This window comes from Onychomys torridus, chromosome 23, assembly GCF_903995425.1.
Source record: "Onychomys torridus chromosome 23, mOncTor1.1, whole genome shotgun sequence".
NCBI classification, from domain to species: domain Eukaryota; kingdom Metazoa; phylum Chordata; class Mammalia; order Rodentia; family Cricetidae; genus Onychomys; species Onychomys torridus.
This window is the reverse complement of record NC_050465.1, coordinates 62283254-62571611: the sequence shown is the minus strand read 5'-3', so window position 1 is coordinate 62571611 and position 288358 is coordinate 62283254. Positions and strand designations below refer to the sequence as shown.

Sequence of the window (288358 nt, the reverse complement as noted above, 5' to 3'; positions counted from 1 at the left end):
ATAGCAGGTAGTTCCTCCCCTGCTCAGAGCAAAGGCCATGGCTATGTGAGGACACAGGAGAAGGTGGCCATATATGAGCCAGCAATGAAGAGCCTCACCAGAAACTTCCGGCACCCAGATCTTAGACCTTTCCAAAGTCCAGGCCTGGGAGGAAAGAAATCTGCTGTTTAAATGATCTTGTCTAGTACTGTCAAGATGGCTCAGCTCAAAAAGACAGGTAAAGGTCACCACTCATGACAGGAGTTCGAGCTTAAGGACCTGAATTTGACCCCTGGGACCTATGTGGTGAAAGGAAAGAGCAATTCCTGCAGGTTGTCCTCTGACTTCCATATTTGTTCATGGCATGCCTGGCACTCAGACACACACAAACACAGGCAGAAAATTAACAAATAAATGTCATTTTAAAAATCACATCACGCAGTCTGCGGCATTTCCTTAGCTCTCTCTGAGGTGACGGAAGCTGTCGTGATTTACATTTGTAGAATAAAGAAGGGTTCCCAAAAGCAATCAGCTTGGGCTCACTGTTTAGAACTGTGCCTACCATAAGCAAGAGTGAGATGTCTCCTGACCTATGGCTATGAGCCCAAGGAGGTCCTTTGTAGGGAAGGTTAGATGAATCATAGCCTGGGAGCTTCACAAAGGCATACAAGACACACCATGACCTTCTCATGGGGAACGGTAGGAACCACTTTCTCTGAAATACAAATTTTGTCATTTTTTTGAGACTCAAGCTAACTTGTCAGGAAATACTCCTATATAAACCATCTAGAAATACACACAAGAAGCTGTCTTCAGGATAGGATAGCATTGGTTTTCATTATTTCAATTACTTTATGGTTTAGAAAAAAAATTAGCCAGGCGGTGGTGGTGTACGCCTTTAATCCCAGCACTCAGGAGGCAGAGGCAGGCGGGTCTCTGTGAGTTCGAGGCCAGCCTGGTCTCCAAAGCGAGTTCCAGGAAAGGCGCAAAGCTACACAGAGAAACCCTGTCTCGAAAAACAAAACAAAACAAAACAACAAAATTATACACTTTCCCCAAAAGAAGTTCTACTTTATGGCTATTTCTTATTGATAAGATGTTGACTTTCAGCCGTGTCCAAAAATAACATCATATTGAAGGAGGCGGAGGAGGAAAAGGAGGTGTTAATTTTGGAAATAAAGATTAAAAATATTTCCAAATGGTTCAAATCTGGGGATATTTTTTTCTTTTTCCTTTATTTCCCCCCTGGGGATATTTTTGAAAGAGGGGATAAGTTTAAAAAGAAGACGGAAGCAGCTGCATGGATGAGCCTCGGGTGTCCCGCCTTCCTGCCACTCCACACAGCACCTCGGCAGGGTAAGCCTGCAAGCATCTGGCCGCCATCTTTATTGACTTGACACGGTCTGCACAAACTCCGTTCCCTGCTGGTGTTTGCCTGTCTCCAGGGAGCCTTGAGCTGCACCAGGTAGCCTCACTCTACAGCTCAAGGCTGAGAAGAGTGACCAACCAGAAAAATCCTCAAGGTCAGGGTCCTGCTTCCTGCATTTAGGCCCATCTGGAGTGAGGGGAACCTTGCTCTATGTGGGAGGAGCAAGGCTTCAAGACTCCTCCTCCTCCTCCTCCTCCTCCTCCTCCTCCTCCTCCTCCTCCTCCTCCTCCTCCTCCTCCTCCATCTTTTGGTTTATCAAGACAGGGTTTCTCTGAGTAGTTTTGGTGCCTGTCCTAGATCTCACCACCGCTGCCCTGTAAGACTCCCCTTTTAAGAACATTTTTATTAGCACATATTAATTACACATCACAATGGCTTTCATTCTGACGTTTTCATACGTGTGCATAATGTATTTGAGTCATAGCCTCCTATTCCTCTCTTGTGCCACTCACTCCTGCCGACTCCTGTCCTCCTAACTAGCCCCCTTTCCCACCTGCAGTGTGTGTGTGTGTGTGTGTGTGTGTGTGTGTGTGTGTGTGTGTTCCATGAGTTTCTTTACGGCTGTTTAGAGAAGCCTGAGTGAGAGTTGGCTTACCAATGAAAGAGATATCTTGATAGAGGGAGATGTTATGGGGGAAGGGAGAAACTGGTGCTAAGGAAATTCCCAGGAATCCACAGGGACGACCCCAGATTAGACTACTAGCACTAGTGGAGAGGGTGCCTGAACTGGCCTACCCTGGTAAGCAGATTGGTGAATACCCTGTCATCATAGAGCCTTCCTCCACTACCTGATGGAAGCAGATGCAGAGATCCACAGTCAAGCACTAGGCCGAGCTCCGGGAGTCTAGTTGAAGAGAGGGAAAAGAGATATGAGCAAGTGTGTGTGTGTGTGTGTGTGTGTGTGTGTGTGTGTGTGTGTGAAGATCATGAAGGGGAAATCTACAGCGACAACTGAACCAAGCTCGGGGGAACTCACGAACTTTAGACCAACAGCTGTGGAACCTTCATGGGACTGGACTAGGCCCTCTGCATGTGGGAGACAGTTGTGTAGCTGGATCTGTTTGAGGGGCCCTGGCAGTGGGATCAGGGTCTATCTCTGGTGCATGAGCTAGCTTTCTGGAGCCCATTACATTGAATGGGATGCTTTGCTCAGCCTTGATGCAGAGGGGAGGGCTTGGTCTTTCCTCAACTGAATGTACCAGGCTTTGCTGACTCCCCATTTTGGAGTGATCCCTTTTGGAGAAGGGGATGGGGGGTGGGTTGGGGGTAGACTGGGGGAGAGCAGGAGGAGGGATAAGAGGGGGATCTGTGGTTGATATGTAAAATGAATTTTAAAAAATTTTAAAAAAGATTGGCTTATAAGAACAGTGGTATCTCTCCAGCAGCTACAACACTGAAGAAAATGTCTCCTGCCACATCAACCTTTGACTGTGTGTAGATCTCCACGATCTTCAGAAACTCTTTAGACATCAGAATACAATTTGGCCTTGATCCTAATGCTTGTCAGAAACCGTCTGTGCTGAGTTAAGTGGGTCAGAAAGGAAGCCGTGAATATGCAGGAGATTGTGGCTAATCAGCAGCAAATATTGAAGACTTGGTGAAGCTTTTCCTCGGGTGCCAAACAGAAACAGCACAGTCAGGGGCACACAGAGGTCAGGCTGCATGTTCCTGGGCAGAGGCAGGGGCTGGTTCTGTGCAGTTCAGCTTGAGTGACCAACTGGTGAAGGCACTGACAGTCCTATTTACAATGAGGAGAAAGGCCCCAGCCTGAACAAAGACAGAGGGTGGTCCTAATCAAGGACCCAATGTGTTTGGCCATTTCTGCCCAAAGAATGCTCCTGTTGAGAAAAAAATGCATGAGAAAGCCCTGCATCTCTGTTTTTAATCTAATGAGTAAAATAGACTCGTGGACCAGAAACAGGAGCAAATGCATTCAAGTATTAATTGTAGGAGCAAGCATCTAAGGTAATTTCAGATGCCTTTGTTTTTATTTCATTTGCTTGGTTAGTTGGAGCTTTATTTATTTATTTGTTTGTTGTTGTTATTGAGGGGTTGTTGTGCTTTTTTCTTTTTTAACAGTCTTACATAGCCCAGGGGGTCTGGGACTTTCATACCCTCCTGTCTCTACCTCTTGAGTCCTGGGACCACATGGGTGTATCTCCACGCCCAACCTCTAAAATAATTATTATTTTTTAAATTCTACAATCTGTTTTGTAAATGAGTTGAATGAGTCCAAGTAAAGACAGCTTTTTTGGTTGGTGTGTTTGTTTTCTTTCTAGGTGGTGTGGTTCTAGCATCAAAGCTAGTCATGAAGAAGTAGGTCAGAGGCAGCTCAGTCTACGCAGCTATTGTGACAAAGACCCACAGAATGATTCTCAAACAATGGCTGTTTATTTCTCACAGTGTTGGAAGCAGATGTCTCAGATCAGGTGTGGGCAGGTTTGGTTTCTGCCGAGGCCTGCAACAACTGTAACTTGCCGGTGGCTGCCTTCCCACTGTTTCCTTACGTGGTCTTTCCTTTGTGAACACATCCCAGATGTCTTTGAGGATCTAAATTTCTTTTCTTAAAGGCATTGTCAGGATGGGTAGAAGCCCATCCCACAGATTGCATTTTAACTCTGCCTGCTCTTTCAGACATTCTCTCTACCTTAGCTCTATTTGTAGAATGCTTGCCTGACATGCATGAATCCCGGGGTTCAGTCTCCAGCATCACGTAAACTAGATATGGAAGTGCAGGCCTGTTACCAAGGAACTGTGAAGGTAAAGGGAAGAGGATCAGAAATTCACAGTCATCCTTGGCTGCTGATTGTGTGTGTGTGTGTGTGTGTGTGTGTGTGTGTGTGTGTGTGTGTTTATAATGAGTACTAGTGCTCATGTATGCATGTATATTTAGTGGTCAAAAGTCAATCTTAACTGTCCATCTTGTTTTTTGAGATGGGATCTCTCACTTGGATGGAGGACTTACTGATTAGATTAGGCTGGCTCAACAGTGAGCCCCAATGTTCCCCCCTCACCACCTCCCCAGTGCTGGGATCAAGGCGTGCACCACTCTCCCTGCTTTTTACATGCATGCTAGGGATCAGACTCAGGTGTAGCTGGAGAGCTTCTCTCCAGCTCCCACCAAGCCCCAGCAGTCCTGTAGCCCACTTATAAAATAAACACACAGACTCTTAGATTATTTAAACTGTTTGGCCTAATGGCTCAGGCTTCTAGCTATCTTAAATCAACCCATTTCTATTAATCTATAAGTTGCCACGTGGCTCATGGATTACCAGTATCTTAACATCTTTTTATGGTGGCACTGGCAGCGTCTCCCTGTTTCAGCCTTCCTGTTCCCAGAATTTTCTTTTTTGTTTGTCCAGCCTATACTTTTTGTCTGGCTACTGGCCAATCAATATTTTATTTATACAGAGTGATATCCAGCAACACTCAGGTTCTGATGCTTGGGTGGTAAACATTTCACCAACTGAGCTGTCTCCCTAAGCCCTACATAATCATATTTGAGGCCAACCTGAATCACATAAAACCCTGCCTCAAAGCAAAAAAATAGATCTTTAAAATGAGTCAGACTCTGGGTTACAGAGTCAGCATCTGGGGTTTGGGTATTCAGAGCTTGGATGGCAATGGGAGAGAACCAACCTTGTGTTAGTCCTTTGTTCTAATGCATTCACTCCCCTTCACACCATCACTGAAGGATTTCTACTTCTTCTTCTGTCAGCTCTCCAAATGTCAACTGAGTTATGGGGTGTGTGTAGGTTACCTGATGCTGGGGTGGATGATGGACCTCACTGTGCCTACTGGACCACACTGACCACCTACAAGGTGATCCCATTGTGGCTTTGGGATACAATGCTTCTCCTGTTTGTGGTGCTGGTGTCTCTGGTCGCCTATGCCAACTCCAGGTCTGACTGCTGGTCCAGTGCACAGTGGCAGTACTTCTCTTCTTTTCCAATTACCCAGGGAGGTACTATACTCTTACATGTCCCTCAAAGGTTTTGAGAAGCCAAGAGCTCTACTTCAGTCTTCTGGAACTCCGTAATGCATCTGTTCTCCATGGTCTCAAGCCTACGAACTTCCTACAAGCTTCCTGTTCTCCTAGGTTCCTGGGATGCTGTGCGTGTTCTATTCATAGATACAGGAGGCAGGTCTCAGATCCTGCTGTTCTCTGGCTCCCTCAGATCTAGCCAGGTAGGCCTCTCCCTTCCCTCCCCATCTTTTTCTCTGACTCTCACTCAGTTACCCTCAGGGAGCAGCAGATGAGAACTCTTACTGTAGGCAGGCTACCCTTTCCTTTCTTCTTCCACTTGCAAGGAGAGGTGGGCTTGGGCATTTCCTTCAGTAGTACCTCTTTTTTTTTTTTTTAAGATTTATTTATTTTATTTTATGTGTTTGAATATTTTGCCTGCATGTATCTATGTGTATCACATGCCCATGGAAGTCAGAAGAAGGTGTTGGCTTGCCTGGAACTGGAGTTACAGATGGTTGTGAGCCACCATGTGGATGCTGGGAATTGAACTCAGGTCCTCTGCAAGGGCAACCAGTGCTCTTAACCATGGAGCCATCTCTCCAGTCCTCTGTAGTTCCTCTTAGCCATCAAAAAAAAAAATTTCCCCCCTTTTACACCTCAGGATGATGACGCACTGTTGTCAGGGCCTCAAAATTAGTCTACAACTTGAATCCTCATGGGAGCCTGATGACCCTTGACTGTGACCTCGTACATCTGAGTATGGGGCTGGTCATTGTTTCTGGAGGCAGTCCTCTGATTAACAACCGAACATGATGCACAACTCTGCAGCTCTATTATGTATTTGTTTCCTTTCTAAAGCCCTACAATGTGCTGTTTCAGTGTCTTGGGACCCTATAATTTACAGGGTAGAGAATTATGTCCAAACACCTCCCTAAACAGTAACCCTCTTTTTGTTGTTATTTTCTTATTTGTTTTATGAGACAATCTCAACTTGGTAGTCCAGGTCTTGAACCTCTGATGACCCTCCTGTCTGCACTTTCTAGGTACTGGGATTACAGGTGTGAGCCAACATCTCTGCATGAAGTAGCTTCTTCATATGTATTATTTTTAAATTTTACTTTAGCTGGGTGGTGGCGGTGGCGGCGGCCTGTAATCCCAGCACTTGGGAGGCAGAGCCAGGTGGATCTCTGTGAGTTCAAGGCCAGACTGGTCTACAGAGCAAAATCCAAAACAGGCACAAAAACTACACAGAGAAGAAACCCTGTCTCAAAAAAAAAAAATTATTTTTAAAATTTTACATGCATTGATGTTTTGCCTGCATGTATATGTGTATGAGGGGTGTTGGGGATTTAGCTCAGTGGTAGAGCACTTGCCTAGCAAGTGCAAGGCCCTGGGTTTGGTCCTCAGCTCAGGTAAAATAAATTTAAATAAATAAATAAATAAATAAATAAATAAATAAAATCTGTATGAGGGTGTTGGATCCCCTGGAACAAGAGTTACATCCAGTTGTGAGCTGCCTTGTAGCTGCTGGGAATTGAACCCAAGTCCTCTGGAAGAACAACCACTGCTCCTAACCACTGAGCCTTCTCTCCATCTGCCCCCCCATATATATTTTTTTTCAAAGATCATTTTTCGGTCTTGGTTGGAACAGAATGCCAGAGTTGAAGGTGGCAAGAGTTGGGAATCACATCCAGTCCTCCCTTGGGCTAAGCATGTCATCTGTCGCTGAGTTCTAACCATAGCCCGTTGAACGAGGTCTACGATCTGACCACTGCCTTTACTACACACCAGTGATGCAGTCTTGAGACAGAGCACTTAAACATTCCAAACTCCCATCTTCATCTCTCAGATAAGGCAAATAACGTCATGCCAATGAGATTATGTGAAAATATGTAAGTAGGTTGCTTGGAAAGCAAAGAAACCTAGTCCATCTTCCATAAATGTGGACCTGGCACCACTGGAAGGAGGGAAATCAGAAGGTAAGAGAACAGTAGAAGGTTGGGTGAGCACCGTGAGGGCCACAGTAGCAGATTTAAGTGTCATCAGGGTTGAGTGTATTATATACCTGAGTGTATTATATACCACCGGGCAGGCTGGTGAATCTTGATGCTCTGGTGGAAGCTGTGAGCTTATTCCTGACTTGGTTTTCGTTTTGTTGTGTCTCATCAGAAATAACTTCTGCAGTTATTGGGCTTTCCTGGGACATAATGATAATCTTCAAACCTATAAATTCTGTAGGCACCAGCAGTGTTACCCAGCCTGGAATACCAGTGAGCCTTCTATACCCAAAACAGGTCTTCTAGGAGGGTCCTAGACTGCTCTTGGTGTTGTGGAGGGCTCCAGCTTTTATAATGCATGTGACAGTTCCTTAGAAGCATGTGTTGTCAGGCAGTGATCTTCACTTTCGTGTCTTTAGAATCCACCCCACCCCCCTCCCCCAGGGCTGACATCTGTCCGGAGGTTCTAAAAGCAATGTTCTTATTTCAGAGCTTCTGCAAGCATCTGGGAAGAGGAAGGCAAGTCAGTCAAGGTCTTTGACCCACCTAAGTGAGAAAACAAAGAGCCAGGGAGACTGGTGTGACCCTTGGACACATGCAGGGGGAAAAAAAAACAGTTTAACAAACACCAGAGAATTCATATCAGATGGAAATGGAAAATGCTGGAAGCAATGAGAGCAGAGAACGTTGCAGAAATACATCACTACCAATGCGAAAGAAGAAAGTAAAGCACCAGAATAGTCAACAGTTTTCTCCCCTCATGAAGTATGAACTTTTGCATGAGAAAAAAGGGCATGGAAAACCAGAACATTCACCACAAGATCAAGAGTCATTTGTTTAGCTAATATGGCCAATGCCTTGCATCGATTTGCTTCCTGTGAGTGCAACCACAAAAATGAGAAAGGATACAAAATATCCAAAAAAAATGTGTTATGAAAATGAAGTGTTTATCTAGGCGGAGAGAGTCACAAACAGTGGCTTTCAAACATTTTGACCCTAACTCATTTTAATTAACTTATTTTATTACATTTATTTGTGTGTACATATGTTAAAGGGGTCATGCATGTGGAAGTTGGAGGACAAATTGTGGTCTCCTTCCACCATATGGGTCCCCAGGATTGAACTCAGGTTGTCAGGTTTGGTGACACATGCTTGTACCCACTGAACAATCTTGCCAGCCCAGAAGAAATATATTTTACATCAAAATCTGGTACACACACACACACACACACACACACACACACACACACAGAGAAGTTACACAACTCAGTGGAGGGTACTTGCCCAGCATGCACCAGGGCCTACATTCAATTCTCAATAATGGAAAGCAACAAAACCACAAGACAAAAAAATCAAACAAAACAAAAAAACCCTCATTCACAATTCAAATTGTAATGACATCACTGTGGGTAATTTATTTAATTTCATTCTAATTCTCACTTATTAAATATTATTGGAGACACATTAAGTTGACTTCATGACTCATTAGTGGGTTACAGTTCACAGTTTGAAAAATATATTTGTTTCTTGACATAGGGGCTCACCATAAGCTTAGGCTGTCTTTAAACTCTTTACCCTCTTGCCTAAGCTTCCTGAATACTGGCATCAGAAGCATGAGCCACCTGTCCAGGCTTGAAAACTATCTATCAGCTGGCCTAGTGTGCAATATCCTAGTGATGAGGGTGCACCTGCTCTGGCTGTGCTGGGGAACCTCGTCCCTGGGTTACAAAGGATGCTTTATTCAGACTAAACCCATAACAGAGTTCCTGGAATGTGACATAGCCTTCCCAGATATGCTTCCAGAAGTTTTATCTGCTCTTATGGGGAAGTGGTTCCTGTCTCTGCTCCACATTTCATGGGAAAGCCATGTTCCTGGCAAAACAGGGCAGGGAGTTCAGGGCAGTGGCTTCCTCTCCTCCGTCGTTTTCTTGGTGGTTGTACTAGTTACTTGTGTCAATGTACAATACAGAAAAATAACACGAAAAACCTCACCCACAATTGCAGCCAACTTGCCTCACACTGACATCACTGTGGTCTTCTAGAATCCTCCTGAACTCTGCCAAAAGTAAGAGACTTTCGTAATGCGCCTATGCAAGGGAGAGATTCATATTGTTAGTGCACTACCATCTACAAAGTAGGTGCTTAGAGGAATACTTGTTGGCTCAGCACAGGGAATTCTAAACACATTAACTTAGATTATGCGTTAAAATATCTCAGGATCTGAGCCTCGATAGGTAATCTAGGTGGTGGCCATTTGGCCCTTCGTATTCTCCTTTCCTGGATTAGTGATTGATGCATTTGCTTTGAAACAACAGAGTACCCAAGTGCAGTAACTCAGACAAACAGGGCAGTTGTTTTCTTACACAGGAAGGAGTCTGAAGGGCAGAGACTGCTGGGTGGGTGAAGCCACTCAGTGATGTCAGCATAGGCCCTCTTGGCTTTTCCCTCCTGCTGTGAAGATGCCTTCTGCCCTCCATCCCATCACATCTTCATTTTTGGCAAAATAAAGGGGAATGGTAACTACTTACTTACTGCACCAGTTCCTGCTGTAGAAAATCAATATTCGCCCAACTGGCCCAGCAGAGACTATCCCCCAAGAGCTGAGGTTCTCATTAGGTCATCTTTTCACCGCTGAGTAAAACCGAGGTGTGGAAAGACAGAAAAGAGAGGGTGAATATTAAGTAGGTCATTGGAGGGACAGCCAGATTTCTTCAGTCAGGGGCATTCATGCTAGCTCAAAATGCTTCAGGGCAGAGGACAGCTTGTTCCATGCCTGGCAGCTCTAGAAAGATGTTTTTGTTTGGAGCCAGAACCAGCCTCCCTCTGACTGGTCCCTGTGGGTTACTGGTTGTGCCCCGTGGCAACTTTGCACATGAATTTGTTTACTTCTTGCTAAGAGATGTACAAATATTTGAAGACATCAACCATGGCTCCCTTGACTCTTCTCTTGAACACAGGAAGCTCTCCAGTTGGGCCCTTGGGTGATGTGATGCCCAGTACTCTTCTTGATCTGCTCCTCTCTGGATGTTTACTGAATGATGTCCCTATTAGACTCCAGTGCCCCAGATAACACCTCCACAGATATGGAGCAAAGCCAGAGAAGCAGACGTCAGAGGAGTTTGGTGTTGCCCTCTATGCATTTCCTACAGGTAATCTAGCTTCTAAAGACCGTAAATCTTTTCTACATCTTTACCATCCTCTGCTTATGTAGTTGATCTAGGTATTTTTGCTGCAGAAATTAATTGGGAGAGAGACTTTATTTATTTTGAGACAGGTCTCTCTACATAGCCTTGGCTGTCCTCGAACTCGATCTGTATACCAGGCTGGCCTTGAACGCAGAGATCCACCTGACTCTGCCTCCCAAATACTGGGATTAAAGGCGTGTGCCACCATTCCTTGCTTAATTTTTTTTAAGGGTCTCACTACACAGCCTTGGCTGACCTGGAACCCAATGTGTAGACTAGGCTGATCTGAGACTCAAAGGTCTGCCTGCCTCTGCCTCCTGGGTACTGGGATTAAAGGCTTGTGCCATCATGACCAGGACTATGTATATTTAATTCTTGAGACAGAGTTTTGTGTAGTCCAGGATAGCCTTAAAGTCTATATGTAGGCTCAGATGGCTTTGAACTCCCAATTCTCTTGCCTCTACCTACAACAGATGGAATTATGGGTGTCACCATACCTAGCTTTAGTAGTCTATTCTGTATTGTTAGGATTGAATTATGTGTCTAGTTTACTGAGTTATTTTCAGATTATTTTATCTTTAATTTTTTAATATTTCTTCATTGAGGGGAAACACATGCCACGGCATTTGAGTGGAAATAGGTTTTGGGGGTTGAACTTGAATTCTATTTTCCAAGTTGATATTATCTACAAATTTGACTAATGTATACTCTTTATAATTACATGTAAATTGTCAGATTTTGCCACTGATATGTTGTTTGATTGGTTTGATTTTATGAGAGAGAGTCTCCTATATGTTTGGGTTTGCCAGGAACTTTCTATGTAGCCCTGGCTAACCTTGACCTTATGATTCTCTTGCTTCTGCTTACTTAGTGCTAGCATCACAGGTGTGCACCGCCACACCCAGAGTCAGTGAACACTTTCAATAAGAAAGGCACAGAGTCTTTCAACCTGTTCCCTGATGACCTCTTTATAAAGTGAAGCTGGTTTGTCGTTAAGTACATCAGCACTCGATAAATCTGCCTCGTGACCATTGAGCTCACACTCCACCCTTGTCCTAGGACACTGTGAGAGCTTCTTTTAATCCCTTTGTAAGGAGTCAGATGAAAAGCAGGCTGTGTGTACATGGCGTTCATGTCTACAATCTCAGGACTTAGGAAACTGAGCGCCACATAGGGGAGAAGGAGGGGAGAGGGGAGAGTATCGGTTCCATCCCTGTCCCCTGCTTGTAATCCCAGATGCAGAGGCAGGAGGATTATAAATTTGAGGCCAGTCTGGACTACATAGTGAGTTCCAGGCCAGCCTGGGCTATCTAGCAAGATCCTGTTTATTACACGTTGCTTAAGATGACAGAGAGAGAGAGAGAGAGAGAGAGAGAGAGAGAGAGAGAGAGAGAGATGGACAGACAGACAATAGACAGACAGAAAGTTCACCTCTGTGTTCTTCAAATTAACCCTTTTTGTGACCCTGCTGCCTTTCTAACAGTAAACCCAGGATAAAATTTGGAGCTGAATCACACAGTTATGAAATTGCATATTAAATTGGGGTTAGTACAAAAGCAGACGTTATGTGTAATTTAAGTAATCTTTGAACATTTCCCTAGTGACTCACAAAATGCATTAGGTATGGTGTGCCATGGGCAATCATTTTGTCTTGTCTGTTCTGATTTGTTTTGTTTATTGAGACAAGGTCTCTCTTTATATCCCTGCCTGTCCTGGAACCTGCTATGTAGACTAGACTGGCCTCCAACTTGTGAACTTGTATTGATCTTCTTGTCTCCCTGCCTCCTAGTGATGATTATGGTGCTTGTCAACGATCTCATATAGTAAACCTCTACTCAGCGGGTCAAAGAGAATCGACAAGCTAAAGGCTCAAACAGCTGTCTGTCACTAAAGTATTTCATTGAAGCATATCTGGAAGTGAATGACAGGAAGATGAAGAATTCCAGAGTATTCCTGCTTGTTGGTGGGTATGGATTGTATTGACTTAATTTGAATCCTTCTCTCTCTTTAATTTCTTCACTTTATTTATTATTATTATTGCTATTATTATTTTTTAGTGTGTGTGTATATGTGCGTGAGTGATTGCATGGGGGAGAGCTCATGCCACAACACACGTTGAGGTCAGAGGTCAACTTGAAGTTAGTTCTTGCCTCCCATCTCTTACATGGGCTTGCTGTTCCTTTAAAATGCATTGCTCTGGTTGCATAGCTGGCTTCTCTGTATGTGTCTACACAGCAACGCTCTCTGTGTGCAAATCTGTCCCTCTGTCTAAATCTCTTCCTTTTATAAATATGCTTGTCATTTTGGATTGGGACTCAACTCCAGCAACTTGATTTTTATTTATATTTTTCTTTTTATTTATTTATTTTTGTTGGTTTTTTGAGATGGGGTTTTTCTGTGCAACAACCATAGGTGCCTTGAACTCACTCTATAGACCAGGCTGGCCTCAAACTCATGGATATCCATCTGCCTCTGCCTCCCGAGTGCTGGGATTAAAGGTGAGTGACACCACCACCCGGTGCAACTTGATTTTTAAAAGACCACCTCAGTAAAAACCCTGTTTCCAAATAGTCTCATCCTGAGATACTAAGATTTCTTTTATTTATTTATTTATTTGTTTGTTTGTTTATTCGTTTGTTCATTCATTCATTCATTCATTCATTCATTCAATTGTTCGAGACAGGGTTTCTCCGTGTAGTTTTGGTTCCTGTCCTGGATCTCAGCTGGCCTCGAACTCACAGAGATCCACCTGCCTCTGCCTCCCGAGTGCTGGGATTAAAGGCATGCACCACCACTGCCTGGCTGGTACTAAGACTTCTTGAGAGACACAGTTCCACTCATATCAGTGTGTTTGATCAAAGACTGTGGGGCCACCCTGAGATGGCGGATAAAAAGAAAATGGCCATATAATCCACCCAGGACGGGGGAGGTTTGTGCAGAAGGGAGAAGAGGCAAGGAAGGTATTTTCCCCACCCCCACCCCTACCGACATTATGGTTTGTGGAGACCGGGAACACAGCAGTGGCAGCATGTATAAGGCCTTATGACCTCACTATCTTGCTGTGCTTAGTCCTTTTCGTTTTTTTGTCTTTTTGAGACAGGGTTTCTCTGTGTAACCCTGGCTGTCCTAGAACTCACTCTGTAGACCAGGCATCTGCTTCCTAAGTGCTGGGATTAAAGGTGTGTGCCACCATTGCCCAGCTGCTAGATTTAGATCTCAAACACTTAAGCAAGCAAGCCTGGAAACTCACATCTGTAATCCCAGCACTTGGCTAATGAGACAGGCATTCACCAAGAATTAAATACCAGCCTTACATAGTAAGTTCCAAGTTAGCCTAAGCGACAGAGTAAGTTCCCGTCTCAGAAAAACAAAAATAAAACAAACAAGAAAAACTTAAGCAAGCTTTCTATGACCTTCTATTTTATGTGTCACTGTGGCTCTTAGAAACCAGAATAAGCAGACCAAGTGTGCTCTCCCAGTTCTAAATCTCAGCACAGCTTACCACTGGCTACCAGCCAGTGTTTCCTGTGAAATGAATCACAGCCCAGCACAGTTGACACGTAATGAGCAGCTACACAACGCTCAATAAATATTAGCTGTTTTCCTTCTTGCTATCGACTGCTGACTTCCCCCAAAGCTAATGGTGTTAGATTTGCTGTAGCAAAGCACAACAAAACCTTGGACTGGGGCTATAACTCGGTGGGAAAGCTCTTGCTTGCCTAGCATGCATACCGCCCCAGGTTCAAATTCCTGCAGAGAGGGAAGAGAAGGAAGGGAGGAAGGAATGAAGGAACCAGGAAGGACAGACGATCAAATAACCGATTATGAATTAGAAGGAAGAGTTCAAGGAAGATCATTGGCATGGGGTTAGACAAGTGGTTCTCAACCTGTAGGTCACGACCCACAGCCAACTGCTCCTTTTACAGGGGTTGCCTAAGACCATTGAAAAACACAGATATTTACCTTACATTTGTTTTTGTTTTTGCTTTTGGAGACAGGGTTTCTCTGTGTAGCTTTGGAGCCTGTCCTGGAACTCACTCTGTAACCCAGGCTGGCCTTGAACTCACAGAGATCCGCCTGGCTCTTGCCCCCCCCCCCCCCCCCCAGTGCTGGGATTAAAGGCATGCGACACCACTGCCAGGCTTACCTTACATTCGTAACAGTAGCAAAATTACAGTTATGAAGTAGCAATGAAAATAACTTTATGGTTGGGGGTCACCACCACATGAGGAACTGTATTAAAGGGGCGCAGCATTAGGAAGGTTGAGAACCACTGGATTAGACTCAAGTGGCCACAGGTTGATTTTCTTTCTTTAAAAAAAAAATTGAAGTCTTAAATTATTTTACCTATGTGTATGTATGGAGTATAGATGTGAGTGCAACGCCATGGGGTCCAGAAGGGGTCACTGGGTCCCCTGGAGCTTGAGTTACAGGCAGTTTTGAGTCGTCACTGTGGATGCCCAGAACTGAACTGTGTAGTTAGAGTTTTCCTGCCTGGCCCAGTCAGGACAAATCTCTCTTACCCGCCAGTCCCACAGTCACTCAGACCCAACCAAGAAAGCACACAGAAACTTACATTGTTTAGAAACTGTATGGCTGTGGCAGGCTTCTTGTTATCTACTTTTTCTATCTTAAATTAACCCATTTCTGCTTATTTATACTTTGCCACATGGCTTGTGGCTTACCAGTGTCTTTACATGTTGCTTCTCATGGCGGCGGCTGGCGGTGTCTCCCTCCAGTCTTCTACTTCCCAGAATTCTCTACTCTCTTGTCCTGCCTATACTTCCTGCCTGGCCACTGGCCAATCAGAACTTTATTTACACAGAGCGATATCCACAGCAGAACTGTGATCGTCCTCAAGAGCAGCCAGTGCTCTTCACTGCTGAGCCATCCACCCAGCCTCCGGGCCTGATGAATGACATAATGGAGCAGAATTGCTGGGCACAGCAGGACAAAGGTTTCCCTGAATAAGCTGTTTTCTGTCCGTCGTCCGGCCAGTTCTCTCCTCTGGTGAGCAATCCATTTCCCGATAAGGAACAACTTTTCCAGGATGAGTTAGTTTGGAGGAAGCTCCTGAAGCAAATTTTAAACTATTGCCATATAGTTGTCTTCTTAGGCAATGATTTCATGAATATTAATAAAGTGTCATCATTTCTCATGGCCCATCTGTTCTTGAACACCACCTGCATTTCTCTGGGTACCACAACCTGCACAGCTTAGAGAATGAACCCACTGGGGTGACAGGGAATGAAACAACAGACGTATGTGGTGATACATTGTGCACCCTAATAAATTTGCCTGAAGATCAGAGAACAGAACAAGCCACTAGATAAGACATAGAGGCCAGGCAGTGGGGGTACACACCTTTAATCCTAGCACTCGGGAGGCAGAGATCTGTCTGGATCTCTGTGAGTTCAAAGTCATCCTGGACTACATGAAATTGGCTCAGTCTAGGAGAGAAAAAGAGCCAGGCAGTGGCGACACACACCTTTAACCCCAGTACTTGGGAGTCACACATCTTTAATCCCAGCACTAGGGAAGCTGAGACAGGAAATGATATGGGTGGGTGGAGAAAGGTATATGAGGCATGAGGAGACAGGAGCTGAAGTCTTTCAGACTGAGGAGTCCCTAGAGGTAAGAGGTGGCTTATTCCTTTGTCTCTCTGATCTTTCAGCATTCACCCCAATATCAGGCTTCGGTTTTTATTAAAATACCATTTAACAATTCATGTTACAGATGTAAGTAGAGAAAAGCTAGAAACAGATAGATTGTGTGCTTTGATGGAGGTGTACCAACAGCAGCCTGGAAACTCAATGTATTTATTATATACAGCACCACCAAGGGTTAGCTATTCTCTGCAGGGAGCCGTCTCAGGCTGCTGGCATCTCCGAGGAGGAAAGGGCCTCAGCTGATACATTCTGAGCACACTGCTTTCAGCTAAAGGTTGAAAGTTCCTCAGCATCAGTACTTGGACCAGAGGAAGGTTTTGCCATTTTCTGGGTGTGACCTAGGCAAGGCTCTGCTATCCCACGGGTCTGAGGCCTTGAGATCCTTGATGTGGTTGTGCCCATGTCAATATACACATTCACTGAAGACTTCATCCGTTCCCTGTTTCAGGATATTTGATCGCACTGTGACTGTGTTAGTAAAGTTAACCTTGAATTAGGAGGTGCAGCTAGCAGCTAGCTGACCGGAGTCAGCCATAGAGAAGCCAGGCATATGGATAGAGAAGACACACAGGAAGGAGAAGAGAGGGACTTAGAGATCTCGAGGTCGCTTCAATCTGGGGAGAAAGGAGAGGAGGTCAGATGGTCGCTCCTCAGCTGCTTCTTTGATCCATCAGATTCTCACCCCAATATCTGACTCCCAAGTCTTTAGTGGTGATAGAACAACTCCCTCCATTTAGAAAAATAAATTCAGTTACCTTTTTAAAAGAAGTTTTTTAGATTTATTTATTTTCTTTATGTGTATTTGTGTCTTGCCCACATGTATGTCTGTGTACCATGTGCATGCCTGTGCCTGCAGAGGTCAGACAAGGGTGTCAGGTCCTCTGGAAGAAGAGTTACAAACAGTTGTGAGCTGCCACCTGAGACGATAGCTTAGCACCTGGAAGGCTGAAGCAGGAGGATTGCCTTGGGTAAGCTTGAGATTAGTTGGGTTTAATAAAAAATAACCTCAAAAAAAAAAAAAAAAAGCAAAATATAACATTTATCAAAACCAAGAAGGTCAAAGCATCAGTTATTGCAGAATGGAGCCATGACTAGTTCTTCTTAGTGTAACATGAACCCTTTACCAGGACCTCCTGCCAATAATTACTCTGTAACCCTAATTTATACCAACCACCAAACACCCTTGTTCCAACTGAGTCTCTGTAAGGCCCCCAGTCTCCTGGAGGATCCCCCAAAGTCAATTTGGCTTCTGTCAAGATCCCATCATGTACTATTTCTGTCCCATTACACATTCCCAGAAGTCTGGGGATGTTACTGGTTGTGAAGTTCTTGCCTAGCATGCAGGAAGCCCTGGGTTTAATCCCCAGCGTGGCATAAACTGGAGCACAGCAGTACTTGCTAGTTCTCCCAGTACTCCAGAGGCGGAGGCAGGAGGATCAGAAGTTCAAATTTGGGGTACTCATTCTTAGCTATGCCAGATTTGAAGTTAACCTGGGTTGCACAAGATTGAGTCACAAAACGTGGGGGCGCAGGGAGATGGCTCAGTGGGTACAAGATCTCGCTGTGCGGGCCCAGCCACCTGAATTCAACCCATAGAACCCAGATAAAAAGCCAAATTCAGTGGACTGTGGCAATCTTAGCATCTCTATGACAAGAAGGAGGCAGAGAAAGAAGAACCTGCCTGATGCTGGTGGGCCAGCTAGTCTGAGGTTCCCTGTGGAACACTGGCAAAAACAGAGGTCCTGGCTCGGTAAATAACTCCCAAACTCTGTCCTGTCCTCCACATGTGCGCCATGGCGCGTTTCCGCCTGCGTGCATGCATGTGCTACCCACCCCCATCCCAATAAATAAATAAATAAATAAATAAATAAATAAATAAATAATATCGCTTCTCCAGCTTCAGCATCCCTTTTGACACTTTACTGACCAAAGGAAGCTCGACACACAATGACATGCCTGTTGTTCTACCCTGCTGTCTATTGCTATGAAAAACGAAAACAAAAAACACTGACCAACTTGGGGAGGAAATGGTTTATTTGGCTTACCTATTCCATTCACAGTCCATCACTGAAGGAAGTCAGGGCAGGAGCCTGGAGGCAGGAACCAACCAACCAATCAGAGACCATGGGAGAGTACGGCTGCCTGGCTTGTTCCCTGTGGCTTGCTCAGCTTGCTTTCTCACAGAACCCAGGACCACCTGCCTAGAGGTGGCACCACCCACAATGCTCTGGGTCCTTCTATGTCAATTATTAATTTTAAAAAATGCCCTACAGACTTGCCTCCTGGCAATCTGAGAGAGACATTTTCTCAATCACAAGACCCTGGCTTGTGTCTGTCAGGTCCAAAGGAAACTCCAATTCCTCAGATTCAAAAGGCAGTCCTGGACTTATATAGGAGGATTTCTGGTTAGATAAAAGTCAATATTCCCCAGGAACTTGGGAAGCCCATTTTCTTCTACCAGAAGAAGTCATTTCCCTTACCACTGTCAGAAGGGACAAATGCCTACCTGTCGTACCGATTAGCATGCCAAAGCACAGCAGGCCTCCAGGCTCCCTCAGTACCATAAGTACCTGTTACACATTTCAAAGTCCATGCTAGCTAGCATTCTGGCTCTTCTCCCCTTCTCCCCTATCCTAAACTTCCTCCAGCTCATGGGCATCCGGCTTCCCCAGTACTCATTCTCCTTATAACCCTGCTATTATCAGTATTTTCTCTTTCTCTCTTCTCTTCCCTCTCTAATTCTCTGCTCTGTTCCTGCTTCTCATGCCTAGGCTCACTTCACTTCTCTCTGCTCTGGACTCTTCCAGATGCCTCTGACTGTTCTCACTCATATCTATAAAAACCCTTCCCCTTAACCATACTATGGATCAGTCATGTCCTTAGTTTATCCGGTGTCAAGGTGACAAAGAACTAGCCAGCATACCTGCTGTTATTATTATTATTTTTCTTTTCAGAGCCTCATCTTAATTTCACCATCCTGCTGCCCCCACGTGTTGGGATGGTGTTTTTTTTTTTTTTTTTAAGGTTTATTTATTAATTATGTACACAGAAGAGGGCACCAGATCTCATTACAGATGGTTGTAAGCCACCATGTGGTTGCTGGGAATTGAACTCAGGACCTCTGGAAGAGCAGTCGGTGTTCTTAACCTCTGAGCCATCTCTCCAGCCTGATGGTTTGTTTTTTATTGTTGTTGTTTGTTTGAGGGGACCTGTGGGGATTAAACCATGGGTGTTGTATGTTAATAAGGTACTCTGCCATTGAATACTGTACTGAGCTACATCCTTCCTCCTCTTCTTTCCTTTCTCTTTCTCCTCTTTCTTTATTTTGGGGCTAGGGGGTGAGCTCAGGGCTTTGTGCGTGCTAGGCACCCCAACCACTGAACTACATCCAGAAGTCTAACTTTCCCCCTCATTATACATTTTTCAGTTATGCAGGACTTGGGAGCTAACCTCAGGGCCTTGTGCATGTCGGGCAAGCTCTCTACCACTGAGCTACACCCCAGCTCCTATCCTGAGCAATTTGATTTAAAGGAAATGAAAAGCTTTAAAAATTGCCCCAAATGAGCTGGGTGATGGTGGCACACGCCTTTAATCCCAGCACTCGGGAGGCAGAGACAGGCGGATCTCTGTGAGTTCGAGGCCAGCCTGTTATGCATAGTGAGATCCAGGACAGGCACCAAAAAACAAAACAAAACAAAACAAAACAAAACAAAACAAAACAAAACAACTACCCACTGGGGCTGGAGAGATGGCTCAGAGGTTAAGAACACTGATTGCTCTCCCAGAGGTCCTGAGGTCAATTCCCAGCAACCACATGGTGGCTCACAGCCATCTGTAATGAGATCTGGTGCCCTCTTCTGGCCTGCAGTCATAATGCTGTATAATAAATAAATAAATATTAAAAACAAAAAAACCTACATGGAGAAACCCTGTCTCGAAAAACAAACAAAAAAACAAAAACCAAAAAACAAAAGAGAGAGAGAGAGAGAGAGAGAGAGAGAGAGAGAGAGAGAGAGAGACTGCCCCAAATGGAAGTCCCTGGTCTCTGATCTTCTTCTCCTCCTTCCCTCCTTCCCTGGAAGGCATACTCTGTAATGTTCCCTCATCTGCCCAAAGTCCACACTCAACAGAGAAGCCATCACCTCTGGTCCTTTATCAGAGCTTCCATCAACTAAATCCACACCACAGGAAGACAGAAGTCAGACAGTCCATGTGAACAGATCTGTCACAGTCTTTGTTCTTCACTTTGTTACAAGAACCATTTCCACACCTCCATCTGCAAGCCAAACACATCTTGCCTCAGGCCATTGGATATTCTCCAAGCCTACTGTGTTAGCCCCAAAAGTAACTACACCTCCGTGTTTCAGGTATGTTTACTCATGTGCATGGATGCAGAGGCCAGAGCAGGACCTTAGTGGCTTCCTCTATTGATTTTCACTTAATTTCCTTGAGACAGTCTCTAATTTTTCTTGCCTAGGCTAACAGGCCAGTGAACTGTCCCCATTCACCCATCTCTATCATGTTACAGTTTCAGGCATGCACACAGTCATGCATTCCTGGCTTTTCCCATGGGTGCTGGGATTTAAACTCAGGCCCTCATGTTTGCAGAGCAAGTTTTCATACCCACTTAGCCATATCCCCAGCCCAGAACCATGATTTAAATTCCTTTTTGTGCATTAATAAATCTGGGCATCTCTGTCTTCATTTTCATTGATGTATTTACTTTTTATTTATTGGTTTTAGATTCATTGCATTTTGTTTTGTTTGAAGCAGGGTCTCAGCTAGCCGGAGCTGGCCTTGACTTGCCAACTAGCTAAGGATGACCTTGATTGCCTGATCTTCCTGCCCTCACCTTTTGGGTGCTAAGATTGCAGCTGTGCTTTGTGCATTGGTGTTTTTGCCTACGTGTCCCTGGTACTGGTGTTACAGACAGTTTTGAATTGACACGTGGGTGCTGGGAATTGTGCTCAGATTCTGGAGGAGTAGCGGATGCTCTTTACTCTTCTGAGCCATGTCCCCAGCCCCAGTATAAGGGTCCTCTTATAAGACGTGCCCATCAACCTGTGGTCAATATCTGATGTTCACTATATCACGGTCAAAGGTCTGGCTTCTAGGGAGGCTGGAGAAATATTTATTTCTGCATGATTCTGATCACACCTGGAACTTCCATCTTCCATTATTGAGTGAACGTTAATCATGAGAGAAATTGAATGGATGAAAAATTGGAGGAAAATCTGTCCCCAAAGCTGAACTCCAAGTGCATGACCTTCAAGGAGGTATTTCTTACCAGCTCAGCAGATTCACCAGAAGACCAATGTACTCCTCTGTCAGGTTACCAACCCTGTGCATGCTGTAAGAATTAGGAATTGCAACTATAACAGAATTAAAATAAATCTCCATGATCAGTGGTGGACATCAAACGGAATGATGTGGGCAGCAGGGTTGACAGACAGGTGCAAGCCTGCTAGGCTAGGAGATTTTTCTCTAAATAAGTGGAGTATGTTAAAATAGCATCTCCTCCACCCCCACCCCCGATAACACATCAGCATTTCTTCACATGAGACTGTCATATTTTCTGCAACAGCAGTCACTGGATTGATGACATAAGCATCCTTTCTGGTTCTCATTTGGAGACAAGTTCTGTTCCCCTGGACAGTTTCAAGCATGGAAGTATATTTTGGTCTAACATTTTCTTGTCAGCAATACCAAGAATAAAATCTGAAGGAAACCAAAGTCTCTGTTGAGAGATTCTGAGGAACACTTGCTTGTTGGCTTTGAGAAAAATCTCTTAACCCAAATCTTGACAAGGTGAATATTCATGACTGTGACCTGGAAGGTTGCTAGCCAGAGGAGAATAAAGAAGCTTGTACCAGGAGACTTTGCAGAAAACTAGGTCAGTGTAAGAGCTGCTGGAGGAATCAAGGACCTCACCAATAAATATGCAAACAGCCCCAAGGTCACAAACTGGAGGAGCATCCAAGTTTCTGTGACTGGTTTGATAACACTGTGATGTTCATTTCTCAGTTCACCTGGTCCATCAATTCCACATCCCTTTGGTGCAGTGGTTCTCAACCTTCCTAAGGCTGCGACCTTTTAATACAGTTCTTCAAGTTGTAGTGACCCCAACCATAAAATTATTTTTATTGCTACTTCATAATGTAATTTTGCTACCATTATGAATCATAACGTAAACATCTGATATGTGACCCCCACTGTGGGGTTGCGACACAGGTCAGTTATACTTTCCCCTTTTCCTTTTCCTTTCCTTTCTTTTTCTCTGTCTCTGTCTCTCTCTCTTTTGACAGTCTTAGAGGAAAGAGTGGAATCTGCCTCTGGGGAGACCTTCCATGTTCCGCCCCTTAAGAGTTAATCCAGTTGAACAGGTCAAACCCCTGGCCAAGAGACCAACCCTCAGAAAAGCAGAGCACCCCTACCCCCCCCCCCTTCCCCCCAACCCCCTGCTTAAGCTATGCTAAAGTGATAGGAGGAATCACTCCTTGGTTGTGACCAAATTCGGCCCCAGAGCAGTCCTATGCTCTACCTTGAGGTCTGACTGGGTTTTCCAGTCTTTCTGATTTTTGACTCTGAAAGGCGAGACTATTCCCTTTGTTCTTCTCTTCTGTCTGTCTCTTTTTGGATGTGGGCCAGAGCCCAAGTGTCTTTCTCTGGTACTTTGAGCTTGTACACTCTTTATCTAAAGTCGCCTCCCTGCCATGTGGCTGTTTAACCACTGTGCATCTAACTTCCATACTGGCTGAACTCAATGCCGTGGCTTCCTCCTTCTTCTCTTCTCTATGCTCCTCCCCAGGGCAGGTCCTGGGGTGTATAGCTTGCCTGCCTTGGGGGTTTTCTTTCTTTCTTTCTTTCTTTTTTCCGGTTTTTTGAGACAGGGTTTCTCTGTGTAGCTTTGCACTTTTTCTGGGACTCACTTGGTAGCCCAGGCTGGCCTCAAAATCACAGATATCCACCTGGCTCTGCCTCCCGAGTGCAGGGATTAAAGGCGTGGGGGGAGGTTCCTTTAGTACTTAATACGGTTCTGGAATGACAGGCATGGCAATACTTACCTTTGATCACAGCACTTTGGAGGCAAAAGCAGATGGATCTCTGAGTTTGAGGCCAGCCTGATCTACACAGCAAGTTCAGGATAGACAGGGCTACATAGAAAGACCCGGTCTCAAAACAAACAAACAAACCCCCTGGAGCTTCTGTTTGAGTCTGTCCTTAAATTCTTTTATTAATGAGACTAAGAACTAAGAGTGGACCCTGATTCCCCCAGCATCAACAAGGTCTCCTAGAGTACAGGCTAGCCTCAAACCTACGGTGTGGCAAAGGCTGGCCTTGAACTCCCGGTCCTCCTGCTTCCACCTCTGGGTTACAGATGAGGAGTACCACACGGAGCTTCTGTAATTGTTTTGACTGATAGATTTTTTGCTATTATTCTGGACCTCAAAGGTATCATGGGAGTTGACAGGAACTGTGGAATGTAGATGAACTCCCCCCCTTAACTCTGTGTTCTGAGGCTGCTTTTGAACTTTGACCCACCTGTAAAGTCATTCATTCACTCATTCATTCCTTTACTCAATGACGTTTCAATTCCTTTCTTATACCCTTATCAAAACAGAAGGAACAATTAAATGGGTAATTTGAAGATAGTTTAGGAAACCACTGTTTTAAAAGTTCAGGCAGTACTGGATGTGTGGCCAGCACCTGTGGTCACAGCACCCAGGAGATTGCAGCTGAGTTGTGAGGTGGAGGCCATCCTGAGCTATATTTTGACCAAAAAACTGAACTGTGCCTAGGTATGGTGGCTTGCAATTCTAGTCCTCTGGAGACAGAGACAAGAGAGTTGCCGAGAATTTGAGACCGCCTGATACAGTGCCTCAGTGGTACAAACAGGGATCTTATGAGATTACAGATGACCTTGTCAACCTTATCTGTCAGCACAGAAGGGAACATCTGTTGAGATACCCTGTCTTCAAGATAGTCTTGCCTTGGACAACCAATTTCAGGAAGGAAGGGGAGACACAGTTGTAGCACTTTCCTCATTCCCAAGCCCCTCACCCTGGCCTGCTCAGGCAGGTTCTTCCCTTGGCATACCCCTCAATTTCTAATCGGAGAGAGGCAGGGATAGGGGAGTGGGAAAATGAGGCAAGGGGATGGGAGGGTTGTTCTGTCGTGTTCATATGGTCATGTAGTTTTGTAAAATTCCAAATGGAAGACAGTATGGCTATAATTGATTAAGTCTACCCCATTTCTTCACATCCCAGATCACCAAAGCAGGAGGGGCTGAAAATGACCATGGGCAAGAAGGAAGGAAAGGTTCCACTGAGAGTCAGCTGAGCCTAAGACGAATGCAGCTCATAGGCATGGGTATGTCCTTGCTCTCCCATCCTGGGGATCTCCAGGAAGGCTTTCCCAACTCACCAGTGTCATGCCCTGCAAGTGCAGCACCAGCTTTGCTGAAGGCCTGGGAAAGAACTGCCTTGGCAAACCCAAACTCATTTTCAGTTGGAGAAGCACCAGTTGCTGCTTCCTTTCTTGTTGCTATAACCAGGTGTCATATATTGGGTCGTTTATGAAGAGTAGAAATGTATTTAGTTCCAGAGACTGAGAAGTCCAATACCGAGGCTGTCATCTGGAGAGGTCCTTCATCCTGTGGCAGAGGACAACACAAGGAAGACAGGGCATGTGTACACCAGCTCTTCTCTCTTCCTCCTTTTATAAAGCCACACATGTCATCATTGGACCTCCAACGCCAAGATCACATCAGTCTTAATTACCTCCCAAAGGCCCCAGTTTGAAATATCATCAATGTATACATTTGGGAATTAGTTTCTAACACCTGAATGCTCGGGGCACATAACCAAGTCATAGTAAGGTACACTCAAATATGATTTATTTTTCTCCATCCCGTCATGTAACGTAATTCATAATCTTGCCTGGTGGAGGGAAAGTGTCTTGTGTGAAATGTCAAAAACAGCCCAGCAGCTGTAGGCCATCAGAGTTTGATGGTTGCCCTCCAAACCATAGAGGACATTCAGCTTCTGCTCAGTCACAGGTGGACTGTGGATCTCTTTACGGGTCCCTTGTGTCACTCACATAAAGTCAGTCACTAAATCCAGACCCTCTGACCTGCCTTCTCTTTCTCTTGTCTTCTCTGTTGTCTCTACCAGCATCCTGGTTCTCGCTTACCTGACCGTGGCTCTTGTCTACAATAGGGTTCCTTCTGACATAGGCCAATGCAGCTTTATTTATCAAACAATCAGAGAAACACATATTCACAGCATACAGAAAGACATCCCACAGCAGACAAGTGTCTGTCAAGTCTGTATAGATATACCACTTAACTAGGTGTGGTGATGCACACCCGGAATCCCGGAACTCAGGGACTGGACACAGGAGGATGAGAAGTTCAAGGTCATTTTGTGTTACATAGTAAGTTTGAGGCCAGCTTGGGCTACACAAGAGTCTCTGCCTCAACAAAACAAACAAAAGAAAACAAAACAAAAATATTTCTAAGCCGGATGTCATGATTCATACCTGTAATTCCAGCACTTGGGAGGGAACCTGAGGCAAGAAGATAGCCTGAGCTGAGGAATGAGACCCCCCCTGTCTCTAAAGAGAAGAAAAAGGGAAATCTGAGAAGATGTTTTGCCAAAGGGTCTAGCACAATACTGGTTCAGTGAACCAGTATTGTCCCTTGTTTGCACAGGGATGAATGGGTATGATTGCTTTGGAGACTTTTCCCTGAAGAGGAAAAATGGAAGAGGAGTGTCAAGGGCATTGAGGAAGAGACCACACCTGATTCAGCACCCTGGCTGGAGCAATGAGCCAAAGAACTGACTTGAGGAGGGAACTTGAGATTAGGGTACAGGCTCCGCTGCTGTGCACCACGAGGGAAGCAAGCAGCCCTGCAAGAAGTGGGGGGCAGCTCTTCCTGCATCCCCACGGACCTCAGCAAAATCAGCATCTTACAGTGTAGGGCCAGATCAGAGCAGGAGCCAGACTCTTTCTGGAACTTTCTTGGGCAGTGTTCCTTGAGAAGCAAAGGAGAGGAATAAGGCAGGTGACTGCCACTGAGATGTGTGGCTTTGGGACAGATGTCCATTTGGGGCTTATGGGAAGAATTTAGATTGCAATGGGCTTCAGTTCAGGTCACAATTCAATGTGAGGTACTGAAGACGAGTGGACACTGCTACTGTGGCTCAAAGGGAGAACACTGAGAGATGTTCTGTCCATTTCCCAGGTAGGGAAAGACCGGGATAGAGGCTGCCACTTCTGGTCTACCAGAGTTCTGTTGTGCTGTTTTGGTTTGGAGAAGAGAAAAAGCTCTGAGGATGAAGAATGTATGGACTGGTTGTGGGGATGTGCTCAGGCATAAAATGGGGGGCGTGTCGGAAGAAAGGGAAGGGGATGTGAAAGCATAGAAACTTCCCGATTGTACCATCCCCAAGCTTCAGCAGCATGATAGGTACTGGTGAGGGTCTTCCCCTGAGCTGCAAACTGATGAGTTATTCTGTCCTGTGGCAGGAAGAAATGGAGCTAGCCCCATGTTTCCCTGCCCCTGCTCTCGTGTGTGTGTGTGTGTGTGTGTGTGTGTGTGTGTGTGTGTGTGTGTGTGTGAGAGAGAGAGAGAGAGAGAGAGAGAGAGAGAGAGAGAGAGAGAGAGAGAGAGAGAGAGAGAGAGGATTTCTCATGGAACCTGAAGCTTGCTGATTAGGCTGGACCAGCTGGCCAGCAAGTCTCAGGGGTCCTCCCTGCTGCTGCCTCCCCAATGTTGGGGTTACTTAGAAAGGTGCTATAATCCCATTGGTAAGAGTCCTACTCTCCTGATGTCATAACTTCTCAAAGAACCTACCTCCAAATACAACCAGCCAGGAAAGGAGATGTCGGTACGTGAATTCGGGGAAGGGAGACTTGTCTGCAGGGAGACCTTGTCTTTGATTCTTACTTTCCCTCACCAGTTTCCTGCCTGGAGGAGAAGAGAAAACCTGCAAACTGAAGAGAAAACCTGCAAAACATAGAAAGGGGTGGGAGAGGGCTGGCTGAAAAAGAAGGCTTCTGGCCTGAGCTTTTAACAGTTTGAGAGTGGAAGTGTGGGGGAAGGAGCTTTCGAGATGTGTAGACATGAGCCATGTGCTGGCTTTTCTTCACTGCCCTCTACAGAATGGTGGTCGTTGGCCCTGTATATGCTTTATATAAATTATGATATGTGGTACGACCAATAAAAATAGGAAGAACAGGTTGTTTACTAGTAATTGAGAAACTTAAAATGTAATACCATAGTTACCCTGAAAAATGGACCCAGCAAGAGTACAGAGAAATGACTTCCAGACATGCCGGTGATGGCATAATTTTTCCAAGGGCAATTTGGACTACATAGGAATTTCTCACAGGGAACATATCCCAATAGGGACAAAGACTCAGCTCCTAGAGCCTCTATCACGGGGTGTTTATAACAAACAGCAACCTCCTTCCCTCAGCTAAAAATAACTTCATCCCTCCAAACAAGGTTAACTAACAAAATTGCAGTATGTGGTCCTGAACCCATGATCCTCCTGCGTCAGCCTTCAGAGGGTTAGGATTACAGGTGTGAGTCACAATGCCCAGCACAAGGACCCTGGTAAGGTTAGGGGCTGTTCTTCATCTTGTTTTGGTAATGGTTACAAGATTATACCCCGATTACCTAAAGCCTAGCAACCGGTGTTCAACCCTGGGAAACCATGGCAAAAGCCAGATGCAGTGGCATTCCTCTGTACTCTCAGCATTTCCCAGAAGATGCAAAGAAGAGACAGGAGAATTTTCCAGAAGCTTCAAGGCCAGCTAATCTAGAGTACTCAGATTAGCAGCGAAAACAAGAGAGACTCTGCCTAGACAAGACGGAAAATGAGAACTGACTCCTGAAAAGTTGTTCTCTGATCTCCACTGTGTGATGTGGCTCACCCTCCTCTCCTCTCCTCTCCTCTCCTCTCCTCTCCTCTCCTCTCCTCTCCTCTCCTCTCCTCTCCTCTCCTCTCCACTCCTCCTCCTCCTCCTCCTCCTCCTCCTCCTCCTTCTTCTTCTCTCTCTCTCTCTCTCTCTCTCTCTCTCTCTCTCTCTCACACACACACACACACACACACACACACACACACACACACACACACGGTAGGTCAATTTTATCGTATGTCAATTATGTCTTTAAAACAAAATAAAAAGGACTTGCTTTGTGAAATAAAAAGACATTAAATGAAGTTAATCCTAAGGAATCATGCACAGGGTGATTTTCTATTAAAATCATTACAGAGATAGATAATGTTAAAAAAATTTAAAGCAACACCACAAAATCTTGAGTTATGTTTTCTGGATGGATGACATTATTGAGAAGATTTTTATCTCAAAGTTTTTTCTGTATCTTTCTTTTCTTTTTCTTCTTTTTTTTTCTTTTCCAAGACAGGGTTTCTCTGTGTAGTCCTGGCTGTTGTGGAACTCACTTTGTAAACCAGGTTGGCCTCAAACTCACAGAGATCCACCTGTCTCTGCCTCCCAAGACCTGTGCCACCACCCACCGCTGGCCTGTATCTTACTTTTTATTGATATTATTTTTTCTATTGTATTTGTGTGTTTTTACCTGTATGTGTGTGTGTGTGTGTGTGTGTGTGTGTGTGTATCACATGTGTGTCTAGTGCCAGTGAAGGCAGGAGGGTGTCAGGTTCACTGGAGCTGGAGTTACATGTTGTTGTGAGCTACCTGATGTGGGTGCTGGGAACTGAACTGGAGTCCTCGGCTAGAACAGTATGGTTTTTAGCTGCTGAAATTCCTTCCATCCCCATCTTGCTTTTATAATCCTCTTTTTTTTGGTTTGAGACAAAGTCTCACAATGGTAGCCCCCAGCTGCCCTGGAATTTACTATGTAGCCCAGGTTAGTCTCTCCTCCTACCTCACTCGGTACAATGCAGAGCTTCTGCATTTCTTTCTTTCCTTCTTTCCTTCTTTCCTTCCTTCTTTCTTTCTTTCTTTCTTTCTTTCTTTCTTTCTTTCTTTCTTTCTTTCTTTCCTTCCTTCCATCTTTCTTTCTTTCTTTCTTTCTTTCTTTCTTTCTTTCTTTCTTTCTTTCTTTCTTTCTTTCTTTTTGGTTTTTCGAGACAGGGTTTCTCTGTGTAGCTTTGCGCCTTTCCTGGAACTCACTTTGTAGACCAGGCTGGCCTCAAACTCACAGAGATCCGCCTGCCTCTGCCTCCCCAGTTCTGGGATTAAAGGTGTGCGCCACCACCGCCATGCCTGCTTCTGCATTTCTTTATAATCCAGTCCCACACATGAGAAAGCAATCAAGCAGGTCCACCCGTGTGTGAGGTTCAAACTCAACTCCATACTTTTACAAATATATTGTGATGTGGAAGTGTCACGGTTACTAATGTTTATTGAGATCTTGCTACATGCAGGCATTGTGCTAAACATTCATATGAACAGCTCATGTGATCAAGACACAGTGAATGAATGGGTTTATGTCACAAGCCTTATGTGATAGAACAAGAGATGAAAAATAAGAAAGGTCGGTTGGGGATTTAGCTCAGTGGTAGAGCGCTTGCCTATCAAGCACAAGGCTCTGGGTTCGATCCTCAAGGGAAAAAAAAATCAGAAAGGTGCTGCCTCACTGAGGACACAGAAAGGGATCCGGTTGACTCCGAAGCTTGGTTTTTTAAAAAATTAGAAAGCCATACTTGATATAGGAACATCCTTTTCCCGGAACAGACCCAAACGCTAGGCTTCATTCAGCTTATACCCAACAGTCCCTTGTGAAGTCACCTCAAGTCCGGCTTGGAGGGAGAAGCAAACAGCGCTATCCCATTTGCGTTGAAATCCAATAGAAATGGCTCATTGTTTTTTTAGAACCCAGTTAATTCCCAGTGAGCCAACAAATTGTCTGCAGACAGTTGAAAACAGCTCTTACACAATGGCTGCCGAGTCTGGGTGATAATAAGATGTAATGGAAGCAGGAGGAGGCTTAGTTACCAGCCTTCCTACCCTAATTGCCAGCAAGGATAATGAGTTCAGGTAAGGACACTGCCTGCTCAGAATTCAGACTTTGTTTTCTCTTCTGGAGTTGTGAGTCACCTCTTTTGCTCCCAGAGTGTTTTAAAAATCTGCTTTTTAGGTGGATTGAATAGTTGATTTTAAATACTAATTTCACTATTGCCAGTCAGGGTTTTATTATGCTATTCAGGTAATAGATGAGAAAATGCATGAAACTGTTGCTGATTTGTGTATGTGTAAATATACATGCACATATGTTTGTGTATGTGTACATATGTGTGTATGTGTGTCTGCTAGCGTGTGCATGTATATATGTGTGGTGTGTATGCCCATGGGTGTGCATGTGTGGTATGCACGTGCATTCACCTGTGCACCTGCATCCCGAGGCCAGAGAAGGATGCTGGGAGTCACTCTTACATCACTCTTCACCTTGCTTTATGAGACAAAGTCTCTCTCTGAATCTGAAGCTTGCTGTTGGGAAAGGCTGGCTGACCAGAGAGCTGTGAGGATCTCCACCGCACAATGCTGCGGTCACAGGCACGGTGATGAGAACTCAGGTCCTTTAAACTCAAGTCCTCTTGCTTGCAGAGCAAGTGTTCTTAGCCAGTGAACTATCTCCCCAACCCCGTTATTGATGCTTTGTTTGAAGTAGTTGTTAGCTCATCTGGAGCTCACGCAGCTCCATTCTCCATGTCTCCATTCTGCCGTGTAGCTCAGGAACAGCATCACTCCCAGGTAAAGCTGAGCATATGTACTTAAAAAGCACATGCCAAACGCCATCTCTAAGTCTCGGGGCACATGGCAGGGTGGGTAGGGAGCTGCAGCTGTGTGTTTTCCTAGTGAAAAAGCCAAGTTGCTACTTTTGTGCCACGTTAGCTCCATCTGCCCCTTCCCACAGAGCCAATTCCACGCAATCTGAATGTAAAAGAAAATGTACTGTTCTCTGTCATTTTGATTTCAATCAAAATATAACTCTTGAGTCACCCGGGCACAAAGAACAGTCAACAACGCTGAGGACGGCAAGGGATAAAGTAATCTAGAAAAAGCAAAAACAAAAACAAACAAACAAACAAACAAAAAAACCAAAAACAATCCAACAAGCTACCAGCAATCACTGCAATGGCAGTCTCTACTCTTGGCTTCACCAAGGACCACATTTTGTTGTCTGTTTCCCTTGTAGAAGCAAATTCATCAAGTCAGTAAATGGTTCTGGCATTTGTCTCCCACCTGAGCACTGAGTCATGTGTCAGAAATCAAGCAAGAAGCATGAATAAGAAAAGGCCATAGGCCCGTGGTTCCTCATGCCTGTAACCCCAGCACTTGACCCTGTAAACTCAAGGCTAGCCTGGGCTACAGAGTGAGAGACTCTGTCCTCAAAAGACAAAACAAACAAACATGGAAATCAAGCCTCCCTGCCCTCAGACTGTCCCATCTCTGGGGGAAATGACAGGATGGAGGTATGTATAGAGCTACACTGGTTCATGCTGAGGGTGAGCTAAGGATCTGAAAACAGGTTGAGCTTAGGACAGCCTCAGGAGCAGGGGTTTGCAACCCTGCCTGGGGAGCTTGGAATCACCAAGGTCAATGCATCAACACCCCTGGGGATGGTGTGAGTTCAGGAAATGACACCCCCAAATGTACTGCTAGGGTGTACTGCTCCTGTGCACTGAGAGCATCAAGAAGCAGAGGGAGGCCTTCTCCAAGCTCCGCCCGCTCACCTGCCTCAAGAAGCCTCTCTAAAAGGAACTCAAGGGTCACGAGTCTCCAGAATCCTTCCATCAGGGAAAACCAACCCGGTCACAAGAGAGGTGAGATGGAGGTTGGAATCATATATGGTCACAACCCCAAGAAGCTCCTCCCCTTCCTCTCTGGAGCTCAGCCAGCTGTCTCAGCTTCAGTAGGTTGTGTGACCCTCCTGCTGCTCTCCTGGTTCCAGGAACTCCTGTGCATACAGATGTAAGTAAATATGCCCTTTCTCCTGTTAACCTGTCTTGTGTCTGTTTAATGCATATTCCAACCAAATGGTGCTGGGAAGTTACTTCTCAATCCCTTGCCTTTGGGGCAAACTCCTCCTCAATTGTGAACCCTTAGTCTAGAGTTCCAGGATCTCAGGCCAGACCGATCGTTGTGACTTCAACGAGCCCTTCCAAATTTATGTCAGAACCTTGTGGGTTTGCTGTTGTTGTTGTTTGTTTGTTGAGATAGGGTCTCAAGTATCCAGGCTGGCCTTGAGCTTGCTGAGGATAACTTTGAATTTCTGATCCTCCTATTGCCACTACCCAAAAGTAGAGATTAAGGACTCGCATGAACCAGCACACCTTGTTTTATGTGTAATAGGGCTCAAACCCAAAGCTTTGTATGTGGGTAGGTACTCTACCAAGTGAGCTACATCCCCAACACTTACGTTGAAATTAATTGACATGAAACACTATTGAGTAGACCTTAAAGATGTGGTTAGGGCATGAGGGTTCTGTTTTCATGGATGAATTTGTACCACTATCAAAATGAACTAATTATCATGGGAGCAGGCTTCTGTTAATAGGGTAAGTCAAGCCCTGAGCCCCATTGTCTCTCTTGCTCTGGAGTTCCCTGGGCTTCCATTCGCTTCCCAGCAGGTAACAAGGATGCCCTTAGCAGACACAAGTCCCATGCTCTTGAACTTCCCTGTCTCCAGAAACTCTTGAGAAATGTCTTTTCTTTTCAATTACTTGGTTTGTGGTACTCTATTTTAGCTATAGAAAACAGAAGATGATGCCAATTCTTCAAATGATGTGCATTTGAATTCCCCAAGGACCTTGTTAAAATGCAGGTTCAAGCCTAGCAGGACGTGGCTATGGAGCCTGAGAATTTGCCCTTTTCACAAGCTTCAAGGTCACGCCAACACTGCTAATCAGAAAACATCCTCAAATAACCAGATTCTAATCCTTGCATACAGCCAGTGTAAGTACTGACCTGAATCTAATAAGGAGTATGTGTATTACAATTTTCTATGCTTGCACTTCATAATGGCTATAACCTCTAATTATTTATAGGATCATGTCATATAGGAGCTCATAGATACACTGATATCATAATCCTAGCCAGGAGCTCTTGCTGCCTTCATCCGTATGTATGATCTCATTCCCTAGGAAAGCCTTTTCTTTAATTGACACATCATTAATCTTTTCAGCTATAAGAAGAACAATTACAATCTGATCTTTATTGACAGCAAATGCTTCTATTTTGTCATAGGATGTTTCCTTAATGTAACCACACTGTACCATCTATCTGAAGGACATTTTGGATGATAACAAAAATTGTCCCTTTAAATAGTCTAGGTATGAAACTTATAGCCAGAGTTGGGGATTTAGCTCAGTGGTAGAGTGCTTGCCCAGCAAGCGCAAGGCCCTGGGTTCGGTCCTCAACTCTGGCAAAAAAAAAAAAAAAAAAAAAGAAACTTATAGCCAATAAGCCCCGTGTATTAGAACAGATATGATTTGGAAAAGTGAATTGGTAGCCATATTTCTCAAAATTAATAAATGCTTTCTTCAGCATATATAACTGGACCACAATTATCTACTGTGGAACAATCTTTGTATATTGTACATATGTATTGCTCTCATTGTTAATAAAAAGCTGACTGGCTGGTGGCTAGATTAGATTTTTCACATCAGAGAGAATGCTGGGAGGAAGGAGGACCAAGTCAGAGGAGTCGCCAGCCAGATGAAAAGAAAACAGGAAATGTACAAAACGAGGCAACAAGACATGAGCAATGTGGCAAGCACATAGATTAATAGAAATGAGTTAATTTAAATTGTAAGAGCTAGTTAGTAACAAGCCTAAACTATTGACTGAGCATTTATAATTAATATTAAGCCTCTGTGTGGTTGGTAACCGATAGGTGGGGGGTGGGGTAGGGAGAGTCTGCCTACAATTATCCCTTGGTATCTGGGAGTAATTGAGTTTAGGACTGCAAATTCTTAACCTTGTGTGTGCTCAAGTTCCCTACATAAAAATGGGTACTATTTTCATATAATTTATGCTCATCTTCCCTTTAAGTCACATATAGAGTACTTAAAATACCCAGTACAATGTAAATGTAAATGCCACATGAGAGTTTAAACCATGCTGCTTAGAGGATAATGACAAGAAAAGGTTTGTTACATACAATGGAAATCTTCTAAACCACAAAGAAGAAATTACATCATTTGCAGGAAATGAATGGGACTAGACAGGATCATATTAAATTAGCCTTATTTGTGGTTCCTTGATTTTGTATAGATACATATAATCATGCATGTATATATGACATAAAAGTAGACAAACAATCTAGGGCAACAGAGGGGCTAATGGGCAGGGTGGGGAGAAGAAAGGGAAAGAACCAGATAAATATGGGGGACGATATAGTCCACGTATACTGTATACTCGCATACAATTTTTTTAAAAGAGGAAAACATTTGTAAATGTTATATGCCGATAGATTTTGTTTTGTTTTAATTTTCTGGGCGAGGGGCAGGTTCTTTTGAGATTCAGTATGTAGCTCAGTGAATGTAGACCAGACTTGCTTTAGATTTGCTATGTAGACCAGGCTAGCCTCAACTTCCTATCTGTAATCCTCCTGACTTAGTCTTCCAAGTGCTGGTATTACAGATGTGTGTCATCATGTCCCGTTTTTTTTTTTTTTTTTTTTTTTTTTTTTTTTCTGTGTATCTTCAAGGTAAGTTGGCTGTGTCCATGTCAAGCCTGTGGGTAACAGAGAGCTGGCTATACTGCCCTCTGAAGATGCTACTCAATGTCACTGCTAAGAATCAACCCCCACAGTCTATGAATATTTATGGGTCCTTCCAGGAGAGCAGAGACCCTTGCAGATAAGATGCTGGAAAGCAGCCAACACACATACCCTTGCTTTTAGAGCATGAGAAGTGCCCCAATGACAGATGATAATGTGCTTTTGACATGGCGTACAGCTGGCACTGACCCCAGAAGTGTTGCGTGGAGGCTGAGATGGCTCTGCAAAGATCTGGGGGAAGGACATTTGGAAGGGAAGCAGGACAATGTCAGTGTCATGGGAGGGTGGTGAGCTGAGACTTCGGGAAAAGGAGAGGATAAAGGCAAAGCCAAGAAAAGAAGGGACATGTCCCTGCTCTGCCACTTGCCGGCTGGAGGAACATAAGCAGTGTCCCCTGATCTTTTGAATCTCAATGCCACAAAAAACAAGGGGGCGACCTAGATCTGAAGTTCTCAAACTTGGCTCAGTATCGGAATGACCTGGGAAGCTTTCCAAACACCGATGACTTCATTGGTCTGGAGTTCAGCTTTAGATGTGGGGATCGTTAACAGTCCCCAGGTGATTCTAATAGCCACAGCACAGTGGGGGCCCTGAACTAGATTATCTGTGAAGTTCTGTTCCACTCCACTGACTGTTGAAAAAGGGCAGTGACCTCCCTTAGCCCGGTCCCCCTCTGCCTCTGCATCTCTAGCAAGGAGCTGACCTGGATCTATCTAGCCCCTTTCATACAATTATCATTGTATGTTGAGGATAGACTGTTTGCTTATGTAACTACAAGAGCTGAAATCCCATCCTGGGCCAGCAGACTTTTTCCCAGCTGGAGGAGGTAACAGGATACTCCCTGCAGGGTTTCGATCTGTCTCTCAGCTTCTCCAAAGCAAATGTACTTTTCCAGCCCTTTCAACTGTAGCAGTAAAAAAAGAAGACCATAGTCACAGACGTTTTCTTTATAGAAATAGCTCTCAGCCTGCTATCCAGGTAAACTCAAGACAAATTTAGAAACCTTGTAACTTGGACCATATCCTACTTGGAAACTTATCCCAGGACATGCAGTGAGGATCTGGGTTGTTTTGTTTTTTCCATTCACTCTTTCATTCTCCATCCTTTTCTAATTCCCTAAAATGTAATCCAAAAACACAGGCAGGGTTTGCAAAGGACAAGGCGCTGCTAATGACCAAAGCTGCTAAATTCCAGCTCAAGCAGATTAGCCTAGTTAAGTCCTTGGCATTAGGGTCTGGTATAACACCCCAGGCTTGCTGAGACACCTCCTCCATCCTGCTGGGAAATCCTTCCTAAACCCCAAATAGCCACGTAATCTGCGGAGGAAACAACAAAGGGGAGATGCTAAGTATAGCCAGCACCTCCGGGAGAGAACAGCATCCTTTAGAATAGAGTGTGAGCCACGGGGGTAGTTTAAAATTTCCCCTGGTCCTTCCTCTCAAGCAAGAAAGAAGAAGTCCGTGAAATTAATCTGAATGAATATTTTGTTTTGACTAATGAAATATTTCACAGCTTCTACTTTTTTTTTTTTAAGCAAGTCTCCCAAATCCCATGAGTATTTCACAGCATCTTTCAACTAGATCTAGGTGAAACTAGACACACTTCATGTGTTCGATAGGCCACTAGGCTGATGTTTTGAGTGACAAGGATCAGGGGACCCTCGTCACTTACGCAGTGCTGACAGCGGGCCAGAAGGGATGCAGAGAGTGGAGCCCAATAAACATCTCTCTCTCTCTCTCTCTCTCTCTCTCTCTCTCTCTCTCTCTCTCCCTTTCTTCTTCTTCCTTATGTATGTGAGCAATAGAACTTACACAACTTGGAAGGGAAAGAACGCACAACAAATAACCTGAGGGAAAAGGAGGTAAAGTGCCACACGTGGTGGTGCAGATCCACGATCCTGGCTCTCCAGGACTGTCTTCGTGTCTTGTCTATGGCTGTGGTAAAACACCATGTCCAAGGCAACCTATGAAAGAGTTGATTTGGGCTTACAGTTCCAGAGAGGTAAGAGTCCATCATGGCAAAGAGGCATGGCTGCCAGAGCAGGAAGCTGAGAGCTCACGCCTCCACTGCAAGCGCAAAGCAGAAAGCAAATTGAAGGTAAGGCGAGGCTTTGAGCTGTCTAAGCTCATCCCTAGGGACATACTTTTTCTAGCAAGGCCACTCCCTCTAAACCTTTCTGAACGCCACCTGCAGGGGGATAATTCACATTTAAAACCACCATAAGGAGGCTTAAGGCAGGGTGCTCACGAGTGCAGGACTGGCTTGGGCCAAAAAGATCTTGTCTCATAACAAACAAAACCAAACTAGAACAAAAATGGGACAAAGAGCCAGAATATACAATTTTTTTCCAAGAAGATACACAGATGGCCAACGCATGTGTACCACAATGAGACCTCTTCCGGCACCCACATGAGAAGAGAACGTGTATTGATGGGTGTGGTTGCTTGAATGCTGTCTCAGTCACTATTTTATTTCTTTGAAGAGACACCATGACCAGGGCAACACTTATAAAAACAAAACAAACAAACAAAAACCATTTGATTGGGGGCTTGCTTATAGCTGAGACCTACATCCTGATCTGTAGGCAGAGAGAGAGAGAGAGAGACTGGCCTGGGCTTTTGGAACTTCAAAGCCCATTCCCAGTGACACACTTCTTCCAACAAAGCCACACTTCCTAATCCTTCTAACACTATCAGAGTTCTACTCTTGTTGAGTAAGCATTCAAATGTATGAGCCTATGGGGGGCATTCTTATCAAATTACCATAAATGCAAATGGACCCATAGGACCCTGATCATCAAATGCCATCAGATCTGAGAAAGATAACTGTCAGCTGACTAAGCAGAAGTGAGGCAGCTTTCCAGCTACCTAGGCAACTATCCCAGGTTTCTCCCTGGTCGTGGGGGACAGAAGTTCTAAAGGCAGTACCAGTTTTCATCTACCAGCCCAGAATATATCTGACAGGCTTTCCTGTGGGGTAGGAATTTGGGGAGAGAGCCCTACCTTGTCTTGGCAAAGCAGGGCAATGGATTCTCCAGTGTCCTGCTTGTTCAGTCTGGATAGGGGCTTGGCAAAGCAGTTATGTGCTCCCAGGAGCTGGCATGACTCTACCATGAGAAACTATTTATTTATTTGTTTGTTTGTTTTATTCCCCCCCCCCCCCCAACAGGGTTTCTCTGTGTAGCTTTGCACCTTTCCTGGAACTCATTTGGTAGCCCAGGCTGGCCTCGAACTCACAGAGATCCGCCTGCCTCTGCCTCCCGAGTGCTGGGATTAAAGGCGTGTGCCACCACCGCCCGGCTGCTTTTTTTTTTTTTTTTAATTAAAATGCCATAGTCTCAGATTTCTGAAGCATTTGATGAGCAGGCTGTAATTATCTGTTAAGGATATCTGAACTAGACAAATGTTGTTTAAGCTTAACTTTGATCATGTCAGATGACCAATTTAAAAATCCTAAATTAAGAGTTTAAGAAAGCATAGGAATAAAAGATGCTTCCTGGCCATCCTGTTGGGTTGGGGCAGCCACCACAGGTGGCCAGGTGTTGCAACTCGTGAGCTCAGAGAAGGCGCTGTAGAGGGAAACTGAAAAACAGAATAACAACAGCAGGCTGTCGGGAATCGAAAGAAAGAGGAGGTGGGTGTGTCTGGGGGCGGGGAGGGGAGCACGGGGCGGGGGAGGAGGGCACGGGGCTGTGGCGTGGGCGTACTAGGAGCAGGAGAGGCAAGAGCCATGTGGAGAATTTAGGGTGGGAGAGCAGTCAGGAACAGAAAGAAGGAATCTATTGTGGGAAGATCCCAGCGTGGCCCCACCAAACGCCAGCAAAGCAAAGCCAAGTCGGAGCGGGCATTCTTCCGAGGGCCCTGCCAAAGTGTGCCACGGAGAGAAAGCAGGGAGACTGGGAGAGCGAAGGCTTGAGGTGGAGGCAGGCAGAGCAGTGGCGGGCAGAGACACAGAAACGCCAAAGGGGGTGAGAATGCAAGGCTTGTAAACCTGGATCGGGGAGCTCAAAGCAAGGTGTGATGTGAGCTAGACCGGCTTTGGATACATTTTCAGCGATTGGGGGTTGGACTTGACTTGGAAGCACTCATAAGCCTTTTCCCCCCGGCCGGAGAGTATAAAAACCACGTCCAGAATGACGTGTGGCGCGTTCTCTGTGCAGAATGTCTACAGGAGAATTCCAAGGAGCAAGGACCGTCCCTGCTCCGGAATGGGCTGGAGCTACCTCGCATGGGAGGTACTCCAGAAGCCTTCTGCCCAGAAGGTTAGAGACTCGGAAGGGACCCTGGATCCCTTATAGGCATTTCGGTTTGGAAATGGGGGACTTAGCAAGCAAAAGTCTGTCTGGTGTACCAGATGATGTGGCGGAGGTGGGGAAGGGATAGTCAGAGTGACTTCCCACGGCCACGCTGCGTAGTCTCAGAAAAGCCTCCACTCACCCAGGCTGGGCACCAGATAAGTATTTTGAAAATATCCCTGGCAATGAGTAACTCCGCCAATGCAATAAGCCAAATCAAACCGAATTAATAGTCCAGATTTAATAAGCCGAACATCCCTGGGTGATCTCAGGGGAAGAGAAGAAACCACATGGCAAGTCTACGGGCTGGAATTTAAATACCCAGTAGAGGCGGTTTTGAGGAGCGCCAGGGGAGGAGCCACTGCTTGGCCCGCTTTCTTTGGGTGCAGTTTGGAATGCCCCCTCCACCTGCCAAGCAACAATGTGATGATTTATTTATACCCATAATCCCAGCATTTGGGAGGCTGACGATGGATGGAGGATTTCTACATGAGGCGCTTTTTCACACACACACACACACACACACACACACACACCAACTATAAACAAATATTAATAGATATAGAAATAATGATGTAATTGTCTTGCCTGAGGATAGAAACCCACACAATGTCTTGTGCATAGGTAAAACAATACTTGACTATTGTACTTATGTTAAGTGACAAAGGAAATCTAACTCTTTGCTCCAGGAGGTAAATATTTGCTCCTGGGAGGTAAGTTAAAGAGCCTAGTAAAAGCCTAAACTGACTCCTTGCCCATGGAGTGGCTCTGGGACTCTGGCTTCACTGCACCCACCAAATCCGGAGATAATAGGTCATAAACCCTATCCTGTACCAACTAATCCCTCAGCTTCCTAGACCTGCCCACAAGTTACTAGGGCCACACCCCCAAATTCCACAAAAACCTCTTGGCAGAGACTTTGCCAAGACACACTTCCTCCCTCCTTCCCCCTCTCCCTCTTCCCTCCTAGCCCCTCTTTCCCTCCCCCCCCCCTCCATCTCTCTCTGCAGCAGGCCTAATAATCTGATCAGTATGTTTTTCCCAGGACTCTTTGAGGTGCCTCTATCGTGGATCTGTGTTTCTTTTGAAAAACTGGGAAAAATAATCAAATAAATACAACTAACTCTCTTCCAGGGTAGAAATAACTGGTTCTTTCTACATGCCTACAGGTAGGAATGTAAATTGGCACAACCACTGTGGAAATAGTTTGTGACTCCTTAAAAGGCTAAATGTAAAAGATGGTTTAATTAGTAAAGGGCTTGCCGTGCAAATGTGAGCATCTGAATTGGATCCCCAGAACCTGCATGAAAAAAAAAAAAAAGCCAAATGTGGTGGCAGGTGTTATAATCCTAGCACTAGGGAGACAAAGACAAGTGATATAGCACCGTTCATCACCATAACCAAAAGATGGAAGCCACCTCAGTGTCCACTGATGGATGGACAAATGCGGATAGCCCATACATACTCAGTCATAAAAGGAAGCTCTAATATCTGCTGCAACATGGATGACTCCTCTCAATATTGTATCAAGTGGAATAACCCAAGACCGAAAAGACAAACATTGTGGGACTCTGCCTCTATGACATGCCTGTAATAGTCAAATTCATAAAGCAGACTAGTGGTTAGCAGAGGGTGGGGATGAGAGGATGGCACGTGGAATTACTGTGTAATGGTTACAGTCTCCATTTAGAGAGGTGAAATGGTCTGGTTAGAGTAGAGACAGATGTGCAGCCATATAAATGTGTGGTGGTATTGTGTTCACCACAATATTGTGCACCCTAATAAATTTATCTGGGGTCAGAGAACAGACAGCCACTAGAACAAAGCCAGAAATGGTGGCTAGAAAATGGGTCAGAGCAAGCTATAGCAGAAGTTGGGCGGTAGTGGTGCATGCCTTTAATCCCAGCATTTGAGAGGCAGACCTAGTGCGATCTCTTTCTGTTCAAGGCCACATTAGAAAGAGCCAGGCATGGTGACACTTGCCTTTAATCCCAGAAATCCAGCCTTTAATCCCAGGGAGTGATAGCAGAAAGCAGAAAGGTAATAAGGCGTGAGGACCAGGAACTAAGCTAGTTAAGCTTTTGGCTGGTTAAGCTTTTAGGCTTTGGAGCTACACAGTTCAGCTGAGAGCCATTGGGATGAGGACACAGAAGCTTTCAGTCTGAGGAAACAAGACCAGCTGAGGAACTGTCGAGGTGAGGTAGCTGTGGCTTGTTCTGTGTCTCTGATCTTCCAGAGTTCACCCCAATAACTGGCTACAGGTTTGTTCTTATTAATAAGACCTTTTAAGATTCCTACTACATAAATGTAATAACAAAGTCAGGTGGTATGGCACACTTGTAACCCCAGTACTTAGGATGTGGACCAGGAGGATCAGGAGTTCAAGGTCAACCTCAGCTATGTAGTGAGTTCAAGACTGTCCAGAGCTACATAAGACTTCTCCCCAAATGAATATAGTAAATATCACCAAATGATATTCTTAAAAATGGTTAAGGCTGGGGGATGTAGATCAGTTGGTAGAGCATTTGCCTACCATGTACACAGCCCTGGGTTCCATACTAAAAATTAGCATTAAGGTGAGAACATTTCTCTTTTCTTTTCTTTACCTTTCTTTCTTTCTTTCTTTCTTTCTTTCTTTCTTTCTTTCTTTCTTTCTTTCTTTCTTTCTTTCTTTCTTTTGAAACATGGTTTCTCTGTGTAGCTTTGGAGCACATTTCTATTTTCCATCCTTGCATCATTTAAAACCTGTCCATGGGGCAGTGTGGGTAGAGGTCATCTGTTAATTCTTCTGGTCTTCTGCCTGCTGAGCTGACTTCCAGCTTCCTCAAACCTACATCCTTGCAGTAGTTGACTATCAGATCCAGGACAATGTGTATTCCTGGAGTCGGTACATAGTCAGCATAAAAGTTAACCAAGCAAGGTGCTGGGGAGATAGCAGAGTCTGGGAAGTGTTTGCCTTGCAAGCACAAAGACCAGAGTTGCAACCCCAGAACCCACAGAAAAAGCCAAGCGTGGCAGCCTGTGCCCGTTATCTCTGCACTAGGGAGTCAGACCTGGTGTGCACTGGCAGTCAGCCTAACTGAATTGGTGAGTCCTCAGGGATGATATCTGAGGTTGACGGGTGACTTGTTTGGTTTCCCACCTTTTCTGACCAGGGGCCTGCACCTGCTGGCTCACAAACCAAAGAAAGGCAAACATGAGAAGGAGCCTGGGGAAGAGGCTAGTGGCCAGTGGCACGGAAAACCAGAAGAGAATTCAGAGAGTTCAGAAAGGAATAGAGAAAAGACAGGAAGGAAATGGGAGGGGGGTGGGGTGTTGTAGAAAAAGAAAGTAGAGGAATCCAGAGCAGTTTAGCCTGATGAAACCTCAGCATGTGGTTGGAAACTGCAGGCTAAGTCTCTTCCTTTTGTTGTCTCCAGACTTGAGACTGAGCTCTGGGGGTGCAGACAAAGGCCGTGAGCCTGAGAGCAAGCTTCGGCTTTATGGTCCTGTATTCAGGAGACAAGCATCAAAGACAGCGCACAGGCTAGCCAGACTCCCAGATCCGTGCACTTCCATGCTCCACTGTACATAGAAGAGCAAGAGAAAAGGGGAGTCTGGGGAAAGTGGGGAGAAGGAAATGGCCTCTTTGGTGAGAAGCTGGGGGACCAGCCAGGCTGCAGTGGTACAAGCCTTTAACCCCAGCACTCAGGAGGTAGAGCCAGGCAGATCTCTGTGAGTTCAAGGCCAGCCTGGTCTATAGAGAGATCCAGGACAGACCCGAAACTACACAGAGAAACCCTGTCTCAAAAAAACCCAACAAACAAAAGCTGGGGGACCAGCTTCTGCTTTCATTATCTACACAACAAAGCTCTTGAGGGTCTCCCTGTGTTTCCAAATTCCACACCATCAGCTCAGCCTTTCCCTCTGCGAGTGACAAGCAGGAAACCTGGATTCAAAGATGCTTTAGGCTCAGATCCTGCAGTGTGAACTGGGAAGGTCTGAGGTAGTGGGTTTCACAGGGCTCTGCAGGATTCCTCAGCAGGATGGCAGGGTGCTGTGGCTGCTCACTCAGCACTCACCGCAGCACCTCACAATCATACTGGATTTTCCTCTCTTCCACCTAGAGGCTTCCAGGAAATTCCTTGTGATACGGCCATGTGACTGCATTAGGCGCACACATACAATGAACTGTAATCACTTAATGTTAGACTCAGAGTGGAGATGAGGGGAGAAAATGGAAGGGGGTAATTACATCCATCACTCCAATGTCTGCTGAATGCCTGGCATTGTTATAGGCTGCAAATACCTGTCTTCCAGACTAAGCTATTCTTGACTAATTACAGCAACAGGAAAAAAAAATGCTTTCTTTTTACATTTTACTTTATAGTTTCTTATTATATAGGGTTACATAAGGGCATTTTTATTCAATTATATAAAGCACTTGGAACACATCCTCCACATCCCCCTCCCCACCTCAGCCCTTCTCTTTCCCATCAGTCCCCTTTGCTCCTCCAGATAGTTTCATCTCTGTGCCCATCGCATTGGCATGTATATGATTTTGATGTGTTTATGAAGTCCAGGGCCTACAAATGAAAGAAAACATGTGATGTTTGTCTTTCTAAGACCGATTTAATTTCTTCCCTATGATCACCTCCTGGTACATACACTTAAATGCTTTGGTTTTAATCCTCTTCACCAGAGGGTGACAAGGAGTCCATTTTCAGAGAGGACCTTGGACACCGAAAGCTTCATGTCATCTTCATATTTCCTGTTGTTGCAGAACCCTGAGACACAGCCTAAGTAGCCCCCCTGCCCCCCTCCAGCTCTATATCTGCAAGACCCATGCTAAAGCACACTCAGGGGTTTAGTGCCGGAACAAACCCTGCAAGTGTGAGGACATTGGAAGCCGTCCAATGGAAGACCTTGGGCCTTCCCTTTATCAGCAGGGCAGCTCGGAAACCCATTCTACAAGCTAACTCCTTGCATTAACTTCTTCCTATTTTTTTTCTTTTCTCTCTAAGTCACACTTCTATTCACTGAGGTCACATCCCCAAATACACATCTGTGTGCAGGACCTTTTCTCTAGCACTGTTGGGAGAGGAGAGGCTGGAGAAGGGGAGTCAGTCATCTCCCTAATTATTCACAGCTGATATTCAAAGTGGACAATGATCCTCTGGGAATTCCTTAGTGATTCCACTAACTGGCAGTTTTGAAATCATGGTCAGGTAAATTACATTTATATTACAACCATAAAAAGAGATGTGAGGGAGGTGGGGGATTACGAAAAGAAAACAATTCTCAAACATGCATCAAGGTCACTTGGAGGGCTTGTTCTTACTTACGGCTGGCTCTAAAGCTTCTGAATCTGCTGGTCTGGGTGGCCCTGAAGATATGTTCTGTGACAAGCTTCCAGGCAATGCTGATGGCCTTGGTCTGGGGATCCCTTATGAAAACTACTGGCCTAGAACAGCACCATCCAACAGGACTTCCTGTGATGGTGGAAATGGTGTACCTCTGACCATGTGAAATGGTAGCTACCAGTCATGGGTGTCTACAACGCACTTGAAATATGGCTAGTGCAACAAACAGTTTAATTTGCTTACTTTTCTTGATTTAATTTTAAATTTAAATAGCCACCCATGCTCCTGATTTCAGTCTTGGACAGCTCAGGACTAGTTCTTTGCTGGTTTTTCCCAACTCCATACCAACTGGATCATAAGTGAATTTTAACGGAATGTCCAGGACATTGGGATGTGTGCTTAGTTTGAGAAACAGAAGCTTGGCAACCGTTGTCTTCCCAGTGCTGGACCAGATTTCTATACAACTGCTTATCCTGCTCTGCCAAAGAACGTGTTGCCTTAACCCAGGTATCTGTGAAAATTATCTTAATGAAGTTCAAACACTATGGCCCTATGTCTTAGGGTTACTGTTGCTGTGATGAAACAGCATAACCAAAGTGTTATGTCCAAAATAAACCCCCAAAATGCCAGTGCTGGTGACAATGTCCCAAATAGCAGGATTCTGACTAGGTAAACTGTCATTTTGTTTTGTTTTGGTTTTTGGTTTTTCGAGACAAAGGTTTTTCTGTCCTAGCTGTCTTAGTAGATCAGGGCTGGCCTCAAACTCACAGAGATCCGCCTGGCTCTGCCTCCCAAGTACTGGGATTAAAGGTGTGCACCACCACTTCCTGGCCTGACTAGGTAAACTGAAGGATTATTATTGGGTAAGCAGAAGCATAAATTCAGTATTCATCTGGGAGATAAGGCAGGTTTCTATTTACCAGGAAAGCCAATCTCATGAGGTGGGTTTTTGTTTACCAGGATGTCTCTTAACCCATCCTTAGAGATCAACCATCTAAGGGCATCCAGTTCCTGGTTAACTGGAACAGCCTGTATCAGCTCAAAAACCTCACCCATGCCATCCTAGAAAATCCTTTTGCTTTTCCACCATTTTTCTTCTCTCTGCCCCACAAAGATAGCATTTGCAATTTGATCCCCAATAAACTTATCTACCCATGGAGTGGTCTCGCTCAGTGATTTCACTGTCCTCCCACTTACACAAAGAAACGCAGGAGGAAAGGGTTTATTTGGCTTATGCATCCACATCACTGTTCATGGAAGGAAGTCAGGACAGGAATCAAGCAGGGCAGGAACCTGGAGGCAGGAGTGGTGCAGAGGCCATGGAGGATGCTGCTTACTGACTTGCTCCTCATGGTTGTTCAGCCTGCTTTCTTATAGAACCCAAGAACACCAGACCAGGGTGGTACCACCTACCATGGACTGGGCCCTCCACCATCAATCACAGAGGAGCTGGATCATACCTACTTGAAAGAAAGTAGGAAAAGTTATTCTGACTTCTCAAGGAGAAATAAAGTCAGGAATTTATGAAAACTACTCAAGTCTTTTGGTGACCAAAAGCATATGAACTACCAGGGAAATCAGCAATTTCCCTTAAAACCACCAAACAGTCTCTATTTGACTACAGGGAACCTTTTGTCTTTTAATTAGTGGAAAGGCTTTGAGGCTCTTACAGCCAACAGTGAGTAGATATCTATAAAAGACCCAACATGCCTTTGGTCCTGTCTACACTTAGAATCAGGTCAATGCACTTTTGAAAACTCATTTTCTCCAGACTGACTCCTTTAACCTCCATGTTTTAAGTCAGAAGCTGGAATCCTGTCAAGATCTATTGAAATGGTAATGTTATTTGTTTTGGTGAGGCCTAATGGTTTTCAGTAAATAGATACTTCAAAAGAAAACAAAATTAAGATGTATTTATAAATAGCAGCTGTAAAATGCTTTATTTCTTTACTTGAGACAGGGTCTCTGCTGCAAAACTCTGGCTGACCTGAAAATCACTAGGTAGCACTGGCTGGTCGTGACATGAGCTCAGGGCAATCCTCCTGCTTTAGTCTCTTGAATGCTGGGAATACAGGCACACAACACCACGCCCAACAACTGCAGCCTTTTGACATACAGGGTTCTGTGAGTTTTAAAAAAGCCGGAAGCTTTTTTACTGAAATTACCACAGTTAACCATTAGCATGCTGAATGGGGTACGGGCTGAGCAGAGAATTGTGGGACACTAACAGTACCACAGGGCAAATATCTCAAGCAGAATTCACTCTTGGCATGATTCTTCTCAACTACATCTCCCATTTCCTTTTCTTTTCTTTTCTTCCTTTCTTTCTTTCTTCCTTCCTTCCTTCCTTCCTTCCTTCCTTTCTTTCTTTCTTTCTTTCTTTCTTTCTTTCTGTTTTTGTTTTTGTTTTTTGTTTTTCGAGACAGGGTTTCTCTCTGTAGCTTTGGAGCCTTTCCTGGATCTCACTCTGTAGACCAGGCTGGCCTTGAACTCACAGAGATCTGCCTGGCTCTGCCTCTTGAGTGCTGGGATTAAAGGCATGCACCGCCACCGCCCGGCTCATCTCTCATTTCTATAGAGAAAAAAATTATTTAGATGATAACCCCTATGTTATAGATGAGGAAACTCCTGCTTGGAGAGACAAGGGACTCTCTTGGGCCGGGGTGCCATATCAGGACTCCTCTGCCAGACAGGAGGTTCAACTATAATTTTGTGATTTGGGAAATTCATTCAGCCAGGTGGAGCTTTGTCACAGTCATTGGGTTGTGGTTTTTGTTTTTGTTTTTTTTTGTGTTTTTTTTTTAATATTTTATTTTTTGCCTGTTGCTGACACCCTAGCAAAAGTCACTTAAGGGAGAGAGTTTATTTTGGCTCACTGTTCAAAGTTATCATCCTTCATGGAGGAGAAGTTGAGGCAGAGAATCTTGAAGTGGCTGCTCACATCACACCCATGATCAGGAAGTAGAAACATGAACACAAACTGCTGAAGGTCTCCTTGTCCGTTTATACAGTCCAGGACCCACTGCCCGGAGAATGGTCAGATCCATAATTAAGATGGGTTTCCCCATCGATGAATGCCATCAAGATAACCCTCCATGGGCATGCTCAGAGGGCTCCCTCCCAGGCTATTCCAGGTTTTGTTAAGTTGTCCATCAATACTGTCATAGACCTCGTCTTTCTCATCTCTTTTGAGAAAGCTGAGGCAGCTGCCTGGTCCCCCTGAGGCCTCTGATTTCCACAGTCCCTCATCGGAGTTCACAGAGCAGTAAATAAAGTATCCTGACCAGTAAGTAGCCCTAGTGCTGAGCCTCAAACAAAATGCCCAGAATTTCACAAAACCATCAGAAGTTCAACTAGAAACCCCACACAGGCTTGCAAGCTGCTCAGCTTACTCCCAGCAAACCTTCCTCCCTACTTTCCCTACTGGGAGCAGCTGGCACTGGGGGTGGGGGCGGGGACCAGCACAATGCCATACAGTTGAGTTCAGGAGGCTAAAGAAACAAGTGGAGAGGAAGTCCAGCAGGACAATGTGGCCACTGTCTTCTGTCTGGAGACTCCGGTCTTGTCACATCTTAGAGACCACGGGAAAGAGATTGGCTGCTCTCGGCTCTGTGCTGGTCAGAGCATCCTACATCACATCGCCTCATTCACTGCCTCCTCCCACTCGCCTCTCTTGGCAGTGAAAGTCCACTATTGTGAGCCCGACTAGGAGGGACGGAGGGACGTACAACACAAGACTGACTCTTCTCCCTGCAGCAGGAAACTGACTTCCAAATTCTGTCTCTACCACCTAAGGGTCATGTAGATCAGGGCCCTCCATTACCTAAGGCTCCCCGTCTATGTAATAATGTGAGGTTAACAACTTTAGAGTGTTCCTGTAAAGCCTGAGAATGACAGTCCACATAAACACTGTAAATCCCAAAACCTGGCTTCTTGGTGTATACAGACATACATACTTATATACATATAATTTACATGTACGCATCTGTGTGGGTATCTGCAGTGGCCAGAAGATCCATCCTCTGGAGCTGGAGGTAGAGGCAATTGTGAGCCACTGACAGAGGTGCTGAAAACATAATGGGTCCTCTGGAGGGTCAGCAAGCTCTTAAACACTGAATCATGTCTGCAGTGTGTTCTAGGTGTATTTTTATATGCTGGCAAAAAGGGGGGGAGGGGTCGTACTGGTGCCATGGAGAGAGACAAGGAAGGAGACCCAGGTGGAGTTCTCCTGTTGCCCACGTCCCCTCTTGGCAACCCCCAGAGATGAGGGGTCAAAATTAATTACACATCTGTGTGTCAAAGCACATCTCTTGAAAAGTGTTCTCTCTCTCTCTCTCTCTCTCTCTCTCTCTCTCTCTCTCTCTCTCACACACACACACACACACACACACACACACACACACACACACAAAAATTAATGGTTTTTGTATGCCAACTCCTTGTTATGAATAATCTCTAGGATGTGAAATAGTAATACATTTATTATTTAAAATATATAAGTACTTTTAGTCAAAACCAGTAAGACTTTAATACTGTCCTGGCACGGATTAATAAATTAAACGGTACAGGCATCCACGAACAGCACCTGTCTTCTTTCTCACCATTAATTCTCCCTTCCAGAGCCAATCATTTTCAATTCATCTTTTTAATCTAATTTTTAAGTTAAAATTTTTAGGTCAGGTTATAAAGTAACGGATTTTGTTGTGTCGTTTTCTTTTTTCTTTTCTTTGGAGACAGGGTTTCTCTGTGTAGCCCTGGGCTGTCCTGGAACTCTCTTGCTCCGAAGACCAGCCTGGCCTCAAATACAGAGGCCTGTCTCTGCCTCCCAAGGGCTGGGACCAAAGGTGTGTGCCACCACGGCCTGGTTCATTGTGTCGTTTTCATAATGTGTCATTGTTCTTTGCTCTTCTTCATTTCTCTCCCCTACTACCTTCATCTCTACACACTTACATTGATTGGTTTTAATTTGCATGATTAACCTGCTGCTTGTGTGTGAGAATGTGCACCTATGTGTGGAGGCCAGAGGTCAACGTTGGGTATTTTCTTTATCAACCTTGACATTACTTTTAGAGTCAGAGTTGGATGAAGTGTGTCACTGGAGGTGGCCTTTGAGGTTCCAGAAGCCCAATCCAGGCCCAGTGGCTGTCTGTTGCTGCTGCCTGAAGATCTGGATGTAGAACTGTCTGGCTCCTTTTCTAGCACCATGTCTGCCTGTGTGCCGCCACGCTTCCTGCCATGATGTTAAAGGACTGAACCTCTGAACTATAAAGCAAGCCCAGTTAAATGCTTTCTTTTATAAGAGTCCCTGTGGTCATGGTGTCTCTTTACAGCAACAGAAACCCTGACTAAGACAAGGACCCTCTCAAACTGTGAGCCACCCGGAGCCACCTTCCCTTGTTTAAGATGCTTGCATCAGGTACTTGAGAAGAGTAACTAACACCGCTCTGCTCACCTGACACCCCAGATCTCTATAGGAGCCCCAGAGGCAGCTTACCTGGTCCGCACCTGCATCCTTTTTAATGGAGTCAGTGCTGGAGCACCGTGGTCCCCCCAGCTACATGTCTTCATCACCCCACACTCGGCTTTCCTCACTCACACAGTCTTAGACATCTAAGGGCATCTGTCTCTGAATGCCCTGGAGCTGCAGGAAGTTCCCATTGCAAAGAAAGCTGAAAGGAAATTTTCAGCTGGTTCCTGCCAAATAATCCTGGCAGAGGACCATCCCTGGCAGCACTTGGAGTCAGCAGAAAACATGTTACACGCTTCAGATGGGTGGGTCAGACCAAAGTCACCACACCCTTGTGTGTGTCACAAAAACAGTAAAAGATTGTAGGTGGAAGAGAAATGACTCCTTTGAAATATGGTTCCAGCCGGGCATGGTGTCCCACACCCTTAACCCCAGCACTCGGGAGGCAGAGGCAGGCAGATCTCTGTGAGTTCGAGGCCAGCCTGGTCTACAGAGTATGTTCCAGGACAAGCCATAGCTGTTGCACAGAGAAACTCTGTCTCGAAAAACCACACACACACACACACACACACACACACACACACACACACACTCACAAAATGGTTTCAGAGGCAATTTCTAAATCTCTCAAGGTATAGCAAGGGAAATTACCCCTTGCTGAGGATAGGTAAAGAGAATGTGGTGGAAACTTCAGAGATGTCTGAAAGCCCAGCATCAACCACTGCTTATGAAGCACTTTCTCTGGCCACAGAAGGCCCCTGGGACATGTTGCTTAAGTAAGCCTGGTGTTTTCAGGCCACAGAAGGCCCCTGGGACATGTTGCTTAAGTAAGCCTGGTGTTTTCAGTTTACACCAGCCATCCTCTTGGACTGGAGCAGTAAGAATCGCATTGCTTGTGCACATCTGGACAGTTTTTCCTCTGTTTGCATTTGACTGTTTGGTTTGCGCCAGGTGCCCCGATATCACTGGTCAGTTAGACACAGTATTGGAGAAGAGGATCTTAAGGGTTTCCCATCACTTGCAAGCGTTTCATTATGGTAATACAAAGCAAAATGACACATCAGATGAGTAGCAAAGACCCTTTGCTGTAGTGACCTCGTAGACGAAGAGAGTTTCCACTTCTAACAAAGGAACTGCTCCTAGAGACAGCTGGGAAAGGGCCAGCAAGAGGCCATGTCTTCCCTTGCTGGGGGACCATTTCTGTAGGAACATTTTGGTAAGAGACACCTCAGTGGTAGGTTGATTGTCTAGTATATATAAGGCTCTGGGTTCAATGCCTAAGCATGACCAATAATGATGATAAAAAATTAATTATATATTTTTAAATTTTCTCCATACACCATATCCCGACCACAGCTTTCCCTCCCTCCACTTCTTCCCCCCCCCCTCACATCCCCTCTTCCCCAGATCTGCTCTCCTTCCACTTCCCCTCAAAAAAAAAAAAAAGAGCGGGCCTCCCAGGGATATCCACTGAACACAGCACAAGTTACAATGATACTGAACACAAACCCTCACGTCAGGGCTGGACGAGCAACCCAGCAGGAGGAAGACGAGTCAGAGACACGCCCACTCCCACTGTTAGGAATCCAACAAGAACACCAATCTACACAACCACAATGTATATGCAGAGGACCTCCATGCAGGCTCCATGATTGCCTCTTCAGTCTCTGGGAGCCCCAATGAGCCAGCCACTTAGTTGATTCTGTGGGCCACATTCTCATGATGTCCTTGACCCCTATGCTTCCTACAATCCTTCCCCCTCTCCTGGGGGGCTCCTCTGACTCTGCCCACTGTGTAGCTGTGGGTCTCTGCATCTGCTCCTATCAGTTCTTGGATGACCTGCTCTGATGACAACTGGGCCAGGCACTGCTCTATGAACATATCAGAATATCATTAGGAATCGTTTCATTGATCTTTAAAAAAATGTATCTATCTATCTATCTATCTATCTATCTATCTATCTATTTATCTATCTATTTATTTAGGCCAGTCATGTTTGGGTCTATCCTGGGTCTCTGGGCTGTCTAGCCTCTGGTTCCTGGCTATCCAGGTAGTGTCAAGGGTGGGCTCCCTCTTGTGGTGTGGGCCTCAAGTTGTTGGACCAGTTACTGGTGGGCAAAAAATTTAATTTCAAAAGAGAAAAAAAATTAAGAACTGAAATAACATTCCACACAACAACACAATATGAAATAACGTAACACACAAGTGTGTTCCTATCACATGTGTCTGAGAGGAAGGTCTTTGCAGACCAGGACACTGTGGAAAGGGAATGCTAGGTTCTTTCATGTCACATGTGTAACAGTCGATGTAAAATGCATAAAGCCCAGACACCTTCCACTCCTCACCATCTGTCCCCCCCTCATCCCCACCTTCATCATCCTTGACTTTATATCCAACAGTAAGCAGCGTTTGCGATTCTGCTGTCCGCTCTCTTCCCTCCCCCCTTCTTTTCATTTCTCTCTGTCCTAGACCATGGACAGAGCAGACAGCAGCGTGAAAACAACAAGAGTAAGTGTAAGAGAAGGCTGAGAAGGAAATGCAGGGTGGGTGGACACCTTTCGTTAAAGTTCTCCCTAGAGAGCAAGTTCACCCACTGTCTCCAGCTGAGGCGATGTCCAGGCACAACTGTGTCCTGAGGCAAAACATCCAGACGTGTTGCTTCTGGCCTAAACTAGAAGTCAACCCCTCACTCTTTCCCCCCTTCCTTCCCTCCCTCTCCCTCCCCCTTTTAATTTTTTTCTCCTTTGAAATTTAACTTTTCTATCATCATTATTGGTCGTGCTTGGGAATTGAACCCAGAGCCTCATAAATGCCTAGCTTTCCAAGATCCTGTTTAAAAGTGTGGTTAGATCCCACTAGATCCAATTAGATTTAGTTAGATCCAGCTCAGCATGGTAGCTCACACCTGTCAGCCCAGGTTTGAGAAGCTAAGGAAGGAGTATTTCTGTGCATTTGTGGCCAGCCAGGGCTGCATAAAATGAGTTCCATGATAAAGTGAAACTCTAGCTAAAAAGAGAAAAAGAAGGGAGACCAAGCAACAAAGACTTGCAGTGAGATCCTAAATGAAGCACATTTTACTTTTATTTCCCAGGATTCCTTTGTTTGTGATTCTTTCAATAATAGTAGCGTTGTGCATGCACAGATATATAAATATATATGTATACTTATCTCCACCTCTATCAGTATTATATATCATCACAATGTATAGAATATCTAACTGCGGGCTTGGAGATTTAGCTCAGTGGTGGAGCACTTGCCTAGCAAGCACAAGGCCCTGGGTTCGATCCTCAGCTCTAAAAAACAAACAAACAAACAAACCAAAACCAAGAATATCTAACTGCATAATAGCATACATACTGTATGAACGCATAAAGCATTCACCCTTGTGTACAGAATTACAAATATGTATTTTCAAGATTTGTTTTGTTTTTAATTATGTGTGTATATGTTTAAGTGTAGGCTTGTGCACAAGCAGATGTACAGAGAAGCCAGAAGAGGACACTGGACCCCCTGGAGCCGCAGTAATAGACAGTTGTGAGCCTCCTAACATGGGTGCTGAAAACTGAACTCTAGTCCCCTGTAAAAACAATATGTGATCTAACTGCTGAACCATCTTTCCAGGCATCCTAGATGTATATTTAATGCAAAAACCTTTAGGAGAATCCTGCTAAGAGTTCTATGTGTGGATGTAGTGTTATCTAAAACTTAGGGCAATTTGAAGTGACAAATTCTATGACCCTGTCATAGCATCAAACCAACTTTAAAAACATAGAGCATTCCCTTAGTTTGGTATCACAAAAATGTGTCAGTGCCGGTCAGATTGAAGGATGAGTCTGCCCCAGAGAGCCTTTGAAGCTGTCTCTGGAAAGCAGGGAAGGACAAATGAAACAGGAGAATTCCTTCTGAAGAACTGGAATATAGAACGATTGTCTTGTGGAAAGAGAGTATCCGAAGGTAATTGGAAGTGTACATATACATGAGGGAGATAAAATGAACTTTAAAATGTAGTTTGGAAAATATGGACCTTTGCTTAATTAATGGTGCAATATTGGCTGAGGGAAAATCAAGGCTTTTAACCAAACACGTGTTTTCTTTCCACACACGTAGCTTCATCAACAAATTGGTACACTTATGAAAAATATTCACCCTGCCCATTTTTTGGGGTGCCCAAGACATTTTGCTACCCAAATGAATGCCCAGGTGCTGTTCCCAGACCTGAGAGGGTGTGGCTGGCACGTCCATGGGGTTCCTAGTGTCGGAGGGACTCAGAAACATGCTAGGAATAGCCAGGCACAGGACAAACACCATGTAATCTCACACACGTGTAAAACATTAAAAAGCTGGTTTCAGCCAGGTGTGGTAGTGCACACCTCTAATCCCAGCCCTTTAGAGGGAGAGGCTGGAGGCTGGTGCATTTCAAGCCAGCTGGTTTTAAGACCGTGCTTCTTTTTTCTCCCTTTGTATTAAATCCAGGCCCACAGCCCATGGGATGGTGTTACCCATACCCTTTGGAGGGGCCAAAAATATGGTTCAGCGGCTAACACCATCAGGCTGCTGCCAAGACCGATGACCTGAGTTGGATCCCAAGAGTCCACGCAATAGGAGAGAACTGACTCTTACAAGTTGTTCTCGGCCCCCTATTGGTGTGTGCCATGACCTTCATACTTATTCCAGGTGCACGTCCCTTTCTCCCATCCTGCCCTGCCCCCAACAAACAAACAAACAAACAAATGTACTTTTTAATCTACAAAACAATAAAACCGCCAGTTGTGGTGGCGCACACCGGTAGGATTTGCTGAAGGAGGTGGAGGCAGGAGGATCACAAGTTTGAGGCCAGCCTGGGCAAGTTAAAAAACAAAACAAAACAAAAAAACCCCACATATTCTCTTGCAAATAACGTGTTTGACTTTTTAAAGAATGGTTAAAATCAACAAGCTAGCTGATCTCCCAATATGAACAACTACTGAAAAGTTTAAGTGACATTTTATTCATTTTGTTTGTTTGCTTGGAGACAGGACCTCCCATATCCTAAGCTGGCTTCAAACTCCTCACTGTAGTTGTGGATGACCTTAAATTTTTGATCTTTCTGCCTCTGCCTCCTGAGTACCAGGACTACAGGCATGCACCACCATTAATGGTTTATGCAGGGCTGGGGAGGGAAATCCAGAACTTTGGACATGCTAGGAGAACAGTCTGCTGGCTGAGCTCCATCCTTAGCCCCACGGTGATGTTTTCCATGTAACTGCTAATTTACATATCTTTCCTAAGCTATTCACCATGCAGAAATTTTAGGAAAGGAATTAGGTAAGTGTTCTACCAACCAGGCACTGGCCCCAGACCTGGATGCAGAATCTAACCTAGCTGGTACTCAGTTGGCTGAGTGCTTGTCTAACTCAGGAGGCAGCATAGGACGATCCTGCATGGTCCATCTCAGCTACACAAGAATATAGCTAAGTTTAAAGCCAGCCTGGGATACGCAAGACGCTATCTCAAAAAACAAAATAAGGGCCAGGGAGACACCTTGGTTGCTAAAGTGCCTGCCACGAAAGCATGAGTGAGCTAGATAGTTTATGTCAACGTGACACAAGCTAAAGTAAGAGAAGGGAACCTCAGTAAAGAAAATGCCTCCAGCCGGGTGGCAGCAGTGTCGTCATCCTTGTCGCTGTCGCCGTCTCCGCCTCCGCCCGCCTTTAATCCCAGCACTTGGGAGGCAGAGGCAGGTAGATCTCTGTGAGTTTGAGGCCAGCCTGGGCTACAGAATGAGATCCAGGACAGGCACCAAAACTACACAGAGAAACCCTGTCTCGGGGGGAAAAAAAAACAACAAAAGGAAAAAAAAAAGAAAAGAAAAGAAAATGCCTCCATAAGACTGGACTTTTTGTAAGCCTGTAGGGCATTTTCTTAATTAGTGATTAATAGGGAGGACACAGCCTATTGTGGGTGGTGCCATGCCTGGGCTGGTAATCCTGGGTTCTATAAGAAAGCCAGCTGAGCAAGCCATGGAGAGCAAGGCAGTAAGCATCCCTCATCCGTGGCCTCTGCATCAGCTCCTGCCTCCAGGTTCCTGCTCTGCTGGAGTTCCTGCCCTTGCTGCTTTAGACAAGGAACGGTGCTGTGGGAGTGCAAGCAGACTAGACCCTTTCCTCCCCGATTTGCTTTTTTGGTTATGGTATTTCATCCCACCAACAGAAATCCTAAGTGAAATGTAGGTCTCCTTCCTCCTGGGGGATCATTGGCTACTACTGGTCCCCAAGGGAGGAGGGAGCCCAGGCCCCCAGCAGAGTTCAGACTTCTGTGACAAAGACAGAAATAGCCTCCGGGAGTCAGCTTCAAGGAGACAGCTCAACTCTCTTTCAGGGTGAGGGGAAGATATAGGATGGGGACAGTAGCTGGGGCAGCGTGGTCCTATCCTAGAGCTGGAGCAGAACACCTAATTATCTTGTAGTCCACAGGGAGGGTAGCATTTGCAGGGAACTGTGTCAAAGGTCACGCTGAAGATAAGCCAGGCATCCAAGCTCAGGGACGGCTTCTAAATAAGGTCAGGCGGAGAGCAGGAGGCCCTGCTGCTGGGGGAAGGGAGTCCTCCATTTTGTGCTGAGCTCAGAGAGCTGCCCAGACCTGGTGGGCTGCAGCCTTGAGCATCAGGGATCTGAGTTCAGACTCCCAGGACCCATCTAAAAAGCCAGGACTGGCAGCCTATGCATGTAACATGGCAGGTCAAGGCAGTCTCGCTAAATAGATGTGCTTGAGATTCAGTGAGAGACCCTGTCTCAAAAAAATAAAGGTGGCGAGTGAAGACAGAAAGATGCCTGAACACGTGTAAGCATCTATATACATGCATGCCGGCATGCACCCATACAAACTAGCACAGCACACACATTCAAACAAGCACAAAGGTGCTAGAAGGATAGCTCATGTGCTGGCTGGTCTTATGTGAACTCAAAACAAGCTAGAGTCATCAGGAAGGAGGGAGCTTCAACTGAGAAAATGCCTTCGTAAGATCTGACTGTAGGGAAGTTTCTTAGCGATCGATGGGGGAGGGCCCAGCCCCAGCCCACGGTGGGTGGTGCCATCCCTGGGCTGATGGTTCTAGGTTCTATAAAAAAGCAGGCTGAAGCCAGGCAGTGGTGACACACACCTTTAATCCTCCCAGCACTTGGGAGGCAGAGGCAGGGGGATCTCTGTGAGTTCGAGGCCAGCCTGGTCTACAGAGTGAGTTCCAGGACAGCCAGAGCTGTAACAGAGAGAAACTTTGTCTTGAAAAAACTAAAACCAAAATAAATAAATAAATAAATAAATAAATAAATAAATAAAGAAAGAAAGAAAGAAAGAAAGAAAGAAAGAAAGAAAGAAAGCAAAGCCAAGCCAAGCCATGGGAAATAAACTGGTAAGCAGCACCTCTCCATGGCCTCTGCATCAGCTCCTGCCTCCAGGTTCCTGCCCTGCTTGAGTTCCTGTCCTGATTTTCTTCTGTGATGAACAGTGCTGTGAGAGTGTAAACTGAATAAACCCTTTCCTCCCCAGGTTGCTCTTGGTCATGGTGTTTCATCACAACAATAGTAACCCTAACTAAGACAGCTAATCATTTTTTTATCTTTAGTATTTGAATAGTCTATTACTTGATTTAGAGATGATATTATAATTACAACATTTCACCTCCCTTTCCTCCTTCCAATCCTCCCAGATACCCTTCTTTGCTCTCTTTCAAATTCATAGTCTTTTTCCTCATTACTTGTTGCTATATACATATATGTACACACACACATAGATTCCTAAGTACATGTGTATAACTCCTTTAGTCTGTATACTATGACTTACATGTCTGTTTTCAGGGCTGACCTTTGCTATTGGATAGCCAGTTGATGTGCTCTTCCCTGGGAAAGGCTGTGTCCCCACCTCTCTTAGCATTCCTTAGTTACCTGCTGCTTTCTGCAGACTTGAGGCCTCACTGTCTTCCTCTTGTCTGCTTTGCATGTCCGACATTGTCCTCACTCATTCCTGTTTGGGAGGCTTGGTCTCACGGGAAACTCCCTGGTCCTCTCTCTGCCTCTGATCATCTTTCTGAACCCTCTTCTGAACTGTTCCCTGGATAGCTCATCATTTAAGAGCCTTGCTGCTCTTCAGGAGGGCATGAGTTTGGTAGGTGGTTCTCACTCCACCTAACTTCAGGGGGTCCAGCCTGGTCTTCTGGACTCCACAGGCACTTGTACTCATATACACACACACAAAGACAGTGTGTGTGTGTGTATGTGTGTGTGTGTGTGTGTGAGAGAGAGAGAGAGAGAGAGAGAGAGAGAGACAGAGAGAGAGAGACAGAGACAGAGAGAGAGACAGAGAGAGAGAGGTCTACACATAATTAAAACTAAAAATATGTTTTAAAAACAATTATAAAACCAACCCCAAAACTAGTACAAACACAATTATCACTCAGGCATAAAAACACACTTATTAAATTTAGTTTAAACTTTGTGAAACTTTAATTAAACCCTGACCATCAGAGAGATATTTAGAAAAACTCAGAAGCACATGTAATGTAGAAAAAATAAAAGTTCATCACTCCTAAAAAGGATTTGAACAAGCAATGGGTGCTGTCATAGCAGTCCTCGTATGCTGGGGTTACAGGAATGAGCCACTGCTCCTGGCTTCACCCCCTCCCTTTTGACACATACTTACAAACCTGTGTGGAACTTACAGCTGTGTGCTTCGTATCTGAAAGACTACTGGCACGGCTTGATAAGTCTTCAGGAGACCCTAAGAAGTTGAGTCGGAAGCCTACCCTCTTCCATATATACTGAAAATGACCTTTTCCACATGCCAAGTTTCAAGTTATTTATGTCTACATTTTTAAGATCAAAATTTGTATGAATGCACAAAGGAGTGTTTTCCTCAATTTGCAAACTCTGCTTTACCAAGGCTAGGCTTCAACTGCCTACCAGGTAACCCAGCTAATGATGGATGATCAGCCTGTCCTCTTCACTAAATGTGGTATTAAAATTTGGGCCTTGGGGTTGGGGATTTAGCTCAGTGGTAGAGCGCTTGCCTAGCAAGCGCAAGGCCCTGGGTTCGGTCCTCAGCTCTGGGAAAAAAAATTCGGGCCTCCTTGAAATCGAGAAATCATGATCCTGGGTCTGTAATAACTTAAAGGCTCTGCTTTAGCAAAAATAATGGATTCCAAAGCTTTGGGGCAATGGATTCTCAGATTTCCCATTCAGAACGACTGGAAAGATCATGTTCTCCTATGTGAAATATTTCCTACTCTTGCTGTTATGTGACATGATTTTTTTTTACATGCAATATGCATGCGTGTACAGATGCATGTATGGGGACGCATGTTGTGTGTATGTAGCATGCCCATGGAGACCAGAGGACAATCTCCACTGCCCTTTGATGGGTACTATCCACTATGTTTTGTGAGTTGAGATCTTTCACTTGGCTGCCTGGCAGCTCCAGGGGTCTCCTTGTCTTTATCTCCTCAGGGATGGGATTCCAAGCACACACCATCGTGCCTGGCTTTTTATGTGCATTCTCTGGGTGCTGAGAGCTCAAGTTCTCATGCTTGACATCTACACCCAGATGTACCAGTGAACTTGTAGTTTCGTAGAAATGGCTCTAGTTGCTGGTGAGAGTATCTCAGCGAGGGAGGTCAGAGTGAATGTGCAGGATGCCGTGGGGACTGATGGAGAGCCGTTGCTGTCAAAGTCTGTTGAGCCAGTGACCGAGAGACTCTAGCCCTGTGGGCTGAAGACAGATGCCCCAACTTTACAAAGGAACATTAGGTGACTGTCCAGGCTGCCAGCTGTCTCTGTCTGCCCTACAAGACTCCCGAAAGTTGCTTGCATCCTTCTCCCGGTTCTCAGGTAATATTATATCCTTCTGAGGTCTTTGATGTGGTTGAAGACTAGATAGTTATAATTTTCTCAGTTATGATAAAAGATAAGTTAGATATAAAACCTTAGACTCACAAATATAAGATAGATAGGATATCTTCTTTAATATTGTAACTGTAATTCTTGCTTGATAATTGTTTTTGTTATATGTAATTTTACTATGTAAATTTAAAACCTTCCTTTAAAAAAAGAAAAGAAAAGGGGAAGTGCTGTGGATATCGCTCTGTGTAAATAAAATGCTGATTGGCCAGTGGCCAGGCAGGAAGTATAGGCGGGACAAGAGAGAAGAGAATGCTGGGAACAAGAAGGCGGAGAGAGAGAGACACTGCCAGCCACCGCCATGACAGGAGAAATGTAAGGTACTGGTAAGCCTCGAGCCATGTGGTAAAGTATAGATTAATAGAAATGGGCTGAATATGAGAATAAGAGCTAGACAAGGGTAGGCCTGAGCTAATGGCCAAAGAGTTTAAATAATATAAGCACCTGTGTGTTTACTTTATAAGTGGCCTGTCAGACTAACAGAGCTTGGTGGGGGCTGGAGAGAAGGTCTCCAGCTACAGACGTTCGGAAAGGACATTGTTTTTGGTGCCATTCTTCTTACATAACACCAAGGGATGGAACAGCAGAAACCCGACTTGCTTAGGACAGTGTGTTGGATTGTTGATTATGGCTGGTGGGCCAATTAGATAACAGGAAATGATCCTATTTCATGTGAGTCTCGGCTTATAACAGGGTTCATTACTATGGACTAGCTTCAGAAAAAAAATCATTATAGCAACGTTATTTGTTATACTCACTGGGTGAGTACTTATTTTACACCCTCTGATTGCCCCAAGCTGTGCCAGGCACTGGGGAGATACCAGCAAAAGACAATTCAATGCTGGTCAACTGAACTAGACAGTACACAGCGGAGAGGGCACTTTCAGAGCTTGTCTTAAGTGAAAAGGCCACCTGAAGAAGAGAGTGACAAGTACTTCTATTGTGTCACATATCTCCAGCATCCCTCCAACGGTCCTAAAACAGAAAGTCCGCCGGGTGGTGGTGGCGCATGTCTTTAGTCCCAGCACTGGGAGGCAGAGGCAGGCAGATCTCTGTGAGTTCAAGGCCAACCTGGTCTACAGAGCGAGTTCCAGGACAGCCTCCAAAGCTACACAGAGAAACCCTGTCTCGAAAAACCAAAAATACAAAAACAAAAAACCCAAACAAACAAAACAGAGAGAATGTTGTCTTCCAAATATAGGCCCACTTTTCCATTGCAAATACACAAAGAGAAATGATACAGACTCTCATCCATATGGGATTCCAAGTGTTAGACTCATCTTGCTTCAGAAATGCATAATTCTGCACTGATAAAAAAACAAAACAAAACCAAAAAACACCCACCCAAACCAAAAAGCATTGATATGACCTGAAGGACCTACATCATCTAGTATTAAAATTGGCATTAGTCAGGGCCGGGCGGTGGTGGCGCACGCCTTTAGTCCCAGCACTCGGGAGGCAGAGGCAGGTGGATCTCTGTGAGTTCGAGGCCAGCCAGGAAAGGCGCAAAGTTACACAGAGAAACCCTGTCTTGAAAAACCAGAAAAAAACAAAAACAAATTGACATTAGTCAGTAACAAATGTTGTGTTTAAGTGGAGGCCTGCCTCTTTGGCTTTTTATGTGACAAGTTACACGGTCTCTAAATGTTCAACTGTGCTGAGCATCAGCTGCCAGGCTCTGTGAAGACCCCCACCCCAAGCCACAGCAGTGCACAGAGGCTGGAGTCTCTTTGGAGTTGGTATTTTGCTTTTGCTCTGAGCGCATGAGTAATTCTAACCCTCTTAGAAACCTGAAGAACAACCCAGTTTCCCTAAATTCAGAAGGTTCTTAGTCATCTTCAATCCTATCCTGTAATTATCTACTGTATTTTTGTTTTCCAGTGTTAAGGAGCAAACTCGGGGCCTTGCCCATGCTAGGTGAGCATGCTACCACTGGGCTACAACCCCAGCCCTCCATTTACTGTGTTTTTATTTACCACAGTATAAAATAACAGCAGCTGTCTCCCACAACTAATACACAATTCGATTCTATAGTCAAACAGAAAAACAAACAAAAGTGAACTTATTTAAAATATTTATTTTCTCAGTGCTCTCTTGTCTTCCTTTATGCCTTGGAGGAGGAGAGTCATTTAAAAACCAGAGTTTTGTGTTCTGGAATACCGTACTTCGCTTTGTGCTCGTTGTATAGTTTCCTTAACTCCTCCAAGTACGTCTGAAGCAGCTCGTCAGTCTGCTCTGGGGTCGGGTGCAGAGTCTGCCGGACAGGGATGGGGCGGCCAACTGTGAAAAGAGAGCACACATCACCCTCGAGGAACAACCACCATTGCTCGGCCCCAGCCTGTGTCTCCAGTGGGCCGCTGAGGGCTGGGCTGCCAGTCAACATCTCCCCAGCTCACTGGCTGCCTGCCTCAGTCACACCATCCCACTTGACAGCAAAAAAAAAAAAAAAAAAAAAAAAAAAAAGTTTCCCTTCTCAGACACTGGGCTGTCCTTCTCCTCCTGGTGGTTTGACTTCTGAGTCAAAGGCGCTGCTGTGCAGGCTGCAGCTGTGAGCAGAGTAGGCGTTGCTGTGTGCCACGTCACCCCCATCCTCCTCTGGGCACAGCTGACAGCCAGACCAGTGTTCTTATTATGACTGACTGAAATGCTCAGGTCACGCGGCATCCCCTCTAGGCTGACTCATTTTTTTTTAAATCTTTCGGAACAATTGAAAGGGTCACATATCTCTAAGGGAAGCAGCTGTATGAGAGAAAAGTCATATAATCGTAAAACCGAAAGCAACCACAGCTCACTAGGAATACAGTTACATAAGTTGAGCGACATTACTCACTGGAATCCTAGGCAAGCTATCTTTTTAAAAGAAAACAACACATAATGTGGGATGCACAATGTCTAAAATGTCAAAGAAAAGTTGCAAAATAAAGTGTGATCTTGTCCATGAAAAAAATATTATATTTCTAGCTGCACCAGTATTTTCGGTGCACAGAAAAAAATCTGGGAAGATCAACATTTCCCTGTGAGGAAGGAAACAGGGATCGGGAAAGATTCATCTTATCTGTATCATATGAATATTCCACAAAGAAAAAAGCATTACAAAATTACAAAAATTCTGACGAGCTGTAAATAAATCTGGCAGCTTCTGAACATATTTTAAAAGCGGTTTCTGTACACATATTTTAGATGTTTTCGTAAAAAGCAACCTCAGAATTTTAAAGAGTTCGGAACTACAAGTCTTTGGCGCCTGTATACGCTGCGCCATCTGCTGGCCCGATGCTGCTACTGCTCCAAGGCCAGGATAAGCGGGGTGGTCAACTTCAATCCTCATTGCAAACTGCTTCTTCTAAAGTCGTTAGCTTGGGCACGAGGCCCGTGCACGTGACTGTAAAGTGAAAATTCGAGTACACAAGGGGGGGGGGCAGGGGAGGGGAGCCCCCCCCCCCCATCTCCAAGCTACATACAAGGGTGAACCCGTGTCAGTAACAGAAGGTGGTTATTTAAGAAAAAGCTGAGCAAATGTGAAGGAATAGAGCGGGCAGCTAGTGATAAAGAGCCTGAGTATGGGAGTTGAGGGGCACCGAGAAAGGAGGGACACACCCACGCCCGGAATTGCCGAGTGTTTCAGCAGATGGAGCCTTCAAACGCTCATGGAAGGGTTTTCTTTGACCTTTTGGAAGTCAAATTTCTGCACGGTGGACATCAGCCCTCTGATACACAGCAGAGAACTGGAGGAAATAAATCAGGCAGGTGTGGGGGCACATGCCTGTAGTTCCAGCACGCAGGAGGCAGAAGCAGGAGGCTCAGGAGTTCCAGAGCAGCCTTGGAGTAGACTGGGTCCATCTTAGCTTTCCCTCTGGTCTAAATTTTCCTGGGCATGGGATGAGAGAATATAACTGAAGGTTCTTAAAGCTTCCTCGAAGTTCTGAACTTTGAGGGAGGAAACTGAGAAATCTACACCGAGATTGACTGGTAGTTCATCAGAGTGAATGTGCAGAATGCAGTGGGGACTGATGGGGAGCCAGTGAGCTGCTCCCAGCACACTGTCCCAGGATTTGTGATCTCTGAATCAGGGCATCTTCTTCCCTAAGAACGACAGCATGGCTGGGTTCAGTCCTATCCCCTTCTTGTGAAATTTCTTTAGATTTCAGTGAGTTCTTCCAGGCAATCAAATATGCCCTTTTCTAGTGAATTACCCACCTGTCTTTCTCCAAGATGTTAAACCCTGCCCCCCCAACCTCCAGGAAGTCAATATTTAATCTGAGCATTAGAAGGTTTTTTTTAAAAAAAGTCTCCACTGCCATTTAGGAATAAGCTAGAGATAAAGCAAAAATTTGATCACTGAGACCACACTTAGACTAAAAACTCAAGGAAGTTCATCCAGCAGCTACGAGGTGAAAACCACCCAAGCAGTAGCGGTGGAACCAAGCTCTTGCCTGGGTTCGGTTGGACTCTTGCTTCTTGAAAATGAACTGAACCCTTATTGGAAACCTTAATGCTTATGGGTGTCTATCAGATGTCATTAAATCGAATGCTAGAACAACCTAAGGAGGTCTCCTGGCTGGTTCAACGTGACACAAGCTGGAGTCAACAGAGGGGAAGGAGCCTCAGCTGAGGAAATGCCTCATCGAGATCCAGCTGTAAAGCATTTTCTCATTGAGTGATCAATGGGGGAGGGCCCAGCCCATGATGGGTGGTGCCATCCCAGGGCTGGTGGTCCTGTATTTTATACGAAAGCAGGCTGAGCAAGCCATGGGAAGAAAGCCAGTAAGCAGCACCCCTCCGTGACCTCTGCATCAGCTCCTGCCTCCAGGTTCCAACCCTGCTTGAGTTCCTGTCCTGACTTCCTCTGATGAAGGACTATGATGTGAAAGTGTAAGCCAAATAAATCCCTTTCCTCCCTACCTTGCTTTTTGGTCATAGTATTTTGTCCCAGCAAATAGAAAGAAAAAGAAACTAAGTCAAGAGGTTACCACAGCTGCCTCTGCTTCACAGATAAGAAGGGATCCAGATCCAAACCAGCCTGGGCCACAGAGGAAGACCTGGGCTCAGAAAAATGGAGGAAAAACCCCACCTGGAGTGTTTTAAGTTTTCAATACATTGTGGCTGCCATGTTCCAATGTTGCAGCTTTTGATTTTGTGCAACAGTTGGAGTTTGGCTGCTCGTCTGTGGTCTTCCACAGCAGCCCGTTTCTATATGCTGTGCTAAGTTTATCCGGGAAATAGAAGGGGAAAAGCCCAGCCCAGGGGACAATGACTCCAGGGATCCCTATCTTACTTCAAATCCATGCTACCACTATGCAACATGCACCTAGGACAGAGGCTGGGGAGTTTCATGAGCCAGTGCAGAAAGCAGCAGAAGGGTTGAAATGAATGCTAATTTTTTTTCTCATGGGAGTGAAGAATAAATCTTTCAAAATAAAAACACCATCGATATTCTGTTTGTCTGTAGGTAGAAAGATTCCATTGAGTTTAGAACCCTCATGGGTTATTTTGCTTTTAGACATAGTCTCTCTATGTGGTCAAGCTAGCCTTGAACTCACTAATAGCGCACACTGGCCTCAAACTGCCCCAGTCTCTCAAGCATCAGGATTACAAACTTGTATCATCAGGTTAGGCAAAACTCTCCTAGTCTCATGTAGAAAGTTTCCCAAGAAGAACAGGTGAGCATATGTGACCAAGAGTTGTGGAGAAACTTGGGAGCTGGAAGAACCGAGTTCAGATCCAGTCTCTGACGGAAGTTCAAAGGATGGCCTGTGTATGTACAGGCATGCATATGTGCACTCGGTATGCATGGAGGCACATACATGCTCAGTTATGAGCTTTTATTGAGCAGTTGGCATGTTGAACTAGGCACTGAAGTGCTCTAAGTATGCGGTGGGATATGCCACTTTGGCACGGGGATTATTTGAGCTAAAGTCATGAAAACATTGTGATGATACTTCTGGATGTGAGGAGGGTATTGTGGGCTTTCCTTTTCTTCCTGAGAGAAGAAACTAAAGCTTCCTTGTAAACGATGCTCTCCTTAGACCAGGAAAAAAGAAAGTCTTTTCAGCAGACAGGGAAAGTTAGCCAAGAGAGACTCCTGCAGACCCTGTAACGAGAACTCTTCCCTGTCTATAGTCTCTGTGTACATTTTAGCTATTTGTCTATAACTGCCTGGCTTTGGCAAACCCAGCATATAAATGTGTCCCCTATCCACTCTGTGAGTCTTCATCTTCCTTGGGGCCCCTTCATACATGGGAGGTCTGAGTGCTTTTCTCTGTTGATCTGGCTCATGCCAGTGAAAGCTTGGGCCCGGCTGGGAACACTAAAACCTCAGAAGGCATTTTAGCTCCTCTGCCTTGTCCTCATGACATCATTCTCTTTCAATCTCTCCTGTTTTATAAATAAAACAAATTACATTCCCTTCCTTTCCTTCAATTTCAGAAATCCCTTAGCTTAGCCCATGCTTCCCCCACAGGTATATAAGTTGGAATCAGTTTTATTAAAATAAAACCCATTTCCTTATCTTTTTTATTTAAAAAACTCAAGGCTACCATAAGCACTTGCATCCCCTCAGCTACATTCAATCATTCATGTGTACTTTGCATGCATAAGCACATGTATGTACATCAACATACACATACATAGGGATTATTATCTTTTTAATGTTTTTTTGTTTTGTTTTTTTGAGACAAGGTCTCATTTAGTCCAGGCTGGCCTTGAACTCATTATGTAGCTGAGAATGGCCACAAACTTTGGATCCTCTTGCTTCTAATTTCCAAGTGATAGGATTACAAGTACTCACCCACCCTATCTGTTTTATGCTAGCAATCAAATCTAAGCTTTGTGCTTGCTAGGCAAGCATTCCACCAATCAAGTTACCCACCTTGTCCCTTATTAGAGCTTTGGCTTGTCTGTTCATTTGTCGGTCTGGTTTTGAGGCTTGTATGTAGCCCTGGCTAGCCTTAAGCTTGAAACAATCTTCCTACCTCTGCCTCCCAAATACTGGGGCTGTAGACATGGACCACAGTGCAGGCCTGCTTTTTAATCTCTAACAGCATCTGTAGGGCATGGATGGCACTAACTCAGTCATAGGAATCTTCCCTGACTATTTTATTTCCTAAGAACAAGAACAGTATCCTACACATTGCCACGATCCCACCCACAGAGACATACTGTCATGCGACATTTTACACATAATCCACATTCAAACTCTACCAATGGCTTCATTAGCTATGTCTGCTACCTCAAACCACGACAGCTATGTGTCTCTGGGTGTTTCCTCCTCTCTGTCCTAACAGAAGCTGGATTTTTTGTTTTTGAATGAACCGTTTGTCTATTTCCTCACACTTGGATTTGGGTTAACGTTTTGGCAGGAATCCCTGCTCAGGGAAAACTCAATACACTGGAGACCATCTGCAAGCTGGTTGGGAAGGCTCTGCCCCGTACGTCTGCCTCCCCCTCCCAACACTGGGGTGGCACAGTGGTGCACACATTGTGACTTGTGATCCCTGGAGAAGCCCAAAAGAAGATAAGCCAGTTACAGGTACTTTCTCTCTTAGAATTAGAAAATCTAAGACAGAGAGAAGGAAACACTCTGAGTAACTCAGAGTCAGACCTCACCACTTTCTTCAGCCCACCCACATGATGTGTGGATTCTTTTTTTTTCTTTTTTTGAGCTGAGGATTGAACCCAGGGCCTTGTGCTTGCTAGGCAAGCGCTCTACCACTGAGCTAAATCCCCAACCCAACTATATAGAATTTAACCATGTAGCTTATGTCCAGGCTGACCTTGAACTCACTCTGCAGCCCAAGTCTGCTTTGAACTTGTGATCTTCCTGCTTCAGCTGCCTACACATTGGGATTACAGGCCTATGCTTGGTCTGGTTTCCACAAGTCGGGCTGTTTGGAATCTTTGGTTCCTTCTCTGTTGTCCTAAGATTATGACAGCTGGGTCTTTATAAAATGTTCATATTATTAGCTTCATTTAGAGGTTTCAAAAAAGAACAGGCTGCTGGAGATACCTCAGACTCCATTGGGAGTAAGCAGAGGCATGGGCCAATGGCATGTCCCCTTATTCTGAGCCTTCCAAAGGAGCACAATACACAGCATGAATGAAAATGTCTTGACAGCTCGCTCACATCCAGCAACTCCATTGGACTCTGGCTTTGTCAGGAAAGGCACAATTTAACAACATCAGATACCAAAGTCACTCTACTTTAAAAAAGCAGTTAATGCAATGAGATAACAACCACAGTCGTTTAACTCAACAGAATGCCCTTTATTTTCAGTACTTACAATTTTATGTGTGCATATACGCTATGTCTAATTAAACTTATTCCCCAAATTGTAGCTTGTAATTTCCATTATATCTCTCCCCCAAATCAACAGTACAACATAAGGGAACAAAAATGATGAACTGATATGATACCAAAGAAATAAGCCAGTCAATCATAAAAGTACAGTTGTACTCTGAAATGCATCTCAGTGTTCCCCGGAGTAACTAACAAACAGGCTGCTGCTGCATTCCATCTGAGTTAAATATGGCAGCTAAAAATAGCATCATGTGACGCCATCTGAATTGCAAAGCTCATATAAACTGACAGCAGGAAACGCTGTGTGTGTGCTCCTAGCACAAGGGGTTCCTGTGGAGGCAGGAGGATTAGAAGTTCAAGATCACGTGGGTACATAGTGAGTCAGGCTAGCCTGGGCTACATGAAACTCTATTATGAAAAGAAGAAGGAAGGGGAAGAGAGGGGAAGAGGAGAAGAAGGAATGACAGAAATCTTCTAGTGACAGTAACCTAAAAAAAGCCATTATGTTCAGATTGGAGTTACTGCTTATTGAGGTAAAAATATTATTTCCATTTCATATTAAATGCAAAACTATGGTTAATTCTTCATGGTTCAGCATGTCCTCATTTTCAACTTCCTCATCTCTTCCAAGCCTCAGAAGGAAATTACTTCACTCTTGCCATTTATTTATTTGTTTACTATTTTGTTTTGTTTTTTCAAGACAGGGTTTCTCTGTATAGTTTGGTACCTGTCCTGGATCTCACTCTGTAGATCAGGCTGGCCTCAAACTCACAGAGATCTGCCTGGCTCTGCCTCCCGAGTGCTGGGATTAAAGGCGTGCGCCGCCGCCGCCCAGCTATTTACTTTTTGAGACAGCCTTGAGTGTTGCTCAGGCTAGCCTTGACCCTGGGTCTCTTGTGCCTCAGTATCCCAAGCAGGTGACACTACATGCATATCACCAGGCTGGGATCTACCCTTTTCCTTTCCACTTCTTCTTCCCATCTCTAGTCAATCAAACACGCACCTTTTATAAATAAAATCATTCATACTAGAACACATATAAGCAAAATTAGTGGCACAAAGCATGCTTTTAGTAAGAAACGGGTGCCGGGCTGGGTGTGGCTATTAGCCTCTGAGAGGGTTTGTCTATCAGTCAACCACTGAGATACGGACATGTGCCATAGGCCCGTACAGAGAAACAGGTCCACCAAGGAGCACTAGAAACTTCGCATCTAAACTTGGATTCTAGTTCAACAGTGGAGGTATACAAGGTGGCCAACTCCCACACAAATATAAACTAGAGATAGTTTATTAGATGTCCATGCCATGGTTAAAGTTCAGTTAAGGTTTAAGAACGATTCTTAATCCATGGCTTGTGACCCTTTTCACAGGGGCCGCCTAAGACCATTGGAAAGCACAGATATTTGCATTGTGATTCATAACAGTAGCAAAATTACAGTTAGGAAGTAGCAAGGAAAATAAGCTTGTAGTTGACAGCATGAGGAACTGTATAAAGGGCCACAGCATTAGGAAGGTTGAGAACCACTGATCGAAGACACTAGGAAGTCCAAACTCAAGGCTACTTCTTTTGAACGATTAGCACCTAGACAATAACAGTAAACACTGTACAAGGTAAGGTCATTTTATTTGTTTCATGTACATACCAACAGTGTGGATTGGTTTCCGGTAGGGCATTAGGCCAAAGCTGTACTGGAAAAGTCCTCTGGCATAGAACAGTGGCATGGTGAATCCTGTTAACTTCAGCAGTCTCTCTTGTATAGTCCGAAGCCACGAGCCTTCCGGGTTGTTAATTTGTTTATAAAGTTCATTTTCACCAAAAGAAAACACCGGGACCAAATGGGCACTGGAGAAACAGGAAAAGGAAGGATACAGGTTTTACAAACAGATTCGAAATGTTGGTTCGGTTGCTTGTCCAAGAGCATGCACAAATGTGTCTACAGGTGCACACACGTGGGTATGCTGAGAAGCTGAAAGAGAGCATCCCTCCCTCAGAGCTGGGGCCCTGTGTGTTGGCAGGATGCCTGGCTTGCTATGTGGGTGCTGGAGTCAAAACTCCAGTCTTTATAATTGCACTGTTTAATCCTGGAGCCATTAATCTCTCCAGCCTCAAGGATATGGATTTAAATAAATTATTTACTTTCACCCAGATATTTAAAGAAAACCTCCCAAATTCTAAACATGCTAGTGACCCTGAATCTTCATTGTCAACTGGACTGGATTGGGAACCCCCTAGAAGACACACCTCTGGGTGTGTCTGCAAAGTCTTAAATGAAGAGGGGAAGATGAACCCTGAGTATAAGTGGGAACATCCCATGGGGCCAGAGTCCTAGATTGAATAAAGAAGAAGGAAGGAGAAAGTGATTTGAGACCAATTATTCATTGCTCTCTGCCTGTAGTCTGTGGGTCCAACATGAGCAGTGAGTCCAACTTGACCAGTAGCTTCCTGCTCCCCAAATGCCTTCCCCACAAAGTTGGACTGTAACCCCTGAGACAGGAAGCCTAAGTAAATCCTTTCAAACTGCTTTAAATTTATTTTTATTATTTTATGTTCATTTCATTGGTATTTTGCCTGCATGTATGCCTGTGTGAGGGGTGTCAGAAGCCCTGGAATGGGTGTGAGCTGCCATATGGGTGCTGGGAATTGAACCTGGGTCCTCTGGAAGAGCAGCCAGTGCTCTTCACCATGAGCCGTCTTGCCAGCCCCCTTCAAACTGCTTTAGTCAGGCATTTTTCAGCAATGGGAAGAGTAACCACTACAGCGTCCAAGCCTTCCCATGCTGTATCCCATCCACACTTGAAACACTGAACCTGCATGAACTTCTAAACACTTCAAGCTGTACTTGAAATCCTTAGGAAGTGCTCCAGCAAGCTAGCCATGGCCAGAATTTTATTCCATAGAAAGCCAAGTTTGGCTTTCTTTTCTTTCTTTCTTTCTTTTTTTTTTTTTTGAAACTGAGGACCGAACCCAGGGCCTTGCACTTGCTAGGCAAGCGCTCTACCACTGAGCTAAATCCCCAACCACCACTATTCTTTTCATTGGCTGTGGTGATTTATTGTGTATCAGATAAAGCTTGCCTGAGGATCAGAGGACAGAGCCAACCAGCCATTAGATTAAACATAGAGGCCAGGCAATGGTGGCACACACCTTTAATCCTAGCACTCGGGAGACAGAGAGCCATCTGGATCTCTGTGAGTTCAAAGCCACCCTGGACTGCAAGAAATTGATTTAGTCTAGGAGAGAAACAGAGCCAGGCAGTGGTGGCATACACCTTTAATCCCAGTACCTGGGAGTCATACAATTTTAATCCTAGTACTTGGGAGTCATACGCCTTTAATCCCAGCATTTGAGATCTCCTGCCTCTGCTACCAGTATTTGGAAGCACACACGCCTTTAACCCCAGCACTAGGAAGGAAGTGATGGCTGGGTGGAGGAAGGTATACAAGGTGTGAGGAGACAGAACTAGAGCCTTTTTTTGGCTGAGGACTCAGAGGCTTTCAGCTAGAGGATTCATGGAGATAGCATCTCGCCTTCCATTGGGCCTGAGGATTCGCTAGTGGTGAGAAATTTCTCCATTGGCCTGTTCTGTTCCTTTGTCTCTCTGATCTTTCAGCATCTACCCCAATATCTGGCTCCAGGTTTTTATTAAAAAGACCATTTAGAATTCTTGCAACAGTTGGCTTCTGTTCATTTTGTTGTAAATTTGCATTGAGTATGTAAAATTTTGTGTCTACTGCTGTTTTTTTGTTTTTTGTTTTGTTTTTAATTGCTGCATGCTGTGACAGCCCACCTGCCTTGGTAGGAAGCTCATCCTCCATTCCCAAGAACCTGTCCACTTGTCTTTATTGGAACCTTGATGTGGAGAATGTTCTCTAAGGACTAGAAAATTTATTATCATTCTTTGCCCTCATTTCATGTCTTATCCATTTAAAACATGCTTACCCTAAACAAATAGCCACTTGGCTAGGCCAGATCTGTAATCCCAGGATTTGACAGGCTTAGCAGTGGAATCACCACAAGTTTGAGGCCAGCCTGAGCTACATGGTGAGTTCCAGTCTAGCCTAAGCTGCAAATCAAGACCCTGTCTCCAACAAGACTGAAAAAAAAAAAAAAAAAAAGCCACTTACCCATGGGTCAAGGCAATCTTAACAAATCCTTTGCGCTGGCGGATATAGAGGGTACATTGTTCTGGCTGGGCCTCCAGTGACTCCTTTACACCCCCAAGGACAATGACTGAAATGTTCCCACCTCCATTCTTGCTCAACACATGGGACACACTCTTCTTAGAAACGGAAACCATCCCTTAGTGAAACAAATAGAAAGTATCACTAGCCATTCCTTCTGAAGAATTATTTTTTAAAATAATATTCTACAGCAATGGTGATGATTTGATTATGATCCCCTACTCTTAGAGAAACATAAGGTCCTGAATGACTCATTCTCTCTCTCTTTTTCTCTACAGGGTCACACTAGGCTTGCTGGCCCTCAACTCATTACCCTCAGCTCCAAACAACCTCCTGGCAATCATCACTCTACCTCAGCCTCCAGTGTGTCACGTCTGGCTTTGAATGGCCCTTGAGAGAAAAGGCAGGCGCTAATGAGTGACAGGATGAGAGAATCTGACCCTGCTTGGATGGCTTGGAACTTTACCTGAGTTCAAGATGTGTCATTTTGCTTGGAGTAACCTGAGTGACAAATAAGGCATCTCTTCTCTTGCAAAGACAGCGCCTCCCCCACCCACCCCCAGCTTCTAGCTCTCTCCCAGCCATTTCTTGTGTCCTGCTAGGTTCCGTTTCCGGCCCATTCTGTAAGCTGCGATTTCTGAGCGTCCCTTCATTATTTCTATTGTTTTCTAATCTCATCTAGACCCACGAACACAACTACCACTTCTGTGTGCTGAGTGCTGTGAAACCCATCTCCTGGAATATATTCCCCAGCTTCCAGGGCCACCGCGACAATGGTCAAATGGAAATCTCCACTTTGAGAGCTCAAAGACATCCCAACTTCATGTCTCCAAATCCAGTGCATCAAACTATTCCCCAGAGCAGGTCCTGCTCTAACATTAACAGTCAGGACAAAGAATTCCGCTGGATGGTGGTGGCACACTAGGGAGGCAGAGGCAAGCGGATCTCTGTGAGTTTGAGACCAGCCTGGTCTCCAAAGTGAGTTCCAGGAAAGGTGCAAAGCTACACAGAGAAATCCTGTCTTAAAAAAAAAAAAGAAAGAAAGAAAGAAAGAAAAAGAAAAAAGAATCCCATCACCCATCCAGTCATCCAGGTTGAGATATCAGTCTGTCGTACAAATCTTCTGCCGGCCATCAGCTGACTAGTGACTCACTCATTCCAAAGCATTTATTGGACACCTGCTCGTAATATCAGATGCTGATAATAATGATAATACATACACAGCTGCTGTCTACCCAAAGACCACTCAAGCATGAAGTCTTGGTTCTCTACCAAACATTCTTCCCGTCTGGATTTCTACCGTCAGAACACTGTGCCAATATAGCCCTCCCTGGGTCTCCCTGATCTCTACCATAGGCCTATTGCGTTGTTCCAGTGTGCAGATTCTGCCCATCTATCTAATCAGCCTCCATGCTGCTGTGTGAAAGATCTATCACAAAACAGACAGCTTTCTTACTCAAAGCCCCTCAACAGATTGCCTGTGGCTTTCCCCAGAGGGTAAAATCTAAAGTCCTCTGCTTGAGGCAAGAGGCCATTGTGACTCGGTCCCTGCTGCCTGCTCCAGCTTAATAGGCACACAGATAGAATATAAGTCTGGAAACACATACTATTGTGGCTGTCATCTGGTGGTTGCCTCCCTGCCAAAGTGGGCCAAGAGGAATGGGTTGTTACTTAGAGTTTAAGAGAATCTGTAGCCATAGAAATTTCATGTGAGGGAGGTAGGTCACAGGAGGAAGTCTTGGACCACACACCTGTCCTCAGGAGCTGGTACTGGAAAATGCTGCTGAGAATTTATAGACAGTAACAGCCTAATTCATCATTGGCTACAAGTTGGGGTATCCTTATTTAGCTTTTAAGACATGAAGGCCGCAGCAAAAGAAACCATTGTATGATATTATACACCAATATTGATCGGTGTGGTCACACACACACACACACATACACACATACACACACACACACACACACACACGAGAGAGAGAGAGAGAGAGAGAGAGAGAGAGAGAGAGAGAGAGAGAGAGAGAGCGAGAGCAGGTGGATCTCTGTGAGTTTGAGGCCAGCCTGGTTTACACAGCAAGTGCCAGGACAGTCATGGCTACAGAGAGACCCAGTCTCAAAAGATCCATTAAGTAAATACTCTGTGATGGCCATAGCGCACAGATTTAATCACAGCCTCAACTCTAGTCAACAGGAATGGCTGGGATCACTGTATTAAGAGAGACTCTGAGAACTGTGTCTGACGTGGCCATGGAGAGGGAAATGCCCAGCTGTCTCTGCCACACCTGTTCTCAACTACTCAAATTTACTGGTGATTCTACTTTCAATCAGCAAAAACTAAATTTAAAATCTATTTCTGTGACGTTTTGGGAATTAAAAACTTATCTTTAATTTTGTTCCTTTTATAAAACTCTAACCCCAATGTCTACCACGCAAGAGGTAATTTGGGGTGTTAGTGCGCCCTCTGGAGGCCATATGGTAGAACATTCGGTGGTTCGGGAGATAGGGCGCCCTCTAGTGTGCCCTGCAGCACTCACTGGACTAAGTTCTGCTTTTGAGGCCACTAACCCGCACAGTCCCTGCAAAGCCAGAGCGAATCCTAGTGCTCTGTGTTGTAATGATCTCCAAACAGATACATAACGACGGAAATGACTATGGAGGAAGCCATGACAATCTGGAAGGCAAAAGAAACTGTAAGCTACTGAAGTGCATAAGTCAAAAAGCCGGTTAAATTGGGAAAGCAATTTAGAGTCTCTTGAGTTGAAAATGAAGGCTACTGAACTGCATTCAGGCTTCTTTATGTGTTTATAAAGCATCGCTAAAGCATTCTAGACTGATTCTGTTCTCAGAACTAGTGATTCAAGAGGATTCCATCGACTCATAGGTGCAGTGACGCGCACCTACAGTCTCAGAATGTGGAGGTGGAAGCAGAACTGTTGGGAATTCAGGGCCAGAAGGCCAGCCTGGGTTATAGAGTGAAGTTCTGTCTTAACAAGCGCAAACTGCAACCAAACCAAACCAAACCAAATAGCAGAATAGTAGAAGGGTTCCCCTCCTCCTCCTCCTCCTCCTCCTCCTCCTCCTCCTCCTCCTCCTCCTCCTTCTTTTTAGACAGTTTCTCTGTGTAGCCCCAGCTGTCCTGGAACTCCCTCTGTAGACCAGGCTGTCAAGGGGTTACTTTATTTCTCCCCTCCCTCCCTTTCCCTTCTCCTCCCTCCCCCCCCTTTCTTTCCTTCCTTACAGATCTGGGGGTAGAACCAGGCCTCGTTCATGCTACATAAACACTGTACCACCACCACCACCCACAGCTCCAGGAGGCACAGATAACCTAGGACAACCAAGCCAGCACAGAGTAGTTTATGTCATTATCGATCCTGCAAGACCCAATGGAGGACATTTTCCAGTTCTAACATCCATAAGAGTATGCAAAGTGCCTCTCCAAAGTATGATCTACCCTTTATTTGATACATGATTGTTTTTCACATTTGAATATACTGAATGCATTACCAATTTATTCTTCCTATGTTCCTATCACAAAACTAAATACCTGGGATGGACAGAATAAAAGGCAGAAGTGGTTGTGTGAGGAAAATCCACAGAGTGCAAGAAGTGTAACATCAAGGGGGTGCTGTTTGTGCTGCCGCCACTCCAGAGCACTGCTGCACGTGGGAACTGCGTGGCTGTGTCGCTGGATGCTGTGGACAGAGTGGCTGTGTCCGTGGATGCTGTGGACACAGTGGCTGTGTCAGTGGATGCTGTGGGAGCAGTGACTGTGTCACTGGATGCTGTGGGAACAGTGGCTGTGTCAGTGGATGCTGTGGACAGAGTGGATGCGTCAGTGGATGCTGTGGACACAGTGGCTGTGTCAGTGGATGCTGTGGACACAGTGGCTGTGTCAGTGGATGCTGTGGACACAGTGGCTGTGTCTCTGGATGCTGTGGACACAGTGGCGGTGTCAGTGGATGCTGTGGGAGCAGTGGCTGTGTCACTGGATGCTGTGGGAACAGTGACTGTGTCAGTGGATGCTGTGGGCACAGTGGCTGTGTCAGTGGATGCTGTGGGTGCAGAGGCTGTGACCCTGGATGCTGTGGGAGCAGTGACTGTCGCTGGATGCTGTGGACACAGTGGCTGTGTCAGTGGATGCAGTGGACACAGTGGCTGTGTCAGTGAATGCTGTGGACACAGTGGCTGTGTCAGTGAATGCTGTGGACACAGTGGCTGTGTCAGTGAATGCTGTGGACACAGTGGCTGTGTCAGTGAATGCTGTGGACACAGTGGCTGTGTCAGTGAATGCTGTGGACACAGAGGCTGTGTCAGTGGATGCTGTGGACACAGAGGCTGTGTCAGTGGATGCTGTGGACACAGAGGCTGTGTCAGTGGATGCTGTGGACAGAGTAGATGCGTCAATGGATGCAGTGGACATAGTGGCTGTGTCAGTGAATGCTGTGGGAGCAGTGACTGTGTCAGTGGATGCTGTGGGAGCAGTGACTGTGTCAGTGGATGCTGTGGGAGCAGTGACTGTGTCAGTGGATGCAGTGGACACAGTGGCTGTGTCAGTGGATGCTGTGGACACAGAGGCTGTGTCAGTGGATGCTGTGGACAGAGTAGATGCGTCAATGGATGCAGTGGACATAGTGGCTGTGTCAGTGAATGCTGTGGGAGCAGTGGCTGTGTCGCTGGATGCTGTGGGAGCAGTGACTGTCGCTGGATGCTGTGGACACAGTGGCTGTGTCAGTGGATGCTGTGGGAGCAGTGGATGCATCAGTGGATGCTGTGGACACAGTGGCTGTGTCTCTGGATGCTGTGGGAGCAGTGACTGTGTCAGTGGATGCTGTGGACACAGTGGCTGTGTCAGTGAATGCTGTGGACAGAGTGGATGCATCAGTGGATGCAGTGGACACAGTGGCTGTGTCAGTGGATGCTGTGGACACAGTGGCTGTGTCAGTGGATGCTGTGGACAGAGTAGATGCGTCAGTGGATGCAGTGGACATAGTGGCTGTGTCGCTGGATGCTGTGGGAGCAGTGGCTGTGTCGCTGGATGCTGTGGGAACAGTGACTCAATCACTTACCAAAGCTCATCAGATAATCTCGGAAGAAGGGGGCGGGGAGCCAGCAGGAGGTCACATGGAGATATGACGTAAAACCAGGAAACAGCTTCTTGAAGTCTGAGTAATTTATGCAAAAATTTCCAAAGGCTCCAGGCACGAGTATTCCATGAGGGTGAAATCCAAATATATAATTGTGCCCTGCATCCAAATCCTGGGTTTTGATGAGCTACAGCACGTTCACATTGAGATAAGGAAATGAAATGACCCCCATCATTGAGAAGTGGAAGGATTCCTCTATACTCCTTACGTCAGTGGGAAATAAAGAACCTGATTTATCTTACTTTCCTGGGTTACAGATATTTTGACATTTCTAAACCATCCACTGAGCCCAGGGTCCAGACACAGTCTTCCAGACTTGGTCAACTTGGCTTAAGACTCCTTTATTAATTTGAACCAAAGTGCAAGCTTTCTCTGGGATGATTTGAATCTGTCTGTCAATCACCCACAAAACAAGGATAATTCACTCTCCAATGCAACAGTATAGGCATGTGAGGCTCCATTAGGCGGGGTGGCTAGATCATGAGAGCAGATAGAGTAGAGACCAACCCCTTACTGCTGGTGTGGATGGGTTCTTCCTAAAAGGACAAGTTGGACTCCTCTTACTCTGCCGTTTGTATCTGCCATGAGATCATGGGGCAAGATGATACTCATGGAATATTGAAACCTTAATATTGGACGGACACCCCCCCACACCAGATTTCAGAACTGTGAGAAATAAATTTTCTTTATGTGGATCTAAAGCTCTGATATTCACTATAAGAGCACAAAATGGATAGAGGAGCACTCTGTCTGGAAAGGAATAAGGTGGAGCTACACAAGATGAAATTACACTCCCACTGTCCTCCCGTCTCAAAAGAACACTTCAGAAGACAGTTCTACTCACATGGATTGGAAAATAGTCCTTAAAGTGCCTCCACACAGTCCAGCTTTGGACCCAATTGAATCTCCTGCCTCCTTGCTCTGGGGTTTTCCAGTCGAAGTAGAGCCAAGTCAGATATGGGATGTAAAGGAACCAGTAGTTGTATATGATGAGCACCACCATGATCCCAAAGCACACCTGTGCTGTAAGAGAGGGAAAAGCCAGGTGGAACCGGTCCATCAGTCACTGCTCCCTGTACTTCACAACCACTGGTCATGGAAAGTAGAAGATTCGCTACTGTAGGAAATCTTTTCTTCCTACTTTGGCTGTACAGCATAGCTCATGTACCCATGAAGAAGGCCTATATTGCCGGGCGGTGGTGGTGCACACCTTTAATCCTAGCACTCAGGAGGCAGAGGCAGGAGGATCTTTGTGAGTTTGAGGCCAGCCTGGGCTACAGTGTGAGTTCCAGGTAAAGGCGCAAAGCTACACAAAGAAACCCTGTCTCACCCCCGCCCCCCGAAAAAAAGAAGAAGAAAAAAAAAGAGGGCCTATGTGGACCACAGCCTCATTTTCAAGGACTCTATTGTCAAAAACGGAAATAGCAATGTATTAGTTACTTTTCTATTGCTGTGAAAAAAATGTCATGACCAAGTGAACTTGTAGAAGAAAGTGTTTCATTTGGATCTTATGGTTTCAGACCATGATTTAGGGAGCAAAGGCTTGGAGGCAGGAACAGTTGAGCTCACCTCTGCAAGCAGGAGGCAGAGAGGGTACACTGGGACTAGCACTTGGCTTTGAGAGCCTCAAAAACCTGCTGGCAGTGACACATGCCCTCCAACAAGGCCACACCTCCCAGTCCTTCCCAAACAGTTCCACTAGGGACCAAGTAGTTAAACAAATGAGCCTATGGGGACCATTCTCATTTAAAGCACCACAGGCATAAAGGAGGCACTTGAGGTTCAAGTGTCTATGAGTTCTTGCTCTGTTTTATGAGAGTCATTCCAATCTCTTATGTATTAATAATATTGCTTAAAAATATGGGGAGGGGTGGAGAAAACTTGACTTGAATATTGACAACATAAAAGATAACTCTGCAATAATATTTAAGGTATACTTTCAGGTTTTGAGACAGGGTCTTCCTATGTATTGGCATGAAACTTACTGTGTAGAGCAGGCTGGCCTCAGACTTACAGAGCTCTGCCTGTCTCTGCTTCCCAAGTGTTAGGATTAAAACAGTTCTAAACGTTTAACTTATATTATATTAGATGAACACATTTATAAGCCAGGTGTGGTGCTGCGTACCTGAGAGAATGAGGTAAGAGGACTGAATTCCAGGCCAACTTAGACCACATAGGGAACCCCTGTTTTGAAATGAAGAAGAAGAAGAAGAAGAAGAAGAAGAAGAAGAAGAAGAAGAAGAAGAAGAAAGAAGAAGAAGGAAGAAGAAGGAAGAAGGAAGAAGAAGAAGAAGAAGAAGAAGAAGAAGAAGAAGAAGAAGAAGAAGAAGAAGAAATCTATCAATAAGAGAGAAGAGGGCGGAATAGAGCTTAAAGCCTAGTAGATGATGAGTGTTCATGAGTGCAGGTCCCTTTGGGGAGCCATGCTCCAGCCTGCTCTTCTGCAGTGAGGCCTCCTATCTAAAGTTCTCTCTAGACCCCAAACTCCTGTCTACTCCTTTTCAACCTTGTTAAAAAGATACATCAAGGTGTCTTTGTGACAGCCACTGGCTCTCACCCTGAGACATCACAGCTCCTTCTTCTCTATGACCCAGTGTGTAGGGATACCCCTAGTGGTTGCCTGAAGCTACTGGCTGCTGGCCAAGGATACTATGCTTTTACCAACATATACATATCTGTGCTAAAAAGTCAACTAATAAATCAGGCACGTAAGAGACTAGCAAAAAATCAGTAGCAATAAAACAGAACAATTAAAAGCAATATACCAAAATATTAAATATTATTCAAGAATTAATGTAGGTGGAGTTTTTCATTGGGACCATCAGCTCACCAATAACCACACAGAAACTTATTATTAATTATAAATGATTGGCCAATAGCTTAGGCTTGGTAGAAGCTAGCTCTTATGCCTTAAATTAACCCATATTTCTTATCTATGCTCTACCACATGGTGGTACCTTTTTTCAGCATGGCATGTTGATCTTGCTTCTCTCCATGTTTCCTGGAGACTCCCATGACTCTGCCTTTCTTCCTCCCCACACTCTCCTTTTTTCCCCGGCAAATCCTGCCTAACCTTTTGCTGCCCAGTTATTGGCCAGTCAGCTCTTTATTAACCAATGAGAGGGATACATACCCACAATGTACAAAAAAGATTGTTGCACAGCAAATTAATAATCTTTAATTCATTTATTCCTTTTAATCTTTTGTTCTGGAATTTCCTATTTAATATTTTCAGACCTTGGTTGATACTAGATAATTAAAACCAGGGTAAGTAAAAAACTGTATATAAATACATAGATTAGGAGCAGCTACTATATACTAAATATACAGATATATATGGATATACATATAAGGAAATATATGACCCAAACTAGAATTTATTTCTATTTCCTGATATATATGTATACACACACATACACACACACACACACACACACACACACACACACACACACACACATATATAAATAATTGCTTTTCCCAGTATGGGTCTGACCAAAATATACATGTGAATGTGGTCAAGGACTGGCTTGTTACTGGTCTCCAATGTGAACAATGTTAAATGTCAACAGACTAAAGTCTGAGGAGGCCTGTGTTGCTCTTGTGGGCTGTCTTACTGCTTTCTAGAACTACCAAGAGTGTGTTCGGAAGCAGGGTGGAGAGGCTGCCCTTTGCTCTCATTCCTAACAGGACCATTCCATTTTACCTTACCTACTTCTCTTCACCTGGGTCGGAGTACTGAAAATTCACTGCCTTTGGTGAATTTTCTGTTCACTTCAGTAGGGTGTGAAAGATGTACAGGACACATAAACACAGCTCATTCTGTGTGTGGGTGAGCTAAGGTGAAGCGGGAAAGGAAAGAGCCAGTATTGGGTGTGAGTCAATCCCTGCTAGCTCATAAGGGAACTCATCTCTTCCTCCTTGCAACCTTTAAGGTTCACACCGTTGCTCATAATCCACATTTGTGAAAACAGATGCCGTTGGAATGTGAACGTCCAAAGGATTTGGACTGGGATCTGTCTAGTGCCTAAATCTGAGCACTGAAGACAACACCACCACAACCAAACCAAACCAAGCAAACCCACAAAACACCCAAACCACTCTCTCCCCACAAGTAGTTGAGCTTAGACATATTTGTTATAAGTTCATATGTGGGTTCATAGCATAAAGGATCAGGCACATAGAAATGCGTGTTTGTTTCACAAAGATGGAGAAACTGCCTTCAATAGCAACCTGACCTCCTTTCAGTTGCAGAGGGATCCAGAAAGAGGCCAAGAAACAGAACCCACCACCCCCACCCCCCCCCCTTCAAATGCAGAGCACCCCAACCCAGCTGCACAGGCTCCACTTGAATATACCCAGCATACCTCTTTTATATCTATCATACATTTCATATGCACAGCACCGAAATGGTGAGTCTGAAGTTGGACTTCCTATGGTAAAACTCACCACTGACCAAACTGCCTAGCCTAGGCAGGGTTCTTTACCTCTTGAGTCTCAGCGTCTCCACCTGTGAAGTGGGTGTCCAAGCTAGAATGTGGGGTGTCTTCCATTGGCTCATGTGTCTGCACAGTTGGTCCCCATGTAGCGGTGCTGCTTTGGTAAGTTGTAGACTCTTTAAGAGGTGATATCTACCCTGAGGAAGTGGATTATAGCCCACCCTAGAAGTGGCTCAAGCCTTCTCTGCTGTCTGGTCCACCAAGATGTAGTAAAAAGCCCTAGCCACATGCTCCTGCCATCATGACTCAGACATGGTGACTGCACCTATTGGTGAAATTATTTAGGCCACTCCACGTAGTCAAAAGGCAGGTTTATTTTGTGGGGTAACTTACAAATGAAGGGATAGGTTGCAGGGTCTGGCAAAGGTATAGCACACTCTGGCGGTGTTCTCTTGAGAACTCTGCTCAGTCTACCTCCAGCATCCAGGGTCCTGGAACCAAGAGAAGCCTCTCCTCTCGATCTTGGGTCTTCAGCTTCCTCCCTCAGCCCCACCTTATGGGCATGACCATTACCAAAGCCTCAATGGGGGTTGGAACTTCCAGGCCAAGGCTGGGATGGCTACCCACTACATGCACCTTCTCAGGCTGTGAGCCAAGGTAAATCTGCCCTCTATGAAGTCACTTCTGGTGGGTGCTTTGTCTCAGTGCAGAGTAATTAATACATGGTCTAATGATGTGCTGGGCAGTGGTGGCACACACCTCTAATTCCAGCACTCAGGTGGCAGAGGCAGACAGATCTCTCTGAGTTTGAGGCTAGCCTGGTCTATGGAGTGAGTTCTAGGACAGCCAAGACTACACAGAGAGACCCCGTCTCAAAAAAACAAACAAACAAAAAACAAAACTCAGCAATAAATAAGTAGATAATCATAAGCTAATGACAACATCTGCTTTCAGAGGCTGCTAAGGGCAAGTGCCTGGCACAGAATAAGTGACAGACAGATCTGAACCATTATCACAAAATCTTCCTTACCATCGTACTTGGAAGAATGAGGAAGAAATAACAAGCAGAGAGAGTATCAGCCTTATTCCTGGTAGTGTATGCATCATGCATGCATGTATAGGTCTGTGTGCCTGTGCACAGAGGCGGGAGGAGGGTGTCAGGTGTCTGCCTCTGACACTCTTCACCTTATTCCTTTGAGGCAGGGTCTCTCTCCAGACCCAAAGTTCTAGCTCTTTCTAACATGGTATACAAGAAGCCCCAGGGGTCCCTGGACCTGCCCATCACTGCACTGGAGTTACAGGTGTGCACAGACCTGCTGCCAGGCTTGTTACACAGGTAATAAGCACTCTTTATCTGTCAAGCCAACATGTCTCAAGCCCCATGTTATGTTTTTAACATGGAAGGTCACATGCCATTATTAATTCTAAATTTCAAGAATTAGGATTTTTTTAAAAAGATTTATTAATTTATTATGTATACAGTATTCTGCCTGCATGTGTCCCTGCAGGCCAGAAGAGGGCACCAGATCTCATTACAGATGGTTGTGAGCCACCATCTGGTTGCTGGGAATTGAACTCAGGACCTCTGGAAGAGCAGTCAGTGCTCTTAACTACTGAGCCATCTCTCCAGCCCCAAATTAGGATATTCTTATATCAGCCATTTGATGAGTCTGGCATTATAACTTCTTCACAAATGTTATACTTAATGAAAATACTGCAATGGCTGTTAGCACTAATGCAGCCATTGTCTTAGTTTTGACCATTTGGGTTTCTAATACATTTTTTCTGTAAAGGTGTATCAGTGCATTTCCCCACATTTTTTACTTATTTCATGGGACAAAAAGTAACAACTAGACCACCGTGCAGAAACACCTTAGTCACATGACCTGCTCTGCTGCTTCGCTGTCCAGCGACTGTCTCAGTTGAAGCCAATTCTCTCTCCACACTGCTTACGCCCCCTACAGTTTATATCAGAAATAGAACACAGTAGTTTTACATTTTTCTAAGTATAATTGGCTTGAAATAAGAAAACACTATACAAACTACATGACTATGTAGCCCTCTTCTCTATTTTTATCTCATTAAGCAATCCAGAGTAAATGGATTCTCCTTTTTTGTTGTTGTTTTCTGTTCTGTTTTGTTTTGTTTTGAGACAGGGTTTCTCTGTGTAGTTTTGGTGCCTGTCCTGGATCTCGCTCTGTAGACCAGGCTGGCCTTGAACTCACAGAGATCCGCGTGCTTCTGCGAGTGCCAAGATTAAAGGCATGCGCAGCTCACCCCCCCCCTTGATTCTCTTAAAATTGGAAGTCCCTGAGTCTCTTCCTCATCTATGGCAGTAATGGTGGGCCCCTTAACGTACCTTCATGCTCCCTTGTAACAGTCCCTCACCCATGTAACCCTAAACTCTACATTCTGTAACCCCAAAACCATTTCCTTCCCCTCACCACCTCTGGTGCCTCTTTGCTCTCTGGAGATACCAGGTGACTGTCTCTTTAAGACTTGCTCTCAGTCCTCCTCCTCAGTACCAATTTCAGGAACTTTATTAGCCCCCAGGAAGCTCTCCTTTGGTGCCGATTCAAGCTTCACCAGTGTATAGACAAATCCACTCATGGTCCTTGCTTCTCCACGGTTACTCCCCAACTCACCCCATACACAGAAGGAGAATTCTATGCTTCCCTCCAAGTTTCACACAGGGATTGACAGGCCATAGCCCATTCTCTTCTGAAGTGATTGGAATTAGTTTGGCTGCTACAGGTTTGGCCGCAGGCGGCTTGGGTCACAGTCTGTACCTACCTCAACAGATATCCACCCAGCTAACACACACCACCCATGAATCAATATTGGCTCTGTAAAGACTCTCAAACCAGCTCATTTCTCTGGCCTCAGTGGTTTCAAAATCAAGGGCCCTCAACTTACTAACTCCTGAAGGTGGTGAGGAAGAGACAAGTGTCCCTTGTCTCTTCCTCAGAGAAGAATGCTGCTACTATATAAACCAGCCTGGCCAGGTGCAAGAACTGATTAAAGGCATATGCAACTGGAAAGGTCTCGAAGGCCTCCAGGGCCCAGCTCCTTTGTAGAACTCTCATTTTGATCTCCCTTGGGCCCCCGGCTCTTAAATCTCTTTGGCTCACTGATTTCCATACCCCTTGTAATTATGATCACTCCCAGGTTCTTTCGGTAAGGAATTAGCAAAATCACCTGATGGTTGGTAAACCAGATGCTTCTGACAGAATCTCCTCAGGCCTCCCTACCGTCACTCACCACCCTGAACCTTTGCATCCTGGATGGCTAGTCCCGAGGTCCAACCTACAGACGCCTTTAGCTTGGCCTGCACTTTACTAGGCCCCAGATGGTCCAGCAGAGCCAGGGCAGTGAGTAAAACAACTTGCTCTTCCAAGGCCTTGGCCAGCGTTCCAGCTTTCCTGGGTCCCCAACAATACCCCCCATGTCAGCAGGAAGTAGCCATAGAAAAGATTCCCTGGGCCCTTATTATTTATTATCAACAAAAGGCTGGAATGTCTGGCCCCAAGAAATCCCAGTTCCCAAAGTCTGGCATTTAGACAAAAGCCAGCATTCCTTCAGGGACTTGAGAAAATAGTCCCTACCTGCTAAAGGAACCATTCTCCTTATCTCTGGCCACATGCCTGTTATTCCTATTAACATACAAAGGTCTATGCTAGCTTCTAGGCTCCTTCAATCCCTACAGTCAAGTAGGTGTAATACACTTCAAAGCCCTCCACCCCAGCTCACAGGTTTCCCCCCCTCCCAGGTACCTGTTCCCTTAAAGCCCGGAAAATCCACCCCCCACTTCTACCCACCTTTGCTTTGCTGAGAGACATTTGGAGTGAACTTTTCCCTTTTTACCCATAAAGCAACTGTTTTGGTTTCCTTACAGTGCCCATTTCATTCAGATCCAATCTCTAAAAGATTGATAATTTAGGGCGGAGGGGATAGCTGGCTAGGTAAAAGCTCCCAGTTTAGACCGACAACATCCACACCCCAAACTCGTCAGATGCAATGTCACAACACCTGTCATTCTAGCACTCCACAGCAAGAAGCAAGCTCTCAGGCCAGCTAGCCTGACTCCAGAGCAGCAAAGAGACACTCTCAAACACAGTGGAGAGGTAAAGACTGTCCTCTGGCCTCCACCTCATGCTGTGGCATGTGTGCCCCCCCACAAACAAACCTAAATAAGACAAAAAAAAAAAAAAAAAAGCAAAACCAGGCAAATAAAGACACCAAGGCAGTTGGTTTGTGAGGATCCACTTCCTTCTCTCTACCCTCTGTGTCTGAAAACACAATCTACTTGCATGTAGCACCTGTGTCCTCCCTGAAACAACAGAGCCACGTGACCCTGGGCAATAGTTGGGACATGAGGAAAGGGGACAATCCCACCCTTACTGGATTGCTAAGGAGATAACATGAGTCCACACCTTCAGACATGTGGAAGGTGGCTTCTCTTTTGGGTGACCGGGTGGAAAGAGTCCCGAAGCAAGTCCTCTTGGGTATCCTTGGTCAGGCAGCTGCTGGGTGCTCCTTCTCCGAGCTTGCACACTGGGATGGCTACATACACATCTCTCAAACAACAGCAGACATTTACAAATGCGACCAATGACAACATCCATGAAAGGAAAGGACAGTGGGCTCTCTGAGCAGGCATACGGTGGCTGGACAGGGACTTTGGGCAGAAAGATACAGATGTCTTCCGGCTCTTGGTCCAGAGCAGAATGGAATGCACTGTCACCAGCCCAGCCTCTGGGGGTTTGGGCTCTGAGGACCTAATGAGTTAGTTAATGCTTTGAATTGCCTGTTCATAAGCACTGGCTGCATACTTGGAGAGTTTTGTTTCTGTTTTTGTTTTTATAAGTCTCAGTGAAGGCTGAATTCCAAGACAAATGAGCTAGAAATACTAGGGATGGCACCTGGGCATCCCAGTGTTTAAGAAGCTTTTTTTTTTTTTTTTTTTTTGAAAGAGATCCTCACATGCAGTCACAGTTGATATCTGTGAGTGTGTTTGAACAAGTGGAACAACTTCCAATGTGCAAAACCAGAATGCAACGATTGTTGTTTTTATCACTTGGCCCAACCGGTGTGCAGTTCACTGTCTTAGCTCATGTGGACGATTTACGCTTTCAGCGACGTTTAGCCATGGAAGCTCTCAGTCAGTCCTCGTTTTCTCCAAGAGCACACGACTGAGGAAGGACAGGCTTCCTCCAGGAGCTGTCCACAGAGATCTGGTTGCTGTACTGCCTTAGCCTGAGAACGCACCCCTGGGTGGCTTGTTTCCAAACAGGGGACTCGCAAACCCAACCCAACCCATGTAGTTGGGTTTGGCAGATTCTGTACCCAGGAGCTGATGTAACTGGAAAAGTTAAGGCTAAACACGGAAAAGTAACTGTAGCTCTTTGTCTTGAGATTGCGGAGGCAAAGACTTGAGGTTTTAAATACCTTAGTGGCATTACTTACCCATTTATGAGTCAAGAGACTGAGAAACAAATTGACAGCTTTGAGGGGCTAAAATGCAACTTTCTATAACACCCATTTTCTAGATAGGGTCATGGCTACATTTGGGGGGTTATAGTTATGCAGATTCACCCAGCTGTATATTTAAAACATGTGTCTCCCATTGTAAGTTAGACACACCTCACTTTATAAATAAAATAGCATAAACTAGGCATAGTGGCACACACCTTTAATCCTAGTACTTGGGAGGCAAAGGCAGATGGAGGATCTGTGAGTTTGAGGCCAGTCTGGTCTACAAAGAGTTCTAGGACAGCCAGGGCTACACAGAGAAACCTTGTCTAGAAAAAACAAAAAAAGGGAAGGAAGAGAGGAAGGAAGGGAGGGAGGGAGGCAGGCAGGAAGAGAGGGAAGAGAAAAAGAAAACAGTAGAAGGCAAATCAAGTTGGCAAAGTTATTTGTCATAAGTGAGAAAGAATCCAAGCCATTGTAGGTGAATGCCCTTTCTGATATGGCTGACCGGGAACCAGCGGGGTGAGAACTGTGCATGGGAAGAGAAGGTGACACAGCGGGGCTCTTACTCAGCAGGAGGAAGCTCAGGACCCATTGAAAAACCGCAGTGGTCTGCAGGCGCCGCGCCAGCGGGATGTTGAGTGGAGCGAACTCGATCTTCATGGTCTCACCCGGAGCACAGCACCTTCCACAAGGTCTTCAGTACTGATACCGGAGGCGGTGGTTCCAGCGGGCGAGGGACGCAACTTCGCCCTGGGGCGGGGTTGAGGGGTGTGTGTGTGTCAAACCTGCCTCCTACCGACTAGCTAGGGCCTGGGTTTCCACCCGTCTTTGACCATTTGTTCATCCGATCTACCGCACTGCGCTGGGCTCCAGAATGCGCCCTTAAACCCAACCCGTCCTTTGAACCCAACAACCAGGGAATGGGAATGGTTGGTTTGTTTCGTTTGGGGCGTAGAGCACCAGCTGAAGGTAGGCGTGGGACTTAAGTTTATTGGTCTGGATCTTCACACTACCCTCATGGTGTGTGTGTGTGTGTGTGTGTGTGTGTGTGTGTGTGTGTGTGTGTGTGCTTTCTTATGTGTCCTAAAATTCTTACACAAATCTTGGGTAATTTTCTTTCGTTCATTCTCTCAACCCATTTTTACTAAAAGCCTACCAAATTATCATTATCATGTTCACAGAGAAAATGACTCTTGGGGAAAGGACTAATCTAAGCAAAATAACCACACAACTGAGTAGTATATAATTTCAAGGCCCTATTATGGACACAAGACTGAAAGATCCGGAATCTGGAGGGACTTGACTTCTTGTGTCTGATTGTCCTTTGTAGCGATTACCTGCATAACAGTAACATGTGTGGTGGCCAGAGGTCAGCCTCAAATACATTTCCACTTTGTTGAGATAGCACCACTGGGACCTGGGGGCTCATCCAATTTGGCTGTGCTGGCTATCCAACAAGCCCCAGGAATCCTCTGATCACCTCCCCAGTCTGACTTTTTACCTGATTCTGGGCACAAACTCAGATCCTCACGCTTGCAAGCATCTTAACAATTGAGCTATCTCTCCAGCCCTTGACCCGAGTTTTAAACGATTAATTTAACTGGCAGAGGGGAGAGAAATGTGTGCACAAAGGTCTTCCTAAGAAAAGAGGAAGGGAGGAGCCATTTATGGCTTCTTTCTGGCAAAACAGTTTTGTTCTTGTTGTTTTTGTTTGTTTTTCTGGTTGAAGAGTTATTTTCTCCTCTGATTTCTTTCTAAACCATCTTCCATGCTAGGTGGGGATACTGTGATTATAAACTATGTCACACAGTGTGAAGACCTCTTGCTAGATCAGACCTGGCTCCATAGTAACACTTCAAAGTATCCATTCCACTTCGCAGCTAAGGAAATCAGGGCTCAAAGTAGAGGCCAGCCTGGGCTACACCAGACACTGTCTTAAAAATTAAAACAACCTGGTGGGGAGGCAGAGGGGCTGTTGTAGGGTAAGTGCTAAGGACCATGGTTTACCCTGTCCTGGAAGCTGGGCAGAACAGAGATGGATGGAAACATGGATGAAAGATACAAACAGTAGGAGAAGCTGACACCTAAAACTCCTGATCCTAATCACTTAAAATGTTACTGATGGTGTGTTTGTCATTATCCCACAGAAATCAGCTGGTAAATAACAATCAAATCTTTTGTTGAGTATGGAGGACAGATTTAAGAGAGGGACTCTTGTAGCTTAAATGAGCCTTGAACTCCATGTGTTGATGGACTTGAACTCCTGACCCACCTGCTCTGTCTCCCCAGTGCTAAGGGACTACCAGCATGCAATGTAGTGATCAGCAAGAACCATTATATTTTTAAAAAGACTCATCTAAAAGTGTGAATAGATTTTTTACATTTTGATTTTATGTATATAGGTGTTCTGTCTGCATGCCTGTCTTTCTGTGCTCTATATGTATGTAGGTGCCTACAGAAGACAGGAAAGGACACTAGATCCTCTGGAACTGGCGTTACAGACAGCTGTGAACTGTCATATGGGTACTGGAAATTGGACCCCAAGTCTTCAGGTAGAACAGAAACTTTTTTTTTTTTTTTTTTTTTGGAGCTGAGGATCGAACCCAGGGCCTTGCGCTTGCTAGGCAAGTGCTCTACCACTGAGCTAAATCCCCAACCCCAGCTATTTTTTCTGAATTCACTTTACATCCCACCTCTCATCCCTCCTCCTGATCTCCTCCCACCCCATTCTTCCTCCAACAAGGTAAGTTCTCCTATGGTGTGACAGCTAAGCCTGGTACATTAAGTTGAGGCAGGACCAAGCCCCTCCCCGATTTATCAGGGGTGAGCAAGATGTCTGACCACAGGTAATGGGATCTAGAAAGCCAGCTCATGCACCAGGGTTAGATCCTGATCCCACTGCCAGAGGACCCTCAAACAGACCCAGCTACACAACTGTCTCTGGTATGCAGAGGGCCTAGTCCAGTCCCATGCTGGTTCCACAGCTGTCTGTCTAAAGTTCGTGAGCGCCTATGAGCTTGGTTCAATTGTCGCTGTAGATTTCTCCCATCATGATCTTGAGCCCCCTTGCTCATATAACTCCTCTTCTCTCTCTTCCACTGGACTCCCGGAGCTTGGTCTGGTGCATGGTTGTGGATCTCTGCATCTGCTTCCATCCATTACTAGATGAAGGTTCTATAATGATAATTAGGGTATTCACCAATCTGATTACCAGGGTAGGTCAGTTCAGGCACCCTCACCACTGTTGCTAGTAGTCTAATCTAGGGTTGTCCTTGTGGATTCCTGGGAATTTCCCTAGCACCAGGTTTATATTTTAGACCATAATTTCTCCTTCTATCAAGATAGCTCTTTCATTGCTCTCCCACTCTGCCCCTCCCCCAGCTCGGCCATCCCATCCCCTCATGTTCTCATCTCCCACCCCTACCCTCTATTGCCCCCCTCATCCCCAGTTTACTCATGGAGATCTCCTCTGTTTCCCCTTCCCAGTACAATCCATGCATTCCTCTTAGGGTCCTCCTTGTTTCCTAGCTTCTCTGGAGCTGTGGGTTGTAGTCTGGCTATCCAGACTATGAGTGAGTACATACCATGTTTGTCCTTCTGAGTCCGGGTTACCTCACTCAGGATGATATTTTCTAGTTCTATCCATTTGCCTGCAAATTTCATGATCTCATTGTTTTTTACAGCTGGGTAGTACTCCATTGTGTATATGTACCACATTTTCTTAATTCATTCTTTGGTTGAGGGGCATCTAGGTTGTTTCCAGGTTCTGGCTATTATGAGTAACGTAAGCAGCAATATTTTTAAACTCTCCAGCTCAATCACATATTATCACAGTCCACCGGAGCCATCCTCAGATCCAACAGGGCCAATCAGTTCATCGGCCTATCATCATGTTGTTGTTGGTTTGGTTTTTTGAGACAGGGTCTCACTATATAGCCTTGGCTGGCCTGAAACTCACTTATGTGGACCAGACTGACTTTCAACTCACAGAGATCCACCTGTCTCTGCCTTCTAAGTGCTGGGATTAAAGGTGTGTGCTGCCACCCCTGACTCCATCTTCATTTAATCAACGAATAAATCATTACTCAGTCTTTGGCCATTCAATGTGTGTCCATCTGTGTTTGTGCTGTGTGAGTACTGGACTTGGGTGTTTACTGGGTTGAAATGGTGGGAAAGTTTTAACTCTTCAAACAGTTGTTGCTTATAAATTTCCTTGATCTGTAGAATTAAAACTAACAGGAAACCATGCATGGTGATACATGCCTGTAATCCCAGCACTTGGGGGATGAGGAAGGAAGATCAGGAGTTCAAGGTCATGTTTGCCTATGTAATAGTTTTGAAGCCAGCTTGCACAATATGAGACCCTGTCTCAAGAAAACCAAATCAAACCAAACAACCCCCGCCTGCCCCCCCCCCCCCATCAACCTTTGATATTATCCTTCAACAGGAACCTTTGACATCATCCTTCCAAGCTACACACTTCACGGAAGAGGAAACTGAGAGTATAGAAACTGAATAGTTTGGCCAGAACAACCAGCTACTTACTGCTTGGTCATTGGTAAGCCTTAGATCTCTTTATAGCCCTTCAAGCCATCCCTGTTTTTAAGGGTTAGAATTGATGAAGAAGAAGAAAAGGTAAGACACTGGTTTCAGACTCCCCTCACCCCACCATCCAGGATTATTTTTTAACACTTGAAACCTTCCAGTTTTTAAAACATAGTGAAGCAAAGCAGCTGTAGCAGAACCAGCAGAGACACTGACTCCCACCAAATCCACATCTTCCTCCTCCTTTGGGAGACCATATTTTTAGTGAAGTGAAACCTACGTATAATAACCACCAACAGTTCCAGCTTTTCTGAGTCCGGCAAGGCAAGAACCACCACTTTGTTTTTTCTTGGGTGTTGATCTTATTTTGTGAGTGGCTCAATACTTGGAGAAATGCAGCTCAAAGAGGGAGTTGCAGTTCAAAATCCAACATAGGAACATCACTGAGTGTTTACACTTCCATGTACAGTGCCACATGCTTTACGATGCATGTCTGACTTCAACCCTATAGGGACCTTCTGGAAACCACGATGCATGTCTGACTTCAACCCTATAGGGACCTTCTGGAAAAAGTTCATTTCTTTTATTAATGAAGAAAGTGAGTTGAAAAGCCGAGCGAATTTCCACACAGGATGGGTTAAGATAGGAAAGAACAGAATCATGTTTCTACTTTTGAGAAACAACTTTGTTTCTAGCACCCAGGCAAGTAGTAAGGCTTCTCTCAAACCGCAGGGAGAGAGTGTAGTAGAACAAGGAACACATTGTTGAACTGTGGGTAAGAGTATACCCTGCACGTCACCACCAAGACCAACACGCGCGCGCGCACACACACACACACACACACACACACACACACACACGAGAGAGAGAGAGAGAGAGAGAGAGAGAGAGAGAGAGACAGAGAGACAGAGAGAGAGACAGAGAGACAGAGAGAGAGAGAGAGAGAGAGAGAGAGAGAGAGAGAGAGAGAGACAGAGAGGGGATTTTTTTAATGAATTAATGAAGTTGGAGAGGTAGCTCAGTGGTTAAGAGCACTTGCTCTTGCAGAAGACCTGGGTACAGTTCTCTGCACATACATGGTGGATATAATGGACACTAGGCATGTATGTGGTACATACCACTCATACACATAAAATAAATAACTAAAATGAAATCAAAGTTTTAATGAAATATTCTTTCTAGGTTGAGATTCCTTAAAAGAGAGAGTTTAGGACAAAACTCACTGTTTTGATTTCCATAAGATTAATTGCTCATGAAACAATCTTCTTGTTCCCATCCCTCCACACACAAACAGAAGCCAACTGCTGTGGTTACTGTAATCCACCGAGAAGAACCAGTTTTGCTTAAAGTCAAACAGCATATCTTCACTGTGGTAGTGTCAACAGAAAGTCCTTCTGGAAACTATTTTCAAGACTCTTTTGAGAAAACTTCAAGCCGTTTGCTCTGGGTGGTTTTCGTCTTTTTGGCTTGATTAGCTAGCTATTTTGTCAGTGGGAGGAGGCTTGGGGATGTGGGTCCAGGGCATGCATGCAGGGGTGCTGACTAGCATACCAAAGCTGTCATACCATCATCACGCAGCAATCGGTCTTTCGGTCCGTGTTTTCCTATTGCTAGAGTTCTCACGAGGACTTGGATCCTCAATCCCAATCCTTTTCACGGCTCCTCTGAAAGCTCTACGGGACTAGCCTCAGTTGTTTCCTCTACTAACGTGTTGCTAATATACGAGGACCACTTTACAAAGTATGCCCTTCCCTGGCTGCCTTCTTCCTTTTTGAGACAGAGTCTCTCTATGTAGTCCTGGCTGTTCTGGAACTTACTAAGTAGACCAGGCTGCCCTCAAACTCACAGATATCCTCCTGCCTCTGACTCCCAATTGCTAGGATTAAAGGCATGCACCACCACACCTGGCCCCTGGTTGCTCTTTTAAATTATATGTCGCGACACTATAAGCTATGGCTCCTAGGAATTATTATGGTCATTGCGGTCTTCCCATGACAACACCACTTTCAGGTATACCAGACCTGTGAATTCGGAGCACCATCAAGCCAATCAAGTCAGGGGCAAGGAGAGACTGGGGAGGCATAATGAAACTGTGTGCAGGCACATTCTTGAGATGGGCAGCCAGTAACTAAACAGCTGTGGGACAAAGCAGCCGCCATCTTTTAGTTCCAGCTTCCAAGGAGGTTTGCTTCATGGTCTGAATATTTACATCTCCCTCAAAATTCACACAGAAATCCTACCCACTAAGTTGATAGCATTATGAGGTGAAGGTAACTGAGAGGTAATTATGTCTTTCAATTCTTACTACATTTTATTTTGTGTATGCATGTATATGTGTGCACACATGCCATTGCATATGTTTGGAGATCAAAGAACAACTTGAAGGACTTGGTTCTTTTCTTCCACCGTGTGGTTTCTGGGGGTTGAACTCAGGTTGTCAGGCTTGGTGGCAGGCATCTTGACCTGTTGAGCAATCTTACTGATTAGCAATTAGGGGAAGAGTCGTTATGAATGGGATATTGTCCCAAAGAAAGAAGCCTAAGGGAGCTCATTTATGCTTCCCATGTAAGCACTCATCAGGAAGTCAGCTGTATGCAATACACCCATAGGCTCTTATCAGAACACAACAATGGCACCTTGATCTTGGGGTTTCCAGCCTCCAGAGCTGTGGTGGGTAAACTTTGTTATGTGTCCACTGCTATGCCTATGGTTCATTGATATAGCAGCCAGAACCATCTGACACAGTCCAACCCAGAAGATGGGGTTTGTGGGGGGCCATTCCATCCCCACTTTGCCCCAGGGTATTCTTGAGCAGCAGCAGCAGCAGCAGCAGCAAATATTAGATAGAAATATAGCTAGAGAGAGAGACTGACAGAAGACACAGGATAGCCTCGGGAGGGCCTGGATCCTTATCCTTCGGGCCCTGACTGTCTCTGCCAAAGGGCTTTTTAAAAGAATGCCCGGGGAGGAGCAAAAGACCTCCCCCCAGACCCAGCCAAGTTCAGACCCTTCCAACCACGTGATGACCTTGCCTGTGGTCAAATCACCCCCATATGCAGCTCTACTGTGTCAGGCCAACTCAGACCTCACAAGGAAACCTCTGTGAGCTCCCATAGGGGTTGAACTCCAACTTGTGTCTTTCTGGTTGTTTATGGCTTCTTGTATATGAACTGTCGCCTTCCCTGATGCCCCTCCATCATCAAAATCACCACCACCATCACCACCATCATCATTATCTTATGGTTGTGTTTCTTTTACACATATTTCCCCCCTGTCCTGGCCACTATTGTCTCTCCCTTATATTATTACAAGCTCCTCACGTGTCTCCCCACCATGAATTTTTCTCTCTCAACTGTCCCCTGATTTATTTTCCATAGTATACCTGCTATGGTTTGGATGAATGTCCCACAGATATCCATGTTAAAGAATTGGTTCCTGGTGGGGGTGGGATACTTAGAGGGAGGTGCTTAGACCTTGAAGAAGTAAAGTCTGGAACGTCTCTAAGTATTGTGGCATAAACTCCAAGGGAACTGTAAGACCTTCTGTATTTGTTACTTTTGTACATACTCCGACAAAATCCTTAATGTAAACAACTTAAGAGAGGGAAGATTTATTTTGGCACAGTTAAGAAATGTTTGTCAATCATGGCTGGGAAGGCATTGGAACAAGAACTTCTGTGGATGATTGTTCACATGGCCCCAGAACAGGAGGCAGAAAACACAGGATCTAACCAGGAATGCATACCTTCAAAGGTCCTTTCCCAGGGGCCTATTTCAAACCAGCCAGGTCCCATCTCATGAAGGCTCCACAGCTTTCAAACTAGTGCTGTAAACAAAGGATCCAGTGTTCAAAATATGAGCCTTTAGGGGACATTTCAAATTTAAATAGTAGCACCCTGGCTGTTCCCTCACCTTCCTCACTCAAGATGTGAACTGTCACTTCAGTGTAGACTCCTGCCATCTTTCCCATGAATTGCCACTTTCACCAGAAAACAAAAGGGCCTGCTGGATCTCGAGCTTGATGTTCTGTGGTTGTGAGCCAATGTAAACCTATGCCAGGAATCATCTTAATTACTATTCTATTTCTGTGAAGAGATGCCATGACCAAGGCAACTTATAGAAGAGTTTATCTGGAGCTTACAGTTTCAGAGGGTAAGTCTTTGGCCATGATGGCAGGAAGCACGGCAGCAGGCAGCAGGCAGCAGGCAGCAGGCAGCAGGCAGCAGGCAGCAGGCAGCAGGCAGCAGGCAGCAGGCAGGCATGGCTTTGGAGCAGTAGCTGAGAGCTTATATCTTTTTTTTTTTTTTTTTTCCAAGATAGGGAGCTTATATCTTGAAATACAACCATGAGGCAGAGAGAGAAAACAGGAATTGGCCTGGGCTTTTGAAACCTCAAAGCCCAGCCCAGTAACACACCTCCTCCTGCAACAAGTCCATACCTCCAAATACTTCCCAAACAGTTCCACTGAACATCATTCCCATTCAAACACCACAGGTACTTTGCTTAGAATGATAAGAAACTAAAACAATGATTACTGTGAGTTTTTCAAAATACCAAATTTTAACCTTGTCACGTATAAAAATTCCAGAATTTCTTTCCAATTCTCTCACAATGAAGTATCAACTTAAAAAAATTATTTATTATGTGTACAATGTTCTGCCTGTATGCCAGAAGAGGGCACCAGATCTCATTACAGATGGTTGTGAGCCACCATGTGGTTGCTGGGAATTGAACTCAGGATCTCTGCAAGAACATCCAGTGCTCTTAACCCAGCCCGAAGTATCAACTTTTAAAACAAGACTTAATTTTGTTTATGTGTTTATGTGTGTCATGCAAACCTTTGGAAGAAGACCATGTCATATCCTCTGGAGCTGTTACAGTTGCTTGTGAGCACTCCAACAGGAGTATGGGGAACCGAACTTGGGTCCTCTAGAAGGACAGCAAGCCTTTGAGACCTTGCTCCAACTCTTCAACATTTTTTTAAAGATTTATTTATTTATTATGTATACAGCATGTGTGCCTGCAGGCCAGAAGAGGGCACCAGATCTCATCATAGATGGTTGTGAGCCACCATGTGGTTGCTGGGAATTGAACTCAGGACCTCTGGAAGAGCAGTCGGTGCTCTTAACCTCTGAGCCATCTCTCCAGCCCCTGCTCTTCAACTTTTTGATATAATTTTGGACCCCTACATTCTAGGGTATCTATGTATTTCTTGACTCTCAACTGTAGCTTGCAACGCTGTAAGTTTTATCACTTGGAACATCTTCCTGTTGAAAAAAGCAGGTTTCAGGAAGCATAAAGGGATACACACGTCTTAAAAACTGCCAGGGATTTCAGCCCTCTCAAGAGGTTCCACTCATTTGCCTTCTATCTTGTCAGTCATTTTCTCCCACTGAGAACTAGTTTGGGGTTTATTCTAGGATCAGGGCCTCACTGTGTTGCCCAGGCTAACATTGAAATCACAGTCTTCTTGTAGCTTCCTGAATGAGTAGTTGGGGTTAAGGGAATGTGCATAGGTTGTTTTTGTCTGTGGTACTCAGGATGGAATGTTGGCCTCCTATTTGCTGGGGAAGTAAGTGCTCTACCACTGAGTTACATCCCTAGAGAATAGAAAGAGCATGTGAGATTTTGATTATAGGTAGTAAGGATACACAATGAGTATAGACTAGACAATTAGAGTAAATAATCTGCCTGTACCATCTTACTTCTGGAAGACAGTAGATCAAGTTGACTTAACATTAGAGAGAGGTTATAGCTTTGGATTACTTGGACTGTTGGCTTCAGTGTAAATATCTAATATTCAAATAGTACTTTGCAGGTTTAAAATGGTTTCTACATACTTTATTCTGACTGTCATCAGAGGAAGCGCTGTGTCTTTTTTATGAATGAGGGAATGAAGGCTGGCAGTGGACAACACACACGTGAAAAAATACGCAGTATCTGCGTCGTGTTAATCTCTTTTTGCTCTAGTTTAAAATGTACTGTGTTCTAGGTCCTACACAGAAAGAAGTTCATACCTGACTGTATCACTTTCTCAATTACTTCCTGAGCTACAAGCATCACAGTTACACACTCCTGTCAGCAATGTTTTCTATGAATATTAAATCACTGACAGGCAAAACTACTCAGTCCCTGAGCCTATGTGGCGGTGAGACTGAGACTGTCTACCAGGCTTGGAAAAGAAATAACCATGATTGTGTTGTGTTTCATGATGATACTTTTCCTCATAATAAAAGTAATAACTATTAACTACAGTTCTGTAAACTATAAAATATATAATGAAGAAAATAATTGCACCACCTAGAGATGGCTATTAATAACACATAGGTGTATATCATGCACTAGTCTATTTTTAGTCATATTAATACATTTAGACAAAATTAATCATTTAAGCATAATACTTAATAACTTTCTTTATACTATTTGTTGAAGTTTTTTTTTTTTTTTTTTTTTTTACATTAAAAATTTCTCAGCATACATTGGGCTGTGTTGGTATATGCCTTTGATTCTAGCATTTGGAAGGCAGAGGCAGGTGGATCTTTATGAGCTCCAGGTCACCTGCTCTATCATATCAAGTTCCAGGACAGCCAGGGCTACACAGAGTGACCCTCTCTTTAAAAAAAAAAAAATCTCCCAGCACTATATACATACATAATATATGCATGTGTGTACCACAAGCAGATGGTTATCTTCGTTTTTCCCCATTGCTGTGATAAAATATTCTGACAAAGCGATTTAAGGGAAAAGTGTCCAGTTTAGCTCACTGTTCAAGGGACAGTCCATCAAAGAAAGGAAGTCAAGATAGTAAGAGCTTGAAGCTGCTGGTATCATGGAATCCCTAATTAAGAACTAGGAAGGCGGGGCCAGGACTGGAGAGATGGCTCAGCAGTTAAGAGCACTGGCTGCTCTTCCAGAGGTCCTGAGTTCAATTCCCAGCAACCACATGGTAGCTCACAATCATCTGTGATGAGATCTGATGCCCTCTTCTGGTGTGCAGGCAGAACACTGTATATACAATAAATAAATAAAACTTTAAATAAGAACTAGGAAGGGATGAATTGCTCACTTTGTTTTCTCCACTTTATACAGTCCAGAATCCCTTGCCCAAGAAATTGTCCCATCCACAATTAAGATGGGTCTTTCCACGTTGCAGTCAATAACCCCTCACAGGCATGCTCAGGGGCCCATCTAGATTCTGTCCAGTTGACAACACTGACCACCCCAATAGTCAATATTATTTTTACTTATATTTTACTTTGGGGTGTTGAGCTTCAAACCAGGGAGGTGATGCATGCTGCATAAGCACTCTATCACTGAGCTGAATCCATGGCTTTCTACATTATTTTTAATGTTTTCATATTAGGTTGTACCGAAACACTTTAATCAAGCCACGCTGTCAGATGTTTCCGCTGTTTCAGGTTTTTTTTTCTATATTACAAAGAAATGATACCATTTTATTTCTTTAGAATAATTCCAAGACTGCAATTTCATGATGAAAGAGAAACATGCTTAAGAAAGTTATTATCATTGCCAACTTGACTGTAACACCTAGGAGACGGCGAGGCACACCTCTGGCTATGCTTGTGAAGGCTGACTCAGAGAAGGAAAGATCTGTTTTGCATGTGGGTGGCACCATTCTATGGGCTAGAGACCTGGCCAGAGTGAAGGGCTGAAGGGAGAAAGCTGAAGGGAGAGCACCCACATTTCCCTCCCTGCTTCCTGGCCCTCTGTGAAGCGAACTGAACTGCCTCTCCATGCCTTGCCCACACGACGGGCTGAACCCTCTGAAAGCATGCCAAAACTAAATTCTTCTCCCTTGAATTATTTCTGTGGAGTAGTTTTGGTCACAGCAATGTGAAAAGTAACTAGAGAAGTAGGGTCACTGGTGTAACTAAATGACAATGTGGTTCTTTGGCCTTTGGAATTGGTTCCCAGGAGGGATTTGGAAAATGACACCATAATCATTAAAATAGCTTGGTACTGGCATTGAAACAGACACTTTGGCAGTAGAGTCAAATATATGTGGAAATTTAATATGCAATATTACAAACTGGAGGGGGAAAAGAAGCTTTTTAATAAGTGGTATTGGCATTTCTGTTTGAAAAGAAAATAAAACTGGCTTGTTCATTAACTCCAAAAACCAAAACAAATTTCAAAAAAGATCTGAGATTTCAATGGAAAAGAATTCTACTGATGTACTCAAAGAGGAAAACACGATTTTAAACAAATTGTGTGGAGGAAGACTTTTAGTAATACAACTTAAAACCCAGAATCAATAGAAAAAATAATTTAAACTGAGCTGAAACTTTATAAATAACTCTCTGTGGGGAAACAAACCTTAAAAGAAAAGTATCAAGAATTATTTCTCTTTGACTCCTCAAATAGCATCAATTACAAGCTTGTTGCCCACATCCACCTACAATTTCTTAAAATACACCTATGGTAACATATCAGTAACAACAAAGCAGTTTTTTTTTTTTTTTTTTTTGAGACAGGGTTTCTCTGTAGCTTTGGAGCCTGTCTTGGACTAGCTCTGTAGACCAGGCTGGCCTTGAACTCACAGAGATCCACCTGCCTCTGCCTCCCGAGTGCTGGGATTACAGGCGTGCGCCACCACCACCTGGCACAAAGCAGTATTTTTAAACTTCTAATGAATTATGAGGGTTTATTCTGGTTGTGAGCCTATCCTTTACTGGCTGAGCCATCCTCTTTAGCCCAAGGGTAAATTGTATGGTCACATGCCTGAGTGAAAAGATCCCTAGATACCTGGTCAAATATTTAGTCGTGTGCTTCTGAGAGATGAGCTTTTGTGTTGGTGAACTAAGTAAAGCAGATACTGTCTAATGTGAGTGGGCACCATTCAACCCATCAAAGGCCTGGCTCGCACATGAAGCAGAGGGAGTGGAAAATCATTCTCTTTGAGACTGAGCTAGGAAAGACACTGATCTCTTCCAGCCCTTGTATTCCTGGGCCTCAGATGTTCAGATGGGGGTCCTCAGACCTTCAAGCCAGCTTATGCACAAAAAGTGTCTAGTCTGTAGACAACAGATTGCAGAACTTCTTAACCTCCTTATTTGTGTGGGCCACTACATCTGTCTGTCCATCCTGTCTGTCTATCTGCTCACTCTCTTTCTCCGTGTGAACACTAATGCTCATCTTCCCAGGCTTCACTCCTATCCCCTCTCACTCAGAACTTAATGGTTTGCATTTGTTGCTACAGGCTTTTATTTTCTCTTATAATCCCACCATTTATATATGCAGGAAAATGTATCTTCAGGTTAGTGCTTTCACTGCCTGTTACTGTAACAACATCTCACCTTTTCTGTCAGTCAGGTAATGTCCTTTGTGATGAGCACTCATCTGCTACTTTTGTTTATTCCCCTAGAGCCTTCTAACAGCTTTTTTAGTCACACAGAAGGCACACAGTAATTGTATGTGATGAGAAAAAGCGTGATTTTGTATTATTGGAGAGAGATGGAAACAGATTTTGTCACAGGCATTCTGAGAGCAGGAAATTGATGAGGAAAGATAAAAATTATGATGCCTGACCTATTTTCAGGATCAATGACTTAAGATCTGTGCTAGTTAATAAGAGAATCATTTCTAACCCTTACATTAATTTTCTAAGGTACATATAACCATCTCTATTTTACAGATAAGACAACTGAGGTTATGGCCATAGAAAATTCTGCACTGAGTGTCCCAAAGAACATATTAACAGCCAGTAATGGCACACGCCTTTAATCCCAGCACTCGGGAAGCAGAGGCAGCAGATCTCTGTGAGTTCGAGGCCAGTCTGGTTAACAGAGTGAGTTCCAGGAAAGGCGCAAAGCTACATAGAGAAACCCTGTCTCAGGAAAAAAAAAAAAAGAAAGAAAAGAACATATTAATATGCAGTAATTTGGGGGCAGAAAGCTACACGTGGTACTTGCTGTAAGTGGAAATTACTACAGTGAAAAACTCTTAGTAAGAGTCAAGGTGGTCTAAATCTGGTACAGATTCCGCTTCCTCAAGTAACGGGCAGCAGAGACCCTTGCTGCATGGTACAAAGGGCAGAGTTTCCTTGAGGAAGCAAGGTCTCTGATCTGCCTTATAGGTTGGGTGAGTCCCACAGTCCATGTCTGTTTATCTCTTAAAAAGAGGTACTATTAGTACTTTGGTGTATTTGTTTTTTTATGGATGTTGAAAGAAAGTACCAGAAACTTGATTTCAAACAGAAACTTGAGCCTGGTGAGGTGACTCATGAACTGCCGTCTCAAGACAGGCTCGAAGCAGGAGACGGAAAATTTCAGGCCAGCCAGGGCTACAGGATGAGTTCCAGGCTGGCTTGAGCTACAGAGTTGAGATTGTGTCTCAAAATGAAAACAGTAATAAATAAAACGAGACAGAAATCTGTTGTATTTCAGTTCTGGAGCAGGCCAGAAACCCAAAAGCAGTTTCAAAGTTGTTCCATATGCTAGGAGATAGTCCTCTTCATGTCTCTTCCAGTTTCTGATGGCCACTGACTTTTTTTTTTTTTTTTTAAATTTTTTTATAGTGACCTTACTCCAACCACTGCCTTCCACTTATCAAGGCTACACGTATTTGCATTTACAGCCTATCTTAATAACCCTGGCTAAGCTCCATCTCAAAACCCTTAACTTACTCTCCACACAGACGTTGTACCACATAAAGTAGCATGTACAGGCTCCAGGGATTAAGTCCTGACATCTCTGCGTGCCGCTGTTTGATCTACTCCGACTCAGGCTCGATCTAAGGAGGAAATCTGCTCATGCTGGCATTAGACTGAGTACAGAATTTGACAGTGGGCAGTTCTGAGGTCTCTAACGTCTACCTTTAAGGTTTCGGTTGCGTTCAAACGAAACTCGGGTATAAAATCTGTAGAGTTCCAAGGTTAAAGAATGAAGCAAAAGCTGGCCTGTTAACAACAGATCTTGCCATTAGTATTTGCACATTCTTCTTTCCAGAAAGCCTTGCACCAGGTTAACTCGCTTTTCAACACCTCGGGGAAGGATTCCCTACCTGGGCGTCCTTGCCACCTCTGTACCCGCCCCTCTAGCACTCCGCCCACCTAACTTGGTTTAGGGCTTTGGGAGCATCTGGGCCTATCCGTATTGTTGCCTTTCGGAATAGAGATAATTCCACCCAATTTATGTTTATTTTCCAAGCTTTTCAGCTAGCAACATAATACATCTATATTAAATGATCCAGAGAGTGGGATTTTTCTTGTATTTAGTTGAAAAACGGGAGTGCAAATTGTTGGATTTGCACAGGCATTATCTGAGGCAGCCCAAAAGAGGAGCGGCGGGTCCTTGGCCCTACGGCCGCTGAGGCCCCGCACGTGGCGCAGGCGCAGTGTCCGCGTTTCGCCATGCCGACTGTCAGCGTGAAGCGAGACCTGCTCTTCCAAGCCCTGGGCCGTACCTACAGTGAGTGCTCGCTCCGTGGCCTGGGCTCGGTGCCTGGGGGAGCCTGGCTCGCCCGGCAGAAGGGCATTCTGGCGGCGTTCATGCCGCCACGCGGGGTTTGGTCCTGCCGGGCGGGAGTCTGCAGGGGTGCGCTGACGGGTGAGGAAGCTGGGCTGGGCTGAAGTAGCTTCTCGGAACCAGCTGCCGTTGCATCATCCGCCCGTGTCGGCACCTCTGTAGCATCCTTTCAAAGACAGCTCCTACTGCGTGCCCAGCACCGACTTTGGTGTCGGGACACAGAGTAGGAAGGATGCCCTGGGTTGCATCACCAATGTAGGCAAGCTCGGTGGAACCAGATTGACAGCGAAGGGGAGACGTCTGAGAAAGTCGTGGGCCAGGCTGCCTTCGAACCCGCCTCTTCGAACTCAGCTTCTCGAGTGCTGGGATAACAAGCGTGTGCCACCAAGCCCGGCATTCGCTTTGTTTAGGATTGACTGGGCTCCCGTTGCTTTGTGCCAGGCACTGTTGAGAGAATAGGGCTGTGCACATGACACGCGAGATTTCATTTTAGTGAGACAGTGACAAACCAGTACACCAGTAAGACGGTTTATTGGAAATGCTAAGTGTTTTCTAGGAAAGGAAACCAGGTGGTGTGCGGGAGCAGCATTTGACAGGTAACGTTCATTGGAGGACCGAACAGAGTCTCTTCTTTGGGCTTAGTATTCACAATACACTTCATTTCTTTCTCAGTTCTAAACTAAACCATTGGAGGAAAAGGGAGGTAAATATTTTAAGCAAATTATCATTTTCTGCACAGATGTAGTAGTTGAAATGATATCTGCCCCATCCTGTAATTATCAGCTTTAAAGGTCATAACAAGTGATTTATCAGAGCCCCTTTTGGGGCGGGGTACTAAATGTACTTAATGATGTATTTAGCAAGGGATTCAGCTGCTCATAAGAAGATAGTACTGACACTGTGAACTAAACTTTTGAAAAAGTTTTCTAAAGATGTACTCTTAGATATAACCCATTCCCTGTTAATCTTCATCTACTTGTTTGTAGTTTTTTGTTGTTCTTTTGAGACAGAACCTTATTCTGTAGTCCAGGCTGGCCTTAAACTTGTGGGCATCCTCTTGACTCAGTCTCCCGAGTGATACACTTATAGTTGTGAGCAGGAACTGTCCCACATTCTTAGGAACAGAGGAAGTAGCTTTGCCTCTGGAATGTGGCCCTAGTGTCTTAACCACTCTCCATGCTTTTTTATATTCCTCACTTGCCCTACACCATATTCTCTCTAGTGGTTTTTGCCATATCTGAACTGCACAAGATGGTGTGTGGTGAGTTTAACACATTTATAATCTGTTCCCAGCCAGGTCCTTATCTCTGGAAAAGTAAGCAATTATCTGAATTTTTAAAAGGTAATGGGACTTATAACCCGTTTGCCACTGTCAGGTAATATTTAAATAAATTCTCTGTCTGCTTTTTTCCCACTTTCAAATGGTGGATGATCAAATCAGCTTGGTTTTTCCACCCAGATTGTTAACTATAGGATCTTTGGAAATTCTTTACCCTTCCTGTTACTAAGATATACATCAAATGGGTTAGTGATACTCTTTATTGTGTTCTTTTCTCTTTATGTGTCGGTTGAATGGCGGCTGAAGTTGGAAAAGCCCATTCACCAAACCATCTAGTTTGCAAATGAAGTGTGGGTCCCGCCTGTGTCTTCCTCCTTTTTCTCTTTCTTCTTGTTTTCAGATGTCTCATTGGTGCTCTTCCATTTCCCTTCCTCATTTAGACCCCGCCAAGGTCGCTGTCCATCTGAAATCCCGTTTTTATTTCCAGTTGCCGCTGTCACCTTCCATGTCTTTTTTGGTAGAGCATAGTTCTCTCTCGTTTCTTGTTACTCGGCATTTGTCTCCTCTGCCTTCCTGGGAGCAGCGCTGTCTTTTTTGTTGGTCTTGGTCTTTTGATTGCCTTTCTGTTCAGCTGTTTTCTTTTGCTACCCATTTTCTTGTCAACTGGTTTCTTGTCATTGCTTTTCAGTTTGAGCCCTGTTCTAGTTTGGTATAGTAAGGACTTCCAGAGCCATCTGTGTGCCACACAAGCAGATAGTTTTTTAGGTCTACCATTTTTATTGGAGGAAATTATTCATGGTTTTATTTTTGGTTCTTTTGTCTAAATTAAAAAATATATAGCTTAAAGGAATAAGGCATAATTAAGATAATATATTTTAATAGATCCATATGGTTTGATTCATTGCTGTTTAGCTGACACAAGTTTTGCATGTTATAACAATAATTGTTTGTTATTGAGTTCCCGATGGTCAAGGATCAAGGTTTGGTGACCTGGTCAGAATTCTACTCCAGGTTGCAGGTCTGTAGTCAAGAGTTCATTGGGGCCAGAGAAGCTGCTTTTAGGTTGTTGTCATTTGTTTGTTTTCTTTCTTTTTTGGTTTCTCATGACAGGGTTTCTCTGTGTAGATCTGGCTGCCCTGGAAGTCCCTCTGGAGACCAGGCTGGCCCTCTAACTCTAAGAGATCTGCCTGTCCCTGCCTCCTGAGTGGGATTAAAGTCATGTGCCACTACCACCCAGCTAAGTTGTTTTAAAATTATTGTTATTGTTTAGACTTACACATTTTGTTTTATATGTATAAGTGTTTTGCTGTGCACCACGTACATGTCTGGTGCCTGTGGATGCGAGAAGGTAGATTCCCTTGGAACTTGAGTTACTGTTGGTTGTAAGCCACCATGTGAGTTCTGAAAATCGAACCTGGGTCCTCTGTAAGACCAACAAATGCTTTAAACTGCTGAGCTATCTCTCTGCCCCCTAAGTTTTCTTAAGCAGGCCCTGTTTACCTGCTGACTTTTGGCCAGCGGCTTCAGTTCCTTCTACCTTGGCTTTTGTTAATTTGTCCCAGAATCACTCTGAGAGAGCAGGTGAATGGGAGAGCTCAACAAGTATCCTCAGTCAGTGATAATTGCTCAGAAGGGCTATTTTTTCCATATGTTCTTGCTCACACAGACCAATCCTGACCTGGTGTGAAAGGGGACTAGATAAGCAGTTAGGGATCACTGGTATCATTGTCTCTCCCCCAACCACCAAATGCTTCTCATGTTCATCTGCATGCAAAGTATACCTGGCCCAGAAGTGTCATCTTACAGCAGCAGCTCCAAGTCCACAGTCAACATCATTTCAGATGGATGAGGGACTGGGGATGTAGTTCTCTGAGTTTAGCATCTTGTGATGAGTTAACTAGTGATCTAAGAAGCTCAAGCACTGTGGTGGGTGTCCTTCATACACCTGAGATGCCATAGAGGGACAGGCCTGGGGTAACTACTAAAGGTAAGGAAATGGAGCTCAAAAAGGAGCCACTGGTCCATGGCCATTCTGAAGTCAGATGGCAAATGCTGGATGGTCTTGATTAGGTCTCAGGCCTGGGGTAATTCTCCGTGGCGCTGTGCCTTGCCCTCTAGGCTCTGCTTCCACTCTCGAGTAGCCCCAGAAAGCATGTGCTTCACAGCTGATTAGTTTTCTCAGTCTGCTTCCTGTCAATAGAATTTCAGGGGCTCAAAGACTTCCTTTGTCTTGTTTCCGCCCCTCAGTTCAAGCTGGCTGTGTCTGCCTAAGTGTTGTTTTCTGAAAACCTTCTGGGTCTTTGGTAAATTTTTGTTGGATTCTTTTCCATTAGTTAAAAACCACAGACTCCAAAAACCTCTGAAATTAGCTGTTTCAGAACTTTGGGCCTTTTCATATCATGCTCTTAATTAAGCTTTATTGTTTTATTAATTGGATTTGTGAGGTGCATCCTTAATTTCTTTATTGCACCTTTTGTTTGAATGAATTGTGCCTTTGATCTGACTGAAGGTTTTCAGTCATACCCTTGATTCTATCTTAAGCTTAGGATTTGGTTTCTGCCCAGAACTTATTTAATTTTAGGATTGCTTTACATTTGGAAGGCCAAACTTTTTTCTAATCAAAATCCTGGCTCTTTGTGTTTAATAGCTCTTCCTATGTTAATCTCTTCTTCCATAAGTGGTAAAAATCAAACTAGTCAACAAACAAGCTGCTCTTGGAGCACTGATCCCAAGTCTCAGTTACATCAGGTAAGTGCGTTTTCTCAGTCCATGTACCTGCAGGAATGGTACTGATCACGTTTCTCCCTTATGTAACAAGGGTGCCCTTCTATTTTCCTACAGTACTACCTCACTGTCCTCCCTGCCTTCCCCTGCATCCTGACTCACGCCCACGAGTCTTCAGCTAATAGTGTTTTTAAGGCCCTTGGCTTTTCTCATGCAGCCCTCAAAGCCTGCCGTCTGATTGCAGAGCCATTCTCACGATTTTATTATAGGACCACTCCCTTTGCAGAGACTGGGATTTGTATCAGTTTTCTGGTGCTACGTAAGAAATTATCCCAGTTCTTAGGACTAGGAAAAAATATGCCTTTGTTGCTTCCCACAGTACCTGAGTGACAGGAATCAGGGGGTTAGCTGGGTGGTTCTGGCTCTAGGGCTCTTGCTAGGTTGCAAATAAGCTGTCATCTAGAACTACAGTCACATCAAGGGTTGGCTGAGTCTGAACATCTGCTTCCTAGCTAACTCATGTGATTGCGTCATATGTATGTTCACACAGAGGCAGGATCGTTATAGGCCATGTTGGAGGCTAGCTACCTCAGTTACTACATACACAAGTTAATGGTGGCATTACCCTTTTCACCTAAGTCAGAGAGTTGGGAGCCATCCGAGTCTTGCTCACTCACTTACTCACTGTTCCTCCAGTAATCAGCCAACCATTGAGCCTTACACATTCAGCTCCCAACATTTCTCATGTTCCTTCTTCTCTATATGCTGTTGGCCTAAGTGAATACCTCTGCACTTCACTTGTAGGAGGTTCCCTCAGTCATCCTCTACCCTGCCACAAGTCTTAGAAGTGCAGATGTAGGGAACCAAGCTTGGTGCCTCACAACTGATAGAAATACATGCGAGTCTGAGGCAGGAGGATCTGGAGTCAGAGGCCAGCCTTGGTATGTATAAGTGGCAGGCTGACCTGGTCTGCCTGTGAGGCCTTGTTTCAGAAAAATACCAAAACAAAGTAAAATGAAGATCTAGAGCCAAGGATGAAAAAGAGAAAAAAACAAAACAAAACAATAACCAAAAACCAAATCTAATCCTGTTTTGCCTAGCTGAAAAGCTCCTGAGTGCAACTCCTATTGTCTGCAGGTAGGACAGAGGGCAAGTCCCTTGGCATGTCATGAGCTACCCCTTTTTCTACTTGATCTCGTTTCTTTCCAACACGAACTTGATTCTTTATCTATATTGAAAGCACTTGATTCACTCCCTCCAATTTTTGACTGGTGAAGACATCCTTTATGTAGCTTTACGTGAACCAAAGAAGAGCTCTGTGCTACCCCTGTGCCTTGTACTGGGTATATTTATTTATATTTATATACACTTAGGATTCCTTTGCAAGAGAAGGAAGTAGTTCAGGCAGGGATTGTAATTTATCTTTGTAGCCCTGGCATCTAGTACTGTTGCTTGGCACATAATGGCAGTAAATATTTGTTAAATTGAATTGAAGTTTGATATCTAGATCAGACAAGTCTTTTGTTGTTTTAATTTGATGTTGGGAATTGAACCTAGGGCCTGTGACATACTAAGTATTCATTTTGTCACTGAGGCCAACTCCTCGTCCTGGATCAGGAAACCAAAGACATCTAGTTCTTTACTAGTATATAGTGGTCTTTGATGTGTGTTCAATGTTGGATAAATGAAGACCTTGAAAATGCTGTATTGTATTAGAGCAAAGTGAAGTAAGGCATAGAAGTATTAGATTTTACAGACTCATTGTGTTTCAGGGTACTATGCTAGCTCCATTTACATCTTTTTAAGGTTCCATGCTAAAAATGGTGGCAAAAGGTTGCTTTACAGATCAGGGTGTTGGTGAAGTTTACGTGAGGTGCTGAGTCCTCCTCATGAGTGAGGTAGAAGTCAAAACCCTGGTTAGTGTGGTTCCAAAAACAAGTATCAGGCCACCTGAGAGATTCTTGAATGACTACTAAGATTTGGTGGCATTCCTTTGTAATTTTAGGTCCTATGGTTTTGAGCCTGCTTTCTCATTTGATCTCTACTTAATACCCTGAGTCTGAAAAGACATCTCAGCACTGGTAACCAAATTCTATAGTTGGTATTACTGTAGAGTAATCAGCCCTTTAATTGTTTTGTTTGATGTTTGCATCAGGCAAATCTTTTCTTATTGTTTTGATGCTAAGGAGTGGGCTCAGAGCCTCTGACTTTTCTAAGTCCCACCCTTTGCCTTGGAACTTAAGACATCTCTCTAGCTTTTCACTAGCATGTGGTGGCTTTGATGCTGTGTGTTCAGTGTTTGATAACCTGAAAACCCAGAGATGCTATACTAGGTGAAAAAGCAAAGCACATAAGAGAATTTTGTCAGTTTATAGACCCATTTTATTTCAGGGTATTAAGTATGTTTCTTAGCTTTATAAAAACAAAACAAAACAAAACAAAACAAAAACACTGGCAGCTGGGCGGTGGTGATGCATGCCTTTAATCCCAGCACTCAGTGGGCAAAGGCAAGTAGATCTCTATGAGTTCAAGGCCAGCCTGGTTTACAGAGTGAGTTCCAGGCCAGCCAAGGTTACACAGAAAAACCCTCCAAAACAAAAAACAAATAAACAAACAAAAAGCCCAAAACAAAATAAAAAAAAAAAAAACAAAACCAAACCAAAACAAAACCCACTGGCAACCCTTTCTGTTTTTATAGTGATCGCTGATGCCTGATAGAATGTTCAGGGTTAGGAAATTAAGCAGTAGGTGAGAATCATAGATTCATATGCAGTTTTCATTTATGCAGAACACTTTAAAATTAACCTTCTTTTTTTTTCCTTCTAGCTGATGAAGAATTTGACGAACTATGTTTTGAATTTGGCCTGGAACTTGATGAAATTGTATGTATCAGATTTTTTAAAAGATATTCTGTCTATGAGCTCATTTTAAAAAGTATTTTCTTATTTCTGTCGAATAAGCCCTGAGGGGTTTTTTGTTTATTTGTTTGATAAATTTGTGTTGTAAATTTTATCCCTTAAAAAAAGCTTTATTTAAAATAATATTTTGTTTTTGAGATTATAGTACAATTATATCATTTCTTCCTTCCCTTTCCTCCCTCTAAACCGTTCCATGAATCCATCCTTCCTCTGTTTTGTTGTTTTTGTTTTTTTGTTTTTTTGAGACAGGGTTTCTCTGTGTAGCTTTGCACCTTTCATGGAACTCACTCAGTAGCCCAGGCTGGCCTGGAACTCACAGAGATCCACTTGCCTCTCCTTCCTCTCTTTTAAATAAATACATGGCTTATTATTTTTTTTTTTTTTGTTACATACATATATGTATGTACACACATACACTTATTTCCGAACACATAAATGTAACCTCCCTCTGCATAGTGTTGCTTGCACGTATTTGCTTTCAGGATATTGGAAAACCAATTGGTTTGTATGAGCTCTTTTTTTTTTTTTTTTTTTAAATTTAGACTCTGGCAGTGTGGGGATTTCGGGAGGATTACTTGCCTTTTTGAACTCACAGTTTATCTTGCCAGGCCTCATTTTTGAGAAACAGATGATTTGCTTTATATGATCATATGCCTTCCAGCTCTGAAATGTATTTATGGCTCTTTGATTTCTGTCAGGTGGTAGGCCAAGCTTAGCCTTCACATATGAGCTTCGTGAGCCGAGTCTGAAAATGACGTTGATGCCCCTTGCAAAATCAGGCTACTTTTTGTTCAAATAGCTTCAATTCTCTGGTTACCATGTTATTTCTTCATTTAGAGCTCTTCTGATATCTGCCATCCAGCAGGGAATCTTAGCTTTCTTCACTGAAAAACACTAATCTTATTACTGCTTCAATCAAACATGATTCAGTTTTAATTCTTTTTCTTTGGCCTCTCTCCATTCTCTTCTTTTCTTTCCTCTCTTCTTTCTTTCCTCATTTTTAATCATTTTCTCTGGATTTTCAATTTTGCTTCTTAAGTTTGAGTACCAGGTTAGATGTGTTTTAGAGCCTGGAACAACCTTAAACAGCCCCAGCACTGCGTGGACCCATGAAGTTCTCAAGGATGACAGGGCCCACATAGTGGCCAAAACGAGGTCCCCCCACCCATGTAAATACAGATTGTAATTATCACCCCCGCCCCAGTTTTTGAGTGTCATATGAAGAAATGAGTTTCAGTGTGACATTTTCAAACACATGTCATTGTGCATCACCCTCCTCTGTCCCCCTCAGCCCGTCTTGCTGACGATCTTCCTTTCTCCAGTTAACAGGTTCTAATTACTGTGGATGGGCTTGATTAGTCAGTGTGTGGCAGGAAGGTGTCATATCACGCATAAAGCATGGTGTGTTGCCAAGCTCCCTCTGTTACTTTGGCAGGTTGTTGATGGGATTCCCATTAAGTAGCATTTCCACATAAAGGCTAACAGTAACACTTGAAATTTAACTTTTACCACTGTTCAGTCTTTTGGCTAAGGTCACAGGTTGACTCTAACTTTGAGTCGTTATAATTGAAAATTTCTTAAATGTATTTATAGTGCCCTGCTGTTGTAAATATAAATATAAAAATAGGAGTGAAATTTAACTTTTGGGCTATGACTATCATCAAACGTCTGTTGTTTTCTGCTGTAACATGCCTAAGGTCTTCAAAGCTCTGCTGCTGCATCCAGATGGGGCCGTGGTGGACTCCTTCCGTTTGCTCTCTCTGTGGCTTCCCGTGGCTTCTCTTGTCCTTCCAGTCTTCAGCACAGCTCTGCTCTCTGGATGGACTGTCAACTTGTCCTCATGTTCCTTCTAGGCGTGTGCGCCCATGGGGCTACTTGCCAGGGTGTTGCGGGAGTGCAGTTTCTGTCATGTGACTCATCTGGACCTTTTGGACGCTTACGTTGTCCTCTGTGTTCTGGACGATGGCTTTCATTTCCTTTGGATGGCAAAACTGTGTGTGTGATGTGGCAGATACTGTATGGCTTTAGAGCTTATTGTCTCTGCCATAACTGAGTGCAGGATAGTAGGTGATAACATATGTAATTGTATTTATTTGTGTTCCAGTAAAGCATGATTTGCAGAAACAGGTGGGGTACATAATTTGGCTGATGAGCCACTGTTTGCTGATGTTGCTTTAGATGGACTATAGTGTTCTGGGGTGAAAAACAGTATTTTTCTGTCTGCTGTGATTATGATGTGTGTAGCATTTTTTGTTGTTTTGTTGCAGAAAAGATATTTTGTAGTTTATTAAACTTCTTTGGCTTGTTTTAGACTTCTGAGAAGCAAATCATAAGTAAGGAACAAGGAAATGTAAAGGCACAGGGGGCCTCAGATGTTGTGCTTTACAAGGTTGACGTCCCTGCCAACAGATATGATCTCCTGTGTCTGGAAGGATTGGCTCGGGGACTTCAAGTCTTCAAAGAAAGGTAAGGAACTGTGCACATTTCTAAGTTGACTCTCTTCTTTTCTCCCGTTGTTATCAGCAATCAGGCTTAAATTTCTAGGAAAAACCTCATGGGTAACAAAGCTTTAGGTCAGCATAAATGGTGATTGGAAGATAAGAGTCATGTGGACTGTAGCCATTTCAAAATTGGGAAACATAGTTTAAAGCTGGGAATACATGATCCTGGGTTGCCTTGAAAGTCCTTCAGCAGGGTTCTGTGGTTCCCCTTAGTAATTCTGATGCAGTGGATAGTTCATTAGATTTATTAAAGCATGAGGGGAAAGTAGAGGTGACAGTGGACTTTATTTCCCTTCACCTTAATAATCATAAGGAGCCCCGGGTAGAAACCATTGTGGAAATTTTGAGTATCTTATGGTGGTCTATGGTCTTGGACATGCTAATTGTAGCTTCTCTAGTTTTAGTCTCCTGATGTGGAATGAAGATTTTTAAGGCTCTTCAAACCCAGCATGCAGTATAGAAGGCAGTAAAAATATAAGATGAAGAAGGTGAAAATAGAGCCACCAGAATTAATTTTTTTTGTTTTTATTTACTTACACATCTGTTGCTAAAGAGAATGTGCCTTTGGTTGCTGGGCTACATTTAGAACTTACGAAATGTTTGGGTGAATGTAGATATTTGAAATGATGATTGGTTAAGTGTTTTGAGTTTGGGGGTTTGTTCAGTTGCTTTCATACTTGACAATAAACTGACTGGATTTTAGGACTATGAGTCAGGATCTTTTATTTTTATTTTTTTAATTCATGGATATAGGTGTTTATGTGTATGTGTGGAAAAAGGCATCCTTTTTACATATCCCTGGCTGGCCTGGAACTTAGTATGCGCACCAGGCAGGCCTTGATTCCATGGTAGTCCTCCTGTCCCTGCCTTCTGGGTGCTGGGATTCTACACATGTACAGCCATTCCTGTCTAGGATCTGCATTTTCAATAAACACCATAGTAATGTTTATGTCTAGCAAAGGTTAGGACACAATTTCAGCCTTGCAGTTACTGGTATGGCCCATAAGCCAGCAGCGTCTCCATCACAAGAAAGCTTGTTGCAAGTGTTGGCTCAGCCATCAGGACCCACGGAGCCAGGATCCGAGCTTCAACAGACTCCTCAGTGGGCTGCAGAAGTACTGACTTACAGCAGGCTTCGGGTGATGTCAGGCTGCCCAGAAATGCCTCCAGACTTCACTGGCACCGAGCTTTCACACTGCCTTCTCTGGTTCAGTAACTTTGGGTAGAACCAGGGCGCATTAGTCTCAAGTCAGTGAGCTTGCTGTAGTCTTGAAACTTAGAATGTTGGGGTGGCAATGAAACTGAAACAGTCTAGTCCAGGCCCTTGAGCAGTTTCTCTGTTAATAGGTTTGTGGTCTTGGCTGGGACTCCAGTAGAGACTCATTACCATGAGTATTCTGTGCATTTTTGGACAATTGTAAATGTTAGGAAGCTTGCAGTTTTTTGTTTTATTGTTTTTAATATTCAGCAAAGCTGACTTACTATAACCTATTTCCCTAATTCTGTTGATTTTTATATATGTGCTTCTTCATATTTATAAGCATAAGATGTAATTATCAAATAGTCTTACTATTTTGAGTAACTTTGTTTTAATACTATTTTAGGATAAAAGCTCCAGTATATAAACGAGTAATTCCTAAGGGAGAAATCCAAAAATTGATTATCACAGAAGAGGTAATAAGAAAAGTTCTTATTTTTCCCTTAATCCCCCATTTTATGCATGTATTAATAAGGTAGGAAGGAAAAACCAACAATGCCAACCTTTCGGCCAAATGTCATTTCCTGTGGTCATGTGTTAAGATTGCTGTGTTTTCAGTTTCTCAACCTTAAAAATTGTCAGTTTATGGGGCTGGAGAGATGGCTCAACAATTAAGAGCACTGGCTACTCTTCCACAGGACCTGGGTTTCATTCCCAGCACCCACATGGCAGCTCAGAACCATCTGTAATTCCATTTGCAGGGGTCTGATGGTCTCTCTAGCCTCGTGGGCACCAACTATACATGTGATGTACATGCGTATATGCAGGCAAAACACCTGTACATATCAAATAAAATAATAGTTTTGAAAAGACTTTCAATTTACTATTAAGAAGTGAAAGAAAACAAAGTAAATTGCTATTATAAAGCACATTCGAGTCAGGTATGGTGGTGCATATGTAGTTCCAGAACTTGGGAAATGGAGGCAGGAAGAAGAGTTCAAGGCTAGCCTCGAGTACACGAGAAACCGTTGAGAAGTCCAGACCAAAACAAAGAAAAAGCTTGAGGGTTGGGGTGTAGCTCAGTGGTAGAGCACGGGCTTAGTCTGAGAGATGCCCTGTTCAGTGTCTGCTACAAAAAGGTTTTTGATTAAACAAATAAGACATATTTCAGATATAGTTGTTTAAATTGTGGTAAATTAATTTTTACCACATTTATAAATATAAGTAGAATTAATACAATTTATGGTAAAAGTAAGGCCTATGAACAAATTATTTTAATTTCTCCTTAATTATTTATTATTCAGAAATTGTACTGAAATGTAAATTCAGCTTGTGTAGTACCTTTATTCCTGCTTACCACTTTAACTCCTTGTTGATTGACTACATGTATATTTGTCTGTTTGAGTCAAAATTTGTGACCCTGTCAGGAGTGCAACCACTTTTCTGTGGTGAAATGTCGACAAAGGAAAGCCGTAGTACTAACTTCTTGATGGTGTTCTGATTTCCAGACAGCTAAAGTACGCCCTTTTGCCGTAGCAGCGGTTCTCCGGAATATCAAGTTCACTAAAGATCGATATGACAGCTTCATTGAACTTCAAGAGAAACTACACCAGAACATTTGCAGGTTCGTAGGGCTTCGTCCTGTTTCCTCCTGGTCTCCCCTTTTCCTCCTGCTTCCTTTCCATCCCTTCTGTTTCCCATCTCCTGGTCTCATGGATCTACCTGTCTTAGTTACTATTCTGGTACTGAAGAGACACCATGTCCAAGACAACTTATAATAAAAGGAAGCATTTAATTGGGCTTGCTTACAATTTTAAAGGGTTAGTCTGTGGTCATCATGTCGAGAGCATGATGGCAGGCAGACGGGCAGGCATGGTGCTGAGAGCTTTACATCCTGGTCTATAGGCAGCAAGTAGAGAGAGACACTGAGCATGGCATGAGCTTTTAAAAGTTCAAAGTTCACCCCCAGAGACACATGTCCTCCAGCACGACCACACCTCCTAATCTTTCCCAAATAATTCCACTACCTGGGGACCAAGCATTCGAACACTCGAGCGTAGGGGGCCATTCTCATTCCAACCTCCACACTGGCGCCTTCTGCAGATCATTTTCAAACATTTCTAAAGGAGGTCATGGGAGATTCACTTTGTGTACCGGATAGATGCTTGTTACTGTTGAACACTGGCGTGGGGGGTTGGAGAGGTGGTGCAGTGGTAGGGGGACTTGCTGCTCTTGCTTTTGGTTGTCAGCACTCACATGCTGCAGCTTAGAACCATGGGGCTGTAACTCCAGCACCAGATCATCTGACAGCTCAGGGTTGCTTGGAACCTACACCTGTTTGTGTATGTACAGATACATGCATAAAACATAAATAAAAAGAAATATTAAGAATGGTATGTGTGGTATGTAGAGGATTTTTATTCCTGGAGGTTTTCTTGTTTATTTTCTTTCAAATCATTTTAAAAAAATTACGTTTGTAAGTATGGTTTGTTTGTTATGCATGCTGGAAGTCAAACCAAGGTCCATGTGCATGTAATATTCTACCATTGAGCTATATTCCCCCAACCTTGTTCAGATCCTTGTTAATAGATTACGTTACCAAATGTAAACCATGGTAATTGGAAGGTTAGGGTGGCATTTAGAACATGAAAAAGTTTCTTTGGTCCACTTTTTAAATAAGTATAGTTAAATTTTGACACATAAAACTTGAGCAGGGGTAGACATAGACCTAGCATGTAGTGTGGGCCTAGGCTTGATCACAACACTAGAAAAAAAATTAAATAAATAGAAGCAACCTGAACTTCAGTGACTGAAGTTTGCTTTATTTTATCTTTTTTTGTTGTGCTGCGTGCCAGTGCCAGGGCCTCACTCGTGTTAGGTGGATATCCTAGCCTGAGCCTTGCTGAGCTGCTCTGGCACAGAAGGCATTACTTTATTGTATTCCACTTCAACCTCTGTCTTACTTATTGTTTCTGGAAATCGTGAACTTTAACTACCAGGGAGGAGAGAGCAGCACCTCCTATAATCCTCAGGCATTCCAGAGTCAGTTCCTGCCAGTAACTCCTAAGTAATATCTTCAGAGAGTTTTGGAACTTGACATCCTGGTTGTCACAGATTGCCGTGAAGTTGTTCCTAACGCCCCCTTAGCCTTTGATGGCTGTACTGTCTGTGCAGTGCTTCCTCTGTAATTCCCATTGTCTCTTTTTCCACTTCGGCCCGTGTAGAAGCTTATTAGTTTTATTAGTGTTTCACAGAACATACTTTTAGTTTCCTTGCCGCCCCCCCCCCCCCCCCCGATTTTCATAGACCAAACTTTGACCTCTTCCTTTTTTTTTTTTTTTTAAAGATCTGATTGGTTTCTACTTTGTTATCCATGGATTTGACAATTGTTCATTTATCTAAACTCATGGACAGTGTATTTCATCATATGGTAGTTCTATGTTCATTACTAACTATGTTCATTACCAACTCATCAAATAACAAATGCTTTCTACTTGCTAGCAGTTCTGTCCAGTGCAGCCATAGTTATTCCAGTTTTTATTTACCAATATCTTTTTTGTTGTTATTGTTGTTGTTGTTTGTTTTGATTCAGTACTGGAACTTCAGCCCAGGGCTTTATGCATGCAAGGCAAGAACTCTGCCAATGAGCTACACCCCCAGCTTTATCTAGTATTATACATTTTATCTGATTTATAAATGTGTCGTTATATTTAAATGCTCTAAATATGTGTGTGCTTCCATGTTGAAATAATTTTAAGGAATCATAAGAACATAATACTTAGAGGAAAGCATTTGCTTCCTATTGAACATTTTGTTCACACTATTTAATGACTGTGAGAATTTGTTATATTGCAATAAAGATGTTGTATAGCAGCGATGGGCTGTTTTAAGGAAGTGTTTAAAATACAATTTCAAACACTTGGTCTGTTATCTTCAGAATATTAAGATCTCTCGCTCTCATTTCTCTCTCCTCCTTTGCGCTTGAATGTTTAGGAAAAGAGCCTTGGTAGCTATTGGCACTCATGACTTGGACACTTTGTCAGGCCCATTTACCTTCACTGCAAAACGTCCTTCAGATATCAAATTCAAGCCTCTGAGTAAGACCAAGGAGTATACAGCTTGTGAACTAATGAATATATACAAGGTAAAAAAGTTGTGTGTGTGTGTGTGTCCACTGCCCGGTGACACAGTATAATCTAAGAATAAATAATTTTATATGGGCTAAGGAATAACAAGAAAATATTAAGTCTTTGTTAGCTGGCAAGGGGTGCTTGTGTGGAATCCCAGCATTTTGGAGGCAGAGGCAGGAAACCTTCAAGTTCAGAAAGTCTTTGTTCTCCGTAATTGAACTATTGTGTTTCTACAAGATCAGAAGATTTCCTGTGTTCAGTGTAATCACTGCAGTTCATAGCATGCAGTAGTGTTGAGTCTGGGTTGAGGTGTATATGGGATGCCATGCCTGTACTTTCTGTGTGTTCTGAAGCCAGACTGCATTGAAGGCATGACAGCATGGGTAAGCACTGACAGAAAGACATCACATTCATCACGTGTTTGATTTTTAATTAATTTTTGGTTGATGTGTCTTTAAAAACCTTTCACTGTTGACAAATTATTGTTAACATCTATATTCAGTCATGTGGTCATATAAAGTTGTGACCCACAGTTTAAGTAGCTGTGGCCTAGATCACAATTTCGTTTTGTTTATTGTTTTTTGTTTTGTTTTGTTTTTTGAGACAGGGTCTGTGTAGTTTTGGGGCCTGTCCTGGAACTTGTTTTGTAGACCAGGCTGGCCTCGAACTCACAGAGATCTGCCTGCCTCTGTCCCCCAAGTGCTAGGATCAAAGGTGTGCACCATCACTACCTGGCCAGTTTTGTTTCTTGTTAGCTTTTGGGATTTTGTTTGTTCGTTTGTTTGTTTTGAGACAGCGTCTATATATGTAACCCTGGCTGTCCTGGAACTCACTAATAGACCAGGCTGGTCTTGAACTCATGAGGATCCTTCTGCCTCTGCCCCCTGAGTGCTGAGACTAAAGGCATAAGCCACTATGTCTGAGTTATTCAAGAATTGAGAGCCAGTAAGTAAGCTATTCAATTTTTAATTTTCACATTTGTGTTGAATTAACACTCTTGCATATATAATTAGAAATTTAGCTATTTTGTGTATGTGAGGAATACCATTGCAAAATATCTATCCCTGTTATTATCATCTTAGAGCCTCAACAGTGAGGATGGATTCAGCCCTCATTTAACATTGAAAATAACAAGTAGAAACAGTATTTCTCCTAACTTACCAGTGACTTAATTTGTCTTTCTGAATTTTGTGATGACTTGGCAGTGCCAATGCCAATCTATTGTCACTCTGGGAAAGTGACCAGCTCCTCATCTCACAGTAGGAGAGACTGTATGCAAACACTAAGATGCCCATATGAATAAAGTTTATAAGTTTATAGCTTTCTGCCATTTGGAACATTTTTGGTGTGTTTCTGAGGTTTTTTTTTTTTTGTTTTGTTTTTTTGTTTTTTTTTAAATAACAGTTTAATGTCAGCTGGCTAAAGTAGAAATAAATAATTTTGTTTGACTTAATTCTTTTCAGACTGACAACCACCTTAAGCATTATTTACATATCATTGAAAATAAGCCCCTGTATCCAGTTATCTATGACAGCAATGGTGTGGTCCTCTCGATGCCTCCGATTATAAATGGTAAGTAAGTTCAGGAAGAGAGAGCACGGATCTTTGCAGCTTCTTCTTCCTCTTCTTCGTGCTCTTGCAGAATTCTCAGTAGGCTGACTGAGTCAGTCATTAACTTTAGATCCGAATCTCAGGTCTTTGAAGATGTTATTATTTAAAAATGAAAAAAATATTTTTTATGTGTTTGAATGTTTTGCCTTCATGTATGTCTCTGAACCACATGTGTACCTGGTACCTTTGGAGGCCAGCAGAGAGATCCTCTGGAACGGGAGTTACAGATGGTTATGAATCACCACGTGGGTGCTGGGAACTGAACCCAGGTCCTTTGCAAGAACATCAAGGGCTCTAAGCCACTGAGCCATCTCTCCAGCCCTATAGATTTTATTTTAAAAGTTCCTTGTATATATTTTTCCAAACCTTTAGTTTAACTGCTGATTTTTATGTAAAAAAACTATATTATTTAGAATGACATAGGGTGTACATTTAATTTGTAACTAAAAATATTTATGCATGTGAAGGATATTCGGATAGTAATCTGTGGGTTCTGTCCCATTCTTCAGGGTTTTAGATATTTTTGGAGTCTGGCTAGCGTTTGTAGCGGGGCTTGTGCGTGTGAGCATGCATACCATGAGTCAGTTCTCCTCCCGCCATGTGGGTTCCAGGATTGAACTCAGGCTGCCAGGCTTAAGTGGCAAGCGCACTGGCCCTTTGGTAAAAGAAGAGAAAGAGAGAAATTTTGTTTCCTTTTATTTAGGTGTTTCGGTATTAACAGCAAGTCTCATTGTTGAACTCAAGCTCTGATTTGTAATTTTATAAACTGTTATTTAAATGTTGTACTCTTAATTCCTTTGTGAAGGGAGCTTATGAAGCAGTTTAAATGTGTTCACTTGATTTAGTGGTGCCTAAGCTGCAGAGGAGTTTCTTAGGGGAGACCAGAAGGAGGTTTAGCTGACTCGGATGACAAGGAATTGTTGAGATTACAGATGCCCAGTTTCCCTGGTCAAGGATGTGGACCAAGTTAACTAGACCCAAACTCTTTTTTTTGTTTTTTTGTTTGTTTGTTTGTTTTTTTGAGACAGGGTTTCTCTTTGTAGTTTTGGTGCCTTTCCTGGATCTCACTCTGTAGACCAGGCTGACCTCGACAAAGATCCGCCTGGCTCTGGCTCACTAGTGCTGGGATTAAAGGTGTGCGCCACTACTGCCCGGCCGATCCAAACTCATCTTAACCTTACTGCTTCATAGTTTGTGGTCATGATCGGGTAGTTTAATCTTTCTAAACTTTAGTGATTTGTTTGTAGTTGTTTGTTTTCTATTTTGACACAGGGTTTCTCCATGTAGCCCTGGATGTCCTGAAACTGATATCTAGACCAGGCTTGCCTTGAACTCCTAGAAGTCCACCTGCCTTTCCTTCCTGAGTGCTGGGATTGTTTGCAATTGTGTCATAAGATGGTAAAGATTATCTGTATTTTCCACTTTGCAATGGGAGCTTAGAAGTCTCATATCCTAAGTCTGGTGGCATGGCTCAGTGGAGGGTAAAGGCACTTGGTTTCCCACCTGCTGAGCTCTGTTTGATTCCTGGAAGCTCCCTGGTTGAAAGAGAACAACTCTTGAAGCTGTCCTCTGACCTCCACACATGTGCCATGGCATGCACACTAAATAAATAATTGTATAAAGAAAATGTACATATCCTAGAGTCAGGCATAGTGGCTCTTATCTATAATCTCAGTACTTGGGAAGTTGAGGCAGGAGGATCACTGTAGCCTGGGCTATATAGTGAATTCTAGGTTAACCTGGGCTAATGATACCATGTCTACAAAAGTCAAAGGAAAAAGGTTGCATATCCCCTTACTTCTAGGGTATTTAGATTGTTTTCTAAGTTTAAAAGTAATTTTTTTTAAAATTAAGGTTTGTATTATATCATGTCTCTGAAATTTTTGTTATTGTTTACAGGGAATCATTCAAAAATAACAGTAAATACTAGGAATATATTTATTGAATGCACAGGAACTGACCTCACTAAGGTAAATAAAATCTTTAGTTAACTTTTATACTGTTAGACAAGATACATTTTTCTTCTAGGCCAAGACTGATTTTAAACTTTAAAATGATATAAGAGGTGGGAACAAATTGTTAAAACTTAGAAAATTAAAATGATGTGGATAATCTACAGCTTGTTTATGGTACTTTCATTAATTTATAAATGCTTACTGAGCACCTAATGTCTTTCCAGTGCTAGGACTTAATAAGTATGTGCTTCTTGGCTTAGCAATATAGACATGTGACTGGAGAGACCGCAATTGTATTACTTCACCAGCTTAATTTAAGTGAATAGTCTGTGCTCTTGTGTACATGGAAAGTTTTTCTTCAAAAAAAGATCTGGTTGTGCTGGGTATGGGAAAGCCCAGAATCCCAACCCTTGAGAGTCAGGAAGATAGGGAACTGAGGGTCCTCTTTGGCTATATAAGTTCAAAGCTAGCCTGGGCTACTTGAGACATTGTGTTGAAAAACCAACCAACTAACCACCCAACCAGAAGAATTGGACAAAAGGACTTTTATCCGTAGTGGCTTCATAGCTGACATTTCTGACGTATCTAGACTGTATAGCTTACTAGTTGTCTGCTCACTTTCAATTACTACAAATGTTGGAGTTGATTGCTAGGAGAGCTTTTTTCTTTACACATGGTAAGAAAAGCTGAGAGAGTATGCAGGTAAGCAAGTGAAGAGAGATCTTATAGCAATAGGAGATTGGCATGTGGAAACAGGACCCTAAAGAGAGTCTTCCCCTAGATCTGCAGCGTTGGAGACTATTTGAGGCACTTGATTTGTATCTCTTAATTGTGCTATTTGCCTTTAGAAATATCATCAATGTGATACAAATTTTACTATTTAATTTTTTTTAACGTTTAAATCTATGCACTGACAGATCTTAAATGTATTCACTAAAGCTTATATCCAAGCTAAACCTATAAGAGTAAAGCATATGTCCCAATCAAGGTCTTTTTGTTGTTGTTTTTTAAAGATTTATTTATTTTATGTGTATAAGTGTTTTGCCTGCATGTATATATATGCTCTGCATACATGCCTGGTGGCTGCAGATGCCAGAAAATGGTGCCAGATTCCCTAGAACTGGAGTTGCCTTAAACAGTTTAAGTTGCCGTGTGGGTACTGGGGACTGAGCTTGAGTGCTCTGTAAGAGCAGCAAGTACTCTTAACTACTAAACCATCTCTCCAGCCCCCCAGTAAGGTTTGTTTTAGCCTAAGAACTTATAGGGCCCTTACTACATATTAGGGATGTTCCATGTACTTCGTGTTTGTGTGTTCATTCTTATAGTTAACAAAGGTAGGAATTTTTGTTATCTCTACTTAACCAATGAGAGAATTGAGATGCAGAGAGAATAAAGTGCACCATCTAAAGTCACATTATTAGTAAGTGGTTGAGCCAGGATTCCAGCAGTCTGGCTTCAGAGACTTATGGAATTGATAACATTTACTTCAGTAACTAGCCATTTGTCTCTCTTGAAACCTCATGATCCAGGGTTGGGTGGGGGAACTAAACGATTGGTCTCAGTCATGGATTGTAACTCTCAGAGAGCTGCATAAATAGAGAACACCTGAAGATAAGAACAAGCCTGTTCCTAAGTTTTTATTCTACTTCCTTTCTTAGAATGTGTATGTAAGAGTTCATTTTTAAGTGTTTGAAGACTAAATTATAGTAAATATTCATTACATCTGAATTGAGTGAGAATATACTTATAAATTACCATAATATTTATACTTTTTTCTTTTGCAGGCAAAAATCGTGCTTGATGTTATTGTCACCATGTTCAGTGAATACTGTGAAAATCAGTTTACGTAAGTTGACTCAGCACCATCATTGACCAGTCCTCTGAAACCAAGCCTCTAATGCCTCCTGTACTATTTATAACAATTAGTATACATATATACATGCAGGCAAAACATTCATACATAAAACCCTGGTTGTGATATAGGCTTTACTCTTATATGTCTAGCTTGGATATAAGCTTCAAGGAATATAGCTAAGGTCTGTCAGTGCATAGATTTAGATGTGGTTCCTGTAGCTAGAACACATCTGGGGAGATGACATAGCTCTAAACAATATGTGTTTTGGTGTTTATAAGGCCATGAAGCAATGAAATTTAAGTGGTATTTAATGACCAGTAGGCTTGAGGATGGAAAGATGGAGGAATAGCTAAATAGAGGTGTAGTAGTATATGACAGAGCTACATGTCCTTACTATGTATTAGCATCAGCTTATTCTAGACTCTCAGTTAAATGGCTGAAGTTATGAAGTTTTCTTTTTTTTATAATTTGTATTTTAGGGACTTATGTGTTAACTTCTGTCTTGCAACATAATATCCTGGTAAAGTTTGGGGTATACATCAGTATTGTTAAAGAGTCCATGCAGGATGCATGTCTTACATGGGAAATAAGCTTTCCAGGTGGCCACTGCCTAAAGGGATGGGGGAAGGGAGCTTTGAGGCCTGGAGTGGTGGAATAATTAATATAGTGTGTAGGAAGATTGGTCAAAATGACAATGTTAGCATGTGAGTGATCAGACATGTTGAGGCTGGAGTTATAAAACAGGGTTATTAATCATATGCATTTGAAGCATTTATACCTCATTTAGGAAGCATTTTATTTCTGACCTTTTTTTTTTTTAAATTTTTAGAGTTGAAGCAGTTGAAGTAGTTTCTCCTAATGGAAAATCAAGTACCTTTCCAGTAAGTTCTTAAAAGATGATGATAATCGTAGTCTTGGCCATATTTCCCATAGGTGGTGGTTGTTGAGTGTTTGTTTCTCTGTGTTCTACATTTACTCAGCCTTGCAACACACACTGCACCATGTCTCAGGGGTTCAGTTCTCAGTGTGGGGAGTGATGTGCTGCCTTTCTGTAGAGAGATGGCGAGGCCTGGGGTGTTCAGTAGGTTGTCTGTTAGTAAATGTGGCAAGGATTTAAGTGCAGGTGCCTGACTGTGCCTGTCCTCGCAGTGTATTACACAGTAACATAATGCAGTGATCTCTTAACTAGGTAGCTGGGATTTCTAGTCTCATCCCTTTTATGATTACTCAGTTAGTATGCTCACATTGCTGAAGACCGTCACCATAGTGACTCTGAATGCATTCAGACTGGATTAGAAGTAAGCAGTTATTGTTAAACATTGGCTCTCGCTAGAAAACATCTACGCTACCGTTATTCTTTATTTTTGGTTGCTTTTTAGACAGGTTCTTGCTTGGTAGCTGAGGCTGGCCTTGAATTCATTATGTAGCTGAAACTATTCTTGAATTCATGATCCTCCTGTCTCCCTCCCCAAGAACTGGAGTATGACACTGTATCCATTGTAAGGTGGTCATTTTGAATAGAACATTATCACAATCACAATCATTTAGCTGTAATTTTGGTTCCGTGAGACAATTCTCTGGTCAGCTTGTGTTCCTTTGAGAGTTTTCTTCTTTCTTTTCTTTTATTTCTTTTTTTTTTTTTTTTATGAAACTATTCTGTCATTTATGAAGTGAATCAGAACATAAAATTGCTTTTTTTTTTTTTTAATTAAAAATTTTAAGTTTTATGTATGCAAGTGTTTTGCCCGTCTGTATGTCTGTGAACTAGAGTATTAGGGGCCAGAGGAAGGTGTTCAGGTCCCTGGAACTGAGCTACAGATGGTTGTGAGCTGCCATGTGGGTGCTGGGAAGAGAACGTGGATCCTGTTGAAGATACCAGTGCTCTTAACCCTGAGCCATCTCCAGCCCCTGAATTACATTTATGTGTATGTGAGTGTGCGTGCCCCACAATTCATAGAAGTTGATTCTCTTTCCATCATGTGAGTACCAGGAATGGAACTTAAGTCATTAGACTTGGTGGGAAATGCCTTTCTCTACTTCTCCCAGCCAGTAACATAGTTTTACAAGTATGATAATGTCTGCTAAGAGAAAAGCATTACCCTTCCTAAAAACATTAGTGTTTATTATGGTATTCTTTTAGACATTTTTGGTATTAATAGTGTGTGTGTGTGTGCACTTGTGCGTGCATGTGCATGATGTCTGTGGAGGCCGGAGGACAATGTCGTGGAGTTATTCTCTTTATCCACCTTTACATGGATTCTGGGGTTTGCTAGGCTGATGTAGCAAGCACCTTTGTCCCCTGAGCCATCTCACTGCCCCAACATCCTATTTTATTCTAGATTATCATGGAGAAAGTGGATAACTACTATAGAGCTGAAATCACAGTAACAGCTTTTGTTGATTTAGAGATTCTATAGTTTTGTTTTGTTTTTAATTCGGTTTTTCAAGACAGGGTTTCTCTGTGTAGTTTTGGTGCCTGTCCTGGATTTCACTTTGTCTTGAACTCACAGAGATCCGCCTGGCTCTGCCTCCCGAGTGCTGGGATTAAAGAAAGGTGTGTGCCACCACTGCCTGGCGAGATTCTGTAGTTTATGTTTGGGCTTTTTTTAAAATTTTTATTTTATTTTTTTTAATAATGTTGGGCCTGGAACCCAGGGTACCACAAATGTGAGGCAAGGACTATACCACTAAACTATATGATTTGCATTTTAATGGTGATTGTTGGTTAACTTTTGTTAACAAAACAAGAAAGAAAAAGGAAAAAAAAGGACACCCAGGCTTTCACTGAGACATGGCCTCATGGGTGCCAGGGCAGAGCTCAGGGAACAGCAGCAACACATTAGTGTTGCTAAGATGAGGGACAGAAAAGGGCTTAGGCTTTTTTTAAAGGTGACATTTCAGGGATACCCATTATAAGAGAGCAAGTCCAGTGCCTTCCCAGCAGGATATCCAGCCCTAGGGCTGGATTTGAGGGGTTTGTGAAATGAAGAAATAGGTGCCGTTTGTGTGGTGGGAAAATCGTCAGTGCTTCATTTCAAGTCCATGCATGTGGACAAAGGAAGAATTTCTGGTTGCTTTTTTTTTTTTCCTTAGACCAGAACCTTAGCATCAAATTCATGATCCTCCTACTCCACCCCTTCGGTGCTGTGACCCAGATGTGCACAACTTCATAATGATTTTTTAAATGTCTAATTTGAAGAGCATAGTTCAAAAAGTAAAAAGTATTTTCATGTGCTCTGCCTGCATGTGTCTCTGCACCATGTGCATTCAGTGCTTATAGAGGCCAGAAGAGGACATCAAATCTCTTCTCTTGGAACTGGAGTTACAGTAGGTTGTGAACCATCTTGTAGATGCCGGGGATTGAACTTGGGTCCTGTGAAGATCACCAACTACTGAGCATCTCTCCATTAAAGTTTCCTTTTTTTTTTTAATATGAGGGATTAATAAAACAATATATATTTTTGTAAAGAAGAGGAAAAATAAAAAGTTTTGTTTGCTTTTTCCTCATGAAAGCACATATGTGTTGTAGAGCACTTTTGTAAATTTAAAATTGTGAGTTTCTGAAACGGAGTGCTGGGCATTTGTGGTGAAGGTTTTCTCTTAAACTTATCCTAGAGTGGTGCTGGGGTTGCTCACAGAGTAAAATGTCTCAAGGGGCAGTACTCCTTCCATCCATGATACTGTGAAGGTGGTTGTCTTTCGCTAGCCTTGCTGCTACCTAGAAAGAAGTAAGGTTTTGGAGGTCAGTAATTAATAGTGTGAGCTTTGAAGGTAGGTTGCCTCTTCTCTTCATTATTTCATGCATGCATTGTGTGTGCACTTGTTAACAGTGTGCACATCGAGAATTATTTGGGGTAAGTGTTCATAAGCTGTTTGCAAAAGTGGTGGAGAGCTGTGGGTTTATGCATGTATGTTTTCACTTAAGATAGTAAGGTTGTGTGCCATTTGAAGGAGAGTGAATGGCAGTTTATGACACCTTCCCACCACTTTACTGTCTCCTGGAGCAGATTGATAGGCAGGTCCGGGGACATCATAGTGTTTTTCTACTTGGGAAATGATAACAGAAATTTATTCTTTGAAAAAAATTAATTATGGGAATTGGGGTTTAGCTCAGTTGTAGAGCAGATCCTCAGTTCCAGGAGATAGGTAGGTAGGTAGGCAGGTAGGCAGGCAGATAGATAGATAGATGATAGATAGATAGATAGATAGATAGATAGATAGATAGATAGATAAACTGTGTTTATTTAGGGTGTATGAACTACAGCACCCAAGTGGAAGTCACAGGGCAGCTTGCAGGAGACATCTCTCCTATCATGTGGGATTCAGGTCATCTGATATGACAGCAAGCTCCTTTACTCACAGAGCCATTTGGCTGACCTGAGATATGTGCTCCCTAAGTCTCACTAGTACAGTGAATGGTACACTGTGACAGTTGGATTGTTGTCCGTTCATCATATACTTTAATTGCATAAGACCAAACATTTGTAAACATCTTAGAGATGATACAGTATGATAGTGTTGTCCTGTAGGGGTGGGATGACCTTGTAAAAGAAAAATGTTCGAGATTTATATTATTTCCAAATAGTAAAAAAAAAAATTTAGGACAGAAAATGTTCGTACATGAATCAGGTTTAACAATCGGTTCTATAATAATATTTAAAAACTTTAGGTTTAGTATGGGCAGTGGTGGCACATGCATGTAATCCCAGCACAGAGGCAGAGGCAGGTGAAGTTCAAGGCCAGCCAGGACTGTTCCACAGAGAAACCCTGTCTTGAAAAACCGAAACAAAACCCTCTCAGGTTTATTTATTTCAGTGTGTGGCTCTAAGAGCAGTCTCTTGGCTGGGTACCAAAGCTGCAACAACTGACTAAGAAAGACTAGGAAACTGCATCTGATGAGGAGTGATTAAGTTTTCAAACTCTCTCTCTCAGGAGCTGCCTTACAGAAAGGAGATGGTGAGAGCTGATTTCATTAATAAGAAAGTTGGAATCAGGTATGCTTTGAAACTTATTTCTGGTGGGAGAGACGAGAATTCAAGCATAAAGTATACAGTGAGTTATTTTTCTTGAAAGAATACTTGATAGTAAGCTAGGATATTTGATAACTAACAGAACTCAGAAAGAGAGGTTACTATTTCAGGTCGAAACTATCTTGGAACAGAATGTAAGCGTGTTTCACCTACCCCAGTGAAGCTTATGGTCTGTGCTTATGGTTTTTTTTTTTTTTTTTTAGGGAATCTCCTGCAAACCTTGCCAAGCTCCTGACCAGGATGTGTCTGAAGTCAGAAGTCATAGGTGATGGCAATCAGATTGAGGTTGAAATTCCTCCCACCAGAGCCGACGTTATCCATGCATGTGATATTGTGGAGGACGCAGCTATTGCTTATGGATATAACAACATTCAGATGACTCTGCCAAAAGCATACACCATAGCTAATCAAGTAAGATTGCACCTTTAAATAAACACTCCTCTTGTTAGCAACTGACTGTTGAATGCCAGGAAGGCTTCGCGACAAACAGAACCCGGGAATTAAGCAGCATTTGGATGTGCTTTGCTAGGAGAGGCGTTTGCTGTGGGGAAGGACACAAAACAGATGCCCAGATGGTTAGAGAACCTGTGATGACTAGCTCTTTGAAGAAGGACAGCTTTCAAGTGTGGCATTCTTGCTGAATCCTTTAAGTGGAAGTTTCATTTTCTCCGCTTGGGCCCGAAGGCAGATGATGATGCTGTGTGAGAGAGGTGGGGTGGGAGACTGTTGACTAGCTGTGAGGGGACGTCAGCAGTATGCTGGTGATGGGAGGGTGGGTTTCCTTTGAGTGGTATGTTCTGCATGAATCTGTTTAAGAAAACAAAGCAGGTTGGAGATGTCGTGGTGTGTTGCTTTTTTCTCAGGTTCCTATCAACAAGCTCACAGAACTCCTCAGACTTGACATGGCTGCTGCTGGCTTCACTGAGGCACTTACTTTTGCTCTGGTACGTTTTCAACTCACTTCAGTCTGGCTGCATGTGTCCTTGGAATCCCTGAATTGTCTATTCTGTGATTCCTTATGTAAATCTATAGAGCCTAGACTGCTGAAACTTCCAGATTCTAGAAGAGGAACTTGGTTCCTTGAGATTGTACAATTTTTAGTAAAGAAAAATGGGGAGTTTTTTTTTGTTTTTTGTTTTTGACTAGCCACAGAAGACTGAAGGTCTAGGAAAAAGAAATTCGAATGACAGATGACCATGTGCTTTATATTTGATGTAAGTGTGGAAGGTGCACAATGAATTTCATAAAAAGATTTGTTAGGTTAGAATATTCGGTCTTAATTTGGTTGTGACTGTACCCACTAGATGCCGCCCTGGTTAAGGTCTTGGGAACTGTTCCACATTAGACTTATTTCTTTGTCTTTGAACATGTTCACAAACATTTGCTTTGAGTTGAAAAGCTGACATAAAAGGCCTAAATCAGGAAATGAATGTTATTACAGAATCAGAAGGGACTTGGCCTCCTCCTCAGGCTGACCATTGAAAGAAGTAAATGTGCCTGTAGTTTGTATGGTTTCCCTGGCTGAGAATGTCTGCGGTGCCCAGACTACTCTTGGCTAGCCCAATGAGCCCGATTTAACAACCTGTGGATGAGGCAGCTGCCTCGCTTCCTGATGCCTCAGCCCCAGCCCCGAGTCAGCATCTGTTGTTAGCAGGCGCTGCACCTGTGAGGAAGCTGAACTGGAAAGGGGAGTCGCTGACACATTGCACACAGCAGTCCTCAGAGTCAGGGCTAGGATGCCTAGTGCTTGACCCTGCCTCGGCTCGTGTACACGAGGCTTAGAGTGCCATGTCTCTCATGTATAGACATTCATTCCCATTTGTGAGCAGTCACCATTTTACACAATGTGAAATATAAAACTTAGCATTGAGAAATGGGTGTGCTTTTTTAAAATACATATTGACATAGGAGACAATACATTATCATTTTGAAGGACTTCAACTTTATAAAATACAAAGTTGCTGTCTCCACATGTGATTCTGTCTTCCCCAAACTAACTGCAGGTAAAACTTTGGCTTGTAGTTTTCACTGCCTTCTATTAGTGCTTTTTGATTTTGTAATTGAGTTCATGTATCTTGTAGGAGCACATAAGCTGCCTCTTGCCTAGGGCCTGCACTGCAGGGAGGGTTTACCCACCACTGATAACTGTATGTACATGGTACCAGTTCTTCTTGGGAAGTGTTCCTATCTTCCATAGCAGTTAGAATAACTTCTCTGTCCCTCCATCCCCCATGCAACCACAGGTATGCGCCCAAGATTCCAGCCCAGGCCTGTTATGAGCCAAAGCTTGTGACTGAATTATAGCACCAGAGTGTCATGCTGAGCAGTCTGCTCAGCTGTCCAGTCACACATTTATGTTCATTGTCTGGGAGGAAAGGAGTGAGGGGCTGGAGAGGATAGATTTCACATAAAGTTTCCTGTTAAAAGTCTTTATAGGGGGTTGGGGATTTAGCTCAGTGGTAGAGCACTTGCCTAGCAAGCGAAAGGCCCTGGGTTTGATCCTCAGCTCAAAACGAAAACAAAAACAAAAACGCTTTATAGGGCCTGGAGAGATGCCTCAGAGGTTTAGAGCACTGGCTACTCTTCTTGCAGGGGACCCAGGTTCAATCTCTAGCACCCCATGGTAGCTCACAACTGTCTGTAACTCCAGTCCTAGGGCATCCAATACCTTCTTCTGGCTTCTGTGGGCACCATGTACTCATTTAGTATGCAGACATACATGTAAAACAAAACACCTATGTGCATAAAATGAACAAATAAATAATCAAATTTAAAAGTCTATAAAGTTCTGCATTTTCTAAACAGCTCAACATTGCTGGTCTGTATTTTGTAAATCCAGTTTGCACAAGAGTGATGGCAGTCTTCAAAAGCTGACCCCTGACTTCTTAACAAGCAGTTCACTTTTCAGCATTAGGATTTTTTTTTTTAAGATTTTATTTATTTATTTATTATGTATACAGTGTTCTGCCTGCATGTATATCTACATGCCAGAAGATGGCACCAGATCTCATTACAGATGGTTGTGAGCCACCATGTGGTTGCTGGGACTTGAACTCAGGACCTCTGGAAGAGCAGCCAGTGCTCTTAACCTCTGAGCCATCTCTCCAGCCCCAGCATTAGGATTTTTTACTAGTACTACATACTAGTTGTAATATTTTCTTTTATAAATTGACCCAATTTTAGAATTAAATGTCTACTTTAACCTTAAGAGTAACAGTTATAATGATTGTGGGGTTTGTTAGTTTGTTTTTGTTTTGTTTTTCGAGACAGGGTTTCTCTGTGTAGCCCTGGCTGTCTTGGAACTCACTCTGTAGACCAGGCTGGCCACCAACTCAGAGATCTGCTTGCTTTCTGCCTCTCGAGTGCTGGGATTAAAGGCGTGTGCCACCACTGCCCTGCTATGATTATGGCTTTTGTACTTGTTATATTTCTTAACCTTATAGTAGACAAATAAATGCTAATATTGAAGAATATCTCTCCCTTCCTGGGCCTTAGCTACTGTCACTTCAGGGAAGCTTACTGAAAATGCTTCAGATTGTCTCAATTGTTTCCTATTATATTATGAAGCACAAGGTCACTCAGAGGCACTGGGATGTTGACCTGTGTCTGGGGAGCCTTTTTTTCTTTCACACAGCCAGAGCTAGTTCTGTTTGAGAGCCGGTAGCATCATGTAAATGCAGTTTTAAAATGACTGATCACAATGTATTTAAGTCTTGTTACAAAAACTCCCCTCTGCACTGGACAAAGTGGCATTTTCTTTTTTTGTTTGTTTGGTTTTTTTTGTTTGTTTGTATTTTTCAGTATGGTACAGGCTTTCCCTCTGTAGCACAGGAGTGTGGACTGTTCTGTTACAGTTTTAAGACTTTTTCAACAAAGTATGGCAAAGCTGGGTTTGGCGGTACACACTTGCACAGATGTACTACCAGTGCTTGCGAAGCTGCGGTAGGAGGGTAAATTCAGTGCCAGCCCGGGCCTTGAGTGAGCTCAGGCAGGAGTTGCTAGGACGGGCAGTAGGATGCAGTGAAGACAAAGTCTTCTCGGGTGAGCTGGCTACCTTCTCTCAGCTCCAGGCTTCCTACTGGGACCGTGCCTGGCAAACAACAGCTCTTTAGTGCTTTGAAGGCCTCTTCTTGGAGATGCCTTGTGGAACAGTCCCACGAGCAGTAGTGCCCTAAAGTTTGGAGAAGAAGACTTGAGTAACTTGACGGCACTAGCTTTTCATGTTAAATTTTTAATTATTTTTAAAAATGGGGTGACTTTTTTTTGTGTGTGTGGTGATTGTTGTCATCACTTGATCATTTTATATATATTTCTAGTACTTTCTGTCAGGCCTTGGAGATACATTATCTCTAAATCTTGATCCTCACTAGACTTGTTGGATCTAATAGTGAGTTTTGTTCTAACATCTGCCTACTGCTCTAGTTTCTGCCGGTGGATAAGGATGAAGCAGTTTATCTGTCTGAGGAGCTGCATGGGTCATGTGTAGGGAAGGTCAATGGCAAGCTTCTCAAAGAACAGTGCGCAGAGTCCAGGCATGTGAATTCTCCCAGTTGCACAGCCTGCCCCAGATCAGTGCAGACTTCTCTGGGATCGCACTGGGAGTCAGAGAAAGCCTGAGGAAACCAAGGAAGGGAACTGTCCTAGTTAGGGTTCTCTTGCTGTGAAGACACACCATGACCACAGCAACTCTTAGAAAGGAAAGCATTGAATTGAGGGGCTCATTTATAGTTTTAGAGGTGTAGTCCATTATCGTCATGGTGAGGAGCATGGCGACATGCAGGCAGACATCGTGCTGGAGCTGAGAGTCCTACATCTTGACTTAGAGGTAACAGGAAGTCAACTGGCTGTCACACTGAGGGAAGCTTGAGCCAAAGAGACCTCAAAGCCCACCCCACAGTGACATACTTCCTCCAACAAGGCCATACCTCCTAATAGTGCCACTCCCTTTTGGGGGCCATTTTCTTTCCAACCACCACAGGGACTCTTAATGGTACTGGTAGAGATATTTTTACATGAGAGGTACAAGAGAAGTCACTTAAGTAGATAGAGCCTTGGGTTTGCCTGAATGTGGTACTAGGACAGCAGTCTACATAAAGGCAGGCAAAAATGTAATGTTCAGAAAACAGCTAGGAATCAGGAACTTGGACTGGAAAGGTCAATGCGGGCCTAGTACAAAAAGGACTGGGTGTGGGTTAAACCCTCATCTCTATAGGAAATGTTAACCAGCTCCATGTTGTGGCTATTGCTCATCATAGAGAGCTATTTGTGGTTAATTGTATCTTCTGTGGACCTAAACTAGGTGAATTACAAGTGATAAATTATTGTCAAACTTAATGGATAAGACTCTAAGCTTATTATTAACTTACTGATATATATAGAGAATTGCATTGCTAAGAAACCACTGTAAATTGAATGATAGCATTAAATACTTTTAAATTTTGAGTTAGCCATTGCCCTGTACTAATCTATTTTACATGTTCTTAAGTGTTCCCAAGAAGATATTGCTGATAAACTTGGCTTGGATATCTCTGAAACAAAGGCAGTTCACATAAGTAATCCCAAAACTGCTGAGTTCCAGGTAAGAATTTGAATTTATTATTATCATTATCATTATTATTATTATTATCATTATTATTATTATATTATCTTTGAGATGATGTCTTACACTGTACCTTAGGCTGCCCTGGAACTCACTGCATAGCCCAGGCTGAACTACCAACTGCTCACATTCAGCCTATTCTTAGTTCTTAAATGCTTTGAACTCGTTGGCTCAGCCACTCTTACCCACATTTTCCACGTCATAATTGACCTGTACTTACTATTCTGAGCTTTCTCTCTTTCCCATCCATTTGTAGTAAATGGAGTAAAATGTATTCCTTCAACTCCATAAGCCATTACGCCAGCTTTTGACTGTAGGTGGATTTTTTTTTTTTTTTTTTTTTTTGGGTGTTGTTAGCTCACAAATAACAATTTGGAGACTTATTATTAATTATTAAAGCTCGGCCTTAGCTTAGGCTTGTTCCTAACTAGTTCTTATAACTTAAATTAGCCCATATCTTTTGATCTACATTCTTTTTTGTGGCTCAGTTACCTTTACTCTGTATTGCCCATCCTGCTTCCTCTGCGTCTGGCTGGTGACTCTGCTTTTCTTCTTCCCAGTGTTCCTGTCTGCCTAGAAGTCCCACCTAGCTCTCCTGCCTAGCTGTGGGCCGTTCAGCTTTTTATTACACCAATTAAGCATTACATCTTCACAGTGTACAAATATCCCACAACATTTGACTGTGCTTTGTGTCTTTCATTGTCATCTAAGCTTATCAGCAGTTCTGACAGGGTTTAGGAAGAAGTAAATGGGAATGATACTGTAATAGTAGTCAGTGTTAATGACTCCTAGTATGGGTTAGAATATTTGCTATAGAAGAGCATTCCAAGTTATAACAGCTTTACTACTGAATGACTGCACAACATCTGTGCATGTGTGTGAGCTCTTGCTTGCTTGCATATGCAGTCCTGTGTATGTGCAAAATCTTAAAAGCAAAGGAACTGCGTTTAGGAAACTTAGCACTGGTGTAGAGCATGCCTCAGCTGTGATCTGTGGTAGTTTCCTTGGCTTTGGGTCTCGCTTTCATAAAAGTTAGATCCTGGATTAGTGTTTTGGGAAGTCCTACAGTCTCTGGAAATGTTTATACTTAAAAATTCTGAATTCCATCTATAGAACTACCTGCTGTGGCAAATGAACTATACAAATATTTACTCAGCACATTTTCATTGAATCTGGATGCATTTTTATTTGTTTATGCTAAATGTATTTCCCTCCCTCAGTTTCATTTATTAAGTGTGACACAAATTTTGTATTTCTCAAGATTTCTGTAACTGTTAGATTCTTCAGAGTTTGTGTCCTGTCTGCTTTGCTTTCTATAAATGGAGGAACAGCAGATCAGAGATGCATTAGCTGCTGCCATAAATAGCTGCGACTTAGTGCACTCAGGAGTCAGTGTTTCTGGGTAGGTACATTGGAGATGACAGAGTGTCCTTAAACTTGGCAGCTTTTGCGTCATCCTGCCTCACCTAGCCATTCTGCCATCACTAATGCAGTGAGCAGTTTGTGCTTGCTTGTGGTGAGATTAAGTGTAAAGTGGCTTGGAGTTTGGGTATAGGCCTGTTCTTTTCCTGTGTGATTCTTAACTGTGGGTTCTTCTCCGACAGTGAATGTGCTATGGAATGGGCAGAAGAGAAACATTTTTTAGGCAAATTGGATTTTTATCTCAATTATTGTAAACAAGATTATCGAGTATCCTCACTTGTCCCGGGTTAGCAGTAATACTAAGTAAGCTGTCACTGCAAGTCTTCCTGGCTGTAGTTGGTGTTTTTCTTTTTAGTTGGGATTCACTTGAGGTTATACATTAAAGTTGATTGATTAATTTATAGGTTATTAGTTCATTATTTACTCCATATCCCTTAGTCTTTCACACATACATCCTTTTCTTTCAACTTTGTTAAAAAATATGGATTCTTTATTCTGTAGGCTTTCTACATTTAGGATTTTATTGGATATATTCTGATAATCGTCTATATTTCTCATAAACTAGTAGTTAGATCTAGAAGTTTGACCAGATTCAGTTTGTTTTGTTTTGTTTTGTTTTGTTTTTGCGGGCGGAGGGTGGGGGTTCGAGACAGGGTTACAGGGTTTCTCTGTGTAGTTTTGGTGCCTATCCTGGATCTCGTTCTGTAGACCAGGCTGGCCTCAAAATCACAGATATTGCCTGACTCTGCCTCCCGAGTGCTGGGATTAAAGGCGTGCACCACCACTACCACCACTACCACCACTACCACCACCCAGCCAGGTTTTAAATTTTTATGTCACTGATGGTTTTAGACAGAAAAAATTATTAATAAATGTGTATATTTTCCACCATACCAAGGAGGATGACAAACTTGAAGGGTTTTTTGTTTGCTTTTGGACAGTCTCATTGTGCTGGCTAGTTTTATGTCAACCTGACAAAATTTTGGGTCATTTTAAAAGGTGGATCTTCAATGGAGAAAATGCTCCCGCCAGATTGGCCTGTGGAAAAGCATGTGATGCTTTTTCTTAATTGATGGTTGATGGGGGAGAGCCCAGTTAGTTCACTGTGGATGGTGCTACCCTGGGCTGGTGGTTTTAGGTGCTATAAGAAGGCAGGTTGAGCAAGCCACGAGGAACAAGCCCGTAAGCAGCACCCCTCCAGGGCCTCTGCTTCAGTTCCCACCTCCAGCTTCCTGCCCTGCTTGAGTTCTTGCCCTGACTTACCTCAGCAATGGGCTGTTAACTGGAAGTGTAAAGAGAAAGAAGCCCTTTCCTCTCTAGGTTGCTTTTGTTCATGGTGTTTATCATCATAGTGATAGAAAACTCAGGCAGGCTGAGCTATAAGAGCTGAAGATGACATCGAAACCTCCTAATCCTCATGCCTCTACCTCCAGGTGCTGAGATTACAGACACACACCAGCACATCTGGTTAGAGAAAAATTATCTTTAAGTGTAGTACGTGAGCTGACAAGATGGCACAGTGGAAGTGTACCAGCAAGCCTGACAACCTGAGTTTGATCCCTGGTACCCACATGGCCAATAGGTTACAATTTCTAATTACCAAGTAAAAAACTCAAGACCCAAGAAACAGTATATGAGTTTGCTAAGATCTATAATAATGTAAGATATCTTGAAACAAGAGATTGTGTTAACTAACCTTTACTACGCTGCCATTAATCTTCCTAAGTCATCTCTTACCATGCCCAGCAGAGACACTAAGTGTCATCATTGGTACCAAGGTATGGGCTTGGTCTCTGATATCACTCGAGCATCTAGAACCCATCCTCTATAGAAAGGAGAGAGCTCCTGTGTGAGAGGTAAAAAGCAGGTCCAACAGCTAGAAGTCAGGAAACCCAGCACTCTCCGTGTATCCCAGACTGCTCATGAAGCCATCACAGTCTTCTTCCTTGGCTCAGCTTTCCAGTGCAGGGATTCTGTGTTCTTCACTGTGGTAGGCTGGAGACACAAGGTCTTTCTAAGCAGCTGACACTGACTTTAAATTATGTTGCCCAAGCAAGCCTTGAACTCACAATTCCCACTATCTAGTCTCCAAAGCACTGGGATTATAGGCTTATAACTATGCCAGGATCAGAAAACTACATTTATTTGTTTATTTTACATTTACTACAAATGGATGGGAGAGAGGGGAAAGCTGAGAATAGTAAGTACCGGTCAATTATGAAGGGAAGACTCAGTCAGAATGATTGAGCGAGCACGCAAAAGTCCAGCCTGGGCCACTTCAGTTACTTTGTAGAAGGAGATAGGATATAAAATTTCTCATATGTACAACCTTGAAAGCTCAGTTTAAAAATTATAATGAAAAACCAATCTTTAGGTAGGAATAGTCATTGAATTAATTGTGTTTGCTTCTCACAATTTTAATCAGATTTATTGGTGCTTATTTTGTTAATTTGGAATGGAGAATATTTTCAGTTCTTTCAGTGAGTTGGATTTGAAAATTTGAAGTGACTGAGACATTTAGGCTTTGCCCTGTCCAAAAGTGTTTTCCTGTGAAGCCAGGGAGTTGGCCTGCTTTGTCTCCTTCAGCAGTGAGTTTGTTGGTTGTTCTCAAGTCAGTGCAAATTCCCATCTTTCTGTAGGTGGCGCGGACTACCCTTCTTCCTGGCCTTCTAAAGACCATTGCAGCAAACCGGAAGATGCCACTTCCTCTCAAACTGTTTGAAATCTCTGACATTGTAGTGAAAGATTCTAGCAAAGGTAAGAGTGAGCTCCCTCTGATTTGCATACGTAAGCATTTTTTATTGTGTGAATTTCAGCTCTGTGTGGAGAAGTTAGCATGCTTACATGTGTACATGCAACCATGTGTCTTTCCCTCACGTTGCCATGCCCTCCTCCTAGTACTTTAGTGTTGATCAGGTTAGTCATCATTTTACCAGCACAGCCTCGAGATGGCAATTCTAAACCTAAGCTCTACCACAGCTGTGGTGTTTGTTGTTAAATAAAAACATCACGCTCTTATTAAATAGCCCATTGAAGTGTCCCAGGGCCCCTCCCGTCATTTGATCAATTGATTTTAGTGATTGACTTATTTGAATCTGAATGCTTGCAGTGTCTAGTAGGCTTTGGTGGTTATGTCTCTCGTTTCCCGGAATGGAAAGCACATGTTCATAAAGAATTTATTAATTTTCGGGAGGCAGTGGTGGTGCACGCCTTTAATCCCAGCACTTGGGAGGCAGAGGCAGGAGGATCTCTGTGAGCTCAAAGCCAGCCTGGTTAACAGAGTGAGATCCAGGACAGGCACCAAAACTACACAGAGAAACCCTGTCTCGAAAAACAACAACAACAATAACAACAACAAAAAAAACCCAACAACAACAAAAAAAGAATTTAATAATTATGAGGAGCCCTAATGAAACTTCACTTTAAAAAGCACCATAGAGAGACCGGGAAATGTAGTTCAGTGGCAACACGTGATGTGAACATGCATGTAAGTATGCATGGGTCCCTGAACTCACCTCAGCACACACACACCCCACCCCCACCGAGGGCCAGGGGAGGGGGAAGGAAGAAAGGACAGAAGGAAGGCATGCCCCACTGCCTCCTGCAGATTAATAAATTCTTTATGAGCACTCCGAAAACTTTCTTTCCTTCACTCTGGCACACATAGCATGGCATTGTTGTCGGGTTTTGACGGCCCCCGCACTATTGTTGTAACAGTGATTGTGAATGTGCTTTATAGTTTTTTTTCCCTTTGAAATATCTAAGTTCAGAGTTCTCAACTTAGTCCAGCGAGTATTTTGGGCCAACACTTAGAATGCATGGTTATTTAGTAAATATAAATTTAGGAGTTTTGCAAGCCTGATTTTCCTGAAGTCTGTCTTTCTCATGGAAACTCAAGTTCAATTGATTGTCTAGACCTATAAGTGCTGTGGTCTCTGGGTGAGCAGTGCCTCAAGTGACTGCTTTGCTGGTAGCCTTCCTTGGTCCTTTGATTTCATACATCAGTCCTTATGATTATGAGTGCTTCTTAAGTCCAGGCTGTAGTCTGTAGAATTTTCTTGTGGTGGCAAATCTATACTAAAAAGTAGGAATTATTATTATTGTTGTTATTATTATTATTATTATTATTATTATTATTATTATTAGTGTTAGGTGCAAAGAGTTTTGAGAATTCACTGTTTTCCACGAGTATAAGCTGTGAAAGTGCAGGGTTGCATTAATCAGTTCATTCTGACTGTTTCCTTCCACATTTATTCTTTGAGCCTCATAGTGTCTTGATCGTCTCTGGTGTTCTTGTAATTATAACTACAGGATTAAGGTAGCCACACTCTTTCAGCAGTGGCCCTTTGCAGTAGCTCACGGGGCTCACTAATGGCTCTTCAGGGCTGGGTGTGCTCACAGTCCGGAGGGTGAGAGTGAGGGGCAGCTGTGGGCCCCACACTTGCTGCACAGTTTGTACATACTTTGCACAGCCATGGAGTAGTACATTGTTGTGTTTTAGGTCTGGTTGCATGTGCCTGACATGGGTTTTGTTATTTGTTTTCGCTCAGATATTTGCGTTCTGTTGTGCTTTTTCTCATCAGGAAGAACGTCTCTGTAGCCAACCTCGGTTGTGCCTGTCTCAGTTGATACCATTCTACTGTTTTTTTCATGGTTTGTTTCCATTCGCTGCAACTTTACCCTTTGTCTTGCATTGGCTTATTCTTTTTCTTTAATATTTTCTGTCGTATCAATAGCATTTGAAAAATGAAGGGAAGTCAATTGCTCACTGAGTCTGCGATCGTGAAAACACATTTCCTTTTGTTGAGATGAAGTATGTTTTCTGTTTAGGTGGGCCTGGATCTTATTTCATAACAAAACCTTTTCTGATGCAGTATTCTAAATATGTGCATGTGGATTCCCTCCTAGTCATTGGCCTACAGGAAAGGGTCTACAGCATCTGGAGCAGAGGCAGCAGTGAGTCTGGGTTCTGCAGACTGCAGCTGTAAGGCTTCCTGTGGTGTACAGTTTATTTGAACTCTGTGGCTGTCTTCTCATCTGTACAATGGGGTAATGACAGCCCTTATTTTATTAGTTGCTGTAAGGATCCAGTGAAACTGCATTTGGAAAGTTTCAGCCAAATAGTAAGTGGTGGCTGCTGTTCTTGTTAGGGTGGTAGCAGTCCCAGGGCCAGATGCTGCTGGGTCATGCCCATTTTTTGCCATATGCTTGAAAGTCCGGGATGGCCAGCAGTTTACTGTGCTTTGCTTAGACAATGGAGTTTAATTTTTATCCTAACCTTTAAGGGACTTTGTGTCATAGGATTTTCTTCTTTTGTGTCTTTTTTCCCTTTATGAGAAACCCAAATCATACTAATATAAGACTTCACTTTTAAAAATAAATCACAGAAATATTGTTCTTGGAGTGATTTTATGATGTTTCTCTCTATTTTTTTGGGTGACAAGCTAGAAGTCATTTCTCTCTTAGATGTATGCTAAGCCATGTGTTCCTAAATGAAACTTTTTGAGTAAAAAAGTTGAAACCACCAATGGTTAAATGATCAAGGGATTTTCTAATTAATATGAAATTTCCTAAATTCTTCTTAGTGAGCAATCCCCAAATTATTAGTGAAGACGTATAGCAAGCATGAGCCAGGCTGTCGCATTCACCATGGAGAGAGAAAAGTAGAAACTATTTTAGACTATTAGAGTGCTTGCCGAGCAAGCATGAAGATCTGAGTTTGGATCCTCAGAACCCCTACGCCTATAATCTCAGGGCTAAGGAGGCAGAGCCTGGCAGGACCCTGGAGCTCACTGGGCACCCCGCTTGGCCAAGCTCAGTTTGGAGGGAATGTGCAGACTGTCCTGGCATGGAGCTCCAACTCCCAGGAACTCATTGTTGAGAAAACCCTAGCACTCCTAAACCTCACGTCAATGTTGCCTAGCAAGCGGCTTCTGGAATAAAAATGGCAGTAGAGTCTTGTGTGGATTCCCATGTCTTCCTGTCTATCTCAAGTTCCTCTGAGAGCAGGCAAAAGACATCTCCCATTTTCCTGCTTGACCTAGTCGAACATTCACTCTACTGTAGAATCCTCTCACTAGCCATCATGATGAACAAGGCTGTCGGGCTGCCAGTTTTGAAGCCGACTCAGGCACACTTTTCAAGCATTAAGACTTCCCCTGTAAATCAGGCCCATTCGGCTTGTTTGAGGCTGAGCCAGCCACTGCATTTGTAGAGCCTCAAGATCAGAAGTTGCTGTAACACTTTTAAAAATTAGTCATGACTCAGGGGACTAAGCTGATTTATGCCTTTTGTTGGGCAGAGTGGCATGTGTTTTTGGAACAAGAAACTGAGTGCAGACTCTGCCCTGGGGTAAGTTTTTCAGTTTTGGAGCAGGGAGGGTAACAATGGAGACCATGCGAGGCTGCTGTGTGAGTTACCGGTTGGTTTCAGACGTTAATAGCTCATTCATTTCAATGTCAGGAAGAAACAAACTGTAAACAAAATATTTTTAAAAGCCAGAAAAACTGCAGAGATGAGCAAAGGGCCGTCTGCCTGGAAAAGCTAGCTCATTTTGCACAATCCAGGCTTCCCACTTTCAAACACAGTTGAATTTTGCAGCCACAGTCCTTCCCTCAGTGCTCAGGGAAGCTGCCAGAATCTCACTGAAATGGCAAGAGAAAACTGGTCTCTGGGTTAAAGAGGGTAAGTCTAAAATGGAGCAAGAGCCTGAGAACATGAGCTGGGCTTTGTAAAGGGTTTCAGTGATTTCTACCAGCAAGATCCAACCAGCAGAACCTGTTCATCCATGCTTCAGTTATGACATGCCTCTGTGGCCAAATCTCAGAATCAGTTGCCTACACTTGGTTTCAGCAGCAGCATTTCAGAAAGTTTGGACCTGAGTAGTTGCTGTGCTCAGTGGAGTGGGTTAGAGCACTTACCCAGGGCTCTAGATACCCTTCCTTTCTTTTCGAAGCGCCATCATTCCAAATTTTGACTTGCTCAGACCTTCTTCCTCCATCCTCAAGAGCGCTTAGCAGTCCTGCTTTGAACTCCATCCCCTGCCTCCAGGTTCCAGTTAAATTGTTCCCAAACTTGGACATTGTCCCATAAGCTTCTCTAAGTGAGAGGATGGTCTGTTTTTCCTTACCTTCCTCAATGCATGTGGAAATAAAGAATTTTGGGTTGAAGCCTTTAATTGCAAGATCTGTTTCAGGGTTCTCGTTTCTTCCTCCTCCCTTGAGCACCATGGCTGCCACAGAACAGAACTGTTTTGTCTTTCTACGTGTTTGTTTCCTCAGCTTACTTACATACAAATGCAAACACGGGTGTGAGTGTCTTCTGTCTTGCACTACAGAATATTAAATATAGGTGCGTGCATAAGGCCTTTGGTTAACGGAGTGAAGGAACAGGTCAGGTCTTTAGAACTTTTGATATAACTATGTGTTTGTAAAGGCTCAGTAAGAGCATTTTATTATAGGCTTGTGAGTTCCTGTCTTCTGAGACATTGTCCATTAATTCTGGAGCTTCAGATAATGGAAGATTATCCAGCATCCACATGTGGAATGCGGCTTTCTGAAGAGGGCTTATGTCATCAGTCTGGATTAATTTAATTTCACCAGTTCATATTTTTGGCATGTAGAATTTCCAATTAATAATTCAAAAAACATGGGTATAAGGAGACTGACGTTAACAATTTTTGAAGTAGCATCCTTCGCATATGTGATGGCATCTTAGCTGTGTAAATAAATCATTTTTAATATAGAAAGTTATTTTAGTGTGCTTGGTTCCACATAGTTAAGATCTGCTAACGTGAGTATAATGTACCCTGTCATGCATCCAGTACTATATTTTTTTAATAGATAAAAATCCATTCCAGGTTTATGTTAACTAAATAAAATCCAACCGTCAGGAATAAAATTTTTCTTCCCTGTATGCATTGAGAATTTTAGAGATTTCTTTCCACATTTGTCTCTTGGCTTTTCAGTATCATTTTAAAAGAAAAGTGTGACCTTTGGTGCTGTAATATAGAGGCATTTTAGGGAAGTTGTTGCTATTTTTTTGTGATTGAACATATATTTATAATCTTAAATTTTCATGAATATGTGTTGTTGATTTAAGAATACTTTTTAAATTAAAAAAAAAAGATCACCAAGCAGTGGTGGTGCATGTCTTTAATTCCAGCACTTGGGAGGCAGAGGCAGGTGGATCTCTGTGAGTTCAAGGCCAGCCTGGTCTACAGAGTGAGTTCAAGGACAGCAATGTTACACAGAGAAACCTTGTCTTAGATTGGGGGCTGAGGAGAGGGAAATTCTTCAACTTCTCCCTTGTTCCACACCTGGAATTCACTGCCATACCTCATGCATAACTGCAGCCATATTTTGCACTTCTGTGTGTAGCTGTAGAGCTTTTATAGTAGACACAAATGTGGTCATACATGGTCTGAATGCATGCTATCAATTTCGTTTTTAATTCTTACATAATATTCTACTGTATGGAAGCAAAGAATGTTCTTAGTATGAGGATGAATGTATAGATTCCAAGACTTCCTAAAGTATGTCTTACAATGAGTATCATTTTCTCTTGTACAAATACATGTTTTTAGAAATGTAGTTTGCTAGTCCCTAGGTGTACACATTTAAATATTTGACAATTTAATAAATTCTTTTCTAAAATATTTTTAACTGATTGTTTTTTCTTTTTTGTTTTGTTTTGGTTGGTTTTGAGATATATCTTGCTGTGTGATCCTGAGTTTCTTCAAGCTTACAACCTGCTTCCACTTCCTGAGTGGTAGGATTACAGGTGTGAGCTAACATACCCAGCATATATTAATACATTGCACATGTTACTATATTGCTTATATTCATTATACCTACAGAATGGACTTCACAATGCCATTTTCTTCTTGCTCTTCTCCCCTTCTTTCTTCTGGAAACAAGTACCTCTGCCTGGGTTGGAACTTGCTATGTAGACCAGGCTGGCCTCAAATCTGACTTCCTTTGCCTGCCAAGTGCTGGGATTAAAGGCCATTATGCCATTTTTGTACATGCATGCAATGTGTTTTCATACCACCACTGCTTGTCCCTATCTCACGGCTGCCGGTCTCCCCATCTAGCCCCTCTTGCATTTCCATGTTTTCATTTTATTTATTTATAGTCCTATCGGGTATATCAGGGTTCTTTTTTCCCTGTGTCAGCTGTGGCTTTTCAAGGTGTTATGTTTTCATGGGATTCTTGGGGCTTTTGTAGGTCATTTAGATTGTGCTAAAATTCTTCAAGAGATAGACTTGCAGCATGAGGTACAGTTCTGTGGATGCCGGTGTTGAAATGTCAGTGGTAGGTCAGACTTAGAAACAGTGATCTGCTTCATTTTCCGAGGCTAGCTAACTGTTCATCTCTAGCTCGAGCACAATATCTAGCCCTAGATTATTCTAGAAGCTTTTTTGTTCTCCACATTTACTTTCTTTCTAATAGCATCTTTACTTAGGCTTCTGGGTACATGTAAGAGTAAGGAAGACTCTGTTCCCTGGATAATATGCTACCAGAAACCACTAATTCACCTCTAACCATTGGTGCAGACAGGATATCTACTACATGGGAGCCCATGCCAAAGCCTAGAAAATTTATGTAAGTCACATGCTAGGGACATCATGTACCATTCCCTTTTATTTTTCTTTAAAAAAAAAAAAAGTCATTTGTTTTGTATCCTTTGAGGTCACAGAACTGCATCTAGCCATCCTCCTTTGGGTGGTTTAGATCCGCTCTCTCCGGGCAGTACTTTGAAGTCTGTGAAATACACGGATAATTTAGGCTGACATACTTGGCAGGCCCATTGAAAAAGCGGATTGTTTGATGGCATGACACAAGAGGTCTGTTAACCGAGTTATAAAGAACTGAGGCATTTCCAACAAACCCTAGCTTTGGCACGAAGTCTAAATAGTTCTTAGTTTGTGGCATGCAGTCTGTACTTCCTGTGATGTAATATGGCCTCTCTGCGCAGAAGGCGAGGAGATGGGGATTTTAGGGTGGGACCTATGAGGAATGTGAAAAACAATCAGTGGTAGAGTGGGGAGGGCACCTAAATTACGAGGTTAATACACAGTCCTAAAAGTCAGTGTCTTTTTGTAAGCTTATTGCAAAATAACCTAAAAGTTAATTTTTTCCCATGTATGTTGTAAACATCTTGAAACCTTTATTAAATGGAGTAAGCTTTAATTTTAATTATTATCTTTTTGGAGACAAGGTCTCATGCAGCTTAGGATAGCTTCAAACTCACTGTGTACCCAAGAATGACCTTGATCTTCTGATGCCCCTGATGGGCATGTGCCACACTATGCCTTGGCAAGCACTCTGTCAACTAGGCCACATCTCCAGCTCCTTTTTTAAACCATTTTTTTTTTAAACTCTAATTTTTTTTTTCTTCTGCAGTCACTCAAAGCACTTAATTTGCTTTAAAAAAAATTCTGTGTTTTTGGTCCAGATATTTGACTGTTATCAGAAATGTTCATATTACATAATTTGGAGATTAGGAAAAAATAGTCCAAGGCAAAGGTTCCCCAAACCAAATGCCTTTTCATTTGCATTGGTAAGCTCTCTGAATGGTGGCCTCACCGTCGGCCTGCTCTCATGGCGAATGTGGAACTACAAAGTCGTTTCCATACGTGCCTGTGTGTTAAAGTGGAAGCATGTGACACCAACAAATGGGTACCACATGGCAGGAATACCCAGAAGCAAGTCAGTAGTATGAAAGGGGTAATTTAGTTCTGTTTCATTTAATTTTTTCCCTTCAGGAGGAGAGAGAGACTGTGTGTGTGTGTGTGTGTGTGTGTGTGTGTGTGTGTGTGTGTGTGTGTGTTCGTATTCCCGTTCCCGTTCCTGCAGCAGAATTAGGTCTCTCACTTCAGTTTGTGCGTGCTGCTGGGTTACCTGGCATTTCTGCCTTCCTGCCTGCCTGCCTGACTTTAATATTGATCCTTCTCCTTGCACCTTTGATTATAGAGTTTGGATAGCAGAGTTCTTTGTCCTGGAAGATGGAAACAATAATGAGGGTGGCAATATGGAGTCATGTCACCTCAGCTGTCCCTTGTGTTGCCTTGGAATATGGCCCACTCTGTGCTCCTGGCCTGATGTGGTACTTGCTTCTTTCCATGCTTATGTCTTTTTCCAGACTTTAGTTGTGTATTCAGAAAATAAGTGTTGAGTTTGTGTGAGCCCCACAGTGGCATTGACCTCCACTATCTAAGGAAAACTAGAGTGCCTTTAAGCATAGTATGCACCAAGAGGTGTTAAATGGTGAGAAGCAGTTCTTTCTCTGTGTCCATTTAGTCAGAAGTTTACTCAGAATATAATCTCCATAAATTAATATACTGTTGATGGACACAAATTCCAGATTAAAAAAATAATAATTTATTTCAGCGACTTAAATGAAATTCTTTAGAATCATGAAAACTTTGGAGAAGTAAAACATCTGTTCGCTGTACCAAAAATGTTTCAAGAATGCACATCTTTAACTATACATATATAAGCAGCTATATATGGCCACACATGCATTTGCCCTTATTCTGTTTCCCTTCTAAATCCTTTACGGCACACTGGAGAGTAGTGGAGAGGGTGTGGGTTTTAGTCAGTCCTGAGCAGGGCCTGGTTTGTAACTTCATAGCTGTGGAATTGATAATGATTAGCCCTCGCCAGTTAGCTTGACTTTGGGCAACTTGACTTAATTGCCTTGAGGTTTGGCTTCCATCTGTTTCCCAGCAGTAATAATCCTAGCTGAGGAGGGTCTTGAGCTAAGTAACGGCACTGAGGGTTGGCTGAAAGACACTCCTTACCTGGCCAGAGATTGCTGGTGCCGTGAATGTCTCGGCGTCTTGCTGTTTGTGCTGGCCATGGCTGCTCTACCTGTGGAGAAGCCGTGGAAGAGCTTTTGTTGAGTCCATGTGCACAGGAAGCAGGCAGCTTGCTGTTCTCACTCTATTTGCAAACGTAGATGGTATCTTCTTTCTTTTTCCCTAATTTAAAAAGCACAGTGAGGCCAAATGCATTCAGAATTTGTAAGAGCTGTGTGGCTTTAGGATCTGTTGAAGGGTCATAGTATATACCTAAGTTATATGCTAGTTTTAAAGCTAAATGATGCTGTTGACTTTAAATCTTCCTTTATGTGCTATGTATTTTTTAAAGCACCACCGTGAAATCCCCAGCAGCATCCCCCTGAACCCCTTCCCCCCAATATTTTCCTATTTTAGCTACATTCCCCACATCTTACTCCAGGCAGCTGCCGCCTGGTCTCAGTGACCGCAAGTCTGCTTTGTCCACCTTGGCACGGGTGGATCATGCATCCTCCAGCCTCCGAGGCTGGCTGCTTTCATTCAGTACAGTGCGTGTTAAGACCCTGACAGTTGCTGAGGTTTTAGTATCTCACTGTGTTTCTACGCTGGTTCATTATGCAGTTTTCATTGGGGTTCATTTCGAGTTGTGATTCTTATTTGTCTTATTTTTATAGGAGGTAATGTATTGATTATGGAAAGATTTTGAAATACAAGTAGAAAAAAAATGATCCCATTCAAACATAACCTGTCGATCTGTTTCTTTGGAGTCTTTTTTCCCCAGTACATGGCGCTGTCTGATTATGGCTATGTTTGTATAGTTTGATCCTTGCTACACTTGTAAAAGTTGTTGTGGTCGTTTAACACAGGCAAGCTACCTTCTTCCTGAGCCTTGAAGTGCACAGCCCATCAGCAGCGCTGCATGCTCTTGTGTGGAAGACCACTGGGTCTTTCTCATTGCCCCTGGCTGCGGCCCGTGACCAACAGAGGCAGTTCTCTACTTTGCTTCCCCTCAGCCCTGGAAGTCACCTTCTCACTCTGTCTCTGTGGTGGTGTGACTGCGAGCTGTGAGCTTGTAGTAGTGTCCTTGCCTTGCACACAGAAGACCTCAACACCTTACATATGGGGATCATGTAATTTGGCCTGCTGTGACTGATTCTCTTGGCATATTGTCTTCAGGGTTGATCTACATTGAACTACCTTCATATCCTTTGTTTTACTGCTTCCATGTAAAAAAAAGATTGTTTTGTGTGTATTAGTGTTTTGCTTGCTTGTTTGTGCACCGCACACATGCCTGATGCCCTTGGAGTTCAGAAGAGGGAGTCCGATTCCCAGGAACTGGAGTTCTGGATGGTTGTGAGCCACCATGTGGGTGCTAGGAACCAAACCTGGGTCCTCCGTAAGAGCAACAAGTGCGCTTAACCACTGACTCGTCTGCCCCAGCCTCTCATTCCACATTTTAATTGTGAAGGTTTATATAGAATTTTATATGTATAACTTACACAGCTTTTTAAAGGTTATAAAACAGTCAATACTGTAACTCCAACCTGGCTTAGAGGTGGACTGCTGGGGGCCTCTGAATTTGGTGTGATGCATCTGGTACCTCCCTGTCCTGGGGCAGCTCCCTCTAACTTTGCTGGTGGCCATTGCCTTGCTCTGCTTCATAGTTTTCCAACTGTGTGGGTTCTTTTAACAACATAATTTAGTTTGGTCTCCTTTTTAACTGGTTGGCCTCCTTTAAAAAAAGAGGACCTAGCGATCTTCAGTTCAACCCCTGGCACACTGTCTCCACGTTTTTGTTTGTATTATTATTATAAATGTTTGCTCTTGTCCATTAAGATAAGCTTTCACAGAATGCTTTCGCACAGCCACCAAAATACTCTGAGAAGTGACGTGCTGTACTTCACCCTGTCTATGTCTCTAGTTCTCTAGTGGAAATAATATAGGAAGTACTTCTGCAGAAGCCTTTTGGTAGCTAGTACGATTATTTAGGTGGTGTCATGAATATAGAACATGAATCATTAACTGGTACATTTTGCTGGAGTGTTTACAGCAAGTTACAGGCGGGGTCTGTAGTGAAGCTTTGGACCTGGGGCCAACACTGCAAGCTAGTCACTCCTCCCCCTCCGGAGTAAACACCTTTGAGAATTTGGTGCCTGAAAAGTTTGATTTGACCGTGAATTTCTGAGGCTGAATGCTTCTCTTCATGCCGAAAGTTTTTGTTAACTTTGTCCACGTTTGGTTGGGATAAGCCAGTTTCTTAAATAATGATTACTGTGACCTGATGATCAATCCTTTTTTACTTTTCTAGATGTAGGTGCGAAAAACTACAGGCATCTCTGTGCTGTTTATTACAACAAGAACCCTGGGTTTGAGATCATCCACGGGCTGCTGGACAGAATTATGCAGCTGCTCGATGTGCCTCCCAGTGAGGAGAAGGGGGGCTATGTGATCAAAGCATCCACAGGTAAGATGCCAGAGTCGGTGAAACGCGATCAAAGGCCACGTCCTGTTGTTGATAAAGTCCTGTTTGTTTCTTTTGCTTTTGAGTTACAGTATGGTCAGTAAAGGGAGAGAACTTTATTCTAATGAACTGTTAGTTGTTGCTAGAAGATGTTCTTCCTTCCTCCCTTTTCCTCAGCACCTCAGGAGGTTGTTTTTCAGAACTGTTAGGAGCTGCTTAGTGTCGCTTCTGCGCCAGCTGAGCTGTAGTACCCCCTGGCACCACTGTGCTGCCAGCGCTGGTGAGCCAGAAAGCCCAGGCCGCAGGCTCAGATGAACTGAAGTACAGTCTGTACTAGAGCTGCATGTCTGCAGCGTTGAGACAAGGCCAAAAAGAAAGCTAGTGTGAAAACTTCACTCTCTAATCAAGGTGCAAGGTGGGCTCCACTGCCCAAAAGCCCAGGCCAGTCTCTGGCTTTCATCCAGGCCAACTCCACGCTACATGTGCCCTAATGTGCTGGCTTTTCCTTGTCTGAGGGGTCTGAAGCTTTTGCTGTTCCTTGTCCTGTAGCTTGAGTCTCAGTTTATTTTATTTTTTGACAAGAGGCCTAGAAACAATTGGAGGACAATATTTTTACCACTCATTCCTCCTGTTTACCTTGCTGTGTCTGTGCCTGCATTTGGTATCCTCACTGGCCACCACAACGCTCATTTTTAAAGTATTACTTAGCAGTTATTTATAGCGAGATTTGGTGAGTAAATATTTTGGGGTTTTACTTATATTTGTTTTTCTTAATCAGATTTTTTTTTAAATTGTGGCTTGTTTTCATTTTTATTTTGAGCCATTTTTTGAAAATAGCTGTGAAATATATAGCTAAATTGAGAGGCTTAGTAGTAGAAGAAATTAGGCATTTTCATGCATTTTCATCAGAAATGACCCAGTAAAGATGTGTTATGCTTACATAATAGAGTCCAGTGCTGGGACTGGATCATAGAGTCCATCCAGTGTAACATCTGGGCTTTACAAGTGAAGGAATTAAGGGGAGGCAAGTTGTAGGAGTTGGGCCTGGTTACTTGTGTTCGAACCCAGGCTTCTCTACCAGTTGCCTCCAGGATTCATTGTCCATGCTCAGTCAGTAGCTTACCATTCTAAAAATGGACTCTCAAGATCAAAACATGAGTGGGCTTGTGGGAAGTGATAGGGATTGGAAAGAATAGGTGGAGCCAGGGTCTAAAGGTGGGTGCTGTGGGATGTGTGTATCTATCTTAGAGTGCCATTTGTTTGACTACAAGCTGGGGAAGGAGTTCTCCATGCTGGCAAGAGGCTTCAGCTAGCTAGAGGGAAAGTGTTGAAGCTACTGATTCTTTTGAAGCAGGTGAGTGATAGTCGGTCCGCACTTCAGTGGGGTTAATGCAGCAGCAGTGAGTGTGGGTCAGGAGCATGGAGAGTGGTGAAGAAATGGAGGGAAGGCACTGCAGTGTGCCATAGAGCAGTGATGAGTGCTCCATGTGACTGAGAAGACTGATGGAAGGCTCCCTAAAAGATACGAGCAGCACGGCCAGTGTGGTGCTGGAGATTTCATAGTCTATACCACCGGGAGCCGTGTGTGTGTGACACAGCCAGCAGGTGTGGATCTTAACATTAATTTTTGTCATTCTACACTTAGGTAATTTGAATCCTGTGAATATTAAAGTTCAAGCAAGAGAGAACTTATTAGCATCTAACTTTCCTAATAGCAGATAATCTGCTATTTTGGCCCCAAATTGTTTTTAAATTACAAAATGCATCCACAAGTTATAACTGCCCCCTCTTTCATTTTTTTGAGACAGTCTCACTGTGTAACTCCGAACTCACTATGCAGCCCAGTCTGGCTTGAACTCAGATTGATCTGCTTCTCCCTCCTATTGAATCTAGGATAAAAAGTGTATGCCCCCACCCCGCCCAGCAATTACAGCTTTCTTAATTACTTGTCTTTATGTGCCTTTGATTAGCGTAAATTTTTCCCTTTTTTTTCTTTTCAGTGCTAGAGAATACACCCAGGACCTTGGGCTGTTTAAGCAAAGTCTCTGCACTGAGCTACACCCCCAGCCCTTGGCTTTTTGAAGCAGGATCTGCTTGCTTAGCCTACGCTTGCCTTAAATTTCCAGCCCTCTCTGCTTTGCCTCCTAAGTACAGAGATGGTTGGCAGGGGCAGCCACACCTAGCTTACTTTGGTTTTTCATATGCGTATTTAAGGCTCAGATTTAATTCTTTCTTTGAATCTACACTTGGCTCTCAAATGCCAAAGTTTTAAACTTTTATGACTTTGAAAAGCTTTGATTGAACTTCTATACATGAGTAGCCTGGATCATTATTTTCTAATATGTCTAACTGCTTTTCTTGAAAAGAGTAGGGAAATTACTTTTGTTTCCTGTTACCATCAGTGGCCACATCCACATCCAACTCCCTGGATTCTGGGGCATGTGCCTAGTTCCTGGGTGCTTTTTTCTTAGGATGCTTTTTGTAAGAGCCACCAAGCCAAGGGCAGTTAGTGCCATTATAAAAAAAAATGGTTCTTTGTTTTTCATAGGTGTTTCTTAGTCTGTTTTGATTATCTAATGACAAATATGATTCTCCTTTTTATGGTCAGAAAAATCAAGGTCTAAATAAGTGGCTTGTCCAAATAAGTCAGCAGAAAGCCAGGATTTGTTCTCTTTGTGATATGTATGCACATATATCATAACTAAGGATCAAGAACTGTTTTCCAGACTCCGGAGTCGGTCTGTAAGCACAGGGATTTAGTTGTTGGAATGTTTTTAGCTATATCTTTTCTTGAAGCTTACTGTTATTGTGCATATACATACATATATATGTGCATACACAGACACCTATCGATATGTGTGTATATGTGGTAGGAAAAATGTATATGCTAGGAAAAGATCTTCAGAGGAGAGCAGGTACTGCGGAGTAAGAACTGCTGTTTCATGCCAGTTTTGATTACTGAGCTGTCTTCTATTACTCCAGCATATGGTTTACTTTTTAATAATTAAAGATCCCAGGTGGCTTTGCAGTTATAATTTGGCTTAGTCAGTTTAGCAGAGTTTCTTGCTCACATCAGTTGGGCCTTATCTCTTTCTGTCTTTTAATGTGTGCTACCAAGCTTCCTCTGTGCTGCTTTGCTGGGAAGGTAAGTAGAGTGGAGCTTATTCTTCCAGAAAGATGGCCCTGCCCATTGTGAAAGAAAGAAATTTGGAAATTTGTTTGGCTGATCATCACATCGATCCTGAGGAAGGCGATGACGTTAGACCGTAATCAAATGATCATGTAGTAGCAGCTCCGCAGCCAGAGGGAAAAACCATGGTTGCTAATCATACAGAGTTCTTCTTATTTTCACCATAACGTGATGTCCATTGTCAAGTTGATGATAGAATAGGGTCAAGCTGAGTGAAAAGAAAAAATGAGCCTTTAACTTGTTAGCAGACTACAGAGCATTTTAAGGGTTTCAAAAGTTCAGCACAGAGTGTTTTAGTGGCATTTGATCAGATCATTATAACAAATATATGTTTTTATTTTTTTTCGGCTTTCCCTTCATTTCTGTGGTTTGTTGCAAACTAAATTATGTATGTTAAGATGCACTTAGCCTTTAAAAAAAAACCACTTCTGGGCAAGGAAAATTCTCAACATATTTGTGTTTAGAACAGTAATGTGGTTGCTGGGCAAATGAGTGGCAAAAATAATTTCTTGTCGAATGTGGTGGGCTTTGTGACTGCCTCATTGACTCTGGCATGTGGTTTATCCTCCTTCGCTTGTTAACCTAGTTCAGTTTTGATTTTTTTTTCCTTTTTTACAATTCTGCAGTAAGTTCAGTTTAGCTTGAGACAAGATCCTTGATGAACAGACAGGTTTCAGAGCTTTAGTTTTGACAGTCTTGAGTTTTCATGCTGCTCAGAATTCATTTCAGGAAATGGAAAATGACCTTCTCATGCCCACATTTAGCCCAACACCATATGTACTCACCCTGGATATTAGGTGCCTTCTGTTACAGTAACACCTAGTGGTCATTGGCTTGACCTGAGGTCATGACCTTATTCCCCTTTCAGGACACTTGTGAAAGATTTCAGATGCTAAAATATATGGGGGAAATTGTTTCCCTTGTCACTCTGTCTTAGTGTAATATGAGCTTGGAAATTCAGTGGGAAAGTACCAGTTGACTAGCTTGTTGAAGTAAAGGTGTTCAGTTTATGGTTTGCTTTACACAGAGCATCCTGGAGTATATAGGGGTTCTAAAGAGCATACCCACACTCGGTACCATCAGCAAAGACTGTTCTGTTAAGGCATTGGCTTTGGTAAAAAGTTTAAAAGCTTGGGACCTTACGACAAAGGGACCTCTTCTGCAGTGGTCTACAGCTTGCAGGTGAGGCTTCCCAGCCCCGCACTGGCCCTTTGCTTTGGAGTGGTGGGAGACTTGGAGGGCTGTGGGACAGCATGGCTGTAGGACTCCCCTGATTCACTCAGCTGCCTTCCTTGAGAAGGAATGTTGTTCCTGCCTCACCTCTGTGCATCAAGTAAAGGTCTCCCCACTCATGGACACTTACTTAACTTTCTTTCAATGTGTTTTTGTTCTGCAAATTGTATTAATTACAAATCTCACAGTGAATGGCTTAGTTCAGTGTTCTGATACAGTTGTAACACAATGTGGCAAGCTTTGTATTGTTATTGTTGTTGTTGTTATTATGATTATTACTATATCTCCTAAAGACTTTTAGACATTCTCTTTTTGTCCAAAATTCAGAACTGTTTCTTTCCCCTCTGCTTAGGCCAGCTCCTGTGTATGACACAGAGATACATAGCACACAGCTCCTGTGTATGACACAGAGATACATAGCACATAGCTCTTTTCTGTTAACAAGAGGTTCCTCTCAGGCCGCTGTCACAAGTGCTCATCCTGGGGTGAGAAAGGTCCCTTCATCAGGTCCCAGGCTCTCAGGAGGAAGCTGCTCCAGTGGCTGAACGTAGTGAAAGGGACTGGTCTCAAATCCCCAGTGTCCATACCTTGATCCTAAATGAGGAAGTGCATCCATGGCCGATGGATTTTCTAACTATCCTCAGACAGAGAAGAGACCTAGCATACCCCAGCTTGAGAAAGGGAATTGGTCCTGCCCAGATCTACCCAGGACTGACTCTGCATCAATAATACCTTCTAGTCTCTCCAGTTACTAGCCAGACATTTTTTCTTATTCAAATTTGATTAAATTTTAATACTGTAGATATACTTACTATGTATTGCTTATGTGCTGTATGTATAGCTGTGTATATAAAATCTATAAAAGTTAATAAGTCTATGTATGTAGGTGCATGCACCACTGGGGTCAAACCTACAGACTGTCACACACTAAGCAAGTGCTCTATAAAACTTGCTGTGCTTTGTTCAGTGAAGAGATAAGATTGACCAAACAAATTGAAACTTTTAAAATTGTTTATTTATACAGTAGATTATGTTCCTTGTGACATCTTCGTACAAGCCCAGTATACAGAGTACTTTGATCTTCTTTAAAAGCTAGACTGAGCAGGGTGGTGGTGGCACACGCCTTTAATCCCAACACTTGGGAGGTAGAGCCAGGCGCATCTGTGAGTTCAAGGCCAGCTTGGTCTACAGAGCAAGATCTAGGACAGACACTAAAACTACACAGGGAAATCCTGTCTTGAAAAACCAAAAAAAAAAAAAAAAAAAAAAAAGAAAGGAAAAAAAAAGAAAAGAAAAGAAAAAAAGAAAAAATGCAGTTCTGGGGCAAGAGAGATGGCTCGGCGGTTAAGAGTACTTGCTGCTCTTCTAGAGGACCTGGGTTCAGTTCCCAGCACCCACAAAGGTGGCTCAGAACTCTCTGTAACTCTTCTGACCTCTAAGACATGAATATTGGTGTCCCTACATATATGCAGGTAAAACACTCATTTACAAGTTTTAAAAATCAATAATTTTTTAATGTAATTTTATTTCCCCAAATGAGTGCTGTGGGTTGTAATGCTGCTAGTATTCTGTAGTATTAATAGCATTACAGAGTGTACTGGGTATGTGCTAAGGTTAGAGGTGACACACTGTCATTCTGCTCTTTTCCCTCTTTAAACTGTATTTATTTACTTATTGTAAAGCAGAGGAAGTTTGCAGACATGAGGTGGTGGGCAGCTTGACCAGCAGCTTAAGAGCATCATGCTGCGGTCTCATCTGCCGGTGGCCCTTCTTCACCTTTGGCTTGCACTCTAGCCTCTGTTATTGCTTGCCTTGGGCAAGGTTCCTAATCTCCTAGTGCTTCTCTTCTTCCCATCTGTAACTTACATTGCGCAAAGGGCTTGGACAGGTCCACACTCTGAGACATCTCACTCTCGTGGGGGGGGGGGGTGGGGGGAGCTGAGCAGAAAGGATGCAGCACCTTTCCCTCTCTGCTCATGAAGTCAACTCTTAGGAAGTGATAGCCATGGAAGCAAAGTCTGGATTTGGTGTTAGAATTTGAAATATTTCATTAGAAGATTTTAATGAATGGAAGGGGGCTATATCCTTCTGACATTGTCCACTGAGGAGTCCAGCATGGTCTCAACCTGGCAGTCTTTTGCTTCCTGAGTGAAGACAGGTATGAAATACCATGGCTGACAAGAGTTGGTTCTCTGTTGAGGACATTTCTCATCTGGGTTTTGCTGATTTCTTGTAAGAATAAGGTCCCAGGTCCCTGACCTCATTTGCTATAGAGCACATAGTGCCGGGTCCTGATCCTGGCACCCTCCCCAAGCCATGAGTTGGTAAATTCCAATTCTCTCTAGTCCCACTGCCTCCCTGTAAGAGTTAATGATGTCTGCAGGTGTGTTGGGATTAGCACTGTAAAGTTGTGTAAGGGGTTTTTCTTTCTTTTGATCTTCAGAAAGGGATGAAAGATGGCCATTAAATTCAAAGGATTAGGTCCCCTCTCTTTATAGACTTTAGGTACCATAAATATTCACTTCAAATGCAAGGTGAAGAATTGTATACATCTGGGAGAAAATGGGTGTTTTATATTACCAGTCGGAAATTATTCAGTCTCCGTTTACAAATTAAATGGTCTTTGCAGAGGCCTTTTCTCCTGAGTGCACTGAGATCAGGGGAAAGGTGTTTTTGTGTTCATATCTTGGATGGGATGCTTTGGCTCCTTAGAGCCCTAAAGCCTTTTCATTCACAAATTAATACTTACCTATGGTGAACCTCTTTCCTTCCCCTTGTATGATTCTGTCATGTCCTCAAAAATCTGCTTCTTCTAAAACCTGAGAACAGTGGCCCCATAAGAATGAAATTTTGCATGCAGGCGCGGAGGGTGTAATTGAGTAGGATTTATTTGTTTGTTTGTTTACTTAGCCTTTGAGAAGTATGCAGAGTTTGGATAGGTACCAACAATGAAGTGGTTAGACTAGTAACATAATTTTTCTTTGATCCATAGTACATAATCAGTCATTTTGAACAGACTTCAGATATACTCAATTGGTATCTATAGTTAATACATTTTCCGTTTCATACCTGAATTTGAGGATATGTGTGGTGAAAACTAGTAAGGATAATTTCTGTTATTAGCAACAGCACACTACTTTACCAGCGTTCTCTGCCCGTTCATTTCATTGTTTGATGATGTTCCTTTTTTTTTACACTTGGATAGTAAGTACCCAATTACAGTCACTTGTGAGTTTGAGTCCTAAAGTATGTATTGGCAATATGAAGAAAAGAAAGAGTGAAATTAAATGAGCAGCTGATATTTCCAGAGCATGTCAAATAAAGTGTTAAGGAGTAACCTGGCTCTAGCCAGTGAAAGGAGTGTGAGAGGAGGGCCTCATGCTTGGACACACACACACACACACACACACTGGTGCTCTCAGATGAGTGGTCTGCTCAGTTATCACCTAAAGCTTCTACTTGTGATACTTCATGAAATTAAAGAAAGGAGTGAGTGTGTGGAAAGCTCCTGCCAACCACTCTTGGCTGTAAGACAGCTCTAAAATGATGAGGCAAAAGGAAACTGTGAAAGTGTTTGGGAACGGGCAGGAGAAGGCACTCCCAAATGCTTTGATGGTCAGTTAGCCAGAAAGCGCTCTAAAGACGGGGTACTGCGCTAGATTATGGGCCCAGGGATGACCCCAAGGACACAAAGACTTTAATTAAGGGGCTTATTCACACCCCACTAAGTTTGGGAAATTAAGCTCTTCTTTGTGCCTAACTGGTGTTTCTTTTATCTGGGCTTCCATGTGTGTTGCAATAGAGAGCAACATTTTTCAAAAATGTGTTCTGCCTTAGAAATGATAACTGGGCCAGATTTCACGTAAAGCCTTGAGTTTGTCATGGCATGGGATTTGTGCAGATGTGGGTTGGAGCTGGTGCGCTGGACTTTTTCATCACGCTCTCACACAGTTAGAGAGTGCAGGGACTCCAGCATATGAATGTTAGCTTCCCTTCACAGGGCGGCGGGTAGTGTGCTTGCTGTAAGCACAGCATGTTGCTTTTTCTCCAGAAATACATTTGTGTGTGTGATTTGATAAAGGCAGCTTTGGCTGCAGTCCAGGTCTGACTTCCTGATAGCCTAGGCTGTGGCCTTCAGATGTGATGTTATGTGTTTCAGACAGACCTTATGATATATTAGTTCTAGTTGGAGCTTTTGGGTCACATCCATCCACCTGGGTACTGAGCTGAACCACCTCCTTTGGCCAGCAGTGGACATTGTGAGTGAAAATTCCTGAGAAGAAACTGTCTGGCTGTAAACAAAAAACTCCCACAAGGAGTTTGTGTGTCTGCAGACTTGTGGACCAATTGGAATTTCAGTAGTGTAAAGAGACTGGAAGTTTTGTAGATTCAGATAATTACTTTATCTTGGGTTAGTGTTCGCCTTCTGGAGCAGCCATCCCTTGCCCAACTCTGTATCTGAACCAATACCTCATGATAATAAATAAAAACCTCTTAGAAGCTGTTAACAGAACACTAGCTTCCACCAATCCAAAAGCTAAGAATGTCATCAGATAATATTTTAGGCCTATAGAAAAGCTTCCGTCATCTTGATGTACCCACCTCTCTGGTGTACCCACCAATACATTTTAAACTTGCCTTGATTTATGACTTTCTTTGTTCTGTAAAACTATAAGAACCCTGTGAAACTGCTTCCACGTTAAAAATGGAATTTGGGGTAACGTAAATCTGTGTTCCCAGGCAACGGTGACTCAAAATGCTCCAGAATACTGTCTCTTACTCCTTTTAAGCTGAGAGGTGTGGTCTTTTCTGTGGACAGCATTCTCACATCTAGAAGGCCTTGGACTCTTAATGTGGGCTCTGTGCCCTCTGTTTCATTAGTGAGGCTGTTCTGCCTGTGGAGTTTGGTTTGCTCTGTAAGTTTTAAAAATACTAAGAATGCTTCCATTTTTGTCATTTTACCCCACACCAGCATTTCTAGTTCACCTACACCATCAGTCAAGTGAGGGCTTGCTTCTTAAGGTTCTCTCTGCCCTTGATGTCCAAAGGCCCCTTTGCATGCTTTTTAATTTGTGTATGTGGAGAATAGCACCTCAGCTTGAGCTAATTGAACAGGAAATATGAGACTCCTAGGTAGGTGCTCACACCGTCCTCTGAACTTGTTAGAAGTGGGAAATGGAAAATGGCAGTATAAGACAAAGTTGTCACAACCAGTCCAGGTGTGCAGTCGGCAGGGCAGAGCTGCTGGCACAGGGACCCCACCCACACTGGGCTTGATGGGAGTGGGGAGCCTGATGGCCAAGGGCCTTGGAGCAGCAGTGGTGATGACTTTGGACCCATGGGAAAGTGGGGACTTTTAACATTTTAATCATTTTTTATACTCTTACTTTGGAACATGTTACATAGCTTTGGATATGAATTTTCTTTGTTTTTCTCTGGGAAAAGAAAATTACATTTACTGGTATAAATATTTTTGTTACTATGTACCTAGCTGATCGGTCCAAATTTATAGGTGAAGTAAACCTGGCAACTGAAGAATATAACTGAATTTTACTTTAAAAAAAAAAAAATGCTGAATCAAAATGTTATATGAGGTAAAAGTTTGATTTCTTATCTTAGGCTTTATTTTGCTAACATCATCAGAACCAGCACATCTGGCTTAGATTCTAAAATAGTTTGGTTTTATGCTTCAGTAAAAATGAATCCAATCAAATTGGAATTGAAAATAGATAAAAGGAAATCTTTGGTACAGCAAGGCTGTCAGGAAGGTCTTGGGCATTTCCTTTACTGATGGCCTTTCAGAACAGGCCAGAGCCCTTGCCAGGTAGTGTGTGTGTGCACTTACAGTTCTGTCTACAGGGAGGAGCGGGGGTCTGGGCACACCCCAGCTCTGGGGTGCTTTGAAAAGTCCTTTTCATTCCACCTTTAGGACAGCCAGCCCTCCTTCCCTCCCTCCCCATTTTTTCTGTTGTTGAGGTGGAGTTGACACTCTTGTCTTTTTAATTTTTTTAGTAATGGGTAGTGTTGTCTTTTAAGTTATATTTTCATTTTGGCAGGGTGAAAGTGTGTCATCTTTATCAGATTCAACTGGAATTACTGTCCCTGCCAGGCTTTCTGTTATCTATCCAGTTTGGGTTCTGAGTTGTTTTATATGTTATTTTCCTCACCCCTTCCTGGGTGTGGATTAGTGCACAGAGCCAACTGCAGCACTTAAATGGACAGCTTGCTTTGACTGTGAAGCAGAGTCACTGAGCTTGAGGAGATGTGGAAAAAAAAATAGTCATGTTGTTTTGGGGTTCAGAATGACAGAAATGTTTTCCTGTTCTTTGCTGAGAATAGAAACAAGTATGTCTCCATGCTGGGCAGCCTGTGTAAGGCTGTCTCTATGGTATCAACTCAACAGCAGATTCCCCTACCCACCCCTCCAACTCTGTGTTCTTAATTATGCTGACCTTGGAGCTATTAGAGACACAGCAGTTTGCTCCCCCATAAATAATGCACTCGCTCTGAGTGGCAGGCTGCAGGCTTGTGGCCCAGCTCTGCTAGATATTTATAGTTCAAGCCAGTAAACATTTTGTTTGAATCCTTCAGGAGCCTTGGGCCTGATCCTTTTTCAAGTGGGTGTTGAGAGAAATGAATCAGCATTGTTTTTAACCCACAGCAGAGCCCAGCGTGTTGAGAGCCCAGCGTTGATAAGCCTTCTGTGGCACTGGTCATTTAGTGGCTTGGGAGTGGGCCTCTAGGCTTGTTGGTTTATTTTCAGCTGGTTGAGCCTCAAGAATGGTTACTGGGTGGGAAGCTGGATCACTGCTCTGGCAGCAGATAAAGAAAGCTCCCTGGCTGCCTTGAAGTAAAACAAGAGTCAGCTAGGACTGGGACTGGTGTGGGGCTGGCATGGGGTGGGCCTTCACTGGGGCTTTACAGACAATATTCCCGATATGCGTAGAGGCCTCTTTTCAGGCCTGTGGTCACGTGTGCAGGTCTCCGTGGCAGTGGTATTTCATCTTGGGTTTCTTGAGTAATAAGGTGAAGTGTTGACATAAGGAGAGAATGGAGTACGTACGCTGTGGGAAAGCCTGCTTCTCAGCATGTTCCATCCATGCAGGCTCATTTGACTTTCCCTGTGTCCTTTCTTTTTGGGACTTCGTTCCCCTAAGACTCTGATGATACTCCTGCAGACTCCTCCCAGCCCAGGCCCCAGGATCAGAAGTATAGGGCTCTCATTTTCATATTTGTTCCTGATTGGTTTTTTTCCTGTAGGAGTTTCTTGGTGTAACACAAGAAGTGCTTCTTACTACTAGAAAGTGTCAGGACACATTTTCATAGCCAGTGGCTTCAAGAAGAATGGTTATTTTTAAAGGAGACCTGTAGGCTTTTGGTGTTAAGTGGCTATTGACTTTTTCCCCTCAGAAGGAACATTGATTTTTCTCTTACTCTGTTTCAGGTTCTGCATTCTTCCCTGGGCGGTGTGCTGAAATCTTTGCCCGGGGTCAGAGCATCGGGAAGCTTGGCGTCCTTCATCCCGATGTTATCACCAAATTTGAGCTGACCATGCCCTGTTCCTCTCTAGAAATCAATATTGAGCCTTTTCTGTGAAGCTGGTCTCTGTTGTGTGGTTCTGCCTCCAGTGTCCCTTTCCCTCCTGCGGTGTCCTTCAGCCCTCTTTTACAGGGAACATCCATTTGTGCTTTAATGTTTAATAATGTGAATGTGCTGTCTGGCTTCTTGGGTAGCTAGCTGCATTAGGGCAGCTTGTGGAGCAGCCAGTGTGTATGCATGCACTGCATCGGGGAGAGGTGCCCTGGACAGGCAGGGGGAGTTCTCAAAGTGGAAGTATTGCTTGGACATCAGTGTCACTGCTACTCATGACTCCAGTGTAGCAGGATTCCATGTTTTCCTTACTAATGAAACAAGTGATTGATAAAACACACATTGTACATGTTTAAGCCTTTTCTACACTTGACATGTATTAATCAATAAAATCAGTACTTTAAGAAAAATTTTAAGAATCCGTTATGGTCAAGCAGTGATAGCGTTTCAAGTCATCTTTTTTAAAGTTGATTTATGTGTGAATATATGTGTATATGACTGTAGTGTGTGTGTGTGTGTGTGTGTGTGTGTGTGTGTGTGTGTGTCCATCCATTCATGTCCTGTCCATCCCTGTGTTGAAACACCATGACCGAAAGGAAGCTGGGGAGTGGGGAGAGTTTATTTGGCTTATACTTCCACATCATAGTCCATCATTAAAGGAAGTCAGGGTAGGAATTCAAACAGGGCAGGAACCTGGATATAGGAGCTGATGCAGAGGCCATAGGGGATGGGGCATGCTGCTTACTGGCTTACCTCCAACCCCAAGGCTTTCTCATAGAACCCCATGGGTGACCCCACCCACAATGAACTGAGCCCTCCTACATCAATCACTAATTAAGAAAATACCCAACAGGCTTGCCTAAAGCCTGATGTTATGGAGACATTTACTCAATTGAGGCTCCCTTCTCTCTGATGACTCTAGCCTATGTCAAATTGACATAAAAACTAGTCAGCACAGTGTGTGCGCGCACACGTGTGTATATGTGTGTGTGCAGTTTTCTATAACTTAGTAAGATAAGGTTATTAGTGTGTTGTGGAATATTCCTTTACACTGTGTGAAGATGTGTCACTGTGATTGGTTTAATAAAGAGCTGAATGGCCAATAGCTAGGCAAGAAGAGGTGGGACTTCCGGGGACAGAGAGGTCTCTGGAAGAAAGGTGGAGTTGCCAGCCTGACGCAGAGGGAACAAGACATGCAGGAGGAGAGGTAAATTCCACGAGTCATGTGGCAGCACATAGATGAATAGAAATGGGTTAATTTGTTATAAGAGCTAGTTAGAAACAAGCCTAAGCTATAAGCTGAGCTTTCATAATTAATAAGTCTCTGTGTCATTTTCTGTGAGCTGGTTACTCCTCATTGAAATACAAATAAAGACTACATTGATAAACTGTTCATACTCATTAAAATGGCCAATGTTGGAGCTGGAGAGGTCTTAATAGCATTAGCTGCTCTTGCCAAGTTCTCAGTTTATTTCCCAGCACCCACATGGCGGCTCGCAACCATCTGTAATTCCAGATTGATACTCTCTTCTGGTCTCTAAGGACACCGGGTACATAAGTGCTTTGCAGACATAATGTAGGTAAAACACCAATACATATTTTTGAAAAATGTTAAGAGTTCATGCTTTAATGATGGGTCAAATGTTGGTGTACAACTGGAACTGTTGGGCACTGCTGTGGAGGACATAAAGTGATCCAGCCAGGAAAGTAGTTTACTAGTTCCTTGAAACCTGAAACATCATCTAGCTATTTCACCCATGTGATCATACAGCAGTTTTTATGCAAGATACTCAGTATCATTTATAGTAGCCACAGACCACATAGCCCATTCTATGAATGAATCCTGATAGCACAGATGAGTCCAAGCATGCTAAGAGAAAGGAGCCATGCATAAAAGACTGCACACGGTCTCATTTATGTAGAAATCAAGAGATGATGGGGCCTGGTGAGATGTCTCAATGGCTAAGAGCACACTGCATTTGCCCAGGACTTGGGTTTGATTTCCAGCTATGTGATGGCTCACAATTGTCTACAAGCTGGTTCCAGGGGCTGCAGTACCTTCTGACCGGCTCAGGTACCAGATCTACACATAGTAAGTATCTAAATCTTTAAACAGGAGTACATTGAGTAGAAACCAGCCAGTCACACTGTTGCCTCTGCTCTAAGCAAGAGAGGCGCAGTGGCAAACGTTGCTGAGGGTTGTCTTTGTACTGACCTCTTAACTGTACTTGTTTGGTATCCACAACCCCGATGCTTTGGTACTGACTTTGACTCTTCCATATGTTTTTACCAAAAGGAGGCTAATGACCTGAAAAAGGATATTAACTGCTTTAAACAAAATAGAACCTCGAATTTAGAGCATTTGACCCATCTGATAACTCCCAAGTTCTGGCTGGTTATGTTACTAGGACTTGGAGTAGCTTGATGTATATTACTGTGGACCCAATGCCCTTCTCTAATATGCCTAGTGTGCTAGTTCTTACAAATGAGGTCTTTGGGAGATAGTTAGGGCTAGGTGAGGTCATGAGGATGAAGCCTTCCTGGTGGGATTAGTGACCTTCAGAAGAGATGCCAGAGAGCTTGCTTTCCCATCCCTGCTCCATGCATACATGAAAAAGAGGTCCTGTGTGCATAGGCCAGATGGTGGCCCCGTACAAGCCATCTTGATTTTGAACCTTCATTCTCCAGAACAGTGAGAAAGAAACTTCTGTTCTTTATGAGCCACTGTCTCTGTGCTATGTTGGCTGCCTCAGCAGGTGAAGAAATAAAAAGAAAGAGAGACTAGCCTGTATAATAAAACTCAGGGTGGCAGTCCACTTCTGGGAACACCAGGAGCCAGATGTTGCTGTGGGGAGCATGGTCTCCTTGGACAAAAGCAGAGGAATTAAACCCTTCGTGACAAGCTGAACAAGATGGACAAGTGAACACAAAATGGGCCCAGTGTCTGTAACAGACTGTGAGTTCAGATAGTCTGCTTGGCTCCGAATTTCCCGAAAGCAGAAAGGATGGCTGTGGACATGGCAGCCAGACATGGTTGAATTGCCTCCAGCAGTGCGTCGAGTGGAATCATGTCTGGCCAGAGCAAGCCCAGTGCTCTTGGGGTTACTCTTGTGACTGCCACAGTGCAGAGTCAGTGTCTTCCAGGATTGCCCTTTATTTCTGTTTATGGAAGCCAGCCTATGGCTGTGCCATGGCTGTGTGTTAGAAAGCATTAGAAACAGCTTAGTTCAAGAATGGGGAGGTGGGGGACACAGCTGAGGGAGAAATCAGAGGCCTTGTCAGACTTTATGAAGTTAGCCCTTTCAGACAGAAGTGGCAATAAGGACACAAGGAGCCCTTTTGATAGCAAACTTGGTAGCAAAGGAATTCACTTCCCAGAAGCAGCACTTTGTGTCACGAAGGAGGAGACTATGCTGGTCCTTCAAACAAGCCCTTCCTGAGAGCCAGCGAGAGGGCAGTTCCACTGGAGGCAAGTCTGGGTGAACTACTCACTTGGTAAGGAGTAAGCACCCAGACAGCAGTGGGTGGTGATACCCAGAGATCTCAACGAAAACTGGGTGTTTCAGTCACTAGGAGGCGCAGAGCTAGGATTTGTATAGGGCGTAATGGCTGTCTTTCTTTGATCTTCTCAACCCTTCAGCAGCTTTTTATCAGTGTTGAACTGAGATGGGCAAGATGGTGTGTGTTTGGTGGGCTCTGCATAATTTGTTTCCCTCAGGGCCACTCATATGGCTTCCAGGTGACAGCTGCTGCAGACCAGAAGCCCGAGCAGCCCCTCCTGTCTTGGTGCATGGCTTCTTGGGCACATTATGAAGTCCTTGTGAGTTCAGGTGTTAAGGCAGCATCCAGTTGTCACCCTGCCCTGCCCTCCAGGAGAGGACTGAGTTGGGCTTGTGACGGAAGTGTTGGCTTCCTTTGAACACCTTCACGGGAAGAATCTGGCTTTGCTGCAACCAAGGGGACCCTGGTGTACTAGCAAGAGGAGAAGCAGCAAGGTTGGCAGATGTGTTGAGTGGGTAAATAAACGTCACAGCCGGAGCTCCTCACACCACCGTTGCTTTTCTTGTTTGGTTTTGCACGCCACATAGACAGGCGTGGAGAAGGGAAGAGGAATTTCTGGCTCCATGGAGCTTGCTTGTCTCATGTGGCTATGGTTTTTAAGAATTTAACATTCTATTCATGGCCCACATTCAGCTCTCGTTCTTAGTATGCATGTAAGTATGGAAGTCTGTACTACAGGTGTGCCCCACTTTAAGAAAACAACGGATGTATAGGAAGCCCAAACTAATTTATTAAAGTCTTATGTTTGTGAGGAATGAAGATTTGTCATAGGACTTTGAAACAGCGAAGCCTCCAGCACAAAGTTTACAATACAAGCAAGGCTGGGCAGATGGCTTACTGGGTTAATGGTTGCTGTGAGAGCTGGAGGACCTGAGTTCGAATCCCTAAAACCCATTAAAAATGGGGTATCATGTCCTACGTCTATGACTCCACTATTAGGGGGCAGAGACTAGAAGATCCTAGGGGCCTGCTGGCCTAGCTGTCCAGCCAAAATAGTGAGCCTGGGGTTCAGTGGGGGTGGGGGATGGGACTTTCAGACATACGGTGAGAAGCAATGGGAAGATAGGCCAGACGTTCATATCAGCATACACACTCCTACAAGCGGCTTGGAGGAGAACACCATCTAAAATGAAATGTGCTTTGCCTGGTCCATGAACCTTGTGCTGGAGAGATGGCTCTGGTCACCAGAGATGGAGGACAGTGAGGAGCTCTGGCAGAGCCCTGATCACAGCAAGACAATTCAGTTTTGTAGGAGAGTTTGAGGAACTGAGAAGACTACGGGATGTGGTGGGCACAAGGGACACACAGCTGCTTCTTTAAAAAGCAAGCAAGGGGACCTGGGAACAAGTGGTTCAGAGGTGCAGAGAGGAAGTATCCAAAGCCGACTGAAATAGTTGAATGAGGATGGTAGAGGGAGCCTGTGACGTTGCCACACCTGTCGCCCGATTCTTACATAGTGACTCAGTCTAGGTTTTCCCTGTAAGAGCTGGGGTAAGTGCCTCCATCCAGCTGGTCCCTAGAGACAGTATCTTCTCGTACCTTGTCACCCCGCTGCTAAGGCAGCCTGATCTCTTCTTTAAATATGGCTCCTGCAATAGTCTCTAGAAAGCCTTCCTGGACTTGTTCTGCATGCCCAAATAAATCCTTTTCTTGTCCCACCCCATCCCATGGCCTGGGCTTTTCCACACAACTTTGACACTTCAGACTTGAAATTCTCTGAGCCTGTGTCTTCTCTGACCTGGGAGAACTCCACATCACAGATCGGAGCTTTACAGCTCTTAGGTGTCCAGCAAGTATAAGTGACAAGTATATCCTGATCACAGTGCAAATACAGCCTCGCATGTGCATAACTTAGTTTGTCACTTTAAAGAGAAAGCTGGGGTGCTTAAAGACAGACAAAGTGTTGTAGTGATGCAAATTTGACCCAGGAAAGTGTTCAGTTGGCTCAGCCACTAGGGCAGTCATCTTTGAACACCTTTCACACCCTTCAGCAGCAACGCCCATGACAGTTTCTTTTTGAACACAGTGAGTGACATCCATCTCCACATAGCAAAAGGATTCTCTCATCAACGAGTTAGAAGGACTTAAGCATACCTACGTGACACACTTATTTCCTGCTAGACAAATCGGTAGCCACTATGAAACTGACCAGTATTTGCGTGCAGAGGGATTCTGGAAGCAGAAAGTTCTACAGCTTGTCACTGACTTTTCTCCACTCTCTTCACTTCAGGCCCAACAAACCCAAGGAAAAAACTCAGGTTAAGTTTGGGTAGAGTGGATCACACCTGGGAGACTGAGGCAGGAGGATTAATATGTGCTACGTTAAAGACCAGCTCACACAGTGAGCTCGGCTAACCTGGGTCATAGAATGAGAACTTGTCTCAAAACAAAAACAAAAACAAAAACAAAAACTCCACAGAAGCAGACATTAGATTTTAAAGCATTTAACAATCACAGTCAAACAAAAGAGATTTTATTTTTAAAAGAATAAATTTACATACAGTGCATAAGCAAGACAGCTGAAGGCTTCCAAAATAGAAACCTGAAACATATGGTCTGAAATACCACATGCTGCGATTACCCTGGGAAGATGAGTTGTGTATTGAGGCAAGAAAATCCCATTACCAGGCACAGTGTGGAGGGGTTTCAGTGGCTTCCATCAAGGGGTATTAGTTTAAGGGTCTTGCCTGTGTCTTTTTCCAGCATATTCAGCTATGGCACAGGTCTGAGCAAATAGGACACAAAAATGACAGCTCTTTGGAAAGCAAGTTCCCGATGGATACTTTAGCCTTGGAGTAGAAGCAAGATGGCTGTTATTCTTCTCGATTCCCAGAGGGGCCAATATTCCTAAAAGCTTTGGTGTCAAGGTTGGTCCAGCCTAGGCTGACAGTGGACACCTTCTGGTGAGCATGAACAAGAGGGTCTTTGGACTAAGACTGGATCCTAACCAGCAGGGGGCACTCTTTCCCCAGAGAGAGAATCCAAGTGTTTTGAGAGGCGACCCGAGAGAGCATTCACCAGGGTGAGGTGCTCTGTGAGAAGTGAACGTGGTGGACTGAGAGGGATCAAGCAATAGCTTTTAAGACTGGTACTGTAGGAATCCAAACCCAAACTTGGCATCACCTCCAATAAATAATTTCTCCATCCATTTGAGGTTATCAAGTACATCCAAGAGTGGTCAGTCATGACAAATTCTCAGGCCACTGCTTACTTAATGCTGCGTGGCTAATATAATTCATCCTCCATCTAAATTATGTAAACATGACCTTAAATGCACCCAGACAGTGGTCAGCTTCCCTGTTGTTGGGACTAAAACTTCTTAATCACCATGCTCGCTGCCGTGACAGTAGATGTAGCCCTTCTTTTGCAAAGATATACATGCAGGAAGCAAAGCCTTTATCACTAGGCTTCAGACAGACCCACTAAAACCATCCTGCGTAAATATTAGCCAGTATTATAAGTCCTCCTTGGTAGCTGGGCGTGGGGAGCAGGGAGAAAGTGCCTCATCAACAGCTAGGCCTTGGTGAGAGTACCTGAAGCCAGGGCTTGTAGCACCCCAGCCATGGAGCTGAAATACTATCCGAGCAAAACCAGGCAAATGATGGATTATTTTGATCCCTGCTCTTAACTATGGTAAATGAGAGAATTGTCAAGTTAAAAGTGGGCACTTTGTTAAGAATATTTGTTATTCCTTTTGTTTGTGTGTTTGTGTCTTCAAGACAGGTTTTCTCTTTGTAGCCCTGGAACTTCATCTGTGGACCAGGCTGGTCTCGAATTCAGAGATCGTCCTGCCTTTGCTTCCTGAGTGCTGGAATTAAAGGCGTGTGCCACCATGCCCAGTCCAAGAACTATTCTTGAGAAATTAAAACACTGTGTTCAGTACCAAGGAACATCATTCCAAAATCAGAGAACATCATTCCCAAATCAGAGAATATGTTGCTCTTGGTTTGCACACTGAATGCAAAGGTCTGAACCTTGGTAACTTTTAAGGGGGGTTAATTTTGTTCAGTATGTGTGGATAGTGTTGAGGTGTTAGGATCATGAAACACTGGCTTCAGTGGCACCATCCCTCAAAAGACTGGTAACTCTGCATTTACCACATCTTTTCGGGATGGGCTGATACCTGTTCATGGTTCTGCAGGAGTCCAGGGAAGGAGCTCTTTACTGCTGTTGTCCTAAAAACTACTGCATCTAAGGAGGACCACGCTAGGTTTAATGGTGCTATAATTAATTGGCTTATTTTCCCAAAATAGGCTGAAGTTGTTCTTGCGTGAATGGCCCTTAAAATTGCCAAGAGATAAGAGGTGGGAAGACTGAGAGGGAGTCCCTGATTCTACCTATAGAAAGTAGCCGAGCAAGGATGAGGTAACATTAGGGGCATTGGGGGGATGAGACAATGTCAGGGCTGACTAGCCTCTCTTGGTCAGACTTCCAGAGGATGAAGCTCATTCATTCTCGTGCTGATCCAGTGCTTTCTAAGTTTATACGGCTACTTAAACTGGAGGTGCCAAAGACCAAGCAAGAGCGAGCAGGAGTCTCAGCGTGTCCTGTTTTCACCTGCGAGGACGTAGCAGCCCATCGAGTGTGGCTTAGACTAGTGCAGGAACCGAACCTGGGATACTGCAAACCCTATACGAGGAGGGTCAGCTGCTTGTTTCACTAACAATGCCTGGAGGAGGTGGGCTGGCGAGAAAGCAAGCTCTTCCTGGGGGCCTCATAGCTCTGCTACTGTCGCACAGTCTCTTCACAGGAAACTATCCCACAACAGTCTCGCCACCCACTCAGGCCCAGTTTAGTCTGATTACAGCCTAAGACGTCACTCTGCCCAAGGAGTGCAATTTTCCATGGTACCACCCTTTCTCCCAAACCCAATTCCAAGTTGGGGAATGAGACTAGGCATTAGGCAAGGTTGGAACTGAAAAAAAGTATTCTGCCTTCATATTACCTCAGGTCTATTGGCCCTCTAGAGCCCAGCAGGGCTTGAAGCCATTCCAAGCCAGGCCACAATTCCTATCCACCCAAGACTGGGTCCTAAGTCCATGTAACAGAAAGGGGTGGGGTTGCCTTACAGACCTCAGGTGTGGTTTCAGGATGGGGTCAACGGGAGCACAGTCCTTACAGACCAAACACATTGCTGATGCCACAGCAGTAGCTAACTATATGACATCAGCAAAACAAAAATATTACCTAAGATTTCCTTAAACAGGAGGGGTTGAGATTGCCCCACCCGACTGCTTTCTCACATTTTGCCTTTCACATTAGTGGACTAGTTTCCAACTGTTTGGAGGCTCAGAGCAATCCCAAAAACCTGTGCAGCATTGGCACAAACGTTGTGGCACAGATGCCAACAGACGTGTAGGTGACGAACTTGTAGGGGACTTCGATCTCCAGTCTTCGCCTGGCCTCCTTGTTCCTCCTCACCACCTTGAACCACGAGAATAATACTTGCAGGGAAAGGTTTTGCACCAGTTGCCGAACCAGGACGATCAACACGATTCCCACCATAAATTTGGTCACCCCCAAAACCAGCATGTCTCTGGTGAGCGGTGGGATGTTCTGAAGCACAGGAAGGGATGGGGTGGGCTTGGACACCAGCTGGAAGAAGTGATTAATCCAGAATCCCAGGGTCACCCCAGCCCCGGCAGCCACGATGGTGGTGGTGTCGGCCCTGGTTGGGCTGTAGTAGTCTGACACAGGGTAGTTGTAGCACAGGAAGAAAGGCACAACAATGACACACACAGGGAAGAGGGGGCTGGCGGAGTCCAGCGAGTCCAGGAGGGTCCAGGCTGGGTAGGTGAGGGTGATGAGGAATGCGGTGATCAGCACGCCGCCCAGCACATCCTGCCGGAGAAAAGAACAATGGTTTATTGACACTTGAAATTCAGTCTTCGCACTGTTTTATTTTAGCGTGTGTATTTAAGGAAAATAAAAACCAAAGAATTTGAAGTGAAAATAGGATATAACACATATAGAGACCCACCATGTTAGCCATGTTATATACTTACAGGAGTGTTTCTGTATTTTAGAATAAATTCTGAATTTTTTTTCTGAGAGGTGATAGTCTTGAAGTCATTGAATCTGACTTTGTTATATATACCTCAGGTCACAAGAATTGTCATAGTCTCCACAGATGGGGCATCATCCTTTCTTGGCAGCACTATGAGGGCACTAAACTCTGGTACTGCATCTTGAAAGACTGAATATTAAACATTACCAATTGGATGGCCCATCAGCTCCTTAAACCCTTGTTTAGAATAAAAACCACAGGAGAAATGCATGCCCCAATAAGTACCTGGCAGTTATAGCAAAGAGAATATACCATTTAATATTTTCTTTCTAATATTTAAAATACGCCAATATTAACTCATAATAAGAGAGATGAATCAAACCATACTGGGGAAAAATGAAAACTTGAGTTTCTGTAACAGCTGGTATTTGAATGTTGGTAGAGATTATATTAATTCCCAAACTGGAGACAACCCCAGATTCTTGAATGGGTAAATAACCTGTGGTATATTTATGTCCTAGATTACTTTTCAGCAATTAAAAAAAGCAATGAACTACTGATGCATACTACAGCTCAGAAAAAATCTCCAGGAAATACTGCCGAATGGAACAAACCACCAGGCTTCCTGGGTACATACAACATGGTTCTTTTTACATGGCATTTCTAAAAGCCAAGACCACAGTGACAGAGAAGAGGGTCAGCTGTTGCCTAGGGGACTTGGGTTATCTGGTGTGACCATAAAGGATGTCAAGAGGCAGTCTGGGGAGAGTGAAACTATTCTATACTGAGATGGTGATTATAAAAATTGATGTATGCTACAACTCATAAAACATTAAGCAATTATTACATTATTTTATATGTATGCATGCACACGTGTGCATGCTACAGCAGGCCTGTGGAAGTCCTTCTCTCCTTCTTCTGTGTGGGTCCCAAGGATTGCTCAGGCCATCAGCCATCTCACCACCCCCAAATTCACAAAACTTTATGCCAACCATAGTCATTCTTTTTAATTAAACATTTCAAACAAATGAAAATGAAAATGTTAGTGGGCTCCTCTGTTCCCATCTACTAACCTTGCCACGTGCCAGTTGCTACAGCTTAAGAGAATCCCAGAGGCCTGGAGAGGGCCCCTAATTTCATACTTCTGCCTTCTCAGAGTGTGCTGAGAATCCCCTAGAATCATTACCCAGTTCTGACAGAATTCTGTTAGCTGGGCTTGGTGGTGCATGTGTGTAATCTCAGCATTTGGGAAGTGGAGGCAGGAAGATGCTGGGTTTCAGACCCATTTGGACTGTATAGTGAGACTTTGGTTCAAGAAACCGAAGGGCCAGGTGGTGGTGGTGCACGCCTTTAGTCCCAGCACCTGGGAGGCAGAACCAGGAGGATCTCTGTGAGTTTGAGTCCAGCCTGGTCTACAGAGCGAGATCCAAGACAGCCACAGTTACGCATAGAAACCCTGTCTCGAAAAGCCAAAGCTCTCCCCTCTCCCCCTCCTTGCAAAAAAAAAAAAAAAATGTTGCACGCTGTCTGGGGAAGGAACTTCTCAGTAGCTTTTAAAAGTATACATTTATAGCGGGGCGGTGGTGGTGGTGCCTGCTTTTGATCCCAGCACTTGGGAGGCAGAGGCAGGCGGATCTCTGTGAGTTCAAAGCCAGCCTGGTCTATTGAGCGAGTTTCAGGACAGCCAAGGCTAGGACACATTTATGTCTGTCCTAGCAGCCTCACCCTGGGACCTAGTCGCAGGGCTGTAACTGCCCACAGCAGAAGTGAGATATGTTCTTCAAGGCAGTGTTGCTGGAAATAGCCCACCAAGTCTCCCTCTAGTAGCATCATTCCATTGTCGAGTCATACCATGGAATACTATGCAGCTGTGGCGAGGAGAATGCTCTGAGGAGTTTAAAAAGGCAAGGTGGGCCCGGGCTGCCGGGATCACTAACAATGGCAGAGCACAACAGCCGCAGCTTCCTGCTGACTACATTCAGTCCATCTGGCAACAGGTCCAGATGGAGTCTGCTTTGATTGTGTGAGTAGTGCGCTTAAGCCGTCTCGACCCGTCAAGCTCTTAGAGCAAGCGCATAGGGCTCAGCTCTAGAGCTGTGCCTCTCTGTCATGTGTCTCCACAGGTGGTGATTATTTCCCTCCTCCCTAAACTGTAGCTAAAGAACCATACTTCATATACCGCCCCCCCCCCCCACACACACACTTTTTTTTAAATCTTGCTGTGATTAGATACTTTCCTTTGGGCCAGAAAGTCAGGGTTGAGCCAAGATTGCTTATTTGTGTTCTTCCTCAAAGCTCCTGGACTAGTGTCCAGACATTCTCTATACAGAGTCAGGAGGCAATAGCTTTCTCATACCAGAATGTCTGGGATATTGGTTACCCATTGTTTCAAAGCAGAATTAAGAATTTACTCTGTTTCCTTCTGTCTTCTGTAATTACAGTTACCAGAGTCCCCGGCATCTGGTTGGAATAGCCTTTATAAGCTAACTGTCCATCGTCAACCCAAACTACATTATTCTGGTCCACATCCCCAGCATTTCAGGCAAAACTAATTTTAGCCAACATGGCTGATGGAGTTTTTTCCTCCCTTCTAGGCACACACTTGGATTTTCATCAAAGGTGATGTATAATAAAGATATCTAGGTATTACTGAGAAAAATACTTGAGCCTTAACTAGTGAGTTCCAGGTTGGGGACTGTAAATTTCTTATAACAAAATTATTTTTTAAAAACTTCAAAATAGAAGAATTGTAAATGCGCCAAATTTTATTTTATTTATTTTTGCTTAGCAATTTTTAAAAAAGATTTATTTATTTATTATGTATACAGTGTTCTGCCTGCATGTGTCCTTGCAGGCCAGAAGAAGTCACCAGATCTCATTACAGATGGTTGTGAGCCACCATGTGGTTGCTGGGTATTGAACTCAGGACCTTTGGAAGAGCAGTCAGTACTCTTAACCGCTGAGCCATCTTTCCAGCCCAGCAATCTTTTTTTTTAAAATAATTTTATTTTTAAATAATTTTTTGAGACAGGGCTGGCCCTAGCACTAGTCCAAAAATAAAACTCAATAAAAACCAAACCCAAAACAAAACAAAACAAAAATTCAAAAATACTTCCAGAGATGAATATAATTAAACTACCAAGCATACTACATTATATAAACCTGTAGACTTATGATTCTACTCAAGAAGTTTGAAGAAAATGAAGAGAATAAAACTGTTCACAAAGTTCACATCACAGGGTACTGGGAAGACAGCTCAGTTGGTGGGGTGCTTGCCCAATATGCAGAGACCCCCAGCATTGCTGGGCATTTACCCACCAACCCCACAGTTCCCCAGAGTTTTCTTGAGTGTGAGCAGCAGGAAATATTAGATAGAAGGATTTATAGTGCGAAGATAAACAGATAGAAAATAAAGGATAGCCTTGAGAGGGCCTGGAACCTATTCCAACGAGCCCTGACTGTCTCTGCCTAGGGTATTTATAGAGACGCCAAGGGGCAGAGCAAAAGACCTCCCCCAGCACAGCCAAGTGCAGACCATCTCAGACACCTGCACTCAGGCATGTGGTCCAATCATCCTTTCTATGAGTACCTGCTGGGTAAAGCCACGAGGAACCTGAAAACGGGCTCCCACACAGCATCAGCACAGTATCAACCTAGGACATAGTGCCATACATCTGTCATCCTAGAAAACAGGGCACCCAAGGCAGGAGGTCAAAAGTTTAAGGTCATCATCAGTCACAGTGAGTCCAGTGACTATCAGACTAGGTCTCAGGAAGGAATGAAAGAAGGAAGGATTAGTTTACTCTTAAAGCTGGTTCTTTCTGGGTTATTTCCACTCATACAACGAAGACCAAAGGTAACATGATCCAATAGAGAAAAAAAAATCAGAACACACACAAACAAGCAAAATTAGTATAAAAAAGGGGCACACATCACAGACTCCAAAAAGGCACGAATCTGTGGTCCACACAAAAAATGAGATGAGCTGTGGATGATTGATTGATAAATAAAACGCTGATTGGCCAGGAGCCAGGCAGGAAGCATAGGCGGGACAAAGAGAGAGGAGAAGTCTGGGAAGAAGGCTGAGGGGAGATGCCAGTCTGCCATCCAAGGAGGAGAATGTAAAGGCAGCAGGTAAAGCCACAGAACACGTGGTGACATATGGATTAACAGAAATGGGCTGTTTAAGTGTAAGGTCTAGACAGTGGTAGGCCTGAGCTAATGGATGAACAGTTTAATTAATATGAGCTTCTGAGTGGTTATAGGGTCTGTGGGGCTGGGCAGGACTGGAGAAAACAGCTACAGAGATGAGCAAACACTGTTTCCTTATTAATAATAGAGGAAGACCATTTTCCATGTGAAAAGACACATTTCTGAAAGTCTCATTTCTCTGCCATGGCTTCAACTTTAACAGTTATAATGAAGAGAATACAAAATCTAAAGTATATGCATACCTGTACACACACATATATGTATGTACACACATATGCATGCACACAAACACTTGTAGCCATAGATGAAATATCAGAAGGAAAGAAAATGATGGAGGGTGGGTTTCCTGTGTGGGAATATTACAGATGACTTCTGTCTTCACTTTACTGACTCACTGCCATATTTTCCTGAATTTTCTGCAATTAATACCATTTTCTTTTTTCTATCACAATAGTATTTGTTTGTTTATAGAAAATTGTTTCCTGAAGCTTGCTATGTCACCAAAGATGACTCTGAACTCTTAATCCTCCTGCCTCCACCTCCAGAGTGCTGGCATGACAGTGTGCATCACTATGCCCACCTTAGTATTTTCATATTAAAAATGTCCTCAGACTCATCACAACAGCCAAGCTATGGAATCAGCCTAGGTGTCTGCCAACAGGTGAACGGATAAAGAAAATGTTATATACACACACACACACACACACACACACACACACACACACACACACACACGTACATACAGTGGAGTTTCATCCAGCCAAAAAGCAGAATGAAATTGTGTCATTTCAGGACAATAGATGGTAGTAGATGTCACTGCTTTAAGCAAGATAAGCCAGATGCAGAAAGACAAGTATCAGAAGCAACATCAGGACAAAGTTTAGTGAAGAAAGCTATTAACACGGACATTGTGCATTCTTACCCTTAGCCTAACAGCAAGGACTCATTCACTTTTTGGTGAACATCTCTGGAATTCCTACAGTATGCCTTTACCCCTCAAGAACAGTCTACATTTGTGAATTTGGACCCTCCATCCCATGTGGTTTACTGGGAAAAATTTTCATCCTATTTCCCAACATGTCCCCTGAAGAACACTAACTACTGAGGGGCTGGTGCTGCCCAAAGTTATCTGCCTAGAAAGAGGGGCAGAGCCAGCAGTTGGCTCATTTGTTTGCAAAGAATGCTTTCAGGTCCCTGGACTATTTAGGCATTTAGGCAGGGGTGGGGGGAGACATGACTCTGACTCTAGCATCTCCCCTCTCCCAGGTCCCCTGCTGAGAATGCACAGGGCCTGCTCTAACCTTGAAGGCCTCACAGAGTGGGCTGAAGCCCAGGAACCCAGATAAAGCCAAGATATGATGACTGCTTTGAAAGCTGCTCCACTGACAGGGAACAAGCCAGACCTGGCCTTTGTCTCCAGAGTAACTGCTATGAATCTGTCAGTGTTTCCCTCTGAACAGCTCGGAATATGCTTTCCTGTGATAGCAAAGGCTAATTTGATTGCTTGGAAAAATGAAGCCGGGTCTCCATAGCTGCCTCAGCCGGCAGGAGGCCACAGGGCTCTGAATATGCATATCAGTGATTTCAGGAACGTCATTAACATTTGTTTGGGGGGAAGAACGCATAAGTTCAAAAGTTTATTTCCAATGGTCACACAGGAGGGTCTACGGACAAGCCAGGTGGGGTGGCCTCTAACTCCCAGCAGGCAGGAGGCTGAAGCAGGAGGATTGCAATTCCAGGCCAACCTGGACTGTAGAGTGAGACCCTGTCTCAGATAAACAAGGACACCAGGAGATAGTTGAATGGAGCAGAAGCACCGGAGTTCAGATCCCCAGCACCCAGGGAAATGCTGAGTGGGTGTGGCGACCCACCTGGAACCCCAAACAGGGAGTCCCCAAGACAAACTGGCTAGATTAGCTGAAGTGGGAAGATCTGGATTCAGCAAGAGACCCCACCTCCGTAAATAAAGTGGAGAGCAATCAAAGAAAACACCACGTGTCAACCTTTGGCCTCATTCCGTGCGCACAGCAGGCACATGAGTGCACCACACACGTGTGCCCACACTCCAAAAAAAGATAAAAAAAAATAAACTGAGATCAATCAGAAGCAGGAAGGCAAGCAACTCTTGGCCCACGGCACATGCCATGAACAGTGGGATCTTCTGATGTCACAGGATCTGGGAGTGGGTGCTCATCTGCTCCTCCAGTGCCTCCTTAGTGTGTCATGGCTGTCCTTGGTGCTACCTTACATGGCCTGGGATCGTTATAAACCTAGGGCGAAGGACCAGCAAAAATGACAATCTGTGGCCACAAACAGGCTTGAATAGACCTTCTGAAAACTCACTGGTCTGGGGAAGGAGCCGCATGAGGCAGAAAAGAGGACACCAGCATCTATAGGCTGTAGTTTTAGAATAAAGTGAGGCTATTTAAAGATTCCATAGAAATCACATTGATCATTTTGACAGGGAATGTTTTTTTTATGGGCGTGTTAAAAATATTACAAAGTATGGACATAACAGACGAGGGCAATGTAGCTCAGGCTTGCCTAGCAAATACCTTCTCCCCACAAAAAAAAAAAGAAGAAGAAGAAGAAGGAGGAGGAGGAGGAGGAGGAGGAGGAGGAGGAGGAGGAGGAGGAGGAGGAGAAAAGCTCTAGGCAGAGTGTGATGGCCCCAGCCTATAACCCTCATGCAGGAGGTAGAGGCAGGAGAATCAAGCAGTCCAAGCTGAGCCCTGGCTACACGGTGAATTTGGGATGTTCCTGGGCTACACAGAATCCTGTCTCAAAACCATGGACATAAGGCAAAGCCTCATTTTAATATCACACAAGGACAAAGGGCACCTGAAGGTCACAGGAGGCTGAGAACTTCGCTCACCTCCCTGTTTACTGTGTGGAGGCTTCAGACCAGCCTGGGCTGATACTGTCTCAAAATTTTCTTTTTGTTTCAAAACTATTTTTAGCCAGGCGGTGGTGGCACATGCCTTTAAACCCAGCCCTTGGGAGACAGAGCCAGGCAGATCTCTGTGAGTTCGAGGCCAGCCTGGGCTACCAAGTGAGTTCCAGGAAAGGCACAATGCTACACAGAGAAACCCTGTCTCGAAAAACCAAAAAAAAAAAAAAAAAAAAAAAAAAAAAAAACAAAAACAAAAATAACTATTTTTAGTTGTGATTGAAAAGTAAAAAGAAATTCATTTTATTCATCTATCGTATTTAATATACGATAATATCTCAACAGATGACAAAATTGCCCCTACCATTCAACTTGCCCATGCTAATATCCTCAGAAACATGAAATTCACAAGTAAATGGATGGAATTAGAAAAGCCATCCTGAGTGAGGTACCCCAGACCCAGAAAGACAAATATTCTATGTGTTTGCTTATATGTAGATATTAGCTGTTAACTCAATGATAACCAAGTTACAGTTCCTAGAACCACAGAGGTCAGATATAGAGTAAGAGACTAGGAAAGGCAGACATTTCTCCCTGGGAAAGGGAACGGGAATCGATAGCTATGGATGAATGGAGGAGGGACTGGAATGGGTAGATCAAGTGGGGAGGGACGGGAAGAGCGGGGCAGGCAGGGAACAGGGAGAGCCAGCTCTAATTAAGGGCCATTAGAGGACTACATAGAGAGCTCTTAGCAGAAACATAATACAGGAGACCTCCAAAAATGTATACAGATATGAAAGCAATGTAAACAAAACTGCTCAATAATGGTGAGACAGAGTCCCAAGTGGACATCTCGTATCACCAAATGAAGTGTCCAGTACTGTGACATCTCATTGAGTTGTTGAACAGAGGGCTTCCATGGGAACCCCCAAACAACCCAGGTTGTTGCTAAGACTATGGGTTGCTCTCCACAAACTGACGGCAAGGCCCCATTGCTGAAGACAGCACCCACACAGCTCACTGAGCATGGAGAAGTCAAGCTGGTGCCTACCTAGAGCCTTCACCCCTACATGCTAGTGTCTTTGGGACAGAAAGGTACTCTGCAGGCTGTCAAAGGAAAAACAAAGCAAGCCAGTCACAAACCCCTTGATCTACAATGGTGGCCTGCCTGCAAGATAGGCTAGTGCAATGGCAGCACAAAGCTGTGGGAGTCACCAACCTATACCTGATTTGACTCGAGGCCCACTCCACAAGATGGAACACTGCTTGGGTGACCAGAGCTTGGCAACCCAGGGTAAAACCAAATACTACTGTTCAAAAAAACAAAAAGTAGCGGAAAAAATGTCTCCTAATAACGTTCTTCTATACTCATAGATCGACGCCATGCTCAGCATTCATCAGAGAAGCTTCCTCCCGCAGCAGATGGGAACAAATACAGAGACCCACAGACATTATGTGGAGAGTGAGAGACCTTGGAACACTCAGCCCTAAATGGGATGTCTCCATCAACTCCCTCCCCTCAGGGCTCAGGGAACCCTGTAGAAGAGGGAACAGAAAGAGTGTAAAAGCCAGAGTGATGGAAACATTCTGGAACAAAGCCTCTAAATCAAAAGGATCAATACACACAGCAACTCACAGAGACTGACGTAGCATGCACAGGGCTTGCACGGGTCTGCAGTGCATCAGGGGTCCTAGAACTGAAAGGAGAAGTGGACATTTGCCCTCAACCCTAACCCAGAGGCTATCTGCAATGGATCACCACTTGTAAAAGAACATTGAGTTTTCTTCAAGGGAGTCTCATGGGGGAAACAAACTATTTCTAAGGGTAGGCCGTATACCCAGCAGTAGATGGCCAACAGGAAAAAAGCAAACAGCATCTTTGGAGGTTACTTGTCCATAACGATGTGTCAGGGCTCCCCGCGTCTCAAATTTTGTCTAAATATATATATATATTCTTACCCTACCGGTATTCCCAACCTTTGTGTATACACTATGGCTTCCAGTTCAGTGTTTTTATTGGATTCCTGAGTGTGCAAATGAGTGGAATGAGGGTCTCTATGTCTATATCTGTTTCTTGTGCCTTTTCTTTCTGTTTGTTTTGTCTTATTCTGGTGTGTTAGTTTTTATTTTATCTTACTACATTATATTTTATTATCATCTCTTGGAAGCCTGTCTGTTTTCTAATGAGGACAGAAAGGGGGTGGATCTAGATGGGAAGGGAGGCGGGGAGGAACTGGGAGGAGAGGGAGGAGAAACCATAATTAGGATGTGTTATGGGGAAAAAAATGTACTTTCAACATAAGAAAAAATAATTAATTAAAAAATGATTCTGTCAAAGATTGGAGCATGTTGCTTTTGTGACCCTATAGGATGTAGAAGCCATTTCCCTATAGCATTTAGACCCCATGTATGGCCCAGCAGACTTAATGTACTTCCTTATTATACTTCTGGGAAGATCTAGTTATTCCTTCATTAAAACTTACTGACATAGTCACAGTTCAGTGGACTGAATAAAATCTTTGAGCCAGGGCTAGTAGGGTGGCTCAGCCATTCAGAGCACTGGCTATTCTTGCAAAGGACCCAGGTTCGGTTCCCAGCACCCACATGGTGGCTCACAACCATCTACAACTCTGGTTTCAGGGGCCCTGATACCCTCTTCTAGCCTCTGCAGCACCAGGCACATACATGGTACATATACATATATGCAAACCAATATGCTACACATAAAAAAAATGTTAAAAATTGGCCCATGTTAATTTTGTTTTTGGAAGACATGTAATTTGGAAAGGTTTTAAAAAAGATGTTCTATTAAGCAGATAAATATCTGATGCTATTCAGATGGACTGAAATATTTGTAAGTAAAACTATCCCCTGGTGATTATGTGTCCTGTGGTAAAGAATTTATTTGAATCTATTTTCCTTATATATTATTTGTTTTTATCACTTATTTGTGTGTCTGTATGTGTGTGTGCATGTGGGTGCCCACAGAAACCAGAAGAGGGTGTTGGGTTCCTGAAGCTGGAATTACAGGCAGTTGTGGACCAGCTACCATGGATGCTGGGAACCCAACCCTGGTCCTCTGCAAGAGCAGAGCTCACTCTTGGCTGTGGTGCCAGGTCTCCAGGCCGCTCTCTCACTTTCGTCTTAACCCAGGGTATCTCACTGACCCATCTTGTGCTTCAGCTAGACCAGCTGGCCACTCAACCTGCTCTCTATGCCTCGTCGGCCCTGGGGTCACGGGCATGTGCTTCTCCTGCTCTCTATGCCTCGTCGGCCCTGGGGTCATGGGCATGTGCTTCTGCTCCTGGCTTTTATGTGGGCACCAGGGATGCAAACTTAGGATCCCATGCTTGTATAGCAGGTACTTTACCCCCTGGGTCATCTCTCCAGCCCCTGTATGTTTTCGTTAAATGGTTCTAGGACACTTAAAAGTAAGGCAGGCTTTTTATTTCTTAAGGTAATGATATAATCTGGTATTATTATAGCTTTGTATGATATCAGTATTATCTAGGAAGATTGGAGGATGATGTGCTAAATGGTTTTATTAATAAAAAACCCAGAGCTAGATTTTGGGGTGAAAAGCTGAGAGATCAGAAAAGCAGAAAGAAGCCAGCCACGTTCTTACCACTTGGAGATCCTCCGCCAAAGAGAGCTACCACACCTACATGCTTTTCTGTTCTGCATTTCACTTCCTCTCTCCGCCCAGCTTCATCACTTCCTCTTCCTGCCCAGCTCTGTCACTTCCTGTCTGTCTTTACAGACCTCCAGAACTTTATGGTTAACTAGTGTTGGAATTCAAGGCATGTGCCACCATGCCTGGCTCTGTTGCCAGTGTGGCCTTGAACCAGAGATCCAGAGAGATCCTTGCCTCCCTAGTGATAGGATTAAAAGTGTGTACTACCAATGCCTGACTTGTATGTTTAATATGGTGGCTGGCTTTTTCCTCGGATCTTCAGATACACTTTACTGGGGACACAGATAAAATGTCACCACAGATGATACTGGTACAGTGCCCATTTCTAAACTTTACCTGTAGCTAGCCAAATTTAGGAAATCACTCGCTTCTCTTGTCTCCACAGACCTAGCGAGTCTGGGCAGTCATTCTTCATGAGGCACACCAACCTCCCCACCCCGAATTCCCATGTGTATGGACAGTTGAGCTGTGATGAGTGGCAGGACTTGGCAGGCCCATAGGATTATGACAGCAGCTCAGACATGTTTCCAGGCAGGTTTTAACATCTCTGACAACCGCTAAGGAGCTCACAAGAATGGCAGGTAGGAGGTAGGACAATCTGCCGGGAGACACAAAAGACACTGTCAAACTCTTAAGTGATCTTTCTCAAGCCTGGGTGGGCAGCAGGGCCTCAGAGTAACCAGAGAACAGAGCAGAGTCATGTTCCATGTGATGTAAGTGGCCAACAGGCCTGTGCAGGTTGTATGTAATCATTGCCACTGCCTCGTCTGGGGATGTGTGTGAACTGCTTCCCAAATTGCACCTTGTACAGAACCCTACAGGGAAGCTCTTGAATGTGGCTGCCGATGATGTAGGTCCAGGTGGGACCTGAGATGGCATTTCTAGCGAACTCTCCAATGATGCCGAGGGACAAGGCTCACATTGGTGAACGACCAAGTCTGTCTTGACTTGCTAAATTACAGGGGCCATCACAGGGTCAGGCTTATGCAGCATGGAAGGGCCTCTCACTTTCTTTTGTGAAACACACTTGTGAATAAAAGCTTCAGAATGTACTGGAGAGTGATTTGGTCATCTTTGAAAATGAAATTTGGATAGAGCAATACTTGTGCACACCAAGGTAAAAGGGGAATCTCAATTCTTGGTGGTCTTGGTGTCATGATTGTTCACACATGAAGTCTCCTGTTGTCCTTTTTCATGCTCCTGGGGAATGTTGGCTTGTGCCCTGTGAGCAATAGCTAAGCTCCCCAAGGGAGTACTGTGCAGCTCTCCTGCCATCTGAGAGCCTGACTCCTGGCCTTTTGCTTTGCAGAGTGTCAAGAAGAGGTAAATATGGCCATGCTCTCTCTGTGGTGAGGCTGGACTTCTCCATCACAGAGAGTTCTGATGAGCTTATTTAACTTTTCATCATTTGGAAAAATGGAGTAAAAGTAGGACCTCTCTCATAAGGTTGCTGTGAACTAGCCTATGGGGTAGCTAATACATGTAGACCATTTGGAACAATGGTTCTCAATCTTTGACCTTTTAATACAGTTCTTCATGTTGTAGTGACCCCCAACCATAAAATTATTTTTTTTGCCACTTCATAACTATAATTTTGCTACTGTTATGAGTCATGATGTAAATATCTGATATGCAGGATATCTGATATGAGACCTCCAAAGGGGTTGAGACCCACAGGTTGAAAACTACTAGTTTAGAACAATGCCTAGTAGATGCAATACTTATAAACACATCAGATATGCCATGTAATATATGATACATAACATCTCTACCCAGAAAAACCACAATGATCCTGAGAAACAGCAAAGATCTGAATATGTCCATGAGTAGGACTGTTCAGTTTTGCAAGGTGTTTCTTCTCTCAAGACCTTACCCACACTCCATTTAATCTCAGTAAGAGCCCAGCAATGGAGAAAATGATAAGCTGTGCAAAATTAATATGGAAATACAAAGAACCAAGAAGAGCAAGGGTGAGGGATCAGGGTGTGGGGCGTTTACCCACCAACCCCACAGCTCCCCAGAGTTTTCTTGAGTGTGAGCAGCAAGAAATATTAGATAGAAGGATTTATAGTGCGGAGATAAACAGATAGAAAATACAGGATAGCCTCGAGAGGCCCTGGAACCTTTTCCAACGGGCCCTGACTGGCTCTGCCCCAGGGTATTTATAGAAACGCCAAGGGGGTGGAGCAAAAGACCTCCTCCCCCAGCACAGCCAAGTGCAGACCATCTCAGACACCTGCACTCAGGCCCATGGCCCTAATTATCCTCTGTGCGGACCTGCTGGGTAAAGCCACGAGGAGCTGAAAACAGGCTCCCACAGCAGGGTCTCCATCACCTGCCATCAATACTTAGAGAACAGTGGTCTTAGCAAGAAGACAGACAAATAGCGCAATGAGAAAGAACATGGAGTATATGTAGACAGAGGGACTATACCTAGTCACCTGACTTACAATGACGGTGATCCCTCCATAAGTGTGTAAAGGACAACACTCTCACATGCAGAGTGGACTGGGTATTCATATAGAATAAACATCACAAAATCGATTCCAAGTGGAGTGTAGATATAAATGAGCAAGCCGGGTGGTGGTGGCGCACGCCTTTAATCCCAGCACTCGGGAGGCAGAGCCAGGCGGATCTATGTGAGTTTGAGGCCAGTCTGTTTTACAGAGTGAGATCCAGGACAGGCACCAAAACTACACAGAGAAACTCTGTCTTGAAAAACAAAAAACAAAAACAAACAAACAACAAAGAGATATAAATGAGCAAAGTAAAATAATTAAATCTTTACAAATATAAAATAATATTTTTGTGACTTGTGGTATGCAAAACAATATCTTAGGACATAGAATTTTACCCATCATCTAAAGTTGCATAAATTGGACTCCATTGAAATTTCAAACTTCTCTTCACCAAAGATGTCAACATAAGAGTCTAAAAAGCAACATATAAAGTGGGGAAAAGAATTCCTAATACATTTAACTAGCAATGTATTGATAATACTAATAAAAAGACAAACGATCCAGTTAAATGGGATAAAGAAAACTAGGACCTCACAAAAGTAAGTATCTAATGGCCAATAAACATATAAAAGGGGTCAAAATCAAATGAGAGACTGGGACACTTCACTGGGATGACTAAGATAAAGACAGTGGGGGCAGGGACATGGCGTATGCTTCTGGTGAGTGTGAACGCAGTGGCTCATCTTGAAGCTGAACACTCGCACAACTTATGAGACACACTGTACTCTTGCATGCAGACTCGGATAAAACGCATCTCCCTGCACTGACAGGTGTGTAAAGGAAAGTTCAAAGCAGTCCCGTTTATAGCTGCCTCTCTGGAAGCAACCCAAAGGTGCATAATAATGAGCACAGTCACACAGTTGAATGTAACAATAAACACTGCGGGACACGGTGGCATGTGCCTGCAGATTTAGCCACTCAGGAGGCTGAGGGTGGAGGATTGCTTGAGCCTCAGAGTTTGAAGCCAGGCTGGGTAATACAGCAAGACCTGGTCTCAAGAGTCCCATGCTGCTGATGAACACGAAGTTACGTGCAATATGAGGGATGTAAGGGAGATTGAAAGACACCAACGAGATGCTCCTGGTTTGGGGCAGTTAAACAAGTGGACGGTACTGGTGATCTGGGGAGTGGTGTCTGTAGGGAGATGCAGAGCCAGGCCCTGAGAGGACTTCTGGAGTGCTGCTGATATTATCTTCTGATGCTGGTTGTGTTTACATGCAGCAAAGTATGCTCTCTTCGCTAGAAGTTCCCTGAGCTGTGCAAATATAATTTGGTCCCTTTATATGATACATCCATAAAATGTTTTATAATTTTTTCTTTTCTGAACCACAAAAGGGAGTGTTCCTGGGGTTAGACACCACGTCTCTTATCCTATGCATGTGACACTAACCTCTTTAATCACTAGTATTGCTTACACACTCTCATCCAAGGACCAAGTGGCAGGGTCTGTAGTCATGACATTTTTAAGTTCAGGAGGGAACATAGAACTTCCTTCTCCATTTCTGGCTGCTCTGTCATCCCACTGATTAAATGAGATGTGCCCAGCATGTCCTGAGGACCTCTTGTGAGGTATCCTTCCCTCCTAAGAACTGGTTTTGGGGAGCTGGCTCAGTGGGTAAACTGGGTGCTATCCTAGCACAAGAACCCAAGTGAAGATCGCAGCTTCCATGTAAAAAGCTAAGCATGGCCATGCATTACTGCAACCCCGGTAGTGGAGACTGGAGGATCACTGGGGGCTTGTTCCACCCAGCTCTGGGTACAGTTAGGACTCTGTCTTAAGGATATGAGATAGAGATCAATAGAGCAGAACATTTGATGTTCTCCCTTGTTCTCTCTGGAGAGAGAGAGAGAGAGAGAGAGAGAGAGAGAGAGAGAGAGAGAGAGAGAGAATAAGAATGAATTGATCTCCCATATATATGGCTAAAAATTCACATGATACTAGTTTGGAGATAATTTTGTACACATCACCCCAAGGTCACTATGCCTGCCACCCTCTACTCTTACAGATTTAGAGGCATAGATACAAGCATCCATTCTGACACAGTATTTGCTATTGTACAACACTGTCTATTTCATATTTTTATAGGATAAAGATTTTTCTCACAAGCAAAGCAGAATAATGCTGAAAAAAAAAAAAGCAGTCTGTGATCAGATGAACTCAGACCCATAGCTGAATCTTTTACAGTCTGACTCAATAAACTGCAAAGAAGAAGGAGGGGAAATGAGATTAACAGATGGTAATCTGTTAATACTGGTGACAACCCAGTGAACATTACTGGGAGCCAGGGGTCCTGCTGGGGACTGGGGTGGGAGGTGACAGCATGGAAAAGTAAGGAAAATAGAACCGCTTTCCTCTAAGGACTCACAGCCTAAGGGGACAGACAGACTGACTATATCCAAGCACACACACCACAGTTTGCACTTCCTCCAAACAAGATGCACATTCAGTGTGAACTCAAACCTCAGTGGCCCTTAACTCCTGGGCCATCTCTCTAGCCCCTCTGTTATTACTTCCAAAACATCCCTGAAAATACAAATGAAGTTGCAATATTCATTGAATATTTAAATTTCTTTTGAAGGAACTGTCTGTTCCTGGTAATTGGTAAGCTAGCCTTTGCTTCATGGATCTTTACATTAATCCATTTTCTGGGTGGCTTTGAATGTTGTGAAGAACATGGGAAGCTTCCTGCTGGGGCAGACTAAAGAGTCTCAGTCCTCCCCCACCTCCTTTGAGATACAGTCTCACTATGTAGCCCTGGTTGGCCTCTAATTCACAGAGATCCACCTGCCTCTGCTTCCGGAGTGCTGGGATTGAAGACACAAGCCACCACACCTGGCTAGAACCTTACTCTTGACGTACTGTGTTTCTGCCTTCATGACATTGAACTTCTGACCTTTAACATTTGAGGGGTTGGAGAGATGGCTCAGCAGTTAAGAGAACTCTTTTAAAAGACCCAAGTTGGGTTCCCAGGACTCATGTTGGGTGGCTCAGAACCGCTTATAACTCTAGCTCCAGGAGATACAAGACCTTCTTCTGGCCTCTGGGGGCATCTGCACACATGTGGCACACACACATGCGTGTATACACACACAACGGGACTGAGAGGTCACTCAGCAGTTAAGAGTCTGTATGTACTCTTCTTCACAGGACCCAAGTTGGGTTCCCAGCACCCACGTCGGGTGACTCATAACCACCTATCACTCCAGCTTCAGGGGATGCATTGACTTTGGCACCCTTCACATGCACAAACTGCCTACCCAACACATAATAAAAACAGTTTAAAAAAAAAGTTTTTTAAAAGCCTCAAGCCGTTTGCAATTCTCCAAAGGAGTGTCTGACCTCTGTAATGGCAGACACTGTATTGACATTTGTCCTCAGGATGGGTGCGGTGGCTGAAGCCTGTGTACTTCCAGCACTTTCAGGGCTCAGGTCAAGGCAAAGAAGACAGTTTTGCTTTTTGGGACCTAGAAATGGGACTTATTTTCAGGTTTCAGGAGCTAGCTGAAGAACTGTACCCAACCTGGTATTTCATCATGTTTTCCCTCCCATGTGATAAAAGAAAGAGTGATTACAGTGCCCATTCAGGTGGAAGATCCTTTTATTTCAATTACACCAATAAAGGAAAAGTCACACGAAGTTTTGAAAAGCTAGCTTTACAAAATTCAAGGATGGACCATGCTGTTTCCATTGGAGAGGCACATGGGTTTAAGACAAGCCACACCCTCCAGTGAATCCACAACACATTTCACAATCCCAAAGGGTATGCCCAATAAAAGAAATACACACACACACACACACACACACACACACACACACACACACACACGCCTGCTTCTGTGGAAAGCTCAGCCCATGCCTTCTTCTTTTTCCAGTAACCTGGACTCGCCTAACCATCAGATGCACCATGCAGAAATGTTAGGTCCCAATCCGTGCTCTGTCCCTGAAGGTGGCCTTTTATGTTTTATTTGGGGAAACCAGAGATTTTCAGTATGACCTACAGTCAATACAGGGTTTAGGAGGCACCTGTGGCCGTCTCATGGCTATGAACTGCATGTTTCCCAATAGTTCTCTCGGAGGTTTTTCTCAGCATCCTTAGACTAGTTCTAACAGGAACCCAGCCATCGTCCAGTCATGAGGTCGGGGAGCCCTTCTCCCAGCCTTCCACTCTGGGCTCTTGCCCAGCTTTTTCCTAGAATCACGGCATTTCTGGGACCCTGCTCATCCCACGTCTATAGACCAGAGAACAGTGCCACAATTGTGGCTTTGGGGTCAGTATTCAAAAACAAAGTAAAAAGCAGTTAAGTTGTCTATGTTTGCTAGTGGGATTGTACACTACAAACAGTTCTTGCTAGGCCCTAACTACGTTTCTCTGATAAAATGCCTCAGTTTACCTTATCATCCCCAATAATGGCTGTCTGGACTTCTGGTTACTAAATAATAATGATTTTTTTTGTCTTAACAAAAGAAGAAAACAACCCAAAACTTTATAAACAACAGAGGTTGAAGTACCATGAACACTGACTGCTTTTGAAACCAGAAATAATTCTCTATTTTTATAAAAGGATAAAAATATTTGTGCCCAGGGAAAAGAGAAACAACAGACCTAATAAATAACATGGTGACAGAGGCTTGGAAACACAACCCAAGTCCCTCTTTATCTCAGAAACATCTCTTTTACCTAATGGTAGAAGAGAAAGTTGGGCTTGGTAAGATGTGATTTATGTTGAAATTGGGTCTTTCCTTGTATTAAATGAGGGACTTTAAAGGCAGTTCTTTCCTTCTTCTAAGTGGTTTCTGACAACTTGAAAAACACAGCCAGAATATTGTTGACCAGAGCCAGAACCCAGCTCCTATGATCTGCAGATAATTTAATATTTGACAATCCTTTTCAACATCCTCCAACTCCAACCAAAACTAAAACATTACTTGGGGGTGGGTGGGTGGAGAGAAGTCAGCAAATAAAACCTAATACCTAAATAATTACCCACAGATCAATTTGGAGACAATGAAAACACAGCAGCATTTCGGCTTGTTCAAGACGAAATAAGGGACTCTCTGCTATTTGCTCACAGTTCTCATGTTTGCTGATCTACCAACAAAAACATCAGGCTAATTTTACTGTTAATACATTGGGATGTTGCTTCATCACTCAGTGGATTTAAAACTGGTCCTCTGTAGTTCCATCAGTCAGGATATCACAAATAATATAGTGTGGCCAGCCTTCCACACGAGCACAGACACAGTCTATTGAGCCTTGGACAGAGCAGGAAAAACACTGCACTGGACTTTGAGATCTTCTGATAACTGAGGGTGCTTTACTTGGGAGAACTGCCCCTGCTTAGGTGTGACGACCCAAACCCTGAACCTACTGCCAGTTGTAGTCCTCACTAACCAGGCCGGCTCCTGAGCCAGCTGGCCTAGCCCCAGAGAGCCTTGGCCTGATGACGCAGCAGCGACGGTCATCGTCCAGTAAGATGTTTCCGAAACTCTCATCACGGGCATCCTTTCAGGAGAGGAAATGAGGCAATCTGTGCCCAGAGTTCTTAAGCTCTGGCTTCCGGTTAAAGAACAGCAGACAGCATGAATCACCTTTGCAGAGATGAGCTGGAGGAGGAGGGGAGAGAAGGAGCGTTTGGAAGGTCCAGACATCAGCCTTTCTCTCCCAGTGGCCACTAGTGCTTCTTTTTATCATGGTTGCAAAAGCCAATGCATTTTCCCTTAGGCTTAAAGTGGGTTGAACAAGTATCTGCCATTTGCATTCCTGACCAGGCAGATGGTGATCAGTTGATGTCTGACCTCACTGGGTTCATTCCAGTCTCTGTTTTCAGGGCACTGCTTTGCAGCCCACAGGGATGACTCCCGCGATTCCATCCTTGAATTTGGACTCCTCCCACAGCGAAATGTCAGGTCCCACCAAAGTCTCACATACATACGTCCAAGTTTTGATCAGAGAGCTGTTGGGAGATAGACTATATCAACGGGGAGAGCTAGCCTCCTCACAGCCACCTGCTTCTGGTCCTTGATGTTCAGTGGTGGGAACCAGTTCAGTTGTCCATGAACTATTCCAATCACTTCAAGACATTTCCTCTCCTCTCCTCTCCTCTCCTCTCTCCCCTTCCTCCCCTCCTCTCTTCTTCTCTCCTCTTCTTTCCCTTCCTCCCTCACCTCCAACTGGCTAGAACTGGTTTATTCTTCAAATCAAGGGAACATGAAATTAAACACCAAGGTGGGGGGGGGGGGGGGGGATTCTGCAAGTCACTACATCGTTTCAAATGCTTTTCACTGCAGCAAATGGGAAATGTAAGACTCAATACAAACTGCCTTAAGCAAGAAGAAACCCTGATTTGTTGTTTTATCCTGAATGGTGAACCTGGAAACAGGAGGACCCTCGACATGGTACCATCAACCAGTCAAGGATGTCAGCGGTGGCCCTGTGTTTTGTTTCCATGTTTGGTCTAACAGTGCTGACATCTCCAAAGGCCCCTGAAGGCATCATACACTGCCCAACCTAGATGGAGTTGTGCCATTATGCACACTCAACAGCAGGGAGCAACTTCTCTGTGCATGGAACAGGTGGGTAATCATAAATAATATCCTGTTAGTGAGGTGAGGACATATTTAGGAGTCAGAATCAACTCATCACGGTGACTACTTGGATGTCAGAGGTGTGGGAAGGAAGGGCTAGGGTTTTGCCCATATTTCTATTGTGGGTATGTTGGTAATAGGGAGGTCCTTTGCTGAGACAGGGCCAGAGCTGGTTTGGCAAGGATGGTGCCATAGCTAAGTAGGTCTACAGCTTTCTGTGTTTTATGTGGGTCTGCCCAGGAGTCTAACTGGGGCTTATTAAGAAAACCAGGCATTCATACCTGACAGGCAGTCCTGCAGGGGAAGTCACTCTTCCCATTTATGGGCCAGTGGCCATTAATAGAAATCATGAGCTACCTCAATGACACATTCATATGCCCTGAGCATTGCAGCTGTCTCCACCTCTCCTTCATCTTACAATTGATCCTGTTCAGATGCATGTCCACCCCACACCAGATATGATCATCCTTGATAGAGTCAATGCCTCTCAACCCTAAATTAAAATCAACCAGGGAGCTACTGGTGGAGCTGCTGGTGGAGCTGCTGATGGAGCTCAGGACCCATGTTCTGAGCAAGTGTGTGTGTGTGTGTGTGTGTGTATTCATGTGTGTGAATGAGGGTACACCTCCAAATACACTTGTGAAGGTCAGAAGACAACCTGGGGTATCAGTCCTTGCTTTCTACCTTGTTTGAGACAGAGTTGCTAGTTTGTTTTTGTTTTGTTTTGTTTTTTGCAACTTACACCATGCTAGCTGGTCTGTGAGATTCTAGGGATTCTCCACCTCTCACCCACTTCCTCATAGGAATTCTGGGATTGCTCTGTCAGGTTTTACATGGGTTCTAGGGTTTTGCAGGTCCTCATGCTTGTGTGGCAAGCATTTTTACCCACCAAGCCATTTTCCCAGCCCCCAGAGGAAAACTGTTAACTGAAGGTTACTACAGACAAGCATCATATAAATTTCACTGTCTCCACCACTGTAAAGTGGTGTCAAGCACGACACTGCCGTGCAACCACCCCCAACATGCATCTTCAGAACTTTTTCTAGGCCAGAATTGATCTTCTATGCTCAGGAAATAATCCCAATGCCCTCCTATCCAGCTCCAGGCAACAGCTAGAGTGGACTTCCTGCATCTTAAAAACAGCTACTCGAAGTTCTCCAGGTAATCATACAGTATTTGCCCTTCCATTACTTATTTCACTTAACATGATACCTTTGGTACTTAGGATGCGGCACAAATCATACTTTCCTGCTCACTTGAAGCTGAATAACGTTCTACTGTGAGTATATACATTTTATTTATCTATTCATTCACCAGTAGACACGGCTTGCTTCTTTTTTGTTGTTGTTTTGTTTTTTGCTATCGTGACTAATGCTGCTATGGCTGTGGGTATCTACATTGCTACATATCTGTAGGTATGTCCAGAGGTACTTTTTAAGATGTCCATGGGATAATGGAGGGACCCAGGAGGCCCCACACCTCCCGAGGGATTACTGACTGTTAATGGTTGCTGGTGGAGCAGGGGTCAGTTTCTTTAGTGGTGTAGCCACTGATATGTTGTCCAGGGCTCCAGTAGATAGCCTTGCACTTTGGACAAGGAGCTCTACTTAGATTCGGAGAGCCACACACAAAGAAGACATGAACGTAAGAGGGAGACTTCTCGGGGACAAGAAGGGTTTCAGTTGGTGGAGTGATAAGGCGAAAACAACTGAAACTTACTCTCCATGTGTGTGAACCTGTCAAAGAATAAGAACGAAACGGATTTCCATGGATCGGAACAGGCGGCAAGAGTGGGGATACCATTGGTGTTGCTTCCTGTAGACTGTTTTGAGGGGTCCTGGGAAGAGACCATATTATCTCAGTTGGCTCCTGCCAGCTGGGCCTTGCTAATTATAGCACTCATGCCAAGTTATCTCCAGCGTGCACATCTGCCTCCTTCAATAGACTCAGAGACCCAGGAGAGTGGGTGGGTTTGCTCCCCTCCATATCCCTAGGTCTTGTTTCAAGCCTGATGCCCATCAGAATTATCAAGTTGCTGCTGAATAAAGAGCTACAGGAACCTATAATTTTCCACCATCCCACACTGCAAACAACGATTCCCTTTGCTGCCAGGATGTCATGACTCATGGCCTCCTGAGCCCAACTCTAGTCCTGCAGCTGATATACTCTGGGCCTGAGTCAATGTGGGGGTGCAAGATCTTGATGAGACAGAATTGCAAGTGTGAGAAAGCCAGTGGGCCCCAAAAGTGGAACAAGGCCAAGGAAGAAGAGGAGATGCTTTGGTCCCTCACTCTATTCTCTTCTGGAGACATCCTTCTCAAGGAATGGCTACCGCCCCCCTTCTTGCATCCAAATAAGAGGCCCAATCAATCTTCCCACAAATATCTGCTTCTCCATCTCCAAAAGCCACTTAAAAAGAAGAGAGAAAGAATGTAACTGAGTTTCACTGGAGTGGATTTGTGTGTTTTCTCTCTGTGTGTCTGGAGCTCCACATTCCTATGTTTTCTTTGGTTTTAATTTTAACCTGAGATCGATTTTTTTTTTCTTCAGAATGGAAACCAATGGAAATTAAAAAGTAGCACTAGATAAAAGAAATGCCAAAACACCCAGGAGAGTCCTGTGTAGTACCACACTGAGGTCTAGGAAGGGATTTGCAGAGACCGTCTTTGTCATGTGGAGAAGTGGTGTGGCGAATTGAGAATGCTCGCCCCCCCCCTCCCCGCCATCTCAGAAGCCAGCAGATGCAGGGTGTCCTGGGACAGAGAAGCACGGATGGTGTCTTGGTAGGCAGAGTAACACTGACTCTTCACTGCTCCTTTGGTATTTCTAACATCTGGGCTCCCTTTCACTCAAACAGTAAACTGCTTGGGGGCTGGATTAGCTGGGGTATACCTGGGAAAACATATGGCAGATGTCTTCATTTCTACTTTACTTTGTTTACTGAGGAAACGGCTGCATTGATTTGAATTTGGAAATACTGCATTAAAATGATCTCTTGTGGCCTAGGATGGCCTCCAACTTGCAACATAACTGAAGGCGACCTTGAACTTGCGATCCTTCTACCTCTACCTTCCCAGTGCTGGGATCACAGCTGTGCACCACCCCACCCAGGTTTATTCAGTACTGGTGGGCTTGCACAGACTAGGCAAGCATTTCCCCACTGGAGCCTCATCCCAGCCTCCTACCCACTTAGTTTTATGCCTCCCCTGCTACACCTGATGCCTCCAGTTGTCCTCATTGACATTCTGCCATGATGAACCATCCTTCCACTGTTACATGATAACCCACTCCTGGCACCACAGAGAAACTCAAGAAGGCCCGGGAAGATGGCCTTCCTTGACAAGGCCTTTTGCAAATGTCATCTTGCAGTTTCACAGTTGAGAGGAACACAGTAATCAAAGGCCCACTTGTTTTTAAAGGCATCATTCATTCTTACACAAAGTGGAATGAGAAATGGTGTCCCTGTAGCAAACCCTGACTATGCTCCATGCTCTGTAGCTCCCCGGCTGGATGAGGCATTGGGCCCTGGATACTCTAGGACTTTTTACCATACTCCCTGTGGCAACCCTGGAGGGGGCAAATTTGCAATATGGTAGAACTTCTCAATGCATATGTAACTCTCTGATTTACCACTGTCTCTAACCTAGAAAGTAATAAAAAGAAAGGAAGCTGTGGCTTCAACCTTCTGACTAACAGAGGACAACAGAGACCCTTGTATCTCTGGTAACTCTGTGAGGACCTACGTGGTACCAATGAGAAGTCTCTCAGCTCCTTGAGCTCTGTTGCTTGCTCTGCCCTGGTTACCGTAACAGTGGTGAACCAGCCTGATAAGAAACTGCCTGAGTCCTGGCTGCCCTTAGACCATCTTCAGTGTCTGAATCTAGCTCCTTATGATGGCCTGGATATGGACTACCCACCACAGGCTCATGTGCTTACACACTGAGTCTCCAGCTGGTGGTGCCATTTTCTGAAGTTGTGGAACCTCTTAGAAGACGCTGAAGAGAGAGAGCCATAAGGGTTGTAGTCTGAGCCTGCTTCTTGCCTAGCCTCTCTCTGACTCCTGCTATGCTGGGGTCAGGTGGGGTGAGGTGGAGGGGTCCCATCCACACACTCCTGCCTCCATGCATCCTACCACATCTCCCCTGCTACAATGGAGTGGTGTACTCTTCCAAATCACAGAACAACACAAACATGTTCTCCCTTGAGCTGTCTCAGTAAGATATTGTCACAGCGACAACTTCCAGTAACTAATGCATTTCACCCTGGTGGCATCATTTTAATACGTTTTGTTGTTTTAAACTGGAATCTCATGTACCCCCAAGCCTGCCTGGAACTACGTACGTATGGCTAACCTCAAGCACCTGCCTCCATCTTCTAAGTACTGAGATTCTAGGTGTGTCCTGCCAAGTGTGGCTTAATCTTAATACTTCCTTTGCTAGTCCTCTTCCCCTTCCTCCTTTCTTCCCTTCCCTCCCTCCCCTCCCCTCTTTCTGAGACTTTCCATGATGGAGTGATTGAGTTCGAAGTACTAGGAAGTGAACCAAGAGCCTTGAGCACGGAAGATGAGGAATCTGCCACTGAGTCCTAGCTCTCGTTGGGAGAAGAGGAAGTCCTGAGTGAGTATGTAAGGAGCCAGGGAAGTCCTGGGTGAATGTGTGTTGTAGACATTGGTATGGCCAAGTCAAGGACCCCAATGCTGTAGGTCTATGGAAACAGCAATGCTTTCCTCTGATGTTGACAATGTGCGTAAAAACAAGAAACTGCAGTTCCCCCTCCCTCCACCCCTATTCCATGAAACTGTTCCCCTACAGAGACCTCGCACTGAGACTAATTCCTCCTCCTTGTGGGATGTGTGATAAGTGTGCTGAGTGTAGTAGGTGCCCTCCATCAGGGTGAGCACAGCTCACAGGATCCCAGCTTTCTCTAGGGACACCTGCCATTTCTTTATATCCTCATTGCCTTATCTCACAAGCCCTACAGGACGCTGCAATCTCCAGCCTTCCTTTTACTTTTTACTCTGAGAGAACATTCTTCTGTTGTGGAGACCCCGTGATCCTTCTGGCTCGGATTCCTGAGTAGCTGCGATTCTAGATACACACCGATGAGCCAAGCTGAAGTAAGCAGCTTAAGGCACACAGAGACACCAATGCTGTTCAGTCCCGAGGTCTGCTCCCAAGCCTTACCAGGACCGTATGCATTCCAGTGTAGAGTCTGCTGAGACACACCAATGTGGAGAACACCACAGCCATTGTCAGGCCCAAAGCAAAAGGGTACTGCAGAAGAGGAAGAAAATAAGGATATTAGATCATATTCAGATGAATGCCCCCCCTCCTGTGTGTGTGTGTGTGTGTGTGTGTGTGTGTGTTATTTTATTAGAGATTAGATTTAGAGCTAAGTAGACATTCTATCACTAGCCCCCTTTCTATTTGATTTTTTGCCATGAGGCAGTCACTAAGTAACTGGTGGCTGTGCTTGAACTTGGGATTTTCTCATCTGGCCCTCCTGAGCAGCCAAGACTCAGGTTAGACTTAGTTGACTTGATGTCACAGCTGGGAATGGGACTCATTGTACATGTTTGCGAGTTTGAATCTTATCTTCCTTAACCTAGCAATCTAATCATCTGAAAACATTTTCAAATCAGGCCAGGTAAGGAGAAAATGCCTAGCAATACAGTTCTGGGGGAAAGCTTCCCAACATATAAACATGTAAGTAATATACAGAATAACTGGGGCTGGCAGTTTGAGTGTAATGGATAACTTTTTTTTTAACCATTTAAAAAATATTTATTGAATCTGGTTACCACCTACATCCTGATGACCTACCCTTATGGCCACATAGAATGCTCCTTATACTTCAGGCTTCCTAAGGAAGGCAGCCTGCTGCATGACAAAGGACTTCTTCAGGGAACACAGAGAGTAGGACCCACAGGGAGAGGTTCACCTCGGACACATTTATTGATGCTGCATTGTAAATGGTACTTAGACAAGAATACAGTAGTTTTCCAGTTCCTCTCTAACAGGCTTGCTGAGGTTTGGCAGAAATAAGTCATCTTGAGTGGAGTCAGGGAGTGGGTGTAGACAGCCTGGGCAGGTGCAGGCTGGAGCCTTTCAAAGGTTTCCTTCTTTTATTGGCACTCCTGACCTTATGAACAATGAAGGTCATCAACCCCTTTCCCATCCAAATATCCCGGCAAACCTGAATATAGCAAGGTTTCCTGGAGACCCAGATAGTTTTGGAGACATCCTGGCAGGGCCAACGCCACCCACAACCAACTGGGGAAAGTCGCTAAACTTGTAGGCACCTCACAGAGTCTCTACCAGGTTGTTTTAAATCGGAACCTGATAAATAAACAGCTTGACTAGGAAGTAAGTTCATTATATGGTATAGGCTGTCATTATATAGCGTAAAGTCCCAACAAATAACTGCTCCTTCTGAGAAGCCCCAGGAACAACAGGCTGAAGAATGGACATACAGAAGTCACAGCATTTGTCTAGCATCTGCTGAATTTGGTGTCTGCAGGGGCAATAAGAGTAGCTGCCGGAGTCTGGCTAAGGCTGAGTCATGTGAGGAACACAGATACTGTTACAACCAGGACATCGACATACAATGTGCCTGCTTTGATTACTAACGGGTTGTTCCACAGTAATATGAACAGATACACCAACATCTGACAGAGCAGACATGGTACTGATCCACCCAGTCATTAGGTCTCCACATGACCCTAGGATGTAGGTTCCGAGTGAGGCATCATGTATAAATGGTGATGTCCGATATGATGGCCATGATGGTGAGTCATGGCCACAATGAACTTGACCTCAGGATGCTTTCCTGTCAGTCATGACATTTGGCCCTCACAATAGGAGCCAGAGAAATGTGCACAAAGTCACACAGCCAGTGACTCAGTCAGAATCAGAAGCCATTATTTTCTGTTCTTTCCTAGGTAATACTGAATCCAGTAACACTTGGTTGAAAATATCCTCTTTAATTTATATATATTTTGGAGACAAGATCTTAAGATCCTCCTGAAGTCTCCTCAGTTTCTCCTTAAAGATTTTTCATTGACTTAGTCTCAGATTTATATCAGAAAGTATTTAAAGTGAATACATTTATGCATTCGGATATTAGCTTCACTGCACAAATAAATAAGTCAATCCACATTTAGAGCTATTTGCAAGTAAATAAACCCAAGTAGCTAAGTGTATTTATCATGAATAGCTAAGCAGGAAAGAAATCATCCTTGAGGTCTTAGGGTGACTACCACATCATGTAAGCCAGAAAGAACATTGAATTGGATAGCTTTAAAGGGGCATTGGGAATTATAGGCAAGATGGCCTCGATGACCAGAGGCCATGTCAGAATGAACTTATGTTTGTACTTATGGAAACAAAGGGAACAGGAATATTTTGAAGTGAGGTTTTAAATGGTGATTGCTCTCTTCCTGAAGCCAGCTTCTCCTCATGGTGGGTTAGGATGGTGTTCAAGTTGGAAACCAGGAGTGTACTTTGGTTTCAACATTCACCAGGTCAATGTCTGGTCATTGTAGTCTTGGACTGTTTGATGTAAATTTTGGTGGTGTAGACTTTAGGAGGAGCACCCCAATGGATTGATCAGGCTTGCTGTTAAAGATGAAATCTCTCATCTGTCCTGTATCTCCCATCCATCAGGATGTGAAAACCCTCCACTGCCATACACACTCCTGCTATGATGATGGTCTGTCCTTGATGATCTTTGTCCTAAATGACAACATATTCACAGATCTCTCTGTGTACCGAGAACACTGTATACCGGGCTGGGCCTGGGCCTTCTGTGTCCTGCTGGGCAGTGAAGTATGCATGAAACCCAACTCAAAAGCCAGCATGAACTCAGACAGCTCTGGGGACCCCAGATACTTTTGGGTCCTGGCATGGCATTTGAACAGATCACCACACAGTGGTTACAGCTAGTTGGATGCATTCCTTATGAATGTCTTTGTTCCATCGAGGAAACAGATCTATGCCCTCGTGGTTGGGAAGATTAGAGCTGAGATCTGATCCAGTCCTGACCTCTTCCAACCACACCAGCTGAATGAAGAACCTTAGAATATGGAACAGCTGGGGATCTCTGGGGTACAGAGCAGGGTGAGTACTGTTACCATTTAGCTATAAGACCACCAGATTCGATGAGATCTAAAACTTCCAACAGCTAGTGAGTACAATTTATAAAATTAAACTCTAAGTTAAAGTGACATGTCTCCAACAACAGAAAAAAAAATCTTCCTCACAGCAGCAATCACATAACTTTGAAAAGGTCCTACTATAATTACCATCTGAGCGGATATTAAATGACTCTTCTAGTTTCAACCTTTATTAATCTCCTGTCATTTATATGGTTCTAAAAAAAAAAGGGCATCATTTCTAATAACTGGTCCCTAACCAGGGGCAGAGTCATCCTTGGAAGGTAATTTGGGGTACCCGACCCTCTTCTGCCCCAGGCCAGGAGAGTCTGGTGGAGGGATTTGGTGGGATCATCTCTGCCCTGGAGGATCATTTATGAGGATCGTAAACGCTTTGTGTCTGTTCAAGTCTGTCTGGGCAACAGTTCAAGTAAACAGTTCGTGGGGAGATGATGGCAGGCAGCTCACACTATGTTCCCCATTCTGGGGCCCATCCTCACTCAAAGGCATAATCTGATTTGGGTGCTAAATTAGACGGTCCCTTTATGAAGAAATGATCAACATCCCTGCAGCTTTCAGACTCCCTTCATTTTTACCTCGGAAAGCTTGCTGTCCCTCAAAGCAGCTCGAAGAGAAATTCTGAACTGCCGCCTCTTCTCTTCCCCATTCTGCAATCAGAGGCGCGTGCTGGAGGAGCAGGAATGGGCCCCACCTTACCTGGTACCTATCCATGGTAGAGATGAGGAGGGTGAAGGAAATAGCAGTGGCTGCCATGGCGTGGGTGGAGGGCATTCCGTATTCCGCAACCACTCTCTTTTCGAGTTTCACAACGGGAGGGGACGAGGGCCGGGGCCACTTCAGGATGTCCTTGGCCACCTGACCAATGTACATCACCAACTGTAAAACCAAAGGGCCGAGATCAATAAACCCAATGAGGATGACAACTATACCTCTAGACTGATCTGCTATCTGCCGTTCCCAGTCTGCTCCCTGGAGTCCCCTTCTCTCTGCCCCACACTCACTGGGGATGTTTTATAGGGCACCGCTGATCCCGACTGGGCTCTTGGTATATGTACAGCATGCACGGTATCAGCGTGTCAGCCCCTCAATCTTATACTTAACAAACACTTGAGTACCGTGTGTGTATGTCAGGTGCCACTGTCAGCCAAATGGTGAGTCTTAAGAATCCATGCTGTAGACTACTGTTTGAGGCTGCCCCCAGCCCAGGAGTTCTGAACCAAAGTGGCCCTCATACTCAAGTCAGACAATGATCATGTAACCTTTAAATGCCCTCACTGTAACTGTCTTCTAAACAATCAGACAGTTTTAAGATTGAACCACAAAAGTACAAAAGTAACTGTTCTTATAGAACATTTCACTAAGCATTTTTTGTTGTTGTTGTTTTTTGAGACAGGGTTTCTCTGTATAGCTTTGGTGCCTGACCTGGATTTCGCTCTGTAGACTAGGCTGGCCTTGAACTCACAGAGATCTGCCTGACTCTGCCTCCCCAGTGCTGGGATCAAAGGTGTGCACCACCACTGCCCTGCTGCATTTTTTTTTAAAGCTGTTGTCACTCCTGGTAGATGTAGGGAAGATGCCAGATAGGATTAAATGTTACTTATAAAGCTATAAAATAAATAGCATGGGCATTTGGAGACTGACAGCAATGAGAAGTCAACCTGGAATTTGTGCAAAGATTTCCCCCATGAGACCACTGAACGAAGAATTTCTTCTATCGTTTTCAATTTTGTTTTGTTTGGATATGTTTATTTTATGTATGTGAGTGTTTTGCTTGCATGTATATGTCTGTACTATGTGCTTGGTGATTGCAAAGCTCAGAAAAGGGCACGAGATTCCCTGGAACTAGAGTTGCTGACAGTTGTCAGCTGCCCTGTGGGTGCTGGGAACAGAACCGGGTCCTCTGCAGGAGCACCAGTGCACTGAACTGCTGAACCGTCCATCCACCTCCCATCTTTTGTTTTCTTTCTAAGTAGAAGCTAGAAACCAAGATTTGCTGTTCATGCTCTCTAAAATTGAATGAATGAGGCTGTTAACCACAGACTCTCTCTCTTTTTTTTTTTTTTTTTTTGGTCAAAGAGCTTTATATGGCCATCCCATGATCTTTGAAAGAGGAGACAAGAGCAGCATGGCTACCCAAGTCCAACCCTGCAACTCAACTCATGGTCTGAGGGTTGGTAGAGATTGTACCACTGAAAGTGGGCCCCTCTCTGCCCCTTTCCTTTCTTCTCTTCCTCCCTCCCTCCCCTTCAGACCTTTGTCAGTGTGGGAGCTCAGGACCTCTTTCGGGCAAAAGAGTCTCCTGCACAGGTCAGTGTGTCAATGGCTTTAGTCATGAACTTTCTCATTGTAACAATGGCGATAGTATCCATGTTAACATGGCTTCATTTAGCTTCTGGTGGGTGGGGTCATCTTGCTTTGGAATGGAAATCTTATGAAGGACTATTTCAAAATTATTTGGATTAGCCAACTGATTGCCAGGAATTTCCACATTCTGGGGCTTTCTTTCCACATTTCAAGTGGCAGGTTAATCTGGAGCTGTATCCCCACAGGAGGCACTGTGCCTGGGTTAGAACTCAGCAGGGGCCATGGTGCGCAGCAGGCCAAATCCCCAGGCTGTAAAGCCTCAGGGGCAGTCCCTCTGAATCCCATCACTGTGATTTCCAAGGACTTTGAAACGCAGCCTCTTACCCATCCCTTATTACCAGACCGACTCTCCTGGAGACCCACGCTTTTCATGTCCCCCTCCCTCCTGGGAACCTACAAAACTACATCCAGCTATTATCTAGGGAGGTGGCAAATACTATCGACTACTAAAAATTTCTCTGAGGCTGCCTAAATATACTCCAACTCTGCCCCTTCCTCACCAGCGTAAACAAAACATCACAGACATAAATGACAGGCTAGCTCACTCAAAATAACTGAAAAGGCTCACAGACTGGAAGCCTTAAAATCATAATATCAAGAGAGATTGGGTAACCCTCACTTGGACCAAACTTAATTTTCTTGAAGCTTACAAGTCCCTATGACTTTATTTCTATTTTCCTTTCTATGCTCAAAGGATGTTTGGAATTAGGACAATTGTTCACTTCACTTAAAAAACAATGCCACACCTACACATTATTTCCAACTTAAAAAAAATCTGAATAAAAATGGCTACAGAAAGAGCTCTCTTTAAACAAGAGAAAACAGACCTATGATCTTCAAGACACACATAAAGGGCTGTCTCACAGGGTAGAGCTCTGTCCCTGCAACTGCTACTTAGGATAATCTGGTGTCAGCTTGGCCTTGAGCAGGAAAAGGGCTGCCTACAGTCTCACCAAACATTCAACAGACACACACAAACAAAAACTCCTTTAACAAAAAGTTATCCACAGAGCTCCGAGGGTGCACCCTCTAGGTGGAGTCCTGTTGGGAGCTGATAGAACCGTAGGCTGTGGGGCCTAGTAAGAGGAAGTTAGGTCCTTCCATTGTGTTTTCCCCTTTCTCTTTGCTTCCTGGTTGTGGGGCAAGCAGCTTCTTCCACCAGCACATGCTGCCTCACCCACCATAAAGCCAAAAAGACAGGGTTTATAGATTTCAGACTTTCAAAACTGCAAGTCAGAATGAATATCCCTCTGTATAAATGGCTTACCTCAGGTATTTTTGTTGCAGTAGCACAAAGCTAATCTTGACAGTACATGCAGAAAGATGCTTGGGTCCAAAGACCCAAGGCCTGAGTATTAAGGAAAATGGCTTAATCCAGATGAGTGCTGTGAATATCACTCTGGGTGCTGGGAATGTGCTGCTCTGATTTGGTTGATAAATAAAACGCTGATTGGCCAGTAGCCAGGCAGGAAGTATAGTATAAGCAGGGATAAGCAGAGAAGAGAATTTTGGGAACAGGAAAGCTGAGTCAGGAGTTGCCAGTCAATCACAGAGAAAGCAAGATGTAAAGGCAGAACTGAAAAAAGGTACCAAACCACATGGCTAAACATAAATAAAAATTATGGGCCAGGCGGTGGTGGCGTATGCCTGTAATTCCAGCACTCAGGAGGCAGAGGCAGGTGTATCTCTATGAGTTTGAGGCCAGCCTGGTCTACAGAGCTAGTCCAGGACAGGTTCCAAAGCTACAGAGAAACCCTGTCTTGAAAAACCAAAATAAATAAATAAATAAACAAATAAACAAATAAATAAATAAATAAGTAAGTAAGTAAGTAAGTAAATAAGTAAATAAGTAAGTAAGTAAGTAAGTAAGTAAATAAATAAATAAGTAAGTAAGTAAGTAAGTAAGTAAATAAGTAAATAAATAAATAAGGATTAGTTTAAATGTAAGAGCTAGTCAGTTGTAGGCCTAAGCAAATGGCCAAACAGTTCTAATTAATATAAGCTTCTGAGTGATTATTTTATAAATGGCTGTGGGGTCTGTGGGGCTGGACAGGACTGGAAAAACTTCAGCCACAGATGAGTGAAGGGAAAGAGGTGTCTAGGTTACAAGGACAGGATGAGCAAAGGCTTGGCACAAGAGACAGGGGGGAGTGTAGTGGGAGTTGCTAAGAGGCCAGAACTACCGGGTTGAACAAATGAGGCGTACCAGAACACACCCACTTAGAATGGTTAAGACAAATGGAACCAAGCACATCAGTCTGTGGCAGGGATAAAGCATGCTGGAGCTCTTCTTAGACACTGAGAAAACCCAAATGCACAGCCACTCTGGAAAAGTCTGGCAGTTTCTAAAGACATTAGGTATACTTTCATCACGTGATCCAGCCACACCACCCTAGACAAATGAGACCTTACGCCACACAAAGGTTTGCATATGAATGTTCATTGCATGTATTTTTGAATCATAGTCCCAAGCTGGAAAGAGCTCACCAGAAGGTGAGTAAAATGTGGTGTCATCATACAATTGAATGCTACCAAGAGAAAACAAAAACCTGAGCTGTTGATGTATATTTACAGGAGAGGAGAAGCTCAGAGCAATGCCGCAGAAAGTATTGATAGATGGAGCAAGCGGCACTTGGCTGAATGCTTCTATTTATATATAAAAATGTGACCCAACCTCTGTGTCTAACAGATACCTTTATATCAAGGGTATGGCTAGAGTGGGGGATCTCAGGAATGGTTGGAGGGAGAGCAATTAAGACAATATTGCAGGATCGAGGTGGAGCGACACCAGTGCAATGCAGGCCAGCAGGGAGGAGAGATTTGGAAAATGCTTTGTGTGGCTTTTTCGTTTTAATCTGTCACAACATTAAATAGGTTTATAGCTGTCAGGAGAGCAACTAGGGAGGGGTCACGGTAGTAAGACGGGAGAAAGAAGGGGAAGGGGTATGACCCTAGAGCCTACCGGGGTGTGGACGTGCTTTTCGGGATGAGAAGGATTAGCTACCAGTTCTTGGCATCAGTGGATGCTAGTGATCATAGGTTAGCTGTGATTGTGGGTACCACTAACATGGCGAGGGGAGAAGGCTGAGGATGCTAACTGCTTCCTGATAAACAGGACCATACTACTTGGTGAAAACTGGTCTTAGGTGACCCTCGTGTTTCCACCAGGTAAAAAGTCTATTGCAGCACTCTAGTCTGAAGCCTCCGCTGGACAAATAAATACAAAATATATTTCAAAACGCAATTTGACCATGCACTAGCATTTCCAAGGCTGCTCCTGTGGGTAGGAACTGGAGGAAGGTTGGGCCCTGGCTTATTTGAGCTTTATCGGGGTTTCTCACTGTTGGGGTAAATGCTGCTCATTGGATTTGTGGCTTCTGCATGACACTCTGTGCCCCAGAAATGGTACCTGATATACTCGGGATACCCCAAAAAGAAGTCTAGATACAAAGGCTCATCCACTCTATGAAGTATTCTCCTGTAGTCATGCCCAAGAAATGGAGTTTAAAGTAACTCACAGCATACTAAGCTTAGAAGAACACATGTGTGGGAGGCCATGTTACCCAATAAATCCACACCATGTAGTTAGAACCTAAAAGATGTTAGTATGTTGTTTAGATGGCTAGATCTAAGAGACGAATACACTGTATGATTCTATTTATATAAATGTCCAGATCAGATTGGGCATGGAGGCCAGATGTCTGAAATCAGAAGTCAGCTGATCCATGCTCACACTGAGGCTCTTGGGCAGAGTTCTTTCTTTGCCTCTTCCAGTTTCTGGTGGCTGTGAGCACTTCTTGATGACAGTCCCTGTCTCTGGAATAACATGGCTTCCTCCTCTTCTATCTATGTCAACCTGCCTTTTCCTTCTGCCCATCTGTTGACATCTGTTAGACTGGCCCAACTGGAGGATCTAAGATGAACATCCCAAGATCCTCCACTTATGTCCACCAGAACCCTCTTACCTAAAGATAATACTCACATGTTCCAGGGTTTAGGATTTGGACATGTGTTTTGAGAGACCACCATACAACCCACTATATTCAGAAAGCAGTTGGTGAATTACTAAGAAAAAGGCACTGTAGTGGTTTGGGAAGTAGCATGCAGAACAATATAGACAAGGTCTTTTTTATTTTTTTCACAGAGCAAGTGAACTCATCTGGCCAAAAGGATGCTTGGCTTCACTGCATTTTATTGGATTAATACAAAGCACTATGCTTTATAAAAATTAGAGTGTAGGGGCTCTGGCTCCATGGAAGAGAGTTTGCCTGTCATGTTCCATGGGTTTGGTTCCCAGCACTGAAAAAAACAAATGGAGGTGGTGTATTTGACAGCATTGAGGGGAAAAACAGTTTGAGTCTGAGACTTCAAATGTTCAGCATCATATGTCATTGATTTACATTATATTAGAAGTGAGGCACAGCTTTGTACATATTAGAGTGGCCAAAGTCCAAAAACCTGACAATACCACATGCTGGCAAGGATGCAGTGTGAAGGAAACACTCATTCTTCACTGGTGGGAGAGCAAAATAGTAAGAGCACTTTGGAGGACAACTGGGAACTTCGTATTTACAAAGTTAACATGTAAGTTTGGAACCATACTTGGCATTTATCCAAATGAGTAGGAAAATTTATAAATATACATATATGTATGTGTGTGTGTGTGTGTGTATGTGTGTATATGTGTGTATATAAACTTTACACATGGGTGTTTATAGACGCTCTATTCATAATGACCAAAACTTAGGAACAAATGAGATATTTTTAGTAGAATATACATGTAAATATGTATGGTGTATATACATACATCCATACATTGTGGTACATTCCAAGACTGGAATATTTTTCAGCACTCGAGAGAAATGAGTGATCCAGCCCCCAAAGGCATGGAACAACCTTAGATCCATATTACTAAGTAAAAGAAGCTCATCTAAGAAGGCTACACATGTGGTTCTAACTATATTACATTCAGGGAAAAGCCAAACTGTGAAGACTGTGGGGGTAGAGAGACAGAAAGACAAGCGGAGAGCAGAGTCTGTTTATGGCGGCCAGACTGTTCTGTTTGATACTCTGATGATAAATATGTGTCATTGTTGATAGGTCACAACCCAAGGAATATAAACCACCAAGAGTGGAGCTTAATGTCAACTATTAACTTTGGGTGACCAGCACGTGTCACTGTGGGGTCACTAGTTACAGGAAAGGCATCACTTTGGTGGGGGATGCTCTCAGTAGGAGCAGAGAGCATAGGACAACTCTACTTTTTGCCCAGTTTTATTGTCAACTTAAAACAGACCTAAAACATTAAAGTCAATTTAAAATCAGGAGACAACCATTTCTTCATTTATTTCTCAGTTAAAGATTAACCTAACAGTGCTCCCCATGAGGAAAGAACTTCTCTCTGTGCTGTTGAAGGCCCTCCTACCTAAAGGGATCCAATTAACCGCCACCATCCATCTTGCTCCTTTTGGATAAGGCCCTAAAGGCCTGGCCATAAAGGCAAAAATCCAGGAGGAGGCAACTTGGGGTAATTTCCGCTCAGTAATAGCTTCAGCAAACCAGCTAGGTCACACTTCATGCTGCTTTGAGATGGTCAGGGGTTTGGTAGGGTTTGATGACAGGTATTAACTTTTTTTCTTTCCTTTTCTATTTATTTTTTCTTGCTTTCTTACTATCTCTTTTGGGGTATGTAGTATATGCATTAGTGTGCACATGGGTGGGGGATGTGTGCACATGGGTGGGGGCATGTGGAGGCCCAAGGTCAATGTCAGATATCTTCCTCAGTTGCTCTTTATTTTTTTGAAGCAGGATTACTCACTGAATTTGGAGCTCACATTTTTCCCTGCACTGGCTGGCTATCTACCCTCCAGACCTGGGACCTTCCTGCATCTTCCCAGACCCAGTACTGGGGCTAGAGGCATGCACCACACTCAACATGTATGTGGGTGCTGAGGACTGAGCTCAGGTCCCCATACAAGTGTGGTAAGCACTGTGATCAGGTTGTCCTCTGCTCTCAGGTACTCCATATTGGAGAGAAGACCAGCTTTTCAGGCTGTCCCTTGCCCTGAGGGACTCCAATTTCCAGCTTTCGATTTCAGTTTTAGGGTAGATGATGACTGTGTGCCTGGATACACCAGCAAACAACACCATCTGGCTGGCACCAACCACGTGGCACAGATTGGTAAATGACTCTTTCCTGGGGAGGCAGCTGGGAGGGGCACATGGGCACATTAAAATCATGTCACAGAAACCTTGTCCAAGAACTTATTGGACACACAAGACCCATTAACATCCACCCCTATGATGGTAACAACATTACCGACCTGTCAGTGACACCAAGGACCAATAGGTAAAGGACTCCCAACATTGCCAAGGACCACAGCTCAGCTTGGTTGCTGGTCTACTCAACTGCTGTTCCGCCCAGCCTCACGCTTGCCTGCCTGGACCTGCCATCCATCAGTCTGCTCACTCTGCCTTTGGGACTGGGTCCTTCCGTTTGCCACACAGACAGCCTCCATTCTGCATTCTTACTCTCCATCTGGACTCCGCGGCAGTTGGACATAGAGGCAGCTGCTCTCCTGGTGGCTGATAAAGTGTCTTTCTCTTCTCAATACAAGCTCCACCTACATTTCTATCAAATTACTTCTGGAAACTCCTGAAGCTCTGTTACGTTCTGGAACTTAGACATGCTCACGTGGGTGCGTGCGTGCGTGCGTGCGTGCGTGCGTGTGTGTGTGTGTGTGTGTGTGTGTGTGTATGTGTGTTTACTGTGTGATGTCATGTGAGAGTTAATATTAGTAACTAATATTGGAATAAAGGAACCTGTGTGTTCACTTGGCTGGATTACCAAGGAAAGTGGGATTATCAGGCCAATTGCTACCTTTAAACTACTGGCATTATGGAAAGACACAAATGTGTTCATCTGTTTTCCTAGGATAGCACACTCATGACCATCAACACACTGACCCCTCTCTTAACCCATAACCTCTCTCACCAGCCCTTAACCTATTTTGGTTACTTCACTCTGCCTGCAAAATGAATGACGCACACAGGTGGACAGACGTGGTTCTCAGATCAATGGCAGCCCACTGGACCAACTCTCTCAGTGTGAACCTCATCCTCACGCCATAAAAGAACGCCCAACACACACCTGTCCTAGGAGGTTGGACTTACAAGGAGCTGGGAGAGAAGCTGACTCCCTTCCTCCTAGTGTGCCAGCCTTCTCTTTATTACCACCCAAAATGATAGTTCGCCTGCGTCTGTGTCTAACGCATCCTCACTTAGCGTGGCTGTACTTTTCACCGTCGTGTAAATGAAGGAGAAACTGTTTAGGAAAGAGGGGATTCCTGAAACTACTTTGTTATGAGTAAAGCAGCTATAGGAGTTCTGAAAGCAGAGCTATATTGCCTACCTGGACCTGCCACCCATCTTTCCTGGCCATCCCAGCCTGACTTCCCATAGAGTACTCCCAGCCACACACACACACACACACACACACACACACACACACACACACACACGCACATGCACATGCACACCTTGACCAACCCTAACATCTTTCTTCTTTCTGGCTACACCTGGTGCCTCCTTTACCACAGGGCATCATATCCAAGAGGTTATCATGGTTAAATGCCAGGGCAGACAGGTGTGCTCACGTCAAGACTTTGTCATAATCATTCACCAACTGTTGGAGACCAAAGAACAGGAAAAGTTAACCTAGAAGCATAGCTTTTCCATCAGTTTACACCCATTCTGTTTCTCAGTGGGTCTGTGTGTATGTGTGTGTGTGTGTGTGTGTGTGTGTGTGTGTGTGTGTGTGCATGTAAATGTGTATATGTACATGTAGAGGCCAGCTATCAATGGCTCCTCTATCCCACTTCTTTTTGTGGGGTTGGGGGTGTCAGATGAAGTCTCTTACAGAGCCTTGGCTGTCTAGGAACGCACTGTGTAGACCAGGTTGGCCTCAAACTCACAAAGATCTGCCTGCATCTACTTCCTGAGTACTGAGATTGAAGGTGTGCACCACCACACAGGGCTCCATTCCATTTCTTCCTCTCCTTCTTCTTCCCTTCTCCTTTTTCTCCTTTTCCTCCCCCTCCTCCTCCTCTTCCTTCTCCTCCTTCTTCTTTTTGGTTTTTTGAGACACAGTTTTTCTGGTTGTCCTGGAACTCACTCTGTAGACCAGGTTAGCCTCAAACCCACAGAGATCTGCTGACCTCTGCATCCCTGAGAGCTGTGAATAAAGGCGTGTGCCACCATCACCCAGCCCATTCCATTTCTTAATACATCCCAATCGGTCTCCTTCTCCTCAGATTACTGACATAGGCCATGATCAGGGACCAGTCCACTCCTAGGCTTCTGACCAAGAGAACAATAACACAGAAATTTATACAGATGTTTGCGCTGTCTGTTGTTTCAAAGCCGTCTCACTAATGTGCAATGTCCACAGTGATCAGAAAGAGAGACAGAGGCTAACCCTTTCTTAGAGCTGGGGGTGGAGGCACCAGGGGGTGGATTCTTCTGGAACTGATGAAAATGTTTCAGAGATAAATAATGCTGAGTGGTCACACTGCTTCATAAATACACTGAACCACACAGTTTAATGGGTAACGATCATATATATTCATTGTATACGTGATGGGTTCCATTAAGACTTCTTCATTGAAGTAGATCATATGCTCTGATCATCAAGGAGATATTATAATAATAAATAAAGGTGATTTATATTATATTATATTATATTATATTATATTATATTATATTATATTATATTATATATTTACAGGTGAGAGAGAGAGAAGGGGGGTATGGGAGACAGTTCTGTGTGTTATGCAAACCTGAAAATCTGAGTTTGATCCTGAAACCCACATAAAGAGACAGACATGGTGCTACATATTTCTAGTCCTAGCAGCCCTACAGGGAGATGGGAGGTGCAGACAGAACTGGCTGGAAGCTCACAGGCACTATCTTAGAGGACAGTGTGTAGAATAAATAAGAGTGAACCTTTCTCCGCAAGATGGATGGCAAGATGGACAGAGAGATGGACGGCAAGATGGACAGAGAGAATCGACTCCTGAAAGCTGTCTTCTGTCTTCTATGTGCAAAGTATGACATGTGTGTGCCACACCTGCACGTGCACACAGACACATAATAATACAGGAAGAAAGAAACCAGAGCTCAGAATGGGCCTCTTCTACATGTCCTTGAATGCCCCCCTTGTTCCCAAACTGACAATGTTGCTCTTGACAATGCCTGCGAATCCTGATGTCACTAAATGCAGCTATTAGGATTATGAATATTCATTTCCTCATCCCATTTGGCTCCTCCGCTGACCCCTAGTTCCACAGAGCACCCAGACCACATGGAATCCACCCACTGAGAAATCATCTCCTCAGGATCACGGGTGTGGAAGTTTCTTTATGATCATGTTGCAGTCATGGAGTCTACAAGTCCACAACTTCCCAGGCTTCCTTAGCTGGTGGTCCTGTTGGCTTGGAGTTCGGTTTTGTTTTGTTTATTTGTATCCCTCCTGGAATACACCCTGCTCTGTAGCCTCTCATTTTGCTTTAGGGAATGAATTAAAAGCAGTTATTTGGAACATTCTAGAGGCCTACCATCCACTAGGAAAAGTTTTCAAATGGTGAATGTCCGTTCAGACTTCTGGACTTAATTTTATTAATAACAATAATTAAAAAATAAACAGAGCCCTTTAACTGTGTATGTGATGGGGGTCTGTAGGGGTGTGTGAGTTTGTGTGTGGGAGTCAATGGAAGAAACAATTGTCATTTCAAACTAATAAAAACTATACTCAAGCCGGAGACATCAAAGTAAGAAAATGGAGCAAACACCTCACACCACAGGAGAAAACAGAAAGCCAGGCTTTACATACCTGAGTTCTACAGAAATACATAAAGCAGCAGGGCGGTGGTGGTGCACGCCTTTAATCCCAGCACTTGGGAGGCAAAGGCAGGAGGATCTCTGTGGGTTCAAGGCCAGTCTGGTCTGCAGAGTGAATTCCAGGACAGCCAAGACTACACAGAGAAACCCTGTCTCATTAAAAAAAAATACATATATACATATGTGTGTGTGTGTGTGTGTGTGTGTGTGTGTGTGTGTGTGTGTGTAGCCAAAGCACAAATGGGAGGTGAGGAAAAAGAAATAATTCAGCTATAATGCTTATTCTTCCCAATACTCCATTTGATCAAGTTCAGATCTTCAGATGAAGTTTTGAAGAGAAACACCACAGGTACAAAAATTAACAATGCAGAGATGTGGTGTGTACATCAGGAAAGTTACTTCAAGGCCCTCGACAGACAACAGCTTACTCTCATGTAGGGATGGCATGACTGTGATGTTCACATTACCTCTGTTTTATAGATGCAGAACCTGGCATGTAGACATGTCTTGCCAACAGTAGAACAGAGGAGCTGAACTTGACCTTTCAAACGCCACTGTCTTTTTACTACATCCCACCATCTAGCACCTGACAAACTCACTATACCTGTAAGTAAGATGGGAGCAAATTCGGTACCTGAAAACAGAGGTGGGTCCGTACACAGCCCAGGCTCTACCTTAATGCATTAGAACCATCTCAATCTCAGTGGAGGCCGTTAGGGGCTGAGTGATGAAGATGTTCACATTTGGTGAGAAAACTACCAAATACTTGTCCCATCAAGGAATGGTCCAGAAGGCTGGGACCAATGTTTTATTCCATGTTGGGTATACAGCACATCTAAAGCAACCCTCACCGAGATCTTCATCCTAGGAGTCACGCAACACATATGAAAGGAAAACTATACAGAAACACCTCTTTCAAATGAGTGAGCATCAAGCATCAGCAAACGCCTGAAAACTGTAAATATGCATGATAGGACACCGGCTAAACAAATTACGCACATTTAAACATAATTACAACTAAATGAGAAAACCAAGATGCAGTTGAGAATATATTTAGCTTCTATTTGCATATTTTAAAATGGATTTACATATAAATGTGTGTAGGCACAGGGGAAAACGGATGGAAAGTCCGATAGGGTTTAGATGGAGCTCTAGGGTGGCAAAGAGGCATGCTTTGCATGGTTTATCTTGAGGGCTATTAGAGACTTTCATGCATATAACAATGACCTGCCTTCCCTAAGCAGCCAAGTTCACCTCTGGTCATCAAGCAGCAAGAGCAGCATAATGACTTAGTTATCTTGTGTTGTCAAGTCTGGTGTGGCAAACTTTTAAGTGGCCTATGTACAGACCTCAGATGGCATCTTTCCTGTGGGCCTCCTACCAAGCTGGTTGAGGAGATTTTTCTCATGCGCTTCAAGTTGACTCTTTCCCAAGTCTTTCTGAAAGTGCAGTCATTCACAAAACTTCCTCCTAGAGTCTTTCCTGGTCATGTGACTCATGTTAATATTCCTTTAACATTGTTCTTTAAATGGGTGGAACATTTATGAAACCATGGTCTTATGTATGTGGTGTGTGTGTGTGTGTGTGTGTGTGTGTGTGTGTGTGTGTGCGCGCGCAAACATGTGCATGTGTGAGTTGCCCATGCACAAGCATGTAGAGGCCAGAGATCAATATCATGTGTCTTCTTCTATCTCAGTCTTTTGAGACACAACCTCTCACTAAACCTGAAACTTGCCCACAGCTCTGGGGATCCACCTTTACCCTCCAGTGTTGGGGTTATCAACACATGCCCCCATGCTTGGCTTTTAAATGGATGCTGTGGATCCAAGTTCAGATCCTCATACTTATTCAGCAAGCACTTACCTATTTAGCTAGCTCCCCAGCCCCCTGTGAGTTCATATATGAAACGTGATTAATCTAAGATGTATATATTTAAACTAAAAAAATAAAACATCTTGCAGATTAAGTATTTGGAAACCAAAATTGTGTTACTACAGTTATACAGTTACCTGTGACTAGAGGCAACTTATCTTTACATGTGACTGTATCTAATGTATGGATATTCTCTCTCAATCCCTACAACAAGCCAGGATATGAATGAATGAACAAAAGCCAGCAGGAAATATACATACATTCCATGTTAGCCAAATTTTTGTTTTCTGAAATCTGGTGCTCAGTAGATTTAGAGGATCTTTTAAATTTTTTGTTATTAAAACTCATGCCATTAGATGGGCAGTTGAGGGAAAAGGATTATGTCTGAGGCCAGCCTTACACATAACGAGACAGGGTTTCCAAAGCCAAACATTCATACTACTTGCTATGCGAAGTTCAGAATCCAAGTAGAACCCAATGGTACCCAGGGAAACTTCTGTTTCATTGCAAAGACTCAGAAAAGATTTGTCTCTAAGAAAATAATCATAAAAATAGATGCTTTCCCCATAACCCCTTTCAACACAAGTACAAACATCTGTAATCCTTCACAAAATAAGAAAATAACTCTGTAGGCTAAATTATTTGAGTTTTTGTAAGATGGCTCAAATTTGCTGGGGATGGGGAGAGAATTAGTAGGGGAAAAGCATGAATATCATCAAATGGGATTCCAGATCAGTATATCCCAGAACAAATAAGTCTAGCTTCCAAAATTGTCTAGTTTTGAATTATCTCAAGAAAAGAGGAGATGCAGCTGTATTTCCCTCTCTTGTCCTTTAACACAGGAAGCCCCCAGATGGAGGAGAGAGGTCCACTCAGTCTTGCTGACCCCATCAACCAAGAGCCTGACTTGAGGCTACAGTCATTGACTTAGAGCCCTAGTATTCTGGCCAACCACCAACTGTCCTTGTACACTTGATCAGATATGTCTTTTGAGTTGGCTTTTTATAAAGAGGTGTTTTTTGTTTGTTTGTTTTTTATGTTTAAGGGCCTCTTTGAGCCACACAAGCTGAAGCCACCTGAGAATGTCTATCACAGGCCCACATTCTTAATGGAAGGCAACAAAGGTTTGAGGGATGGCCACACCAATGAAATAAGAAAGACTGATTTCTAAGTGATTAGACTCTGAGGAATCTAACAGCAATGCCTCCCGTCCTGGTTCTGAATTACATCCACAGTGCTTTGGGGGCATGAGCAGCTAGCTTCACTGCTCTGAAAGAAGTCCGGACTCATGGTACCAGCTCATGCAACTCCTGCTACAACCCAACATGATTAAAACTTCTTCCAAGAGGGAAACAGTGTTGGAGAAGCTCAGGAGCCTGTTAGAGAGAACTCCAGCCTCTCAGGGTTTCCATTTTAACAATGAACCAAATGGCAAGGATTATAGGCAATCACCTCCAGGCTCTTAGGTCTACATATTCTTTGTCCATAAAGCGGATGTTACCAGCCACATCTCCTCATGTTAAAACAGCCACATATATGTGGGAGAAGTATCAGCCCATGATGAGGTGCTCAGTCATCAGCAGCCCTCGGACAAACTGAATTACTAGCTAGACACTGAGCGGAAATGGAGAGTGAAGAGAACATATGAGGATTAAAAACTCAATATGAAGCCTAACAAGGTTATGAGATGCATAATTGCAGGAAGTAGGGAAGAAAATTCACTTAAGATGACGCAGTTTGGGGGAGGGCACCCTGGATGTGAGTCTGCTCAGGCAATCTCGGGGCACAGCCAAATGGACTCTTCCAATGATTTACCCAACATCTATTTCCATTGTCCACTTGATGTCATGGGCTATGGTACCAACACTGGGAAAAGCAGGTTTCAAACTCACTTCTAACCACTATCAGCATGGTACTCACAATCAGGAATGACTGTCAACTACAGACAACAAAACTGTCTTAAAATTTAGACACTGAGTATTTGATTTTCTAAGACAAGGTCTCATTGATGTAGCTCTGGCTAACCTGAAACTCACCATATAGTCTTGGCCGCCTTCCAGTTTTCTGGGATCCTCTCGCCTCTGCCTCCTGAGGGCTAGGCTTACAGGTGTGTATGGGATTTTGATACTCTCAAATCAACAGCATGTTTATCAAACTCCATCTGTTCTTCGGTGCTGCTAGTTTCTGATGGCATCGCCGAAGCAATTACGTCATCACCCGTCACCAGGTGCCTCTCCACCATCCGCTATGCGGCTTGTGCACCCTTTAAAAGTGCCCGCCGGGCACAGCTCGCTCTTTTTGTCTCTTTGCCTCTTCGTTCCTCTCTCGCCTCTCTTCTTCCTCTTGTCTTTCTTTCTGCCTCTCTCACGTCCCCACTCCGACATGGACTTTCGCTCGTTCACTCTCCCCCTCCCCCAATAAACCACTAACTCTGTTGCCTGTGGCGTGTTTGCTTCGTGGCATAGCTGTCGCCTTTTTTTTCTTTTTCTTTTTCTTTATCCTTTCAACTGCCTTTCCCTCTTGGTTCTACCTCACTTCTCTTCTTCCCAAGGCAAAAACAGAGGCCTTGGGGGAAATGTTGGGATTCTCAGTTCTCACCAGTCCCCCATGCTATTTTTCCATCACCACACCACCAGGACCATGGACCTCACAGGTCTAAGTGGACTGGTTCCAGGTCTGCCTCTCTCCTGACGGCTGCCTCAGCCTTGTGACTCTCTTCCATGAGCTCTGCCGTTCAAGTGGGGGCTCCCATATCTCAGGGATGAACACCTCTTAGGCAGATTAACTGAAAGACTAGTTCCCTTGACCCTGAGGCTTAATGCTGTCCACTTAGCAACATCTTTTTTTTTTCTTTTACCACCCCTTCCCCGCCAAAAGACATCAAGTTGCTGAGTTCAGCCACAGACAACGAAACTTGCCAACTCCTGAATGAAGGGAGTTTAAAACCAAGACAACAGTGAATCTGAAAAGCTCTAGTAGACATATAAGCATTCTTTAGTCCAAGATCCCTGAAAACCAACTTTCCCATTCCTCTAGGCTACAAAGATGTTTGCTCAGCAAGCCTGCCTTTCCCCATTGCTTCCTCCCCCTCTTTGGTCTTTGTCATAAGGATTCTCAGGGTAGAGAAGAAAGCTCTTCTGCCATGGGGCAAGATGACTTCCCTCCTGGAGTGCCAGTCTTTAAGTAGGAGGGGACAAAGGTCTGGGAGATCTCCAGCTTGACGCCTGCTCACTGCAGGGAGCAGAGGAAGATTGGGGCAGCAGAGGAGAGCCAGGATGCTCTGTGCTAGCTCCTACTTGGCCAGTGAGTGATTAACTCTAGTTATTGAGAGGTTATTGGGAGGCTGTTGGTCACACCACCCACATCTCCCAAACAGGGCTATAGCCAGGGCAGTAACCTCCCCATGACCCTTTTTAATGAAAAAGGTTTGACTGGAGCCTGCCAGAACATGCCTTTGGGGCACAGGGACATATTCTTATCCTCTGGCCGTCTCCACATTCCACTATAAGGCATGCAATGATTACAATGAAAGGAACTGAACAGAACCATTGCCAGATGCAATACCTCACCAGATTCGAATTACAGCACGTTTTATTTTAAAGACCGGTAACACCAATGGAAAGATGGCCTGATGATTTCTAAAATCTAGCTATCTGGCAAGGCTTACCTGCCAGGCTGTCTAGACTTGGAAGACTGGCTTCTCAATGAACAAACAGAAATCAGTATGAAAGGATAGTCATAAATCTCAAACGTTCTACAATAGCTTAAAGAATCTGAGTGTGACAAATAAATTGTAAGTCAAGCCTGCACCCAAACGACATCTTTTAGGAAAGGCCACCTTATTTTAGCACAGCATACTCCCTACCTTTTATATACATCTCACTCCCTACCCCATGTTCCTTTCATTTTTCTTTATAGAACTTAAACCCTGCTCACACTTAGACTGTACATTGTGAGTTTTCTTTAATATTTTCCTTGCAGCTTTTGAGACTGAACCTGGGGCCTCACATGAGTTCAGGGAGGGCTCTACTACTGGGCTACAGTGCCAGCCCTCTCTACATTTTTCTTTGTCTGTGTTAGGATCTCACATGCCTCTGACCAGTCTCAAATTCTCTATGAAGCCAGGGCTGATCTTGAGCTTCTGAACTTCCTGCCTCTACCTTGAAAGTATTGGAATTACGGGTGGATATACCCCATGTCCGGCCTATTATACATTTCTTTTATTAGCTTCATCCTCATCCCTGACTTGTTTTTTGTTCGAAGTCTCAAACAGTACCTGGCTCTCCTTAGCCACCCAAATACTTTTGTTTGGTGAATTATATAAAATAAGGATACCTCTAGAGCATCCATGGCTTTTTACATGCTTAGACATTGATGTTAATAGCATCATAGTCTGGAGTAGAGACCTCCTCTGTTATCCTCATTTCACACATTTGAGAAGTGAGGTATCTACTGAGGAAAGTGACAAGCAAGATCTCAGGGATGTCAACAGTGGAGACACAGCTAAGCTCAGGTCTGACCCAAGCAGCCCACTCCACATTGAACAAGGAGACAGAAGGAATCCTGTGGGAGGCATATCAGGAGCAGAGAGAATCCTGGAAGCTTCCAGAAGCAATGTCTTCCTCTGCCCAGTCATCATCATCATTTAGCGTTCCTCCATGCATTGAGCTCGTTCCTGTTCTGGGCCTTTCTTGAGCTAGCACACTCTCCCCTCTTGATGTTCACACAGCTGGGTGCTTCTTGCCTACAAAGCTTAAGTTTAAAAAGCTTGTATGAAGTGCCCAGTTCTCTAAAGTGGGGAAGGCAGCTCTGACCATGTCCCAAACACAACTCAAGGGATCTTCCATTGCTTTGTGGCTTGTCACTGTCTGTTTTGCCTACATGGGGTCCCAGGAGAGCATGATGGAACCTGTTCTTTTCTGTGGCTGATTCCCATCACCAGGAATAGTGCTCAGCACAGGGTGGGCCTTTGTGCAATGTTTAATAGATAAAGACATTTAACAAGTTGCATCTTATCAATAGTTTGGCAGAGAGCTGATGCTTTTCAAAAAACAGTTAACACCAGGTCTCTCATTTCAAGATTTTATGTCACTTCAGAAATATATAGAATTACTCTAGGCTGATAATTTGTATTCAAAATGCTGGGGACAATAAATGTTTCAGATTTGAGATGTTTTTAAATTTTGTGAACACACACATGCATACATACATGAGATCTCTTGGGGATGGGACCCAAATGTTTCATACACATCTTACATACATAGACCAAAAGAGATCTTATGCCATTTTTTATTTTTGGCAGGGTCTTACTACACAGGCCATACTGGCCTCTTAATTTTCTATGTAGAAATAACCTTTATTGATTTTACCCAGGGCTTAACTGTGTTCCTGACAGGTGTCAGGTTCAAAGGTGGGTAATGAGCCACGTGGCAGGATGCAGATGAAGGAGTCAGTGGCATTTGTAGAGATGAAGCTTTTGCTGGTCCTGGGGCAGCAGGCAGGAGATGGGGATAAGATGGAAGGCAGAGAACACCAGCAAATAAGTATGGAATAGAATGTGCACATGTGAGGATTAGGGACCTAATCATTCTTGACATTTGAAATAGATCTGTGAGGAGGATGGACTTCAAATCTAAAAGAGTATGTGGAGGGAGCCCTGGATGGGGCCAGGAATGACTCAGTGGTAGAAGACTATCCTAGCAGGCACGATGTCCTGCACTTGATCCCCCCACGGGAGTGTGGCAATGAAGAATAAAGATGATCCTAGCCTGAGCTGATGGAGTACTTCTAGAATTCTCTGGAATATAACATGGCTACTGTATAGTACAGAATAGATCCTTATTAGATGAACAAATGCACATCTCTGGTTCCTTAGGTAATTCCATGGTAGCCACTGTTGTACAAAGCATCAGCATGAGATCTGAAGACAAATGGGCCCAGGCCAGTGAGATGGCTCAGGAGTAAAGGTACTTGCTGCCAAGCCTGATGACCTCAGTTCTATCCCTAGGCCCTACATGATGGAAGGGGAGAACACAGATTCCCACAAGCTGTCCTCTGACCTCCAAATGAATGCCATGGCACACATGTATGTACACATGTGCACACATACAAATAAGTGTTAAAAAAAAAAAAAGAAGCAGTTGACAGAAACATTGCAAACTGGTTGGGTTTGTTCCATGGCTCCTTTTGTTTCCTCCCCCTGTGAAATCTCTGAGAGATCACTCACTGTTTTAGATTAACAGTCTAACTTTTTATGATCTAATAAACATGTGAAGCAATAAGAATGAACAAGTCATTCATCTACCTGTCTACACGTATACCACCACATCCACTTAAAACTGCATGACATCAGGACTTATGAGAGGCTAGGGCAGTGGTTCTCAACCTTCCTGATGCTGTGACCCTTTAATACAGGTCCTCCTGTTGTGACCCCTAACCACAGAACTGTTTTTGTTGCTACTCCGTAACTATAATTTTGCTACTGTTGTTATGAATCATAATGTAAATATCTGTTTTCCAGTGGTCTTAGGAAACCCTGTGAAAGGGTCGTTTAATCGCCTCTCAATGGGGTCACAGCCCACTGGGACAGAGAAAGGAGTCCAATGACCTGAGTTCAATCCCCGAATCCCACAAGGTGGCAGAAGAGAATCAACGCCACAAAGTTGTCCTTTGACCTCTACATGCTTACACACACACACACACACACACACACACACACACACATACACACACACGTACACACACACACACACATACACACACACACATACACACACACACACTCACACACACATACACTCACACACACATACACTCACACACACACACACACACACACACACACACACACTCACCCCCCAAAATAAATGAATAAATAAGATTGCATAACCTCAATTTAACTATCTGCATATACACATATATCCGTTTGATATTGTACACATATACATGAACACATGCATATGCAAACATATAGGAGAAGGCTGAGGCATACCTCAGGGGCAGACTTTTGCCACTGCAAAATAAATAAGCAAATAAGCCATCTATATAGCAGAATATATAGTTATCTGATGCAGTTGATCTAAAGTTTAGGCATATGAAGAAAATTTAAGTTTTTATATATTTTCAAGCAACATAGTACTTCTCAAAACTAATATTGCTTCTGAGCTATAAAGGTAACAAGGCTGGGGGGGAGGCTGCCCAGACAGCTTAGAAAGAGGTACTGGGCAGCTCCAGTTACGGCTGGAAAAGGGCAGCCCTGAAACACATTATGAGGACAGACAGGGAACCATGGAATATTTTGCAGGCTTTTCTCATTATGTTTGATTATAGTTCTACCTAATGCTTATGAGTTTGCAACAGTTCAATTAGAAAGCCACTCTGATGTGAGCAATGATATTGCAATTTCTACTTCATTTTTCCAGCTTGTATATTAACTACCAGCCTAAAGGCAGAGAGGCTCTGTTATTTGTACGCAACTCTGCTGGAGAAAGATTTCAGATGCTTTGCTGTAAGACATCTGTAATGTCAAGGGCTAAGGGCTGTGTACTGGGAGCAAAACACAAAATAACTTGGGCCTAAAATGATTCCTGACGGTGAAAATTACACTGAGTGAGGCTTGTGGAGGTGCTTGGCTATGCATTACCACGGACAAATACAAATAAATCAGGATTTAGGTGAGTGACTTCATGCAGAAGGATTCCTGTAGGAAGCTAAGAGAGGTATATTTCAGATCTGGAGTTTAAGACCAGCCTGGGCTACATAGTGAAACTTTTTTTTTTAAATTGTTTTGTTGTGTTTATCCATTAAAGGAAAAATAAAAAGTTTTGGTATAAGTAGTACAGGTAAGTTCTGGAAAATAGCCTTGAACTTTTGTGAGGCTGAAGCCAGAGCATCCGGCTCATTTCTGCCAAGGAGACATTTCTTTTGGGCCAGTGTAGGACAAGGATGGCAGGAAAGGGCTGGCTCAGGAACAAGCTCTGGGTGTTCTTAGTGTCCCATTCTCAGTCCCTTGACAGTAATGCATACAAATCAAAGTCAAGTGTGCTTAAGAGTCCATTCAAAAGGGCATGCTCCTGCGGGATTACTAAAATATTACTCTTACAAAGAAGACCCGCTGACTCCTGGCTCCTATATCCTTTCTACAGGCATGCTATACAGGCTCTTGACATCCTGTCTAGAAAGACAGAAATGCTACATTACCTATCTCTAATTTGCTTACAGCCATCTGTTTCCAAAGTGCAGCTGAAAGAGCTGGCAGAGACACTGTGTTATAAACAGCACATCTTAAAGGGCCAGTGATTCTTATAATTCTTTTCAGACTTAGCGGAAGTGTGCCCAGACAGTTTAGTGACAAAGGGTTGCTGTGAATAACTAAACGTATTACACCTATAGTACTAAGGGCCATTCACCCCCAAGAGTACAGAAAGATACTTAGGCTTGCTGTATATGGAAGACTATTGAAAATGGTCTATGAAATGCGTTCAAAGACAACTATGCTGGTTTTCACATTTGTATCAACATTTACCATTTAATCTTAATGTAGTTGTTGGTGGCACAATGTGGTAACAGAAACATGCTGAGTGTGTGCAATGCCCCAAGTTCAATCCCCAGCATCATCAATAACCATAATACATTGATTTCAAATAGCAAACATCGACAGATATCCAAATGACCACAAAGGCATATTTATGATTGTTTAAGTTTTGATTTGGGTACCAGTCACCTTAGGTTTTCAGATCATTTTCATTCACAAGACTTCTGTTGCACATTTTCTGAACCAGGGACTAACACATGCATGGCTCTTTATGTTTTAATTTTAAAGAAAACACTCCAAAAAGTTCCTTAAAATGTTTCCTTATCTCTCACATAAAATCTCCTAGACCTATTTCTCATAATTGCATACACACTCAATATGAGCATCCCCAAGAGAGCTAGATGGCAGGTCGGTGCACCCTTCAACACATCATTTTAGGTTGCTGATGTATATCTTTATTTAAAGACAGGCAGCTGGTTTTCTGTAACTTAGACCTTGGCAGGGTTTTCATATTTTAATCCTTTAAACAAACAAACAAATAAGCAAGCAAGCAAGCAAACAAACAAACCTTCTGATTGCCTTATAGGATAAAGAGTCAAGCATTCCTTGTTGCTAGGTAGACTTTTCCAGAGAACATAAAATCCCATCTTTAACACACATTCTGAACAACTTCCACATTATAAATCTAGGTTTATAAACGAGTATAGGACAGACTAGTAAAGGACAGACAGCTGAGCCATCTCTCCAGCCTCTCAAGTTCTCTTTATTTCATACCACCTGTTTTCCAGGCATGTTATAGACGTGCCGTCAATTGTAGAGTCTATATTAAATTGAGGGTATAATATTCTCACCCTCTCTTACAGCCTAATGAAAGAAATAATCTGCTCCAGTTTCAGCCTGTTGCTATGACAAACCACTGGTGTTTCACCTTCCAGTTCCAAGTCACAGTCATCATTCAGGGAAGTCAGCGCAGGGACCCAGGTTAGGTATTTGAAACAGAAACCATGGAGGAAGGCTGTTTGCAGAATCACTCTTCAGTTCCTGCTTAGCTAACTTTTTTTTGTTTGTTTTTTGTTTTGTTTTGTTTTTTTTTTGAGACAGTATTTCTCTGTGTAACTTTGCGCCTTTCCTAGAACTCACTTGGTAGCCCAGGCTGGCCTCAAACTCACAGAGATCCACCTGGCTCTGCCTCCTGAGTGCTGGGATTAAAGGTATGCGCCACCACCGCCTGGCTTGGCTAACTTTTATATAAAGCCCAGATCTGTGTGAGGAATGGTACAGCCCCAGTAAGCTGGGCCCTCTTGTATTAATTGCTAGCCAAGGCAATGTCTTACAGACATGCTCACAGACCAACCTGATGTAGGTAGTCCCTCAGTCCCAACATCTCTCCCCAGACGACTCTAGACTATGTCCAGCTGGCAATTAAAGCGAACCAGGATGTCATCTCTCACACTTGACTGAGCATTTATTTGTTTACATAGTGTGGGTACAAAAGCAAGCAAGCTTACTGCTGCTCACAACCTACTAATTCCTAGTTAGAGGTTTCTGGAAAACCTTCAGAATGCCATTCTCCATCTGCCAGAGTCCAACTGCTGTATGTCCAAAGCACACTTTCAAACAAAACAAAACAAACAACAACAAAAACACCACTGTTTCCCTGACTCTGATTTCAGTGCCTGTAAAAAACCTTAATTTTAAAAGAGACAAAAATGCAGCATCTTTTTTCAGTTAAATCTGAACAGACCCAGAGCAAACAATGAATTTATATGCTCATGCTCTCCCCTGCCACCCCTAGGGAGCAAGGCTTGTGGGCATGCTTCTCACCCACATCACCTTTGGATCTAAAAGCTCTCTGAGTGCACCCTCACTGACCTGCTATCCTTTGGCTTACATTTATTCATAAGAACAAATGTTTCCTTGGGACTTAGATCTAGGCTAGGGTCAGCCACCACACCCCTAAGAGTCCCTTGTAGAGGTGACCTCTGTCACTTCTTCCTATCTGGGGCCTACGGGAAGACGACAAAGCCAACCCAATGTAAAGGCCTGTGGATGACCCGGACAATTATTTTTTAAATTTATTCTTTTCCATGTATGTAAGTGTACATATATGTATTATGTGGGCATGTGTGAGCATGTTGAGGCTGGGGGGTGATGTGGAATGTTTTCTTCAGCTACTCACTACCTTATATACTGAAGCAGGTTTTCTCATTTGGACCCAGATCTTGCTGATTTGCTAGTCTAACAAACCAGCTTATTCTGGAGGATCTCCTGACTCTGCCTCCCAGAGCTGAGATTACAGATGTACTCCATGCTTGCCTCGCTTCTATGTGGGTTCTGAGGATTTGAACTTTAGTTTTCATATTTGTGCAGAGGGTACATTATCCACTGAGCCCTTAGGCCCAGGGCAATTTTTTTTTTTTTTTTTTTTTTTTTTTAAGAGTAGATGTGTGGTTTAAGCCAGAACTCAGAATTAAAAAGATCTGAATATTCTCAAAGATGCACAATTGCCATAAAAGTATCATAAAAGTATCAGAGAGCAGGGCTGGAGAGGTGGCTCAGTGGTTAAGAGCACGGGTTGCTCTTCCAGAGGTCCTGAGGTCAATTCTCAGCAACTACATGGTGGCTCACAACCATCTGTAATGAGATCTGGTGCCCTCTTCTGGCGTGCAGGCAGAACACTGTATACATAATAAATAAATAAACCTTAAAAAAATAAAAAAGTGTCAGAGAGCAAGGAGTCCTGTGGACATTCTGCTAGACCTCACATTTTATACTCAATCAAGCGGAGGCCCAGATACAAACACTGTTTGACTAGTTATTTGTAAACTCCAGACTATAATGAGCTGCAAAGCCAAAACAGTTTCAAGCCCATCCTGGCCTGGCTCCATCTCCAGGCGGGCTTCTCATCTACTGGGGTTAGGAGCCAAGTCCTCTAATTCCAAGTCATAAACCATCCTTTGACTCCATGTTTCCAGACTGAAATATTGATAAATCTTCTCTAATCCTATGGCTCATTCATTTTTTTTTAAAATCATGAACTGAAAGTTGCTTTTAATGGTCTATAAAATCACTCATCACAAAGTAGCCTATAAACTGCGTACTGTGATCCCTGCAAAGACAGACACAGATGTAGATAACCCTCAGCCAACAAACATGGCGGGATTCACAGAGCTTTCACTTCTGCAGTACGTCCTCCTCCTTCCCTCCCTCCATTTCACCCTTCCCCCCAGCACTAGGCATTGAACCCAGGGCCTAAACCATGCTAGGCAAGTGCTCTAGCGGTGAGCAACATGCTCAGCACTCCAAGGTTTTCCTAATGTGGCTCATTCCTTACAGAATGAAAAGCAAAATTATTAAACAATTTTTAATACACAAAACCACCAAAATATGCTTAATGTAACCATGGGAAAAGATAACTGTGGGACACAGAGGCTTCAAGACCCTGCAACCAGTTAGTTCTGGTTCCAAATCTCCGCTCCCTCCTTCAGGCTCCATTCTGTGGCATTTCTAAAGTCCACACCCTGTCCAGCACTAGTCAGGACGCTGGAGAGATGGATCTCACTGTAGGGAGAGTGCTTCTTGTCTTGGACACTAGCGTATATATTGTCCAGTTGAGGAAGGTCTCGCTGAGCCAGCCGCATACCCTTAATGTGGCCGACGGTGACACAGTTTGTAATATCATCTATTCACAAGCAGTTAGTCAAGACCCCGGCTATGTCTCATAGAGAATGAATTAAGAGCATGTGCACTGGATTCAGGCCAACGAGGAGAGCACAGAGCCACGGCTGGGGCTTTGAACATCAAGAAAGGAAAAAGGCTGGGACAGCTGCAGCCAGGGTGATAGTTAGACCCACAGAGAACGCAGTACCTTTGGCCACTATGTACAGTTATAGATATCGGCCGAGCAAAAAGGTCTGGCTACCGTCTGGCAGCAGCTACACTATGAAGATACCCTGTGTGGCAGAGTGCTCCTACTAAAGAGGGGGTTAAAGAAGGGGTCCTCTGCTGTTTCCCAGGACACAGAAGACTTCTGGGGAAGCTCCATCCTGCACAGTGAAAGCAGCAGGGAAATCAGAGAGAATAGCCATTAGGTTCCTAGGGGTAGCTGGCCTGGAGGTTCTCAGGCTTCCAGAAAATTCAAGAGGCCAAAATAAAGTAGAAACTCTCAGCTATGACTGGACAGAACATTTGAGTGTGGAAGCTTGTCTCTCATCTCCCCAGCATAAGAGACAGTTCCTAATCTTCACTGACTACCACAGCACCAATGTGGGGCTTAAGCACCCTCATCTCTCACTGTGGCAAGACAGGACAGGAATTCAGGAGGATGAAGATACCCAGAGGCTAGCCATTTGCAGTAGGTCTACCTTCTCAGAAAAAAAACCCAGTCCCCTGCAGGTCAAAGCCCCACCTCCCTGAAAGGACAAAAGGCCCCCTTTTTTTCTTTGTCTTTTGCCTCAGGCAGTCTTTTCCACTTGGTTGCTTTGCAAATTTGGATAAGGAGATGGACGCTGGGCCTAAGATTAGCAGGCAGCCTTCCCTCTAAGGGCCTCTGATTCAGAAACCACAGTACCAAAGCTCTTCACCTTCACTGTCCTTCAGATCCCAGGGATGCTCCAGCCTTCCAACGGAGTTGTTAAAAAAAAAGAAAAGGAAAATCTGGGACAGGCTGTGAGCAGGTGGCAGTGAGGAAGATGTCACAGGAAACCATAGCACAAAGTACTGAGAGGAGCTTGTGTCCTGTGGCGATGGAACACACGGGACACCTGTGATGCTAAGTGGAGCCTTCCTAACCAAATGGTAAAGAGGTTTCTGAGTGACTACAGTAGCCATCTGAAGCGGGATACTGAGGTGGAAAAGGGGAGAGGTGGAATGGGAGGGATTTGGGGAATGAGACCCAGTGTGACCACTACAGACTGAACTTAGCAGCTGTGTCCCCTTGGGCAGGTCCACCTCTTTCTGTGTTAGTTTTCTTTGTAAAATGGGGCTCTGGGTGTATATAGTACTTGGCATAGAGTGTGTGCTCCATAAAAAGCTACTAGGGGAACCCATGTCCACTCAAGAATATAGCTTTATAAAGAAGATGTTGAGATTTTAAAACGGGTTTTTTAAAAAAAATTATTTACTGGTGCATTTGTGCATTTATGTATTTATTTATTTTGAGACAAGTCTCATGTAGTTGGCCTTGAACTCTGACCTCCTGCCTGTACTTTCCAGGTGCTTGGATTACAGGAACGCACAGCCAAGCTCAGATGAGGTTTTTGTTTGTTTGATTACTTATTTGTCTTAAGAAAGAGTTGTTAAAATTTTTATTTGAGCTGGGTGTGGTGGTGCATACCTTTAATCCCAGCACCCAGGAGGCAGAGGCAGGAGGAGTTCAGGGCTAGCCTGGCCTACAGAGCAAGTTCCAGGACAGCCAGAGCTACACAGAGAAACCCTGTCTGGAAAAAAAAAAAAAAAAAGGCAAATTTTTCTTGCCTGTTGACTAAGTTTCTTCCTTTTGTTTTGCAAATAAGTAGGATAGATTCTGGGAAAAAGCCAGTCCAGAATGGTACCTTTCTAAGGATGCTGAGGGACTGATAACAACAGGTCTGTAGGTGATAGGATGCAGCCATGCTAAAAGAGAAACAGGATTCCTAACATTCTGCCATGTCAGGATGTGCTTTAGTTTTGGGGTGGTATGACTATGACTTGGCAACATCTATTTGTTTTATTGTCTTCCATTTGAGACAGGGTCTTAGTCTATAGCCCAGGTTGGCCCCAAACTCATGAATGCTAGGATTACAAGGGTGAGCCGTCATGTTCAGCTCTATAAGCTGAATAAGCATCAATAACTAGAGTGAAACAAAATGAAGAGATGGAGGGCTGTGCGTCAAGATGTGGCCAAGCATTTACTTCGCCTCCTCACGCAGACGTAGTCCCACTCCATTTTTCAAGATGGTCTTCCTCCTGTACTCCGTGTTTCAACCGATTTTATACTTACCTGAGCTTCCAGGCCACTACCCACCCACACAGAAGTACAGTGAAACATCAGATAGTTGAGTGAGCTAGGCAAAGACCTCTGTCATCCAAGTCTTAGGAGTCATAGGATGATAGTTAAGGGGTGAAAGTGACAGTGGAGAAGCTGGGCACTTTTCTGGTTCTTTACTCCTTCTCAAATTCATATTCCTTCTCTCCCTCCTCTGCCTTCCTTCTCCCTCTGCCTTCCCCGCTCCTGTCTCTCTCCAGGGCCTCACTGGATAGCCTAAACTGGCCTCTGATTCACAGTCTTCTCGCCTTAGTCTCTGATACCAGGACGACAGTTCTAGGCCACTGTCCTGGTTCCTTTTTGTAAACTTGACACAGGCTTGAGTCATCTGGAAAGAGCGACCCTCCATTGAGAAAATACCTCCATCTGACTGGCCTGTAGGCAAGTCTACGGAGGTGTTTTCTTGATTAGTAATTGATGTGGGAGGGCCCAGTCCACCGTGGGCAGTGTCACCCCTAGGCAGGTAGTCCTGTGTTCTGTATGAAAGCAGGTTTAGCCAGCCATGAGGAGCAAGCCAATAATCCATGTTCCTCCATTGATTCCTGCCTGCAGATTCCTGCTTTGAGTTCCTGCCTCGGCTTCTCTTGAGAATGGCCTGTAACCTGTAAGCTAAATACACCCCATCCTTCCCTTGTCGCTTTTGGTCATGGTCCCAAACTGGGACCATCATGCCCAGCTTCTAGTCAGCATGCTTTATTTTGTTATCATTCGTGGATGCCAGATTCTATGTAGACACACACACACACACACACACACACACACACACACACACACACACACGTTCAAAGTACATTACAGACTTCCCTGAAAACTTCTCTGTGAAATCCAACACTATGTACAGTGAATATATGCCAATAACGAAAAGGATAGGGAGGAACCACTGTCAGATAATGTGATAATTACAGAGAGGCAGATGGAGTTGTCTACCACATGAGTCCGTTTGAAGGCTTTTTGTTTTTTTATGGTTAGCCTACACTAAAACCAATACTTTCCTCTATTATGTGTCAAGACCAAACCAATAGACTGAGTCTAACAACACCATCAAGACATTTACTTAATATTTAACTAAGGCTAAATTACAGATTCCACTTCAGAGGGACAGGGGCAGAATCCTGGACGCCTCATTCTATTGCATTCCATGCGGGTTCTAGGGGGCTTCAATCTGGCTATTGTTGGCTCTGCTTAAAGAGTCATTAATCTCAAGTGAGAACCAATTTAACAAGCCGAGAAATCTTTTGAAGTGACTGGTGGGAGCAGTTTAAACAGAGGATTAGGAGATAATCACATTTGGAGTCATCTTTGGGCCCTATAAAGCTGACCCCAGGCCAGGGGGTGTGAGGTGCAGGCCCTCTTCCACACCTCTCTAAGCAGGTGACAAGCTCCTTTGTGAGGCAAGCAGGTGGCCGTCGGAAACACTGATCTCTTTAGACACGTCGTCAACTCCGCAGTGATGCTCTACTTCATAAAAAGATACCCAAACCCCACAGCAGTAAAACCCTCGCAGGCTAGCAGGTATGAGTTAAATGTGGGTGCAGAACTGTCCTTTGCTACTGGTATCAGCTAGCTGGGTGTGAATAATCAAACATGGGGAAAAAATGCTGTTTCTCCATCTCAAGCTCATTTGTTGAGAAAACATAGGATTCCAAAGGGCTCCCTGGAAAGAACACTGTGCTTTTCTGGTTTTCCTTATTGCCAAAGCTGTAGCATCTACAAGAAAGAAAACAACAAAACAAACAAACAAAAAAACAGTGTATGCTTGCCAAGTCATTAAGCTTTTTCTAAACTCCCCCTTCAGTTGTATTGCGTATAAGCGGGCAGGCAGCGCACAAATTATTTGACACTAAATCAGCATTCACTTCAAGAGAACTATTTGATATTGAGGGAGACTCACAATGCAGGACAAAAATCGTCGAAGACAGCCTAGCACTTCACAAAAGCATCACTATATTCTGTGCCATTCCACCCAGTCTTTGCTATTTTTCTCCCTCCTGCACAGCACAGAGGGACCTCTTTAAAATGTCACATACATAGCACATGTGTGACCATGTGACAAGCCTCCAGGGATCTCCAGCTGTGTCCTTTCGGCTGAAGTCAGTGGAGACGGCAGGCTGGAATCACTAAGTGCCTTGAACAGGGTTTCCACTCTGGGTCTCATCACTGTGGCAGTTTGACTGTATTTGGCCCCCACAATCTCATAGGGAGGGGCATTATTAGGACGTGTGGCTTTGTTGGAGTGGTATGGCCTTGTTGGAGGAAGTGTGTTACTGTGGGGGCGGGCTTCGAGGTTTCCTATAGTCAGCATACTGCCCAGGGTGTCAGTTGATTTCCTGTTGCCTACAAGACTGTAGCAGTCTCAGCTCCAGCATCGTGTCTGCCTGCACGCCACCATGCTCCCTGCCATGACGATAACTGACTGAACCTCTGAAACTGTAAGCGAGCCCCCTCAACTAAATGTTTGCTTTATAAGAGTTGCCGTGGTCATGGAGTCTCTTCACAGTCATAAAAACCCAATCTAAGACAATCACCCAGGTCTTTCTCATTCCACAGCCCAATGCATGGCACTGGCAGCCCTGTCAATCATTTCTCCCTGCCCCTATCCACAGCTGTTTGCCCCAAAACAGCCAGTCTAAGGGCCTGGCCAGAGATGGATAGGTTTGTGGGATTGAGCTACATATGATTGTCTTGAAACATTCCTAGCTGACAGCAGGAGGTAAGAGGGAACAGTCACAACTGTGTTGTACCTGACAACCCAACCATTCCCCAATGTCAGACCTTTGAGGCCGTGGTTCCTGGATTCCCTATACTTGTAGAACATACCCCGCTTCTCTGAGCGAGTTTGAACAGCCCTGTGTTGCTGAAAATAACAACATACTACCTGCGTCACATCAGCCAGGTGTTGCTTTTAGGACCATGAGCCTCTGCCCCAACCTCTAAGCTGTGATCTTGGTGTGAATAAACTCCTTCTCCCCTCATCGGGGACACACCTTGCTTCTGATCAGGGAGATATAATCAAAAGTCATGAATTATTAGGGGAGAAGTCGGGTCTGCTTAGAAACTGTCAGAATCAACAAAGGGCTTGTACTATAATCAGAAAAATGGAAATGGTTTAGCTATGATTACACATACCTCCACACACATGTGGACATTTGCAGACAGATGCACATACCACACACACATATCACATACACACACACACACACACACATACACACACACACACACACACACACACACACACACACACACACACACACACACACACACACACACACAGCCATGCAAAAGAACAACAACAACAAAAACCAAACACAAACAAACACAGAACTTTCTCCCAACCAAGGCTAAGAGACAGGGTACCGAGGAAACAGCAGGAGAGGGCTCTTGCTGTGCATCTGACTTATCACAGCTGTCTGGTGTGTTACCCCCTAGGCAGTCCCTCCTCCTAGGATGTTTTGACATCTCCAGTGTATGAAGGCTCATTGCTTCCCAGTGCTTGGACTTTCTGCTCTACATCCTCCAGTTAGAATTTCATCACATTTTATTAATATAGCCTCTTGCAAGGCTTTACCCCACACTCCACAAGACTTCTTCCAAAGCTCCTTTGTTCCCTGCCCAGCGCCTTACCTCTCTTCTAGTCTGTTTTCTTATAGGAGGGGGAATATCAAAGCACATGAAGGCACAGGGTGGCCTGCTTTTTTGCAAATAAAATGCACTCACATTTATGCTTTTTCTAAACTAAACTAGAGCAAATAGCAAATTCTCCTGCAATGAGTTTTGAGGAAGAAAGACCACCTGTTCAAGATACTTGCATACCAAGGCAGGCAATCACCTTAGACGTGTCTGTGATAAGTAAATAACAATGACAAAATACTTACAACCCATATCATGACCAGTCTTCTGGACAAATAAGGATCAATATTCCAGTGGGTGAATGGGAGAAATGTGATGTAGAACACTTCCTGACCCAAGGCAGCTGAAAACCGGAACAGGTAATAGTAGAAATAATTCTTCACGACGTGCTTCCCTACATAAGCCTGTAAGACAAAGGCAGGGAGATCCTGAGTTCATTCAACATGTCTGGAAAAACCTTGCCTAAAACTCACCAGCAGGGTGCTGCCTCATCCTGTTACTGTGGTCTCATGAACACCAGCAGGTATCATTGCTGACTGTTTGCCAGCCCCAGCTTGTAGACAGAAGCACAGGAGACATTAGGATTTGTTGTTGTTTGCTTTGTTTTGTTTTTACAATTAAATATGTAGCACCAGAGACATAAGTATCAGGAGAAGCTCCTCCCTCCCTCCACACATCTGCGTGTGCACATAAAACAAACCAGAGCCTCTGTCTTGTGTGTATAGAAGGCTAGAAACCTGGAGGAGGACCCGAGTGGCCCAGGACCATATATACGGGTTCTTGAAATTCAGAGGAGAAAATGATGCTTCTCTCAAAGATATCCATTCATCCCATCCAAGTACTGACAGGACCTGACCTCGCTTAGCTTCTGAGATCAGGTGAGAGCAGATACAGGCAGGGTGGTATAGTCTCTAGAACATGTGAATATATCACCTTACAGAACAAAGGGGCATTGCAAATACAATTCAGCAATGAAGTGGAGGTAAAGCTGCTTTCCTAGATCATTCATGTGGGCTCTGTCGTCACAGGGATCCTTTCACAAGATGGAGTGAGAGTGTGGCACCAGGCTTCTGGGACTGTCTTCCCAGCTCAGGAGCCCATTTTGACTGTTGGGCATGTCTTTTCCCTGTCTTTTTATTATTTATTTATTCATCTATTTGTTTTACATCCAGGCCTCAGCCTCCCTTTATCCTCTTCTCCCAGTCCCTCCTTCTCTCCCCCAACTCTGCTTCCACCCCCCAATCCTCTTCTCTCCCATCTGCATCCAGGAAAGGGCAGGTCATAAGTATCACTAAAACACGGCATATCAAGTTGCAGTAAGACTAAACATCTCCCATGTATTAAGGCTGAGCAAGGCAACCTAGTATGAGGAGCAGGGTCCCAACAGCCAGTAAAAGAGTCGGAGACAGCCCGTTCCCATTGTTAGGAGTCCCACAAGAGGACCAAGCTACACAACTGTAACATATATGCAGAGTGCCTAGGTCATTCCCATACAGGAGGGCATGGAGGGGGAGAGTTCTTCAGGGGGGGGGGGGGCTGCTAGGAGGGGCATTTTGGAGTTTGGTTGAAGCCTGGAGTAGGAGAATCTCCCAAGAGTCTACAGGGAGGAGCCCAGCTTAGACTCCTAGCAATAGCAGATAAGAAGCCTGACCTGGCCATCTCCTGTGACCAGATTGGTGCCTGGCCCAATTGTCATCAGAGAGACACCATCCAGCAACTGATGGAGGCAGACGTAGAGACCCACAGTTAAACATTAGGCAGAGTTCGGGAACCCTGCAGGAGATGGGGAGGAGAAAGGAGTGCAGGAGCCAGAGGGATCAAGGACACCATGGGAAGGCTCACACAATCTACTAACCTGGGCTTATTGGGGCTTGCAGAGACTGAACTGTCTTTTCCCTTTCTTAATAAACTGTCCCTATCACTTAAGATACAAAGGAGAAAGGAGGCAGAGATGTCAGAATCAAAGAGCTAGGTAGAAATGCTGCCCAGCTAGCTTTGAGGATAGAGGAAGGGGCCACGAGCCAAGGAGGGTATTTTCTAGAAGCTTAAAGTACGGGAACAGACTTCTCCCTTAAGTTTCTAGAAGGAGTTGGTGACAGGAAGTCACAACATGCCCACACTGTTGGGCTTGCCTGGCGGACCGCCTAGTTATTTCCGGTTCAAAATAGCCATTTCCGGGTCAAAACATCTCACGTGACTAGGACTCCATGGCTTTGCATGGCTGTGTAAAGCGCGTGCGGCCATGCAATCTACACGCATGCATGCAGTAGCCACATGCATTCCTGTACGCATGTACGGCCCACTCTTTAGAAGCCGGCACCATTCCTGCACCTGTCTCTTCTTCTCCTCTCTTCCTTTTCTCTTGACCACGTGTGTGTTTCCCATAGGCCTGTCACGTCTGTATCTTCCTATCCTATATTAATAAACAGTTCTTCTGTGGATTTGTTGTGTTCAGGACGTTTTCTTGCAGGGTAAAAGCGCCAAATAACTAATAGTCGGGACCTGGATGACACCATGACATCAGTCAGTAAAGGTGCATTTTAGACTTCTCACTACCAGATGTCTAAGAGGGTAAGTTCCTGTTGCCTTAAGCCACTCAGTTAGTAGTGACGTGTTTCAATAGCAATCGATAACTCAGCCAGGGACATGAGGAAAAACACTTGCCTCTACATTTTAGTTCACATTTTAAATAAGACTAAAATAGGCACACCACAGGGATGATGTCAAAATACAGCAAGTACCCATGGGGGACACTAAAATGTTCTCCCATTTTGTCACCTCCCTGCCATCACCTAATCCTGGAACAGGTAGAAGGGGAAATAGCCAGGACTAAGCAGATAATACACTTCAATACAGTGTGTGACTGATTTGTCAGCTTGTTACAATCTAGACTCATCTGGAAAGAGAATGTCAACCAGAAATTTTGTACTTTGTATTGGCCTGTGGGCATGCCTGTGTGGGATTGCCTTAATTAGGTCAATTGATGTGGGAAGACAAGCCCACCGTGGGCAGCACTATTCCCTAGGCAGGGAGTCCTGAACTGTTTAGTAGTGGAGAAATGGAATGGTGCATAAGCAAGCAAAATGTTTACATTTTCTCTCTGCTCATGGCTTTGTCTTCACCACCCCATAACAATGGATTACAACCTAGATTTGTAAGCTGAAATAAACTATCTTCCCTATATTTGCTTTTTGTTATTTTGTCATAGCAACAAAAAAAATGAAAGTAGGAGGCTGGAGAGATGGCTCAGAGGTTAAGAGCACTGGCTGTTCTTCCAGAGGTCCTGAGTTCAATTCCCAGCAACCACATGGTGGCTCACAACCATCTGTAATGAGATCTGGTGCCCTCTTCTGGCCTGCAGTCATACATGCTGTATACATAGTAAATAAATAAATATTAAAAAAAAATGAAAGTAGACCACCATGGTAAACACTTTTATATTATGGCATATTTAATAGCAAATTTAACAATAGAACATTTTACTTTGTTAAGTGAACCAAAAAAAATCTCTTGTCTCTCTCTCTGTGTCTCTGCCGCCCCTCCCCCCTCTCTGGTGGAGACATGGTCTCAACAAATATATAACCTAGGCTAGCCTGGAACTCGCTATATCACACAGTTACTTCAAACCTGTCAGTGATCCTGCTAGGCTTCCTAAATGCTAGGATTACAGGTGTATGGCATGGTGCCAGGTTTATAAAGATGTCAGTGCCACTGAAAGTCATACACATTACAAAACTGAAATGCAGACATTGAAATTAGGAAAATGGGAGCGGGTAGCATTAGATTGGGAGGCCTCCTAAAAGAATTACAGGTCTGCAGTTTTGTTTCGTTTTATGCCAAGTCAGGGGTCTTTGAATTCTCAGGGGAAAAAGTCATATGTATTTATTCTAGAGAAATTTACCCTTGGCCTGTAAAGTTCAGCAGCTACACTGTGACCTGGGGATATTCTAGAGAGCAGGTATGGCAGGAATTCTCATTTGCTGAAGGGCATTGTAGAGGATAATTTGGAGGAAATAAATTTTTAAAGGGCCAGTGTTTCGGAGAACTTGAAAACAGCCAACACTACTTTTATATTTCAGGCATTTAAAAAAAAAGATGACCTTAAAAATTGCACAAATACAGCTAAACTTGGTACTGCTGGCTCTCTCCCAGGTATGCATCTCTCCATCTTTTCCCCTCTGAGAGGGTCAGCATCTCAGCCTCCCCAACAGCACCCTGAAACTCAGGGGGAAAGTTCAATGCCTTTTGCACCAGGAGGTGATCTGGAATCACCAGAACCAGTCACGGTTAGCTTGAGAATTCAGTCTCAAGTCAAGAGCGCACAAGGATTGCCCTGAGTATGGTTCCTGGTAACAGTGGCAAATCCTGTAGGTTGAAAGTCCTTGCTCCTGGGGGTGAAATTTACTTCTAAATCAATTTAGAGAGAATGGAAGTACAGCAACTTTAAACAAGAAAGACAACAATGCGTGAAAGAATTCTTCCAGGTAACGTCTCTGGATACATGACTAAATAACTTGAAAGCCAAGTTTTATGGCTAAAGTCTTAGTTAATAGGTACCCAAGTAAAGTGGTCAATTACTATCTTTTTATAAACAGAATCTGAGTTGCTGAGCAGGGATATGGTTCAGTGAGTGGATGAGGCTCACTGTGCAAATTTGCTGAGCAAATACAAGGACATGAGTTGAGTTCTCTAGAACCACACAGAGCCGAGCGCTTTGTGAGTGTTTGTAATCCCAGCACTCCTATGGTAAGATAGAAGGCAGAAACAGGAATGTTCAGAAGCTCATGGACCAGGAAACCCACAGTACACAGCATTGGACAACAAAGAAATGCAGTCTCAAGCAACGTGGAGGGTAAGGATGGGCACTCAAGGTTGTCCCCTGACCTCCACATCACCACTACAACACAGGCACATGCTCATTCACACCAACAAAGGCATTATTTTACAAGAGGAGAATCTGAGTTTCCCTTGAAGGAGATCTCAATGTGTAGAGCTTTACTATAGCTCAGGAAAGAACCAGAATTGCATTTCTCAGGCGTATGTTGGTCTCCTCTGGGAACCACTATAGAAACAAGGACCAGGGCTAGAAATAGAGATGGGGAGTAAAAGGGGCTGAGAAGAAAGGGCACAGCTAAGAGAAAGGAACCCTTGGCCCAGATCCCTACTTCCCCGATCCCAGCTTGCCACATGGAAGGGACCCTTTAGACCAGGTGCCTGGGCAGTGTTTTGGGGTCCTTGTTTAAGAGAGAAAGGTCAGCATGTCATATTACAGAAAAGAGTAAGGTAGTATTAAACACGGACATGCAGGTTGACAGAGAACAGCTCTTAAAATGTTTGAATGCTTGTCCTTGGCAGGTGACTTCTGTACTGTGATTTTCCCCCCTTCTAGCTTAATACACATTAGGATTTTTTCTGCTATTAAAACAAAAGCCAAATATTTTTCAGTTACATATCATTTGTCACACAGCCAAATAGGAATGTCTGTCTGGTAAACAAGGGCGATAAAATGGGAATTATCCCCACGGGCTTTAATCCAGACTGCAAAATGTCAATATTTTTCTCATTAGTGTATCTTATGGATGGCTTGGGTTTTTCAAGGGCATTTGTGTGTGTGTGTGTGTGTGTGTGTGTGTGTGTGTGTGTGTGTGTGTGTGGTGTGTTTTATTTTGTGATCTCAGTTTCCTAATCACATCTTTCCTGTTTGACCATGGATTCTCCAAATGCGCATTCTCCTCTGGGGGTTCCCACCGTGGTGATACAGGGAAGGTATCTGCAGGTGGCCCATCTTCTGCAGGGCTGTAGTGAGGGGTGAGAAGTCAGGAAGGGACCAGGGTGGCTGCCGGAGTGAGACAGCTGGTGGCCAGAATGTATGGCTCCTCGACTCAGCGCTATTCAGAATACCTGATCAGCGCTCTGTTTTCAAAACATGAGCCCAGCAGTCCTAAACGCCAAGGGTATTCATGCTGGTCAGTGTGGCTGAATTGCCAGAGGGGCTGATCCAGACAGCAGAGAGGCCAATGCCCAGCAGTCCTGGCAGCCCGCCCAGGCTTTCAGAGGAAGGACACCAGAAAAGGCTCTTAGTCACAGCGAAGTGTGACCTTGGGGACATCCATTGACCTTTCTGACCCATGCTGGCCTTAACTGTGAAAGATGCAAAGGGCAAAGCAGATTAGCTCAGGCGACTGACTTTTAAGCATCGACCTCTGAGCTAGTCCCTTGTCCCTCACATCACTCTCTAGACCAAGTATTGCTCTTTCAAATGGGAGATCCTCCGGCTTTGCTCGACCTGAGGCAAGCGCCACCACACCTGGCCTCAGCTGCTTTTTACTGTATGATTAAAATGAGAGGCAGGAGGAGGAGGAAGCAGCTCGTCAAATACGATGTTGCCCCACAACTGTAACAACAATGTAAGTCTGAATGTCCAAATAGGTTAAAAGAGAGCAAGGGCCTGGGGGAGCTGTCTTGGGCCACACTTCTCTTACTCCTTCAAAGCCCTCAGCAGCACCCATCAGGGAAGTTTGGCAATCAGTTTACAAACCACTGAGCTTAAGTGTCTCTTCCTGGCTCAGATATCATCTTCCTGTTATTAACCTTTGGCCCCAAGCACGTGAGCTGTAGCTGTGCCATCCTACCTTTGATGTCTCTAAGGTGAACTCTGGAAGAACCTTGAGGGAAGGCCATGTTACTTGTCTATTTCTTTTCTCACATTAGAGCTATAAATATGTCTTCTTCCAAAGGTCAAGTTCAAGACATCGCACTATTACAACAGGACTAGAAGTCCATACTGAGGGGACAGCCTCCAAGTCTAAGCAGGCCACAGTCATCAGGGGCAGTAGAAGCAGCTCACTCCCAAGGCTGAGAGACATTAAACCCATTAGACACTTGTTTTTAAATTACTTTAAGACCCAAAGTCCTTTTACAGAATACACCAATGGCACTCTGTCCTTAGCAATGGTTTATCAAAAGGAGAACATTATCATTCAATGTTCTTAATTGGGCTTTATTTTGTTGTTTGTTTAGTTATGTTTTCAAGATAGGGGTTCTCTGTATAGCCTTAGCTGACCTGGAACTCACTCTGTAGACCAGGCTGGCCTCAAACTTACAGAGATCCACCTGTCTTTGCCTCCCAAGTGCTGGGATTAAAGGTATGTACCACCACTGCCCAGCTTGGGCTTCACTTTTTATTCTAGAACTAGGTAACAACACTTCATTCTACAACACAATGAATGTTTCATGCGCCTGGCAGAACATTCTAGAGCTGTCGATCTCAACCTTCCTAATGCTGTGACCCTTTAATACAGTTCCTCATGTTGTGGTCACCCTCCAACATAAATTTATTTTCATTGCTACTTCATAACTGCAGCTTTGCTACTGTTATGAACTGTAATGTAAATATCTGATATGCAGGATATTTGATTTGTGTCCCCTGTGAAAACGTCATTTGATCCCCTCAAAAGGGTCTTGACCCACAGGTGGAGAACCACTGTTCCATAGACAGAAAATGGCTTGAAGAGTACAGAAAACAAAACCAAGCATGGATCCATTACTTTTCTTGCAAGCAGACAGAACAAATGGAAAAGAGCTACTTCTCCTTACTGTTTTTCTTTTTGTTGTTGTTATTGTTTTGTTGGTTTTACGTGTGTGTGTGTGTGTGTGTGTGTGTGTGTGTGTGTGTGTGTGTGTAAAAGGATAAATAGCAGGATCTTGGTGGTCACTGCCATTGACACTGACCTGGTTGAGAAATATGAGTGTTCTTTCTCTAATCATGATATTAGAATGCCAAATAAAAGGCTGACCTGGCGAGGGAGAGGACAGGTCGCAGAGCCAGGTGGTTGGGATCCCAGGCCAAAGGGATTAGAGGCTGTGTGGCTAAAGGCAGGCTGGCTCATGGCTCACTGTCTGAATAACGTCACATCAGTCATATGATCTCACTAGGCCTCAGTCTATCCACTAAGTGGGAAGAGTAACAGAACAAGCCACAAAAAGATGCTGGGAGGAGGATTAAGGGTGGACATTTCTCAGGGAAAGCTAGTTGTTATGATGATGATGATGGTGGTGGCGGCGGTGGTGGCAGCGGCGGCCATAGTGAAAGCAGTGACATCTTCTGCAAAGGGCTTTTCAATTCCAATAGACAACCAAACCACCATTTGTTAAAATGCAAATTGACCTGGGGTAGGACTGAGCAGTCCAAGAGTTCCCAAGGGAAGATGATGCTTGTTGGTGGGTACAGGTCACACCCTGAGTGATAAGGACCAGGTGCAAAGGTTTCAAAATACAAACATAAGACTCAGATTCAATCCGCAGCCACAGAGGCCACAACAGGCAGAGATAAGAATGCAAGGCATTGTAACTAAAGCAACAGATTACACTGTTGGGCAAAAAGAAGCCTTGGGGGAATCCTGCCATAGGCTAAGGGCAAGAATGGATCACAGTCAAGCACCTTCCCCATAGAAGGTCATAAGGAAGAGCTCACAAAATCTACTCTTCTACGAACTAGCAGAGGACTGGCTCATTAGCAGATAAAATAAGCTGGCTTGGGGCTCCAGGTCTTGATTTGAGAAAAGTTTACATAATTTCTGGATAATAAGGCCAAAATTAGTAAAGTGGGGGAGGTCACAGGTTTGAAGATCAACCCTGCCTTCTCGGACCAGCATATTACAGAAAATAGGCCTCATCTGTTGCTCTAGCAAGGGCATTTGGACCACCTCAGTTCTGGCCTAGAAGCCAGCCTCTTGTGTGGGAGGAGCGGCGGTCATTAGAGTCTCTATGGCACTGATTATTTTCACACTTAACTGAAAAAGAAATCTTATTTTTTCAAGGTGAAATAAAATAGAAGGGAAGAGTATAATATTAAGAGCAACATTGGAAATTCTAAAGTTCGCCTTTTCTAGCCCAAGCTGGCTGAGTAGGGATTCTTCTGCCATTTCTGGCTATGTTTCCAGTAATGGACAATATGCCTTCCTAGCGAGGCCTCCAACTCATTGTCATTAGTGCCTAGTGGTTGTTCCATTGATCCAGGCTCACCCAAGGTCATTATTAAGGTAGGTAACTCTTTAGGTGCTTAGGATTATGGGAGGAGACAGATGTCAGCTATGGGCTACAGATAGATACTCAGTGGACCAGGAAATCACAGGAAAAATGCCTTCCTGTGGGGAGTGGTGCCCCCCAAAAAACAGGAGACCAAGGGCTAAAATTCTCCATTTTTGGTTTTGCTTACTCATGCTCTGTTTTCAGCCAGGATTTCTACTCAAAGCAGAGGCATGGGGAAGGCCAACTGTGAGAAACGTGATGCCTCACAAAGTCTTAATCCTCCTACTTCTCTGAGAGGCTGGGCTCAATGATGTGTTCTTACACCACCCAGAGAGGGGATAATGGTGAAACAAACCCTCTCTGCCAGCTATGATAAGGTACCAACTTAGCATGGAAATACACCAGGTACAAACTAGTGCCCAACATAAAATAAAACACAGAAAATGGAGAGCCAATTACAAGTCACGCCATGTTGATAGAGCATCCTCTTGCAACAACCACTTTTGTGATGGGAGGTGGACAAGAAGCAAGATTGGTTCAGTTAGCCGTTATGCTTGTATAACATCACAGACAACAGTGTGCTACAGGAAGACTGACACTCATGGATCAAGGGGTGGGGGCAGGCACTGTCTCTACTGGGGACTGCAGGCCAGAGGCAGGCATCTAGTAAAAGGCCCCCTGAACAGAAAGTGGTCCTGTGTGCTAGGTGATGAGTGTGAGTGACAGGGATGATGTTGAATGCAGATGCTACATCAAGCCGATGTTTGACACTCAGGAACAACAGCAAGTTTGCTGGAGTGTTTGTTATGGTTGTTCCCAGACTGAGGTTTAAGCTATCATGGAATTCACTATGTAGCTCAGGCTAGTCTCAAACTCCTTGGCTTCCTAAATGCTGGGATTATACGTGTGTGTAACCTCACCCTGGTTGTTGGAAGATTTTTAAAGAGGTGAAGACGGTTATGACTTAATCTGCAGTGGGATGAACCATTTTCATAGTTTCCTCTTATTTCTTAAATTTAATAAAGATGATGTGGGTCACAGTTTGGTGGGCGATAGCATAGCACACTTAGAATAAGCCTGATCTCAAGCTCAAGGGCCAAAATGGGAAATAAATAAAGAATAAATGTAATGGGAAAATATCATTAGCAACAACGCACTCAAAAGCCATGGATTTTGCCATGAGGCAGGTATGTCGTAGCTGGACACAAATCTGTATGCTAACATGCTTCCATCACTTTTTTTTTTTTTTTTTGAGCTGAGAATCGAACCCAGGGCCTTGTGCTTGCTAGGCAAGCACTCTACCACTGAGCTAAATCCCCAACCCAGCCTCCATCACTTTTAAAGGCTGTTTTTTTTTTCTTTCTTTCTTTCTTTTTTAACACTGGGGAATCAAGGCTTCGAGCCCATAAGAAAAACAGAATGGTGATGACCAAGAAAGATGGTAAAGAGAAAGAAGGGTCAAAGCCAGGAGTGAGAGCATGTGAAGGTTGCATCTCTCATCTACGAGTCTAGCTTGGATCACAGCTTGGGCGAGCTGACAGCTGTCTTCCCTGAGGTCGGGTGATTGAAATTTCAGGACAGTAAGACTCAGTAAAAATGGAAGGATGACTTCTTCAAACAAAAGCTGGAAAGAAAACCACACACTAATCATTTTCATCTGCTTGTTGGCCTTTGTCAAGATCCATCTGTCTGGGCCCAAGACTACCAGGGAGGGCGAAAGGGTCTCTGGGCATAGTGTGGCTTTTAAAAACACAGTAGTTTATCCTGTCTACAACCCAACTGTGTTTTTCCCTTGGCTGATCCTTCAGCTCTCAGCTCATCCTCTGAACATCTCTGATGTCTTCTCTGTCTTTTTTCTCAAAGCACAGTGACTGTGTTGGGCATCATTAGGAACAGTAAGCCTTGGCTACCAACTGGAAAAATCTCAACAGCAGGACACAGTGATCTAAGTCACCCATGACTCTGGGCCTGAGTCTAGGCATGGGCCTTGCAATTGAACACAGCTGTGCTTCCTTATGACTTTTAAATGCCTGGGGACTAAAACCCAGAGCTTTGGGTTTGCTTAAGAACAGAATAGAGGAATGGGTCAGCATCTGCAGGGGACAGCAATGCACAGATTTTTCAGAGGACAGAGACCAGCAAGAGCATTCCCTCCACAGACCAGAAGAACAATGTGGAGTGTCACAGAGAACAGAAATAACCATTGCCAGTTCTAAAGGGAGAGCAAGCCAGCTGTACTTCAGACTTCCCGAAATGTCTTCGGACTATTTTTCAAAACATTGTGGATCTGCGAAAACCCAAAACACTTGTGCCAAACATTTTCCCCATTTAATTGTTAAGCCCTTGTGTGTTGGGGGAGGAATTTTTTTTTGCTGCAGATGTTTCTGATTTGTTCATATTAACTTATCAAAATGATATTTGGAAGATGGAGATGATGTTCAAGAAAGAGTCATATGAACTTGGGTTCATTAGTTCTAATCTAGAAAATCCCACCACCCCAAACATCATGTATACATGTGTGTGTGTGTGTGCGCGCGCACACACACACACACACACACACACACACACACACACACACACACACAGAGACAGAGAGGCAGACAGACAGACAGACAGAGACGGGGTATAGAATGAAGAACATAAATATGGAAGGGCTGGTTATCTCCTCTATCTTCACTGTATGCCCCTACTTGGTCTGAATTCCCTCTAAAGACGTATCAGTGACCAAACCCAGGGCTTTGCAATACTAAGGTAATAGTTCCATCACCAGGCACTACCCATCCTTCCTTCCCTTCCTCCTTTGCTTGGTTTGGCTTCAATGTTTTGCAGTTTCCATAAAGCTCTGTCTGGCCTCAAAGCCTCCTATCTCAGCCTCCTGGGTGAGGATTACAGAGGTGTGCCATGACACCCAGCTGCAGTCTTCACAGACATTTTCTAAAGCTTTAAAAGAAGCCACCAAAAGTATAAGAAAAGCTATTCAGACACATGTGAGCTTTCCTCTTTAATAATCTTTTACCTGTGATGGAGTCAAAAGCAAACATTTAAATTAATAGTAACAAACCTGAAACTCAATTAACTCAACGCCAAAGTCAAGGTTTTATCGGAGGACTTCCTGCTTCCTTTTCACTTGGGAACAGAACTTTTGGCTGGCTATTTTTCTTTATCCAAGACTATCATGGGAGAAGTGTGTATGCCATAGACAAAAAGGTAGTATAGAGGTAGTTGTGCTGTGGAACACCCCCTCCCCCACATGGTAAATCTCCCCTCCACTTCCGACAGCTCTAAAGGAACCCAGGATGGTAAGCACAGGACTTGGGAAGCATTTTCCCTCTCTGGTCCATCTCTCCCTTCAGGGGTGACTTGTCAATATCTGTCAGCAGACATCCTGGTGGAGCAGGGATTCACCAGACTGGGAAAGACATGAGGGGAACAGGAGAGGGCATTCTGTCCAGAGGGTCTGGCCTTACCCACACCCCTCCTAAGTCTTTTCTACGTGGAAAACTTGTAAGATATCCCATCAGCTTCCTCCACATTTTCAAACTGTCATTGCCCACTGGAAGGGTGGGTCTAAGGAAGCTTAAAACCACTAGTCACAAAAATAAACTCAGGAAGAGCTTTGAAATTGTGTGTATACACACAAAGGAACATGCAGTGGGGGGGGAACAATGACCTTTCCACCCAGCCTGTTGCTGACCCTCTGATTTCTGTGTACTTTGTGACTAATTTTTTTAACTTTAGTTTTGAGATGAAAGTTTGGGCCTTTTATATTGCATTTTCTTCCCCGGTATCTGATTACCACCTGTTTTTTTTCTGATTAACACATTTCAATTGAAAAAAAAAAACTTGAAAACTCAAAAACAAAACCCAAATTACTCATTGTTCTATTCCTCAGGCTTAGCCTCTTAGAACATTTCTACTGTTTCCTCCTAGTGCAAAGCTGTGTGCAATGATAGGTGTTTCCACACAATCATGACTGCATTCATCTGATATGTTGTAGTATTATTTAACATGCCCTGAGCATTTTTCACTAGGTTTAAGGACATTTTGTGTTGTTTTATTTCATTTTTGAGGCAGGGTTTCTCTGTGTAGCCCTGGATGTCGGGACATAGACCATGCTGGCCTCTGCTGGTGGTCATGGCTGTGTCAGAGGAGCAGAAGGGGGCCATTGAAGTTCAAGATGTCAGCCCACCAGGAGGCGAATCCCTGATGGGTGAATCTCAGCTAGGCAAGGCCTGAGACCACAGACTCCAGAATGTCTTTTGCTTCTGTGCCTTTATGTGTTTGCTGCTGCCATCTTTCTCTGGTACCTGGCATGGTGTGAATGGGTGTGGGGAGATCCCCACTGCCTGTAGTGTAGTGTGTTTATCTCATGGAAACATCCTATTCCATTGGGCATTTTTACCTATGAATTATTATAAAGATGATTTCTTCCTAAGCTGTATTGTCTAACTGATAACAATAATGTTAGTTTAAATAGAGTTTTGATGACTGAAAATAAATACAAGTAGTGTCACACAGCTAGGGCCTATGAGTTTCACCTAAGGAGCTGTATAGATCGCAATTCAGGTTAATGGTTAGGGACAACAATTGAGTCCCAGGGGCCAGGCTGACTTAAATTTTTTAATCTTGATATTAAAAGATGAATTCACAGGTTTTGATGTGCATCATAGCTAAAACAAAGCCTTAAAATAACTTCAGGTTAGATAAAGATGTTCTGATAATAGCTTTAAGATGAAAAACCCTAGAAAACAATTTAAAGTTTGCAAGGACACACATGAAAAACAGAATGTAACCACATTTTAATTTGTATATTGTCTGAAAGATTTTGTTGGAGTATATAAGCTCTAGAGGAAAAAAAAAAAAAAAGAACCAGAATAGAAAATAGAGATTAGAGAATATAGAAGAACAATAAAGAAAATGTCAGGCCAGGTGGTGGTGGTGGCGCACTCCTTTAGTCCCAGCACTCAGGAGGCAGAGGCAGGCAGATCTCTGTGAGTTCAAGGCCAGCTTGGTCTACAGAATGAGTTCCAGGACAGGCTCTAAAACTACACAGAGAAACCCTGTCTTGAAAAACAAACAAACAAAAAGTCAGAAGGAAACCATCAAGAGAGTGTGTGAATATCTTTCCCCATACCCCCTCAGATAAAAAAGTCATAGTACACTGACTCCACAGATTTCTTTCCAGCCATGTGATGCTGGAGGCTGGTCCCCCAGGCAGGAGTAGCCCTCAATCTCAGAGGTCTGCCTGCCTCTGACTCCCAAGTGCTGGGACATATTTTACATCCTGGTTTTGACTCCACTTTTTCTGTGTCACACCTTTTCTTTCACCCTTGTATCGGAGGAGGCGAAGGCTGGCGGGAACACCCAAGAGGTCCCCTGAGGTACTAGTGGTTACACAGGCATGGCTTCTCCCACCTAAGACACTTCCCCCAGAGTTCCCACATCTGCTGGAGCACATGGAAGCACCATGTTGTCTAGTCTCTCTCTGCCTCACACTCTCTTCCACATCCACACTGACAGTGTCCCCTGCGAGAGTCTTCCCAAGGACTTCAAGCCTCTCATCCCTGCTTTCCGCCTCCTCACAGCTACAACGTTTCCCTATACAGCCCAAGCTAGCCTCAGATTCACCATCCTCTTCCTTTAACCTCCAGAGCAGCCATTCTCAACCTGTGGGTCTTGGCCATTGGAAAACAGATTTCCAATGGAAGCCCCAACCATAAATTTATTTTCATTGCTACCTCATAACTGAAATTTTGCCACTGAACAGTGTCTCAGTTCCTAAGACCGTCAGAAACACTTGTTTCATGATGGTTGAGACCCATAGGTTGAGAACCACTGCTCCAGAGCAACAGGATTGTGCCACCATGCATGGTTGTTCTTTTCCTTGCTTTGCAAAAACTCTGGGCATACTTTAAGGTCATCAGAGGTCCACAGCTCAGGCACACTGCTGAAGAAATGAAGGATGACTCGGGAATAGGAATGGACCACAACAGGGGTTTGGGCAGAAAGACCACCCCTGTCCCTTTTATAGCAGGTGAGGCCAAGCTCTCCGTGGTTTGGAACCCATCAGCCTACTTAACTTGCTGCAAATCCTTTGGCTAAGTTAAATGGGGAACAGAATGTCAGAGGGTCTTGGTGTTATTACACCTTTGACTCAATGCTGGATCTTCAGGACAACCAAATGAACACACATGTGAACGCATTGCGGGGAATCAGATGTAACAGTAGACGCTTAATCAATGGTAGGTATGCTTGCACTGTTTTTATTAACAGCATAAAGCGAAGGATTTCAAAAGGCTATATGCTCCTGGTGGGATATAAAACAGAGGAAACAAACAAATTAAAAAGAAGAAAGAAAGCCACCAGGATGGGAGGAAAAGAGGAGAGGAAGCCATCCTGAAAGGATGACTTGGATTTTGACACAAGCTGGAAGGGGGAAAGGAGGCTATGCCTGTGGGTGACCTCTGAGTGCTCCCACTTCCTATCCGAAACAAAAACCGAGAACTCAGCGCGCCTCGTGGTCCATCCAGAAGATGAGTCATGCTTGTCTGTGTCAGGCCTTGGCTTTGCCATGTGGGATTTGATAATAGTTATTTAGGAAGAGACCACAGGAACAAAAACAACTTGATGAAACCCAGAGAAAGCGAGTCTGTCTTTCACTGATGGCGACCGAATGCCACAAACTGAGTGCCGACCCACCCTGAATTAGCCCGCAGGCTCTGGGCTTCAGCGAGGCTCCTTCACCACCAACATAGCATGCTTGGGATTCTTGCTCAGTAAACATGGACTGTGTTCCTACACCTACGGAAACAGACCTCGGGGATAGCCAAGTGTGCCAAATGTGGTTCTCATTTCTTTCCACAGGAAGACGCTTTCCAGAAAGTACTGGCTGACCTCAGCCAATGACCCTGATATGTCAGAGATGGTCAGAGTACTGTGACTTGGCAGTAAGGAAGCAAACTAGACCTTAATGACCCATTTATGGTATCTCTGCACATAAAAGGAAGACAAAAAAAAAAAAAAAAAAAAAAAGGATGGCCATGAAAGGGGGTGGAAAAAGAACATTTGAAGTCTCAAAGCCTCATGTCAAAATGGCTGATGGTGTCAGGGGTGGAGGTTTAAGACTTTAGCCTAGGACCCAGGAGGCAGAGGCAGGTGGATCTGGTCTACAAAGTGAGTTTCAGGTCCGTCAGGGGTACATGCTAAAGACCCTGTCTCAAAAACAAAGCACAACACAGAGGATGGTCGGTGGAGGTCCAAGTACACAGAGCCCCACCTACACCCTCTCCTTTCTACATCAGGGAGAACCTGCCATATTATACCATTTATACATCTCCTCCACCGACTGTCAGCCACAGGGCTTCTCTAGTTAAAAGGATGACTTCAGCAACTCCAGAATCTCAGTGCTTGCCCTTGGGAGTGTGGCTTCCAGACAGCAGCACGGATGTCGCTGACAGATTCACAGTTGTAGCCTCATTTGGATCCATGGAGTTCCTGGGAATTGTAAGGTGGGTCTCTGGTGCTTCTCTCACACAAAAGGACTAATGTGTGAGCAGAGCTGTCTCCACTGAGAATTCATTACACTGCACTTTAACATACCGCATCCTGTCACAGCTGTGAACACAAACAGGCCTACAGGCGCTCTTTTGTTCATTTTATTTTATTTTCATTTTGTGATGTTCTGGGGCTCCAGGGCTCCACTCAAACTAGAAAAGTTCTCCATGAGATATACCCCCAGACTTAGGGATGTGTTGCAGGACGTCTCCTGGGCATGGCATGGCTTTTGCTGTTGATCATTAGAGAAGCTCTGATTACCCGTCAGACTGAAGAGATAGCTCTGTGCTTGCTTTTAAGTTCAAATTTGACTCTCAGAATCCATGTTTAAAAAGCCAGGCTTTGTGGCAGGTACTCATAATCCCACAACTGGGGAGGCCACGGCCAGCTAACATAGCCTAATTGGAGAGCTCCAGGCCAATGAGAGGTCCTGCCTCAAAAGACAAGGTAGACAGCAACTGAGGAATGACCCCCAAAGCTGACCTCTGGCCTGTGGGTCACAAGATGCCATCTGAGGGGCACACGAGGCACCATCGCTTCTGAAGACTTACATGCAGTTCACAATTGCAAGGAGTGAGACTCTTTAGTGGTGTGACCAGTTTTAGCAGTTGCTCACACTCCTGTAGCACCCCTTACCCATTATCCTGCAAGTAATTTCAATTAAACTCATTGGCCCATCAAGCTAGACTTGAGTGGAATTTATTTATTTACTTATTTATTTATTTATTTATTTATTTATCTATTTATCTATTTATCTATTTATTTATTTACTTATTTTTGGTCTGTCTTGATAGCTTACCTAGGATGAGTAGACACTATTTACATATCCCCAGGAAAAAAATCAGGAAGAGACTTTAAAAGTACAGAAGCAAGAGGAGACAATAGCCTTCATTAGGGCATTTTCATACATGTACAAATGTATTTTGATCTTATTCACCACCCCCACCTTGCTCTCTCTTGTTCCCCTTACACTCTGGCTGGTCCCTTCCTCCTTATAACTAGTCTTCCTTCTCATTTCTCTCTCTCTCTCTCTCTCTCTCTCTCTCTCTCTTTTCCCAGAAGTACATTTTTTAGGGGGAAGGGAGATTTGAGATAGGGTTTCTATATGTAGCCCTGGCTGTCCTGGAACTCGCTCTGTAGACCAGGCTGGCCTCGAACTCACAGATATCTGCCTGCCTCTGCCTCCCAAGTGCTGGGATTGAAGGCATGTGCCACCACCAGAAGTGGCCAAAAGTGGATCTTAAAGGGCCACTCTGACCAGTGTTGTCCCACCCTGGTTTACAGGAAATGGCAGGAAGCCAAGTTCATTTCCACAGGGAGGTGCTGAAAGCCAGCCAGTGCTTTTCAGAGAAAACCATACAGCCAGTCCTGACCATCTCCAGGATCTACAGCCTGGATTCTGTCTTGTTTAGAAGCTCCACTTTGACCCTATTCTTAGAGCAAGTCCTTCTGTGGAACTCCTCACAGAGCAAGGCCAGACTTCTAGATCTTTCTCCAAAGCCTCTAGAATCCTAGCATGCCCTGCCTAAATGCCCAAGCCCGTATGCCACACCTGCTCAAGTCAGGCCTAAGATGAATAACAGTTCTGTCTCAGTGGGTACTGCTCTGGGCCCGAGACAGTCTGAAGAATGGACTGGAGAGTTCCATGTCCTGTCCTAAATGTGATCCTGGCTGCCTCTCTAGTCAGCGAGATTCCCACAGGGAATTCTAGAGTCCCAGGATTATAAATTCTAACCTAGCTTTCCAGGTCGCATAGGTTAAGGTAGGCAGTCAAGGATAACACAACCTTTGATTAGCTGCATAGTAAGAACTGTTTTTGGGCCATGGAGTCTACACTGGTGTGCTTTGTCTGCCATCCTGCATGCCTCATGTTTGGAAAACATGGTAGTTAAAAAAGAAACAGGAAACGGAGAACAATAGAAAATCCACTGAATAGTTTACAGCATTAATAAAGTATAAGGCTCCGCCTGGGCTACTTTTATGCTTCTGAAGGATGGGAAGAGAAAATCCTTTGGACAAAAAAAATGCAGGTCTCTGGAGACTGATTTTTAATCACAGCAGCTCCAGAAGAATTGCGGGGAGCGAGAAGGGTTTAACTGCCAGAGTTGAAAGACCCTTTCACGGCTCTTTGATTCCTCTTAACTAATAATTTGGTGACAGGACCCAGAAGGGACAATTTTGTTCTTGTCGTCACATGCAACCCACAACTTAAGCAGGAAAAATAACCTCTCCCGCTGTGTTCCTTCAGAATAGTCTGCTTTTGTGCTTGTGAGCAGCGAAGCCGTGGTCCAGCTCACGTCATCCCTGTGCCCTTGTGAGCAGAGAGAGATGCCACTTGTGCCAGGCACTAACTTGTGGACCCCCAGGACATGCCATCCCAATCCCTCAAGCCTTTTGTCATCGGGATTCCCTGTGAGAACACGCCACGTTTTCTTCACAGGATTAAACTTCAATGCAGTAATTTGTATAGTGCACGCCTCGAAATTCTAACTGTATTTGAAGCTGGCCTGCTGAAGGAGGTAGGGTGAACGAGCTCAGATAAGGTTGGATTTGCAAGGCGCTGAAAGCGGTGCTGTCCAATATGGTAGCCATGTGTGACTGTTTTTAATTCTATGAGAAGGAGTCCAGTCCCGCTGTCATGTCCGTCACATGTGACTAGAGCTCAACAGCCACATGTGGACATCGGCTACCAATTTGGACAGAGGGGTACAGAACACAGTCAGGGTGTGCTGCGTGGGAGACGGTTGATGATTTCTTTGTGGTTCCACCAAAGCCACCTTCACTCACTGAGTTATCAGTGTTGGGATTTCTCAGGGTGGCACATTTGTCAATAGAAACCATTCATTTTTTTTTTCTTAAAAAAAAGTTATGAGGGTTGGGGATTTAGCTCAGTGGTAGAGCACTTGCCTAGTAAGCTCGAGGCCCTGGGTTTGAGGCCCTGGGTTCGATCCCCAGCTAAAAAAAAAAAGTTATGATATTTACTTACTGTATGTGTATTTGTGGTGTGTGTGTGTGTGTGTGTGTTTGCATGTATATGTGAATGCACATGCTTGGCTTGTGATACAGCATGTGTGAAGAGGTCAGAGGACAAACTGATTCTCTTTCTCCCATGTGGGTCCTGGGGACTCAGTCAGGCTTGGTGCCTTTACCCCCGGAGCCATCTCACTACCCTAATTCTTTTCCTAAAAAATTCATTTGTCTTTTGATGATTTCATCCATGTATATAATGCTTTCTGATTATTCAGCCCCCACCCCATCTCATCTCCCTCCACTCCTGTCAACTCCCACCCCACCCCCTCCTCAGCTTCCTTTCCCATGTTCACGTCTTTTTGTTTTGTTTTATGACCCACTGAGTTTACCCAGGACCATCTGAGTGACCGTGGGTTTGGCGCTATACCGTGGAGTCTGGTGGGATCACCAGTGGGGGCACATTTGAAAATAATGGCAGCCCTCTGAATCCAGCAGTAGTAGCCACTAGTTCAGCAGGGAGGAGCAGAGCCTCGTGAGCCTCTCCTTCATCTGTGACTTGCTGGAAGCTTTAGGATATGCACACGTGGATTCCATTCCTGGGATCTTAATTACAGGTGGAGTGAGTTCCAAACTGGCCTATCTGTACAATGCACACTGGTTAGTCAATTGCTTGAGCAAGTGGGTGAATCTATCTGGGCCTTGACTACAATGATGATGATGATGATGATGATGATGATGATGATGATGATGATGATAATGATGATGATGATGTGATAATAACGTACCTATTTCACAGCATAACGTATCTCCCAGAGTTGTGAAAATAAAGTGCATGATTGCAATGAAACACGGAGCTAGAGCCTGACATTCAGAACCCACTAAGGACACATAAGAGGATGATGGTGATGATTCTCCACGAGTTCTCACTGAACAGCAGCTTCTGTCGAGGGGCTTCCATGAAGGCCCGTCTCTAGGTGGAGTGAATGTGGAAACAGGTTTTACACATACACACCCTTATTCCTTACTCTCCGGCCTTTGTTTTCATGTACCTGAAACAGCAAAGCAGAGGCACTGGGAGGGAAATGGGAAAGCGTGCATGAGATTCTGAACCTCAGAAGTGAGGAAGGTCCTTGGGTCTGGAGACCACAGACTGGCTAGGTCCCAGCACCCCGGCCTACTGAGTGGCCCTACAGTGTCAGGCCAGCTGCATGGACAGGAACACAAAGGATCTGGGCTCCTATGTGCATCAAGGTAATCCTTAGCACCCTTGCTGCTGGGAGATGACGCAGCTAGAGAGTGTCCTGTGTGGTCCCAAGGTTTTCTATAGGATCGATGTGACTTTCAAAGTGTTCTTTATTGATATAAAGAATAATCTGCACCTTTTTGAGGTCACTCAAAGAACATGAGCACTTCGTAGATACTTTATTCGTACTCTGAGATTTTGCTTCTGTGGGAGCTTTTTTTTTTTTCTTTTTTTAATCTCCCCAATTCCAGTTCACCCCTGACTCTTCTCTTTAGCATGGCTTGTATGTATGTATGTATGTATGTATGTATGTATGTATGTATGTATGTATGTAATTTATTTATTTTTAACTTAAAGTGAAGAAACAGAGGCAGTTGAGATGAAATTCCACTTAAGAGAACAAGAATACACTGTGTATTTGGTCAAAATACACTTTCTAAGTTGTGAAAGAAATACGCATGGGGGTTGAGAGCAATCAATCCATGTGAAGCAGGCTTAAATGTGGGAGGAATTAACAGAGGGGAGGAGGGGGGGGGGGAGGGGGCTGGGAAAGAGGTACTTTCATTGGTGTCCGAGTTCTAGAACAAATAGAAAATCTAAAAAGTATACTGTGGTTCTTCTTGTGTCTCTTTCACCTCAAAACCACAAAGGCTTGCCCCCTACTGTCTCCCTCCACACAACTTTTCCCTTAGGGGAATGCATCACTAGTGAGCAACTGGACTTCTAGCGTGGGTTCCAGCTGGGAGCTCTTTCTACCTCTGCGGTGGGAAAAGCTGTCTACCTGCCTGTGGGTAGCAATTGTTTTAGTCTCACGACGCCCAGTTCATTTCAAAATAGCGGTATTTTAGAGACTGGTAGCTATAACTAAGTATGGACGGAAAGAGACAGTAAGAGGGAGGCTAGTCTTCTGTCTATGGGGTGCTTTCCTCAGATGCGTAAAATATTCGTGAGAAGAGTTTTAGGGATTTAGATAAAGCCATGAGTCCTGGGGAGATAGATTCTTGCAACCTGTCACAAACAAGATAATGCATGGTATGTAGGCAATTGCTGACGTCACCTATAACTGGGCACAACTTGCTAGCAAATAACTCAGGGTGTAGGACACTTTATAAAACAGGAGGCAGAATGCCTCTGTAGTGCAAGAGATAACCCAGAATGCTGCTGTATATGCTCGTTATTCTTAAGTGGGTGAATGAGGACTTCTAGACTGAAGCAGATGAAAATTGACAGTATCTGATTGTTTTAATCAGCAAACAGCAACTGCTAGGGCTCAGCCCACAAACACAGAGTTCTCATTTTAAAAGAGGAATTCTGCAGCCCACACACATGCTTCAATTTGGCCCAAAGCTCATCCTCTCCTTGCCAATGGTGCCAATGTGCCGACATCATCTCACAGTGGAGAGCTCACAGGCGAATGCTAGGCACACAGAATTACAGCACACATATACATGCATACTCTGGTGCACAATCCTGGCCTTCAAAGCATTCATTGGCAAACCTGAAAAGTTCTTCAAACTTTGTGTTGCTCTTAAAAGCTGCACTCTGGCATCAGCATGCATGCTCACAGGAACTGTGACAAGACCGGACTGATGCAAATTAGGGCTATATTTTAAATTTTATTTAGTTGGGGTTGTTTCTCTCTCTCTCTGTGTGTATGTATATATTTTATGTATGTGTACAAGTATGTAGGTGCATGTGTGTGGAGGTATGGATATGGAGTGTGTGCAGGTGTGCATATATCCATGCATGTGTGTACAGATGTACATGAATGGAGGAGGGGTGTCCTATGTGTGTGCACAGATACAATGTATAGGCTAAACAATAACCTCAGGCACTTTCCACTTTTTGGGGGGGAAACAGGATCTCTCAAGGCTTGGAACTTGTGGAGTAAGCTAGGCTGGCTGGCCAGTGAACCCCAGGAATCTGCCTGTGTCCACCTTCCCAGCACTGAGATTCCAAGCACACATAACAATGCCTGAAATTTTTTCTGTGTGTTCTGGGGATTGAACCCAGGTCCTCATGCTTGCAAGACAAGCATTTTGCTAACCGAGCTATCCCCCTGGCCCTTTTTAGTCATTTTGAGACAGACTTTCTATGTAGTACAGCTGACCTTGAAGTTTTGACCTTCCTGCCCCACTCTTCCATGTGCTGGGATATAGACCTGAGCCACTATTGGTGCAAGACTGTGCTTTTAGAAGGAAAAAAGAATGGGGCTAAGTGTGTAGCTCAGTGGTCCAGCACCAGCTCAGTATACACGGGGCCCTCAATTTCACCCTCAGTAGTGAAACAAACAAACAAAAAAGCACAATATGCAATCCACATTAATCAAAGATGCAAACTTGACTCCTTGTACTTTTCATCTGATAGACTTTGCAATCCTAGGTGTCAGCTAGTTTGTGTTTGTCTACCTTGATGTAAAATATGAAAGCCTGTGATCAGAGTGCCCCGAAGTGGGTGATGCTGTGACAAGTTCAGTGTGAACGTTTTTTCCCTTTTCTGCACACCAACCTCCCTGTCTCCAGTCTGTTAGGGATGGTTCACTTGGGCCATCTGGGTTGAAAGGGAGAGAGCCGAGACAGAGCACAGTTGGAAGACAGCCTCTGTAGTAATGTCACAAACAAGAACATGTTTTCACAATCTCCACCAACAGGAATTCTCCAGCCTCTCTCTGTAATCCAGTCCTAATGTTGAGCAACCCTCAGCATCAAGAAACTCTGCCATAAATAACCCCAATCCTTCACGCAGCTTAAACCCATTTCCTCCCACTCTCGGCTCACTGGAGATGGGGAACAGCTGGTCACCAAGCTCTTTGTCACTGGATGATTGGCTCCTGGCTCTGGACCACTGTCATAATGAGGAGTCTGACTGGTTCCATATTCTGCTGTCTGCACAAGCATGTAAACCAGGAAGATAAAACATGCTGCATGCTGAGTTTCAGAGACACACCATCAGGGGAGCCTCATGCCTGGTCATGTCACCAGGCTGTTCACAGTCTATAAAATTTTGAGTGTGAGACTTCTGCACCGAAAACATCATGTTTCTTGGAGACTTGTTCCAAACTGTGAACATAGCACCAGATAATGTAGGATCTCCTAATGCTGGCAATATACACAGCATGGAGTGAGCATTTATTAAGCACTTTCTGTGTGCCCATCATCTGTATTATCTCCCACACTCTTCACAATACCAGACGATGAATCAGGACTAATTTCACTTTGCAGGAGAGGGAAGTTTCCTCCAAAAGGCTAGCCTGTCCATATGCTACCAAGTGAGATAGTAAACATCCCAACCCAACCCCTCAGACCAGAGATCTATGCTCTCTTTACCAGCCCTTATTCAGTGTAAGACCCGGGAGCTGGTATATGTCACAAAGCTTGTAACATGACAATGCAGTCATCTGCTTCATCCACATGAGCTGACCAGTAGGAACCAAGAAGTCATGGAGGGTGGCTGGGAAGGTCAAATGTGGTACTCCTCACATAGAACAAAAATGAAATTCGAAAGGGCTGTGTTGGATTCTTTTCATATAGAATCCAGCAGGAGCCCCCAGTCTTGTTTAGCTGAAAATGCTAAATGATTCCCAAGTTTTCAGCTCATGTGCTTTACAGGCTTGAGTCAAAAGTTAGGTGTGGCCAAACACCAACTGGTCATTTTGGATGCTGTCCTGCCCCAGTGTCCTGGCCACGTCATAGTGTCAGTAGTGGTTTCATGGTGTTAGTGGCATATTCTCTCCCTTTCTCTAGTCTTTGTCCAGCTATAACTGAGTTTCCTTACTACACTTATTTCTACCTGTCACTGGACCAGAGTGAATCCCTTAACAATAGGGAACTGTTCTGAGAAACACAGTGTTAGGTAAGTTTGTTACCGCAAAACATCATAGGGTCACTAGAAAGTACCGGGCAGCCACTTGACATGATCTTCAGAAGTCATTAAGGGACTCAGTAAACAGGGAGCTGGAGAGATGGCACAGTGGCTACCAGAAGTTGCTGTACAAGCATGAAGACCGTAGGACAGACCCTAGTACCCACATAAAAAATAACTTAGCATCACTGCATATGCCTGTAACCCAAACATTGCACAGGGCAGAGACAGGAGGTAGCCTAGCTACAAGCTCAGTGAGAGACTCTATCTCAAAGTGATAAGATAATGAGGAATAGAATTGGACACCTGATATCTTCCTGTGACCTCAGCATGGGCATATACACAGGCATGTGTTTATATCACACACATATACTCCATACACACAAATTTTGTAAGCCTGAGGTGTACACAGATGTGTTAATATAACACCAAATACTGTGCTTCAGTCAACCTTTTTTTTTTTTTTTTTTTTTTTTGAGACAGGATCTTGCTATGTATCCTTGGCCAGCCTGGAACTCACTACTGAGACTAGGCTGGCCTTGAACTCACAGAGATTTACATTTGCTTCTGCCTCCACCCCTGGGGTGCTGGGATTAAAGGCATGGGGCACCACATCTGGGAAAGATTTTCTTTTATTTTTAATTACGTATGTATCTACATATGGGGAGGTGTACTTGAACACAGGAACCCACAGAGGCCAGAAGAAGGTGTCAGATTCCTTGGATCTGGAGTTACAGGCAGTTGAGAGCCACCTGACGCAGGTGCTGGGAACAGAACTCAGGTCTTCTGCAAGAGTATTATATGCTCTTAACTGTTGAGCCATCTCTCCAGCTCCCGTAGTGAACTTTTTAATAAACAGATGAGTAAGTGTCAAAAATAATGATTAAATAAATAAAGTTTAATAAAGCATGGTGGTCCAGTCCTGTAATCCTGGAACTCAGGAGACTGAGCAAGAGGATAGTGCATTTAAGGTCAACCTGAACTACATAAGCAGGAGTTCTATCTCAAAACAGATCACAGTAAACACATAACCAATAACAAGTCATTTATTACCCTTGTCAAGCATTATGTCCCGCCCACAACATTCTCCTTATACTCTTATGTGAACAGTATGTTCATTTATAGCTTTACAAACACAAGAGATGCATGACACCAGCCTGTAAGACAGCTACAAGAACTCTAGGTGGTAGGGATTTCTCAGCACCATTACAAGCTTACAAAACTACTATTTATTACCTATGTGACCTTCTGTAGACCAGAACATACTCACTAGTCTATATGCACAACAGCAAAGAGGGGTTACCTGTCATATTCACTACTGTATGCTGTAGGCCCACCTCAGCATCTGGTATGTGGTGAGCTTTCAATAAACATCTGTAGAATGACTAAGTTCTCATTTGGGGAGTTAGACCAAAGCACTTTTGTGATGCACAGTAAAGAAGAGTGTCCCCCACTTCTCATGGAACTTTGTCCTCTCAGCCCAAGCCACCTGTTACTTAACTTTGGCCCATATGTCTTATTTACCAAGCTGAGTTCCTTCAGAGTTAGGCCACAGCTACTCCCATTCACCTTCTTGGATACTGAGGCTCCAGCTTTGTACAGCCATACCTCACGGATGTCCCAGCAGCTCAGTAAAGCACAGCACAGAGACACTATTACATGCTTACTGGATATAACCTACCTCCTTTTGACTTGCTAGCCAAACTCAAACTGAAACCAAACCTCAGGGAATGAGCTGAGTCAGTCACACACAACATACCTCCACTTTCCCATATTCCCTTGCAAGGATTGGACCCAGTGACAATGTGATCCAGTCCTGTCAGTGAGAAGCAGGAAGGGGAGCTGTCATTTGGTTATGCTTTAGTTTCACTTATAAAAAGAATACAGACAACAGATGTGGTGGTGAACGTCTATAATCCCAGTAATCAAGAGGCTGAGACAGGAGTGTCATGAGTTTGAGGCCAGCCAGGGTTATAGAGCAAGAGACTGTTACCATAAATAAATAAATAGATAGATAGATAGATAGATAGATAGATAGATAGATAGATAGATAGATACTAACTAAAAACAAGAGAGAGAGAGAGAGAGAGAGAGAGAGAGAGAGAGAGAGAGAGAGCATGTTACCTATTAATACATCTTCTTCCCAACCTGAACATGGCTCTCATGTCTAAGCAATAAGCAACAAGAACCACCTTAATATCACAAGACAACCCAGCTTAGTCTGGAGGAGCTGAGAAGGCAAACAGTCCGAGTCTTTGATGACTGTGGGAGAGTGAGACAAATGTCAGCACCCACCAATCTCAGACCTCTTGTTGTCACTGAAAAGGGAAAAGTTCAAGCAACTCTTAGCATTGCTGACTTCACCCAGAGCCAAATTTCTTAACTGATCTCCCGAGTTTCCAATTTTCCTTCCCAACCACAATTCTGCCTGTCCTGCCGACATTCTCCTTTATATCAACATCATCATCATCATCATCATCATGTCCCAAATATGTAGGCTCCACATGTTGAGTGACTAAAATTTTAATATGAAGAACCGTTGAGACGTCCATCCCTAAGTCGTGCTCACTTTAGTAAAAGACAGAGCAGGCTTTAAGTGAATGGGCAAGACAAAGTGTGATAAATAATGGACTGGAAATAGGATATCATCTAGCCCTCTTGTTAGTTACTTTTCTTGTCAGTTTAACAAACTAGGAACAGAAACAGTACTTGAGGAGGGGATTGTTCCCTTTGCTCTCATTGTTTGAGAGACTTTGGTCCATGGTGGCTTGACCCCGGGCCCCAGGACAGAAAATGATGACAGCAGTAGCTGTGGCAGAGGACAGCTGTTCACAGCAGACAAGAAGCAAGACACGGAACGCTGGTGCTCTGCGGGCTTCTACTTTCTCCCCTGTGTTCTCTCTATGCCCCCAGCCCATAGGAGGGCTCTTCCATATCTAAGGTGGTGGTCTTCCCTGCTTGTTAAGTCTTCTTCAGACACATCCTCACAGATGTACCAGAAGTTGTGCATCATCATTTTCCTAAGTGATTCTAAACCCCGATTCTAAGCCATGAAAATGAACCACCACAGTCATCAGTGTATTAGAAATGAGGATTTATTTATGTGGAACAAAGTTCAACATATGCTAATTGGAAAATCAGGCTGGAAATGATTTTTGTTAATGGATCTAACATATCCATCTTTGACTAGAAGCTTTTCTACTCTTCCTCTGCCCTTGTGTACTGGTTAGTATGATGTCAACTTGACCCACACTAGAGTCATCAGAGAAAAGAAAGCCTCAATGGAGAAAATGCCTCCATAAAATCCAGCTCTCATGCATTTTCTTAATTTAGTGATCAATGAGGAAGGGCCCAGCCCATGGTGGGTGGTGCCATCCCTGGGCTGGTGGTCCTGGATTCTGTAAGAAAGCAGTCTGAACAAGCCATGGTGATCAAGTCAATAACCAGCACCCCTCCATGACCTCTGCATCAGCCCCTGCCTCCATGTTCCTGACCTGCTGAGTTCCTGTCTTGATTTCTTTTGATGAAGAACTGTGATATGGAAATGTGAGCCGAATAAACCCTTTCCCCGCAACTTGCTTTGGTTATGGTGTTTCATCATAGCAATAGTAACCCTAACTAAGACACCTTGCCAATCAGATAGTTTAGATGTTCCCTCCATGTGGCACACTTCTTCCTACAACTGGTCCTTTACTGTGTGTTTCTCTGCTTCTGGTATATTCTCTCCAACTTTCTGTCTTACTAAACTGTTTGCGTTCTATAAAACTCACCACACCTCTTGTCCCATAAGACTTGCCCAGCATGGAGGTCCTAGCTAGTGCATCAATGAGGTAAGTGGTCAGTCCATCTAGGTGGCCATCTAGGGGACAAAGTTCAAAGCTCAAAATTCCACAGAGGTGTCCCAGAACAATAGCACAAAAGTCCTCCATACTCATCAGTAGTTCAACAGTAGTGACTTTGTGTGACCTATCATACCACCGAAACTACAAGTCTCTACCACTTGACCATTATATGGGGGCATCTTAGCATTTGATGTAGAAAAGGGCTTCTAGTTCTGGAATTCTGTTTTCTCTGGAGTTTTCTAGACCAGAAGTAATTGAAATGCCTACTCAGGTCATGCAAGTGATGCAGATCAAGAATGCCGTTTCTGAAGTGAGGCAAAGGCAAGTGGTAGGGACTGTGAACACACTGTGCAGCAAGCAGCCCAACACAATTACAAGCAAGCCACATGCACGCCTGCAGAATAAGCCATAGAATTGCTTGTTTTCTTAAAAAAGAGGATGAGGAAGAGGAGGAAGAGGAAGAGGAGGCGGCAGCAGCAGCCACCAAGAAATCTAACAAGATCCTACTATTAAACCCACATGTGAGTAAAGTATGTCTGTGGTCAACTTTTGTTCCACCAGACCTTAGCTTGTGGCCCTTGTTCTGTGGCTTAAGGAGGGCCATTCGATATGAGTTAGGCTCTTCACAGAACTCCTACATACAATGCCTATGTCCCCAGTAAGACTATCCAGGATGACCGCTTTCTCAGAAGTACAAAGTCTAGAATCTGGAAGGATCCTCTTTTCTGGTCATTGAACAGTTAATTCTTTTCTGGGTGAAAGTTTTGGCCAGAATTAACAGAAGCAGGGTGCCCACATGCTTGAAGCTTTATCTGATTATTCATGCTCACAATTCCTTTTCCCACTTTAAAATTCTCTTTACTTACCATATTCGAGTCCTAAGCATGAAATGTATATGTCACATACTGTAATAAAAAAAATCTCCAAGGACTTTTTCCTCCTACAAAGCCCACATTTATGTTTTCTTTCCTATACCCAAGACTTTCAGCTGTACCTAATTCTATGTTTGGTAAGCTTTAAACCTCTAAACATTTCCATCAGGAGTCTTTGCATCAACTTCTTCCAAAATGTTGGTTTAGTGTTTTCCTGTGGGGGTTAAGGAATCTAAGCAAGGAAGAGCTGGTTCAGTTATATTCTGACAATCCTGGAGAAATAATTTGTCCTTTTCACCTTTGTACTTATCTGCATTCTGGATGGACTGGGGTGGGGGTGGGGGTGGGAGCAGCATGTCTTTATCTAATCCAGGTTCTAATCCAGGGTCTGGCACATTCTAGGAACCTTACGAATGTTGGTTGAATATTTATGGACTATCTAGATGTCCTCTAAAACAGTGGTTCTCAACCTGTAGGTCGTGATCACCAGAAGGATCGACTAGCAGATACCCTGTATATCAGATATTTGCATTGTGTCTCATAACAGTAGCAAAATTACAGTTATGAAGTATCAATGGAATAATTTTATGGTTGTGGTCACCACAACATGAAGAACTGTATTAAAGGGTTGCAGCATCAGGAAGGTTGAGAACCACTGCTCTAAAATATACTTTCTATATCACGATGAACTCAGATGAGGGAAGCTGGACCCTGGAAGATGCTTTATGAAAAATATTGAGCGATACAGAACACCTGCAGAAAGTCTGTGAAATTCCTGCCATGGGAACCTGAGAAAACAATACAGCAGGATGCTTCAACATTCTGCAATGCTGCATTTTAAAACAGGTGACTGGTCCACTTGTCAGGGTCCACTCTTCAGAGATGGTAAAAGAAAGCAGATTTGGACTATTTGTGTGGTGTATGCTCTCTCAATTCCCTCCACCCATATTCCACAAGTTATGAGATGAAATGTATTCCAGAAATGACCCTATCTCAGAAGACAAATGTCCTAAGAAACAACACCTGAAGTTTAATCTCTGAACACACACACACACACACACACACACACACACACACACACACTCTTATTTCTAAAAACTCTATTATTTTTCTGTGTATATGAAAAATATAACTGGAAAAAGTGATGGAGAGAAGAAAGACATATTTAAAATATAGCATTATTTTTAAAGTATATTAGAAATATACTTATCTCCTTTAAACATTAATTATAATTATCCATTGTGTAATGAAAGAAACAGAATGGATTCCAAATGTAGCAACTTGGTTCAAGAATGGAAGGACCTTTTTAATTATTCTTTTATAGATTATAGGGAACAGAAGTACAATTTATTGATTTAAAAAAACCCTAATCGTAATTTATGGCTGTACCTCTTATTAAACAAGCCCTCCCCGCTAAGTTTTTAAAAACTAAATACAAAACACATCAAGAACAAATATTTTAGTGAGATGTTAACCTACTTCCTAAAAGTCAAGAACAGGACAGTCATGTTTGCTATTGCTACCATTCTGTGTGGTTCCAGGGCTTGTCAGCTGTGAAATAACATGGGAAAAAGGAACATGAGGAAGAAAAAGAAAGGAGGGAAGGAAGGGAAGAAAGACAAGACGAGAGAAGAGAAGGAGAAAAACCGAGTCTGAAAGGCGTAAGAACTGGAATGGAACTGACCATAAGTATTGTTCTCCTAGCAAGTTTATAGAAATAAGAAGTAATTTATTCAGTTAAACAAGGTTGCAAAGTCAGGACTCAAGGTCCAGTTGCACTGCTACAGGAAATAGCAAATGCAATTTCAAAGATACTGTTTCAATAGTAACAGAAATAAGGTATCAAGGGGAAAAAAATCAAGCAAGACTTTATAGGAAAATATTAAAATTCTACTAATGGGTATTAAAGAGTCCTGCCATGTTTGGGAACAAAAAGAGTCCACACCACAAGGAGGGCAACTGTCCTTAAACTAACCCGTAGTGTTAATACAATTCCAATTTAAAAATTACATTAGGCCGGGCGGTAGTGGCACGCCTTTAATCCCAGTACTCTGGAGGCAGAGGCAGGTGGATCTCTGTGAGTTCAAGGCCAGCCTGGTCTACAGAGAGAGATCCAGGACAGGCACCAAAACTACAAGGAGAAACCCTGTCTCAAAACAAAACAAAACAAAAACAAAAACAAACAAACAAACCAAAAATAAAAAATAAAAAAATTACATTAGAATTAATACTACCTATAAATTATTTTATATTTAAACAATGAAAAATATACTCACATTATTGAATTGGCTGAAACTGAATTTTCAGTTTTTAGGAGAAAATATGCCCTCAGGTTTATTTTTTTTAATGGTAATATTTTAAAATAAAAGCTGAATAAAGAATTCCAGTCATCTAATGAAGAACACTGGACGATGACAGTGTGATGCGATGCTCCCAAACTGAGTCCTCTGGCAACTTTTCTTCACTGTCAGCAGAGGAAGAGAGACAAAAGATCAAATACAAAGTGTGGGACAGACATGGCTGCGGGCGACCACATTGCTAAACTAGGTCCTACAACTATAAAAAGACACCCCAAAGCAACTTTGAAAGAAGTAACAATAACAACAAAAATACAGCCTGGAGGGCAGGGGGAGTGTAATAAACATCTGCTTTTTAAAAGCTGTTTCTGAGCTCTCTAAGAATATGGTTTTGTTTTTGGTTTTGTTTTTTTGGCTTAAAGAGATCCTTTCAGACACCAAAATCTCTCAATGCATTCAGAAATTCCCGTTACTACACAAGAACATTATGTTTTCTAAGCTGCTCGCATTTCCTGTGGAACTTGGAAAGAGCCAGGGCAACACACTATTCCATAATGTTTCCTGGGTCTTTGTGTGAAGATCTGGGGCTCCATTGTTTCTCATTAAAGATGGTTACAGGAGGACATCACAGGGATTGATGACTATTCCCTCAAGGTCAGGGTCATGACCAATACAGTGGCTATCGGGGACTTTGTTGCAAAGATGTTGATTTAGTTACTTCTCTGTTGCTGTGATAAAATACCACAACCATGGCAACTTATACAAAGTTGATTTGGGTTTATGGTTCCAGGGGGATTAGAGTCTCTCATGGTGGTATGGAGACACAGCAGCAGCAAGTGTGACGAACAGGAAGCTGAGAGCTCACATTTTCAAATACAAGCATGACACAGAAGAGAGACAGAGGGCTTTGAATCTCAAAACCCTCCGCAGTAATGCACTTCCTCCCACAAGGCCACAGCTCCTAAACCTCCTCAAATAGCACCACCAACTGGGACCATGGGCTCAAATGACTGAGACTATGGGGGGACATTTGTCATTCAAACCACAATGATAATTTAAAAAAAAAATCTAACCATGAATCAATGTTAGTGTGTTTGCTTGCCTTCTATTGCTGTGATAAAACACCATAACCAAAACAAACCCTTTGGGAGGAAAGGGTTTGTTTGGCTTACCGACTACACTACATCTCAGGGAATACCAAAGCAGGAGTTTAATCAAGCAGGGCAGAAACCTGGCAGAAGGTGTAGGGAGCCGCCATTCTAAGATGGCGCTGACTTCCTGACAGCTTTGCTGTAAACAACTCCATATTTGGCTGTGCTTGCTGGGCTGTGAGCCTCGAGGTTTGTGCATGCGCGTATATGGTAATTTGGCCTTATGTCCTCAGCCTATCCCGTGGCTCCCCGTGCTTGCATTCTGGCGGGATCCAATCACAGACTGACCCGTTCGCTTGGTTCCCTATATAAGCAGCTGCCTTTTGGTTCTTGGGGCCCCTCACCTCCCGCTCTTCCTCAATCAAGAGGCGCTCCAATAAAGTGTGATCTGAGAAGAATCCTCGAATGGTGGTCGTTCTTCCTCGCTGGTCGAGGAGCTCGCCGCAGGAGGAACTAAAACAGAGGCCATGGAGGAGTGCTGCTTACTGGCTTGCTCCCCATGGCTTGCTCAGCCTGCTTACCTCCAGCTCTCAGGACCACCTTTCTAGGTGCACCCAGAGGGCTGGGCCTGCCAACATAATAATTAACAAGAAAATGCCCTCCAGGCAATCCAATGGAGGCATTTTCTCAATTGAAGTTTCTCTGCCTATTGCCAAGTTGACAAAAACAAAAAACAAAAACTAACCAGGATAATCAGTAATTTTAGTAACTGCCTAATCTGTTTCCAAAGCACAAGAACATCCATAGGAGGGTTTAAATAGAATGAAAACATCTTAAAATATTCCTAAACGTAAGAAACATTGAACTTACGTTTTTTAAAAAAAAGAGTTCAGAGGGTCAAATGCTTATCATACCAGCATGAGGACCTGAGTTAGGATCTCCAGTATGTGCATATCTGTAATCTCCACTCTCCCAGTGGAGGCAGGAGGAGGAGACAGGTGAATCCCTCAAGTTCACGGGCCAGTAAACTGAGTTTATGCAGGGGGAGCCAACCACCACCACACACACACACAAACCTATCTCAAACAAGATGGCAGGTGAGGAGCATTCAGGGTTGTCTTCTGACCTTCAAATGTGCACTGCAACATGCACACACTCACACACACACACACACACACACACACACACATACACACACACACCATATACACATTCTCACAATATATGTGCAAATAAAAATAAAACATGAAATAAAAATTTTGGCTACACAGAAAAATCTAGAGAAAGAAGTAAGAGCTTTATAATCTATATTCAAAGAGAAACACTGGTGACATCTAGTTCAATATTTCAGACCCCTTAATATGGCATATAAATGCATATTTACATAGGTGTGATATTTGGGTCATGTTATAAACATCTTACTTCCTTCTTCCTGTTGCTCCATCTTGTTCCTGTTTCCCCTTTAAGTCCTGGGCCTTCACTCTACTTCAGTGTCATACATGTATTTATAGACTTACTTTTTAAAATCTAGAATCTGCATGTGGTAGAAAGCATGCCACATTTGTCTGAGTTTGGTTTATTTTTCATTTCATGACAATGTCCAGCTCCCCCCTCCATTTTCCTGAAAAATTACATCATTTCTTTTTTTATGACTGAATAAAACTCCAGTGTGTGCGTGCGTGCGTGCGCATGTGCGTGTGCGTGTGCGTGTGCGTGTGCGTGTGTCTCCACATTTTCTTTATCCATTCTTCTGTTGATGACCCTCTTAGTTGGATCCATATCTTGCCTATTCTGAGCGGTCCTGTAGTAAACACGTATATGTTTAGTATCCATGTAAAGTATCTTTTTGGAATGTTGTGGTACAATAATTTGGGGGTATAGGTCCACGAGTGCTCCCTCTGAATTGTAAGGTAGGTTCTATTTTTAGTTTTTAGGTGTCTCCACACTGTTGTTGTTTGTTTTTTGCTCTTTTAGAGGCCCACCACCCAGCTCCCAAATAAATCACACATGGAGGCTTATTCTTAATTGTAAATGTCCAGCCTAAGCTTGGCTTGCTTCTAGCAAGTTTCTCTTTAAATTATCCCGTTTACCTTTTGCCTCTGATCTTTTCCCATTCTCCTACTTCTGTAAATCTTACTCTTAGTCTGTGGTTTGCTATGTAGCTGGGTGGCTGGCCCCTGGAGTCCTCCTTCTCTGGCTCCTTCTTCCTCTCCTCTCAGATTTCTCCTATTTATTCTCTCACCTGCAGCCTGCCTGTCCTTTCTCCTGCCTTGCTATTGGCCATTCTTCTCTTTATTAGACCATCAGGTGTTTTAGACAGGAACAGTAACACAGCTTCACAGAGTTAAATAAATGTAACATAAACAGAAGGAACACACCTTAAAATAATATTCTACAACACCACACTAATTTCCACCATGGCTGAATCAGTTTACACTCCCACTAACAGTAAAAGGGTGTTCCTTTTTCCTTCACATCCTTGCTAGTGTTTATCGGTGTTTCTTTTCTGGATGACCGTCATTCTGCCTGGGGTAAGATGGGATTTCTGTGTTGTTTTAATTTGTATTTCCCTGAAGGCTTAGGGTGTTGAGCTGTTTTTTCAACTATTTATTGGCTTTTTGTATTTCCTATTTTGAGAACTGTTGGCTCAGTTCATTTGCCTACTTAATAATTGGATTATTTGGGGTGTGTTTTTAAATTTCACACAATCCCATTCGTCAATATTTAGAACTACTTTCTGAGTTCTTGGGGTCCTTTTCACAATGTTCTTGCCTGGGCCAATATCTTGAAGTGTTTTGCCCTTGTTTTCCTCCAATAGTTCCAAATTTGGGGGTCTTACATTAAGGTCTTTGATCCACTTTGAATTTGACTCTTAGGCAGGGCAAGAGATGTTGTGGTTTTCCCCATAGGAACATCCAGTTTTCCCAAGCACCATTTATTGAAGAGGCCATTTTCTCCAATGTGTATTTTTGATACCTTTGTTGAAAAATAAGTGGCTGTAGCTGTATGAGTTGATTTCTGGGCCCTGTGTTCTAGTCCATCAGTCCACATGCCTGTTTTTGTGCTAATGCCATGTTGATAAACTTCATTTTTAATTTCCTCCTTTTGTTATATGCCTAGAAATTCCTGGAATTTCAATTACTTTCATGGCCCTTTGGTATTGGGTAACTATAGATTATTATTATCTATTTATAGATAATTATTATCCCTTTATAGAATATAGTTGGAGAAAAAAATCTTCCTGTGTAGGTATTTGATAAATACTTCCTGGTGATAAGAGCTACCTATGGAAGAATAGGAATCTAAGGATGAAAGGAACAGGGCATTCTCCCATGTGGGGACAGGATACTGTTGAACTTGGGACCAAGAGCAAGCCTCCATTGCAATGAGTCAGGTTCCCTGGCCTAGTCTCAGCCCTAGTCATTGTGTGCTCAGTTTAAATAAAGCAGGATCAACCTTCATGTTTTATGCATATCAGAACAATGATTGCTATAATAATTTTTAATTTAAAATTAGTCATTCTCAGTGAAATTACATATGGGCAGAGCAAGCTCTAAAAATCATACCTGATGATAAATTCTCCTAGTTTTTTAAAAAAAATCTTATGTTAGTTCAAAGTAAACCAGTGAACTACACATGGGTACAAAAATAGAAGCGAGCCCAGAGCTCAGAGGGCTCTTTTAAGAGGTTTTGTGGCTGCAGGTGAGCACTGTGGGTGTTAGATTTCAGGGCTCCAGTGCTGCCAGAAGATGCTCTGGGATGAGCAGAGAGGAACAAACAAATGGAAGAGGAAAGAAAGAAAAAAAGACAGTGTTAGAGAGCCTGCCTAACATGCACAAAGCCCTGAGTTGAATCCCCAGCACTGAAGTGAGTTCAGGTCAGTCTGCAAATTGGTGAGACTCTATCTAAAAGTGAAATTTTAAGGAGTGGGGGCTGTCAGCCATGGGGCTGGAGAGATGACTCAGTAGTTAAGAACATGGGCTGCTGCTGTGAAATAATCCTTCTGTACACTGTAAATATGTATCACTCTCATTGGTTAATAAAAAAGCTGACCAGCTGGTAGCCAGGCAGGAAGTTAGGTGAGAAAGCCAAACTGAGAATGATGGGAAGAAGGAGGGCGGAGTCAGGATAGCAGCCAGCCAGCTGCCAAAAAAGCAGTACATGTTAAAAAAAAATATGGTAACAAGCCAATAGCCATGTGGCAAAGTATAGATAGAAATATGGGTTGATTTAGGTGTAAGAGTTAACCTAGTAACAAGCCTGGGCTATCAGTGGAGCATTTATAATTTTTTTTTTTTTTTTGGAGCTGAGGATCGAACCCCAGGCCTTGCACTTGCTAGGCAAGTGCTCTACCACTGAGCTAAATCCCCAACCCCAGCATTTATAATTAATATAAGCCTCTGTGTGGTAATTAGAAGCAGCTACTGGGATGGGAAAAACTCTGTATACAGGCTGTTCTTCCAGAGGACCTGGGTTTGATTCCCAGCAATCAATAGTGTCTCACAACCATCTGTAACTCCAATTCCAGGGTCTCTGGTGCTGTCTTGGACTTCACAGACAAAAACTAGACATGTAGGCCAACATTCATACATACAAAATAAATTAAAGAACTTTTTAAAAAAGAAGACAGGGTGCTAACAGCCCAGTGGCAACAGTGGTAAAGTGTTTGCCCAGATGCAAAGGGCCTTGATGTTCAAATTCCAGACACACACACACACACACACACACACACACACACACACACACACGCAGTATGGAATTTGACCTCTTCATAATACTAATTTGAAGTCGTTGAAGGAAGTAAAACACAGAAAGACAATAATAATTTTTTAAAGACACAGAAAACCTGCAGCCATAAAAGAAGAGTCGAAAACAAAGTCGAGGGCAGGTGTGCTTCTGCAAAACGCGGGCAGTCAGCCTTAGGCTCGCTACCAGCCACGCCTATGGAAACACGCAGCAGAGTGGCTGGGCCCCAGGCAGCAGGGAGGAAAGTATTACAAATCCTGTGGTGCTTCCTGAGAACTCCAAGAGTGTTTGTCAAAAATGTGAGGTAGATGCAGGACAATGGTTACAAGACAGGGATGATTTTTAAAAGCAAAACTTTGACTGAAAGCATTAGCTATGATGTGATGGTTTAAATGGAAAAGTCCCCCACAGGCCCAGGCATTGCTCAGGTGGTGACACGCCTGGGAGAGGTTAAGGAAGTTGGCCTCGATTCAGGAAGTATGTCACTGGAGGCGGGCTCTAAGAGCTCACATCCTTGCCCGACTTCTAGTCCACTCTGCTTCCTGTTTGTGGTTGAAGAGGTGAGTTCTCAGTTTCCTGTTCTGCTGCCCCGCCTGCCATTTGCTACCATGCCTCCCTGTTATGATACATTCTTATCCCTCTGGAACCATAAGCCAAAGTAAACTCCTTCTGGAAGTTGCTTTTGGTTATGGTATTTTATCATAGCGACAGAAAAGTAACTAATACAGTCATTATATTTTAAGTGCATCTCTTTAGAGACAGTATGTAGTTGGTTAGTGAGATGTGTGTGTGTGTGTATACTCGAGTGTATGTTCCCACATGCCTAGTTTAGAACCCAGGGCTTTGTGCATGCCAGACAAGTATTTCACCACTGAGCCCAGCACAATACTAATAACTTCTAAAGCACTAGGCAAGTTTCTCTTTTCAAAAGTAATGTTTTCCCATTATTAGTTATGAATCTAATGAGTCAATCAGACTCAGTCAGTTGAAGTAGGAAAAAAGTATTGATTACAAAATATTTTTCTAAATCTAGGAGCAACTGCTGTGTTCATGGAATGCCTTGCAACTTATTTCAGGCCATGTAATCCATGCTTGTCTATACCAGGAGTACTCAAAATGAGGGCAAGAAGTACCAATTCTCATCCCAATATAGTACTTAGGCAGTGAGCCAGAAACCAAAGACTAGACCATTTATAACTTGTTGTGTTGGGAAACTTCATATAGTTGCTTGTGGAACAGAAAATTTGGATGTTATTGAGAAATGACTGATGGGGTGTCCAGGGTACTGAGATAGAGGTAAGATAAGTGACGGTCATCTTACTCTCTTCTCTTTCCAGATATGATGATTATTCAGAAATATACAACTCCACCTTAGAACAACCATGATTCCATTCTGTCCGAGAACATGTGTGATATGAGCATGGGAATGATGCAGCTCTTGAAGTCACCCTCAGAGTCCTCCAAAGGGAGGAGGAGATCAAGTTTAAGAGAACATAGGGAGGGCTTCCCGGGTGTCACCTTTCTCTGAAATGCACATAGAACCAACTCAAGTTTTGGTTTCACGGTTACAATTTGTGTGTCACACTTCTAAATATATATTGCCTAATGTATGTCTTGCCTGGCCATTTTAGATACCTCAATCCGTTCTCAAGATTCCTGACATACCACAGATGGTTTATAAAACCCAAATGACAGGAATGACCTGGAAGCCACAGAAGGAAAGAGTACAGGGGACCCAGTGTGGTATAGATACACCCACAGATACCCGGAAGGGAGTTGTCTATGCTTTGTACACTGCCTTATCCCTTAAATTACAAATGTTTTTTTCTTACAAGAGAAGATTAAAAACATATTATTGATAAGATTTTGCTAGGTGATGTACAGTGGAAAATTTTGATACACACATACACAGAGAGACAACAACAAAATATTGAAGTCTGGTGTGGTGGTACACACCTTTAATACCAGCACTCAGTAGGCAGAGGATCTCTGTGAGTTCATCCTGTTCTATATAGCAAGTTATAGGCAACAAGAACTATACAGTGGGATCCCATCTTTTAAAAGAAGAATCATAAGAAGCTAATAAGGAAAAAAACTACATAAAAATCACAGTGGAAAAGGGTGAGCAGAGGGCATTCCCATGACATTATTGGAAAGACTGATATGATTGCCTGCTAAAGACACTCAGTCCACTTGGCTAAAAATAAAAGAAAGAAGAAAATAAAGTAATGGAATACTTTCATTTTGCTATCAAATTGCCCATTACTTTCCTTTAAAAAAATAACATTTCACTAATGGATTCCCAAATTAGTTGGTGGGAATATGCAGAGAGAAGAGATATTTTTATGCTCATCATACCTATCTACAAGATGATAACTGCAAAGAAGGGAAAACAGGTAACCTGGAAGGCTACAGCCACTTGTAGCAAGGTGTTTACATTACTGGCAATAGACTAAATTAGTATTATGTGCCTCCTGATCCAATGCTATGAGCAAGGACACAGGTCCTAACCAGTGTGCTCCTGTTGAACAGGCAGAAATGCAGTGCTGAGGAGGCATCAGGCAAACCCACACTGAGAGATTCTGGGGAAAAGAACCTGCTTGGACTCTGAAAGTATTAAAGTCAGAGAAGACAATGAGAGAATTGAGAATTGATCCACACTGGATCAGGGAGACGTGTCAGCTCAGCATAATTTATGATCCTGGATTAGAGCCCAGAAAAGCAAAATGACATCAGCAAGATTTGAAGGCCCACAGGTCACACACTACTTCTCTATTTGGGTTACTGCACCATGTTTTAAGAACTACATTCGGTTATTTATTTGTTAGTTAGTTTTTGTGTGTCTGTGGGTGGCTGTGCATGCCTCAGTGAGCATGTTGTCAGATGACAACCAGCATGAATCAGCTCTCTCCTTCCACCTGTGGGTCCAAGAGATTTAACTCAGGCCACCAGCTTGGCAAGTGCCTTTACCCGCTACGCCATCTCATTGGCCTGTCCCATAGTTTGATATGATGCTAATGTGAAGTGAAAGTTTTTTGAAGAGAGTTTTTAACATTAAATCAATAGATTATCATACTGTTTTTATAGTTACTTAGAGCTTTAAGTTATAAATGAAAAAAAATTCATGATGGGGATGTAGCTCAGTTGTTAAACATTTGCCTAGCATGCACAAGGTCCTGGGTTCAAGCCCCAGCACCATATAAACCGAGCATGGCGGTGCATGCCTATAATCCCAGCAATGAGAGGTAGGCACAGGAGGATCTGGAATTCAAGGCTACCTTAAGCTACATAGAGAGTCTGAGCCAATCCAGGCTATCCAGACCTTGTCTTAAACAAAAGATAAAAATGTTGGTGATAGCCTTTGGTTATGGTAACCCAAGTGACTATGCACAGTGACATGGATAAACTGTCATGTATTTGTGCAATGGATGGTACAGAGCATGAAACATGAAGACATTACTGCTACATGCCCCTGCAAGTCTCTTCTTGATAGTTCAAGATAAGGTGAAATGGATTCATCAGGATAGACTGATAAGCCAAAGTTTCCCAGTGAGGAGAAAGGCACTAACTAATGGAAGACTCAGAGAGACTTCTGGAATGTTTGGTAGCTTCACCTGAGAGATCAGGACAGCTAGCAGATTTATCGAGTTGTTCACCTCCAGGCTTTGTGATTGCTACATGAAAGTTACAATATAATTTAAATAATAACCGCAATAAGAAAAGATCATTTCTAAGAGCTAACAGGAAGCCAGCAGACTTGAGTGACATCTGGGAGCAATGATTGGCATTTTCTAAAATGTAACTGGGCAGTAGGTAAGAAGTAAAAGTGCCCAGAGTGGTAAGATAAGTCTGTGGATATTTAGTCTGAAGCAGAGATCCAAAGACACCCGTTATGTATGATCCAAAAACATGTTACGAAACCATTTTAAAGTGAAACATGATTATACAACCATTGAAATAATACAATTAAGGAATAGCCAAGGATGTGGCAAATATTTATGATACAGGTAGATGAAGTTAATTCCATATGTACACAGTTGCTCATTACTTACATGTTCTATATGTTAAAACAGTAGTCTAGAAAATGTCCATGGCATCCCCTCTGGGTGTGCCATTGTGACAACACTGATTTTCTTTAAATATTTTGGTGTCTTCCACTATATCTGACATAAACATGTATTATCTTAATGGCTGAAAATTATAAAAATCAGTCTCCTGGCTAGAGATATGACTAGCATGTGTAAAGCCACAAGTTCAATCTCTAGGTCCTCCTACATCTCACCCAAGTGTGGGAGTGCTTGTCTGTAATCCAGGCACTCTGGAGGCAGAGCCAGGAGGATCAGAATCCAAAGACACTGTGGACTTATTGAGTTGGAGGCTATCCTGGGGTACTCAAACCTATCTTAAAAGACAACGACAACAAAATTTAATTTTTTAAAAAATTGCTATCTTTCTAGCTAATGATCACCAAAAAATCAACATTTTTTCAAGGAGGACCAATCCTTTCCCTTCGAATTAAGCTCCAGGCGTCCAGCTCCCAACATTCTGCCCAGAACCTTTTTCCTTCCTTCGTTCCTCTTTTTCAAATCCCAGCAATCTCTGCTTTACTTAACTCTTTCCCATAAGATTCTCCAGAAATATTTTTTCCACTATTTAGAGAAATCAAAACACACCCAAAAAATGTAGACAAGGTTTTTTTTCTTCTTTGTAATGGCGCTATTACCACATAACCAGCACTGATGGAGCCACAGGAAGCTGGGGCTAAACTCCAAGGATATGGGCTGCGGAAGTAGTATTCAAAATGGCTGCAAGACACTATTTCTTCTTCCTCAGACTCCCGATCCCACTCCAAGATCTTGGGCGGCTAACCTCTGCTCTTTCCACGCAGCGCAGCCCAGCCCAGCCCAAGCCGGCAGATTTTCCTCTCTAACACACGTTGCCAATCAGTCCATCCCATACTGAAGCAAGAGAAGACATCAGAAATGTGAATTGCGGTCTTGACTGGAATTTTTTTCAATCTTTTATTTTCCTAACATGTGGAATGTATTTCACCAGGCAAGCAGAACAATGAAGACCAGTGGATGCTCCAAATGCCAGCGTTTTCGCAGATCTGACACAGATAGGGACACTCTTAATGGGTTGCCTGGAAACCCAGACAATGTTTTCTCCAAAGAAAAGTGTGTGCTACATCAAATGCAAGAATACCTTGGCTTACAATCAAATCTTATCAGGCCACCAGGAGATTTAATAATTAACAAAAACTATGGCAACAGAAAATGCAATTGCTTCTTGAACATGTAGAAACCTTGACACCTTAATTCTAAGTGAAGGAAATCAGCATTAGACTTGGCTTGCTCTTAACGCACTTCCTAAAACATGGTTACCGAGTCTCATTCTATCGATTTGACAAATGTTTCACCACCAACCACTTTTGACCATGTGTGCACTCCCCTTCATGCTGTCCAACAGAAGAAATGAAAGCAATTAAAAGTCATTCATTAATCAAAACCCTTCCTTGGTTTCCTGGATGAAAAGGCAGGAATCAGCATCCCTGGAAACATTATAAAACTAAAAGAAGATGCAACCAGATGATTGTGCAGGCATAAACAAGTCCCACGCTCCACTGAGAAAGGAGAGGGCAGGTGTTTATGTTGATGCTAAGTAGGGGACAGGTGAACCTCACATATCCATCATGATGTAGTCCTGAATGGGGGATACAGCTCGGTATAGAGCTTTTCCTAACATTCAGGATGCCCCAGTTTCAATCCTTAGAATCACCAGGAAAACACACACACACACACACACACACACACAAGAAAGTATTGAATTTGCTGTATTGGAGGTCCATGTTAGCCTGAGCAGAAGGATGTAAGTCTAGCAGAGTCCCATTTGTCTTCTCCATGTCCCTAGTCCCAGCCCAAGCAACGTGAGGGAGACAATGATCCCAGTGCTGGGATACCATGGATGAGGAGCTGAGGTTGATCCATAGAACCTATACTTTAAGAAAACTAAAAAGGCAGATGTGGGAGGCAGGGACCATGAATCCCTGAGGCTTGCAAGCCAGCCAGTCTAGCCTACTTGTTTAGCTAGAGGCCAGTGAGAGATCCTGTCTCCAAAATAGGTGGAGGTCTCCTGAGGAATAACTCTTGAGGTTATCCCATGGCCTCCTCATACGTGTGTGTACATGTGAACTCAAGCTCAGATGTGCACCCAAACATATCACACACACACACACACACACACACACACACACACACACACAAATCTTTAAAAAAAAAATCTATACAAGTGGCAGGGACCAACACATCCTGGTTGCACAGGGAGACCCTTACAGCAGCTCCCTTCCCACAAGTCCCCAGGCGGTATTCCACCCCCACATCCAGCAGCTCCCATCTCCACCTGAACTTCTTTGTCTGCTTTTCCACTGATACATACACACAGTGTTCTCTTCTCCACCACAGCACCCACTTTCCTATTGCCTTTTCAGCCTTAAGCTTCCCATTGAATGGCGTCTCCTCTTTTTCCCGAAGTTCATCAGCCAGCTCGCTCTCTTTAAGTCCTTGTGTCTGGGTCTTGTGTTCTGGCTCCCTCAAGTGAGCAGAGGGATTTAACCCACACCCCACTAACAAGCTGATGGATTTTATTAGTCAGTATCCAACAGGCAGGTCCCAGATGGATGAAGTCTGTGCCTGGCCATTTCCTAAGATGCTGTCCAGCCCACAAGCTCAATGACTTGATCCTTATCCAATCAGCTTGTAGCAATAATGATGGCCCCATAATCTGCAACATGATGGCTTCCATCTTAAGAAGCCATTTGCATGAGAAAGACAACATAGGCAGAAGAACCCCAAACAGACATTAAGGTCTGGTTTCAGGTTAGTCATATTGCTGTTTGACTCTGACAGCTCCATCTAAAAGGCTTTTACACCAACTCTCTTAATTCCCGTTTGAGCATTACGGTAAATCACATACCCTTTCCCCACAGAGAAACCCCGAAATCCCTTCTTAAATCACTGTTTGATGTTACTAATTCTAACTTGCCCTGCAGAGTGAAACTGATTCACCATCCTCAAGTCCTTAGGGTGAAGTCCAAATTCTGCTACTTTAAGACTTCAGCCTACAGCTCTGCCTTTAGCCATCCTGCCAGTCAGAAGGGCTACACCAAGCTTTTTCTGTACCAATGCTAGAGATTTTTTATTTGCTCTTTCAAATCCACCCTCCATTTTCTTTCCAGAGAAACTCAGCTTACTGAATAGGATCAGCCAGGTGCCCAATATTCCTGGATGTGGTAGTTTGAATGTAATTGGCTCCCATAATCCCATATTCCCATAATCTCATAGGGAATGGCACTATTAGGAGGCATGGCTTTGTTGGAGTGGGCATAGCCTTGTTGGAGAAAGTGTGTCGCTGCAGGAATGGGCTTTGAGGTTTCATATACTTACTATACTGCCCATTGAGTCAGTTGACTTCCTGTAGCCTGTAAGATGTAGGACTCTCAGCTACTCCTCCAGCACCACATCTGCCTGCACACACACTGCTATGCTCCCCTTTGTGATCATAATGGACTGAACCTCTGAAACTGTAAGCAAGCCACCCTCAATTAAATGTTTTCTTTATAAGAGTTGCTATGGTCATGGTGTCTCTTTACAGCAATAGCAAACCCTAACTAAGACACTGGCTATTCTAATGGAATCTGATTAAAGGGGTGCACTGGCAGGATATGATAAATGGGGTACATGGATATGAAATCAATATGTATTTCCCACTCTTTGCCTTGCTGTGTGATTGCCTCTCTCTACAAAGCCTCCCTTCCTTTCCCCCGCCCCCATGTGTGTGTGTGCATTTGCTGGAGATAAAATCTAACACTTTTATGCTCAGCCAGGCCACAGTCTCTGCTCTCAGCCTCAGTTGCTATCAGGGACCTGCCATTCAGCTCAGGGGCAGTTGGATCTGGTGTTAGTGAAACCCTGTTCTCTCCTCTTGCATATTTGTTGAAGTATTAAGGCCACTCCATGTAGTTAAAAGGGAGGTTTATTTTGTGGGGAAACTTACAAGTAAAGGGATAGGTTACAGGGTCCAGGAAAGGTGTAGTACAGTGCAGCAGTGTTCTCTGGAAAACTCTGTTCAACCTACCTCCAGCGTCCAGGATCCAGGAACCAAGAGAGCCGGCATATGCGGGTCTCAGGTCTTAAGGGCTCCTGTCTTGGCCCTGCCTTGTAGGTGTGACAGTTACCAAAGCCTCAATGGGGGTAATACTTTCAGGTCAAAGCTGGAACAGCTACTTACTACACTTGCACACTGAAGCTGGTGTCTTAAGATGCTTCATTTTTCCCATGTTGAATTTTTTCTTATCCTGCCTACATATTCATAAAGGATTCCTATCTGAACTCCTTTCAATTAGCCACCCATGTGTTGAATCTTAAATAGGTTTTATTTTTAAAGCAGTTTTAAATTTAAAAAAATTAGGAAGATAGATAGAATGGCCACATTCTCTCCATACATTCTGCTGCCAATCTACATGGGTACTGACATTCTAAATTAGTATGGCAGGTTTGTTTCAAAATGGATACATTCTAATTAATTGAAGTCCATTCTTTATGCAAACTCTTAGTTTTCATCTAAGGTCTAGCATTCTATCTCATGCAGGGCTTATCCTCTCCAGTCATCAGTTTTCTTAGGCGCCTCTTGACTATGACTGTTTCTCAGTTTCCCTGCTTTCTGATGACTTCTACAGTTCTGAAGCATACTAGCAGGATTTGCAGACTGGCAGTCACTATGTATCAAGATACATAATTTAAATATTTATCAGGAGCCCACACTGTCAATAAGGACTTTCACTGTTGGTGCTGACCTTGGTCACCTGGCCAAAATAGTGTCTGTTATTTCTACACTGTAACATTACTTTCCCTTCTCTTCTCTCCATACTATATTCCCTGCAAACCCCTATGTGCAGCCCACCTTTAAAAAGTTGGGGGTGGGGGTTTGAGGCAATAGCTCAACAGCTGAAGTGCTCACCTTGCAACAGCAGGTTCTGATCCCTCAAACCCCTGTGAAAACACTGGACATGGTGGTATCTGTTTGTATCCCGAGCCATGGGCACAGCAAGGGTACAAGGACAACAGACATATTCCTGGGGCTCACTGGCCAGTCAGCCTAGCCTATATGTTAAATTCCAGGCCATGAGAGACGCTGTCTAAAAAACAGGGTGTTTGATACTCAGGAATGATACCTAAGGTTGACCTCTGGGCTCCATCCCCACCCTCACATATATATTCACACACATACATACATACACACACACACACACACACACACACACACACACACACACACACACACACACCCCACAATGGCTAGGGCTGTTGCTCAGCAGTTGAGTGCTTGCCTAGTATGCTTGACACCCTGGGTTCCAACTTCAAAATATAAAACAGGAAATGGCATGTTTTATCTCCCTAAATGGGGTGTAGAACTTTTGTGGGCGTTTTTTAATTGAGGTAAGCTATTCATACGACTTATCATTTTAACTATTTTTAGGTGTTTCAATTACCCCTTTTAAGTAGGACAGTCTTTTCCTGATGGTACTGATCTCATGCTAATCTTGTTATCATTCACCCAAAGTGACACATGCCAAGTTTTAGCACACGAGGAACTTCAAGTAAATGAGTTTTCCTCATTTTTATCTATGTGATCTATTTTCTTTAAGCCCTAATCAAGGTCTCTGCTGGGGAACCAAGCTCTACCTACTATTGCCTCCTGTATTCATTTTTTTTTTTCTGAAAGAAAAATTGTTTCATGTGTATGGGTGTTTTGCCTGCATGTATGTCTGTGCACTGAGTACACAAGCCTAGTGACCATGGAAGCCAGAAAAGGGCTTTGACTCCCCTGGAACTGAAGCGACAGACAGTTGTGAGCTGCCGTGTGGGTGCTGGGAATAGAACTCAGGTCCTCTAGACGAGCATCCAGTGAGCGCTCTTAGCGGCTGAGCCATCTCTCTGGCCCCACATTCATCCTTCCGTCCTAGCTTTTCTTCATGTTGCCCCTGTTTACTTGAGCCCTCCTGGGGCAAGGACCTAAATTTCATTTGTGTCTCTGAGATAGATGAATGTCCCAGAAACACAGCAGCTGATCAATAAATGGTTATAAATAAGGGAAGCAAAAAGCAGATACAAGTACAAGTGGCCTAGGTATTCCAAAGAGGAGAGAACTCACTAATGTGTCACCTTGGCCAAGAGAGGGAAGTGTGTGCTCAGGCTCGTTCATCCTATTACACCCTGCCTCTGGGATCCTTTGGTTAAACCTATGAAAAGTCATGACATGTGTCTATGACTTTCATCCCTGTCTGGACATTTAAATTAGGAGGTTACAAATGCTATGTGGAAACACAACTAGATAAAGATGCTGCTATTTTTCAGTGAAAACTGACAACGATCTAAAGGCCCAGCAATAGACAAATAGAATTCCCGGTAATCCATGTGATAGCGTAACAAGAAGTCATTAAATTCCATGTTGAACTCTGCTTGAGCAGCTATTAGGCAGTGCAAGGGCATGGGTAAATTTGTCCTTCATGCTTTCTCAAAATTTCTCCTCTGAACAATGAAAACATCTGTAACTAGAAAAGGAAGAAAAAAAGGTCATCACATCTGTGTTTTCAAAGTGGTGCATTGCAGCATGAATCTTAAAAGGTCTTATTAATAAAAACAAACCCGGAGCTAGGTATTGGGGTGAATGCCGGAAGATCAGAGAAGCAGAACAAGCCACAGCCACCTCACCTTGCCAATCCCTCAGCTGATCCTGTTTCCTCAGACTGGAAGCTTCTGTGTCCTCATCCAAATGGATCTCAGCTGAACCGCTGCTCAAAAGCCTAAAAGCTTAACCAGCCCTAGTTCCTGGTTTTCACGCCTTATACCTTTCTGCTTCTTGCCATCACTTCCTGGGATCAAAGGCATGTGTCACCATGCCTGGCTGTTTCCAGTGTGACGCTGAACTCACAGAGATCCAGACAGATTTCTGCATTTGGAATGTTAGGATTAAAGGCATGAGTGCCACCATTTTCTGGCCTCTATGTCTATCTAGTGGCTGTTCTGTTCTCTGACACCAGATAAGTTTATTAGGGTGCACAATATCATCACAGTGCATCTACCCTTTCAAGCTTGAACACCCCACAAAGGATAATCAAAATATGGAGTTAAAATGTCCCGGCTGTCATGACCACTGCCTGGCTCATGTCCACCCTCACACTGAACATCCTAAGGGTGTGAGTCCCAGGAAAAGAGAACCCATAGCTTCTCACTCATTCATCAGCTCTGCTGGGCTCCACTCTGGACATTATTTTGCTTGTTGGACTTGCTCTTATGGTGATGGTGGTATCCTTTTACTATATTGCTTTTTTGACCCTTTTTAAACAGTTTTCAATATATTAATAATCTCTCCTACATTGTTTTTCTTTTGTATTTCTTAAATTAGCATGTGTGTGTGCATGTGTGTGTGTGTGTGTGTGTGTGTGTGTGTGTGTGTTAAATAACATTCTGCTGTCTTGGAACAAGAATATTTTGGTTTTGTTTGTTGTTGTTGTTTGGGTTTATTTGTTTGGTTTTGTTTTTTTCAGACAGGGTTTCTCTGCATAACAGCCCTGGCTGACCTGGAACTCCCTCTATAAACCAGGCTGGCCTCAAACTCAGAGATCTACTTGTCTCTGCCTTCTGAGTGCTGGGATTAAAGGTGTGTGCCACCATCGCCCAGATTGGAGCAAAGTATTTTTCAACACAACCTATTTTTAATTCCTACTCAACCAAATTTTAGAATTATGTGTGAGCAGTTGTCAAAAAGTATTTATTGAGCATAGCAATGTTTGGGAAGTCTAAACATTCCTAGTCCAGTATAATGATGAAGAAAGGCTATACAAAGCCTACACACAACTGTGTTGGGCAAACAAGGCTGTCAGACATCAAAACACCATTGTATGGAAGGTTGGCTTGGCCTCAGAACAAATAAACAGTTCTGTCCTAGCCCCTGCCTCCCTGCCCAGTCCTAGGATCCCTGCTTGGAGCAGGACACTACCTCCCAAGGCCATTCAAGAAAGCCCTCTGATGGCTAACCCTGCAAACTTGCTACTTTGTAAATAGCAGCTGGTAGCACCTGTATCTCATTTCTACCCTGTCCAGCCAGGTCTGATGCCTCACACCTTCCCAGCAAGGCATACACAAAGCCCTGGCATTTCTGCCCTGGAAGCTTCAAGTTTAGACTCTGGAATCAAAAGCTCTGGCTTCCTGAAACTATGCAGCTATCTGGGTAGTTCCCAACAAGCCATTCAATCCTAGGGACTCAGACCTACTGAACAAAGTCTAAGGCCAAGTCCAATTTTTCAATGATGGCTTTACGAAAGCCAAGCCCCACCCTAGTTAATCTCTAACCTAAAAGTGTGTGGTATTATGAGAATTTGTATGGGAAGCGTTTATTCATTTCCTTACTCATCTAGTGTTAAAGATTACAATAAATACAGAAAATGCAGAAGATGAATTAGATTCCTTGAGATCTCAAGTAACTCCAAGGAAGGAATTAACTTCTCAACTGTTTGAAGGATCCTGTCAGTGTCCCAGGGCTGTCTTCTAGGCTATGTGGGAAAAAAAATCATTTGATATTTTAATTTGATCTTTAGTAGTCTCTGTTAAAAATCTTAAAAGCTATTGATTTTCCTCTACAATCTATGCTTAGATAGCCACAACATTCACAGAACTTCAACTGGGTGAAGATCCAAGCAAAGAAAATGAGCATCCTCAAATCCCCACACAAAGGCAGTTATACAATGCAGCATGCTCTGCAAGGAATATATCTCAAGAAGCAGGGAGAATGGACAGAACCAGAGCCACCCTGGAAGCAGCAAAGGGCTGCAAAGGCTTGCCCTTGAGAGGGGACTCGTGTCTGATTTGATGATGCACACTTACAACTTCAGCCCTTGGGAGGCTGAGGCAGGAGTTTTACCAGTTCAAGGCTAGGGCTACACAGTGAAACTGTCTTTTAAAGAAAATTTGCAGAACAGCCACCCCCTGGTCTGTAAAAAGCCAGAAAAGAAAGGAAAGGGGTGTAGGGATGAGTTTTCACAATTGCCCCCTTAGGCCCTTGTGAGTTATCTGGAGGCAGGGATACAATTACTCCTCTGGGGAAACTTCCCATGTATTTGTTAAAGGCTAACCTTCCCACTCTCTCAAAACAAACCTTTTAAAACACTCACAACCCCTTCTCTTATCAAAAGATCTCGAGTTAATTTTTTCCTGTTACAGCCACTACAAGAAGTCATTATCCTGCATTTTCTGTTTTCTTTTACTTACTTCAGGGCTATAGTAATCCAAGTCTGGAGTGGGAACCAGAACTCTACTCCTTGATTCCCCTGACCACCTGTGCACTCCGAGAAGCAAAGGATATGCTCAGCTTGTTTTTTAAAGGGGAAGAGGAATCTCCCCCAGAATGTGCAATCACTTTATCACTGGAATTGTAAAAAACAGTTTAAGAAACACCCGTGGAAAAATTCGGTCCTCACCTTCCTGAATTAGGAAGAGCAGGTACAGAGGGGAGAAGACAGGTAGAGAGCAGCTGGTGCTGGTCCTCAAGAGAAGCAGGGTGCCTGCTCAGGAAATGCCTCCCGGGGGGGGGGGGTGGGGCGGGGCATTAGTCTTATGCACTGCCTCTGTCGCCTTTGGAGACAAGGTGCTAGGAAAGACAGGGGTCTTGAATTAATCTAAAAGCTATTCGCATGCCATACAACACAGTGAAGGAACTGTGAAAGAAGTGGAAACACTGTAAAGAATTTCTCTAGCTGAGAACACACAACCAGCCCACTGCCATCTTTCCAAATGAATTCTGTAACTCAGTGCCTCTCGTATTCTATCCCTACACAAGAGCCAGGTTCTTAACTAGTTATCTATCTATACGCGAGGACGTGTCACCTTCCAGTTAACAGAGGAACAAAACATTGGGGGTGGGGCGTGGGGGGGGGGCGGGGAGTAGAATTGCTTCTGTCCTGGTTTGTCATTTTCTGCTTAGCCGAAGGAAAGGGCAGCTGCTGGGGGTGCCCAAGGGAGACAAGCTTCCGTAGCTGCCATCTGCCGCCTGCCTGGTCCTTGCAGCCTGGAGGAGTCCCTGTGCAGCTCACTGCACAACGCGAAGCCGCAGTAGAGTTGTGTAACCTCGCTCAGGATGCAAAGCATCTACGGAAAGGCCACTAAGGCCAGTCGTGAAAGACCGACCAGGCTGCAAGGCCCCCAAGACTAGGGAATACCGGAGGGAGACCGTGTTGGACCCCCATCCTTACGGGTGGCTGGAGGTGGGGGCTGTGCATCCTCTGAGGAGCCTAAGTCTGGGGGTGCAGCGAAGCAAAGCGCGCAACTCCGGAGTCTAACAGGAGCAAAAGGAGGACGCGGCAGCAACCTAAGGGCTCTGGGGGAGTTCTCAAGCTGTGTCCCAGGGAAGTGCCAAGGACATCCCCACTTTCCAGTTACGTAACTCTCACACTTTGGGCGGAATCTACTGAAACACGAACTTACTCATTAAAGTAATTAAAGTAGAAAGTCTCTCAACGGATACATGCAAAGGCCCTGGGTGTTGTCTGAAAGGACGTAGCTGCCACCTGCAGCCATAGAGAGTGGCATCGGGTGACTGTCCCCCGCCGCACCCTCCCTAGTGGATGCCGGGTGGCGGCGGATGGCGCCCGCCGGTCCCCATCACCGGGTCGCCGTGACCGGCAGGTACGCGGGCGTCCGTCGCCCTCCTCCCCACGGCAGACACCTGCCCGCGGTTACCTGCGGGTTGGCGGGGAGATGCGCGACTTCGGGGACCCTCGCCGCCCTCTCCGAGGGGCCGTTCTCCCCAGGACTGTCCTCCCGCGCCGGGAAGAGCCCGCAGCGGCGCTGGAAGCGCGCCACGAGCTGCGAATCCTGCAGGCTCCGCAGCAGCTCGGCCATGGTGAGCCGCGACCCCGCTTCTCCGACCTGCAGCCACGCGCGTCCGTGTCCTGGGCGTGCGCCCTGGCCTGGCGTTCCGCAGCCGGTGCTCCCAGCGCAGGGCGAGCGGGCGGGGCGCAGCGCCAGCCAACAGGTGCGCCACCCGGGTCCTAGCGCCCGCCCCGCACTCGGGGAAACTCAGGTGTCAGCCTGCCTCTACCTGGCCCCTTCCTCGCCTTCTGGACAGCCCCAGCCCCACACCCCACCTGTCTCCCCTAGGGCGCTCTCGCAATTGCTTTGAGGAGTCTAGGTGCTGGACCTGCAAGCCGACACCACTCTGTCGGGCTAGTACAGACTAACTACTAAGGAAGAGCATGGGTGCACCTGCCGGGTGCATCCTTCCAAACGCTGCAGGAAGCCCAGAAGCTTTGGGACCCTCCTTTCAAATCTTGAGGCCAAGATGAAGCTGGTCCCTAGCGCGCGCGCGCGCGCGCGCACACACACACACACACACACACAAACACACACACACACACACACACACACACGTCCCCACATCTCAGCTCCCTGTCCCCACTTTTGCCTGGTTTCTGCAAGATTAATTCCCAGGAGTCCGGCTTCTAGGGAGAATTCCCAGTGCTTCCAAACTCAGCTTGACGCAAAGTTTCCTCCTCACAGGCCTGTCACCCCCTTCGAACTTGTTCAAGAATAGAATAAATGCAGAGGCTGGAGTCAACCCGAGAGATGTCATGTAAAAACAGAAATCTCCCTCCTCCCACTCCCACCTCCGGCCCCAGCTCTGGGTCTTTGTAAGACTTTAGACCCAAAGGGAACAAGGTGCTGAGCGACCACAAGGCGCCCCAGCGACTGCTTTAGAACAGCAAAAGAAATGTCCTGCAGATGTGCCCCAGTTTTTCCTAGGTCCTGTTAAACCCCCCTTCCGGGTCTCTGAGATCCTAAAATGACCTCTGCACTTCATCGCAGGGGCTGAGAAGCAACAGTTAAAGGAGGCCCAGGTGATTGCCCTGCAGCAAGACTACAATCCAATCCTTAGTTGGGAGCAGAAGGCTGCAGGGGTGGGGGGATGGGGAGAGGTTGTTCCTGGCTGCACTTGTGAATCATGCTATTTGGCTGTGGATGAACACCTGCCACCACCTTGCTTAGCCAGTTGTCCTTCTAGGCTGGGAGGTCTTTGGTTCCTGATGTCTAAGGATGGTGTGGTCTCTTCCCTTGCTCTTTAGTCCTGTCTGGAAAACATGGTCAAGGTGTTTAAAAAGGCAGTAACTTCTTCAGAAATACTATTTTCCTCTTACAGAGAAGCATGGGGCTGCTGTCACAGCCCTGTGATGTCACATCCATACATGTATAGCTCAGGAGGCAGTAGCGCCATGGTCGTGTGTCGTGTCTCCCCCACCCCACCCCAGCCCAGCCCCGAGTGCTGCTTGCTGTCATTTACAGACAGGGAATCAAACCCCATGGTTTGATTTTAACAGCTGGCATTACAGTCGCTCCCAATCTATTGCCTTTATAGATTTTAAAAAATGTGTTCTCCCATGAAGACACTTGGATGTCTGTCTGAGTCTCCCAAATTTGTTGCTATCCAAGGAAAGAAGAAGAAAAAAAAAAGACAGCATAAAAGATGGCACACTGAGTATGGTGCCAAATAGCCTTTTTGACCGACTCAAGTTTTCAGTGGTTCATGAGACCTGAGATCAGTCACTGTGGGTTTGTTTTTCCTTCTGTGATGAAACACTCATCTTCATTTGTTGCCTTTCTTGAAAGGCTCTTGTGAAAATCTCCAGATGATCTCCATGAAGCATCATGAGCCAGTCATGGCAATATACATTATGTTGTGTGACCTGCTCTACACTCCCTGCCACTGTCCTTTGAGGCAAACTCTCTCACAGAACCCAGAGCTAGGCTGCCTCCTCCGCCCTCCACACAGCCACATCCTCAGGTCCTCACGCTTTCACAGCAAGTACTCTTATTCCCTGAGCTGACTCTCTGGCCCTTTGAATTTTATTTTTAAAGAAGGGGCTTTGTTACATAGCCCACACTGGCTTCAGATTCTCAAACCCATCTGCTTCTGCCTGGTAAGTGCTAGATTACAGGTATGTACTGCCATGTGCAGACAGAGACTTGTTTGGATTTATTGGTTAGGGATAACGGTTAAGTTGCAATAATAAGCATCCCCCAAAAGACAGTGGTTCTAAGAACAAAAATATTTATTTCTCTGTTACATGGTCCCAAGGTAAGGCTGCACTGACACATAACTCAATGACTTGAGTTCTCTTCATCCGATTGCTTCTCCATGCCCTGCCCTAGCACCACACCTTAAGTGCGCGTCTTCTTGTGTACAGCTCCTAAAAAGGAGCACGTGGTGAGTCACTTTCACAATGGACAAGTGAAGCAGAGGTTTATCCTATCCACAGGAACACACCCAGGCAGTCTCAGGAGAAGCTTGGAAGTGTCACCTCTAGTAGGGAAGCCTGGGTCTGGCTTAAAATGTACTTCTGTGGAAAGAGAAGAGGACAGCGTTATTTCGTATTTATTTACTGTTGGTTCCTGCAAACTACTAGAAGTCTCTGCTAGAGTTTGGAAACAAACTATTATTGGTGAAAGTGACATAAAATAGGAGCAGCAAGGTAGCTCAGCTAGTGAAGGTACTTACTGTCAATCTTGGTGGCCTGAATTTGATTCACACACACACACACACACACACACACACACATACACACTAAATAAATACATACATACAAACAATTTTTTTTTTTTTTGTCTTTTGAGACAGTATTTCTTTGTGTAGCCTTGGCTGTCCTAGAACTCACAGAGATCCGCCTGCCTCTGCCTCCCAAGTGCTGGGATTAAAAGTATGTGCTACCACTGCCCATAAAATGTAATTTTTAAAATACTGTAACATATAAATCAGTGTTCTCTACTGTGTCTAATTTAATTTAGGCTCTCTGCCTTTGATGTGGTACCCTCTAAATGCTTTGATGCAAATACTTTAAAGATGTTTTTCTTTAATTTTGAGAATTTCATATATGTATTCAAAGAAATATGATTATAGCTACATCTATTTTCTCTTCCAACTTCCTCCATATTCCATATTCCAAATTCCCCCTAACATGCCTTCCTGTCAACATCCTATCTTTTTTTTTTTTTTAATAAATCACAAAGTTCAGTTAGTGTTGCCCATGTGTACATGGGTATGGGGTATCCACTGGAGCATGGAAGATGCTTTTTTAATCTTTTAACTTTTTTTTTTGCTTTTCAAGACAGGGTCTCTTTATAGAGCCTTGCCTTCCTGGAACTCACTAGGTAGACCAGGCTGGCCTTGAACTCACAGAGATCCACATCCCTTGCCTCCTGAGTCCTGGGATTAAAGGCGTGTGCCACCAAGTCGAGCAAGATTTTTTTAAAAAAGAGACAGCACTCAGGAGGCAGAGTCCTGCAGATCTTTGTGAGTTCGAGGCTAGCCTGGTCTACCTAGTGAGATCCAGGAAAGGCACAAAGCTACACAGAGAAACCCTGTCTCGAAAAACCAAAAAAAAAAAAAAAAAAAAAAAAAAAGAGAGAGAGAGAGAGAGAGAGACAGAAAATATTATTAGAAACAACTAATACTTTATGACTTAAAAGGAAAGAATGAAAAGAAATGCTAAAATCACCCTCACTTTTCAATGGAAAACCTTAGTATTATTCACCCACTAGATTTTGAATTTTGATTTAAATGTCTCTCTACAGAATAGGTCATTTCCCAATTGCAGCTAGACCTTTCTGTTTCGTCCAGGTAATGTTTCTTAGATCAAGACAATTAGCCAGGGTTTGGGCTCCGTATTAGTTATCTGTGGCTGAGTA

At 43.9% G+C, this 288358-nt stretch overlaps 3 protein-coding genes and 1 long non-coding RNA gene across 4 annotated transcripts; 2 read left to right on the top strand and 2 right to left on the bottom strand.

Annotated features, from left to right (window-relative positions):
- Positions 1-10200: 10200 nt before the first annotated feature.
- Positions 10201-15412, top strand: LOC118573275. Its single transcript, XR_004943606.1, has 3 exons — positions 10201-10521; positions 12347-12520; positions 15383-15412. It is a non-coding gene; the product is annotated as an uncharacterized LOC118573275 (long non-coding RNA).
- A 46746-nt stretch (positions 15413-62158) lies between these two features.
- Positions 62159-88229, bottom strand: Mogat1 (monoacylglycerol O-acyltransferase 1). Its single transcript, XM_036172746.1, has 6 exons — positions 88136-88229; positions 78500-78678; positions 77578-77782; positions 72455-72629; positions 69973-70172; positions 62159-62316 (listed from the first exon to the last, which is right to left on the bottom strand). The coding sequence occupies exons 1-6, from the start codon at positions 88227-88229 to the stop codon at positions 62162-62164; spliced, it is 1008 nt and encodes a 335-aa protein (XP_036028639.1). The 3' UTR covers positions 62159-62161.
- A 15208-nt stretch (positions 88230-103437) lies between these two features.
- Positions 103438-162519, top strand: Farsb (phenylalanyl-tRNA synthetase subunit beta). The gene is made up of 17 exons (XM_036173241.1): positions 103438-103542; positions 110429-110484; positions 112832-112986; positions 114626-114695; positions 115728-115843; positions 118213-118363; positions 119813-119921; positions 121860-121930; positions 123700-123761; positions 124600-124651; positions 128703-128764; positions 129004-129211; positions 129664-129744; positions 134286-134378; positions 138461-138578; positions 149933-150088; positions 161953-162519. The coding sequence occupies exons 1-17, from the start codon at positions 103485-103487 to the stop codon at positions 162102-162104; spliced, it is 1770 nt and encodes a 589-aa protein (XP_036029134.1). The 5' UTR covers positions 103438-103484; the 3' UTR covers positions 162105-162519.
- A 6931-nt stretch (positions 162520-169450) lies between these two features.
- Positions 169451-284702, bottom strand: Sgpp2 (sphingosine-1-phosphate phosphatase 2). Its single transcript, XM_036173673.1, has 5 exons — positions 284360-284702; positions 232307-232465; positions 200437-200616; positions 196751-196840; positions 169451-171500 (listed from the first exon to the last, which is right to left on the bottom strand). Exons 1-5 carry the CDS (start codon positions 284519-284521, stop codon positions 170949-170951), a joined length of 1143 nt encoding a protein of 380 aa, XP_036029566.1. The 5' UTR covers positions 284522-284702; the 3' UTR covers positions 169451-170948.
- Positions 284703-288358: the final 3656 nt, after the last annotated feature.

Bases quoted from the DNA above. Each gene is read 5' to 3' on its own strand.
- Mogat1 (XM_036172746.1), bottom strand. From the start codon at position 88,229: ATGAAGATCGAGTTCGCTCCACTCAACATCCCGCTGGCGCGGCGCCTG. The intron at 78,679-88,135 runs GTAAGAGCCCCG...CCTCTCTTACAG, and splicing joins CCTGAGCTTCCTCCTGCTGA to CACAGGTGTGCTTTGGGATC. The intron at 70,173-72,454 runs GTAAGTGGCTTT...CTGTTTCTCCAG, and splicing joins AAGATTGCCTTGACCCATGG to TGCCCATTTGGTCCCGGTGT.
- Farsb (XM_036173241.1), top strand. From the start codon at position 103,485: ATGCCGACTGTCAGCGTGAAGCGAGACCTGCTCTTCCAAGCCCTGGGC. The intron at 124,652-128,702 runs GTAAGTTCTTAA...TCTCTCTCTCAG, and splicing joins GAAAATCAAGTACCTTTCCA to GAGCTGCCTTACAGAAAGGA. The intron at 138,579-149,932 runs GTAAGAGTGAGC...TTACTTTTCTAG, and splicing joins AGTGAAAGATTCTAGCAAAG to ATGTAGGTGCGAAAAACTAC.
- Sgpp2 (XM_036173673.1), bottom strand. From the start codon at position 284,521: ATGGCCGAGCTGCTGCGGAGCCTGCAGGATTCGCAGCTCGTGGCGCGC. The intron at 196,841-200,436 runs GTAAGGTGGGGC...CCTCTTCTGCAG, and splicing joins CTACCATGGATAGGTACCAG to TACCCTTTTGCTTTGGGCCT. The intron at 171,501-196,750 runs GTAAGGCTTGGG...TTTCTCCGGCAG, and splicing joins CTGGAATGCATACGGTCCTG to GATGTGCTGGGCGGCGTGCT.